At 43.4% G+C, this 254,341-nt stretch overlaps 2 protein-coding genes and 1 non-coding gene across 3 annotated transcripts; 1 reads left to right on the top strand and 2 right to left on the bottom strand.

Moving 5' to 3' along the window:
* Positions 1 to 42,095: 42,095 nt before the first annotated feature.
* Positions 42,096 to 165,412, bottom strand: VSTM4 (V-set and transmembrane domain containing 4). The gene is made up of 8 exons (XM_038744133.1): positions 165,334 to 165,412; positions 148,683 to 149,084; positions 118,419 to 118,475; positions 104,703 to 104,810; positions 88,319 to 88,352; positions 77,924 to 78,030; positions 74,835 to 74,896; positions 42,096 to 43,085 (listed from the first exon to the last, which is right to left on the bottom strand). The coding sequence occupies exons 1-8, from the start codon at positions 165,386 to 165,388 to the stop codon at positions 42,960 to 42,962; spliced, it is 951 nt and encodes a 316-aa protein (XP_038600061.1). The 5' UTR covers positions 165,389 to 165,412; the 3' UTR covers positions 42,096 to 42,959.
* LOC119926277 lies at positions 137,866 to 138,003 on the top strand. Its single transcript, XR_005450165.1, has one exon. It is a non-coding gene; the product is annotated as a small nucleolar RNA SNORA7 (small nucleolar RNA).
* Positions 165,413 to 189,413: 24,001 nt separating the features above from the next.
* FAM170B (family with sequence similarity 170 member B) lies at positions 189,414 to 211,941 on the bottom strand. The gene is made up of 3 exons (XM_038744305.1): positions 211,675 to 211,941; positions 207,467 to 208,513; positions 189,414 to 189,465 (listed from the first exon to the last, which is right to left on the bottom strand). The coding sequence occupies exons 1-2, from the start codon at positions 211,751 to 211,753 to the stop codon at positions 207,771 to 207,773; spliced, it is 822 nt and encodes a 273-aa protein (XP_038600233.1). The 5' UTR covers positions 211,754 to 211,941; the 3' UTR covers positions 189,414 to 189,465; positions 207,467 to 207,770.
* Between the last annotated feature and the right edge of the window lie 42,400 nt (positions 211,942 to 254,341).

Here is a 254,341-nt window from a genome sequence, read left to right as displayed (position 1 = left end):
ACAAGGTAGATTGTGAGGCCCATGTAGAACAGCGACTATGTCTTATCCACTTAGTGCTTAGTACATAACAAGTACTTAGTAGGAGAAGCAGTGTGGCTAGGAGAAGCAGCGTGGCTCAGTGGAAAGAGCACGGGCTTTGGAGTCAGAGGCCATTGGTTCAAATCTCGACTCCACCAACTGTCAGCTGTGTGACTTTAGGCAGGTCACTTCACTTCTCTGTGCCTCAATTACCTCATCTGTAAAATGGGGATTAAAACTGTAATCCCTCCGTGGGACAACCTGATCACCTTGTAATCTCCCCAGCGCTTAGAACAGTGATTTACACATAGTAAGCGCTTAACAAATACCGTCATTATTATTATTATTATTAAAAACTAATTAATCGGCTAATTAACTGATTCTACTCTTCTTACACTCCTGTTGTCAAGATTAAGCTATTGAAATTCATTAGTACAATATTTGTCCAGAAACTGCAGCACTTTTCACGTTCAATTAGAAAATGATTTATTTTATTAACTCCTCAGGAAAACCTATGGTCTCTAGAATCAAAGACTGCATAGCTGCTGTAGACACTTTTCTTTTGGAACTCCACCGATCTCGTAGCAGTGGAATGGCTAAGAATATCAAACAAAGGAACGACGGAAAAGTGGAGATTTGATTTGATAGCATTAAGATGCGGCCAAGCACCTCGTATGTGTGGAGAACCCGAGTCTTCATATTAAAAACCTGACTAAATTTATTTAGCATAAAATCTAATTTCCCTAACACAAATTTAGTTTTGTTTTAGCCAGTATGCTGATGTGTGTCAGAAGACCACATCAGGCATGGGTGTATATATTTTTCGAAACTTCAGTTCTGCATTAGGTGCAGAAAGAATGCTTACAACCTTCAGAGGAAGTAATAATAATAATAATAATAATAATAATAATAATAAATTGTGGTATTTGTTAAGCACTTACTATATGCTAGGCACTGTTCCAAGTGCTGCAGTGTATACAAATAAATCAGATTGGAAACAGTCCCTGTCCCACATAGGGCTCACAGCCTAGCCCAGAACTGGGAGTCAGAGCACCTGGGTTCTAATTCAGTCTCTGCCGCTTGTCTGTTGTGTGATCTTGGGCAAGTCATTTCACTTCTTTGGGCCTCAGTTTCCTCATCTGTAAAATGGAGATTAATAGTGAGAGCCCCAAGTGGGACAGGGCCAGTGTCAACCTGATGAATATGTATCTATCCCGGTGTTTAGAATAGTGCTTGGCACATAGTAAGCACCATGATTATTATTATTAATCCTGATTTTACAGATGAGGGACCTGAGGTACAGAAATGTTAAGTGATTTGTCCAAGGTCACACAACAGACAAGTGGCTAAATGGGAACTAGAACCCAGGGCCTTCTGTCTCCCAGGCCTAGTTTCCATAAGACCACAATCTTTCTTATTCTTATGAAGAACCATGGATGGCTGGCATTGGCTTTTTATTTTTACATTTATACTCTTTTGTAAGATTTTGTGTACTAGGTGCATTAGACATTCCATTGGTTCAGTCTTTGCAGTACAGGTTTTACTTCTGTATAAGGGGTAGATGCAATTTTGGCCAAATTTCAGAGTAGGATAGGGTAGGGATGGGTCCCACTGCTTGGTGTACTTACAACAGCAGAAAATTCAAGTTGCAGTGAGGCAGCTCAAAATCTACAGCTGATGTACAGCTGCAAGCAAGGCACCATTTCAAGGAAAAGCACCAGAACCACTAGCAGAATTACCTCCTAGTTGTGGAACACAAGTAGTAATAGTTGGTCTTATGAATTCTGTGTTTCAGCCATAGATTTCTGAATATATAATATTCAGATTCTGAATATATATATGAATATTCTGAATATATAGATTTCTGAATCTATATATATTAAAATATATAGAATCTATCATTCTAATAGATTGCTCTATTCCCTTGAAGATCCCAAAGTTGAGAGTTGTATTCAATCTGAGCTAGATTTTCCCAGAAGCATCTAATCAATCAACGGCATTTATTGAGCACCGAGTGCTGGGAACTGTGCTGGACACTTAGGAACGTACAACAGCAGCAAGACATATTTCCTGCCCTCAAGGAGCTTACAATCTACTGGGACAGAAAGATAAACTTGATGTACAGATGATAGTCTGACCCAACATTGGCAGTTCTTATGTTCATAGTATTGAAAAGTGACCAGGTAAGGATTAAATGGATGAAGAATTAGAGCATTTTGAGCTGTGACCCATTCATCAGTTAAAGCCCTTCAAGATGACTGATTCATTCATTCATTTGTTGTATTTATTGAGCGCTTACTGTGTGCAGAGCACTGTACTAAGTGCTTGGGAAGTACAAGTTGGCAACATATAGAGACAGTCCCTACCCAACAGTGGGCTCACAGTCTAGAAGACTGATAAGCAGCACGGCTCAGAGAGAAGCAAAGAGCACGGGCTTTGGAATCAGAGGTCATGGATTCAAATACTAGCTCCTCCAATTGCCAGATGTGTGACTTTGGGCAAGTCACTTCACTTCTCTGGGTCTCAGTTCTCTCATCTGTAAAATGGGGATGAAGACTGTGAGCCCCCCGAGGGACAACCTGATCACCTTGTAACCTCCCCAGCACTTAGAACAGTGCTTTGCACATAGTAAGCGCTTAATAATTGCTATCGTTATTATAAGCAATCGCTTTATCTTGGCACATCATCCATTGTCTAGGTAGTTTAACTAAGTAGTCCTCAGGCTAGCGGCAGGAAGTGCATAGCCCTGGGAGTTGGAGGACCTGCGTTCTAAGCCTGGCTTTGCTACTTGTTTGCTGTTTGACCTTGGGCAAGTTATTTAACTTCTCTGTGCTCCAGTTTCCTCAACTCTAAGATTGATTTAAACTTAAAGCCCCATGTCGGGTAGAGACTGTGTCCAATCTGATAAACCTGTATCTGCCCCGGAGTTTGACACTTAGTGCTTCACAAATACCATAAAAAAAGAGGGAAGAGCCAGGAAAGATGGAGGGGGTGAGCCCCTTTCTCCTGACCCTCCACACTGGCTCAGTGACCCCCCAAATCCTGTATAGGAGGAGTGGCAACACAACACCCCCAAAGCCTCCAACACATACTCTTTGTCTTCCAGAAGGCAAGGCCTGGTTATGGTGGCAAACACAACAGCCCACAAAGGAGTCATCATTCAGCATCGTGGGGTTTATGGGGTTTGTAAAGCTCTTCAGAGAAATTGGTTGGATAGACCCCCCCACCTCCACTTCTGCAGATTACATTAAATGATTGACAGATGTTCCAAATGAAGGGGATCAGGAACACATCACAGCTCATTAGTGGTTGGTAAATCAACCCCTTCAGATGGTTGGAGGACAGTTAGAAAGAGTCACCCAGGCACGCCTGAAATCCATTAGCATCCTTACTATGTACCTTTGGTCTCTTAGCTATATACAATCGCACCCACAGAAAATCAACCCCTCAGTAATGTTACTTTCCATCACAAAGTATGATGAGTTAGGAAAAATTAATCTAAAATTTCCTGCAGGGGCATGTTAGGAGATGGAGTGTCTGACCTGTATATATGTATATATGTTTGTACATATTTATTACTCTATTTATTTATCTATTTATTTTACTTGTACATATCTATTCTATTTATTTTATTTTGTTAGTATGTTTGGTTTTGTTCTCTGTCTCCCCCTTCTAGACTGTGAGCCCACTCTTGGGTAGGGACTGTATATGTTGCCAACTTGTACTTCCCAAGCGCTTAGTATAGTGCTCTGCACACAGTAAGTGCTCAATAAATACAATTGATTGATTGATTGATTGATTGCCCTCAGCTCTCACTGGGCTCAACTTTGTGATCTTAATAATTTTCTTGACCCCTCTGTGCCTAGTTTTTTTATTTCCAAAAGTCTGGTAGTAATTGAGGTCAACAATTTCATAAGAATTCATAATGATAAAAGTGAGACTATATGTAAGGGAAATGATATGGAAAAAGTGTGATATGACTATGCTAAATTTCCCTATTTTGAGGCACCTCATCTTAAATTAGGTACAAGGGCTGAAAGGTAAGATGACACATTAAGTAGTAGTTAAATAAATGAGAAAACTAGGTCATCACTGTATGCCAACATCTGACATTGTTGTCTATTTTGGATGGATTAAAGTCTTCTGGAAGATTGAAAAGGATATTTTCTTGGTTCAGTTCAAGGCAAGTTGAACCCCAAACAGGCAGAATATTTTATTTGACCCCACTTACTCTGGAACAACCTATTCCCCTAGCCATGGGAAGAGCTGGACTCATTTATTTCATTTGTTCAATGATATTTATTGAGTGCTTATTGTGTGCAGAGTACTGTACTAAGTACTTGGGAGAGTACAATATAACAGACACAGTCCCTGCCTAAAATAAGCTTACAGTCTAGTGGGGAGACAGACATTAATATAAATAAATAAATTACAGACATGTCTTTGGCTGAGCCTTCATGGGGCAAAACAAGAATCTGTATGGTGAAAAAACAGCAAAAATCACAATTTTTCATTCCTTCATTCAATCGTATTTATTGAGCACTTACTGTGTGCAGAGCACTGTACTAAGTGCTTGGGAAGTACAAGGTGGCAACATATAGAGATGGTCCCTACCCAACAGCGGGCTCACAGTCTATAAGCATTTGTTTTCAACTTAGAGAACGGGGATGGATGTGCTTCTGGTCATAAAACTGACAAACCTGAAAACCATCAAGTTTGAGGGACGACAAGGTGGAAACTTTTCCTGTGAGTGGATCCTCAGGAAAGGCTTCTGATTGGCCTGCATGATGACCTCATGGTATATAACTGCTCAGAGATGCCCACTTCTTTGACTTTGTCTGTTGAGAATTTGTGAATTAGCTTTTGTATTTGCAGACCCTGGAGCCTAAAAGGTACAGGCCTTGACAGTGGAGGGAGGGGAAGCTGTTGCTTTGCAATGAATTATTTATAATAATAATGGTATTTGTTAAGCACTTACTCTGTGCCAAGCACTGTTCTAAGCGCTGGGGTAGATACAAGGCAATCAGGTTGTCCTATATGGGGCTCACAGACTTAATCTGTGGGAAGCAGAGTGGCTCAATGGAAAGAGCCCGGGCTTTGGAGTCAAAGGTCATGGGTTTGAATCCTGGCTCCACCACATGTCAGCTGTGTGATCTTGGGCAAGTCATTTAACTTCTCTGAGCCCCAGTTCCCTCATCTGTCAAATGGGGATTAAGACTGTGAGCACCACATGGGACAACCTAATCACCTTGTATCCCCCCAGCGCTTAGAACAGTGCTTTGCACATAGTAAGTGCTTAACAAATGCTGTCATTATTATCATTATTAATCCCCATTTTACAGAGGAGGGAACTGAGTCACAAGGAAGTGAAGTGACTTGCCCAAAGACACACAACTGACAAGTGGCAGAGTTTGAGATTAGAAACCACAACCTCTGATTCCCAAGCCTGGGCTCATTCCACTAAGCCCCGCTGCTTCCCAGCGTGCTTCCCAAGTAGATATTTCCTATCTCCTCTCCTCCCATCTTTCCTCTTCATCCTGGTTGTATCCTACTCATGTCAGGTCCTGTTTAGTGACGTAGTGAGGTTGAAGGAGTGGGTCTCACAGAGGCAAAGAGGGCTGAAATTCACTTTGCCAGCTACAATCTGATGCTAAAGTTTCCAGGGCAGGTTTTGAAATGGAACAAGTGGTACATGACTCTTGATGTGTTATTGGTGTTCGTTCATTTCTATTTATTGCACGCTCTGCATACAGAGCACTGTGCTGAGCACTTGGGAGAGTACAATACAATGAAAAGCAGACACATTCCCTCCCCACAAGCTTACAGTCTAGAGGGGGAGACTGCTGGGGGCAATTCCTGCTCTGTCAACTAAACAGTTAACCTGTGTCAATGTGGGTCAAAAATATGGGAATGATAATGGTATTTGTTAAGCACTTACTATGTCCCAAACACTGGTCTAAGCTCTGGGTTAGATTCACGTTAGTCAGGTTGTCCCATGTCGGGCTAAATCTTAATCCCCATTTTACAGATAAGGTAACTGAGGCACAGATATTTTTTTCTTTTTTAATGGCATTTATTAAGTGCTTACTATGTGCAAAGCACTGTTCTAAGTGCTGAGGAGGTTACAAGGTGATCAGGTTGAACCATGGGGGGCTCACAGTCTTAATCCCCATTTTACAGATGAGGTAACTGAGTCACAGAGAAGTTAAGTGACTTGCTCAAAGTCACACAGCTGACAATTGGTGGAGGTGGGATTTGAACCCATGACCTCTGACTCCAAAGCCCGGGCTCTTTCCACTGAGCCACACTACTTCTCAAAGCAGCCCAAAGACTTGCCCATAGTCACATAGCTGATAAGTGGTGGAGCCAGGATTATAGGCCATGACCTCTGACTCCCGAGTTCATGCTCTTTCCACTAAGCCACAGTGTTATATGCATGTCAAACCCAGTTGAAAGGTATTCTCCATTTCCAGGTGTGTTTTTTTCTTTTTCCTGTTCTTCCTCCCAGGGATCTTAATGGCTTGAGCTCTTATCCGGTTCATTCATTCAGTCAGTCGTATTTATTGTGTGCTTACTGTGTGCAGAGCACTGTCCTAAGCACTTGGGAAGTACAAGTCGGCAACATAACAGAGATGGTCCCTACACAACCAACGGGGTTGATCAATGCCCATGGTACTCTTCATTGTATGATATCAATTGGGTTTCATTGGCATAGTCAACACCTCTAGTATATGACTGGTCTCTTTTTCTGTCCTATCAGTCTGAACAAGTGGCATCTGAGGGACATGCTGAGAAGCTGGGGAGGATTTCGCATGTCATGAACTGTTGGAGGGGGCAATTTGAATTTCAAAGAGTAATGTTCATTGAGGAGTTTCATCCCTATGCTATGAAGTGATAGAATTTGTAACTCCAAGGAGCTAACTTGGGAAGAATCTGGTCTCCTAGGACATGAAGAAGTGAATTTTGGTAGCTTAGGTCATCAGGACCACCTTAACCACGGGCACCGTCCTGGTACACCAACCTCAGTGGAAATCGAAAGATCATTAGGAGGAACGAAACCAGAGCTCCTGACAGCACGTTTCACAGGATCCCATCAATGAGCTCAAGAGCAGATAGAGCAAAAGGTGATGTAAGTCCATGCAGAGAGAAGTTTTTCTGAAGGGGGGAAAACTCTTAGGTAAGTGGAAAAACCAACCATTGAACTTAAGGTTTTGGAAAAGAATGATCCAAACTCTCTGGGGGTGAGTTAGCTGTTCTGCGTGTTTGAAAATTATGTGATTAGAGGCGAACGTTTGTGCAAAGTTTTGTGTTCAAACCAGGGTTACTCTTTTGGTGCTGGTAGTGATGATAATCAGTGCTGAGGTACCATATTATGTCTTTCTGATGCTTGCTTGCAGAACAAAAAGACCACAGGGATTAGTGCAGTTTGTAGGCACTAATGGTAAAGTATCCACACCAACCAATAAGTTTTTACTTCTCTCATGTCTGCACATCCTGTAGCATTCTGGGCTCTACTTAAATGATATTCCTTCATGTGCACGTCAATTATACTAAACATCCTGTGGATTGATAGTTTTAATCACACAGGTATAATGCCTCTCTAAACGGTTTCGAAATTTGGTTTAAACAGCAGTTAAGTTCACAGCATTTTTTTTCTACTAATAACATTGACACACAGATATTTCATATCGTATCACTTGTTAAGTATTCACTCTATGCCAGGGACTGTACCAAGTGCTGGGATAGTTCCAGGATAATCAGGTTAAACACAGTCCCTGTCCCATACAGGGCTCAGTTTTAATCCACATTTTACAGCTGAGGCACAGAGAAGTGATGTGAATTGCCCAAGGGCACACAGCAGGCAAGTGGCCGAACCAGAATTAGAACCCTGGTCTTCTAACTCCCAGGCTCATACTCTTTCCACTAGGTCATATTACTTCCCTCATCATATAGTTGCCTATATCTCACCTGGAGATTACGAATCTTTGCAAGTGGTGTGGCAGGTAAATTTGTAAGAAAGATTTCCTCTCACCTGTCCTGAAAGATGGTTAGTTGGTCTTTCTCAATAGGCACTCAAACAATACCACTAGTACTTCTATAGTCTGGTAAAAGTGACACACGATTTGCTACAAGGGTAGCAAAACGTAATTCTTTATCCCCCAAAATGAGACCACTTCCCCAAAATAAACTTAAAATGTTATTTTTTTGGCTGCTAAAAAGGGAATGATTTATTCCCGTATTGTATTCTGTCAAGATACTGTAGATTCCTCAAAGAAAACCTAGTTATTTGTGTATAGATGGGGGACTTTAAGTGAAATTTTAAAACAGAGTGAATTCTATCTCAAATGAGAAGCAGCATGGCACAGTGGATAGAGCACACAGCTGAGAGTCAGAAGGTCATGGGTTCTAATCCTGGCACTGCCACTTGTCTGTTGTGTGACTTTGGGCAAGCAACTTCCCTTCTCTGAGCCTCAGTTACCTCAACTGTAAAATGAAGAATGAGACCGTAAGCCCCACGTGGGACAGGGAATGTGTTCAACCCAATTTGCTTGCATCCACCCTAGCGCTTAGTTCAGTGCCCAGCACATAGTAAATGATTAACACATACCATTATAATTATAAATGTTAGTTTTGGAATTTTTAGTTTAAGACCCCTCCTTAATTTTAAACAACATAATGCCAATGAACAAAATGGAGGTTGGTAGTCACAAACCTGGGTTCTCATCCTGCCACTGGCTTGCTGCTTAACTTTGGGCAAGTTGTTTAACTGCTCTGTGCCTCGGTAACTCATATATAAAGTGGGGAAAAAACACGTCCCCTCCCCGTTCCTTTGACTGTGAGTTGAGGGACAGGGACTGTGACCAATCTGATTATCTTGTGTCAGTAAATTTTATTTGAGTGCTTATTCTGGATGATAATTGTACGAAGTGCTAGGGAGAATACAATACCAGACTCTTGCCCTCAAGGAGCTTTCTATCTGGTGGGAGAGACAGACACTAAAATAAATTACAGATAGGAGGGAGCAACATAGTGTAAGGTTTAGTACAAAAATGCTCTGGAGTGGAAAGAGGATATTCCCTCCCAAACCCTGTCTCCCCACTTCTAGACTGTGAGCCCGTTGTTGGGTAGGGATTGTCTCTATCTGTTGCCAAACTGTACTTTCCAATTGCTTAGTACATTCCTTTGCACACAGTAAGCACTCAATAAATGTGATTGAATGAATGAATGGGTAAAAACCTAAGTGTTGTGGTTAGGGGAGATTTCTGTCCAAACACTTAGCAGAGTGTGAGACACATAGCTGGTGCTTAATGCATAGCAGTATTATTATTGTGCTGGAGTGAGAGGCCATTCGTCACCAAAACACGAGAGCAGCACTTTAGTGTAAAAATGGAATTTCTGCTTTATAGGGGGGAAAAGTTGTAGTGAAATCCACTATCATTTCTGTTATAATATAAAACATTTATTGAAAGGTCTAGATAGAGTTAAGATATTATAAAAAAAATCTTTGGGAAAAAGATGCATTGCAGAAGAGTTTCTCAGCATCTTATTAGCCAGCCCTTCGCTGTAGCCCTACAGCAGAAATGTCAACAATTATTTTAAAAAAACTACTGAAACTTAACTCTAATTGTAAAACCAAAGCAAATGTTTCCCCTACTTATAAAAGATTTAGTTAGCACACTATTTTCATTTTTACACCAACTGTGCAGTTTCGGCTTGCGGTGTGAACCAGAAGTACTGGAGCCTCAATGTTGCTACAACCTTCTCCATGTAGTATTTTTGCATGTTCTGAAACCACGGGCCAGCTCACATTACAATGTGCTTTGAAAATGCGACTGGTTTGGACGGCCAGTGACGAATTAAACCTCAGGAGAAGAAAAGCAGGAAGGGGTGAGGCCCCAGTGGGCAAAGATAGAAAAAGAGAGTGGGGCCGCTGAGGAAGGGAGCAGAGAAAAAGGAGAAACGAGAAGAGGAATTCAGGGCAAAACTCACCGCCGTCTCTTGCCACCTCTCCTGCTTGGGGATCCAGGCAGAGATACCCCATGTCACCCTGGGAGGCTGTCACTGTGACCAGGACAGAAATAAATATGATCCCAATGGCCACTCTGCTTGAACCAACTCTTGCTAGGACTGGGAATAAAAACTGGGAATGAGAAGTACTATTCAAGTAAGATTGTAGCAAGGGCAGTTATAGTTACAGCAGCTATGGAGATCGCAGCCTCAAAAATGTTGTTCATGCTGCAGAAGAGGAGCCCTCTTTGCTTGACTCTTTTTCTGGCCCAGTCTTCCCCACTCCTCCTTTTATTTATTTTTTCCTCACCTCATCCCTCTCCATGCTTCCATCACCACTCACTTTCCCACAGCCGACCCTACTGAAAAGCTAGAACCTTCTAGGATCCTGCTTTAGGCATTTGAGGCTAAGGAATTTTACGGCACTCAAGTCGGACATAAAAATCACCATTGTGGTATGTGTTAAACTCTATGATGTGTTATGCATATAGAGAAGCAGTGTAGCTCAGTGGAAAGAGCCCGGGCTTTGGAGTCAGAGGTCATGGGTTCAAATCCCAGCTCCACCACTTGTCAGCTGTGTGACTTTGGGCAATCACTTCACTTCTCTGGGCCTCAGTTCCCTCATCTGTAAAATGAGGATTAAGACTGTGAGCCCCCCATGGGACAACCTGATCACCTTGTATCTACCCCAGCGATTAGAACAGTGATTTGCACATAGTAAGCACTTAACAAACCATTATTATTGTTATTATTCTTATTCTTATTCTTATTATTATGCTCTGTACTAAGAGATATAGGTTTAGAGTACTTTGTGTTTTCTTCAAGTGCAGAAGACTCACACTAGGCTGAAGGCCAACCAGTGCCTAATCCAAATTTTATCATCATGTGTTACACCTGGAGGGGTGTAATTTTTAGTAGGCCCTCAAAGATGGGGAAAGGGGTGGTCTGTCAGATGTGAAGGGAAGGGAACTCGAGTCAGGACGTAGGAGATGAGCAAGGTGTCGGCAGAGAGGCAGAGTAAGGAAGGAGGTCAGCATAAGAAGAAGCAACATGGCCAGGTGGAAAGAGCATGGAGCTGGGAGTCAGAGTACTGAGATTTTAATCCTGGCTCCACCACTTGCCTGTCGTGTGACCTGGGGTAAGTCACTTATCTGGGCCTCGGTTCCCTCAACTGCAAAATGGGGATTCAATGCCTCTTCTCCACCTCTTACTTAGACTGGGTGTCTCACATGGGACCTGATTATATCATGTGTCCCCCCACCCAGCATTTAGTTCAGTGCTTGGTACATAGTAAGCACTTAAAAAATACCAATATTATTAGAGGAGCCAAATTCATTCATTCACAATAATAATAACCATAATGACATTTGTTAAGTGCTTACTATGTGCAAAGCACTGTTCTAAGTGCTGGGGAGGATACAAGGTGATCAGGTTGTCCCACGGGGGGCTCACGGTCTTAATCCCCATTTTACAGATGAGGTAACTGAGGCACAGAGAAGTGACTTGCCGGAAGTCACACAGCTGACAATTGGCAGAGCCGGGATTTGAACCCATGACCTCTGACTCCCAAGCCTGTGCTTTTATCGCTGAGACATGCTGCTTCTCTGAAAAGCTACTGAAAAGGTAGAACTTTCTAGGATACTGCTTTACGCATGTGAAGCAAAGGGATTTTACGGCACTCAAGTTAGATATAAAAATCACCACTGTGGTATTTGTTAAACTCTATGATGTACTATGCTCTGTACTAAGAGATATAGGTTTAGAGTTCTTTGTGTTTTATTAAAGTGCGGAAGACTTACACACTGGGCTGAAAGCCAACCAAATGCCTAATCCAAATCTTATCTTCATGTGTTACACCTGGAGGAGTGTAATGTCATTCATTCAGTTGTATTTATTGAGTGCTTACTGTGTGCAGAGCACTGTACTAAGCTCTTGGGAAGTACAAATCGGCAACATATAGAGACGGTCCCTACCCAACAGCAGGCTCACAGTCTAGAAGGGGGAGACAGACATCAAAACAAAACAAGTAGACAGGTGTCAATACCAGCAGAATAAATAGAATTATAGCTATATACACATCATTAATTAGAGTAATAAATATATACAAATAAAATAGAATATTAAATGTGTACAAATATATACAAGTGCTGTGGGGAGGGGAAGAGGGTAGGGCCGGGGGTAATGGGGAGGAGAAGGAGAGGAATAGGGGGGTGCTCAGTCTGGGAAGGCCTCCTGGAGGAGGTGAGCTCTCAGTAGGGCTTTGAAGGGAGTAAGAGAGCTAGTTCAGCAGATGTGTGGAGGGAGGGCATTCCAGGCCAGAGATAGGATGTGGGTCAGTGGTCGATGGTGGGGCAGGTGAGAACAAGGCACAGTGAGGAGTTAAGCGGCAGAAGAGCAGAGGGTATGGGCTGGGATGGAGAAGGAGAGAAGGGAGGTGAGGTAGGAGGGGGTGAGGTGATGAAGAGCCTTGAAGCCGAGAGTGAGGAGTTTTTGTTTCATTCGAAGGTTGGTAGGCAACCACTGGAGATTTTTGTGGAGGGGAGTGACATGCCCAGATCGTTTCTGTAGAAAGATGATCTGGGCAGCAGAGTGAAGTACAGACTGAAGCAGGGAGGGACAGGGGGATGGGAGATCAGAGAGGAGGCTGATGGCAGTTATCCAGTCGGGATAGGATGAGAGATTGAACCAGCAAGGTAGCAGTTTGGATGGAGAGAAAAGGGTGGATCTTGGCGATGCTGTGGAGGTGAGACTGGCACATTTTGGTGATTGACTGGATGTGTAGGGTGAATGAGAGAGCGGGGTCAAGGGTGCCACCAAGGTTGCGGGCTTGTGAGATGGGAAGAATGGTGGTGCTATCCACAGTGATGGGAAAGGCTGGGAGATGACAGGGCTTGGGAGGGAAGATAAGGAGTTCAGTCTTGGACATGTTGAGTTTTAGATGGCGGGGAGGCAGCCAGATGGAGATGTCCTGAAAGCAGGAGGAGATACGAGTCAGGAGGGAGGGAGAGAGAACAGGGGCGGAAATGTAGATTTGGGTGTCATCAGCATAGAGATGATGGTTGAAACCATGAGAGTGAATGAGTTCACCAAGTAAGTGAGTACAGATGGAAACAAAAGGGGACTAAGAACTATCCCTTGAAGAACCCCTATAGTAAGGGGAGGGGAGGGAGAGGAGGAGCCTGCAGAGGATACTGAGAATGAATGGCAAGAGAGATGAGAGGGGAATCAGGAGAGGACGGAGTCCGTGAAGCCAAGGTTGGATTCATTCATTCATTCATTTAATTGTATTTATTAATTGCTTAGTGTGTGCAGAACACTGTACTAAGCGCTTGGGAAGTGCAAGTCAGCAAAATATAGAGATGGTCCCTACCCAACAAGGGTCTCACAGTCTAGGAGGGGGAGTCAGACAACAAAACAAGATATGGATTTGATAAATTGTTGAGGAGAAGGGGACGGTCCATGGTGTCAAAGGCAGCTGAGAGGTCGAGGAGGATTAGAGGTGACTTTGCCAAGATCTGCCCTTTCCTCTCCATCCAAACCACTACCCTGCTCGTTCAAGCTCTCATCCTATCCCGTCTGGACTACTGCATCAGCCTTCTCTCTGATCTCCCATCCTCGGGTCTCTCCCCACTTCAATGCATACTTCATGCTGCTGCCCGGATTGTCTTTGTCCAGAAACACTCTGGGCATGTTACTCCCCTCCTCAAAAATCTCCAGTGGCTACCAATCAACCTAGGCATCAGGCAGAAACTCCTCACCCTGGGCTTCAAGGCTGTCCATCACCTCGCCCCCTCCTACCTCACCTCCCTTCTCTCCTTCTCCAGCCCAGCCCGCACCCTCCGCTCCTCTGCCGCTAATCTCCTCACCATGCCTTGTTCTCGCCCGTTCCACCGTCGACCCCCAGCCCACGTCCTCCCCCGAGCCTGGAATGCCCTCCCTCTGCCCATCCGCCAAGCTAGCTCTCTTCCTCCCTTCAAGGCCCTACTGAGAGCTCACCTCCTCCAGGAGGCCTTCCCAGACTGAGCCCCTTCCTTCCTCTCCCCTTCGTCCCCCTCTCCATCCCCCCCATTTTACCTCCTTCCCTTCCCCACAGCACCTGTATATATGTATATATGTTTGTACATATTTATTACTCTATTTATTCATTTATTTATTTTACTTGTACATACCTATTCTATTTTATTTTGTTAGTATGTTTGGTTTTGTTCTCTGTCTCCCCCTTTTAGACTGAGAGCCCACTGTTGGGTAGGGACTGTCTCTATATGTTGCCAACTTGTACTTCCCAAGCGCTTAGTACAGTGCTCTGCACACAGTAAGCACTCAATAAATACGATTGATGACGATGATGTAGATGAATCATTCTAGGAGTTTGGAAAGGAAGGGTAGGGGGGAGAGAAGGCAATAACTAGAGGGGGCAGTAGGGTCAAGAGAGGGTTTTTTTTAGGACGGGGGAGATGTGGTCATTTTTGAAGGCAGAGGAGAAGGAACGAGTGGAGAGTGAGTGGTTTCAAATGGAAGTTAAGGAGGGGAGGAGGGAAGGGGTGAGAGTTTTCATAAGATGAGATGGAATGGGTCCGAAGCACACGTGGATAGGGTAGCACTTGAGAGGAGTGAGGAAATCTCATTTGAAATTACTGCTAGCATGGATGGAAAAGTACGTGGCCTGGGTTGTAGTGGGAAAGAAGCAATGTACGTTAGGCATGGGGTTGTACTGCATTTTCCCAAGTGCTTAGTACAGTGCTCTGCAGACAGTAAGTGCTTAATAAATACAATTGAATGAATAAATGAGCTGATTAACTTAAAGCAGATGATGGTGAGTTTCTATTTGCTGCGGAAATGGTTGGGCAATCATTGAATGTACTTGAGGAGCGGGGAGAAGGGCCAGAATGATTTTTCAGAAAAATAATCCAAGCATCCTAGTGAAGTGTGGGGTGGAGAGGGAATAAGCTGGAGGAGAGTAGGTCAGTGAGGAGGCTGATGCAGTAATTAAGGTGGATTATGACAATTGCTAAGACCAGTGTGGTAGCACTGAGAAGTAACAGATTCAGGAGACGTTGTGAAACTAGAATTTAAGTGACTGACTGAATATGTAAGTTGAAGGAGAGGGATGAATTTCAAATATTCCATGTTCAGATAAAAGTGTTTTTGACTATACTCTTGTATCAGTGTCCAAACAACTCCCCATTTGTCTTCAGAACAATTTTCAAAGACAAGCATCTCCACTAAAAAAGATTTTCCCTTCAGCCCCTTGTGAACCAACTAGTCAGGAGAGGTTAGTTTGTTGAAGTAGATTAATCCATCAGCTGTATTTACTTAGCACCTATTATGTGCAGAACACTGTACTAATAATTTGGGAACCTACAATAGAGTAATTAAATGGATTTGATCATTCATTCAATTATATTTATTGAGTGCTTACAGTGTGCAGAGCACTGTCCTAAGCGCTTGGGAGAGTACAATAGAACAATAAACAGACACATCCCTCCCCCCCCCACAATGAGTTTACAGTCTAGACCTCAAGGAGCTTACAACCTAGAAGAGGGCATGATCAGCCTCAAAGAAACTGGTGAGATGACATAGTGTCCTGAAAAAGCTGGAACATTGATAATTAATTTATAACATTCATTTTAAGTACGAGCCAATTTTTTTTAAAAAGGTTATTGTTCCTTCCCCCCTCCATGAGCACTGAAAATTTCCCAGAATTAGCTGACGTTCCCTGCCCACAACGAGCTTGCAGTCCAGAGGGGGAGACAGATATTGATATGAATGAATAAGCAATTTATAATATATAATTTACAGTTATGTATATAAGTGCTGTATGATAATAATGATGGCACTTCCTAAGCGCTTAGTATGTGCAAAGCTCTGTTCTAAGCGCTGGGGAGGTTACAAGGTGATCGGGTTGTCCCGCAGGGGGCTCACAGTCTTAATCCCCATTTTACAGATGAGGGAACTGAGGCATAAAGAAGTGAAGTGACTTGCCCAAAGTCACACAGCTGACAATTGGCAGATCTGGGATTTGAACCCATGACTTCTGAATGCAAAGCCCGGTCTCTTTCCACTGAGACACGCTGCTTCTCTGTGCCACTCTTCCCTCCGAATCTTTCTCTCCAGCTTAAAATATTTAGCAGTTATATGGAATTGGAGACTTTGCCCCAGTGCAGCTGTGCTGCTTGCCCTCCTTAGGTTCTTTGGTTGTGACATTAAGGAACGCCTATCAATCTCTATTGTCACCAATGAACTTAGACTGCTAGATTGCTATGGGCAAGAAACATAGCTACTAACTCTATTTTACTCTCCCAAGTGCTTAGTACATTGCTCTGGAAGCGGTAAGCACTCAATAAATAGCATTGACTGATTGAGGATGCCAATTTATAGCCTTGATTGCCACTCAAGGCTCCACCCCACAGCCCTTGCTCTGGCCTCTGACCTCAAAGCTCTGACCTCTGCATGTGGGAAGGGGAGAAGCCACGCCACTAACAAACAGCTGAGTGATTGGAAAAGCTCCCTGGACATTACAAATTTTAGAAATGCTTTCTTAAAAATGCTAAGATTTTTCTCTGCTATTCTTGCCTTAAATGTTCCAGCTGCAGGATGCATTTTAGGGCAGAAGGGATTTCCACGAGATGGAACAAAAGGCCAGATTTTTAAAATCCCTGGGAAAGTTGTCTGTGTGAGTCACAAAATTCAACTCTCTGAAAAGGCATTTTCACAATTTAAAGGTACTAACACTACGAATATATCTCCTCCAGAAAGCCTTCCCAGGCTATACTCTCACCTCCCCAATCAACTCTAAGTATTTAGGTACTTCCCCAACTTCTATTCCACAGCACTATATACAGATCTTTATTCTCTGCCATTTTCCCTGCCTGTAATTTTTTAAATAATAATAATGATAGCATTTATTGAGTGCTTACTATGTGCAAGGCACTGTTCTAAACACTAGGGAGGTTACAAGGTGATCAGGTTGTCCCAAGGAAGGCTCACAGTCTTCATCCCCATTTTACAGATGAGGTAACTGAGGCCCAGAGAAGAGAAGTGACTTGCCCAAAGTCACACAGCTGACAGGTGGGGGAGCTGGAATTTGAACCCATGACCTCTGACTCCAAAGCCGGGGCTCTTTTCACTGAGCCACGGTGTCTCCAAAACTAGACTGCAAGGTCCTTGAGATCAGGGAATGTGTCTATCAACTCTATTGTACTTTTCCAAGCACTTAGCACAGAGTTCTGCAAACAGTGAGCACCCAATATATACCACTGACTGATTGATTAATAGTGACTCAGAACATGAGAAGTGCAACTCCCTCCATCCATTATGAATTTCAGTTCCCAAACAGTTCCCAAATTCACGGAAAGTCACGATCATTCTTTCCACCAACTGAATGAAAACATAACTCTGCCAAACTCTAGTGACTGCCTGCTTCGGAATTTGGTTTATTTTTTTCCCCTTTGCCCTTCTTACACTCAAGTCTCATATTGCTCAGGGGGCAGACTGATTGTTGACTATCTATTTTAAGTCTGGAGATGAATGCACAATAATTACTATCATTATGGAAGGCAAATATCCCCTGTAAAAGACCTGAAGGGGAAGTGAGCAGATTATCTGGAGCCTAAACAGGGATAGGTTTTCTGTTGTAGTAGGTAGTGTCAGTACCTTTAAATTGTGAAAATGCCTGTTAAGTGCTTAGTACAGTGCTCTGCACACAGTAAGAGCTCAATAAATACGATTGATGATGATGTTGTCAAACTGAGCATGCGGGGATTTGTGGCAGAGAAGTTGAAAAGGAATGAAAATGGCAGAGGAGATGGAGTCACAGATGGACACACAAGCTGGGGTGACAGACAAGACACATTTACAAGCGGCGTTGTGTAGTGGCTAGAGCACAGGCCTGGGAATCATAAGGTCATGAGTTCTGTTCCCGGCTCTGCCACTCGTCTGCTGCGTGACCTTGGGCAAGTGACTTCAATTCTCTGGGCCTCAGTTACCCGATCTGTAAAATGGGGATTAAGACTGTGAGCCCCATATGGAACAGGGTATGTGTCCAACCTGATTTGCTTGTATCCACCCCAATGCTTAGTACAATACTTGGCACATACTAAGCACTTAACAAATAAATGCCACTGTTATTATTATTATTATTATTATTATTATTATTATTATTATTTATTGTGGGCAGGAAATGTTTCTGTTTGGTGTTATCAATAATAATAATGATGTTGATGATGGTGTTTGTGATAAGTGCTTACTATGTGTCTAGCACTGTTCTAAACACTGGGGTAGATACAAGCTAATCAGGTTGTCCTATGTGGAGCTCACAGTCTTAATCCCCATTTTACAGATGAGGCAACTGAGGCACAGAGAAGTTGTTACTTGTCCAAAGTCACACAACTGACAAGTGCCGGAGCCAGAATTAGAACCCATGATGTCTGTTGCATTGTACCACCCCAAGCACTTAAGTACAGTGCTTTGTACACAGTAAGCGCTCAGTAAATTTGACTGAATGAATGAATAGTTCTAAGGGGAACTGTTTATATGTGTATTTCACACTCACCTCTCTCACCTCTGACCCCTCACTCATGTCATTCCCCTTGCCTGATACTCCTTCCAATCAGTCGATCAATCGGTGATACTGATTGCCTTCCCCTTCAACTCGACCACACCACAGTTGAACCTGTCTTGAAAATCCTCCTGAAATCTCAGTTTTATCAATCAATCAATCAATCAATCGTATTTATTGAGCGCTCACTGTACTAAGCGCTTGGGAAGTACAAGTTGGCAACATATAGTTTTACCAAGCAGCCTTCCCTGATCTTAACGCTGTCGAGTCGTCTCTGACCCATAGCGACGCTGGGGACACATCTCTCCCAGAACGCCCCACCTCCGTCTGCAGCTCAATCAATCAATCAATCAATCGTATTTCTTGAGCGCTTACTGTGTGCAGAGCACTGTACTAAGCACTTGGGAAGTACAAGTTGGCAACATATAGAGACGGTCCCTACCCAACAGCGGGCTCACAGTCTAAAACGGGGAGACAGAGTTGTTGCGGTAGTGCTTAGAGAACCAGCGTGACTTAGTGGAAAGAGCCCGGGCTTTGGAGTCAGAGGTCATGGGTTCGAATCCCAGCTCTGCCACTTGTCAGCTGTGTGACTTTAGGCAAGTCACTTCACTTCTCTGAGCCTCAGTTCCCTCATCTCTAAAATGGGGATTAAGACTGTGAGCCCCATGTGGGACAAGCTGATCACCTGGTATCCTCCCCCCAGTGCTTAGAACAGTGCTCTGCACATAGTAAGCGCTTAACAAATGCCATTATTATTATTATTATTATTTATTATTATTATTACTAGTGGATCTATAGAGTTTTCTGGGTAAACTGGAAGTTGTTTACCATTGCCTTCTTCGGCACAGTAAACCTGAGTCTCTGCCTTCAACTCTCTTCCATGCCGCTGCTGCCCGGCCCGGGTGAGTTTTGACTTTTAGCAGATGGCCTTCCACTCGCTAGCCACTGCCCAAGCAAGGAATGGAATGGGTACGCCTCGGCTTGATTCTCCCTCTCATAGTCCAAAAGTCTAAAAGTTCCCCCCTTTTAGACTGTGAGCCCACTGTTGGGTAGGGACTGTCTCTATATGTTGCCAACTTGTACTTCCCAAGCGCTTAGTACAGTGCTCTGCACACAGTAAGTGCTCAATAAATACGATTGATGATGATGATAGTCGAGACTGGTAGAGAACTGGACACTCTCCAGATGCCACTCTCCAGGGGCCCTCCTTCTGCTACTATTTATAAACCTGCCCATCTCCCCCTGTTAGATTATAAAGTCCTTGAGGAAACAAACTGTGTTGCTTGCTTCAGTTGTTCTCTCCCAAGAGTTTAGCAAAGTGCTCTGCACATAGCAGGCACCCTCAAGATATAGCGGCATGGCTCAGTGGAAAGAGCCCGGGCTTTGGAGTCAGAGGCCATGAGTTCAAACCCCAGTTCCACCAACTGTCAGCTGTGTGACTTTGGGCAAGTCACTTACCTTCTCTGTACCTCAGTTACCTCATCTGTAAAATGGGGACTAAGACTGTGAGCCCCATGTGGGACAACCTGATCACCTTGTAACCTCCCCAGTGCTTAGAACAGTGCTTTGCACATAGTAAGCGCTTAGTAAATGCCATTATTATTATTATCATTATTATTATTATTACATCTAACAGTGGAAATCCTGCTTTGAGCAGCAGTTTAATGATAGTTCTCCATAAATCATTCCTTCATTGATTCATTCAATTGTATTTATTGAGTGTTTACCACGTGCAGAGCACTGTAATAATAATAATAATTATGGTATTTGTTAAGCACTTTCTATGTACTAGGCACTGTACTAAGCACTGGGGGGAATAGAGAAGAAGCGTGGCTCAGTGGAAAGAGCACGGGCTTTGGAGTCACAGGTCATGGGTTCGAATCCCAGCTCCACCACATGTCTGCTGTATGACTTTGGGGAAGTCACTTGACTTCTCTGTGGCTCAGTTACTTCATCTGTAAAATGGGGATGAAGACTGTGAGCCCCACATGGGACAACCTAATGACCTTGCATCTATCCCAGTGCTTGGCACATAGTAAGTGCTTAACAAATGCCATCATTATTATCATTATTATTACAAGCGCAAATCAGGTTGGGCATAGTCCTCAGTTCCCTCATCTGTAAAATGTGGATTGAGACTGTGAGCCCCACATGGGACAAGGACCCTGTCCAAATCGATCTGCTTGTATCCACCCCAGCACTCAATACAGTGTCTGCCACATAGTAAGCGCTTAACAGATACCACAGTTATTCTTATTAGTATTATTTATGCGTGCGAGCACACACACACATAGATTATTAGTCTGAAGATGAGTCAAAGCAACAAGAGGAGGTTTAAAGCAGTAGCATTTGCAAAGAGACGCCAAAGCAGTGGGATCCCCCAGGCCCCGACCGCAGCTGGCCGGCACCGAGCCCATCAGTAGTCCCTCTCCGGAGACAGAGGAGGGAATTGGCGGTGCTCGGAAGCTACTCGAACATCCCGCTTCCTGCTGCCGTTGCGCTGGACTAGACAGGGCTCCCCAAGGTCCTCGCTCCCTCTCCCACCGACACCATTATGGCAGCTATGGCTGAAAACCGGGCTTTTCCAGCTTCAATACCGTTGGTTCAACCACAGACATGAAAGTCTCACCTCAGACCCCAAATGTGCGTTCACAAACACTCCGTAAACTTGGTCTTGGGTTACAATAGAGGACGGTCCTAGGACTGTGAACACCACGTGGGACAGAAATTGTTTCTTACCTGATTGTCTTGCATCTGTCCCAATGCTTAGTACAATGGATTCCGCAAAATAAGTGTTTAACAAATACCATCGTTAGTACTATTATAAATCAATGGTATTTATTGAGGGCTTCCTGTATGCAGAATACTGTACTAAGCACTGGGGAAAGTATAATGCAACAGCATTGGGAAACATGTTCCCTGCCCACAAGAAGCTTACAGTCTAGAGGGGGATTACTACCATTATCATTATCATTACTTACCGAAGACTGGGGTCAATCCCATTGGTGGGTCCAATTTTGCCTACTATACAGATTTATAGTGGACTTCTTGCTTCACTGAAGGCCTAGAATTTGGGCTTGAGAATCCAGCGGTCGGAAAATAACTTGCATTCTTTTAATAGGGTGTAGGGGAATGATCCTGTTGTACTAAAATATTTGGTAGGGTACATAAATGCCTTGTGGTCATCAAACCATTCCATAGCCGACAAACATAATTAGCTTTAACGGGCTGACGTGTCCACCTGGTTAAAGCCGTTGACGATTTTACTAGCTTAACACAACCACAGTCAGCACCAAACGATGTTTCCTCATTAGACCCAGTGTCGCAGTGTTTTGTTTTGGATGCCCGCTCTGGGGAGTTCGGGTAAGCAAGCCTTCTGCATCCCCATTACAGGCTGAATATATATTTAGCACGCCAAATGTATATTTACAAGTGCTACCTTGGGCCACTGCAACTGGTATGATAAGTGGGAGTTCCCCCTGTAGAAATCTGTTCAAGCAGGTCTAATTGTACCAAATAGAACGGCTCAGTAGAGTGGAAAATAGTCTTCATATATCTAACTGAAGAAGATAATGACCTTTTAAATAACAGAAGCAATTTTATTTCAATACCTCAATTACTCTGAACTCTCAAATGTCAAAGTGCCGGGCACTTTCAAAATAACTTAATATAGACATTTATAGCACTTAGACACAGCTAGTTTCTTATCTAACCTAATTATGTGTTGTACAGGAAATTGCAAAGCATCACAATTAATGTTATTTTTTATAGTGATACACATAAGCAGCCTTTGACTTTACCCATTATCTTGCAAGCTGTGATTTACTCCTAAATTTCTGATTATGCTTCACTTGTGAATGGCCTCCTGACCTCTCTCTACCCCGGCTGAAGGGTTGGCCACCAGGAGCATAAATTAAACTCTCAGACTTGGATGAAAAGAAACCCATCTCCTTTTACACCATGAGCATCTAGTTCATAGGGAGAGAGTTCTTGACAACCTCAATTCAAAGCAGATCTCAGGGAGAGCAAAAAGAGACAGAGTGGGGTGCCTTAACCAGTGAAATGTTCTGCAATGTGGAATGAGTATGGTACAATACCGTGTCTTCCCCTCTAGACTGTGAGCTCGTTGTGGGCAGGGAATTCATTCATTCATTCATTCAATCATATTTATTGAGCGCTTACTGTGTGCAGAGCACTGTACTAAGCGCTTGGGAAGTACAAGTTGGCAACATATAGAGACAGTCCCTACCCAACAGCGGACTCACAATCTAGAAGGGGGAGACAGACAACAAAACATATTAACAAAATAAAATAAATAGAATAAATATGTACAAATAAAATAAATAGAGTAATAAATATGGACACACATATATACATATATACAGGTGCTGTGGGGAGGGGAAGGAGGTAAGGTGTGGGGAATGCGAAGGGGGAGGAGGGGGAGAGGAAGGGGGGGCTCAGTCTGGGAAGGCCTCCTGGAGGAGGTGAGCGCTCAGTAGGGCTTTGAAGGGAATGTGCATGTTGTTGCTGTATTGTAGTCTCCCAAGCACTTAGTACAGTGTTTGTACCTAGTAAATGCTCCATAAATACGATTTACACTCTACTCGATCTACTCGATCTACACTCACTCCCTTGGTGACCTCATTCGCTCCCACAGCTTCAACTATCATCTCTACGCTGATGACACCCAGATCTCCATCTCTGCCCCTGCTCTCTCCCCCTTTCTCCAGGCTCGCATCTCCTCCTGCCTTCAGGACATCTCCATCTGGATGTCTGCCCGCCACCTAAAGCTCAACATGTCAAAGACTGAACTCCTTGTCTTCCCTCCCAAACCCTGCCCTCTCCATGACTTTCCCATGTCTGTTGATGGCACTACCATCCTTCCTGTCTCACAAGCCTGCAACCTTGGTGTCATCTTCGACTCCGCTCTCTCATTCACCCCTCACATCCAAGTCATCACCAAAACCTGCCGGTCTCAGCTCCGCAACATTGCCAAGATCCGCCCTTTCCTCTCCATCCCAACCGCTACCCTGCTCGTTCAAGCTCTCATCCTATCCCGTATGGACTACTGCATCAGCCTTCTCTCTGATCTCCCATCCTCGTGTCTCTCCCCACTTTAATCCACACTTTATGCTGCTGCCCAGATTGTCTTTGTCCAGAAACGCTCTGGGCATGTTACTCCCCTCCTCAAAAATCTCCAGAGGCTACCAATCAATCTGCGCATCAGGCAGAAACTCCTCACCCTGGGCTTCAAGGCTGTCCATCCCCTCGCCCCCTCCTACCTCACCTCCCTTCTCTCCTTCTACTGCCCAGCCCGCACCCTCCGCTCCTCCGCCGCTAATCTCCTCACCGTACCTCGTTCTCACCTGTCCCGCCATCGACCCCCGGCCCACGTCATCCCTCGGGCCTGGAAAGCCCTCTCTCTGCCCATCCACCAAGCTAGCTCTCTTCCTCCCTTCAAGGCCCTACTGAGAGCTCACTTCCATCAGGAGGCCTTCCCAGATTGAGCCCCTTCCTTCCTCTCCCCCTTGTCCCCCTCTCCATCCCCCAATCTTACCTCCTTCCCTTCCCCACAGCACCTGTATATATGTATGTATGTTTGTACATATTTATTACTCTATTTATTTATTTATTTATTTATTTGTACATATCTATTCTATTTATTTTATTTTGTTAGTATGTTTGGTTTTGTTCTCTGTCTCCCCCGTCGAGACTGTGAGCCCGCTGTTGGGTAGGGACTGTCTCTGTATGTTGCCGACTTGTACTTCCCAAGCGCTTAGTACAGTGCTCTGCACACAGTAAGCGCTCAATAAATACGATTGATTGATTGATTGAGTGAGTGAATGAATGATGAGGAATCAGAGCTTTAATTCTAGGTATGCCAATGACTTGTTGTTGGGACTTGGGAAAGTTACTTAATCTCTCTGGGCCTTAGTTTCCACATCTATAAAATAATAATAAGATAGATTGTTAGCCCCGTAATAATAATAATGGCATTGATTAAGTGCTTACTATGTACAAAGCACTCTTCTAAGTGCTGGGGAGGTTACAAGGTGATCAGGTTGTCCCGGGGGGGGGCTCACAGTCTTAATCCCCATTTTACAGATGAGTTCACTGAGGCACAGAGAAGTTAAGTGACTTGCCCAAAGTCACACAGCTGACAATCGCCAGAGCCGGGATTTGAACCCATGACCTCTGACTCCAAAGCCCGTGCTCTTTCCACTGAACCATGCTGCTTCTCTGCAGCATGTGGCCTAAGGACTGAGACCAATAACCTTGTGACTCTCCCAGTGCATAGCACATAGTAAGCACCGCCATGGAAAACATGCGGACCTGGGAGTAAGAGGGCTTGGGTACTATCCAATATCTGCCACTTTCCTGTTCTGTGACCTTGGACAAGTCACTAACCTTCCCTGAGTTTCAGTTAACTCATCTGTAAAGTAGAATTTGAATATCTGTTCTCCCACCTCCTTAGACTGTGAGGCCCGTGTGGGACAGGGATTGTGTCCAAACTGACTATCTTGTATCTATCCCAGCATTTAATGAAGTTTTTGGACTGTAGCAAGTTACTTAACAAATATAACTATTGTCATCATTATTATATCAGTACGGATACGGAAAGGGAGGTATTCAGAATTAGGTGGATTTTAGGATGAGTTGGAAATTAGGGAAGTACAGGTGCTAATTATTCTTCTAATAACTGTTGGAGAATCAATCAAGCAGTTGGGAGTGTATAATGCAGTTGGCAGTCACAAGGTCCTTGCAATCTGCTTTGGAGACATACAATCAAACACGTTAATTGCTAGGGGAAAAGTATAAAGTTGTCTTGGGGTGGGAGGCAGGTGAGAACTGAGGTGCTTGGGGGTATGAATCATTAGAGAAGCAGCGTGGCTCAGTGGAAAAGAGTGCGGGCTTTGGAGTCAGAGGTCATGGGTTCAAATCAAGGCTCCACCAACTGTCAGCTGTGTGACTTTGGGCAAGTAACTTAATTTCTCTGGGCCTCAATTACCTCATCTGTAAAATGGGGATTAAGACTGTGAGCCCCTGGTGGGACAACCTGATCATCTTGTAACCTCCCTAGCGCCTAGAACAGTGCTTTGCACATATTAAGTGCTTAATAAATGTCATTATTATTATTATTATTAAGTGGATACAGAAAGAAGGAAGAATGGGGAATAGATTCCTCTGGACTGGAAGCTCATTGTGGGCAGGGAATGTTTCTGTGTATTCTTGTATTGTACTCTCCCCAGCTCTTGGTACGGTGCTCAACACACAGTACGCACTCAAATACAATTAACTGACCAAAGTGGGGAAATGAGAGATTAATCAGAGAAGACTTCCTGGAGGAGCAAAAATTTAAAAATGGGGAGAGTTGTGGTCTGACAGATAAGAAGAGGGAGTGAGTTCCAGGCAGGAGGGAGTGTTTGATCTAGGGGTTGACAGAGAGACAACATCAAGGCACAGTAAGTAGGTGGATGTTAGAAGAAGGAAGTGTGAAGTCTGGGTTGCAGTGGGAGTTGTGAGGATATATAGATGAGAAATCACTGGATTTTTTTCAGGAGTGGGGCAACACGTACATTTTTTGTTTGTTTTTTTGAAAAACGATCTGGGCAGCAGAATGAAATAATGATAATAATAATAATGATAATAATAATAATAATGGAATCTGTTAAGTGTTTACTATGTTCCAAGCACTGTTCTAAGCACTGGGATAGATACAAGGTAATCGGGTTGTCCCACATGGGGCTCACAGTCTTAATCCCCATTTTACAAATGAGGTAACTGAGGCACAGAGAAGTTAAGTGATTTGCCCAAAGTCACACAGCTGATAAGTGATGGAGCAGGGTTTGGAACCCATGACCTCTGACCCCCCCAAGGCTGTGCTCTTTCCACTAAGCTGTGCTGGTACTCAATACAGTACAAACTGGGGAGGGGAAAGGCTGGAGGCAAAGAGGCCTGTAAGGAGGCTGATGCAGTAGCCAAGGCAGGATATGACAACTACTTGGGCAAACCTGTTGGTGGTTTGGATGGGGAGGAGGGGCCAGATTAAAGCGATGCTGTGAAGGTAGAACCCACAGGATTTGGTAAATAACAGTATGTATTTTGCAAGAGAGAGATGAGTTGATGATGATATGAAGGTTACAGGCTTGTGAGGCTGGAGAGTTGGTGATGTTGTCAACAGTGATGGGAAAGTCAGGGTGAGGAGACAGTTTGTGTTGGAGAATGGGGAGCTCTGTTATGGACATGTTAAGTTTGAAGGGATGCCCTGAAGGCAGGAAAAGATGGAGACGTGCAATCAAAAGAATTGATAAAAGGCTTTGAGGGAGGACAAAAGGATATTGCTGGGCTATGGCACTTGTAGGAAAGAGAAATTTATAACAAAAAAAAATGAGTCAAACAATCTTTCTAAGGACTTCTAGACTGTGAGCCCGTTGTTGGGTAGGGACCGTCTCTATATGTTGCCAACTTGTACTTCCCAAGCGCTTAGTACAGTGCTCTGCACACATTAAGCGCTCAATAAATAGGATTGAATGAATGAATTACAGCAGCTGTTATTTTGATGTCAATTGATTTTAGTTTCAATGAACCGGTGATTCTGATGGCTTTTCTCTCTGCAAATCTTTCCAATTCTTAGGTTACTCTTGGGTAGTATCAATATCACTTTGGGACTAGAATTTAAAGAAATATGCTGTCATTGCAGGGGTTGGGGTACGGGGAGGGGAAGAAGAGAAAGTGGATTTTTACCCATCAAAAAATATTCCATCACTGGGGAGTTTCACCAATAGTTTCACTCAAAAAACTCAAAGTTTCCTGTTTTAACAACCGTCCTTCAAATTCCTCTGAAGTCTATCGTTTTATACTTAAATTATTCCTGTTCCTCTTTTGACACTGACATATTTGAACCATGCGGAACTGATTTTACATACCAAGGAGGCTCAGTTGCTGCTTTGCTCAGCTGGAGAGGTTCGGGTCTTTGAGTCTTTGATCTTTCCTCATAAATCAATCCTCCCTCCACTTAATCCTTCGGTTGTTTCTCTCTTTACTCCCTCAAACCTATCCATGTTTTTCTTGTACTGAGGTGACCAAGACGGACTTCAGGGTTACAGTTGGTTTTTCACCAGTGAGATTTGGCTTTTCGTGTAATAAAGTGCTTCTTTGAAAATGAACTTGTGCTTTTAAAGGTTTACCACACTCATACGCTGTTTACCAATCGATCTGACTTTCAACCAGTATGCGTCCTTTTTCACAAGTATCCCTTCTGGTTTCTTCTAACTTGATGGATAGCTTCCAATCAATGAGCAGTATTCATTAGAGAAGCAGCGTGGCTTAGTGGAAAGAAGTTGGGCATGGGAGTCAGAGGTCATGGGTTCTAATCCCGGCTCTGCCACTTATCGGCTGTGTGACTTTGGGCAAGTCACTTCTCTTCTCTGTGCCTCAGTTACCTCATCTGTGAAATGGGGATGAAGACCGTGAGCCCTACATGGGACAACTTGATTGCCTTGTATCTACCCCAGCTCTTAGAACAGTGCTTGGCACATAGTTAGCGCTTAACAAATACCAACATTATTATTATTATTATTGACTACTTACTCTTTGGAGAACACCATTCTAAACACTTGGGAGAGTACAGTATAATAGAATATTGAGTCTTAATCCCTCAAGGAGATTACAATCTAGGGAGGGAGACAGACCCTGGACTATTTCCTTTCCCACATACCCCAGCTCACAGGGTTGTTGTTTTTTTGTCTCAAGCCAACACGTTCTCTTGCCAGAAACTCTCCCCGACTGCACATCCAACAGACAACTACTCTCCCCATCTTTAGAGCCCTTCCTTAATCCCACATCCTCCAGGAAGACTTCCCTGATCAACGTCTTCTCTCTCCTTCTCATACTTCCCCCAATCTAGTACTTGTCATTACTTGTCACTTAACACTTTTCATCACCTACGCACTTGAGTAGTCACACCTACTCCACTTGTACCCTGGAACACAAATGTACATATTTTCATACTCATTTATTTCCCCTCCTACCTGAACTTTATTTTAGTGTCTGTCTACTCCACTAATCTGCAAGCTGCTTCAGTGGTGGAATCATGCCTGGTAATTCTATTGTACTCTTGTCTTATGCTGTTAGGTCATTCTGACCTACAGTGATTCCATTCATTCATTCATTCATTCATTCATTCAATCGTATTAATTGAGTGCTTACTGTGTGCAGAGCACTGTACTAAGCACTTGGGAAGTACAAGTTGGCAACATGTAGAGACAGTCCCTACTCAACAGTGGGCTCACAGTCTAGAAGGGGGAGACAGAGAACAAAACAAAACATATTAGCAAAATAAAATAAATAGAATAAATATGTACAAAAAAAATAAATAGAGTAATAGACATTGACACATCTCTCCCAGAACACCCACCTCTCTTTGCAATCATTCTGGTTAGTGAATCCACAGACTTTTCCTGGTCAAAATATGGAAGTGGTTTACCATTGCTTTCTTCCATGCAGTACACATGAGTCTCCTCCCTTGACTCTTTCTTATGCTGCTGCTGCCCAGCACTGGTGAGTTTTGACTTGTAGCAGATGCTTGCCACTCACTAGCCACTGCCCAAGCTAGGAATGGAATGGGTAGGCCTCTGCTTGACTCTCCCTCCCATAGTTGAGACTGATAGACTACTGGAAACTCTCCAGGTGTGATCCCGAGAGGGGGATTGTACTCTCCCAGAGGAATAATCAATCACTCAGTGGTATTTATTGAGCACTTACTGCTTGCAGAGCACTGTACTAAATGTTTGGAAGAGAAAAATATAAAGTTGGTAGTACATGTTTCTTGCTCACAATGAGCTTACAGTTTAGAGGAGGAGGCATTCATTCATTCACTCAATCGTATTTATTGAGCACTTACTGTGTGCAGAGCACTGCACTAAGCGCTTGGGAAGTACAAATTGGCAGCATATAGAGACGGTCCCTACCCAACAATGGGCAGACCTTAATATAAATAAATCATTTACAGATATGAGCATAGGTGCCGTGGAGCTGAGGGTAGGGTTGGGGTGACACCAACACTCAGATCACACTTAGTCCCTGTCCTACGTGGGGCTCACAGTCTAAGAAGTATCTCCCATTTTATAGATGAGGAAATCATCACTGAGAGAGAAAACAGCACATTAGTGTCAGGCAATGTGTGGGGGATGTGGCTAGTACTCCACGAATTAGGATTTTATTGCACTTTATTACAATACTCTAATTGATAGGTGTAGACATAATGCCATTATTTTCTATTTATCAGCCAGGGAATTTGCTTCAGAATATCAGCCCTTCTGTAATAGAGAACTGCCCACTCATAGAGCATTCACATGGAGAGTCTTGCCTAATTGACAGGTCCTCAAGAATCATTTCCACCAATTCTACTGTACTGTTTTCTCCCAGATATTTAGTACAGTGGTCTGCACACGACAATAACTCAATAAATAATCTCTGATGGAAGCCGGGAGACCCTGGTTGGAGTCTGAAACATGCTGTCAGGCTCCTAAGTGACTTACCCAAGATCCTGTGATAGAACTGGGATCAGAATCTTGGCCTCTTGACTTTAGTGTTCCATTTGTTGAGTGATAAATATTAAAAATAAAAAAATTATCACTCTGAGAAGCCATGCTGAGAAGCAGCATGGCTTAGTGAAAAGAGCCCAGGCTTGGGAGTCAGAGGTCGTGAATTCTAATTCCAGCTATGCCACTTATCAGCTGTGTGACTTGGGAAAAGTCAATAAGCTACTCTGTGCCTTAGTTCCCTCATCTGTAAAATGGGGATTAAGACTGTGAGCCCCACGTGAGACAACCTGATCACCTTGTACCCTCCCCAACACTTAGAACAGTGCTTTGCATGTAGTAAGTGCTTAACAAATGCCATTATTATTATTATTATTACTTTAGCATCCTTCTTCCTATACAGAATGAACATACCCAGTATCCCAGAAAGCACCTTTATCTAGTAAGCATTAGGATGAAGCATAGGGATAAATGACCTGTCAGTTAGGCAAGACTCTCCATGTAAATGCTCTATGAGTGGGCAGTTCTCCATTGCAGAAGAGCTGATATTCTGAAGCAAATTCCCTGGCCGATAAATAGAAAATAATGGCATTGTATCTACACCTATCAATTAGAGTATTGTAATAAAGTGCAATAAAATCCTAATTTGTGGAGTACTAGCCACATCCCCCACATATTGCCTGACACTAATGTGCTGTTTTCTCTCTCTGCTGATGGAGGACACTTGCAATAAAATTTAATGTGGAAGAACAAGGTGCATTTAACAAAAGCTGCAAACATCCCTAATTTTATTTAAAGCTGTAGGGTGCCATTCATTAGCGTTTAACAATCTGACACTGCATTGGCGTGATGTGCATAGAGCTGGATTTATTAAAATGCAGTCATAAGGCCAGGGTATACTATTGCCAACAGAAGGAGTTGGAAACAGCATGGCTCAGGTCCCTTAACTACTAATTAATCAGGTGGTAAGCGGCATCTTTGAAGCTAGTTCCATATAAAAAGATGTTAACATTTCCTATTAAAAAATTACATTAGAGAGCCAGGACCCAGCTCTGTTTGGTTAATGCCCAATGACCTTAAGATATTCCCAGAGGGATATTTTTCATTGATTTTAGCATTAATCATTTCAACAATGAAAACTAGCCAATTAAATGGAAAGCTAAAGCTAATGTTTTCCTTCTTGTGCTGAAATTTCAAAGACCTCACAGATATTTCTTAAAAAGGACATTTTGGGGCTTGAGTAGACTTTGTTTCCGGTGGTAGTGATGCAGTAGGTGCGACCATGTGAAAGAGCATTGGACTGGTAAGCTCCTCCCAAATAAAATATAAGAATCTTGAATCAGAATGGCGTAATGATAGAGCATGCACCTAGGAATCCGAAGGTCATGGGCTCTAAATCCGGCTCTGCCACTTGACCTTGGACAATCACTTCACTTCTCTGTGCCTCAGTTACCTCATCTGTAAAATGGGGATTGAGACTGTGAGCCCCACCTGGGACAGGGACTATGTCCAACCCTATTTGCTTGAATCCACCCCAGCGCTTAGTACAATGCCTGGAACAAAGTAAGCGCTTAAATACCATAATTACTATAATTATTATTGTTGAGGGCTAGGATCATTTCCACCAACTCTACTGTACAGTTTTCTCCCAGACATTTAGTACAGTGGTCTGCACACAGCAATCACTCAATAAATAATCTCTGATGGAAGCCAGGAGTCCCTTGCTGGAGTCTGAAAAATGCTGTCAGCCTGCTAAGTGACCTTGGGCAAGTCACTTGTCAACCCTCTACCTCAGCTTTCTCATATACAATGTGGGATAATAATATCCATCTTTTAAATTGATCGGCATTCCTTAGAGAAAAGTGGCCTAGTGGATAGAATATGGATGTGGGAGTAAGAAGGAAACGGATGATCAATCAGTCATAAATATTGAGCACTTACTGTGTGCAGAGCAATGTAGTAAGCTCTTGGGAGAACACAATACAAAAGTTGGAAGACACATTTCCTGCGTACAACATGCTCACTTTCTAGAGGTGGAGACAGATATTAATATAAATTAACATTAATATAAATGCTGTGGGGCTGAGGGAGGGGTGAATGAAGGGAGCAAATCAGGGTGATGCAAACAGGAGTGGGAAAAGAGGAGATGGGCCTTCAATAAGGCTCTGAAGGTTGGGAGAGTAATTGTCTGCTGGATATGAGGAGGCAGAGCATTCTAGGCTGGAAGCAGGACTTGGGTGAGAGGTTGGAGGCGAGATAAATGAGATCAAGATCCAGTGAGGAGGTTGACAGTAAAATAGGGAAGTGTGTGGGTTGGGTTGTAGTAGGAGAGTAATGACGTGAGGAAGGAGAGGGAAAGGAGATTGACTCCTTTAAAGCTGACCGCAAAGAGCCTCTGTCTGATGCAGTGGTGAATGGGCAACCATTGGAGGCTCCTGAGGAGTGGGGAAAAATGTACTGAACTTTTCTGTAGAAAAATGACCTGGGCAGCACAGTGAAGTGTCTGGAGTTGGGGGAGAGAGGAGGTCACCAATGATCTCCTTCTTGCCAAATCTAACAGCCTCTACTCCATCCTAATCCTCCTCTACCTCTCAGCTGCCTTTGATACTGCAAACGCCCCCTTCTTTTGGATACATTATCTAACCTTGGCTTCACTGACTGTCCTCTCCTGGTTCACCTCTTTATCTCTCTGGCTATTCATTCTCGGTCTCCTTCGCTGACTCGTCCTCTGCCTCCCATCCCCTAACTGTGGGGGTCCCTCAAGGTTCAGTTCTCGGTCACCATCTATTCTCCATCTACACTCATTCCCTTAGATTACTCATTCGCTCCCATGACTTTACTGTCTCTATGCAGATGATACCCCAATCTACATCTCCTCCCCTGATCATTCTCCCTCTCTCCGGGCTCGCATCTATAATAATGATAATAATAATGATGATGGTATTTGTTGAGTGCGTACTATGTGTCAAGCACTGTTCTAAGCGCTGGTGTAGATACAAAGTTAACAGGTTGTCCCATTTGGGGTTCACAATCTTCATCCCCATTTGACAGATGCAGTAACTGAGGCCCAGAGAAGTTAAGTGACTTGCCCAAAGTCACACGGCTGACAAGTGGTGAAGCTGGGATTAGAACCCATGACCTCTGATTCCCAAGCCCGGGCTCCTTCCACTAAGCCACACTGCTTCTCCTTCTGCCTTCAAGACATCTCTACTTGGATGTCCTCCCGTCACCACAAACTGAACAAGTCCAAAACAGAGCTCCTTCTCTTTCCACCCAAACCCTGCCCCCCACCCCCGCCGGACCTTCCTGTCACTGTAGATGGCACCACCATCCTTCCCATCTTGCAAGCCTGCAACCTTGGCACTATACTTGACTCCACTCTCTCATTCAACCCACATATCCAATCTGTCACCAAATCCTGTCAGTCCCACCTTCACATCGCTAAAACCTGCCCTTTCCTCTCCATCCAAACTGCTACCATGTTAATACAGTCACTCATCATCATCATCAATCGTATTTATTGAGCACTTACTATGTGCAGAGCACTGTACTAAGCGCTTGGGAAGTACAAATTGGCAACATATAGAGACAGTCCCTACCCAACAGCGGGCTCACAGTCATCTTATCCTTCCTAGATTACTACATCAGCCTTCTTTCTGACCTCCCCCCCCTCCTGCCTCTCCCCACTCCAGTCCAAACTTCACTCCACTGACTGGATCATCTTTTTACAGAAATATTCAGGACGTGTCACCCCCTCCTCAAAAATCTCCAGTGGTTGCCCATCTACCTCTGTATCAAACAAAAACTCCTCACCATGACTTCAAAATTCTCCATCACCTTGCCCCTTCTTACCTCACCCCAGGTCTCTCCTTCTACATCCCAGCCCGCACACTCTGCTCCTCCACGACTAACCTCCTCACTGTGTCTTGATGTCACCTGTGTCACCGCCGACCCCTGGCCCATGTCCTACCTCTGGCCTGGAACTCTCTTCCACCTCAAATCTGCCAGACAACGACTCTCCCTTCAAAGCTTTATTGAAGGCACGTCTCCTCCAGGAGGCCTTCCCACGCTAAGCCCCAATTTTCCTCATTCATTCATTCATTCATTCGTATTTATTGAGTGCTTACTGTTTGCAGAGGCTTCACCCTGACCTGCTCCCTTTGTTCTTCCCTCCTCTCCTCACCCTACAGCCCTTATGTATATATCTGTAATTTTATTTATTTATTTTGACGTCTATTTGAACTGACATCTAACTCCTTTCCTCTAAACTGTGAACTCGTTGTGGGCAGGGATTGTCACTCTTTAATGCTGTATTGTACTTTCCCAGGCACTTAGTACAGTGCTCTACAAACAGCAAGGGCTTAATAAACATGATTGAATAAATGAATGAATGAAGCTGTGAGATCAGCAAGAAGGCTACTTCAGTAATCAAGCATTTAGTACAGTGCTCTGCACACAGGAATCACTCAATAAATACGATTGAATGAATGAATAATCAAGGTGGGATGGGTAAGTACTTGGATGATTGTAGTTGCCATTTGAATGGAGAGGATTATGAGTGTTGAATGAGAGATGAATCAAGGATAATGTTGTGATGGACTTGAGACAGAAAGGATGGTAGTGCTGTCTACAGTGATGGGAAAATCAGTGACAGCTACTGTTCTAATTCTGGCTCTGTCATTTGTCCACTGTGTGATCTTGTGCAAATCATTTAACTTTCTGTGCTTCAGTTACCTCATCTGTAAAATAGGGATTATAAAGTGAGTCGGTGACTAGATTAATTTCTATCTAACCCAGCAATAAAAACAGTGCTAGTCTCCAGTGCTTAACAAATACCACATTCTTATCACTGTAAATTAGGACAATAACCTATGAAAGTCCCTAAGAAACAATGACATCTCAAGATGAAACTTTCTTTAAGATGCTTTTCTGATCGATATCTGTCGTTACTGCTCTTCTTCCATTACCTTAGTGAAGTGAAGAGGGCGGAATTAACCAAAGTAGAATCCACTTCCACACGACTACTTTGGATTTATCAACTTCCTCTTTGGGGAATGCAAAGGGTTCAAAGTAAGGGTGTTCAGCATTAGTAATAAGTGTGTTATTGGTTAAGTGCTTATTATATTCCAAGCAGTTCATTAAATTGATGGGGCAGATGGAGGATAATCAGGTCTCACATGGGGCTCACAGAGTACGAAGGAGTGAGAACGGGCATTAAATCCTTATTTTGTAAATAAGGGAACTGGGGCAACAGAGAAGATGAAGTGACTTGCCCAAGATCACACAACAGGTAAGTGGTGGAACCGGGATTAGAGTCCAGGGCCTCTGACTCCCAACTTTGTTCTGTTTCCACTAGGCCTTGCTAAATCTAAGTAAAATGATGGTTTGGGATTCTCTGTAGATTTGAGAGTCACCTATCGATAAGGTGCAGTCAGGGAGGGTACAATATGTAGACAATGAAGGAGCAGGGTGGACAAAGTTAAAAATCCACCCACTATACCACACCAGTCAGGAATCAGGGAACCCCAAAAGTGCTTAGTACAGTGCTCTGCGCACAGTAAGTGCTCAATGAATACGATTGAATTTTCATTCGTTCATTCAATCATATTGAGCACTTACTGTGTGCAGAGCACTGTACTAACCGCTTGGGAAGTACAAGTTGGCAACATATAGAGACGGTCCCTACCCAACAACGGGCCCACAGCATCATCATCTTCAAGCTAAAAGGAGAGTGACCTATTGGAAAGAGTGTGAGCCTAGAAGTCAGAGGATCTGGGTTCAAATTCAATAATAATAATAATAATAATGGTACTTGTTAAGCACTTACTATGTGCAAAGCACTGTTCTAAGCACTGGGGGGATACAAGGTGATCAGGTTGTCCCACGTGGGGCTCAACGTCTTCATCCCCATTTTCCAGATGAGGGAACTGAGGCACAGAAAAGTGAAGTGACTTGCCCAAAGTCACACAGCTGACAAGCTGACTCCAATGCTCGTGCTCTTTCCACTGAGCCATGCTGCTTCTCTAGTTCTGCTAGTTCTAGTTCAAGTTCTGCCACTTGCCTGCTGGATCACCTTGGGCAAGTCCTTTAACTTCTCTGTGTCTCATTGGCTTCATCTGTAAAATGGGGATTCAATGCCCGTTCTTCCTCTAGTCAGATTGTGAGCCCCATGTGGGATAGGGCTGTGTGTTCAACCTGATTAACTGGAATCCACTTATAAGCACTTGCATCAACTGCAGCGCTTAGAACAGTGTTGATACATAGAAGTCAGTCAGCCAGTGAATCATATTTATTGAGTGTTTACTGTGTGCACAGTACTGTACTATGTGCTTGGGAGAGTACGGGATAACAATATACCAGACACATTCCCTGCCCACAATAAGCTTACCATCTAGAGGGGGAGACAGACAATATGAATAAATGAATTACAGATATGTACATAATAATAATAATGATGATGCTATTTGTTAACCGCTTACTATGTGCAAAGCACCATTCTAAACGCTGAGGAGATACAAGGTGATCGGGTTGTCCCACGTGGGGCTCACAATCTTCATCCCCATTTTACAGATGAGGTAACTGAGGCCCAGAGAAGTGAAGTGACTTGCCCAAAGTCATACAGCTGACAAGTGGCAGAGCCGGGATTAGAATCCATGACCTTTGACTCCTAAACTCGTGCTCTTTTCACTGAGCCATGCTGCTTCTCCATGACTGCATTGGGGGTGCATTGGGGGTGGGAACATGTGCCTTCAGTAAGGTTTTTAAAGAGGGGAGCGTAATTGTCTATTAGATATGAGGAGGGAGGGCAGTTTAGGCCAGAGGCAGGACATGGGCGAGAGGTCAGCGGGGAGATAGATGAGATCAAGGTGGAGTGAGAAAGTTAGCGTTAGAGGAATGAGGTGTGCAAGCTTGGTTATAGTAGGAGAATAGTGAGGGGAGGTAATAATAATAATAATAATGCTGGCATTTAGTAAGTGCTTACTATGTGCAAAGCACTGTTCTAAGTGCTGGGGAGGTTACAAGGTGATCAGGTTGTCCCATGTGGGGCTCACAGTCTTAATCTCCATTTTACAGATGAGGGAACTGAGGCACAGAGAAGTCAAGTGACTCGCCCAAAGTCACACAGCTGATAATTGGCGGAGCCGGGATTTGAACCCATGACCACTGACTTCAAAGCCCGGGCTCTTCGCCACTGAGCCACGCTGCTTCTCAAGGGGTAGGTAGGAGGGGGCAAGGTGATTGAGTGTTTTAAAGGCAACGGTGAGGGGTTTCTGTTTGCAGAAATAGATGGGCAACCACTGGAGGTTCTTGAGGAGTGGGGAAACACGGCCTGAATGTTTTTGCAGGAAAATAATCTGGGCAACAAAGTGAAGTACGGACTGGAGTAGGGAGAGGCAGGAGATTTGGAGATCTGCAAGGAGGCTGATATAATATAGGTTGGGATAGGATAAGTGATTGGATTAAAGTAGTAGCAGTTTGGATGGAGAGGAAAGGGTGAATTTTAGCGTTGTTCTAAAGGTTGAACTGAGCATTTAATAAATGCCATAATAATCATAATGACATAACAATGGTAAATCTCTACAGCTGGTGTGCATTGAAAATTATTTCCTGCGTACACTCCAGTCCTTACTGAAGCTCTCAGGGGCAGTGGGTGGGCTTGACTAAGGATGGATCAGGAGGTCATTGGATGTGTTCTGGCTGTGGGGTGAGCAGTCTTCATCATTGTGATGGCTACTTGGGGCCTTCCTCAACCCCCAGGGCAGGTTCCGAACAGAATGTGTGTCAGGTATCTCTTCTCCCACGCCCTCTGAGTTGTCCTTTTATTTGGCACTTATGTTCAGATCTCTAATGCATTTGTTTAGATCATTTATATAAATTAATTAAAATAATTGTTGAGAGAGAGAGAGAGAGAGAGAGAGAGAGAGAGAGAGAGAGAGAGGGAGGGAGAGAGAGAGAGAGAGAGAGAGAGAGAGAGAAGCAGCGTGGCTCAGTGGAAAGAGCCTGGGCTTTGGAGTCAGAGGTCATGGGTTCAAATCCTGGCTCTGCCAGTTGTCAGCTGTGTGACTTTGGGCAAGTCACTTAACTTCTCTGGGCCTCAGTTGCCTCATCTGTATAATGGAGATGAAGACTGTGAGCCCCCTGTGGGACAACCTGATTACCTTGTTAGCTCGCCAGTGCTTAGAACAGTGCTTTGCACATAGTAAGTGCTTAATAAATGCCATTATTATTATTATTATTATTATTATTATTACATATTCAGAGGCTATATATTAGAATCCCCTTCTAGACTTATAAGCTCATTCTGGGCCGGGAATGTGTCTACCAACTCGGTTAGATTGTACTTTTCCAGGCCCTTAGTACAGTGGGCTGAATGCAATAATTACTCATTAAATATGCTTGACTACCAACAATCATTCTTAGTTAATCATCTGGAATAATAATAATGATAATGGTATTAATTAAGGGCTTACTATGTGCCAGGCACTGTTCTAAGCACTGGGGTAGGTACAAGATAATCGGGTTGGACAGAGTCCCTGTTCCACATAGGGCTGACAGTCTTGATCCTCATTTTACAGATGAAGGAACTGAGGCACAGAGAAGTTAAATGAATGGCCCAAGGTCACACAGCAGACAAGTGGTGGATGCAGGATTAGAACTCACAACCTTCTAACTCCTAGGCCCATGCTGTATCCACCAGGCCATGCTGGAGACTTTTGACTGTGCATAGAGTTACTCAGATTTATGATACTGATATTTTTCACGTGGCCTTTCAGTCTCTTTTGAAAGCTGGACTGACTGACCATGATCTCCCACAGCTGTGTTGGGTTCACAGCCAAAGTCCCTGGCACATAACAGCATGAGACTGTTTCAAGGATTTTAGATGATAGTCACAATTTGTTGATCTGGACTATTTTCCTGGGCCCAGAAACTGTTTCTTATCATGTCCTTTAGTGAGGGAAAGAGTGACTCCCACTCCTCACATCTTCTACCCCCAGAAGTGACCTCGGGTAGTTTCACCACAGTTCCCTCTCTCCAACCATAGAGGAAATGTTTGATCCCAATGAATGAAACTGAAACTACTGTGAATCCTTCTTTTGTTTCCTTGCTGATGTAGAATGACTCCTATGAGGTAAAATGAGCTCTAAACTGACAGTATGAATACCTACAAATCACAATTCCTTACGATTTGAATACAAATGTGCAGGTAGCCAAATTTCTTGGAAGCTGAATCAATTCTGACTTAAAATATTGGGTGTTTCATGAGATATTTCAGCACTTAGAACAGTGCTTTGCCCATAGTAAGTGCTTAATAAATGCCATCATCATCATATTTTAAACACATGCTTCAGTGCTTAAAAAGGCAATGTCCCTTTGACTCTGAAATGGCTTAAAGTCAAATTCTGGAAGGCTAGCATGAACAATCAATTGATCAATCAGTGGTATTTATTGAGCACTTACTTTGAGCATTTCACTGTACTAAGCAATTGGGAAAGAAGTACAGTACAGCAGATTTGGTAGACATAAACCCTGCCCACAAGGAACTGACAGTCTTCCAGGGTAGCTGATGGCAGAGGTTGGCTTTTTTGTGTTTCCACCACTTGCTCCTTTCCCATCTTTTAGCCCAAAATGCCCAGATCAAGGGGAATAGCAGCATGGCTCAATGAAAAGAACTCGGGCTTGGGAGTCAGAGGTCATAGGTTCAAATCACGGCTCCACCAATTGTCAGCTGTGTGACCTTGGGTAAGTCATTTAACTTCTCTGTGCCTCAGTTACCTCATCTGTAAAATGGGGATTAAGACTGTGAGCCCCACGTGGGACAATCTGATCACCTTGTATCCCCCTCCAGCACTTAGAACAGTGCTTTGCACATAGCAAGTGCTTAACAAATGCCATCATTATTATTATTACTTTTGCTAGGCTTCCACAATACGTCCTTCCCCTTCCTTTTTTCAAACACAGTGAACAGCTGCTCTCCAAGAGCCTTGAGTTTTAATGTTTCCTCTCCTCACAGCCTGAAAGGACTGTATGGTAATTGGAATGAGATGAGAAATTGGCTCCCAAATGATGCATTTGACAAGAAAACAAGACAAGAGGAGCGTTGTGGCCTTGTGGAAAGAGCACAGGCTCAAGAGTCAGAGGCGTTAGGTTCTAATCCTGGCTCCTCAACTTGGTGTCTGCGTGACCTAGGGTAAGTCACTTCACTTCTCTGGGCCCCAGTTTCCTTATCTGTAAAATGGGGATTTGTTACTTGTTCTCCCTCCTACTTAAACTGTAAGATAGGGACTGTGTCCAGTTTGATTAACCCAGCACTTAGAACAGTGCTCAGCATAATAACTAATAATAATTACGGTATTTGTTAAGCACTTACTATGTACCAGGCACTATACTAAGTGTTGTAGTGAGCAAATCGGGTTGGACACAGTCTCTGTCCCATGTGGGGCTCACGGTCTCAATCCCCATTTTACAGATGAGGCAACTGAGACCCAGAGAAGTGAAGTGACTTGTTCAAGGTCACACTTCAGACAAGTGGCAGAGGCAGGATTAGAACCCATGATCTTCTGACTCTCAGGCCCGTGCTCTATACATTACACCATGCTGCTTAAAAATAATCCCAGTAATAATAATAATAATAATAATAATAATAATAATAATGATAATAATATTATTGTGAGGTGATAGGAGCTATATGGTAGCAATCAAAAGCATTTACTGAGCACCAACTGTGAGTGGAGCACTGTACTAAGTATACAAGAGGGCAGACGAAGGAAAAAATCATATTCATTTTTCTTAGCAAGTTGGTATCCTTTATTTAAATTTAGCTAACAAAAAAGCTAATGATCTAAACTAAGTAGAGAATTACCATAGTGTATATTTTGCGATATGGGAAGTAGTCAACCTGAAGTCATATATTTCTCCAAATTCCTGCATAAGATCTCTTAGGCTTCATTCCAATGGCAAGGAACCATTATTGAGATCTTGAAAGCAGGGTGAGTTGTTTTCATTCTCTTATGTAAATAATAAAACCATTGAAGGAGAAGTAAAGATGGGTACATTACACATATATTTACACTATATACACAGATCATTACATAGCAGATAAGTTCCCATTACATAAGCATCAGAAAATATCATGTGGAGAGTCTGGATTTTAGGACCATTATTTTCTGGAATTAATCTTTCTAGAATTAAAATCCCAGCTCTTGATTCCATATTCTACCATCCTCTGTCACGGAAAAATCACAAGATGCTGGTAAAGGAGGTTTGGCTCAATGTGACTATAAACAGAAATCACACAATTTTTCAAAGGGGGCACAGAAACACATTTTAGCGTACACATAGTAATATTTCCTACTTACATAGACTCTCTCGTCCAAAGATACCAAAGAAATTTCCAGAACATTAATGCATTTTTTCTCAGACCTTCATTCGTTCAATCGTATTTATTTAGTGCAGAACACTGTACTAAGCACTTGGGAGAGTTCACTATAACAATAAACAGACACATTCTTTGCCCACAGCTGTGACATGGGCGGTGCTGTACCCATTTTAAAGAAGGTAAAAATCAAGGGCCAGAAAAATAAAATGACTTGCCTAAAGGTCACTCAATGAGTCACTGGGAAGAATGGGAATCGGATCTGGTCTTCCTGGCTCCCACCCAGCATCCCGCTCATTAAAGCCATGATGCCTAAATGCTTTCTGTTTTGGCAGTTGTCATCTTCGATTTAATAATAATAATAACAATGATGGCATTTATTGAGCGCTTACTATGTGCAAAGCACTGTTCTAAGTGCTGGGGAGGTTACAAGGTGATCAGGTTGTCCCACGTGGGGCTCACAGTCTTTATCCCCATTTTACAGATGAGGCAACTGAGGCCCAGAGAAGTTAAGTGACTTGCCCGAAGTCACACAGCTGGCAAGTGGCAGAGCCAGGATTTGAACCCACGACGTCTGACTTCAAAGCCTGGGCTCTTTCCACTGAGCCACGCTGCTTCTCATTCAGCAATTCATCAGCAAATCATCATGGGATTTCATCAGCAATGCTCCCAAATCCCAGGATCTTGCACATGTGAGCACTATCCTAAGCTTGGGGGCACACGTGTACACGTGTGAAATCAAAGGTGACAGTATGAAATATGTAAAGGTACATCTCAAAGCCGACCAGCGTGGCCAGAATCCAACCAGATGTCACCAGTATACCACCCAGCACCAGTTAGAAAGCACTGTACTTTAAAGGCTGTCTGTTCTTTGAGTGTTATTCAGGAAGGTTCCTGTATGTGATCAGAACAATGGACATTGTTTTAAATTTTTAAAGCATGACCTTAGTAGCTACCAGATCCTATATCAACTTTATCTGATCCTCTTAGAACCACTAATATTTATCAGCTATCTGATGCTTTAATAAACATCAAACATTGCCTCTTCTTGTAGCTTACAGGATTAAGAACAGTGCATACAGGAAAAGTAAGCAATATAGTCTCTCCATTTAGAAAGTACCACAGAAGACATTGAGGCCCTGGCTCAGGATATATATATAAAAGGAAATACATAAAAGAAAGCTGATCCTCCTTGCTAAAAGATTTTAAAAAAGACCACTGGCGAGAGTTTGGAGCAATCACCCATCTTATAGGGGATTCAATCTGTAAGTATTTCTCCTCGTCATTTTTCAGAGGCTAATTTTGTGCCTGCTTCCATCATTTAAACCAAGCTAGCAAGAGTTTCCAGGAAATATAGAAGTGCAGTAAAAAAATAAGGCCTTTGTTTTTGCAATTTCATAAATAACAGCATGGTCAGTATTAAATACAACATTTACATAAAGCACGGACAGACGTGAGGTTACAGCTTGTTTTCTTCAAAGAGGATCTGAGCATAAACCGTATTGGTGGGACTGCCTTTGGTCACTTGGTGTGGCTTAATCAGCTCCAGTTCAGCGTAAGTTAGATTTTCCTCCGTAATTTTTGGCTGCAAAACATGAACAACACAATACACGTTACAGATGATTTTGGTCTTTGGAGATGTGGGTCCAGGAGATTTGCAGTCCTCCAAATCCCCTTTGTCCTTTCGATCTCCACGTTTGACAGTGCTTGGCATGTAGTAAGCGCTTAAAAAAAGATCATTATTATTATTTCATCATTTTATGTCCAACTGCCCAAGCTGTCATCTATTGACTGAGCAACTACTGAGTATAGTGCACTTGGAAAGTTCAATAGTACAGTCGTTATTTGTAAATAGTGTGGTAGGATGTGTTAGTCCTGTATTGGTCTTTGCAGAAGCAGCGTGGATTATGGAAAGAGCCCGAGCTTGGGAGTCAGAGGTCGGGTGTTCTAATCCTGGCTCTGCCACTTGTCTGCTGTGTGACCTTGGGCAAGTCACTTAACTTCTCTGTGCCTCAGTTACCTCACCTGTAAAATGGGGATTAAGATTGTAAGCCCCACATGGGACAACCTGATTGCCTTGTATCTACCCCAGCGCTTAGAACAGTGCTTGGCACATAGTAAGCGCTTAACAAATGTCATCACAGTGCTTTGCACATAGTAAGTGCTTAGTAAATGTCATTATTATTATTATTATTACTATTATTATTATGTGGGAGAGGCATCAATGGTGAGACAGACAAGATTGAAGTATAGTGAGCAGGTCAGTGTGGACGAGCAAAGTGTGAGAGCTGAATTGTAGTAGGAGATTAGTGAGGTTAAGTAAGAATGTGGGATCCGATTGCATGTCTTGAAAGCCATGATGAGGAGTTGCCATTTGATACAGAGATGGATGGGCAATCATCGGAGGTTTCGGAGGAGTGGGATGTTGTGGACTGAATGTTGTTTTTTAGAGATGTGATTCAAGAAGGAGAGTGAAGTATGGACTAGAGAGGGGAGAGGCAGGGAGATCAACGAGGAGGCCAATGCAGTAGTTGCATTGGGATATGAAATTCTATTTGTTCTGACAACTTGATGCCTGTCCACATGTTTAGTTTTGTTGTCTGTTTCCCCCTTCTAGACTGTGAGCCCCTTGTTGGGTAGGGACCATCTCTATATGGTGCCAACTTGGACTTCCCAAGCTTTTAGAACAGTGCTCTGCACACAGTAAGCACTCAATAAATACGATTGAATGAATGAATGAATATGAAAAGTGCTTGGGTCAGTGTGGTAATGGTTTGGATGGCGAAGAAAGGTCAAAATTTAGGGATGTTGGAAAAATAGAACTGACAGAATTTCCTGACAGATGGAAAGTGTGGGCTTTATGGGCTTCTAAAACAGGGAGGAGGGCGGGATTGACTGCAGTGTCTGATGTTATATTGTACTCTCCCAAGCGCTTAGTACAGTGCTTTCCACACAGTAAGAGCTGAATAAATACAATTGAATTGGGTAGTGATGAGAAAGCCAGCAGCAGGACAAAGTTTGAGTAAGGCAATGAGGAGTCCTGTTTTGGACTTGTTAAGTTTGAGGTGTCAGCCCTACTCATGCGTAGTCTCAAAAATAAAGATACAGCATGGCCAAGTGGATAGAGCACAGGCCTAGGACTCGGGTTCTAGTTTTGGCTCTGCCACTTGTATGCTGTGTGACCTTGGACAAGTCACTTAATTTATCTGTGTCTCAGTTCAGTTATCTCATCTGTAAAATGGCGATGAAGACTATGAGCTCCATGTGGGACATGGACTGTGACCAACCTGATTACTTTGGGCTTAGAAGGGTGTCTGGCACATAGTAAATTCTTGGCAAATACCATTTAATATACCATCTATATGTTGCCAACTTGCACTTCCCAAGCGCTTAGTACAGTGCTCTGCACACAGTAAGCACTCGATAAATACGATTGAATGAATGAATGAATGAATGAATTTAAAAATAAAATAAAATAGCATTAAAGAACAAAAAGAGCGTAGCTCTGGGAATTAGAAGTCCAGGGTTTTATTCCTGACTCTGCAAACTGGGGACTGCCTTATGGGTCTATGCCCCCAAAGGTGAAGGTACATGTTTTGTTTTGTTGTCTATCTCCCCTTTCTAGCCCATTGTTGGGTAGGGATTGTCTCTATATGTTGCCGACTTGTACTTCCCAAGTGTTTAGTACAGTGCTCTGCACATAGTAAGCACTCAATAAATATGCTTGAATGGGTGAATGAGTGATGTGAGCGGTGAAGGTAATAATAATAGTTATGGTATTATGCGCTTACTGTGTGCCAGACACTGTACTAAGCACTGGGGTAGATACAGGGAAATCAGGTTGGACACAATCCCTGTCCCACGTGGGGCTCACAGTCTCAATCCCCATTTTATAGATGAGGTAACTGAGGTACAGAGAAGTAAAGTGACTTACCCAAGGTAATACAGCAGACAAGTGCCACCTCCACTCTCAATCAGTGATATTTATTGAATGCTTACCAAGTGAAGAAAATTGTACTAACTGCTTGGGAGAGTCAAAATACAGCAGAGTTGATAGGCATGTTCCCTGCCCACAATGAGCTTACAGTCTAGAGGGGAAGACAGACATCAATATGTCTAGATTGTAATCTCACTGTGGGCAGGGAAGGTGTCTACCAGCTCTGTTGTATTGTACTCCGAGAGAAGCAGTGTGGCTCAGTGGAAAGAGCATGGGATTTGGAGTCATGGGTTCAAACCCTGGCTCTGCCAATTGTCAGCTGTGTGACTCTGGGCAAGTCACTTAACTTCTCTGGGCCTCAGTACCTCATCTGTAAAGTGGGGATTAAGACTGTGAGCCCCCTGTGGGACAACCTGATCACCTTGTAACCTCCCCAGCAGTTTGAAACATTCCCCAGGGAGACTGAAACATTCCTAAAACCAAACCATAAAATTAAAAACTAAAAACAAAATCCAACTCCAATAAGAGAAGCCAGATGAACTCATTGGATTTGCATTGATGCCCACACTGAGCCGAGCTCGTCAGTGAGAATTCTCTTCTAACAAACGTTCATCTTCATTTGGTTTCACTGAAGCAGAGGATTTTCATCACTATTTCTGTCCCTTACTTCACTTTAAGGATCAATATACACCCAGTTGTATAATACAGAAGATGTGTATCATGGAAAGAGTGTGTTGTAACATTCACCATACCTGACACTGCATCGTTTCTTCCTGAAACTGCACTGTGGTGTATGCAGGTAGACTCATTTTGTAGGCTTGAAAGCTCCCTAATTCCAGAACAATATTCTAGCCCAAAAGTAGAGTGAAAATATGTGTTGTGACAGAACTGTGTGCCATGTTTTATGGTATTAGTGAGTGTATTATTCTACAACCAAGATTTCTGCCAAGAATAATAATATCATCACACTTATTACGTGTTTGGTATGTGCTTTACACTGGGATTTATATAAGACAATCTTGAAAAGGTCCAATGTCTGCCCCAAATGGGCCTCACAGTCTTAGAAGGGTGACAGTAAGAATTTTATTCCCATTTTAAAGAAGAAGGATCTGGAGAATAGAAAGGTTGAAAGAGTTACTCGAGATTACACAGCACGTATGTATCCAAGCTGGGTTTAGAACCAAGTTCTCCTTGCCTTTCCAGACCCACTCTAGCTCCACTAGGCCAGAAAATTCATTCTTTTTAGTGATTCACTTGACTGCCAGAATGTAGATTTTCACTATTCCCTGTGCTTAGAACATGACAAAGGAATTAGAAAATATTCTACTTTTATTCAATAGTTTATAGTGAGCCCTTACTGTGTGCACAGCCCTGTACTAAGTGCTTGGAAGAGTACCATATAACCATAAACAGACATATTCCCTGCCCGCAATGAACTTACATTCTAGAGGGAGAGACAGACACTAATACAAATAAATAAATTACAGATATGTACATAAGTGCTGTGGGGCTGGGAGGCAGGGAATGAATGAAGTGAGCAAGTGAACGCTTTGCGTGGTTGCAGCATCACTTTGTGTAAGAAACGGTTGTTCATTCATTCAATAGTATTTATTGAGCGCTCACTGTGTGCAGGGCACTGTACTAAGCGCTTGGAAAGTACAAGTTGGCAACAGATAGAGACAATCCCTACCCAACAACGGGCTCACGGCCTACAAGGTTGGGGGAGACAGACAACAAAACAAAACAAATAGGCATCAATAGCATCAACTGTGCAAACATATAAAACCAGGCACTGGGTAAACACCACAGTGGGCTCTCCAAAAACACAGTACTCGGCATATAGTAGGTGTTTCACAAATACCACAATCATCATTGCTATTCTTCTTATTATTATTACTATCATTATCACAGCTTTGTGGAGATGCAATGTGGACTATGCATGCCTGCTGCATCAATGAAAGGAACCCTTCACTGTTGATTTCAGTCTGTCTGACTCCAAACATATTTTCCCCAAATGTCTACAACTCCTTGAGACTCCCAATCTGGTTTCATTAGCTGTTCAGTTGTCTTGTTCAGGCTGAGTTGAATGAGGCAAACACTTCCACCAGGACAAAATCGTTTGGTTGGAAGTTTTTTACAAGCCCCTATGCTTTTTGTCTATATATAGAAGTGAAGAGGTGGAGAAAAGGAGGGGGGAACAGCAGGCTAATCAATTAATCAATCATTTATATTGAGAGCTTAGTATAGTTCTAAGCACTCGTACTAAGCCACCAATTAGGGACTTCTATCTAGCAAGCCACCCTCAATTCAGCAGAATTAGGTGGAAATCAAGTGAAACAAGGGAAGGAACCAATTCGTCCATTAAGAATTTGCTAATAATCTTTTGAACTCGATCAGATCCAGCAAAATACTCCTGGACTGTCAGGTGGGAAACTTGAACAGACACCTGCTCTGGGAATTTTTCATGGCTTCGAATTGTCAAAAGTCAGTCTCGCTTTCTGGTTCTTCTTCAAAAGAATCATTCTTGTTGAGGTTCACTATTCCTTGGGGATGTTTCTAGTCGATAACTGGCTTCGTTGTATCACCGAGTTTTTGATGTAGCAGAAAATGTCATCTAGGCAGTGAATTTTTTCTTTCCTTTAAAATACGGTTTGAAAGGGGCGTGGGGAGGGAAATAAGTCTTATTCTGTTGAAAAACTGCAATCGTGCCTACAGTATTAGTAATGCAGACTAAGCTGCCTAGCCACACTAGAATGGAATAATATTCTAATACTGAAACTAGCCGCTGATTTAGGGCCTGAAGCCAGAAAATAACCTTACAAATGAGGGCTGATCGCTGCAGAATTTTAAAGTTATGGAAACGTCTTAGGTTAGAAGCAGTTTTGCTTTGCTTGCTCTGTCACAAATATTTACATAGGTTTCGCAAACTCAATTTCTCAAGACCCAACTAAAAACCTGTTGGCATCGGGTGTTTTTTTTTCGGTTTAATTATATTTGATGTTATAATGTTTTTATTTAGAAATACCATATGTCCTAAAATAGCCACCTAACACCCAACTCCTGTAAATTTTAGAACCAAGATTTATGAAATCATATTGTCCAGGTGTTTTATTATGTTATTTCAAAATTGCATTGTTTTGGGGTGTAGATTATCTGTTTATTCTTACTTTATTCCATTATGTTTGGATATGAAAAATAACACTAGATTTCTCAATACAGGTCACTGGGCTGACTGGGCTGATGTGTTGTTTTCATACATTTTTATGATGCTCCTATAGTAAAAATAATTTAATAAAGCCAAAGCACACTAAATAAATAATTGCATCTAGAAAAGCAATAAAAACAAATAAAATTAGTACTTTCATAAGTGGAAAAGGTACTTCAATTACTGCTACAAGCAACAGCACACCATAAAATGTGTAGAATAATTTCCCTTATGCATATTTCTAGTATGTAATAATTTGATTGAAAATATGAGGAAACACACAAGAGGTTCAAAATTGTGAAGTGTATACAGTTTCCAACAAAAGATATGTAATAACAGTGCCTTTAAGTATCTATCCTTCCTCTGAGCAGCACACTTGGATATAGTTATCAGCCATGTGTTTAATTACATTTCCCTGGCTCGTTCAGCCGAAAATAAATTCTTAATGGTCACCCATTGACAGCAAACATATAATCCTTACCTCTCATCTCAGCTATTTGTTGCGACATTTGATCGAGGTAAAATTTGGACCAACCTGAGGTCTGTGATTATTATTTGGTATAAATCCAAACTCATCGGTACTGTTATTAGAAGCAAAAATCAGGACCAGAAAATTACTGGACAGTTACAGTGGGAATTGCAAGAATAATGTTAGATTCCCTACTTCGATGGCAATCCCTTGCTTCCTTGGCAAGGACTTGCCGTGGTTCTTGGAATGTAAGCCAATAGAAGGTCAGGGATTGTGTCTAATTCTTGATAATGATTATCAAGATAATCATAATCATTGATAATGATTAATGATGGTACTTACTGACTGCCTACTGTATATAGAGGACTGTACTAAGTGCCAAGTACTCTGTGTTTAATTCTCAAAGGCAGTGATTATCATTTGATCTGTGCTATTTATTGAGTGCTTACTGTGTGCAGAGGACGGTGCTAAGGAAAGACAATACAGTTGGTATATACAATCCCCATTTTAGGCGGACACTGCAGTAGAGTGAAATTTTTTTTCCATTGAAAGCTCTTCTAAAAATATGCATTTAAATGACAGTTGCTTAAGGAATTCCTGACACCTTTAGATTATTCATCCAGAAATCAGATCTGCTTTCCCCACGAACATTTTTTCAGGGAATAACTTAATTCCGCTTGTTGCGCCTCATACAGTAATTATATTTGACTTGGATTTACTACCCAGCAGAAGAGAAACATGCATCCTGCTTTGTAGTAATAATAAAAATAATGGCATTTATTAAGTTCTTACTATTTGCAAAGCAGTGTTCTAAGTGCTGGGGAGGTTACAAGGTGATCAGGTTGTCTCACGATGGGCTCACAGTCTTAATCCCCATTTTACATTTGAGGGAACTGAGGCACAGAGAACTGAAGTGACTTGCTCAAAGTCACACAGCTGACAATTGGCAGAGCTGGGATTTAAACCCATGACCTCTGACTCCAAAGCCCGGGCTCTTTTCCACTGAGCCACGCTGCTTCTTTCTACAGCCAAACTTAGCGTATCTAGCTATTAAATGTTCAAATATCCTTTTATTTACAGTATTTCAAGTATTCATTCATTCAATCATATTTATTGAGCACTTACTATGTGCAGAGCACTGTACTAAGCGCTTGGGAAGTACAAATCAAGTATCTAATCCTTTAGCCCCTGCGCTTTGAGCAGGGAGACAGGCTGTTCTTAATATATCTCCTCTTACAATCTGGAACCATGAGGAAGCCATGGGGTAAACCACTTCCAATTTCTGTCCCAGTAGCGGGGACCGGAGGATGGGGATATGAGACTTGGGTAGATGTTGTCATAAATAAGAAATCACTGTGATTATTGACTAAGTGCTATGTGCTCAGCACTGTGCAAAGTGCTTGGTGGCTACATTGCCATCATATCAAAGTCCCCATCTCATGTGGGGCTTATAGTCTGAGTATATATAATATTGATGGCATTTATTAAGTGCTGACTATGTGCAAAGCACTGTTCTAAGTGCTGGGGAGGTTACAAGGTAATCAGGTTGTCCCACGGGGGACTCACAGTCTTAATCCCCATTTTACAGATGAGGTAACTGGGGCCCAGAGAAGTGAAGTGACTTGCCCAAAGTCACACAGCTGACAGGCGGCGGAGTCGGGATAAGAACCCATGACCTCTGACTCCAAAGCCCGGGCTCTTTCCACTGAGCCACGCTGCTTTTCTAATGATGGTATTGGTTAAGCACTTACTATGTGCCAAGCATTGTTCTAAGTGCTGGGGGGGATTCAAGGTAATCAGGTTGTCCCGGGGGGTGGGGGGCTCACATTCTTAATTCCCATTTTACAGATGAGGTAACTGAGGCCCAGAGAAGTGAAGTGAGTTGACCAAAGTCACAGAGTGGACAAGTGGGGGAGCTGGGATTAGAACCCATGACCTCTGACTCCCAAGCCCGGGTTCTATCCACTAGTCTATGCTGCTTCCCATGTATCTGTTAGACTGTCAGTCCCATTGAAGAAAGGGTGGAGTAGAGGGCAATTGTTGCTGTTGTTGTCTAAATCATATGTATATAATATATGATCATATATGCATACACATCTCTATATATGTATATATACATAAATGTGCATGTGTGTAATAATAATAATAATAATAATAATAATAATAATAATAATAATAATGGTATTTTTTAAGTGCTTACGATGTGCCAAGCACTGTTCTAAGCACTGGAGAGGATACAAGGTGATCAGGTTGTCCCACGGGGGGCTCACAGACTTACTCTCCATTTTACAGATGAGATAACTGAGGCACAGAGAAATTAAGTGACTTGCCCAAAGTCACACAGCTGACAGGTGGTGGAGCCAGGATTAGAACCCAGGACCTCTGACTCCCAAACCCGGGCTCTTTCCACTGAGCCATGCTGTGTATTAACTTAGACTTCTAGACTGTGAGCCCGTTGTTGGGTAGGGACCATCTCTATCTGTTGCTAACTTGTACTTCCCAAGAGCTTAGTACAGTACAGCTTAGTACTCTTCACACAATAAGCACTCAATAAATATGATTGAATGAATATGTATGTATAATGGTTGTTGTTCCTAAATCATATCTACACGTGTATAATATTGATGGTATTTGTTAAGCGCTTATTATGTACCATGCACCGTTCAAAGCGCTGGGGTAGATGCAAGGTAATCAGGTTGTCCCATGTGTGGAACAAAGTATATATATATATATATATACACCTACATATATAATATATATATGTATGTGTGTATATATATGTGTGTGTGCATATATATATATAGATATATAGATATATATATGTATATGTATATATGCATGTATAGAGAAGCAAGAGAAGCAGCATGGCTTAGGGGAAAGAGCCCGGGTTTAGGAATCAGAGAATGTACGTTTTAATCTTAGCTCCACCACTTGTCTGCTGTGTGACCCTTGGGAAAGCCACTCAACTTCTTTGTGCCTCAGTTCCCTCATCTGTTAAATGGGGATGAAAACTTTGATCCCCACATGGGACAACCTGATTACCTTGTATCTACCCCAGCGCTTTGAACGGTGCATGGTACATAATAAGCGCTTAACAAATACCATCAATATTATACATGTATAGGTATGATTTAGAAACAACAACTATTATTCACCACATCCTTACGGTAGTCAATCCTTTCTCTCTCTTTCCCTTCTGCTTAGACTCACTCCTCTCCCACTTCAACCCAGACTGCCCACTTTGAGAAGCAGCATGGCTCAGTGGAAAGAACACGGGCTTTGGAGTCAGAGGTCGTGGGTTCAAATTCCGGCTCTGCCAATTGTCAGCTGTGCGACTTTGGGCAAGTCACTTAACTTCTCTCTGCCTCAGTTCCCTCATCTGTAAAATGGGGATTGACTGTGAGCCCCACATGGGACAACCTGATCACCTTGTATCCCCCCAGCGCTTAGAACAGTGCTTTGCACATAGTAAGCGCTTAACAAGTACCATCATTATTATCATTATTATTTGCTCCAGTACAAAGCTAGGCATGGTTTCTCCCTCTCATTTATCCCACATCAACCGTTTTCTCCTTCCCTTGTTCCTGCCTAGAATTCCCTCCCATTTCATATCTGAAAGTCCCCCATTCTCCCTACTTTACTCTGTGTAGAGCACTGTACTGAGCGGTTGGAAAGTACAATACAGCAATAAAGAGTGGCAATCCCCGCCTACAATGGGCTCACGTTCTAGTACAATATAACAGAGTTGATAGACATGTTCCCTGCCCACAATGAGTTTACAGTCTAGAGGAGGAGACAGGCATTAATATAAATATATAAAAAAGATAAATAATCTATGGATATGTATGTATGTGCTGCGGGGCAGAGGGAAGGGTGAATAAATGGAGTGAATCCAAATTCCATGATGTCATGGGCCGCCTTGGCAATTTCACATGAAAAATCTATAGACTTTCCGATATGAAATCAGTGCATTGTTGCCAGTTGATATATGTATTATCAATCTCTTTAGATTTCTAGACTGTGAGCCCACTGTTGGTTAGGGACCATCTCTACATGTTGCCAACTTGTACTTCCCAAGCGCTTAGTACTGTGCTCCGCACACAGTAAATGCTCAATAAGTACGATTGAATGAATGAATGAATGACGAACCTTTTTTGAAGGTCACACGGAAGAGCTGGCTAGTTTGCTTCAGATGGTTACCTTACCCGATCTTTCAAAGGAGGGGCATTTAGGGACACAGATTGAGTGCAGCTGAAGTAGGGGACTGTATCCAACCTGATGGACTTGGATGTACCGCAGCACATAGTACAGTGCCTGCTACATGGTAAGAGTTTAGCAAATACCATAAAAAGATCAATTAAGAGCAGCTATGAAGCTTAAGCTCCCTGTGGGAAGCCACTGGGTCTGTCAACTCTGTTATATTGTACCTTTCTAAGCACACTACAGTGCTCTGCACTCAGTAGGGCTCAATAAATATGATTGATTGATGCTCGGTGTCATTTTCACTTACGAGAAGCAGCGTGGCTCAGTATGAGAAGCAGCGTGGCTCAGTATGAGAATCAGCGTGGCTCAGTGGAAAGAGCCTGGGCTTTGGAGTCAGAGATCATGGGTTCAAATCCCGGCTCCACCAATTGTCAGCTGTGTGACTTTGGGCAAGTCACTTCACTTCTCTGGGCCTCAGTTCCCTCATCTGTAAAATGGGGATTAAGACTGTGAGCCCCCCGTGGGAAAACCCGATCACTTTGTAACCTCCCCAGCACTTAGAACAGTGCTTTGCACATAGTAAGCGCTTAATAAATGCCATCATTATTATTATTATTATCTGTAAGGTTCTGTAAGGGGCAGATTCTAAAAGAGAAACCTAGAACATGTATTTTGACTCTGCGTTTAGGATAGACTGCTGTTAGGGTATGTTCTTCACACAATGCAGATAGAATTCATTCATTCATTCATTCATTCACTCAATCGTGTTTATTGAGCGCTTACTGTGTGCAGAGCACTGTAGTAAGCCCTTGGGAAGTACAAGTAAGCAGCATATAGAGACGGTCCCTACCCAACAACGGGCTCGCAGTCCAGAATGTGGAGAATGTCAGAAAGAGTGGTGGATATGATTTCGGCCTTCCAAAAGAATGTACTGGGAAAGATGGAGTAGGTCTGGGAGACTGGGGAGAGGAGGGCATGTTTAGAGAAGCAGCATGGCTCAGTGGAAAGAGCCCGGGCTTTGGAGTCAGAGGTCATGAGTTCAAATTCCAGCTCTGCCAATTGTCAGCTGTGTGACTTTAGGCAAGTCACTTAACTTCTCTGTGCCTCAGTTAGCTCATCTGTAAAATGGGGATTAAGACTGTGAGCCCCCTGTGGGACCACCTGATCACCTTGTAACCTCCCCAGCACTTAGAACAGTGCTTTGCACATAGTAAGCACTTAATAAATGCCATTATTATTATTATTGTTATTATTATTATTATGAGGGAGTGTGAGGATCAAAAAGGCCCTGAAGTCCTGAAAGTGGGAAGTGATCCAAAGTGTAATTTTCACTCACCTGAAGGGATTGGTGGTCATGTTAGGTTGATTTTGGAAGAGAACCTAATAATTACATCTTAGTCTAAGGGGAAATATACCCTACGGTACAGCCGTAATATCAAGAAACATGCTGTAGCCATATCCTGAGGTATGCCTATCTATACTATATAACGCAAGTAGTGATGCATAGTCGGACTTGGTGCCAGAATATTTTCCAGAAGTTGAACTGTATCATTTCATTGCGAATTTGAAGGGAAGCCGCACTGCCTCCTGGAAAGAGCACAGGCTGGGGAGACGGAGGACCTGGGTTCTAATCCTAGCTCTACCACTTGTCTGCTGTGTGACCTTGGATAAGTCAAGTAGCTTCTCTGTGCCTCTATTCCCACATATGCAAAATGGAGATTCAATCCCTGTTCTCCCTCCTACTTAGGCTGCTGGGGTAGATACAAGATAATCAGGTTGCGCATAGATTCTGTCCCAAGTGTGATTTACAGTCTAAACAGTTGTTCTAGTACTAGTTATGTTGCCGACTTGTACTTCCCAAGCGATTAGTACAGTGCTCTGCACACAGTAAGCGCTCAGTAAATACGATTGAATGAATGAATGAACTGATATTGAATTCTCATTTTACAGATGAGAATATTGAGAAACAGACAAGTCAAGTGACTAGCCCGAGGTCCCACAGCAGGCAAATGGCAGAGTAAGGATTAGAACCCAGATCCTCTGACTCCCAGGATCATGGTCTTTTCACCCAGTAACTTTACATACATGTGCATCTGATCACCTCAATTTATTTCCCAAGAAATATGCTTATTCATGCTTTTTACTCCTCCAAGAAGTAACTGACTGTTTTGGTGGGTTCAGACAACAGTTTCTTATTTTATGCAATATACTACGACTTCATTTTGGGGGATAGCAATTCCAAGCCTGATCATATAATGTATTAATATTTTATTATTATTATTATTATTATTGTTATTATTGTTATTATTATTGTTATTATTAATATTAAGCCTTTTTGTGTGTCCTGCACTGTACTAAATGCTCTAGTAGATTAAAGATAACCAGGCCCCGCATGGGGATCACGGTCTACAGAGAACAGATACTGAGTCAGAAGGTGATGGGTTCTAATCCTGACTCCACCACTTGCCTACTGGGTGACCTTGGGCAAGTCACTTTACTTCTCTGTGCTTCATTTCCCTCACCTGTAAAATGGGGATCGAGACTGTGAGCCCCACATGGGACAGGGACTGTGTCCAACTTAATATGCTTGTATCCACTCCAGCACTTAGTACAGTGCCTGGCACATAGTAAGTGCTTAACAATAACATAGTTGTTATTATTATTATTATCATCATTATTATTAGACTGTTATTATTATTAGTTGAGACTTCTAGACTGTGAGCCCACTGTTGGGTAGGGACTGTCTCTGTATGTTGCCAACTTGTACTTCCCAAGCCCTTAGTACAGTGCTCTGCACACAGTAAGTGCTCAATAAATATGATTGATTGATTGATTGATTATTATCCCTTTTTTGTAGATGAGGAAACTGAGGCATAGAAAGGTAAAATGACTTGCCCAAGATCACCCAGCAGACAATTTGTGGAGCCAGGATTAGAACACAGGGCCTCTGACTGCTAGGCCCATGTTCCTTCCACTAGACAACACTAGTTTCTGCTTTAGGCCTATTTTTTCCCACTTCTTACCCTTGAATGATGATGGTGATCATGATGATGGTGGTATATGTTAAGCGATTACTATGTGCCAACCACTGTTCTAAGCGCTGAGGGAGATGCAAAGTAATCAGGTTGTCCCACGTGGGGCTCACAATCTTTAATCCCCATTTTACTGATGAGGTAACTGAGGCACAGAGAAGTTAAGTAACTTGCCCAAAGTCACACAGCTGACAAGTGGCGGAGCCAGGATTAGAACTCATGACCTCTGACTCTTAAACCCGGGCTCTTTCCACTGAGCCACACCAGTGTGAATTCAGTCATTAGCAAAAATTGAAGGCCTATTGGATGCAAACCATTGGATTGGGTGCCAGGGAGCATACATTTAATAATAATAATAATAATAATAATAATAATAATTATTATTATTATTATTATTATTATTATTTGGGTATTTGTTAAGCACTTACTATGTGCAAAACACTGTCCTAAGTGCTGGGGAGGATACAAGGTGATCAGGTTGTCCCATGTGGGGCTCACAATCTTAATCCCCATTTTACAGATGAGGGAACTGAGGACCAGAGAAGTGAAGTGACTTACCTAAAGTCACACAGCTGACAATTGGCAGAGCTGGGATTGGAATCCATGACTTCTGACTCCCAAGCCCTGGCTCTTTCCACTGAGCCACACTGCTTCTCTACAAGGTACAGATATGGTCCCTACCCTCTGCAGTTAATTACAGTCTAATTTAGGGGAGTCAAATTGATAGAGCATTACCTTTTTTTCTACTCAAAAGTGAAGCTAAGCAAATTAATTTAGGAACTTGTTCAAGAATTAAGCTTCTCTTTAGAATGACGACCCAGAGAAAAAGGGACATGTTTCCTCTGCAGAATTTGAAGATTAAAATAGGTCATTCTTTGGTACTTTAAGAGTGTGTTTGCTGATTCAAAGGATAACGTTTAAGTTTCTAGAGGGAGATGTGGATTGAAAGTTGCTTTATCTGGACTCCTTCAAAAAAGACAGCTTTTTTCTTAAAGAAAAGAGTCGGATGTGCAAGTTGAATTAGCCTTCGGGAATGAAAGCAAAATGCAATTGCTGGCCAGCGCAAGTTCTAAAATGTCAAGGGTTCAATTGGGTAATACCATTATCACAGCAAAAGATCAATAAATAGGACATAGGAATGTTTATGCTAACGTCACCCTTAGAGTTAAAAATGTGATTCCACTTCTACAGAGTTGCACTCTCAGGGAATCTATTTACCCAGGAGAGAATTACATATTATCTGATGCAGACTCCCCCTCCCCGACTCCAGCTCCTCTAAGGCAGAGTGCTCATTTTTTATTCAACAGAGAAGTACCTGGTAAAACAAAGTCTCTCCTCACCCACCAAGACCAGCCACTGCCCGTACAAAAACTATCCCCAAATAACTTGAAGCTAGCTATGCAGCAGTCTTTGTCTCACCAATTTCCCAAAATCTGCCCTTCCAAACAAGCCATCTTGGATTTCAGAGGGAAAAAAAAAACCTCTCGAGATGGTTTATCAGACAAAATTAGGATCAATATGGTTTGAGTTACCCATCCGTAGACTCTTCTATTTAACCCAAGTCAGTCACTCATAATTATTAAACACTTACTGTGTGCAGAGCACTGGATTAAGAGTTTGTAAGAGTACAACACAATAAAATCGGACTCTTTCCCTGTCCACAACGAGTTTACAGTCTACAAGTCCCTAGTACATTGAAAAAAGAAAGAAGACTTTATCTCCACATAGGAGCTTCAGAACTCTCTAAACAAGCGATTTTAAAACAGGTGGTTTTAGCAACGAAAAGGGGAAGGGGTGAGATCCTCAGAAGAATGCTCCTTCCTTGATTATTTAGTATGAGAATAACCTTTGGCAGCATTCAAGCAAATGTAGGGAATGTAGGTGTAAGAAATCCCTGTAAAATTATGTCATCAAGGTGGATGTCAGTCCAAACCTTGCCTGAATGGTTATTGCAATTACAATTCAATGGAGTAAATATTCTACCAATTAAATGAGCTTACGTTAAATTGGGTGTTAAATTAGTGAACTGCCTCAAGAGAGGCATTGTCTTATGCAGAAGGCACTGAACCATGAGTCAGGAGAAGCACATACAAGTCCCAGACCTGCCACTATTTCAGCCTGTTGTCTTGTGGAAGACAATTAACTTCTTTGGAACTCAGTTTCCCCATCTGTGAAAGGTCTATCCTCCCTCACAAGACAAAAACAGGGAGAATAAATAAGAGAGAAATGATGAATCACAAGAGGGTAATGCATTTGGACCTCCTTGGAGGAAAATTAGAATGTAAACTCGAGGTCCATAGTTGTGAGCTGAATTCTCCAATCAATTTATGCATGTGAGATTGTCAGGGAAAAAGTTAATCAGTCAAATTGTTGAGGCTTACCGTATGTAGAGCACTGTACTAACTGCTTTACATACAGTGAAGCAGTATTGCTCAGTGGAAAGAGCACGAGCTTGGGAGTCAGAGGTCATGGGTTCAAGTCCCGGCTCTGCCACCTGTCAGCTGTGTGACTTTGGGTGAGCCACTTAACTTCTCTGTGCCTCAGTTACCTCATCTGTAAAAATGGGAATTAAGATTGTGAGCCCCACGTGGGACAACCTGATTACCTTGTATCCCCTCAGCACTTAGAACAGTGCTTGGCACATAGTAAGTGCTTAAAAAATCTCATTATTATTGAGAAGGCCTTAGAACAGTGCTTGGCACATAGTAAGCACTTACCAAATCCCATTATTATTATTATTATTAAATGCTTGGGAGAGTACAGTATAACAACATATCAGACACATTTCCTACACACAACAAGCTTACAGTCTAGAGGGGTAGACAGACATTAATATAAATAAATAAATTACAGATATGATAATAATAATGGCATTTGTTAAGCGCTTACTATGGGCAAAGCACTGTTCTAAAAGCTGGGAAGGATACAAGGTGATCAGGTTGTCCCACATGGGGCTCACAGTCTTAATCCCCATTTTACAGATGAGGTAACTGAGGCACAGAGAAGTTAAGTGATTTGCCCAAAGTCACACAGCTGACAATTGGCAGAGCCAGGAATTGAACCCTTGACCTCTGACTCCGAAGCCCTTGCTCTTTCCACTGAGCCACAAGATATGTACATAAGTGTTTTGGTGCACTTCCTTCTTTCAATTTAAGGGAGAATGTAAGGGAGAATTGAGGCTGATTTATAGTATTTAACACTACCTATTTATCTATCTATCATCTATCTATCTATCTATCTATATTTATATAAGATGTAGTATTTCTAGGCATATGAATATAAATAAAATGTGAAGGTTAAGGCCCAAGAGTAAGGAACTATCAGTCCAGGACACCGTATCTTCATCTCACCAGATCACTTTTAGGCAATATAATAATAATAATAATGATGGTGTTTGTTAAATGCTTACTATGTGCAAAGCACTGTTCTAAGCGCTGGGGGGATACAAGGTTGTCGCACGTGGGGCTCACAATCTTAATCACCATTTTACAGATGAGGTAACTGAGGCACAGAGAAGTTAAGTGACTTACCCAAAGTCACACAGCCGATAAGTGGCGTAGCCGGGATTAGAACTCATGACCTCTGACTCCCAAGCCCAGGCTCTTTCCACTGAGCCACCCTGCTTCTCTACCATCTCAATCATCTCTCAACCAGATCTCAACCCACTCAATATGGTTGAGATACCCTTCTGAGGATACAGCATCCTTCCTCTATGTATTGTGTTTGCTTCCCTGGAGAGGGAAGAAGAGAAAAATTCACCAGCTCCTCCCATTCTGTTTGATACCATGATGTTATACCGTGTATGTTATGCGAGGTATGCAGTTTAGCATGACGACATCCTATGGAAGTCCTGGTGGAGCCCTGAACCTAGAGTTCTTCTCTGGCAGGGTGGGATCTCCAGACCCTTTTCCTAAGAGCTTCAGATTCGGTGCTTTCCCTTCTCAGGTACTTGTTAACACTGGTGCTCCTCAACAACAATGAATGTATCTGTTTAGTGCTTACTGTGTAATAAACAATGTACCAAGCGCCGGAGTAAACACAGATCTCTATCCTATATGGGTCTCCCAGGCTAAATGGGAAGGAGAACATTTTTCCAGTTGAGGAAATGGAGGCCCAGGGAATTATGTGACTTGCCCAAGGCCACAAAGCCGAGTGTAGAATTCAGCTTTCCTGATTCCCTTGCTCTTCCCACTAGACCATGGCACTCCTGATTCAGACAGAGGGAAATTGGATGCTCTCAAAAATTGAACCATAACCAACCGCTCTTGCTGGGAGTAGGTTCTGAAGCAGCCACTTCCCTTGCTTACCTTGCTGTGACTGGCGCTGTCCCAAGGGAAGGCAGAGGTGGTCAAACCAGAAAGGAAGGTGAACAGTGCCTTTTCCCAGAAAAAACCTCCACAAGAAGATATGGAGGAATACAATCGTGACTTTCACTGGGGAGAGAGACAGTGGTTCACCTAAGAGCCCCTAAAGGAGAGCAGTCCCACACGTCTCTCCAATACTGAGAGATTTAGAATTATCCAGAACACAGTCCTCACCGGTCATCAAATATGCATAGCCTGGAGGAAGAAGCACAGGCCGGGGAAGTGGAGGACTTGGGTTCTAATCAATCAATCAATCAATGAATCATATTTATTGAGCGCTTACTGTGTGCAGAGCACTGTACTAAGCGCTTGGGAAGTACAAGTTGGCAACATATAGAGACAGTCCCTACCCAACAGTCCCTGCCTCCTGCCTGCTATATGAACTTGGGCAAGTCACTCTACTTTCCTGGTGCCTAGTTTTCTCACTGGTGTAATGGAGATTCAAATACTCATTCTCTTTTCCCCTTAGATTGTGAGGCCCCTGTGGGACTGCTCCTGACCTGATTATCTTGTATCTACCCTACTATTCAATCAACCGTATTTACTGAGCACATACTGTGTGCAAAAGCACTGTACTAAGCGCTTACTACTACTTAGTGTAGTGTTTGATACATAGTGCTGAACAAATATCATTCTTCTTCTTCTCATTATTATTATGACTAATGATTATTTCATCTGCCACATTCTATCGTTGCTATCGTCCCTTAAGGGGAAAGGAACAAAGACAATAATGTCTAGTAAGAATTAGGCCTGACTAAAAGGTTATATGTTGTGCTAACTGAATTAGCCTCCAAAGAATGTCCAGAACATCCTGACCTATGAAATCCTGAACAATTCTGCCTAATATCCGCAAGAAAGAAAAACTGTAGACAGAAAGATTGGAAGGCAGATATTAGCTTTTGAGAGCTTTTTTGACTGTTTGAAGGCTTTTAAGTCATTGACTAAATGGGTGTCTTTGAATTTCACTGATTTGGGTATAAGAGACCAAAATCACATTTTGTTCAATGCAGTTAAGCAAAGTATTGGATACATGAAACCCCTTATAGTCCCATTGTGATAACTCATATGTTATAATACTGTAATTCATTTCACTTTTATCCAGTGGAAGTGGGAATGATATGGGAGATTTAATTCCCAGATAACCTCCAGTAGCACTTATACTGGAAGCATCATTCAAGAAGGTATTTATGTTTAGGAAGAGATGAATTATTGTTCCATTAACTAGTTCAGCTTTAGAATCTTCCCAAAGCTTACTGCAAAAAGGAAAAATTCAACTATTTTCATCACAGTTCAAATAAATGTCAATGTTAAATGAAGTCATCCCAAAAGAGAAGTTGCATCTGAATTGAAATATATTTGAAAAAAGTAGCATTGCTATGTAGTAGTGGAAGTAGTAGTAATAATAATAGTAATGGTATTTAAGTGCTTATGATGTGCCAAACATTAGTTCTAAGCACTGGGGTATATACAAGGTCATCAGTTCATCCCACATGAGGCTAAGAGGCTTAATCCCCATTATACAGATGTGGTTACTGAGGAACAGAGAAGTTAAGTGACTTGCCCAAGGTCACACAGCAGACAGGTGGCAGAACTGGGATTAGAGCCAATGTCCTCTGACTCCCAAGCCGATGATCTCGCCCCTAAGTTATCCTAATAGTAGTAATAGTAGCATTTATTGAACACCCACTTGATGCAGTGCAATATACTAGGTACTTGGGAAGCACAGAATAAAAAAGTGACACTTGTCCTGCCTGACAGGTGCTCACACACTTATGGAGAAGTCATAAAAATGTTTTCATGAGTAGTCTCAATGAACAGTTTGGTGTACAATTAAACACATATGCAAGAACATTAAGGATGGTTTTAAATAACTTAATAAATACTGCTTCATAGCCCAGATAAGATTATCTCTCATCGCTCTATAGAAAGATGGTTTTCAAACTATCCTCCCGGATTTTAGAACCCCCTCGGTTTCAACAGTTTAACAGTTTCAACACTGGATTCTCTCTCCTTCTGCGTCACTTCACTCTCATCATTTCTCTTGATTACCTCACCTAGGAAGCAGCATAGCATAGTGGTTGGAGTCACACTTGTCAGCTGTGTGACTTTGGGCCAGTCACTTAACTTCTCTGTGCCTCAGTTCCCTCATCTGTAAAATGGGGATGAAGACTGTGAGCCCCACGCAGGACAACCTGATCACCTTGTAACCTCCCCAGTGCTTAGAACAGTGCTTTGCACATAGTAAGCACTTAATCAATGGCATTATGATGATGATGACGATGATGGAGCATGGGGCTGGGAATCAGAAAGTCATGAATACTAATCCTGGCCCTGCCACTTTTCTGTCTCTGTGCCTCAGTGACTTCAGCTGTAAAATGGGTATTACTACTGTGAGCCCCACATGGGACTGGGACTGTGTCTGACTCTGTTTGTACCCATCTCAGTGCTTAGTACAGTGCCTGCCACATAATAAGCACTTAGCAAATACCATCAGTATTATTATTACTCACCTCAGTCATCTGAACCGATTTGGCTAGAACTGTGAAGTCACCCTTAGTCCTCCCACTAGCTGGATCAATTTCCCATTCCTGAGCAGACTTAGTCAAATTCGGATCAAACCAGGACACACCATCTTCTCCCTTTTCTCTTCCCATCATTTTTTCCTCTCTTTTCTTGTACTGACAACAGCATGAACAATGAGTGTGTTCCCCAAATTCAATGTCTTTACACTGCTTTTGCTATATGCCATCCACTGTGCTATGCAAGGAAGTGTGTCAAATTATTTATTTTATTATTTCATTTAAATTAATGAAATGGAATTTTTAATGTCTATCTCTCCTGCTAGATTGCAAGGTGCTGTGAGGGCTGGAATTACATCTAGCAGTGCTTGGCACAGGTAAACGCTTAACAAATACTGTAATTGTTATTACTGGACTCTTCCAAGTGCTGAGTTCAGTCTTTTGTGAGTGCTTAAAGCATATAATTGATGGATTAATTGAAAGCTTTAGGAAGGAGTAATATGCAGGGATTGAGGCAGAGTATCCATTCATTCATTCAATCATATTTATTGAGTGCTTACTGTGTGCAGAGCACTGTACTAAGCGCTTGGGAGGTACAAGTTGGCAACATATAGAGACGGTCCCTACCCAATAGAGGACTCACAGTCTAGAAGGGGGAGACAGACAATAAAACAAAACATATTAACAAAATAAAATAAATAGAGTATCCATGGTTCACCAGGATTTTGAACCAGAAAGCCCAGGACAAGCCTATTTCTTCACATCATCTCTAGAATTCCTCTCCAGCCAAACTTATCAGCATGCTCAAGCAAGCATATCATGTATCCCACTTCAATTATTACATCAGCCTCCTGGCTGACCTTTTTACCCCCAGCCCTTCCCCTACCCAGGCCCGACTTTGCTGCCCAGATTATTTTCATAAGAAATCATTCTGCGCCCATTTTCCTATCCCTCAAAAAAACCCAATGGCTTCTCGTGAATTTTCTCATCAGAAAAAAATTCCTTACCAATGACTTGAAGGCTCTCAATCATCTCTCTCCTGCCTTCCTGTCTTCACTCCTCTCCAACTGCAACCCAGCCCGGTTTACTTCTCCAACACCAAACTAATTACTATACTTCGATCTCACCTCTGTCACCGATAACCCCTTACTCAGAATTTTCCCTCGGGCCTGGAACTCCCTCCCACTTCATAGCCACACTCCTTATCTCTAAAGCCCTATTAAATTCATATCTCTTCCAGGAAATCTTCTCTGACTAACCTCTCATCTCCCCAACCTATTCTACCTCTTGGCTGCGTTGTCTATGCAGTGGGTTCTTTGTTTGTTTGTTTTTAATGGTATTTGTTAAGTGCATACTATGTGCCAGGCACTGTTGTAAGCGCTGGGGTAGATTCAAGCTAATCAGATTGGACACAGTCCATGACCCATATGAGGCTCACAGTCTTAATCCCCATTTTATAGATGAGGTAACTGAGGCCCAGAGAAGTTAGGGACTGGCCAAAGGTCACACAGCAGACAAGTGGCCGTGCCGGGTTTAGAACCCATGTCCTTCTGACTCTCAAGCCTGTGTTCTGTCCACTAGGCCAGGCAGCTTCTCTTTCATTTTTACCACCCAACACTTTGATCTTCACTCCACTCCATAACATTTATGCTCTGTTGCTTCCTCTCTCTGTAATTTATTTTACCATCTGCTTCCCCCATTAATCAATCATATTTATTGAGCACTTATTGTGTGCAGAGCACTGTACTAAGTGCTTGGGAAGTACAAGTTGCCAACATATATTAGTTTATCAGCACCTTGTGGGGCAGGATCGTGCCTTCCAAATGTATCGCACTCTCCCCAAGCACTCATTCTAATAATAATAATGGTATTTATTAACCACTTACTATGTGCTAAGCACTGTACTAAGCGCTGGTGTGGATACAAGCAAATCAAGTTGGACACAGCCCCTGTCCCATGTGGGGCTCACAGTCTCAATCCCCATTTTACAGATGAGATAACTGAAGCAAAGAGAACTGAAGTGACTTGCCCAAGGTCACACAGCAGATAAGAAATGAATTGTACTTCCCAAGTGCTTAGTATGGAGCTCTGCAAACAGTAAGTGCACAATAAATATGATTGAATAATAACAACAATAATAATGTTGGTATTTATTAAGCACTTACTATGTGCCAAGCACTATTCTAAGCTCCGGGGAGGATACAAAGTGATCAGGATATCTCACGTGGGGCTCACAGTCTTCATCCCCATTTGACAGATGAGGGAACTGAGGCACAGAGAAGTAAAGTGATTTGCCCAAAGTCACACAGCTGACAAGTGGAGGAGCTGGGATTTGAACCCACAACTTCTGATTGAATGAATGAATGAAAATGTCAGGCATGGGATTAGAATCCATGATCTTCTTTCTCCCAGGCCCTTGCTCTATCCATGACACCATGTTTCTTCACTGCAATCCTCTGCACACATAAACATTCATTTATCATCATTGGTTTAATCATTGCTTGATTGACTAATTCATGCTACTGCCAATTTTACCAGTGCTCTCTCTCCCCTTCTCTCCATTCCTTCCTCCCGTTATCAGTCAAATTCTGCTGGTTTTAGGTCTGTGGCCTATTTCAAAATATCTGATGTCTGCCTTTAATGTCTCAATAATGCTGGGTATGTTTATCAGATGGTTGATATTTGTACTGATAATCCGAACAGTCATTGCAAATCCTATGAAACAATGCATAGTTTAAACTGAACATAATTGCCTAATCCTCTGTTTGGCTACTTCCTCCTGACTCTGCCATCACTTTCAATCCCTCTGAAAGGCATACACTCCTAAAAGAGCAATGTCAGGGCAATTCCCTCTTCATTTTACTTATTTTTTTTTAAGAAACCATAAAACCCAGCTCCTACAGAGCCTTTCCTCTCTGAGAAGGTTCCTGAATCCCTTTCTGAAGCAGGATGGTATAGTGGATAGAGCACAGGCATGGAAGTCAAATGCCACTTGTCTGCTGTGCGACCTTGGGCAAGTCACTTGAATGTGCCTCAGTTACCTCATCTATAAAATGGGGATTGAGACTGTGAACGTCTCATGGAACAGGGACTGAGTTCAACCCGATTTGCTTGAATCCACCCCAGTGCTTAGTAGAGTGTCTGGCACAAAGTAAGCATTTAACAAATACCATTATTATTATTATCTACATATAGAGAAAAGGAATATCCTTCCAGACTGTGTACCCTGTAATAATAATTATTATGGTATTTGTTAAGTGCTTACTATGTGTCAAGCACTGTTCTAGATGGTAAGATCCTTGTGGGCATGGAACACATCTACCAACTCTGCTTATATTGTGCTCTCCCAAGCGCAGAGTACAGTGCTCTGTAAATCATCATCATCATCAATCGTATTTACTGAGCGCTTACTATGTGCAGAGCACTGTACTAAGTGCTTGGGAAGTACAAATTGGCAACATATAGAGATAGTCCCTACCCAACATTGGGCTCACAGTCTAAAAGAATAATAATAAGCCCTCAGTAAATATACCTGATATTGATTCATGCTTGGGGTTCATAATAGCACAGAGTACATCCTGTTAATTTTATTGACCTACAGTGTGTTGGGTACTATACAAGATGACAATGAGGTCCTTGCTCTGGAGAGGTTGCATGGGTCCTTTCTGGGGCCTGTACAATTCAGACTTGTAAATCATTATTGATTTACAGTAAATCAGTATTGTAAATCATTGAGAAGCAGCGTGGCTCAGTGGAAAGAGCCCGGGCTTTGGAGTCAGAGGTCATGGGTTCAAATTCCGGCTCTGCCAATTGCCAGCTGTGTGACTTTGGGCAAGTCACTTCACTTCTCTGGGCCTCAGTTCCCTCATCTGTAAAATGGGGATGAAGACTGTGAGCCCCCTGTGGAACAACCTGATCACCATGTAACCTCCCCAGAGCTTAGAACAGTGCTTTGCACACAGTAAGTGCTTAATAACTGCTATCATTATTATTATTACTATTATTATGAAATGTGGTAGATGTTTCTTGCCCAGGAAATTTAGTTGCCACCCAGTGGGTAAATGAAACCATTCCCTGGTTGCTCCCAGAAGGCCTTGTTTTGTCAGTCAGTCCATTGTATTTACCGACTGCTTTCTGTGTGCAGAGCACTGCACTAAGCGCTTGGGAGAGGACTACAACAATACAGCAGACCCATTTCCTACAATACCATCCTGTCCCCCTGAGTTCGAGGTAACAAAATCTGAGTCAAAAGATTACTCTACAGACCGTAAGGGATGCAGTGTCTGTCTCTCCTCATAGACTGTAAGTTCCTTGAGGGCAGGAAATGTGTTTTATTAACCCAATTGTACTCGTCCATCGCTAAGTACAGTTTTCGGCACATAGTAAGTATTCAATAATAATAATAATAATGATGATGACATTTATTAAGCACTTACTATGTACAAAGCACTGTTCTAAGCGATGGGGTGGTTACAAGATGATCAGGTTGTCCCACGGGGAGCTCACAGTCTTAATCCCCATTTTACAGATGAGGTAACTGTGGCCCAGAGAAGTTAAGTGACTTCCCCAAAGTCACACAGCTGACAACTGGCAGACCGGGATTTGAACCCATGAACTCTGACTCCAAAGCCCGTGCTCTTTCCACTGAGCCACGCTGCTTCTTCAATCAATACTACCGATCGACTAATTGGTCCCCAGACAGTCAACAAACGAAATGAAGCCACAACCCTCCCCCATAACAGGCCACTGTCATTTCCTTCCTACCAAAATGTAGGAATTGCCGAAGAAATGAAAATTTTAAGTGCTTACAAATGTTTAAAAGTGTACCAGTTATTTCTGGTCCTTGCCTCTGAGATGGTAAAGGCAGTTTTAAAGTAAAATATGATTTTAAAACTCACATGTGAACAAGCATGATATTGTTTCATGATATTATACAACTAAAATACAGTCCAAAGTTTTAAAAAATAATGATTTCCCAGCAGTACAATGAACCCAAACACAGCAGCTTAACTCCCAATAAGGGAGAGTAGACAGCAGCTCTCTGCCCAGTGGGAAATGGGAAGCTGAAAGAATGGACTCATTTCCATGCATTAATGGTCAAAAAACTTCAGCAAAAGACCCTTTGCAGAAAAGCATCCTGACTCTATTCCCTGAAATCAAAACCTCAAGATTATTAGCGGGAGCTTAGGCTTATTGAATCTGCCTGAAATGGGATAAAATTGAAGTCTAAAGTGGAAGAATTTTTTGAGGGTTTCCTCCAAAAACATAGCAGTGCTATGAAGACCAAAAGCAACATTCCAGACAGTCCCAGTGTACAGTGAGTAAAGACGTCTGGGAGTGGGTCCAGAGTGAGAAGTACACTATTCTCAGATGGGACAACTGCTCTAATTGGCACCGTTTCTTCAGAAAAAAATATTAAGATGGGAGAAGTTAGGGAAATTTAAAAGGCTCTGATGTTTCTCTTACCCGAGTGTGAAAGCTGTATTTTGCGGAACGCTCTCACCTCATTTTGCAGTTAGCTCTCTGGGTAAAGATCCTTTTTGGCTTCCACTGAACATGGTTTCTGATCAATCAATCAATCAATCGTATTTATTGAGCGCTTACTGTATGCAGAGCACTGTACTAAGCGCTTGGGAAATACAAGTTGGCAACATATAGAGATGGTCCCTACCCAACAGTGGGCTCACAGTCTAGAAGGGGGAGATGGAGAACAAAACCAAACATATTAACAAAATAAAATAAATACAATAGATATCATCATCATCATCAATCATATTTATTGAGCACTTACTGTGTGCAGAGCACTGTACTAAGCGCTTGGGAAGTACAAGTTGGCAACATATAGAGACAGTCCCTACCCAACAGTGGGCTCACAGTCTAAAACCAAGGCATATAGATATGTACAAGTAAAATAAATAAATCATACCCTTATTAATCTCTCATCTCCCTACCTTAATTTCCCTCCCTACTGTGTTACCTGTTCAGTTGTTTTAACCCCTAAATACTTAGCTATGCATCATATCTTCTCCCCACATAATAATAATAATAATAATAACAATTTTGGTATTTGTTAAGTGAGTACTATGTGCATAGCACATATGCCCTGCGAGTTCCATGGAACAGTTGAAAGTCAACCTTTTGGGGGGACTTTTTTTAAAAGGGATCAACATGTCATTTTTGCATCTATTGACTTGGTAACCTCACTGAATCTTTTAAGAAAAAGTCAGTAATACTTAAGACAGTGATGCCCTTTCAATACGTCTATATAATTGGGTTTATTGTGTAATCTGAAGCAGGACTCAGAGAAATGCTGTCCTCTCAACGCTTCCTTGTACAAGAAATGGAAAATCTGACCTGGACAGACCCTTGAGTTTTCCAGCCCTTAGAGATTAAGTTCTGCCTGTGGAAATCACATATGGGCAATTGTAGTTTGAATTAAGGATTTCAGAACAAAACAGTTTCTCTTGATTTTTCTTCCTCTTCCTCCACCATATGAGCCTCTTCTGAATCTTTATCCCTTCCAACATTTAGTCATCTATTCTTCCCTTCAGTCTCCATCCATAACTCCCAGTGACGATAATGGGAAATTCAGGGGCATCAAGGGGAGCATAGAAATTTTATCTCTGCTGAAATGATACTACCATGATATAAGCAAATATTTTTTTTTCCAAAGGCTTTTACTCAGGGCAATGTATCGTGTGCATTATTGTTTTTTCTTTTTAATTTTAAATTGAAATTATGTACATATTTTATGTAGGTTAATATATCCTTTTCATGTAAAATTCAACTGAAACCAATTCTGAAACATTAACAACAACAAGAGAAATTTTCCAGCTTATTATAAACATCCTTCAAGAAACCTGAAATTCATGTCTTCTGGAAATATTCTTGCTGGAATTTAAGTTATTATTAAAATCCTCTCAGAATACTAACTTTGGTATCTAATGTGCTTTAAAGCCTTTTTCTCCTGCTTATGACTTCTGAACTCTCTTTTCTGGCACCGAATATATATTCTTTATGGCTAGAAGCTAGAAGAACAATTTACTACATCTTTGCTGTTCTCTAGGTTTGTTGAGTCATCTCGATGTTTGAATTTCTCTCAGATTCTGCATGGAAATGTCCCAGTGCCATCATTGGACATGTTTTCATTAGGGTATATCTTGGAGGGGAATATTTCATTTCACTTTTAATTGAAATATACCACACTTTCCTAGGCTAAATCCTCTTCAGATGTCTTGAGCCTAACCTGACTGAACATCAGGGAGAGATTCATGCCAATGCAATGCCTCTTCCGGGTTTTTAATAGTCAGAGTAAATATTCTTTTTTAATATCAAACAACTCTCCCTTTCAGCAATGTCAACTTTATCCCTTCCTGTTCTGCCCTCTGATGAGGTGGAGAACAATGATTAGAGCTTGGTTTCTAACAACTGTTCAGAGGCTCTCCTAGAGAAGCAGCGTGGCTCAGTGGAAAGAGCATAGGCTTTGGAGTCAGAGGTCATGGGTTCAAATCCTGGCTCGGCCACTTGTCAGCTGTGTGACTTTGGGCAAGTCATTTCACTTCTCTGGGCCTCAGTTCCCTCATCTGTAAAATGGGAATTAAGACTGTGAGCACCCTGTGGGACAACCTGTTCACCTTGTAACCTCCCCAGCGCTTAGAACAGTGCTTTGCACATAGTATGTGCTTAATAAATGCCATTATTATTATTATTATTATTAATACTGAACTAGTTTTCAAGTATGTAGCTTAATATGGCTTTAATCCTCAAGAGAATAACCTCCTTGAGGGCATGGAACTTGTCTTCTGCTTCTGTTCAAATTTTCCCAAGTGCTTGGTACAGTGTATTTCACCCGTGTGCTCTCAATCTTGTTTCTTGTTTTGCGCCATCATCTCCAACCCATAGTGATGCCATGGACACATCTCTCCCACAATGGTCCCCCTCCATCAGCAATCATTCTGGTAGTGGATCCATAGAGTTTTCCATAGTGGTTTACCATTGCCTCCTTCCATGCAGTGAACTTGAGTCTCTGCCATGGATTTTCTTCCATGCTGCTGCTGCCCAGCACAGGTGAGTTTTGACTTGTAGGAGATTGCCTTCCACTCACTAGCAACTGCTCAAACTAGGAATAGAATGGTTAGGCCTCTGCTTAATAATAATGGCATTTATTAAGCACTTACTATGTGCCAAGCACTGCTCTAAGCGCTGGAGAAGTTGCAAGTTGATCAGGTTATCCCACGAGGGGCTCACAGTCTTCATCCCCATTATACAGATGAGGGAACTGAGGCACAGAGAAGTTAAGTGACTTGCCCAAAGTCACACAGCTGACAATTGGCAGAGCCAGGATGTGAACCCATGACCTCTGACACCAAAGCCCGGGCTCTTTCCACTGCTTCTCTCCCTCCCATAGTTGAGACTTATAGAGTGCTGGAAACTCTCTTGGTGTGACAGTGAGAGGAGAGTGCTCTCAGTAGATAGCTCCATTACTAGTATCACTACCATTATTACTAACTACTAATATTACTAAGAATAATTTAGTATTTTATTAAGGGATTGGCAGTAGTCATCGTAGTAGACTGTATTGTTTAAGTGCTTACTGTGTGTATAACATTATACTAAGCACCTGTAAATTACAAGGAAGGGGGAAACAGGCCCATTTCTTGGCCACTGAAGCATTTAAAATATCAATCAATTCATCAATCATATTTACTGAATGATTACTTTGTGCAAGGCACTGTACTAAACTCTTGTCTTGTGCTGTCGAGTCATCTCCAACCCATAGTGAAACTATCTGCATTCATTTTAGTAGGGTATCCATAGAGTTTCCCTGGGTATTTATTATGCATTTTATGCAGAGCACTGGACTATATACTTCAGAGAGTAAGCTATAATAGAGTTGATAGGCATGTTCCATGCCCACAAGGAGCTTACAGTCTAAACACTGAACAACCCATGGTATATGCCTCCTTTGATGCCACCAGAAGATATAGAATTGGGGGCTATGTGAGATGTTTTAGACTGTGAGCCCACTGTTGGGTAGGGACTGTCTCTATATGTTGCCAACTTGTACTTCCCAAGAGCTTAGTACAGTGCTCTGCACACAGTAAGCGCTCAATAAATACGATTGATTGATGTTAAAGGCCATTAAAAGCCTGGATAAAAAACCTCGTTAATTCTATAAAAATCATTTCAACCTGCTTTAGTGTGTCCATGCAGATACATCTGTTAAGGCTTTTTTCTTTGTTTGGGTGAATCAACCCATTCAGAAAACACACTCAACACACTTTTTTTTAAGAAACACACGCACAAAACATTACCATAGCTTTCTTTTAAGCAAGGCACTTTCTATCATGACTCAAAGAGTTTGCTTACCCCACAGAATCATTCTTTTGCTGATTAGTTAGGCATTCTCTTCATCTCTTGTAATAGCCTTCAAGTATCCTCTATAAGAATATAGGCATTTCTTGCCTTTAAGAGCAGTGTTCATCTCTTAATGCCTTGGCAATATAGAGGAAGCCTCAGAGCTATACTTGCATAAAATGATACACTAGAGGTTATCCAAGCTAAGTGGGTATTCATTTCCATTTCAATGAGCATCAAGGTGTGCTGATAAGAGAAGCAGCATGGCTTAGTGGAAAGAGCCCGGGCTTGAGAGTCAGAGGATGTGCGTTCTAATCCCGTCTGCCACTTGTCTGCTGTGTGACCTTGGATGAGTCACTTAACTTCTCTGTGCCTCACTTACCTCAACTGTAAAATGGGGATTAAGACTGTGAGCCCCACGTGGGACAATCTGATTACCTGGAATTAACCCCAGTGCTTAGAACAGTCGTCCGTACATAGTAACTGCTAAACAAATATCATAATTATTATTAAGAGATGTCAATATTGACTGATGAGAAACTCTGAGGGAAATAAATCTTACTGGTCACTAAAATCTGAAGGCAAAACATGGCTTACTTCGTGCCTGGCCCTATAGCATCAATGGACTTCAGGAAGTTCATTCTAGAAGTGTTGTTAGGTAGAGATCTTCAGATTTAAAGAAAAACTACTGTACGGTTCAAGAGCTTAGTACAGTGCTCTGCACACAGTAACTGCTCAATAAATACGATTTCATGAATGGGCAATAATGGGAATGATGATTGGCTATCAATCAATCAATGGTATTTAGTGTTTACTATGTGCAGAGCGCTGCTTTATGAGCTTGGGAGAGTATAATACAACAGAATAAGCAGACCCATTCCCTGCCCATGATGATCTTACAGTCTACTCATAAATGGTATGAAAGAAAGGGAAATATTATTTTGATGTTTTTCTATCACACTTAGTCCAAGTTGTGCAATACATTCTTCTCATGTATATTTATCAAAATATAATGAAACCATGAGGTTGGGCAGTACTGGCCCTAGTAGGGAGGGAAAGAGGTGGGAGACTGAAGTAGCAGTATGGTTGGGTTGAATGGTCTTGCCAGAAGTTGTCACTTTCTGATTGTAGACTATTAAGGGACAAGGCCTGAGTCTGTTCAACATAATCTGGTCCTGTTCTTAGAACAGCACCATGAGCTTAATACATTTGTTTCATGGCAGAAAAATATGCTAGGGTAATGAGAGAATTAGGGAAAAGTTGGAGGGGAAAAGCAGTGTCACGAAGTAATAAGGGTAAAGAGAGGAAATCTGAGGTCTTTTCAGTCTTGCAGCTGTTTGTTGTTGTTATTTTTGTTTGTTTTGGTGGTATTTGTTAAGGGCTTACTATCTGCCAGGCACTGAATTAAGCACTGATGGATGAGGGTACACATTACACAGCTACTTTACATACAGTTGGAGCTCAATAAATACTGATGATGATGGAGAGCAAGGCAACACCGCCTAGACATAAGGAGATGTGGATAGTTCTTCAGCACAAGGGCTAGGACATACTTCTTCAGGCAGGAGGAGGAAAGGAAGAATCTCTTGGAAATCTGACAGGTCAAAAACCCATGGCACTTCACAGTTCCTCCAAGAGGCCTTCCCCTATTAAGCCCTGTTTCCCCAAATCCCTCTCCCATCTGCCTTGTCTATGCACTTAGATCTATATCTATCCTTTGGGTACTTGATATTCACCCCTCCCCAAGCCCCACAGAACTTATGTACATATGCCTAACTGATTTATTTATATTAACATCTGTCTCACTCTTTAGACCGAAAGCTCACTGTGGGCAGGGAACAAGTCTACGAACTCTGTTGTACTGTACTCTCCCAAGCACTTCCAACAGTGCTCTGCACACAGTAAGTGCCCAATAAATGCTGATGGGCAATCTACAATCTCCAAATGACCCAGGTTAAATAATAGATGACCAACCAGGTGACAATGGGGAATTATGAGAGAATCCCGAGATAAATGCCAAGCCCCAGAGGACATAAGGAATGTTGAAGTCGGACTCCACAAGCCTGAGAAGGACAGTCGCCCTCGTAGAGGAACAGGACAGGGTGAGGTGGACTTTTATTTCACTAAAAGCTATTTCAGACACTGTTCTCATTTCTATTTCCAACTATAAACAGATTTTTTTCCCCTCCCTGAAAGTATATGCTGTTTAGTTTGGGTTAAAATGAGCATAAGGAATTAGGTTACTTACCAAAACTACTTTCCTTTGTGGCTTCAGCAGCTTTGGTTTGTGGAAAGCATTGGCTATTGGAGCTAAAATAAAAATGTTGAAAAATGTCTGTAGCATCGTTTGGAATTTTATTAGCATGTGCAATTAACATATTTTGTCCACCCAGTTTGCTTATATCTATACCAGGGCTTAGTGTTGTACTCTCCCAAGCACTTAGTATAGTGCTCTGCACGCAGAAAGTGCTCAGTAAATATGACTGAATATATAGTACAGTTCTGGCACATAGGAAGCGCTTAACAAATATTATTATTATTATCATTATTGTTATTCATTCATTCATTTAATCATATTTATTGAATGCTTACTGTGTGCAAAGCACTGTACTAAGCACTTGGGAAGTACAAGTCGGCAACATATAGAGACAGTCCCTACCCAACAGCTGGCTCACAGTCTAGAAGGGGGAGACAAACAACAAAACAAAACATATTAACAAAATAAAATAAATAGAATAAATATGTACAAGTAAAATAAATAAATAGAGTAATAAATATGTACAAATATATATGTATATATACACAGGTGCTATGGGGAGGGGAAGGAGGTAAGGCAGGGGGAGGGGAGGAGAGGGAGAGGAAGGAGGGTGCTCAGTCTGGGAAGACCTCCTAATAATAATATTGTTATTATTGTTATTGCTATTAAGTCTCCTGAAAAACATCTTCTGCATCTAGAAGACATTAGGGCCTCACCAGGATCCCACTTTGCACTTTTTTACTGGATTTGTATCCTTAGTATCTTACCCAGGATTGCTGCAGCTTTTTCTAATGGTTTCCTCCTGCCCCTTTGAGATAATAAGAATAATCATGGTATTTGTTAAGCTCTTACTACGTACCCAGCACTGTGTCCTAAGCACCAGGGTGCTTAATTCCCATTTTACATATAAGGGAAATGAAGCCCAGAGAAATGAAATGACTTGCCCTAAGTCACACAACAGGCAAGGAATGGAGTTGGGATTCAAACCCAGGTCTCCTGATTCCCAGGGTCCTGTTTTTCTCCATGGCCACATCACTTGTCCGTCCCACCACCACTGGCAATGAGTAGAAGATGGGGACTCCAAATCTTCCCCCAGCATCAAGGCCAGGAGAGGGAATAAGGACCAAAAAGACCCCAAAAGCATGCAGGGCTGAGGACAAAATTCTGTTCCTCATCCCTCCCTATTTCTCCCTCGTTTCATTTGTTTTTTCTGTTGATGTTGTACGTCATAAGCTTCTTGTGGGCAGGGATGACATCTGTCTTGTCTATTGTATTGTAGTCCCCCAAGTTCTTAGTAAAGTGCTTGGCACACAGTGTTAAATAAACATGATTGATTGAATTGGAGAGCAGAGATGTGCTCTATAAATGAGCTTCTACATTGGCTGGAATTTCCCCAAACATGTATTTACCATATCCATGCTTCTGTCTCTGATCACTATAAGATGAGGTTGGAAATACAGTCTTTTTGTTTCCGTAGAGTGAGCTGTGTGGGTTAATGAACTCCAGTGTCAAATGCAAAAGGAGCAATAATAAAAACAAGGAAAATGGATTCAATTGTAGCTTTCACGTACAAGGAATTTTCCTCGGTCTCCGAAAGACTGAGCATTTCCTGTTGCTCAATGTTCAATTATTCAGAGACAAATTATTTATCTGTGGCTTTCCCCTGCCCTTTGCTTTCCATCTTGACCCTTTGTGTAGCCTGCCTTTTAGCTAGTTCATCTTCTGCCAGTCCTCAACTAAAGGGTAAGTGAGGACGGGTGAAAAGGAGAAATTTGAATCAACCTATTTTGCTTCTTTTTAAAAATTCTGGTAAAAGACTATCTACAGTTAGACATGAAGGCTGAAGCTGGTAATTAAGGATGACATTGGATCATTTGTAAATTTCAATTATCCACGCCACCCCTTTTACCATTTAGAATGGAAAGTTGGCTGATGCCCCAACTCCATCCACCCATAGGAGTTGGGATGCACGAAGCTGCGTGGCTTAGTGGATAGAGCATGGGCCTTGGAGCCAGAAGGACCTGTTTCTAATCCCAGCTCCATCACATGTCTGCTGCGTGACCTTGGCCAAGTCACTTTGCTTCTTGGTGACTGAGTGACATCATCTGTAAAACGGGGATTAAGAGTGTGAGTCCCATGTGGGACAGGGATTGTGTCCAACCTGATAAATTTATATCTACCCCAGGACTTGGAGCAGTATTTGGCACATAGCAAGTGCTTAACAAGTACCATTATAATTGCTATTATCATTATTATAGCAAATGGGAAGTCTTAGAGAGGGCAGGGAATGGAACCCATATTTTAGTGTTTATTACAGGAGTTGTTTTGTGGACTCCGTAAGTACCGTCAAGCAAGGCCCTTAAACTCCACCATCTACTGCTACCCCAGAACTTTCTTCTTTCTCAGGAATAGTGAAACTGAGGCATAGTGAACGTAAGTGACTTGCCCAATATCACATAGCAAACAAGTGGTCGAGAAAGGGTCAGAACCCAGGTCCTCTGACTCCTGGGCTCGGGTTCTTACCACTAGACCCCATGGCTTCTTATTCTTAGGCCTGTCTTCCTGTGAGAATGGGCTCCGCATGTTTACCATGGAGGAGAGTAGTAATATTACAATAATAATTGTACTTGTTGAGCCCTTACTATGTACCAAACACTGTTCTACGTTCGGGGGTAGATACAAGTTAATTCCCAGACTGAGCCCCCGCTTTCCTCTCCCCCTACTCCCCTCCCCATCCCCCCCGCCTTACTTACTTCCCCTCCCCACAGCACCTGTATATATGTATATATGTTTGTGCATATCTATTATGCTATTTATTAATTTTACTTGTAATATTCATTCTATTTATTTTATTTTGTTAATATGTTTTGCTTTGTTGTCTGTCTCCCCCTTCTAGACTGTGAGCCTGCTGTTGGGTAGAGACCATCTCTATATGTTGCCAACTTGTACTTCCCAAGCACTTAGTACACTGCTCTGCACACAGTAAGCGCTCAATAAATACGACTGAATGAATGAATGATCACCAGAAAAATGTGTGGGTGTATTTGGGGCTTTTTGGAAAACTGGAGTTACTTCCATACCTTTCTCTGGAATGGCAGGAGGGATGTCCAGTTTCGCCTTCTTTTTCTTAACTTTCTTGGGCTGGAGTGGTGACAGGCTGGTCACACTGGTGACAGTCTCCCCAGAGCTGTGAAGATAAAGACATATTCATCAGCCTCATCAGCTTTTTTTTTTCCCCACTTTGTATTCATGGAGGTTTGACCTTGATCCAACCACCATGATTTCTTCTTTTGTTCAAGAGTTGATTAAGTGGTTGAGTTTGTTCCATTGAGTTGTTCCATTAAGTTGTTGAGTTTTGCACTGTTTCCATTCCAGTTACCAGCATAGACAGTATGCGCATTTTTAGGGAAAGAGTTTATTTCCATGGCAAAGCTGAACCGTTTCCTTCTGGCCTGTCTTCCCACCTGCCTACTCTCTCTTACCAGATCTTGAATTTGAGAATGAGTTAGGAGAGGAGAGACACCAAATAGGCTTATCCAGGAAGAGTAAGTAGACAGGGAAAATTAAGATAACGCGGAGGGCAAAGAAAAATCACTGAAATCGCCTAGTTTAAATTAATTTGCCATTAATGGGACAGTGAAAGCTTCCATATTTGCAAGGGAACTTGAAAGACATTTCAGCCACTGATTTCCCAATGTGAAGGCAATTTTTTTGTGTGAGCTCCATCTACATCATAGGCAAAATGGTGACAATTTTGCTCGCTCTAGAAGGCTGAGGCAATCTTGGGCTGGTCTCCATCCTGCAATGATTCAGATCATCTTTTCCCTCTGCAAATACACTACCCATGGATTTTCCTCCTCTATAATAATAATAATAATAACAATAATAATAATAATAATAATAATGGTATTTGTTAAGTGCTTACTATATGTGAAGCACTGTTTTCAGCACTGAGGTAGATACAAGATAATCAGGTTGTCCCATGTGGGGCTCACAGTCTTAATCCTCACTCTAAAGATGAGGTAACTGAGGCCCAGTGAAGTGACTTGCCCAAGGTCACACAGCAGACAAGTGGTAGAGTCAGGATTAGAACCCACAACCTCTGACTCCCAATGCCATGTTCTTGCCACTAGGCCATGCTGCTTGGGAACATGTCTACTAATTCTGTTGTACTGCACTCTCCGAGGCACTTAGAAGAGTGCTCTGCACATAGTAAGCACTCAACAAATACTATTGATTTATTGACTATTTTTATTTATAGGGGTCTACAGATGTTAACTGGGCAGATTTCCAGTCATTCCCTGTGTTTTCCCCACATCTTCCAATATTTACATAAAAAAAACCCACAATGTACTTCCCAAGAACTTAGTACAGTGCTCTGCACACAGTAAGCGCTCAATAAATACGATTGAATGAAGTATGCTCTCTGTTCTTTCTTTCTCTTTCACAATGGACCCTCTTGGTTATCCTCCTCTTGGGTTCCTTCATTGATTTTTAAGTCCAGCCAAAATTCATCTGAGGTATGAGATGTCAATCAGTCAGTCCATCAATATCATAATTATTGAGCATTTACAGTGTGCAGAGTACTCTACTAAGTGCTTGAGAAAGTACCATATAACAGATGTGGGCAGGGAATGTGCCCTGGCCACTACGAGCTTACAGTCTAGAGGGGGATATGGGCATTAATATAAATAAATAAATAAATTATAGGTATGCATATAAGTGCTGTGGGCCCAGGAAGGGAGATGAATAAAGTGTGGCACAGAAAGGAGTGGAAGAAAAGGAAAAGAGGGCTTAGAGAAGGCTTCTTGTAGGAGATGTGTCTTCTTTAAAGTTTAGAAGGCAGGGAGACTAATTGTCAGATGTGAAGAAGGGTGTTCCAGAGGCAGGATATGGGTGATAGGTCAGCAGAGAGATAAATGAGACTTAGATACAGTGAGTAGGTTTGCATTAGCGGAGCAAATTTTGTGGGCTGGGTTATAGTAAGAGAGTAGTGAGGTGAGGTAATAATAATAATGGCATTTATTAAGTGCTTACTATGTGCAAAGCACTGTTCTAAGCACTGCAGAGGTTTCCAGGTGATCAGGTTGTCCCATGTGGGGCTCACAGTCTTTATCCTCATCTTACAGATGAGGTCATTGAGGCACAGAGAAGTTAAGTGACTTGCCCAAAGTCACACAGCTGACAACTGGTGGAGCTAGGATTTGAACCCATGACCTCTGACTCCAAAGCCCATATTATTTCCACTGAGCCACGCTTCTTCTCTATCTGGTAGGTAGGTGGGGGAAAGGATAGTGAGTGCCTTAAAGTTGATGGTATAAAGCTTTTGTTTGATGTGAAAGTGAATGAGCCACCTTCTATCATTGAAGGTGATAGAGGAGTGGGGAAACATGGTCTGAACTTTTCTGAAGAAAAATGATCCAGCCAGCAGAGTGAAGTATGGACTGGAATGGGGAAAGACAGGAGGCAGGGTGGTCAATAAGGAGGCTCATGCAGTAATCCAGGTAGAATAAGATAAGTGCTTGGATTACTGTGGTTGCAGTTTCGATGGGGAGGAAGGAATTGATTTTTAGCAATATTTTGGATGGGTGAACTGACAGAATTTAGGGATAGAATGAATATGTGGGTTGAAGGAGAGGGAGGCATCAAGGATAATGCCAGGGTTTCGTGCCTGTGAGACAGGAAGGATGGTAGTGTGTCTACAGTGATGGAATTGTCAGGGGGAGGACAGGGTTTGGGTGGGAAGATGAGTTCTGTTTTTGACATGCTAAATTTGAGATGACAGTAGGCCTTCCAAGTAGAGACGCTGTGAAGACAGGAGGAATTGCAAGACTGCAGAGCGGGAAAGAGATCGGGCCTGGAGGTGTAGATTTGGGAATCATCCACATAGAGGTGGTAGTTGAAACCAAGTGTGCAAATGAGTTAGCCAAGGGAGAGGGGTAGATGGAGAATAGTAGGGGTCCTAGAACTGAACCTTGAGGGACACCCACATTTAGGGGGTGAGAGGCAGAGGAGGAGCCTGAGAAACAGACTGAGAATAAGCAGACATTGAGTTAGGAGGAAAATCAAGAAAGGACAGTGTCAGCGTAGATGAGCTTGAATAACGTTTCCAGGAGAAAGGTGTGATCGACACTGTCAAAGGCAGGTGAAAAGTTAAGGAGGATTAGGATGGAGTAAGGCTGTTGGATTTGGCAAGAAGAAAATCATCTGTGACCTTTCAGAAGGTGGTTTCCATGGAGCAAAGGGTATGGAAACCAGATTGGAGGGGGTCAAGGAGAGAACTGGAGGAGAGGAACTTGAGAGATTGGTAGTAGAAAACTCACTCAAGGAGTTTGGAAAGAAAAGGTAGGAGGGAGATGGAGTGATAACTGGAGGGAGCTATGGGGTCAAGGGAGGGCTTTTTTTTTAGGATGGGGAGACATGAGCATGTTTGGAAGCAGTGGGAAAGAAGCCATTGTAGAGCAAACAGTTGATGATGACTGCATTCACGCCTCACATCCAAGCTGTCACCAAAACCTGCCGGTCTCAGCTCCGCAACATTGCCAAGATCCGCCCTTTCCTCTCCATCCAAACCGCTACCCTGCTCGTTCAAGCTCCCATCCTATCCCTTCTGGACTACTGTATCAGCCTCCTCTCCGATCTCCCATCCTCTTGTCTCTCCCCACTTCAATCCATACTTCACACCGCTGCCCAGATTGTCTTTGTCCAGAAACACTGCGGGCATGTCACTCCCCTCCTCAAAAATCTCCAGTGGTTACCAATCAATCTGCGCATCAGGCAGAAACTCCTCACCCTGGGCTTCAAGGCTGTCCATCACCTCGCCCCCTCTTACCTCACCTCCCTTTTCTCCTTCTCCAGCCCAGCCTGAACCCTCCGCTCCTCTGCCACTAATCTCCTCACCGTGCCTCGTTCTTGCCTGTCCCGCCATCAACCCCCGGCCCACGTCATCCCCCGGGCCTGGAATGCCCTCCCTCTGCCCATCCGCCAAGCTAGCGCTCTTCCTCTCTTCAAGGCCCTACTGAGAGCTCACCTCCTCCAGGAGTCCTTCCCAGACTGAGCCTCCTCCTTCCTCTCCCCCTCGTTCCCCTCTCCATCCGCCCCGTCTTACCTCCTTCCCATCCCCACAGCACCTGTAAATATGTATATATGTTTGTACGTATTTATTACTCTATTTATTTTACTTGTACATATCTATTCTATTTATTTTATTTTGTTAATATGGTTTTGTTCTCTGTCTCCCCCTTCTAGACTGTGAGCCCACTGTTGGGTAGGGACTGTCTCTATATGTTGCCAACTTGTACTTCCCAAGCACTTAGTACAGTGCTCTGCACACAGTAAGCGCTCAATAAATACGATTGATTGATTGATGAGCATGTTTGGAAGCAGTGGGAAAGAAGCCATTGGAGAGCAAACAGTTGATGATGACTGCTAGGGAGGAATAATAATAATAATAATGATGGCATTTGTTAAGCGCTTACTATGTGCCAAGCACTGTTCTAAGCACTGGGGTAGATCCAAGGTAATCAGGTTGTCCCCCGTGGAGCTCACAGTCTTAATCCCCATTTTACAAATGAGGGAACTGAGGCACAGAGAAGTGAAGTGACGTCCAAAATCATACAGTTGACAAGTGGTGGAGCCAGGATTAGAACCCATGTCCTCTGACTCCCAAGCCCTGGCTCTTTCCACTGAGCCACGCTGCTTCTCTAGGAAAGAAGGAAGGAAAGAAGGGAGGGGGAGAGAGTTTTCATAAGGTGCTACAAGATGGGGTCAGATGTGCAAGTGGAGGGAGTGGATTTTGAGAAAAGGCAAATCTCTAGAGATACTGCTGGGAAAGATGGGAGAGTTGAAGGAGGGGCAGGGAGGATTTAAGGGAAATCAAGAGAAGCAGTGGGGCTCAGTGGAAAGAGCACAGGTTTGGGAGTCAGAAGTCATGGGTTCAAATCACTGCTCAGCCACTTGTCAGCTGTGTGAACTTGAGCTAGCCACTTCACTTCTCTGTGCCTCAGTTCCCTCATCTGTAAAATGGACATTCATTCATTCATTCAATCGCATTTATTGAGCACTTACTGTGTGCAGAGCACTGTACCAAGCGCTTGGAAGGTACAAGTTGGCAACACACAGAGATTGTGCTGTGTCTAGAGATGATGAGATTGTGTCTATGCCCAAGCTGGTTAGTGGGTACACTGGAGTGGAGCAGGAGGTCAGAGGAGTTCAGGAGGGAAAATAGCATGTTTTTGATGTTTTTGTTTTGTTTTTTTCCTTCTGTGAGTTAGTTTTCCCATCTGTAAAATGGGGAAAGTATTTTTTTCCTTACATACTTCTCAGGACTGTTGGGTAGGTAAAGGAGATGGTGCTCTAAAATGTACTTTTCCTCAGCTCCCCCTTCCCTCCACATTTCCTCAACTCCCTTCCTATGCTCTACCCCCTTCTCCTCGCCTCCACAACACTTATGAATATATGTATAGATCCATAATTCTATTCATTTATATTAATGCCTGTTTACTTGTTTTGATATGTATAGATCTATAATTATATTCATTTATATTGATTCCTGTTTACTTGTTTTGATGTCTGTCTCCCCCCTTCTAGAATGTAAGCCTGGTGTGGGCAGGGACTGTCTCTCTTAATTGCAGAATTGCACTTTCCAAGCACTTAGTTCAGTGCTCTGCACACTATAAGCACTCAATAAATATGATAGGATAAATGAATGAATGTCTACATGTTTTGTATTGTTGTCCATCTCCCCTTTCTAGACTGTTAGCCCATTGTTGGGTAGGGACCATCTCTATATATTGCCGACTGAGCCCCCTCCTTCCTCTCCCTCTCCTCCCCCTCCCCATCCCCCCCCACCTTACCTCCTTCCCCTCCCCCCAGCACCTGTATATATGTATATATGTTTGTACGTATTTATTACTCTATTTTATTTGTACATATTTATTCTATTTATTTTATTTTGTTAATATGTTTTGTTTTGTTGTCTGTCTCCCCCTTCTAGACTGTGAACCCGCTGTTGGGTAGGGACTGTCTCTATGAGTTGCCAACTTGTACTTCCCAAGTCCTTAGTATAGTGCTCTGCACACAGTAAGTGCTCAATATATACGATTGAATGAATGAATAAATACGATTGAATGAATGAATGAATGACTTGTACTTCTCAAGTGCTTAGTACAGTGCTCTGCACACAGTAAGTGCTCAATAAATATGATTGAATGAATGAATAAATATGATTGAATGAATGAATGAATGACTTGTACTTCTCAAGTGCTTAGTACAGTGCTCTGCACACAGTAAGCACTTAATAAATACAATTGAATGAATGAATGAATTTATATCTTCATTCATTAATTTATTCAGTTGTATTTTTTGAGTGCTTACTGTGTGTGGAGCACTGTACTAAGCACTTGGGAGAGTACAATATAACAATAAATAGACACATTCCCTGCCCACAACGAACTTACAGTCTGCAGGGGAGAACAGACATCAGTACATATAATAAAATTACAGATAGATACATAAGTACTTGGGGCGATGAGGGGAGATGAACGAATAAAGGGGGCAAGTCAGGGCAACACAGAATGGAGTGGGAGAAAAGAAAAGGAGGGCTTTATCAAGGAAGGTGGATTGTAGGCAATGTGCCTTCAGTAAGGCTTTGAGGGCTGCAGAGGGGAATAATTGTCTGTCAGATATGAGAAGAGAGGGCGTTCTAAGCCTGAAACAGGACATGGGCAAGAAGTCAGCGGTGAGATAGACGAGACTGAGATAAAGTGAGAAAGTTAGCATCAGAGGAGTGAAGAAGGTGGGCTGGGCTGTAGTAGGAGAGTAGTGAGGTGAGATAGGAGGGGGCAAGGTAGCGGTTTGGATGGAGAGGAAAGGGCGGATCTTGGTGATATTGTGAAGGTGAGAATGGCAGGTTTTGGTGACAGACTGGAAATGTTGGGTGAATGAGAGAGCAGAGTCAAGGGTGGCACAAAGGTTGCAGACTTGTGAGACGGGAAGGATGGTAGTGCCATCCACAGTGATGGGAAACTCAGAGAGAGGACAGGGTTTGGGAGGGAAGATAAGGAGTTCCGTCTTGGACATGTTGAGTTTTAGGTGGCGGCAGACATCCAGGTGGAGATAGGCAGGAGGAGATATGAGCCTGGAGGGAGGGAGAGAGAACAGGGGAGGAGATGTAGATTTGGGTGTCCTCTGTGTAGAGATGATAGTTGAAGCCATGGGGGTGAATGATTTAATCTCCAAGGCCCAGCAGAGTAAACCTCACAGAAAATTACAAAGTTAAATACTATTTGATGTGAAAGATTCAACTATCAGATGCTAATATTATTTCAATCCAAGAGTAAATTAATGCTTTCTAATATAATTTCCATTTCAACAGAATCCCGTTATGTTCCGGGATGACCCATTACAAGCACTGAATGTTGGGTAATTGAATTAGCCATTGCCACTGTTCTTTTATCAAAAAGAATAACAGAGAGAAATTTATTTTGGGCTTACATATTACGCAAAAGCCGCATCCACAATTAGCAGTCATATGAATAGATAATAATTATAATTGTCCTCTGAAAACCTCAGATGAGCCAACTCTTGAGAGCCTACTTGGCTGCATAACAGCAAGTCTTTGTGTTTTGGGGCTCTGTGGCTTAGTTGAAAGGAAAGTTACTTTATATCTTGGGTCTGAACAGTACTGTATTATATCTCTTGTGGAATGGAAAAGCATTCCCAGGGTTCAGTGGCCAAGAAAGTCAAGAAAATGGGCATGGAAACTCCCTTAAAATTAGAGACCATGGGGAGCTGAAGAAACTTCTATTCTTGGGTAACTTGTTCTCAAATGTCAATTCCTGATATAGAAACTTCAGGAAGCTGTTTGAGGAGGCTCTTTTTTACATCTGGGTTTCCTGAGTGAGTGGTTCAAATGCTGCACTTTCTTCCTCCAAATTAAAGTTTTCTTCCCCTTTTAATAGTAGACACTATTTCTTTCCTTTGGACCCTGTGAGTTGGCAAGTTGGATGACACTAAATGACCCAAAGCTTTTTTGCTTTATATTATTTCAAGGAACACGCACATGAGACTGGGATGATTAGTTCAGTATGTTTGGTTTTGTTCTCTGTCTCCCCCTTTTAGACTGTGTGCCCACTGTTGGGTAGGGACTGTTTCTATATGTTGCCATCTTGTACTTCCCAAGTGCTTAGTACAGTGCTCTGCACACAGTAAGCCCTCAATATATATGATTGATTGATTGATTGATTCAGTGCAGTTGAGGCAAGACCGTGACAAAGCCTGACAATCCATTGACACTGCTTTCAGGCCTTTCACGTGCCTTTTCCTGCAATTGGCTAATGAGTTCATTGTCCCATACCAATGCATTATTGAGAATACACTAAGTTTTCTCAATATTGAGTGGCAGAATTCTGGGTGGGGAATTTGTTTTGGGTAGGGCCAGTGATGATTATTTGGTTAGCCAACATGTGCTAAACAAATGAAAGGTTTCTTGTCCTTTTTTTTCAATTAGCTTTGCCTTTAACTTGGGTTTCTTTGGTTAGTGACTTCACTTTTTTTTTCTTTCCTTCACTTTAATACCATTTTGACTGATTACATTTTATTATTTTGATTTTTCCTTACTGTTCATATCTCATGCATCAGTTAATACCAATTGCAAATAGGTTTTCTGCAATATTTCTATTTTAGCTGGTTAAAGAAGGAGCTATTGGTTTGAACCACCACACTGGGAATCAATTTGCTCGTTCCTCTCCCAGTTGCAGGTCCTAACTTTGCTCTATGATCAGGGGAATCAACTTAACAACCAATCAATCAACTTTATTTATTGAGTGCTTACTGTGTGCAGAACACTGTACTAGGCGTTTGAAAGAGTACAATGTAACAGACACATTCCCTGCCCATGATGAGCTCAAGTGATGACTCAAGTTCCTCTGGAATGATTGGTCTCTTCACCTTAAAATGCTGGGAAGACTGATAGGTTTTCCCAAAGATCTTAATCTTTCCTGAGTAATAAAATAAGGGTTAAGTAGGAATGTTAACTCTTCCAGGTCAGTAGGTGGAAAACCCCCTGAAAAAATGCCAGGATCACAGAGAAGACCAAAACACATTTTCATGGTTTTCCACCCCCCCCCAGCCTTTTCTTTTCTCACTCATCTGAAAAAAACGATATTAGTTATGTGCACTGTAATAAGATGGAGGCATTACAGTGGTGCCTTCCCACTAGTTCATTAATAAATGGTTAATCTACTATTGTGACGATTTTTTAGAACCTGTGAATCTGCTTTCTGAATATGGCTTTAACTTGATCCTCAAAAGGGAAGATTTGTATTACTGGAAAAGCCAAAATCAAGAGCAAAGAATAAGTAATAAAGCCTATTCAGAGTGCTAGTGAATGAAGCAACTATAGAGCCATAAGGATAACAATAATGATATTGATAAATAATCATATTTGTTAAACATCACGATGTGCCAAGCACTGAGGTGGATATAATGCCAATCAGATGAGTCACAGTGCTTTCTCCACATGGGAATCGCAAACAACAGGGAGGAAAACAGGCATTTAATCCCCAATTTACAGATGAAAAAGTGAGGTGCAGGGATGTTTAGTGTCTTTCCCAAAGTCTCAAAGTAGGCTCACTCTTAATCTCATGAGGGATAGGTAATGTGTCTGATCTGATTGTATTGTGCCTAACCCCAACACTTAGCACAGTGTGTGATACACAGTAAGCAATTAAAATATTATTTTTATTTCTATTATTACCATCACCATTATTATTTATTCTTCTATTGTAGAGCTAGGAGAGAACCGAGATCCCAGTCTCCCAGGCCTGTGCTCTCTCCCATTAGGCCACATCACTTCTTTTGTGTAAATTGTGATTTCATTTATAATTTTGTTTTGATGTTCCAACTCCCATTTTAGTTCTTGTTAAAGATTAATGCTGCTTACCTAGGTCAAGTAAAGCAACAAGTTACACCAAAGAGCCTCCACGGGTGAATTACCTTTCCCCCTGAACATCGAGTAACTGATTTCAACTTTCTCAAAGTCCATGATGAGGTGATAGTGATATAGTGCCACACACCCAATATCTACAAATAGTAACGGATGCTGTTGACCCTAAAGAAGTCTGAAACATTTTTTTTAATTGTATGTGTTGGTGCCAGGTACTTTACTAAAGCCTATGGTGGAGACGAGATTGGACACAGTCCAAGTTCCACATGGGGTTCACAGTCTGAATCCCCATTTTACAAATGAGGTAACTAAGGCAGAGAGAGGTTAAATAACTTTCCCAAGGTCACATAGCAGACAAGTGGTGGAGTTAGAATTAGAACCCAGGTCCTTCTGTCTCCCAGGCCTATGCTCTTTCCACTAGGTCACGCAGCTTTTCATATGACTTTTTAATTCAAAATTTCTCTTTCAATGGCTATACAAGTAAAAACTCACAGGTTCGGGAGCTTAAATAGGAAGAAAATAATCCTACCTGTTCTGGGGACACTTCACCAAATAGTGTTTCACTGTGAAAAGAAAAACAGAAACCTATAAATAAATGCTACTCTCTAAAGGCATTCATTCCAAGCTACTGGAGAGCAAGTCATAGCTGTTAATATATCTGATGCAAAAGCAACACAGAACCATCAGGTTGCTCCTAATAATGGATTCCCATTGTCTCTGCCATTTCTGTGGTCTCCATCCAGACATGTGGACAGAAGATGGCAATGGGGTGAGCTCTGCCTATGACAAAAATGAGATCATGACACTTAGAGGAAGAGAAACAAGGGAAGAGGTCATGGAGAGGGGCTACCTAAATTCCCAGAATTGATCCTTTCCTTAGAGATTTATTTTGGGTAAGGGTGTGGTCACCCCAGAAGCAGTCTTCATTCATTCAGTCTTATTTATTGAGCACTTACTGTGTGCAAAGCACTGTACTAAGCACTTGGGAGAGTACACTATAGCAATAGACACTTTCTTTGCCCACAATGAGCTCACAGTCTTAAATTTTAACATGTATTATTAAAAAGTGCTTTGTTCTATTTCTTCTGTCTTTCCACTCTTGATTGGAGACTCAGGAGTGGTGACTGCTTCCAAAAAATAATATAGCCCTTTGGTGTGAATTTTTTATATTATGTGCCCTTTAAAAATGAAATTAAATATCTCTTTTAGAAGGATGCTAAACAGACAAAAACAATCCCTGAAATTTTTTGAAAGTAAGATGTGTAAGTAGTTGTACTGTTCACTGCAGTAATATTTTTAGATGTAATCCAGCACCACTACCTTTGAAAAAATAGATTGGGCATATTATTTTATATGGACTATCCGGTACCCTGGCAATACACATGATTTAATAGCTAGACTGTGAGCCTGCTGTTCTTCTAGACTGTGAGCCCGCTGTTGGGTAGGGACCATCTCTATATGTTGCCAACTTGTACTTTCCAAGCGCTTAGAAAAGTGCTCTGCCACAGTAAGCGCTCAATAAATATGACTGATTGATTGATTGATTGAATAAATATGATTGAATGAATGAACGAACAGCTAACGACCTAGAATTCTGGCTGTCCTTTGCTCAGCTTGCTGGGATTCTTCAGAATTCATTGGAACCCTCATGATGGAAGCAAAGAAAGGGGGCACAGGTGAGTGGTGGGAAAAGAGGGTCATCTGCTGACATTTGTAATAATAATGATGATGATGATAATAATAATAATAATAATAATAATAATAATAATAATAATAATAATGGTATTTGTTAAGTACTTACTTTGTGCCAAGCACTTTTCTAAGTGCTGGGGTAGATACAAGGTAATCAGGTAGTCTTAATCCCCATTTTTACAGATGAGGTAACTGAGGCACAGAGAGGTTAAGTAGCTTGCCAAAGGTCACACAGCAAACAAGTGGCAGAGCCAGGATTAAAAGCCTTATCCTCTGACTCCCAAGCCCAGTCTCTTTCGTCTAAACCATGATGCTTCTCCATCAATCAACAATATTTACTGTGTGCTTATTGAGTGCAGAGCCCTGAGGTAAGCCTTTAGGAGAATATAGCAGAACCAAGATACACACCTCGTACAGCTTACAATCTAATGGGAAGACAGACAAAAATGATTTACAAATAGTGAAAGTTGGAAGGAAATCAAGAATATATATGTTAAAGTTGAATAAATGTCAGGATAAAATTGTTGAATCAATAATTGAGTACACAAATGAATATTCCTGGGCACGTAAATGTTGAGGATAGGGATTATTTAAGTGCTCAGGTTGGCATGGGAAGGGTGTGGTGAATTGATCAAAGAAGGTTTCCTGGAGGAGTTGGGATAGAAGGATTTCTTCAGATTTGGGACTAGTGTTGCTGGGTCCTTTGGTTTAATCTAGCCAAGGTGAATATTTATGCAAATGTCGGCACCAGATTCTTCTAGGGTGCAAGTGGGGGAAAAATTGGAACTTTCCATTGAAAATCCAGTAGGGAAATATGCCAGTATCCTAATACGGGTAAAATATTGAAATCATGGGGACACTTCTCTTTCACTAACTCCTGAAATCCATCGATCCAAATTCTCCTCAGGTGTTGTGGGAATTTCTAGTGGCCTGTTCTAGGTATGAGGTGTACATGGCTGAGGGGAGTAGTTTGGCAATGCTCTTTGTGAACTAAACCAGTTGCAAGGCCTAGTGGATAGAGCACAGAACTGGGAGTCAGAAGGACGTGGGTTCTAATCCCACCTCTGCCATTCATTCATTCAGTAGTATTTATCGAGTGCTTACTGTGTGCAAAGCACTGTACTAAGCATGTGGCAGAGTGCAATACAGCAAAGAGTTGTCTATTATGTGACATTGGGCAAGTCACTTCACTTCTCTGGGCCTCAGTTACCTCATCTGTAAAATGGAAGTTAAGTCTGTGAGCCCCATATGGGACAGGGACTATGTCCAACCTGATTACCTTATATCTACTCCTGTGCTTAGTACAGTATAATAAGCTCTTAACATACCAAAAAAGATAAAAAGGACTGTTATGACAATTCAGCACTCTGATGCCTGAACAGAGCGAAATCCCTGGTTAGAAGAAATGACCAGAGCTTTTTTTCCTCTTCTTCAGTTTGGGCTCTGTCTGCTGCTGATTATCTATTTTCTGTGGACTGCTGAGGCCTAGGCCAGTCTGGAGAGAAGTATGTTAGGGAATTATAATATTGAGGAATTATTATCATTAAAAATCTTGGGGAAGAAAGACATGGCTGAAGACCTTTTCATAACCAGAGGGGGAAGAATCAGTGGCTGAGGGTATTTTATAATAATGGTTGTTTTTGCTAAGTGTTTAGTATATGCCAAACATAGTCCTAAGCACTGGAGTAGGTACATTCATTTATTCATTCATTCAATCATATTTATTGAGAGTTTACTGAGTGCAGAGCACTGTACTAAGCACTTGGGAAGTACAAGTCGGCAACATATAGAAACAGCCCTTTCCTCTCCATCCATACCGCTACCCTGCTCATTCAAGCTCTCATCCTATCCCGTCTGGACTACTGCGTCAGCCTTCTGTCTGATCTCCCATCCTCTTGTCTCTCCCCACTTCAATCCATACTTCATGCTGCTGCCCGGATTGTCTTTGTCCAGAAACACTCTGGGCATGTTACTCCCCTCCTCAAAAATCTCCAGTGGCTACCAATCAATCTGCACATCAGGCAGAAACTCCTCACCCTGGGCTTCAAGGCTGTCCATCACCTCGCCCCCTCCTACCTCACCTCCCTTCTCTCCTTCTCCAGCCCAGCCCGCACCCTCCGCTCCTCTGCCGCTAATCTCCTCACCGTACCTCATTCTCGCCTGTCCCACCATCGACCCCCGGCCCACGTCATCCCCCGGGCCTGGAATGCCCTCCCTCTGCCAATCCGCCAAGCTAGCTCTCTTCCTCCCTTCAAGGTCCTACTGAGAGCTCACCTCCTCCAGGAGGCCTTCCCAGACTGAGCCCCTTCCTTCCTCTCCCCCTCGTCCCCCTCTCCATCCCCCCATCTTACCTCCTTCTCTTCTCCACAGCACCTGTATATATGCATATATGTTTGTACATATTTATTACCCTATTCATTTTACTTGTACATATCTATTCTATTTATTTTATTTTGTTAGTATGTTTGGTTTTGTTCTCTGTCTCCCCCTTTTAGACTGTGAGCCCACTGTTGGGTAGGGACTGTCTCTATATGTTACCAACATGTACTGCCCAAGCACTTAGTACAGTGCTCTGTACACAGTAAGCGCTCAATAAACACGATTGATTGATTGATTGATTGACTGATTGATTGATTACTAAACAATGGGCTCACAGTCTAGAAGGGGAAGACAGACAACAAAACAAAGCATGTAGACAGGTGTCAAAATCGTCAGAACAAACAGAATTAAAGCTATATGCACATCATTAACAAAATAAATAGAATAGTAAATATATACAAGTAAAATAAACAGAGTAAAAAATCTGTGCAAATATACATACAGGTGCTGTGGGGAGGGGAAGGAGGTAGGGCGGGAGGGATGGGGAGGAGGAGAGGAAAAGGGGGGCTCCATCTGGGAAGGCCTCCTGGAGGAGATGAGCTCTCAGTAGGGCTTTGAAGGGAGGAAGAGAGCTAGCTTGGCGGATGTGGGGAGGGAGGGCATTCCAGGCCAGGGGGAGGACATGGGCCAGGGGTGGATGGCGGGACAGGCGAGAACGGGGCCCAGTGAGGAGGTTAGCAGTGGCAGAGGAGCGGAGGGTGCGGGCCGGGCTGGAGAAGAAGAGAAGGGAGGTGAGGTAGGAGGGGGTGAGGGAATGGACAGCGTTGAAGCAGAGAGTGAGAAGCCTTTGTTTGATTCATAGTTCGACAGGCAGCCGCTGGAGATTTTTGAGGGGAGTGACATGCCCAGAGCGTTTCCGCACAAAGATTATCTGGGCAGCAGAGTGAAGTATAGACTGAAGTGGGGAGAAGCATGAAAATGGGTGATCAGAGAGGAGGCTGATGCAGTAATCCAGTCGGGATAGGATGAGAGACTGAACCACCAAGGTAGCAGTTTGGATGGAGAGGAAAGGGCAGATCTTGGCGATGTTGTGGAGGGGAGACTGGCAGGTTTTGGTGATGGATTGGATGTGTGGGGTGAATGAGAGAGCGGAGTCGAGGATGACACCAAGGTTGCAGGCTTGTGAGACGGGAAGGATGGTAGTGTCATCTACAGTGACAGGAAAGTCAGGGAGAGGGCAGGGTTCGGGAGGGAAGATAAGGGGTTCAGTCTTGGACATATTGAGTTACAAGGTAATCAGGTTAGACAGAGTTCTTGTCCTTCGCTATATGCCTTCACTTACAGCCTAAGTAGGAGGGCTAAGAGATACTGAATCCTTATTTTACAGTGAGTTAAGTGAGGCACAGAGAAGTTCAGGGATTTGCCCAAGTTCACACAGCAGGAAGAGCTGGGATTAGAACCTATGTCCCCTGACTCCCAGCCAGATCCATGCTCTTTCCGTTATGCAGTAAATGCTCAATAAATACTATTGGTCATTAATGGGAGAATACAGCCATATTAAAAAATGCTTAATGCAAGGAAACTGAAATACATTTCCTAGCAACGAGTAATCCCGTCTCCCCAAAAGGAGCAAAAATCTCACTAAATTTATTGAATCCAAGCATACGATGATTTAGAAAATGCACTGTGCTCCACGTTACTTTTTTAGGGGTCAGGGAGAAGACTGATATGTAGGAAAGAGAATAAAAATTACAGCCCATTTCTTCGTTCTCAACACTCCTCCTTTTTCATGGTATTTGTTAAGTGCTTATGAAGTGCTGGACACTGTACTGAGCACTGGGGCAGATACAAGGTAATCAGGTTGAGACACAGTCCCTGTCCCACGTGGTGCTTCCTCACGGTTTTAATCCTCATTTTACAGAATGAGGGATCCAGCTCACACAGCAGCAGACAAGTGGGAGAGCAGGGATTAGAACTCAGGGCTTTCTCAGTTCCAGGCCCATGCTCTATCCACTAGACCACACTGCTTCCATTCCTTTCAGTAATTGAAACGAGAAAGGGAATTACTCTGGAGCAAGATACTGGAGCAAACTGTGCAATTTCCATCCCGAAAACATGGGACAGTAAATTGTCGTGGAATGTTTAAGTCTGGAGACGGGTTGCTGGACCAGATGAACTCTGGGAGCCAGAAGGTCCTGGGTTCTAATCCTGGCTCTGCCACTTGTCTGCTGTGTAACCTTGAACAAATTGCTTAACTTCTCTGTGTCTCAGTTACCTCATCTGTAAAATGGGGACTGAAATTGTAAGCCCCACATGTGATAGTGACTGTGTCCAACTTCATTTGCTTGTATCCTCCCCAGCGCTTAGTACAGTGCCTGACACATACCCAACAGTGGGCTCACAGTCTAGAAGTTGGCAACATCTAGAGCTGGTCCTGACTCAGCAGCGGTAATAATAATAATAATAATAATAATAATAATAATAATAATAATAATATTTGTTAAGCACTTACTGTGTGCCAAACACTGCTCTAAACACTAGACACTGTTATAAGCGCTGGATAATAATGATCCAGACTGAGCCCCCTCCTTCCTCTCCCCCTCCCGCCACCTTATCTCCTTCCCCTCTCCACAGCACCTGTATATATATATATATATATATATATATATATATATATATATATATATACATATATATATACAGTAATATATATATTACTCTATTTTATTTGTACATATTCTATTTATTTTATTTTGTTAATATGTTTTGTTTTGTTCCCTGTCTCCCCCTTCTAGACTGTTAGCCCACTGTTGGGTAGGGACCGTCTCTATATGTTGACAACTTGTACTTCCCAAGCACTTAGTACAGTGCTCTGCACACAGTAAGCGCTCAATAAATACAATTGAATGAATGAATAGTAAGCGCATAACAAACACCACCATTGTTTTGTAGTCCCCCTTTTAGTTCTACCATTCTAAGAAATTTGCTATCATTTTAATAATTTTAAGGCTACACATAGTCCTACTTACTGGAAAGATGTCTTAAAATCTTTTATTAACCATTCTCTAAAGAACCTCACAGGAACAGCAAGGCATTCTACTTCCTTAAGGCTTCATGCCAGATAAATTCCCCAATCAATTCATCATATTTATTGAGCACTTATTGTGTGCAGAGGATTGTACTAACCACTCCTTAACAAGAAGCAGCATGTTCAAGTGGATAGAGCATGGGCCTAGGGGGGGCTGCATTCTAATCCCAACCTCGTCACTTGTCTGCTGCAGTCTGATCTTGGGCAAGTCACTTAACCTCTCTGTGCCTCAGTTTCCTCATCTGTAAAATGGGGAATTACCACTTTGAGCTCTCTGTGGACAAGGGACTGTGTCCAACCTGATTACCTTGTATCTACGCCCGTGCTTAGTAGAGTGCCTTGCACATAGTAAGGCCTTCATAAATACCATTAAAAAAATTATATCTTTGTACAGTGGGCTGTGGGAGGACAAGATTCAGTTGCATATGTCTCTTTTCCATTTTTCCACAACTCCTCTATCAGAGATCATGTCTACCAATTCTATTGAGCTTTGCACATAGTAAGTGCTTAATAAATGTCGTTATTATTATTATTATTATTACTCACAAACACACACACACACACACTCTGCCCAGAGTAAGTGTTCAATAAATACATTGATTAATTGATTGATTGGTCCTGAGAGTACATACTCTTCCTTTACATGGTCCCAATCCAAGCTACTCTGTGCTACCTACCTGAAAGGTGGATATCTGTTTCCTGGTTTGACAAGCGAGGATACTGAGAGATTAGGGCAGTTGTAGATCACAGAACAAGAAAGTGGAATCTCCAAGATTCCCCAAGTGGATTCCCCAAGGAATCCCAGACATGTTACTCAAAATGGATTTGGAGATAACCAAGGTTTGCCAGAGGGAAATGGGAGAGAAGGATGGGGAGCAGTAGGATCCCAGTTTGCTCTAGAAATCCTTGCTTTTTGTGCTATTTTGCCCACAACCCAATTGGATCCTAGGAGAGTCCAACCCCCATTTAGATTCATTTAAGAAGGTAATTTTGCCTTCAGACAATTTCCAAGGTTGGGCCCTTGAAATTCACTGTGCTTGGCTAAACTGTTTAGAGTTTTTGCTTTTTTTTTTTATTATTTTTTTATTTTTTACTCTGTGTGGTTGATACAACTCCGTTGGGTTACATAAAATATGAAAAGCAACCTATTTTAAAGACATGAAGTCTTAAATACTGTCCAGTAAGCAGGGATAAAAATCAAGTCGCATCTAGAATTTGTGGGGTCTTTTTAAATCTATAGCCATCCTCAGCACTTGAACATATTCTTTGTGCTTATGTATATTCATTTGAACATTTGGTTTACTCTGAATTCATTGTTTGTAAATATTTTTAATGCCTGGCTCCCCAGCTATTCGGCAAACTCTTTGAGGGCTGGGAAGCAGGGAACATATATTATGCTTCTGCTGTACTCTCCCAAGAGCTTAGTAGAGTGCACTGCACTCAGTGGGCATTCAATAAATACCATTAATATTGCTACTACGTGGGAAAGAAGTTTAGATACTGAAACAAATGTTTTCACAGAGAATTGTTACGGGCACCGCCCAGCAGGTCTAAAGAATATTAGCACATAAGAACCAAGCTTTTCTTTTTATTTTAATCTATCTTAGTTGGGGAGAAGCTGCCAAGATTAACCACAGTGTAATTAGTCTTTTGGCTACGGGTCTTGATGTTTTCTAGGGTGATCTGTATTTTCAAAATTCATGAAATGTTCATGAGGAGAGCTCAGTATTCCTGGTACTAGAAGCAAAGCACTGAGTACATTAGCCTGTGTGATTTTAGGAAAAACCTAAACAGAACAAAAAAAAATTACTGATTTTTACTTGACATATGGATGGAATTAATCTATCATACAAAATCAGTTACTTAGAAAACAATCCTTCACACCTCATCAAAACACTTGATGCCTCCCTAATAATAATGACGGCCTTTTAGACTGTGAGCCCACTGTTGGGTAGGGACTGTCTCTATGTGATGCCAATTTGTACTTCCCAAGCGCTTAGTACAGTGCTCTGCACATAGTAAGCGCTCAATAAATACGATTGATTGATTGATTGATTGATTGATTATTAAGTGCCTACTATGTGCAAAGCACTGTTCTAAGCCCTGGGGAGATTACAAGGTGATCAGGTGGTCCCACGGGGGGCTCACAGTCTTAATCCCCATTTTACAGATGAGGGAAGTGAAGTGAAGTGACGCCCAGAGAAGTGAAGTGAAGTGACTTGCCCAAAGTCACACCGCTGACAATTGGAGGAGCTGGGATTTGAACCCATGACCTCTGACTCCAAAGCCCAGGCTCTTTTCCACTGAGCCATGCTGCTTCTCCCTAATTCAAGCAGCGTGGCTCAGGGAAGCAGCGTGGCTCAGTGGAAAGAGCCTGGGCTTTGGAGTCAGAGGTCGGGGGTTCAAATCCCGGCTCCACCACTTGTCAGCTGTGTAACTTTGGGCAAGTCACTTCACTTCTCTGGGCCTCAGTTCCCTCATCTGTAAAATGGGGATGAAGACTGTGAGCCCCAAGTGGGACAACCTGATTACCTTGTATCTACCCCAGCATTTAGAACAGTGCTTGGCACATAGTAAGTGCTTAACAAATACCAACATTATTATTATTACTATTATTATTATTATTATTATTATTAATTGCCATGTTCAACTGTTCACTCTCCAATGGCTTCTTCCCCATTGCTTTTCAAGATGCCCATATCTCTACTCTTAAAAAAGAGCTTCCCTTGATCCCACAGCTCCCTGCAGTTATCACTGCATCTGCCTCCTACCATTCCTCTCCAAATTCCTGGAGCGAGCTCTCTACTCCTGCTGCCTCAAGTTCCTATCCTCCAATTTTCTCCTTGACCCCCTCCAATCTGGCTTCCATCCCTTTCATTCCACGGAAACCACCCCCTTGCAGCTCACCAATGATCTCCTCCTTGACAAATCCAATGGCCTCTACTCCATTCTAATCCTCCTCAACGTCTCAGCTGCTGTGAATGCTATCGACCACCCCCTTCTCCTGTCCTCCCGGGATTAACTGACACTGCCCTCTCCTCGTTCTCTTCCTATCTCTCTGGATGCTCATTCTCTGTCTCTTTCATGGGCTCCTTTTCTGCCTTCCACCCCCTAACTGTGGGAGGGTCCCTCAGGGTTCAGTTCTAGGTCCCCTTCTTTTCTTCATCTACACCCACTGCCTTGGAAAACTCATTCTCTTGAAATGTAATACAACCACTCTGACTTTTTTCTCCCCCTTCTAAGTCCAGTCCGGTCCAGGCTTGTTAATGATGTGCATTTAGGCTTTAATTCTATTTGTTCTGACGACTTGACACCTGTCTGCAAGTTTTGTTTTGTTGTCTGTCTCCCCCTTCTAGACTGTGAGCCCATTGTCGGGTAGGGACCGTCTCTCTATGTTGCCGACTTGTACTTCCCAAGCTCTTAGTACAGTGCTCTACACACAGTAAGCGCTCAATAAATACAATTGAATGAATGAATGAATGAATTCTCTCCCATGGTTTCAACTATCACTTCTTTGCTGATGACACCCAAATCCACATCTCGAGCCCTGATCTCTGCAGTCTCACATTTCCTCCTGCCTTCAAGTCATCTCTATTTGGATGTTCTCCTGTTACCTCAGGCTTAATATGGCTAAAACTGAACTTCTTATCTTCCCACCCAAACCTTGTCCTCCCACTCACTTTCCCATCACTGTGGATGGCACCACTGGCTTTCCTGTCTCACAAGTCCCTAACCTTGGCATCATCCTTGACTCCTCTCTCTCTCATTCCACCCACATATTCAAGCCATCCCTAAATCCTGTCACTTTTACCTTCACAACATCGCCAAAATTCTCCCCTTCCCCTCCATCCAAACTGCTACCACATTAATTCATTCAATTGTATTTATTGACCGCTTACTGTGTACAGAGCACTGTACTAAGCGCTTGGGAAGTACAAGTTGGCAACATATAGAGATGGTCCCTATCCAACAGCAGTCTCATAGTCTAGAAGCAGCATGGCTCGGTGGAAAGAGCACGGGCTTTGGAGTCCGAGGTCATGGGTTCAAATCCTGGCTCCGCCAACTGTCAGCTATGTGGCTTTGGGCAAGTCACTTAACTTCTCTGTGCCTCAGTTACCTCATCTGTAAAATGGAGATGAAGACTTTGAGCCCCCTGTGGGACAACCTGATCACCCTGTATCCTCCTCAGCACTTAGAACAGTGCTTTGCACATAGTAAGTGCATAATAAATGCCATTATTATTATTATTATTAGAATGCAAGCACTTATCCTATCCCGCCTTAATTATTGTATCAGCCTCCTTGCTCTGTCTCCTGTCTCTCCCCAGTCCAGTCCATAATCCAGTCTGCTGCTCAGATCATTTTCCTTCAAAAACATTCACTCCATGTTTCCCCATTCCTCAAGAAACTCTGGTGGTTGCCCATCCACCTCCGCATAGAACAAAAACTCCTCACTGTTGGCTTTAAGGCACTCAATCACCTTGCCCCCTCCTGCCTCACCTTGCTGCTCTCCTACTACAACCCAGCCCACACAAATCATTCCTCTGATGCTAACCTTCTCACTGTACCTCCATCTTGTCCATCCTCCATCCTTCTACAGCCCAGCCCGCATCCTCCGCTCCTCTGCCACTAATCTCCTCACCGTGCCTCATTCTCACCTGTCCCACCGTCGACCCCTGGCCCACTTCATCCCCCTGGCCTGGAATGCCCTCCCTCCACACAGTGAGCCCACTGTTGGGTAGGGACTGTCTCTATATGTTGCCAATTTATACTTCCCAAGCGCTTAGTACAGTGCTCTGCACATAGTAAGCGCTCAATAAATACGATTGATGATGATGATCTGCCAAGCTAGCTCTCTTCCTCCCTTCAAGGTCCTACTGACAGCTCACCTCCTCCAGGAGGCCTTCCCACACTGAGCCCCCTCCTTCCTCTCCCCCTCCTCCCCCTCTCCATCCCCACCGCCTTATCTCCTTCCCTTCCCCACAGCACCCATATATATGTTTATATTTGTACATATTTATTACTCTATTTTACTTGTGCATATCTATTCTATTTATTTTATTTTGTTAATATGTTTTGTTTTGTTGTCTGTCTCCCCCTTCTAGACTGTGAGCCCACTGTTGGGTAGGGACCGTCTCTATATGTTGCCAACTTGTACTTCCCAAGTGCTTAGTACAGTGCTCTGCACACAGTAAGCGCTCAATAAATACAATTGATTGATTGATTGATCTTGTCTATCTTGCCACTGACTCTCATCCATAGCCTACCTCAGGCCTGGAACACCCTCCCTCCTCATATCAGACAGATAATTTCTCTCCCCCGACTTCATAGCCTTATTGAAGGCTCATCTCCCCCAAGAAGCTTTCCCTTACTAAGCCCCTCTCTCCTCTTCTCCCACTCCCTTCTGTATCACCCTGACTTGCTGCCTTCATTCATCCTCCCTCCCCTCCTCACAGCATGTTTGCAGCTTGGCTCAATGGAGAGAGCACGGGCTTGGGAGTCAGAGGTTGTGGGTTCTAATCCCCGGCTCTGCCACTTGTCAGCTGTGTGAACTTGGGCAAGTCACTTAACTTCTCTGTTCCTCAGTTACCTCATCTGTAAGATGGAGATTAAGACTGTGAGCCCCACGTGGGACAACCTGATAACCTTGGATCACCTTGTATCCTCCCCAGTGCTTAGAATAGTGCCTTGCACATCGTAAGTGCTTAGCAAATGCCATCAGCGTTATTATTATTATAAATCTGTGTATATCCATAAAGCATTTATCTATCTATCTATCTATCTATCTATCTATCTATCTATTTATTTATATTAACGTCTGTCTCCCCCTCTAGACTGTGAGCACAGAATGTGTCTGTCCTTATATTGTACTCTCCCAAGTGAATTAGTACAGTGCTTTGCGCACAGTAAGCACTCAATAAATGCGATTGAATGAACGATTGAATGAATGGATGAATGAATGAAAGGGAAAGTTACAAAAAAAAAGGCATGTGAAATGGCACTTTTTGGCTTCTTGTGTGACTCCCTGTATATTCTAATCTGAATTTTGTCAAATTGCAATCCATTATACCAGACTCCAAAAATGAATATGTGGTGGATCATGAGATCCAGCCCAAAGCAAAGATAGGACTCCCTGTTAGTGTTCATAGGGGTCAATACGGCTCTGGGAAAGACTGCTGAATTCTCTTCTTTTTTATGTATTATCAACAATGTGTTAGCTAAGTTTTGCTTCAAAGAGTAAATACAGTACACAAGCACACACATGCGCACACACGCACACATACACAAATGCACATCCACAAGAATGTAAGGTAAGGGACCAAAGAAATTCTGCTAGCTCCTTCTCCAGTAGTGAGAAGGGTAGATGTAGCCACAGTGATTTTGATTAATGTACACAAAAACATTCATACAATATGCATAAATTTGAAATTAATGTAAATAAAATATGAATTTAAATTGAAACTTAAGCAGCTGGCAATTTTTAATTTTCTTCTTTTCCCCAGTGAGATGCATCAGAAGAGATATGTGGTTTTATTATATTGAATCTCTAGCTGTGATCAGTCTTCTGATTGTATATTTTTTTCTCTACCCTAAGGCCCCCCAACCTCTCCTTACCATCTGACAGTGACTCTCCCCAACTTCAAAGTGTTCTAGAAGGCCCATCACCTCCAAGAGGCCTTCTTTAAGCATGCATCTGCCCTTTTCCCACTCCCTTCTGCATCACCCCGACTTGTTCCCTTTATTTACTACCCCAGCCCCACCTCACTTAAGTACATATCCATAATTTCTTTCTATTAATGCCTGTCTCCCTCTCCGAATGTAAGCTCGTTGTGGGCAGAAAATTTGTCTGTTGTACTCTCCCAAGTGCTTAGTACACTCCTCTGCCCCTAGTAAGTGCTCAATAAATACGCCTGATTGATTGATTGCTTAGTCTCAAAAGAAGCTGAGAAGAGCTTCCTTGAGAAGCAACATGGCTCAGTGGAAAGAGCACGTGCTTTGGAGTCAGAGTTCATGGGTTCAAATCCCAGTTCTGTCAACTGTCAGTTGTGTGACTTTTGGCAAGTCACTTATCAATCAATCGTATTTATTGAGCGCTTACTATGTGCAGAGCACTGTACTTAAGTCACTTAAGTACTTAAGTGTAAGTCACTTAACTTCTCTGTGCCTCAGTTCCCTCATCTATAAAATGGGATTAAGACTGTGAGCCCCCCATGGGACCACCTGATCACCTTGTAACCTCCTCAGCACTTAGAACAGTGTTTGCACATAGTAAGTGCTTAATAAGTGCCATTATTATCATTATCATTATTATTCCTTAGTTATTTGACTTGGGTTATTAGTGCTCCTAATTCTCTCCAAATCTTACATTTTCTAATCAACCCTGCTCAGACATTATTGCGGTTAGGGTATGTTCAACCAGTCTATCTGTATTGTATGTACTGAGCAGGATCTGTGTGTAGACCACGTATTAAGTTGTTGGAAGAGTGCAGTAGAGGAGTCTCGATAAAGGAGAAAGCAGTGTGGCCTTGTGGAAAGAGGCTGGACATGGCCATCAGAGGACCAGGATTTTCATCCTGCTCAGCCTCTTGTCTGCTGAGTGATATTGGACAAATCACTTAACTTCTTTGTGCCTCAGTTACCTCATCAGCAAAATGAGGATTAAGACTGTGAGTCCTATGCAGCATATGAAGCAAAAACTCTTCACTCTCGGCCTTCACTCTCTATCACCTCTCCCCCTCCTACCTCATCTCCCTTCTTTCCTTCTCCAGCCCAGCCCACACCATCTGCTTCTCTGCCGCTAACCTCCTCACTGTACCTCGTTCTCGCCTGTCCCACCATCGATCCCCCAGCCCACGTCCTTCTCCTGGCCTGGAATGCCCTCTCTCCACACATCTGCCAGGCGAGCTCTCTTCTTCCCTTCAAAGCCCTTCTGAGAGCTCACCTCCTCCAGGAGGCTTTCACAGACTGAGCCCCCTTTTTCCTCTCCTCCTCCCCATTCCCCCACGCTACCTCCTTCCCCTCCCCACAGCACTTGTATATATATATATATATATATATTTGTACAGATTTGTTACTTTATTTATTTTACTTATTTTATTTTACTTTATTTTCCTCTCCTCCTCCCCATTCCCCAGCCCTACCTCCTTCCCCTCCCCACAGCACTTGCATATATATATATACCATATATATATATATATATATATATATATATATATATATATATATATAATATATATATATTTGTACAGATTTATTACTTTATTTATTTTACTTGTACATATTTCCTATTCTATTTATTTTGTTAATGATGTGCATGTAGCTTTAATTATATTTGTTCTGATGATTTTGACACCTGTCTACATGTTTTGTTGTCTTGTCTCCCCCTTCTAGACTGTGAGCCCGTTATTGGGTAGGGGATGTCTCTATATGTTGCCGACTTGTACTTCCCAAGTGCTTAGTACAGTGCCCTGCACACAGTAAGTGCTCAATACATATGATTGAATGAATGAATGAATATGGACTATTGTCCAATCCGATTATCTTTTATCTACCCCAGTGCTTAGTACAGTTCCTGGCACTTAACAAATATCATAAGAAAGGGGATAGATATGTATTCTACCCTCCATCTTTCAGGAGTTGAGGTTTTGGAAATGCTGAAATTGAAAGCAGATTCCCCAGCTTGAGTTATAAAGGAATGGCTTCTTTGGAATCATTTGAATGGGATCCTGGCACACCCAGAAGCACTCTTTAGAAACGTGGAATGTACCCAGGTTTTAAAATATGCCACAAGCATCCCACGTATGCTCACTTTTCTCTTTCTCAGGCATCTGACTCCATTCATTCATTCATTCAATTGCATTTATTGAGCGCTTACTGTGTGCAGAGCACTGTACTAAGTGCTTGGGAAGTTCAAATTGGGAACATATAGAGACAGTCCCTACCCAACACGGGTTCACAGTCTAGAAGGGGGAGACAGATAAATAACGAGTAGACAGGTGTCATTACCATCAGAATAAATAGAATTATAGAATTATACACTTCACTAATAAAATAAATATAGTAAATACATACAAATAAAATAGAGTAATAAATATGTACAAATATATACAAGTGCTGTGGGGAGGGGAGGGGGGGAGGGCAGGGGAGTGATGAGGAGGGGAGGAGGAGGAGGAGAGGAAAAAGGAGAGGGGCTCAGTCTGGGAAGGCCTCCTGGAGGAGGTGAGCTCTCAGTAGGTCTTTGAAGGGAGGAAGAGAGAGAGGTTACTGCAAATCCTCTGAGGCAGAAGAACTAGGGTTTATCAGAAGGGATTAGGAGCCGATTTTCAAGCCAGAGGTTTCTCAGTGTCAGTGATTGTAGACACAGAAACCATGAGACCGCATGTGATTTTCTCTGCACACTTGCCCTGGGACATTTAATCCTCCCCTCCCATTTTGCATATGAGAGAACTAAGGCCTGGAGAATTTAAGTCATTTGCCCAGGGTTTGACAGCAGATCAGTTGTGCATCCAGCATTAGAACTCAAGTCTTCTGACTCCCAGCATGTTTTCTGATTCTTTCCGCCTCCCTGCCTTGAACTATCAACTAGATTGTAAGCTTCTTGAAAGCGGAGATCATTCCTACTAATTCTGTTTTTCTATTCCATGTGCCTCTGTACAGTGCTTTGCCTAGAGTAAGTGCTCAATATATTCTGCAGATAAGCTGCTCAAAGACAGAGATCTTGTTTGAAACTTATCTTGAAATTCTCTTCTGTGAAATAATTTTTCCTTGCACATGACTTTCATTCAGAGTTATAGCAATGTTTATGTTTCCATTACCTCTTGATCTCCTCTTGTTAACTAAAGATTGGCAGAGGATAATGAGTGTGAACAGGAGTACACTGAGAATTCCAATGCAGCATACAAGGACCGCATACATATACAAATCTGAAAGAGACGAAATAGAAATAAAAAGTTACTGGAAGTATGCAGCCTGGAATTGAGATTTAGGATAAAGCTTTCTAACTGGAAATCTCAGACTTCCTTAGTCATGCTTAACCATGATGAGACAGTTTTTTAAAAAAAAATCAGAACAGCAACTCCTTTTAAACAATCTAATTCTGGCTCTTCAACCAACTTTCTTTCTAATTTAATATGAAACTACAGAGACATCAGAGGAAAAATAATTCATTCATTCATTCAATTGTATTTATTGAGTACTTGCAGTGTACAGAGCACTGTACTAAGCTCTTACGAAGTACAATTCAGCAACAGATAGAGACAATCCCTACCCAACAACAGGTTCACAGTCTAGAAGGGGGGAGACAGACAACAAAACAAACCAAGTGGACAGGCATCAATAGCATCAAAATGAATAAATAGAATTATAGATATATACACATCATTAATGCAGAAACACTATAACAAAGCTCTTTGAATGAGACCCACATTGCAATAATGTAGAATTGGAGAACAAAAGAGATTTAGAGCTTGCTACTGCATAGCAGCAAATAGAGTTTGTGATGGACAGAAAGTTAGCTAAAGTAAGGACAATGTACTTAGAGATCTAAGGGCACAGGGAGTTACTAAATATATAACACGATCAGCTGAATGAGGTCAGCAGAAGAATACAAGCTTCTGGCCTTTTGAGTGATAAGAAAAGCCATCAATCTGACAGGTCATCTTGGGAATAATGGTCATCTAGTGTGCTGGGCAGCGGCAGCATGGCAGAGAGTCTAGGATGGATAATCAGGTTTACTGCACAGAAGGAGGCAAATGGTACAACATTTCTGTATTTTTACTAAGAAAACTCTATGGATACGCTATCAGAACAATTGCAGATGGAGTTGCGGTGCTCTGGGAGAGATGCGTCCATGGCGTCGCTATGGGTCGGAGACGACTCGATAACAAAGACAAGACAGTTGGAAATAGCACTTGTGCAGATGACATTAGAGGTGTGCGTGTGCTAAAACTGCAGTAACAAAGTGGGTAGGAAGACTTTGGCAGCTTTGAATCGAAATGGTTATTTTTGAATTGCTTCTGCTAATGGGAAATGAGTAACCTAATCTAGGTTGAACGTGGAGCCACTAAGTAGAATACCCGAGACTAATTGAATTTTCATGACTCTTAGGAGCCTTGTGAGTTATTCCTGTAGCATGTGGCCGGTAGCTGTGACTCTTGCAGGTTCAGTACATGAATTCAGCAGGAATATATTACTGTAGCACATCGCAGCAGATCCAGGACCCAGACTGAAAAGCCTAAATAGAGTCTGCTGACCACACACGTCACGGTTGAAAGTCAATTATGTTAGCATTTCATTCATTCATTCAATTGTATTTATTGAGCGCTTACTGTGTGCAGAGCACTGTCCTAAGCGCTTGGGAAGTACAAATCAGCAACATACAGAGACGGTCCCTAACCAACAACAGGCTCACAGTCTAGAAGACTATCAGTTACCTATATTTAAGGGTTGTCTCGTGAGTTTTAATAGTCCAAATCTAATAAAAGGTGCAGATAATTTACTTAAGCAGGGCATGAGCCAAACAGTTTGCCAAACTGGAAGCAGATTTTATGTACAGATTATCAGGTCTTAACTTGGACACATTTTAGGGCTTAGTGAATTTTGGAACTTGACACAACTTCCCTGGTTTGTCACGCTCAGGGAATCTTGGGAACTGCATTTCAAAAATCGGCCTGGATTATACTTCTGTTCTTCGTTACTCATCTCTCCTCCACATCCCATTCTCATGCTACCTTTGAAGAGACAATGAGGGTTCGATGTTGTCTCCCACTTTCTGGATGATGTAGTAGTAATAGTAATGATAATGATTACTTGGTGTTTGTGAAGTGCTTACTATGTGCCAGGCACTGTTCTAAGCGCTAGCATGGCTTGGGAGCCAGAGGTCATGGGTTCAAATCCTGGCTCCACTAATTGTTAGCTGTGTGACCTTGGACAAGTCACTTAGCTTCTCTGTGCCTCAGTTACCTCATCTGTCAAATGGGGATGAAGACTGTGAGCCCCACGTGGGACAACCTGATCACCTTGTATGCCCCTCCAGCACTTAGAACACTGCTTTGCACATAGCAAGCACTTAACCAATGCCATTATTGTTATTATTATTATTATTATTATTATTATTATTATTATTATTATTACATTATAATTAGTCTGGAATGCAGTCCTTTTTTCACATGAGGCTCACAGTTTTAATCCCCATTTTAAAGACGAGGGAATGAAGACACAGAGAAGTTAAGTGACATGCCCAACTTTGCACAACAGACAAGTGGAGGAGACAGGAAAAGAGCACAGGTCTTTCTGACACCTAGGCCACATTATTTCTCCTAGTAGTAATACGATTTATTAAGTGTCCAATGTGTGCAGAGCACTGTACTAAGAAATTCTGGGAAATAATGCACAGGTGGGAATTAGACACCACCCCTGCCCCTAGAGAGGCTCTCAATGCAAAAATTAAAGAGAGAGAAGAATGGTAATAGGCGTATAAGGAGATATGAAACAAAAACTCTAATGCAACATAAAGACAAAACAAAATTATTTGTAGGGCACTGGGACTAGAGGAGCAGAATTTCAGTCTCCTCGTAGCTCAAAATTCACAGTCAGGAACCACTATGACAGCAGCTATGACCACCTTCCTGAGGTTTTGTGGAAGTGGCAGGAGGCTGGTTCTGATTTTCTCCCCCCTGCCGGGGTGGTGGAAGACAGGTTGGGATGGAAGCTCCTTGGTAGAGCAGAGGCAATTTGGAACATTCATAAATCAATCAGTCAATCGATTAATCAACCAATTTTAGTTATTAATAATAATAATGGCATTTATTAAGCACTTACTATGTGCAAAGCACTCTTCTAAGCATTGGGGAGGTTACAAGGTGATCAGGTTGCCCCACAGGGGGCTCACAGTCTTAATCCCCATTTTACAGATGAGGTAACTGAGGCCCAGAGAAGGTAAGTGACTTGCCCAAAGTCACATTGGCAGAGCCGGGATTTGAATCCATGACCTCTAACTCCAAAGCCCAGGCTCTTTCCATTGAGCCATGCTGAGTGCTTTCTTTGTGCAGAGTGCTCTAGAAAGCACTTGGGAGAATATAATACAACAGAATTAGGACACACATTCCCTGCCTACAATTTGCTCATGGTCTAGGAGGGGAGACAGACATTGAGATGAATAAATAATTAATTTATAATACATAATTTAAAGATATGGATGTAATTAAAGATAATCAATCAACAAATGGTATTCATTAAGCACTTATTGTGTGCAGAGTACTGTACTGTTTGGGAAATTTCAATGTAGTGGGGTTTGTAGACATGCTCTATGCCCACAAGGAACTTGCAGTCAAACTGGGAGGGCAGACATTAAAATAAATGACAGAGGAAATAGTAAAGTATAAGGATGTAGACATTGAGAAGCAAGATGGCTCAGTGGAAAGAGCACGTGCTTTGGAGTCAGAGTTCATGGGTTCAAATCACGGCTCTGCCAACTGTCAGTTGTGTGATGTTGGGCAAGTCCCTTAACTTCTCTGTGCCTCATCTGCAAAATGGGGATGAAGACTGTGAGCCCCATGTGGGACAACCTGATCATTTTGTATCCTCCTCAGCGCTTAGAACAGTGCTTTGCTCATAGTAAGCACTTAAAAAATACCAAATATTATTATTATTATTATTATTATTATTATTATTATTATTATTATTATTATTATTATAAGGGCTGTGGTGCTGGGGAGAGTATAAAGGAAGTTAAGGTATACAGCCAAGTGCATAATTGACTTAAAGGGGAGCGTGGATATAGGGGAAATGAGAGATTAGTCAAGGAAGGCCTCTTTTAGATGTGATTTTAGGAAGGTTTTGAAGGTGGAGAGAGTGTCAGATAGGATGGGCGATAGAGTTCCCAACCAATGGAGGATGGAGGAATAGACAAGATTGGGATACAGAGAGTAGGCTGATAATAGAGAACTGGAGCATGCAAATTGGGTTTTAGTAGGAAACCAGCAAGGCAAGGTAGGAGGTAGCAAGCTGATTTGAGTGTCCGAAAGCCAAAGTTAACTTTCTGCTCAGTGTGAAGGCTGGATGGACAATCTTTGGAGGTTTTTTTGGGAGTGTGGAGATATGGAATAGTCAGTTTTTCAGAAAAATGACCAGAGTAGCAGAGTAAAGTTTGGACTGGAGAGGGAGAAACTGGAGGTGGGGAGGTCAGCGAGGAGGCTGATGCAGAAGTCATGGCCGGATATGATAAATGCTTTGATCGATGTGGCACCCGTTTGGAGAGAGATGAAAGGTTTGATTCCAGAGATGTTGTGACTGTAGAATTAACTGTATTGAATGTGCGGGTTGAGTGAGTGAGTTGAGTCAAAGATAATGTCAGCATGAGAAGCAGCGTGGCTCAGTGGAAAGAGCACGGGCTTTGGAGTCTGAGGTCAGGAGTTTAAATCCCAGCTCCACCAATTGTCAGGTGTGTGACTTTGGGCAAGTCACTTCACTTCTCTGTGCCTCGGTTACCTCATCTGTAAAATGGGGATTAAGACTGTGAGCCCACCATGGGACAACCTGATCACATCGTAACCTCCCCAGCACTTAGAACAGTACTTTGCACATAGTAAGCGCTTAATAAATGCCATCATCATCATCATCATCAATACCAAGTTTGTTGGCTTGTGAGATGGAATATGGTGGTGTTGTCCACAGGAATAGAAAAGTCCTGGGCAGGATGGGGTTTGGTGGGGAAGGTGAAGTGTTCTGTTTTGGACATTTTATGTTTGAGGCGTCAGTGGGCCATCCAAGGAGAGATGTCCTGAAGGCCAGAAGAAATGTGTGGCTGCAGAGAAGAAGAAAGGTCAGAGCTGGAAAGGTAGATTAAGGAATCAAATAATAGTAATAATAATGGTATTTGTTAAGTACTTACTTTGTGCCAGGCACTGTACTGAGCACTGGGGTGGATACAAGCAAATCAACCTGGACATGGTCCCTGTCCAATGTGGGGCTCACAGTCTCAATCTCCATTTTACAGATAACTGAGTCACAGAGAAGTGCAGTGACTTGCCCACGGTCACAGAGCAGACAAGTGGCAGAGCCAGGATTAGAAACCATGACCTTCTGACTCTCAGGCCCAAGCTCTATCCATTATGTCATGCTGCTTTTCATTCTTCTGTGGGCTTCTATGCTGCTGTGCTACTATGCTCCCCCTTTTAGACTGTGAGCCCACTGTTGGGTAGGGACTGTCTCTATATGTTGCCAACTTGTACTTCCCAAGCGCTTAGTGCAGTGCTCTGCACACAGTAAGTGCTCAATAAATACAATTGATTGATTGATTGAATCATTCAAATAGAGATTGTAGTTGAAGCCATGGGAGCAAATGAGATCTCCAAGGGACAACAGTACTGATCTTGGAGATATCCCCAGAGTTCGAGGGTGTGAAGCAGAGGAGGAGCTTGTGAAAGGGACTGAGAAGCAGCAGTGAGACAGAAGGAGAACCAGTGTCGGTGAAGCCAGGGTAGAATAATGTTTCCAGGAGAACAGTGTGTTCCCCAGTGTCAGAGGCAGAAGAAAGCTCACAGTTTAAGGACTGAGAAGAGGCCATTAGGTTTGGAAAGAAGGAAATAACTGATGCCTTCAGAGAAAATGGTATCTATGCAGTGAAGGGGGCAGAAACCAAATTGAAGGTGTTAGAGGTGAGAGTTGGAGGAGACGAAGTGGAAGCAGAGGAGGAGCCTGTGAAAGGGACTGAGAAGTTGTGGTCAGAGAGACAGGAGAACCAGTGTGGGTGAAGCCAGGGTAGAATAATGTTTCCAGGAGAACAGTGTGTTCTCCAGTGTCAAAGGCAGAAGAAAGCTCACAATTTAAGGACTGAGAACAGGCCATTGGGTTTGGAAAGAAGGAAGTAACTGATGCCTTCAGAGAAAGTGATATCCATGCAGTGAAGGGGGCAGAAACCAAATTGAAGGTGTTAGAGGTGAGAATTGGAGGAGAAGAAGTGGAGGCATCTCATGCTAAGAGTTCGGAGAAGAGTGGTGGAAGGGAAATGGGACAGTAACCAGAAGGAGCTGTGGGGTCAAGGGAGGGTTTTTTTTAGGATAGGGAGACATGGGCATGTTTGAAAGCTAGTAGAAGAAGCCATTGGTGAGTGAGTGGTTGAAGATGATGATCATGGATTTTTCATTAGAGAAGCAGAGCGGCTCAGTGGAAAGAGCACGGACTTTGGAGTTAGAGGTCATGGGTTCAAATCCCGACTCTGTCAACTGTCAGCTTTGTGACTTTGGGCAAGTCACTTAACTTCTCTGAGTATCAGTTACCTCATTTGTAAAATGGGGATTAAAATTGTGAGCCCCACGTGGGACAACCTGATCACCTTGTAGCCTCCCCAGCACTTAGAACAGTGCTTTGCACATAGTAAATGCTTAGTAAATACCATTATTACTACAGAGGGAAGAAGGGAGGAGGCAATTGCTCTTATGGGGTGAAATGGGATGGGGTCAGAGACACAGATAGAAGGGTTAGAATTTGAGAGGAGTTAGGAGACCTCTTTAGATACTGCCGAGAAGGATAGAAGAGTCAAATGGGGGGAAGGAGGAAGAAAGGACTTGGAGAGGAGCTGGGTTGATTTTAGAGAGACCACACCTAATGGTTTCAATTTTATCAATGAAGAATGCAGCGAGACCATTATTGGAACTCAGTTTTCTAATAGTCATAATGTAAATGTGACTCACATTTTCATTTTTCCACTGTATTTTAATGTACTCGTGAGGGAAGAAGAATCCGGTATGGTTACACCACTTTATAGAGGAGGAACTACAGCTCGTAGGGGTTAGGGACTTGTTCAAGGACAGTGGCAGAATTAAGGGAAGAACCCAGGTTTCCTTACTTCCAAAACCCTTTCCCTTTCCACTAGATCATGCTGTTTTTCATTAATCAATTTAGATTCCAATTAGTTCAGATAATCCTCTGGCTTCTGTAATATAATGAAAATCTATAATGCTTTTCATCCAAAGCACTTTAGAATTATTCAATATATTCTGCAACATATCTACAGGTAGGCTACTATTTTAAAACAATGCAAGCCAGTTCCAGACTGTCAGTGACTTTTGGCAGGTACAGCGATCTGCTGAATATAATTTCTGGATCGGATTTGCAGTCAGGTTGAGAGGGGATGGTACATCTCAGACGGGGAGTGGCTGTGACTTTGCCCCAAAATAGACACAAGTTTCGTAGCCTGGTTGGATCGCTTGAACTCCTGAACTCGATCTGTAGTCAGCCTGAGGTCACACAGAAAAGGTTTCACAACCAAAGACAAGCAGCGTGGCCTAGAGGATAAAGCAGGAGCTCGGGAGTCAGAAGGACCTGGGTTCTAATCCTGGATCCTCCGCTTGCCTGCTGTGTGACCTGGGGCAGGTCACTTCGCTTATCTTTGCCTCAGTTACATCCAATGTAAGACTGCGAATCCTCTGTTCTATTCTATTCTATTACTATTCTATTTCATTAATGATGTGCATTTAGCTTTAATTCTATTTGTTCTGACGACTTGACACCTGTCCACATGTTTTGTTGTCTGTCTCCCCCTTCTAGACTGTGAGCCCACTGTTGGGTAGGGACCATCCCTATGTTGCCAACTTGTACTTTGCAAGTGCTTAGTACAGTGCTCTGCACACAGTAAGCACTCAATAAATATGAATGAATGAACGAATGAATGCTCTGCACACAGTAAGTGCTCAATAAATACGATTGAATGAATTAATGAATGAATGTGAGACAGGGACGATGACCAGCCTGATTAACTGGTATTTACCCCTGTGTTTAGTATAGTGCCCGGCACATAGTAAGTGTTTAATGAATACCATAGGAAAAAAAATGTCACTGCCACAAGTGAGATGGCACCTGAGTGGCCTCCTCAGTGTTGCATAGTCTGACATTAATAATAACTTCCCTTTTCTCCCTCCCTTATTTAATTATTGGATTGGTAGTATAGTGCCCAAAGGGAGGCCTAACTACAGCCCCACCCACAACCAAGATTCATTTCTGAACCAGAAATTGGGGCTGGTGGATATCTGGGATGGGGTGAGAAGCAGGTTAACAGTGCTGTCCATCCCTTTGGCCACTCCTCCTCAGAGACTTAAATCCGGTCAGGAGTGCAGGGGAAATTGGTGCGGCCTTTGGGGGAAAAGAAGCAGTGTGATCGAGTGGGTAGAGCACGGGCATGGGAGTCAGAAGGACCTGGGTTCTAATCCTGGTTCCAGCACTTACCTGCTGTGTGACATCAGGCAAGTCACCTAATTTCTCTGCGCTTCAGTTACCTCATCTGTCATACCAGAACCTGGGTTCTCCCCCTATTTCTGCCACTGTCCTTGAGCAAGTTATTTAACCCTTATGAGCTGTAGTTCCTCCTCTGCAAAATGGTATGATAATACCTGAATCTTCTTCCCTCACGAATATGTTAAAATAAAGGTTAAAATGCTAAAATAAAGGTATAAAAGTTATTTCTTTATATTGATGGGGATTAAGTCTGGGAGCTCTATGTGGGACAGGGAATGTGCCCAACCTGATTAGCTTGTATGAACCCCAGTTCTTAGAACAGTGTTTGACACATAGTAAGCGCTTAACACCATCATTATTATTAAGTGTGGCTCAGTGGAAATAGCCCGGGCTTTGGAGTCAGAGGTCATGGGTTCAAATTCTGGCTCTGCCACTTGTCAGCTGTGTGACTTTGGGCAAGTCAGTTCACTTCTCTGTGCCTCAGTTACCTCATCTGTAGAATGGGTTTAAGACTGTGAGCCCCCCATGGGACAACCTGATCACCTTGTAACCTCCCCAGCACTTAGGACAGTGCTTTGCACATAGAAAGTGCTTAATAAATGTCATTATTATTATTATTAAGTACCTGCCATGGCTCAGGTACCTGTCTGAAATCCGGGGTCTGGTCTTGTTCTTGGATGGCAGCCTGAGATTTTTTTCAACTCAGGAAAAAGCAGGAGTCCTTCTGCCTTTGGGTAGACTAGCTTAAGAAATTGTGGTTCTGGGTAAGAGCTGAATACAGTGCTTTGCACATAGTGAGCGCTCAATAAACACAACTCAATGAATGGGGGTCCAACAGATTGCATAGGGGAACTCAAAAGCCTAGCATGAGAAAAGTCCAGAGCCTCTGTTCTCTGCATTTCAACGAACCAGTCAATCCACCTATGGCACATATTGAGTGCTTACATGCACTGTACTAAGCATTGGTAGCGTACAATACAATAGAGTTGAGACTACAAGTTTGGAAACCATGCGGGAACTCTGGGCAGACCCAAATTGCTTTAAATAATCTAATTTGTGTTCTTTCACTCTGACGCCCCAAACTGCATTCCCTCCTGGTGCCTAGGGAAATTTGGGAGGGGATCCAGGGGGAGACTAATTCTAGCATCTTGCTGACATGCAGTCCAACAAACAAAACCTCCTGGTGCCAGAACTTCTCAACAGGTGTCAGCTGAATCAGAGCCCCAGCAGGGAAGAGATGTTAATCAGCAGTCCTTAGCCTGACCAACCAAGGGCAATAAGATCAGCTAGAGAAGTTTATTGCCACTGATTTCAACAGAGGTTGGCTAGTTTCAAACAGCAAGGTATGTGTTACGGCTCTCTGAAAAAGCACTCGGTTTCAATCAAAAGCAATCAATCAGTGGTACTGACTTACAACATGTAGCATACTGTAACTAAACATATGAAAACAATGCAAAATAACCCAGCAATTGGTGGTAAAATCCCGCTCTACCTTGAGCAGAGCACTGCAGTAAGCACTTGGGAGAGTACCTAAGTTGAAAGGCACAGTCCTTGCTCTGGTCTAACTGGGTAAACTAACACAAAAACCCCACATAATTGTTTGTTTATTGATTAGCTAATTCCCACTGACCCATTTTGAGAAAAACACTAATGGAGTGTAATAAAGGTCCATGCAACATGTGTTAATGCATTTAGCATTAAAGGGAAAAAAATAGCATATTCATAAGTATGCCCAAACCTAAATCATAGTCCCATACATTTAATATTTGATAAAGGACCTTTATTTAAAAACAAAGATGTAGTGAGTTCTGTATTTGGGACAATAGCAGTGAGGAGCCCTGTTAAATTGTAAACTTCTTGAGGGCAAGGACTTGTGTTGCACAACTCTTTTGTATTCTCCAAAATGTTTAGGACAGTATTCTGCACACAGGAAGCATACAAAATATAAAGGAATTGAGACCACAAGCAATTAAATCACATGACAGTAAGTGTCTTAACCCTAGTGGACACCACCCGATTTGCTGAAGATGTGTCAGGACGTTCAGAATTTACAGTAAGCATGTCATGCTACGTAAGGACTGTTATTTGTGCACGTAACTGTAATTTATTTCTTTATATTAATGTCTGTCTCCCACTCTAGACTGAAAGCTTGTTGTGGGCACAGAATATGTCTACCAACTCTGTTGTCTTGTACTTGGGAGAGTACAGGAAGCACATAGTAAGAGTTCAATAAATATTGCGTGTGGCTCAGTGGAAAGAGCCCAGGCTTGGGAGTCGGAGGTCATGGGTTCTAATCCTGGCTATGCCACTTCTCAGCTGTGTGACTTTGGGCAAGTCAATTCACTTCTCTGTGCCTCAGTTACCTCACCTGTAAAATGGGGATTAAGATTGTGAGCCCCACGAGGGACAACTTGATCACCTCGTATCCCCCCAGCGCTTAGAGCAGTCCTTTGCACATAGTAAGCAATTCACAAATGCCATCATTGTTATTATGATTATTGATCGATTCACTGCTGGGAAGTTACTGTAGCTACTGAGGTAATCTTGCAGATGGCCATGGAATGCTTTCAGTCCATGTAGGTCTTTCGACTGTGAGCCCACTGTTGGGTAGGGACTGTCTCCATATGTTGCCAACTTGTACTTCCCAAGCACTTAGTACAGTGCTCTGCACACAGTAAGCACTCAATAAATATGATTGATTGATTGATTGATTGATTGAATTCCCCTCCTGTCGGAGGTTTATAGGTGTGAAGGGATTCCTTGATTCCATTACCAGGCTTACCTGGACCCTCCCGCAGCTCAGTTAATCTTTCCAGTCTACCCATCAGCGACCTATTCCATCAAAACCAGGCTTTCTGCTGAGACTTGCTCTGGATGTGGTAAAAGGGGACCTTACCTGCACTTCTAGCTGCTCTCATTCAAGCCCGTGGTCATTCCCTCCATCTTGGGGCTGGAGCAAACGGGAAGGCTGCCTGACCTCTGTTTCCGAGCTCCCGATAAGGGGGAAAAATTACAACTTTTCATCCTAGACCCTCAGACAGACACCCCGGGGCTGCTTAGAGAAGCAGTGTTGCTCAGTGGAAAGAGCACAGGCTTTGGAGTCAGAGGTCATGGGTTCAAATTCCAGCTCTGCCACAGGTCTGCTGTGTGACCTTAGGCAAGTCACTTAACTTCTCTGAGCCTGTCACCTCATCTGTAAAATTGGGATAAAGACTGTGAGCCCCACGTGGGACAACTTGATCACCTTTTATCCCCCCCCCCCCCAGCTCTTAGAACAGTGCTCTGCACATAGTAAGCACTTAATAAATGCTATCATCATTATTATTATTATGATGGAGATCCTGTGACAAACAGTCAACATTTGGTGCAGTTACAACAGCTAATGAGAGGCACAAACCTCATTGACTCACTGGTCAGAATGGGTACAGTAACATGAGAAATCTGGTCGATTGTCAGGTACACATGAATCAGACAGATCATAAGCCCTTCACCTTTTCCAGATTGTCCTGAAAAATTGGGGAGGAGACTGACCTCTCAGCCAGTGGGGGAATGATCCTCTCCAGGGGACTGAACTGAGCTCTACTAGATGCAGAGGGAGTTGAAGACAACTGTTGACTCAGATATTTCTGCTTCAATCAATTGTATTTATCAAGCACTTACCATGTGAGAGCACTGTACTAAGCACTTGGGAGAGTACACTATAAAAGAGTTGGAAGACATGTTCCCTGCCAACGAAGGAGTTTACATTCTGGAGTCTACAGTCCAGGCCCCTCTCTCTGTGATCTAAAAGGAAGAGCTTTTCATGAGGTTATGGATTTCTCACCACTCCAGCTATACCTGGTGTTAGAAATAACAATAATGATGATGGTACTTGTTAAATGCTTACTATGTAGGTGCCAGGCACTCTACTAAGCACAGAGGTGGATAAAAGCAAATCGAGCTGTACACAGTCCAAAGGTGGTAGAGTTAGCAAATTTGTTTATTATCTTAATTTTGGAGAGATCTTAAATGAAACTACCTCCCTGCTACTTCACAGTCTTTTCCTCGAGGTATAGTATTTGGCCTCTTACTTCTATTAATCAAATCATCATCTTAGTCCTGACAACCTCAAACCTCAGTGGCTACAAAAGTCACCTTGAATACCTTGAGTTCAGCATCTTCTGTGGTGATCTTGCCCAGTTATGTTACTAATTAACTCTCAGCTTTCACCTTGTCTAGTTTGGGAGTTTGTTTCATTTTGGGCCCTTGGGATTTATACCGACTATTCCCTAGGCCCTGGATGGAGTTCCTAATTCCGCACCTTCTTTTAGTAGTCTTCAATACAGAGGGTCGATTTTTTTATTCTTGTTCGAAATCTGCGGTCAAGTAACCCGATTTTGATCCAACAAGAAACCAGCGTCTATGGAGTCTAATATCACAGCAGGTAGATATTCTTCAGAGGAAGAGGAATTTTTTAATGGTATGTGTTAATTGATCAGTGGTACTTACTGAGGGCTTACTATCTGCAGAGTCCTGTACTAAATGCTTGGGAGAGTACTGTGCAACAGAATTAGTGATATGTTCCCTGCCCATAAGGAGTTTACAGTCTAGAGGGGGAGACAGATATTAATATGTATATTAAGCACTTACTATGTGTCAAGCACTGTTCTAAGGCCTGTGGTAAATACAAGGTAATGCTCCTAGGTGTGGTTAACCTCACTATATCTAGTAAGTTTATCCTGGTAAAATGCTAGCCTAGCTATTCATCTGTTAACCCAGCTCAATCTAGATGAAGGACATTTCCATCAGCAGTACCCAGTATTGACAAAGAGGCTATTTTAGGATGCGAACAAAAACTGAGTGAAGATAAATTTCCCTATGTCATTGGAAACTCCAAGGTACTCTGGGGCTAAGCAGAAATCTGCCCAATTTTGAAGTCGACCAACCTAACAAGGCTGCAGTTTCTAAGAAGGATGTTCGGTCAGGGCAGCTGAAATGAAAGGAAACACCCTTCATCTGTGAGTCTGAGAATGAATTTGGGATACAAATCAATCCACCCGTGACAATTCCCCCTCTTAAAATCCTCTGATGCCTCCAAAATACTATAGGATTGGAGTTGTTTTCCTATACTCTTTACGGCTTAAGAAGGAGAAATTTGGCAGGTGAGGACATAAAAAAAGAGGAATTTATAAAAGGTCACAAAGTCAAAAACAAAGGGTGAAGCAGAATTTGGATTTTTGACTCCATCTCATATGTAGTCAACTTGGACCAGATTTTTTTTATCTTTTAAGAGGAAATGATGTATAAGGTTAAATTTTTACCTTCAAAGAATGCCCAGGTGTCTTTCTTCTTAAAGTTGGAATCATCAGGAGAAATAACTATAGGGAAAGAAAAAAAATTATAGTATAAAATGCATCATACCCAACAGAATAATCAAAATAAATTTGTCTCCCAAAGCAGTTCAAAGCTATGTGATAACCCAGGATACTGTCAGCAGACGATATTGAGCTTTGCAAATAAAAACTGCTCGATAAACATTTATTGTTAACAGTAGAAGTGCTGGCATTCACCCTGATAAGTCTTTGGCAGAATATTTTTACACATTGCCCACAATCTTTATCTACAGACACATCAATGCATTCTAGACTAAACTAAATTGATACAGGATAGATTTAGGTCGCTTTTTGTTTGTAGTATTGGGAAAACTCACTGGATGATCTGAGATAAATGTATTTCCCTATTCTCTTTCGATCTATTATCTAAGTTGATGTGGTTTACAAAAGCTAGGTCAACACTGGTAATTACTTCAGCTGAGAGTGCTTTGGGGCCTTAATTGAAAAAAATTGCTTCACTTTTCCACTTCATTTTGCCAGTGTGGACCGGGCCAAAATGGACACCAGCTCTAGATTGGAATTTTGCCTAAATATATTAACACCTCAACTTTGTGTTCTACTTTGGTGAAACCTGGGCATGGAATCCTGATCTGAGCAACCTAGGGCTTGTGGTGTTCTGTTATTCTCTATTGATGTCAAAAAGCAAGATGTCTTCAACATGGTCTCTAAGAATCATTTGATTTGACTCTCCCACATTTTTTGATGAAAGTAAGGTTGGTTATATAGGGGTTTTGAGGGTCAAAGACTTCCAAGTTGGAATTATTTGAATGGTGTTGAAGTATGGACTCTAGATTTGTGTGGACCCTCAGCAGATTTGTCTTGGGCAATCCTGCAGAGCTCATTCATAACGGCTGTGCTGGATCAGGTCATTCAGTTAATCTTATTTATTGAGTGCTTACTATGGGCAGCTCTCCTTACCATGGCGGGAGAGTTTGCATACACTAATGAAGCTTCGAGCTATGCAATTGAAAGATACTCTCACTAAGGTTACCCATAATGGAAAGGTTTAAGAGGCAGCGTCAAAGTTGATTCACTCTGTGTAGGAAAGAGTCAAAGGCGACTGATCAAAATGTTGATCAAAGACAACGCCAGAGACTCAAGTTTTCACTGGGGAGAGGAATGCAATGGTAAATCACTTCTGCATTTTTACCAAGAAAACTCTGTGGATACACATACTGTTGGCAGAGATGGTACAAAGTGCGAAGAGTACAATATATCAGCATACTAGACACATTCCCTGCCCACAGCAATCAACCCAACATCAGTCTGAAATGATGTCATGAAGTCTTTGCATGTTCTAGTGGCATTAAGGATGCTTGTTTCATTCACTGGATAAAACTAAAGAGACGTAAGACTAATACTTTCTGATGCAGTTCAACATAAAACTCAAAAGCATCATGCTGAGCTGGTACAGAAGGGCATTTGTGGTGCAAGATTATATCCTGATTGATTCACATCTCCACCTGAAGGGCAGCTGATGGATCAATAGTATTTACAGAGGGTTTGCTGTTTGCAGAGCATTGTATGAACACTTGGGAGAGAAGCAGTGTGGCTTAGTGGATAGAGCACGAACTTGGGAGTCAGAGCTCCACCAGGGCTCCACCACTTATCTGCTGTGTGACTTTGGGCAAGTCACTTAACTTCTCTGTGCCTCAGTTACCTCATCTGTAAAATGGGAATTAAGACTGTGAGCCCCACATGGGACAACCTGAATACCTTGTATCTACCCCAGCGCTTAGAACAGTGCTTGGCACATAGTAAGAGCTTAACAAATACCATCATTATTATTAGTATCATTACAACAGATTTGGTAGACACGTTCCCAGCTCATAGGGAGCTCACTGCTATCACTGGCAACCCTATGCTCCTCTCCTCTTTCTACACCACCTGCCTTTTTTGACAGGGACATCAGTCATGGGGAGACAATCTCAACACTGGACAGGCAACATCTCTGGGTAGATGCTAGCTTGGAGAAAATCAAAAAAGGTCTGGGGTTTTAGTCTCCAACTCAGTCTCCTGCTAACGGGGATAAAGGGACCAGATCCAAACAGAATGGGGTCTGTCAAATAGGCACATATCTTGCTGCTACCCGAGCAATTAGTTAACAGTATTTGTATTCAGTCCTTACTCTGTGCCAAGCCCTGCATTAAGTGCTGGGATAGATACAAATAGAACTGATTGGACACAGTCCCTTTCCTACAAAGGGCTCACATTCATTCATTCATTCATTCATTCATTCAATCGTATTTATTGAGCGCTTACTGTGTGCAGAGCACTGTAATAATAACAATAATAATAATAATAATAATAATTATGGCATTTATTAAGCGCTTACTATGTGCAAAGCACTGTTCTAAGCGCTGGGGAGGTTACAAGGTGATCAGGTTGTCCCATGGGGGGCTCTCAGTCTTCATCCACATTTTACAGATGAGGTAACTGAGGCCCAGAGAAGTTAAGTGACTTGCCCAAAGTCACACAGCTGACAATTGACAGAGTTGGGATTTGAACCCATGACCTCTGACTCCAAAGCCCGGGCTCTTTCCCCTGAGCCATGCTGCTTCTCTAAGTGCTTGGAAAGTACAAGTTGACAGCATATGGAGATGGTCCCTACCCAAGAGCGGGCTCACAGTCTAGAAGGGAGAGACAGACAACAAAACAAAACATATTAACAAAGCAAAATGAATAAAATAAATATGTACAAATAAAATAAATAGAGTAATAAATACATACAAACATATATACAGGTGCTGTGGGGAGGGGAAGGAGGTAAGGCTGGGGGGGGTGATGGGAAGGGGGAGGAGGAGGTGGGGGATGTGACTCCAAATCTCTAAAACTTGTCAGCAAGATATACTCTTCGCTGTTAATCACGTTGACATTTCACCTTAGACTTGGCCTGTTGGTAATTCATTCAATCGTATTAATAAGCACTTACTGTTAAGTCACTCTCCCTGCCTTCAAATCCTTACTGAAGGCTCATTTCCTCCAAGAGGCATTCCCCAACTAAATCCTCATTTCCTCTTCTCCCATTCCCTTCTGTGTCACCTTTGCATTTGAATTTGCAGCCTTTCTTCATCCCTCCCTCAGCCCCACAGCATGGCCTAGGGGATACAGCATGGCTCAGTGGAAGGAGCCCGGGCTTTGGAGTCAGAGGTCATGGGTTCAAATCCCTGCTCTGCCACTTGTCAGCTGTGTGACTTTGGGTAAGTCACTTCACTTCTCTGGGCTTCGGTTCTCTCATCTGTAAAATGGATATTAAAACTGTGAGCCTCTACACTCACTCCCTTGGTGACCTCATTCGCTCCCACGGCTTCAACTATCATCTCTACGCTGATGACACCCAGATCTACATCTCTGCCCCTGCTCTCTCCCCCTCCCTCCAGGCTCGCATCTCCTCCTGCCTTCAGGACATCTCCATCTGGATGTCCGCCCGCCACCTAAAGCTCAACATGTCGAAGACTGAGCTCCTTGTCTTCCCTCCCAAACCTTGTCCTCTCCCTAACTTTCCCATCTCTGTTGACGGCACTACCATCCTTCCCGTCTCACAAGCCCGCAACCTCGGTGTCATCCTCGACTCCGCTCTCTCATTCACCCCTCACATCCAAGCCGTCACCAAAACCTGCCGGTCTCAGCTCCGCAACATTGCCAAGATCCGCCCTTTCCTCTCCATCCAAACTGCTACCCTGCTCATTCAAGCTCTCATCCTATCCCGTCTGGACTACTGCACTAGCCTTCTCTCTGATCTCCCATCCTCGTGTCTCTCTCCACTTCAATCCATACTTCATGCTGCTGCCCGGATTATCTTTGTCCAGAAACGCTCTGGACATATTACTCCCCTCCTCAAAAACCTCCAATGGCTACCGATCAATCTGCGCATCAAGCAGAAACTCCTCACCCTGGGCTTCAAGGCTCTCCATCACCTCGCCCCCTCCTACCTCACCTCCCTTCTCTCCTTCTACTGCCCAGCCCGCACCCTCCGCTCCTCCACCACTAATCTCCTCACTGTACCTCGCTCTCGCCTGTCCCGCCATCGACCCCCGGCCCACGTCATCCCCCGGGCCTGGAATGCCCTCCCTCTGCCCATCCGCCAAGCTAGCTCTCTTCCTCCCTTCAAGGCCCTGCTGAGAGCTCACCTCCTCCAGGAGGCCTTCCCAGACTGAGCCCCTTCTTTCCTCTCCCCTCGTCCCCCTCTCCATCCCCCCGTCTTACCTCCTTCCCTTCCGCACAGCACCTGTATATATGTATATATGGTTGTACATATTTATTACTCTATTTATTTATTTATTTATTTATTTTACTTGTACATTTCTATCCTATTTATTTTATTTTGTTGGTATGTTTGGTTCTGTTCTCTGTCTCCCCCTTTTAGACTGTGAGCCCACTGTTGGGTAGGGACTGTCTCTATGTGATGCCAATTTGTACTTCCCAAGCGCTTAGTACAGTGCTCTGCACATAGTAAGCGCTCAATAAATACGATTGATTGATTGATTGATTGATTGAGCCCCCCATGGGACAACCTGATCATCCTGTAACTTCCCCAGTGCTTAGAACAGTGCTTTGCACATAGTAAGTGTTTAATAAATGTTATTATTATTAATATTAGTATTAGTATTAGTATTATAGAGCATAGGCCCAGGAGTTAGAAGGACCTAGGTTCTAATCCCAGCTCTTCCACTTGTCTGCTCTGTGACCTTGGGTAAGTCATTTCACTTCTCTGGGCCTCAGTCACTTCATCTGAAAAACAGGGATCAAGGCTGTGAGTCCCACTGCTGTGGAGAAGCCGCGTGTCTCAGTGGAAAGATCCCGGGCTTTGGAGTCAGAGGTCATGGGTTCAAATCCCCGCTCCGCCACTTGTCAGCTGTGTGACTTTGGGTAAGTCACTTCACTTCTCTGGGCCTCCGTTACCTCATCTGTAAAATGGGGCTTAATCAATCAATCAATCATATTTATTGAGCGCTTACTGTGTGCAGAGCACTGTACTAAGCCCTTGGGAAGTACAAGTTGGCAACATATAGAGACCGTCCCTGCCCAAGAGTGGGCTCACAGTCTAGAAGTCTAGATTAAGACTGTGAGCCCCCCATGGAACAACCTGAACACCTTGTAACCTCCCCAGCGCTTAGAATAGTGCTTGGCACATAGTGAGTGCTTAATAAATGCCATTATTATTATTATTTGGTATCTGGATTATATCCAATCCAATTTGCTTGTATCCACCCCAGCACTTAGTACAGTGACTGGCACATAGTGCTTAACAAATAACATTAGTATTAGGAATGCATTTATATTAGCATTTATATCCCCCTTTAGACTGTAAACTCATTGTGGGCAGAGAATGTATCTACCAACTCTATTATATTGTAATAATAATAATAATGATGGTATTTGTTAAACGCTTACTACATGCCAAGCATTGGGGTAGATACAAGGTTATCAGGATGTCCCACTTGGGGCTCACAGTCTTAATCCCCATTTCACAGATGGGGTTACTGAGGTACAGAGAAGTGAAGTGACTTGCCCAAAGTCACACAGCTGAAAAGTGGCAGACTGGAGACTAGAACCCACAACCTCTGACTCTCCCAAACATTTACTACGATGCTCTGCATCCAACAAGCACTCAATAAATATGATTGATTGAGTATTCTAGCCAAAACCACTTTTTCTACTGAAACATTATTTTCAAACACACACCACATTATCATTATCATCATTGTTGGTAGGTATTCAGCACTTAGTATGAGCAGCATTTGTAGCATGGGAAAGCAATGTACTTTAGTGGAAAGAGCACGGACTTGGGAGTCAGAGGACATGAGTTCTAATCCCGGCTCCACCACCTGGCTGCTGTGTGACTTTGGGCAAGCCACTTAACTTCTCTGTGCCTCAGTTGCCTCATCTATAAAATGGGTATTAAAACTGTGATAGCCCCCCTCCCCTGTGGGATAACCTAATTACCGTGTATCTACCCCAGTGCTTAGAACGATGCTTGGCACATAGTAAGTGCTCAACAAATACCATAATTATTGTTATTATCAATTATTATTTGGGTGAGTATATCACCACAGAGTTGTCAGGCACATTACCTGCCCATGATTAGTTTACTGTCTAGAAGTATCTTACAGTCTAGGGGGAGCTGCCTACGGAGTCATGGAGAATAATTTCCTTTTTTCTTCACCATCCCAGTTCTTTAACTTCACAGAAACAACTGTAACCCCCTTGCCCCTAGATTAAAAAAAAAATCAACTTGAAAACTAAAGCTGTAATTAAATAAGGTTTATTCACTGTGCAGACAGTCCACATGTTTCTACTGTTTTCTTAATTTTCAAAGATTAGAACAAGCCTCTGCTATTTGAAGTAACCCTAATTCAAGTTCACATTAATGTAGAAACAGCTCCACTGCCAACACTTTATCAATACTCTGGAACACTCCAGGAATGAAATTGAGATGAGACTTAAAGTATGAAGTTGACTTTCAAACTGTGAAATTATGATTTCCAATTAGCTGGTAAGATACTTGACAGAAGAGGGAGCCAGGATTTGAACTCATGACCTCTGACTCCAAAGCCTGTGCTCTTTCCACTGAGCCACGCTGCTCCTTCAGACAATCCCACCATCGATCAATCCATTGTATTCATTGAGGGTTTGCTGTGTGCAGAGAACTGTGCTAAGCGATTGGGAAAGTAAAATATAATGGAGTTGAAAGATGTATTTCCTGCCCACAATGAGCTTACAGTATAGATTGTGTCTGTTTATTGTTATACTGTACTCTCCCAAGCGCTCTGCATGCAGAGTGCGCAATCAATTTGATTGACTGACTTGTCGGACTACACAGAGAGACAGACACTAAAATATATTATGGATATAATAATAATAATAATAATAATAATAATAGCATTTATTAAGTGCTTACTATGTGCAAAGCACTGTTCTAAGCACTGGGGAGTTTACAAAGTGATCAGGTTGTCCCACGGGGGGCTCACAGTCTTAATCCCCATTTTACAAATGAGGGAACTGAGGCAGAGAGAAGTGAAGTGACTTGCCCAAAGTCACATAGCTGACAAGTGGAGGAGCTGGGATTTGAACCAATGACCTCTGACTCTAAAGCCCAGGCTCTTTCCACTGAGCCACGCTGCTTCCCTGTATGCACATAAGTGCTGTGGGCTTGATTCATTAATTAATTCATTCAATCAGTCATCTTTATTGAATACTAACTGTGTGCAGAGCACTGTACTAAGTGTTGGGAAGTACAAATTTGCAACATATAAGACAGTCCCTACCCAACAATGGGCTAACAGTCTAGAAGGGGGAGACAGACAACAAAACAAAACAAGTAGACAGGTGTCAATACCTGGAATGATTCAGGTATTGATGATTCAGGTATTCCAAGCAAAAATGTAGGCCTTGAATATCCAAATAATTTAAAACAGAATTATTTTTAGTCTGAATAAGTAATCAAGTGGTAAGCACCATACTAAAAGCCTGGAAAACTACCCCAGATGGAATGTGCATTCCTTGCCCTTGAGGATCTTAAAATCTACCTGAGGAGTCAGAGAGAATAAAATTATTTACAAACATTGGAACTAGGAGGAATAACAAGGATACAACAGCTATCAGTAGGAATGTTGGGATTATTTCACTAATACAACAGATCTTTCCTGATAGTTAACCCAGGATGATAAAACCAAACCATAGAGACCCTTTGGCTTTCAAACCAGCCCCAGTAGCAAGGTCTCTGCAGCCTGAAAATTACTGCATTTTGTCAGTCAATTGTATTCATTAAGTGCTTGCTGCATGCAGAGCCCTGTACTAAGCACTTGGGAGAGTACAACATAATAATAAATAGGCACATTCCCTTCCCACAACAAGCTTAACTAACCCACAGATATATTGGTCTGGGAAGGCTAACAGGAGAACCAAATCAGGAGCTGTTTGGGTTGTCAATCAATCAATCAATCAATCGTATTTATTGAGTGCTTACTGTGTACAGAGCACTGTACTAAGTGCTTGGGAAGTACAAGTTGGCAACATATAGAGACAGTCCCTACCCAACAGTGGGCTCACAGTCTAGAAGGGGGAGACAGAGAACAAAACCAAACATTAACAAAATAAAATAAACAGAATAGATTTGTACAAGTAAAATAAATAAATAGAGTAATAAATATGTACAATCATATATACATATATACAGGTGCTGTGGGGAAGGGAAGGAGGCAAGGAAAAGGGGGATGGAGAGGGTTAGGAGGGGGAGAGGAAGGAGGGGGCTCAGTCTGGGAAGGCCTCCTGGAGGAGGTGAGCTCTCAGTAGGGCCTTGAAGGGAGGAAGAGAGCTAGCTTGGCGGATGTTGGGAGGAAGGGCATTCCAGGCCCGGGGGATGACGTGAGCCAGGGGTTGACGGCGAAGGCGAGAACGAGGTACGGTGAGGAGATTAGCGGCAGAGGAGCGGAGGGTGCGGGCTGGGCTGGAGAAGGAGAGAAGGGAGGTGAGGTAGGAGGGGGCGAGGGGATGGACAGCCTTGAAGTCCAGGGTGAGGAGTTTCTGCCTGATGCGCTGATTGATTGGTAGCCACTGGAGATTTGTGAGGAGGGGAGTAACATGCCCAGAGCGTTTCTGGACAAAGACAATCCGGGCAGCCGCGTGAAGTATGGATTGAAGTGGGGAGAGACAAGAGGATGGGAGATCGGAGAGGAGGCTGATACCGTAGTCCAGATGGGATAGGATGAGAGCTTGAATGAGCAGGGTAGCGGTATGGATGGAGAGGAAAGGGCGGATCTTGGCAATGTTGTGGAGCTGAGACCAGCAGGTTTTGGTGACGGCTTGGATGTGAGGGGTGAATGAGAGAGCGGAGTCGAGGATGACACCAAGGTTGCGGGCCTGTGAGATGGGAAGGATGGTAGTGCCGTCAACAGTGATGGGAAAGTCAGGGAGAGGGCAGGGTTTGGGAGGGAAGACAAGGAGTTCAGTCTTGGACATGGTGAGTTTTAGGTGGCGGGCAGACATCCAGATGGAGATGTCCTGAAGGCAGGAGGAGATGCGAGCCTGGAGGGAGGGGGAGAGAGCAGGGGCAGAGATGTAGATTTGGGTGTCGTCAGAGTAGAGATGATAGTTGAAACCGTGGGAGCGAATGAGGTCACCAAGGGAGTGAGTGTAGATCGAGAACAGAAGGGGACCAAGAACTGAACCTTGAGGAGCCCCCACAGTAAGGGGATGAGAGGGGGAGGAGGAGCCTGCAAAAGAGACTGAGAATGAACGGCCGGAGAGATAAGAGGAGAACCAGGAGAGGACGGAGTCTGTGAAGCAAAGGTTGTTTAGCGTGTTGAGGAGAAGGGGGTGGTCCACAGTGACGAAGGCAGCTGAGAGGTCGAGGAGGATTAGGATAGAGTAGGAGCCGTTGGATTTGGCAAGCAGGAGGTCATTGGTGACCTTTGAGAGGGCAGTTTCTGTGGAATGTAGGTGACGGAAGCCAAGAAAAGTAGGTCATAAGGGACAAAAATGTTGTGTGAACAGAACTGGATTTCTGTTGCTCGTTGTGCTTTAAGGGTTAGTAACTCATTATTAAAAAAAATAACTCGTTTTGCTATTATTCTATACTTAAACCGACTGAGAAACAGAGATCTCCTCTCTGCAATTGCCAACAGCAGTCTTCTCAGTGATGTTATTAATGATGTAAGCGCACCTCTAGATTGTAAGCTTGTTGTGGGCAAGGAATGTGTTTAGCAACTCTGTTCTAATGTACTCTCCCAAGTGTTTCATATAGTGCTCTTCAAACAGTAAGCACTCAATAAATATGATTGACATTTATTGAGCACTGACTGTGTGCAGAGCACTGTACTAAGTGCTGGGAGAGGACATTTCAAAAGAGATGGTAAGCATGTTCCTTAACCACCAAGAGCTTACAATCTAGAGGGGAAGACAGACATTAAAATAAATTATGTATGGGTGCGTAAATGGATTTTTGTAAGCATTCTCTGACTTTTTATACACTGATGTCTCTGCCAGCCAGACCCAAAGATTCGTTCATTAATAAACAAAAGACAATTATCAAATCTGGTGCAGCCCCAAGTGAAACAGGGACTGTGTCCAACCTCATTTCTTTGTATTAACTCCAGTGCTTAGTATAGTGCCTGGCACATAGTAAGCACGTTAACAAATGCCATAATAATAATAATTATTATTATTATTGTTAGAGCCAAGCAACTCTAACAGATTTTGATTCGAGTGAGTTAGACCATCCATAATTCCTATGTGGTGAACCATTCAATCAGTGGTATTTATTGAGCGCTTACTGAATGCAGTATTGCCAAAAACATTCTGCTGCTCCTGCCTGAAATGAGTGGACTGAGAACAGAGCTAAACCACAGTTTCAATCTTTATGTAAAGCACCTTCTGGTACTTTCTCATTTCACAATGCAAACCATCACCCAGTTTTCTATAGACTAGAAAATCATCCTGCCCCTCTCAGCTTTCTTATCCCTGTTCGGCAAAAGAGATGCAAAATTAAGTGCTACAAAATTTCCCTGCCATAAACATTTATGTGAATTTTATTGAGTGTTCCGGGTGTGCAGAGCACTGAAGCAGCATGGGTCAGTGGAAAGAGCCCGGGCTTTGGAGTAAGAGGTCAGGGGTTCGAATCCCGGCTCCGCCACATGTCTGCTGTGTGACCTTGGGCAAGTTACTTAACTTCTCTGAGCCTCAGTTACCTCATCTGTAAAATGGGGATTAAGACCGTGAGCCCCACGTGGGACAACTTGATCACCTTGTATCCCCCCCAGTGCTTAGAACAGTGCTCTGCACATAGTAAGCACTTAACAAATGCCATCATTATTACTATTATTACTATGCACTTGGGAGAGTACAACATAGTATAAAGTTGGTAGACATTATCCCTGCCCTCAAGAAGCCTATAATCTGCTGTGGGAGATCAATATTTTATATTTATATATATATATATATATATATTTATATATATAATTATATATATATAATTATCATCCCACCCATCAGTGCTTATGAACATATCCTTATACTCCACCACATCCCCTATTGGTAATATATTGGTATATATTGGTAATAATATATATATGATGAGCATCAACATATTTAAGCTAAGGTAGCTAGATTTAAAATATCACCCATTTAAGAATTATTAAAAGAGCTAAGCCCATACCATATATCTCTCATTCAGTCTGTTACCCTAAAAATGCTATTATAAAGTGAATAGGTAAGATTAACTCTGTTAAGAAATTAACCAAATAATACCTTTGTGTCTAGAGATGCAGACAAGATAATTAGGGGTGAGATTTACTAACAGCACTGCTGCTTAATTAAAAAAACATACATCAAGGTCAACAGGTCTAGGCATGGAAACAAATTTTCAACCTGAGTGCAGTTTAAACAACTCTAAAAAAATAACTCCTTCTCTGGTATGTTACCTCTTTTCAACACAGCCACCACCAAATTATTTAGAGAGGGAAAAGACTTAATATTGGGGGTCAGTGTAAGATTCCAGTGGATGATAGAAGCCTGAATGTGTTGTAAGACAAAATTTGCTCCTTCTCACTCACAGATACCCTTGTGCTGTGGCCAGCAAACCATGGGCTATTTTATACATAATGTAAGGGGAAAATTTTAGCCAAGGCAGAAATAACGGGTAAAATGAGAGCACTCAGAGAAGGTGTGTTATGGCAGATTTTTTTGTCTTTCTGAGAATTGTAAGTCTTGCCCCTCTGTGGGCAGGGAATGTGTCTGTTTGTTGTTATAGTGTACTCTCCCAAGTGCTTAGTACAGTGCTTTGCACACAGTAAGGGCTCGTGGCTCAGTGGAAAGAGCCCAGGCTTTGGGGTTGGAGGTCATGGGTTCAAATTCCAGCTCCGCCACTTGTCAGCTGTGTGACCTTGGGCAAGTCACTTAACTCCTCTGTGCCTCAGTTCCCTTCTCTGGAAAATGGGGATTGAGACTGTGAGCCCCCACTGTGGGACAACCTGATCACCTTGTAACTTCCCCAGTGCTTAGAACAGTGCTTTGCACATAGTAAGTACTTAATAAATGCCATTATTATTATTATTGATAAATATAGATGAATGACTGAGTCATGTACGTGGGCCCTGAAGAGGGCAGTGAGTGTGTCTTGTAGCGGGAAAAATGGAAGCCTTTTAGTGGGCCTACCAAAAACAACCATTTTGGTGTGGAATAAAATGGCAGCTCTGGCACTGAGGAGCATCGTCTTAAAATCTGAAATGATTCAATCCTTTTTTGAGAAGCAGCGTGGCTCAGTGGAAAGAGCCTGGGCTTTGGAGTCAGAGGTCATGGGTTCAAATCCCGGCTCTGCCACTTGTCAGCTGTGTGACTTTGGGCAAGTCACTTCACTTCTCTGGGCCTCAGTTCCCTCTTCTGTAAAATGGGGATTAAGACTGTGAGCCCCCAGTGGGACAACCTAATCACGTTGTAACCTCCCCAGCACTTAGAACAGTGCTTTGCATATAGTAAGCGCTTAATAAATGCCATCATTATTATTTTAAAACTTGACAGCTATGGAAGGTCATGGCTCCAGACTGAATTTTGACATTGGAAAGGCCAGTTCTCAACACATTCTCTGCTTCGGAAAACACTACCAGGCTTGCAGCTTTGACTATGATATCCTTGTGTTCCTTGTGGGAAGAGAATATGTCTACCAACTCTTTTATGCATTCAATAATATTTATTGGGTGCTTACAGTGTGCAGAGCACTGTACTAAGCGCTTGGGAAGTATGAGTTGGCAACATATAGAGACGGTCCCTATCCAACAGCGGGCTCACAGTCTAGAAGTGACTCTAGAAGAGTCTAGAAGAAATCTTTTATCTTCTATTCTCCCAAGCACTCTGCACACAATACAACTCAACAAGCACAACTGATTGATTATGGATGGGGAACATGGCTTGTACTTCTATCCTAGTTTCACAAGTACCTAGTAGACTGCATAGCAACCAGTGGTTGTTCAGTAAATACCATTACGTTTCCTCTTATTGACTCTCAGAGGCTTTCACTCCAAAATGGGCAGTGTGTCTCGGAAATTGTACCTTTCTGAGGAAAGTAGGACATAAATACAAGGTACTGGGCCTTATGTCCCTCACTTCCTTACATTCCTCTGTTGTTCTCCTTCGCTACTGTTCGGGAAACTTGATTGAAACCTCTTTGGTCCCCAAATCTCAAACTGTGCTACACGGTGTGTCATCCAGTTGTCATCAATCAATCAATACGATTGATTGATTGGGTGCCCTCTCCCATCCAACTCACCAAACCCTTCAAGTCACTTCTGAAAGTCTACTAGAAGCCTTCTCTCTGTGCCTCAGTTACCTCATCTGTAAAATGGGGAGTGAGACCATGAGCCCCATATGGGACAGAGACTGCATCCAACCCTATTTGCTTATATCCACCCCAGTGCTTAGTACAGTGCATGGCACCTAGGAAGTGCTTAACAAATACCTCAATTATTATTATTACTCTCTTATTAACTGGAAGAAATGTGAACAGTGGATATTTCCCCTGGCTCCATTCATCTTATTCAGGCAAATCAATGAATCAGTAGCATTTACTGAATGGCTACTATACCTCCAGCACTGTACTGAGCACTTGAGAGTGTATGATAAAGCTAAAAGCCACAATCCCTGACCTCAAGGATCTTACAGTGTAGCTGGGAAGCAGGCACAGAATGACTTGTTATCAGAAAGTGAGCAAGGAAAAATTAATATATACATGAGCAGGTTCTTTAAAGTTATGTAAGCTTATATTCACAGAAATGTTATGGATGAGCGTCAGTGCATAAGTGACATAGAGAATCAGCATGACCTAGTGGATAGAGCATGACCCTGGGAGTCAGAAAGTCATGGGTTCTAATCCCAGCTCTGCCACTTTCCTGCTGTGTGACCTTGGGCAAGCCACTTAACTTATTTGTGCCTCAGTTATCTCATCTGTGAAATGGAGATTAAAACTGTAAGCCCCATGTGGGACAGGGACTGTGTCCAACCTGATTACCTTCACCTTATGAGAAGCAGCGTGGCTCAGTGGAAAGAGCATGTGCTTTGGAGTCAGAGGTCATGGGTTCAAATCCTGTCTCCATCACTTGTCTACTGTGTGACCTTGGGCAAGTCACTTCACTTCTCTGGGCCTCAGTTACCTAATCTATAAAATGGGAACTGAGACTATGAGCCCCATGTGGGACAGGGAATTGTGCCCAACCCGATTTGATTGTAACTACCCCAGTGCTTAGTGCAGTGCCCGGTACATAGTAAGCACTTTACAAATACCCAGGCTTGAGAGTCAGAGGTCATGGGTTTGGGCAAGACATTTAACTTCTCTGGGCCTCATTTCCCTCATCTGTAAAATGGGGATTAAGACTGTGAGCCCCCGTGGGACAACCTGATCACTTTGTAACATCCCCAGTGCTTAGAACAGTGCTTTGCACATAGTAAGCACTTAATAAATACCATTATTATTATTATTACCTACCCAAGTACTTAGAACAGTGTTTAGCCCATACTAAGTTCTTAACAAATACCATTACTGTTACTATTATTGTAATTATTAATAAATGCCAAGTTGGGGCAGAAGTACTGAGGTGGTAATTGAGGAGATATAACCTGAGGAGGAAGAAAAATAAATGAGGAAAGGCTTCCTAAATGGGAAGGGATTTCACAAAGTCTTTGAAATTGAGGAGTGCTGTGGACTGCTGGATTTGAAAAAGAAGAGAGTTCCCGTAGGAGAAAGGCATTAGGAAAGGATTGAAGTCAGGAGGGATGAGAGAGACAGAGTGAATAGACAATTCCCATGAAGCCTCTTCCAACAAAGCTCATTCCAGGCAGGAGCTATGTTTGTTTATTGTTATATTGTACTCTCCCGAGGGCTTATTACAGTGTTGCACACAATAAGCACTCAAAAAAATATATGAATGAACTGTCATCCTGTGTTTGCCTGTTCGCTTATAAAAAATGATGCAGTAGGGGGGGAAAAGGGGCATCCTGTTGATTTGCAAAGAGGGGAGTTTAGCTCTTTACCTCCCCAGCAGTGGGTGGGGTGAGGGGCATAAGTAGGGTGGAACAAGGATGGCCCATGGAGATGTCTTAGAGATGGCTTGGAGATGGCCCATGGAGATGTCTTCGACAACCCATCTGTGCACCTGCCTGATTGTGCCTCCCCCTCCTCTGAGACTTGTTTCTAGGAAAGCTTGGGGACTACACTACTTCCATCCCGCAGGACAAGCCTCCCACCATGGTTGTAAGCCGGCTCTCACAAAGGCTGACAACGAGCTCTAATAAGCTCCTTGAAGCCCCCTGAATAATCTTGATGATGATGGAATCTATTAAGCCCTTCCTCTGTACCAATTGCCAGGGTAGATGTAAAATAATAGATCAGATAGAGTCCCTGTTCCACAGTGGGTTTACGGTCTAAGAGGGAGGGAGTACAGGGCTCTCATCCCCATTTTAGAGAAGCAGCGTGGCTCAGTGGAAAGAGCCCGGGCTTTGGAGTCAGAGGTCATGGGTTTGAATCCCGGCTCTGCCACAAGTCTGCTGTGTGACCTTGGGCAAGTCACTTAACTTCTCTGAGCCTCAGTTCCCTCATCTGCAAAATGGGGATTAAGACTGTGAGCCCCACGTGGGACAACCTGATCACCTTGTATCCCCCCAGCGCTTAGAACAGTGCTTTGCACATAGTAAGCGCTTAACAAATGCCATCATTATTTTACAAATGAGGAAACGGAAACTCAGATAGGTTAAGTGACTTTCCCAAGCTCACACAATGAGCACTTGGGAAAATGAACACTATGAGCATAACCAATATCCACAGCCATCAAAGAGCTACGAGTTCATGGGGGAGAAAGACATAATTTAACTAGAGTGACATGTCCATAACTGTGCTCCACACACAGCACTTGCTCAGTAAATGTTGTTGTGATGCTGGACAGAAGAGCAAAGATCGCCTGCCATTCAGCCTGGTAATTCTGCTTTCAAATCAGATAGCTGTGCTGCTTCATGTATTCACTTTGGGATTAGGTTGTTAGCACCTTGTGTTTACTTGCCTTATGCTGTCAATTTGAGCCATAGCGATACCACAGACACATCTCTCCCAGAAAGCCCCACCTCCATCTGCAATCGTTACCGGTAGTGGATCCATAGAGTTTTCTTGGTAAAAATCTGGAAGTGGTTTATTATTGCCTCCTCCATGCAGTCAACTTGTGTCTCCGCCTTGACTCTCTCGCATGCCTCTGCTGCTGTAGCAGATGGCCTTCCACTTGCTAGCCACTGCCCAAGCTAGGAATGGGATGGATATGCCTCTGCTTGAGACTGGTAGAGTACTGGAAACTCTGCAGGTGGGATCCGGAGACGGATGTATCTGCATACTCTATTGTTCTTTCCCAAGCACTTAGTACAGTGCTCTGCACATAGCGAGTGCCTAATAATTATCATCAGTTGATTGGGGAGGCAGTGTTTCCCTTTCTGCCACCTTTATGGATGCTTAGCTAATATCCTTATCTTCCCCTTCCTCCCACTGGGAGAACTGGTTTAAAGACTAACTCATCATTCATTAATTTATTCATTCATGCACTGGCTCCACATGTACCAGTGATCTGTCCATCCTCAGGTTCACGTTCACATCGGTGTGGTGTCAGACTGTTGGCTTAAAGGGATTGCATTTAACTTGCAGAGACCTCCACAGATAGACACTTGGTAAGAGAAGCAATGTGACCTAGGGGAAAGAACAAAGGCTTGGGAGTCAGAGGACCTGGGTTCTAATCCCTGCCCTGCCACTTGCCTGCTGTGTGTCCTTGGGCAAATTCACTTAACTTCTCTGTGCCTCATTTTACCTCATCTATAAAATGAAGATTAAGACCGTGAGCCCTATTTGGGACATGGACTGTATCTCACCCGATTAGCTTGTATCTTCCCCAGTGCTTAGCACAGTGCCTGGCACTTTCTAGAGTGCGAGCCCGTTGTTGGGTAGGGACCATCTCTATATGTTGCCGACTTGTACTTCCCAAGCGCTTAGTAAAGCACTCTGCACACAGTAAACACTCAATAAATACAATTGAATGAATGAATGAATGGCACTAAGCAAGTGCTTAGCAAATACCAGTTATTAATCATTAAAAGTATTCTGAAAAGAGATATAATGAGGATGAAATTTCACTTCTTCATACAGGACAAATGCTTACCTATTTAATAATGATGGCATTTGTTAAGCACTTACTATGTGCAAAGCCCTGTTCTAAGCGCTGAGGGGGGATACAAGGTGATCATGCTACTCCATGTGGGGCTCACAGTCTTAATCCCCACTTTACAGATGAGGTAACTGAGGCTCAGAGAAGTTAAGTGACTTGCCCAAGGTCACACAGCAGACATGTGGGGGAGCTGGGATTAGAACCCATGACCTCTGACTCCCAAGCCTGGGTTCTTTCCACTGAGCCAGACAGGGAACTCTTTAAAACAAGCCAAATTATGCTTCTGGATGAGTGTACATGTACTTCCCAAGCGCTTAGTACAGTGCCTTGCACACAGTAAGTGCTCAATAAATACCATTGAATGAATGTATCTTACTCTCCTCTATGGAACTTATTTGCTCCTTTACTTGTGTAGCTCCTGCTAATAATATTTATTAAGCATTGCCAAGCACTGAACTAAGCACCAGGGTAGATGTAGATAATCGAGTTGGACACAAATCCCTGCTGTGGACAAGTAGAGAGAGCAGACCTCATAAATCCATAAGCGATGCCCTCCAATTGTTGGGAAATAAAATAGTCAGTGGCCTCCAAACACTAGCCAGAAAGCATGGTTTCTACCACTCAAGGTCAGACAGATCGACTCTTTGCTCCCATCCTGATGGGAAGAGGGAGAGTTAAGCCTTCCATTTTTTATTTAACTCAGCTCTAATCCTGCCTTCAAAATCTGTTCCATATTTCCCTCTGTTTTTGTTTTTCTGTTTTTCTTCTCTGTTTTTCTTCACTGACTTCCTTCCCCATTTCCATATTTCTGGACCTGTGGTACCTGCTAGACAGAGGCCGATCAGGACTGCTAACTGGACTGTGCTCTGCAAATAGTGGGTTATCAGTACATATTATTGATTAATGATCGAAATGATTGTTTTGTTTTGTTGTCTGTCTCCCCCTTCTAGACTGTGAGGTCATTGTTGGATAGGGGCTGTCTCTATATGTTGCCAATTTGTACTTCCCAAGGGCTCAGTACAGTGTTCTGCACACAGTAAGTGCTCAATAAATATGACTGAATGAATGAATGATTGAAACACATTGTTGCAGTCCTGTTGAGGGCAAATATCCCGTGTACTATATTCTTTCCCAAGCACTTAGTACAGTGTTGTCCACACAGAGCTCAATAAATGTATTTGATTGATTGATTGATTCATTGATTCTGGTCTTGGTAGAGTCTTGTAGCAGAGAGGAAGCCAGGTTAACTGTATTAGATGTGGATGAATGAAAATAGCACAGCCTCTTTTATGGCTATATCAAATTTCAAACTCATATCTAATTTTCTGCCTAATATCATCCATAGGTCTCAATTGCTCTTACAGCTTTCTAAATTATTTTTCCCACCGAATATCTGCTTAAGATTACTTTTTCTCCAAATGTATTATTCTATTTTTCCAAATTGAATCACATTTTGTTATTTCCTGCCTGTGGCTTCTTAACTATTTGAATCACTTAACTTTCCTTGCTGGTGTGAACAATATCTCCAACCTTATCTGTAAAGTTCACTAATGTGATATACACTCTTCAATATCATTGAAGATGTTAAATGACACCGAATTCCACGTTGACCACTGTGGTTTCCCCTGGAGACCTTTCCTATTTATTATTTTATGGCATTTGTTAAACACTTACTAGGTGTCAAGTACTGTTCTAAGCACTGGGGTACAGGTTTATCAGGCCAGATATAGTCCCTATCCTACATGGGATTCTCAGTCAAATAGGAGGGAGAACAGGAATTGAGTCCCCTTTTTACAGTTGAGAAAAATGAGGCACAGAGAAGTTAAGCATCTTGCTCAAAGTCACCCAGCAGCTATCTCATCATATATCATTTACCAGCTATGGGATCATGTGGCTGTTCAAAAATGTCATAGGGCACAAGGATTTGGGGTTCTAACACAACCTCCTTTGCATTTCCCATATTGGCTGGATCCAATTTACTTTATAAAGTAGACAAATTAGATGCTTGATTTTTTTTGTAATCTGTGCTCTTTATTGTACATGATTCCAATGCCATCTAGAGGTTTACAAAACTTCCATTCTTACCATCTGCGTCGTTCCTTTTAATCTTTTTGATGTGTCCATCCTGACTAATGTCAAAGTTAGATCTCTGTTATGAAAATCACTGCCTTTTCAGCTTCTCTCTACTCCACACTCCCTTCTCAGGGTCGCACCTGGAGAAGTTCCAGTCCTCTACCAGTCTCGGCTATGGGAGGGAGAGTCAAGCGGAGGCTTAGCCATCCCATTCCTTGCTTAGCCAGTGGCTAGCGAGTGGAAGACAATCCGCTACAAGTCAAAACTCACCCGTGCTGGGCAGCAGCAGCGTGGAAGAGAGTCGAGGGCAGAGACTCGAGTTTCCTGTGCAGAAGGAGGCAATGGTAAACCATTTCCATATTTTTACCAAGAAAACTGTATGGATATACTACCAGAACGATTGCAGATGGAGAGCGGGCCGTTCTGGGAAAGGTCTGTGGTGTCAGTATGGGATGGAAACATCTTAACAGCATAAGATGACAAGACCACTCCACACTCCAGCTTGTCAAAATGTTTCCGAAATGAAATCATCAGACTCTTGAATAGATCAAGATGATAGAGGCTTATTCCTTGATCCTCATCAGATCCTCATGCATCACTGAGATCGCATGACAGTAATATTATTTACTGAGCATTCACTGTGTGGAAAGCACTGTCCTAAGCACTTGGAAGAAATGCACTGGTGTGAAGGAGACACAGGTTCTGGCCCTCAAGCAGCTCACAGTCTTCGAATAAAGGGGGATGAGGGAATTGGAAACAGACACATAAGGAAAGACGGTGCAGGAAACGTAAAAGACAAGGATAAGGATAAATAAACAATAAAGGGTGAAGTACTGATATATTCTCCAACATCAGTAACCCTTGCCTTGCCTTATGCTTTCGAGTCGCCTCCGACTCATAGAGATGCCATGGACACATCTCTCCCTGAACGCCCCACTTTCCATCTGCAATCATTCTGGTAATATATCCATAGAGTTTTCTTGGTGCAAATATAGAAGTGGTTTACCGTTGCCTCCTTCCACACAATAAACTGGAATCTCCACCTTTGACTCTCTTCTGTGCCGCTGCTGCCCAGCACAGGTGAGTTTTGACTTGTGGCAGATTGCCTTCCACTCGCTAGCCACTGGGCAATCAATCAATCAATCAATCAATCGTATTTATTGAGCACTTACTGTGTGCAGAGCACTGTACTAAGCTAGGAATGGAATGGACAGGCCTCTGCTTGACTTTCCCTCCTATAGTCAAGCCTGGTAGAGTACTGGAAACTCTCCAGGTGCGACTATGGAAGGGGACAATAATGCTTACCTAGTGCCAAATTATCACCCCTTAAGTGGCAGAATGTGTCTTTGTATTTGTGTGTATATGTGTGTGTATGTATGAAAAATTTGTGTTTCCTAACAACCTGAAACCCAAAGATAAAGTGTTAAAATGCAATGCAAATGACTACTTTATTGTCATATCTGATACAACCTGATCACCTTGTAACCTCCCCAGCGCTTAGAACAGTGCTTTGCCCATAGTAAGCACTTAATAAATGCCATCATCATCAAATAGTCAGGATTAGAATTCAGGTCTTCTGACTCCCGGGCCCTTGCTCCTTCTATGAGGCCATGCTGCTTTTCAATATATACAAAGTCTAGACTGTGAGCCCACCGTTGGGTAGGGACTGTCTCTATATGTTGCCTACTTGTACTTCCCAAGCGCTTAGTACAGTGCTCTGCACACAGTAAGCGCTCAATAAATACAATTGAATGAATTGAATGAATGGCATTTATTAAGACTGTGAGCCCCCCATGGAACAACCAGATCACCTTGTAACTTCCCCAGAGCTTAGAACAGTGCTTTGCACATAGTAAGCACTTAATAAATGCCATCATAAGTCACTTAACTTCTTTGGGCCTCAGTTACCTCATCTGTAAAATGGGGATTAAGACTGTGAGCCCCCCGTGGGACAACCTGATCACCTTGTAACCTCCCCAGCGCTTAGAACAGTGCTTTGCACAGTCAGCACTTAATAAATGCCATCATTATTATTATTACTGTTACAGTGCTTAGCACATAGTAAACGGTTCATTCATTCATTCAATCATATTTATTGAGGGGCTTACTGTGTGCAGAGCACTGTACTAAGCGCTTGGGAGATTAGAAAAACAGTGTGCATAGTATGGGCTTGGGAGTCATAAAGACCTAGGTTCTAATCCCAGCTCTGCCACTATCAATTGTATTTATTGAGCGCTTACTGTGTGCAGAGCACTGTACTAAGCGCTTGGGAAGTACAAGTTGGGAACATATAGAGACAGTCCCTATCAATCAATCGTATTTATTGAGCACTTACTATGTGCAGAGCACTGTACTAAGCGCTTGCTAAGCACTAAGCTGTACTAAGTCCCTACTCTACAGTGGGCTCACAGTCTAGAAGACTAGACTGCTAGGCCACTAGTCTGTTGTGTGACCTTGGGGAAGTCACTTTACTTCTCTGTGCCTTAGTTATCTCATCTGTATAATGAGGTTTAAGACTGTGAGTCCCCATATGGGACAGGGACGGTGTTCAACCCAATTTGCCTGCATCCACCCCATCATTCATTCATTCAATAGTATTTATTGGGTGCTTACTGTGTTCAGAGAACTGTACTAAGCGCTTGGGAAAGTACAATACAACAATAAACAGACACATTCCCCGTCCACAACAAGCTTACAGTCTAGAGTACAGTGCTTGGCACGTAGTAAGCACTTAAATACCACAATTATTATCGTTATCATTATTATTAGTGAAAATCACAATTATTATTATGTATTGAAACCCCTGTTCTCTCCACTTTTGTATGCCCCTTTCAATTCTGTATACAACAGCTATTTCACTATTTTGCCTATTATTTGTGCTTGATTCTATTAGCATCAGTACAATGGTAGTGAAATGACTGTTTTCCGTGACCTCATTGTTGGCAAGCTTGTTCTTCCAGCTGAAGCCCAGTATCACTCGCAGACCACACTGAGGAAGCTATTCAAGATGTGCTTTCTGTGGTAAGGCCAGGGCATTGAATCATCAGAGAATTCTTAACATCTGGAAAGGTGTATGTTCAGAAGTCCCAGAGCACAGTTTTTAAGCGCTTAGTACAATGCTCTGCACATAGTAAGCTCTCAATAAATACAATTGATGATGACTCACAGCTATAGAGAAGGCTGGACACCAACGCAGTTTTGTAAATCTCAATGCTTTGGGAAACTTGAGGCACTACTGTCACCTGACTCAGTCTCCTGATCTCCCAAACATCACCTTTGATTTCTCGATTCACTTTTCTACTTCTTGCAAGTTTGTACACTGCCAAGGTAGCAGAATTCTGAAACAGCATTAAATTTCATATTGCCATGGTTAAAAGCTCCTGTAGGGCTAGGTTCATTCTATTTCTTTGCACCTCATTACTTAGTTCAGTACTTTATCCTCATTGAGTGCTCAATGAATACTAGAGATTGATTAAAATAAGAAAACCCCTCCATACAAAATAAAGCCAACTTCACACCCATACCATTGGTAGAGAAAATGACCCAAGGAACAGACTGCCCAGTAGTACACCCCACACATCCAATCCGTCACCAAAACCTGCCCGTCTCACCAACACAACATTGCCAAGATCCGCCCTTTCCTCTCCATCCAAACCACTACCTTGCTGGTTCAATCTCTCATCCTAGCCTGACTGGATTACTGCATCAGCCTCCTCTCTGATCTCCCATCCTCCTGTCTCTCCCCACTTCAGGCTATACTTCACTCTGCTAACCAGATTATCTTTATACAGAAACGTTCTGGGCATGTCACTCCCCTCCTCAAAAATCACAAGTGGTTTCCTGTCAATTTACAAATCAAGCAAAGACTACTCACTCTCGGCTACAAGGCTGTCAATCACCTTGCCCCCTTCTACCTCACCTCCCTTCTCTCCTTCTCCAGCCCAGCCCACACCGTCCACTCTTCTGCCGCCGCTAACCTCCTCACTGTGCCTCATTCTCCCCTGTCCCGCCGTCGACCCCCGGCCCACATCCTTCCCCTGGCCTGGAATGTCCTCCCTCCTCACATCCACCAAGCTAGCTCTCTTCCTCCCTTCAAAGCCCTATTGAGAGCTCACCTCCTCCTGGGGGCCTTCCCAGACTGAGCCCCCTTTTTCCTCTCTTCCTCCCCCTCCATCGCCCCCCCCACCCTATGACACTTGTATATATTGGTACATATTTATTACTCTTTTTATTTTACTTGTACATATTTACTCCTCTCTTTTATTAATGATGTGCATAAAGCTATAATTCTATTTATTCTGATGTTTTTGACACCTGTCTACATGTTTTGTTGTCTGTCTTCCCCTTCTAGACTGTGGGCCCGTTACTGGGTAGGGACTGTCTCTATATGTTGCCGACTTGTACTTTCCAAGCTCTTAGTACAGTGCTCTGCACACAGTAAGCGCTCAATAACTACGACTGAATGAATGAATAATACAAAACATTTTTTCTCTTCACTGTCTGAATAAACAGAAAGCCCTACTGAGTCAGTTAAGGCACAGTTGAATAAGCAAAGACTTAGTCACTTCTCCTGTGGAAATTACTGGATTATGGAAAGCAGTACAGTGATTTACAGACATTCAGGAAACATCTCAGGACCTGAGAGTGGAAAAGAAGGGAGGCTGGGAGGAGAAGCAGGGAAGAAAGGGAGACGAAGAAGAAAATGAAGGTTTGCATTTACTGAAGAATCACCTAAATTAAGGTAGAGCACAGTAGAGCTCATTGTGGGCAGGGAATGTGTTTGTCAACTCTGCTATATTGTACTCTCCCAAGCGTTTAATACAGTGCTCTGCACACACTAAGCACACAATAAATGAGAAGCAGCATGGCTTAGTGGAAAGAGTCCGGGCTTGGGAGTCAGAGGTTGTGGATTCTAATCCCTCTTCTGCCACTCGTCAGCTATGTGACTTTGGGCAAGTCACTTAACTTCTCTGGGCCTCAGTTCCCTCATCTGTAAAATGGGGATGAAGTCTGTGAGCCCACGTGGAACACCTGATTACTTTGTAGCTACCCCAATGCTTAGAACAGTGCTTTGCACACAGTAAGCACTTAATAAATGCCATTATTATCATTATTATTATTATTGATAATAAATAAAATTGAGTTTGATCAATCAAATTAACCAGATAATTAATAATAATAGTAATGGTACTTATTAAGCACTTACTATGTGCCAAGCACTATTCTAAGTGCTGGGGTAGATACAAGTCAATCAGGTTGGACACAGTCCCTATCCCATCTGGGGCTCACATTCTTAATCCCCATTTAAACACTTATGAACCTAGTTTCAATTATGCGGATTAGGTTTTAATTAGAACAATTAAGCAAATGACTGCTCTTATAGGAAGATAGATGAATTTCTGGTATGTATTTAAGAGAATTGTCAAGGTATTCAATTTATGGCTCCAGTATGAATTGAACATAATTTTCCAACATTTTGGAGGTTTTTAAATGCAGTGTACTTTCTTGTTGGTTTTAGGACTAGATGTGTATGGACTGTCAGGTATGTGCAGGAGGTAGATATTCATTCATTCATTCATTCAATCATATTTATTGGGCGCTTACTGTGTGCAGGGCACTGTACTAAGTGCTTGGGAAGTACAAGTTGGCAACGTATAGAGACAGTCCCTACCCATGGCTCAGTGGAAAAGAGCCCGGGCTTTGGAGTCAGAGGTCATGGGTTCAAATCCCGCTTCGCCAAATGTCAGCTGTGTGACTTTGGGCAAGTCACTTAACTTCTCTGGGCCTCAGTTCCCTCATCTGGAAAATGGGGATGAAGACTGTGAGCCCCCTATGGGACAACCTGATCACCTTGAAACCTCCCCAGTGCTTAGAACAGTGCTTTGCACATAGTAAGCACTTAATAAATGCCATTATTATTATTATTATTATTATTATTAGAAGGGGGAGATGGACAATAAAACAAAACATGTGGACAGGTGTCATCAGAATAAATAGAAATAAAGCTAGATGCACAGATGTGTGTCACAATGGTAACTAAAAGCCACTACAGTGTAAATTCTCCCTGGTGGGCTGCAGGAGCTAAAAAAGTAATAAGGATGTTTTTGATTATAAAAGGAAACATTGAGAAAATAGAGACTTTCGGAAAATTCAGAAAGGGGGAGCTACAAGTGTCTTCCTAGTAGCCTAGAGATCATTGAAAAATGTTCTAGGTTGTTCAGAAAAAAAATGAACCAAAAACTCTAACTCTTTAATCTTCAAAGACAGAGGCTGGGAGGGCACATGGTGGAAGGCTACAGAATCATAAAGTTTGGGATGGGGTGAGTAAAAGACTGATGGGGTACACCACCCATCTGCATCTGCAAAGATCCAAAGGATCCAAGAAATGATTGATTCCCCAGGGGTCCTGCTTTCTTTGTATTAGACCAGTTGAAAGGATTGCTTGATAGGCTTCATCCTCTGACTGGCTCCCACAGGTGAGATCTTGTTGGTGGGATCATCTGCCAGTCTCCTTTGATCATCATCATCATCATCAATCGTATTTATTGAGCGCTTACTATGTGCAGAGCACTGTACTAAGCGCTTGGGAAGTACAAATTGGCAACATATAGAGACAGTCCCTACCCAACAGTGGGATCACAGTTGATGACTTCCTCTGGTTCATTCAGAGAAGATACAATTTGGGGGCATTTTTGATGGGATTTCTTAAGAAACTTACTATGTTCCAGGCACTGTTCTAAGCGCTGGGGTAGATACGTAAGCAGCATGGCTCAGTGGAAAGAGCATGGGCTTTGGAGTCAGAGGTCATGGATTCAAATCCCGGCTCCACCAATTGTCAGCTGTGTGACTTTGGGCAAGTCACTTCACTAATCTGCGCCTCAGTTACCTCATCTGTAAAATAGGGATTAAGGCTGTGAGCCCCCCCCCGGGACAAACCAATCACCTTGTAACCTCCCCAGTGCTTAGAACAGTGCTTTGCACATAAAAAGCACTTAATAAATGCCATGATTATTATTATTACCTACCCAAGTACTTAGAACAGTGTTTAGCCCATACTAAGTGCTTAACAAATACCATTACTCTTACTATTATTGTTATTTTTAATAAATGCCAAGTTGGGGCAGAAGTACTGAGGTGGTAATTGAGGAGATATAACCTGGGGAGGAAGAAAAATAGATGAGGAAAGGCTTCCTAAATGGGAGGGGATTTCAGAAAGTCTTTGAAAGTGAGGAGTGCTGTGGACTGCTGATTTTGAAAAAGAAGAGAGTCCCCGTAGGAGAAAGGGGTTAGGAAAGGACTGAAAGCAGGAGGGATGAGAGAGACAGAGTGAATAGACAAATCACTCATCATTACTATGCAAGCTAATCAATCAATCAATCAATTGTATTTATTGAGCGCTTACTGTGTGCAGAGCACTGTACTAAGCGCTTGGAAAGTACAGGTTGGCAATCAATCAATCAATCAATCACATTTATTGAGTGCTTACTGTGTGCAGAGCACTGTACTAAGCGCTTGGGAAGTACAAGTTGGCAACATATAGAGACAGTCCCTACCCAACAGTGGGCTCACAGTCTAAAAGGGGGAGACAGAGAACAGAACCAAACATACTAACAAAATAAAACAAACAGAATAAATATGTACAGGTAAAATAAATAAATAAATAAATAGAGTTTAAGCTGGATACAGTCCATGTCCCACCTGGGGCTCACAGTCTTAACCCCCATTTTACAGATGAAGTAACTGAAGCCCAGAGAAGTGAAGGGACTTGCCTAAAGTCACCCAGCAGACAAGTGGCAGAACAGGGATTGGAACGCAGCTCCTTCTGACTCCCAAGGCCATGCTGTTTCCCCAGTTTGCTGGGAGGGTTGTGTTGTTCCATTTGATTAATGGGAGGATTCTCCTGTTACGGACCAAGGGCAGCAGACGTTGGCCTCCCGTGGGCTCGGATCTGCCGGAGAAGGCCGAAGCAGGGTTCCATGATGTGGGATTCATATCGGTCCCACTGGAAGGCAACCAGGAGGTATCCTTCACACCAAAAGGCAGCTACCACAGCCCTCTGGGGCCTTTCTCACCTGGGACTCCAGACCTTGTGGAGGGTCAGGCTCAGCCTCGCCCTGGTTGGAGCTCTGGAGATTTAATCAAGGCCAGCAAGGGCTGATGGAGAGACTGTAATCCACTCCTCTAGACGGTAAACTCATTCTGGCCAGGTAATGTGTCTGTTTTATTGGTCTATTGTCAGTATAGCACAGTGCTCTGTACCATTAAGCACTCAATGAATAGCACTGGTTGATAATAATAATAATAATAATAATAATGGTTTTTGTTTAATACCTACTATGTGCCATGCACTGTAAAAGTTGGTGGGCTAGGCTTAGAACCCATGACCTTCTGATTCCCAGGCCCATGCTCTATCCACTACACCATGCTGTTTCTCATTTAAGGTGCATACCTGATGCTGACTGAAAAGCACACCTTGCTTAAGTAGTCAGAGGTCATGGGTTCAAATCCCGGCTCTGCACCTAGTCAGCTGTGTGACTTTGGCCAAGTCACTTAACTTCTCTGTGCCTCAGTTCCCTCATCTGTAAAATGGGGATTAAGACTGTGAGCCCCACGTGGGACAACCAGATCACCTTGTAACCTCCCCAGGACTTAGAACAGTGCTTTGCACATAGTAAGTGCTTAATAAATGCCATCATTATTCCAGCGTTTAGAATAGTGCTTTGCACATAGTAAGCACTTAATAAATGCCATTATTATTATTACTATACTAAAGGTACAGGATAATCAGGTTGGACACAAAACCTGACCCACATGGGGCTCACAGCCTAAACAGACAGGAGAATAGGCATTTAGTCCCCATTTTGCAGATGAGGAAACTGAGGTGCAGAGGAGTTAAGAAACTCGGTCAAGGTCTTCCAGCCAATAGGTATTAGAAACCAAGTCCTTTGATTCCCAGGATATGGTTCTTTCCACTAGGCCACACCGCTTCCCATTGCTTTTCATTTAATGAGCCGTAATCTTGGGGCCAAGAGAGGTAAAAAACAAAAAAGATTTCCCAGGTATAAAGTGAATTCAGGGCACTCTACGTAGTCAATCCAAACAGATGTCCGTCATCCCAAGTAGATCCTTCAGGGCAGGGATCACAGCTACTAAATCTACTGTACTCTCTCAAGTGCTTAATACACTGCTCTTCCCAGACTTTGCACTCAGTCAATCCATAAATGAGCCCACTGTTGGGTAGGGACTGTCTCTATATGTTGCCAACTTGTACTTCCCCAGAGCTTAGTACAGTGCTGTGCACACAGTAAACGCTCAATAAATACGATTGATGATGATGATGATGATTAAAAATATTTATTGAGCACTATCTGTGTACAGAGAGCTGTAGCAAGTGTTTGGGGGAGTACAATACAATACAGTTGGTAGACATGTTCCCTGTCCATGATTGATTTAGAAAGAGGTAGATTTGCTTGTTTCCACCCCAGCACTTAGTAGAGTGCCTGGCACATAGTAAGCACTTAACGAATACCACAATTATTATTATTAATAATAATTACTATTAGTTAATTAATATTATTGATAATCATAATATATATTAAGCCCTTACTATGTGCCAAGCACTGTTCCAGGCACTGGGGTAGATGCAAGGTAATCAGTTTGTCCCACATGGAGCTCACAGTCTTAATCCCCTCTTTACGGGTGGAGTAACTGAGGCACAGAGAAGTGAAGTGACTTGCCCAAGGTCACACAGCAGACAAGTGGAGGAGCTGGATTAGAACCCATGTCCACTGACTCCAAAGCCTGGGCTCTTACCACTAGGCCCTGCTGCTTCTATGTTATGTACGCTTTTTCCTGAATTATTTGAAGTGACCATATCGTTGACTCATATTCTGCAGATATTAGAGCCATTGTCTAATATCTGATTAATGAGTTAATTTTTAATTGTGATATTTGCTAAGTGTTCACCATGTGCCAAGCACTGTACTAAGTGCTGGGGTAGATACAACATAAACTCTGCCCCAACCAGGGTTCACATTCTAAGTAGGAGGGAGAACACATATTCAATCTCCATTTTGTAGATGAGGACACTTGGAGCACAGAGGATTTAAGTGACTTGCCAAAGCTAATTCTGGTATTTTTAAGCACTTACTTTGTGCCAGGCACCGTGCTAATCGCTGGGGTGGGTACAAGCAAATCGGGATGGATGCAGTCCCTCTGCCCATTTTACAGATGAGGAAACTGAGGTCCAGAGAAGTGAAGTGATTTGCCCAAGGTTGCACAGCAGACAAGTGGCAGAGCTGGGGTTGAAACCCACCTTCTGACTTCCAGGCCTGTGGTCTTTCCACTAAGCCATACTAAGCCATACTGCTTCTCTACCAATAATAATACTAATGATACTACTACTACTACTAATAATAATAATGGCATTTGTTAAGTGCTTACTATGTGCAAAGCACTGTTCTAAGCGCTGGAATCTGAAGCAGCACCAATCACGTCCCTAAGAAAGCTCGTCAGTAGGAGCCCCATGCTGTCTGAAGCAGTTGCTCCTGGAACCTAAGAGGACATTTTGAGTTTCACAGGGCTTTGCTTTAATAATAATATTAATAATAATAATTATTATTATTATTATTATTATTATAGCATTTATTAAGCACTTATTATGTGCAAAGCACTGTTCTAAGCGCTGGGGAGATTACAAAGTGATCAGGTTGTCCCACGGGGGGCTCACACTTTTAATCCCCATTTTACAGATGAGGTAACTGAAGCACAGAGCAGTTAAGTGACTTGCCCAAAGTCACACAGCTGACAGTTGGTGGAGCCAGGATTTGAACCCATGACCTCTGACTCCAAAGCCCGGGCTCTTTCCACTGAGCCATGCTGCTTCTCAGAAACTATATCTCCCATCGCCTCAATCTGACAGAACCAGATCTTTGCTTACCTCTTACTTCTGTAGTGGCTGAAGCATTTGCCCATGCTGTCCATTTATTCCTGTGTTTCCCAATTTCTTGCACTTTGCATGTATACCGTCCTTGGTCTGTGGGCTGAAGATTTAAAATGAAAAATTGGTATATATTGCTCAGCCCTTCTTTGAAAAGGCGAAGTCTTTGCCGGTTAACACTACTGGAATAATTTCCATAGTATTGGACTATTCCAAGCTTAGTCATTTTAATCATTATAGTATCCTGAGAAGAAGGGGACTGGGCAAAGAACCAGCGGACGGCCAGTAAATTGTCCTTCTTTCTTTTCTGGGAAATGTGGCAAAAAAGGCTGGCATTTTCTCCCTCGACGTATCCAACCGTTGGCCCCGGTGAGACTGTGACATTGAGGGCTTTGCAGATATCTGAAAAAAAAAATTTTGGAAATGTAAATTGCAAAATTTTACCATGTTATAGTTAAATCTCCCTCATAGACACCCCAGAAAAATGGTTGCTTCCTCTAATGGCATACTCTGATGCTAACCATCAAATCGGACTACGTAGTGCTCTTGGCTAGGGCTTCATTTCCATAGGAGAACATTATTTGCTCTCAGGATTGTAAACGTATTTTCCATTAAGGCATCTGTTATTTGTTCCCTGGTGCGTTAGTTATTAAATAATAATAATAATAATACTAATAATAATAATAATAATAATAATAATAACGGCATTTATTAAGCGCTTACTATGTGCAAAGCACTATTCTAAGCACTGGGGAGGTTACAAGGTGATCAAGTTGTTCCACGGGGGGCTCACAGGCTTCATCCCCATTTTACAGATGAGGGAACTGAGGCCCAGAGAAGTTAAGTGGCTTGCCCAAAGTCACACAGCTGACAATTGGCAGAGCGGGGATTTGAGCCCATGTCCTCTGACTCCAAAACCCGGGCTCTTTCCACTGAGCCACGCTGCTTCTCATAAATGATCTAGCCGTGGACAGAACCAGTAGTGTCCATAATTGTGTTCTTGGCTTCTCCTTTTACCCTTCTCCTGCTCCTTCCCAATAACCATTTTACTCGCTAGTGACACGCTTTATTCATTCATTCACTCAACCGTGTTTATTGACTGCTTACTGTGTGCACAGCACTGTACTAAGTGCTTGGAAAGTACAATTAGGCAACAGATAGAGATAATCCCTACCCAATAACGGGCGCACAGTGTAGAAGGGGGAGACAGGTAACAAAACGAAACAAGTAGACAGGCATCAATAGCATCAAAAATAGGTAAATAGAATTATAGATATATACATATCATTAATAAAATTAATAGAGCAATAAATATGTACAAATATACACAAGTGCTGTGGGGCAGGGAAGGGGGTAGAGCAGAGGGAGGGAGAGAGTAGGGGTGTTGGGGAGGGGAGAAGGAGCAGAGGAAAAGAGGGGCTCAATCTGGGACAGCCTCCTGGAGGAGGTGAGCTCTCAGTAGGCCTTTGAAGGGTGGAAGAGAGCTAGTTTGGTGGATGTGTGGAGGGAAGGCATTCCAGGCCAGAGGTAGGATAATAATAATAATGATGATAATAATAATAATGATGCCATTTATTAAGCTGTTACTATGTGCAAAGCACTGTTCTAAGCACTGGGGAGTTTACAAGGGTGATCAGGTTTTCCCACGGGGGGCTCACAGTTTTAATCCCCATTTTACAGATGAGGGAATTGAGGCCCAGAGAAGTGAAGGGACTTGCCCAAAGTCACACAGCTAAGTGGCGGAGCCGAGATTTGAACTGATGACCTCTGACTCCAAAGCCCGGGCTCTTTCCACTGAGCCACGCTGCTTCCCCTACAGAATCATCATCATCATCAATTGAGCGCTTACTGTGTGCAGAGCACTGTACTAAACGCTTGGGAAGTACAAATTGGCAACATATAGAGACAGTCCCTACCCAACAGTGGGCTCACAGTCTAAAAGATGTGGATGTGGGCCAGGGGTCGATGGAGGGACAGGCGAGAACGAGGCCCACTGAGGAGGTTTAGTGTTCAGCAGGTGTCAGGTAGCAGGAATCACTTTGAAGGAGAAAGTAAAAGTGGTTCTGAGGCAATGTCAAAATTTAATTTTAGAGAAGAAAGCATTTTTCCTATAATACATCTATTATTTCTTTTTTTCAGAGTTTTCACTGGGTAAAGTATGGTGTAGCAGAAAAAGCACCGTCCTGGGATTCAGAAGATCTGGGTTCTAATCCGGGCTTTGCCACTTGCCTATTGTGTGGCCTTGGGTAACTCACCTAACTACTCTGTGCCTCAGTTTCCTCTTCCTTCAAATGGGGATTCAATACCCGTTCTCCTCCTACTTAGACAGTGAGCTCCACGAGGGACAGGGACTGTATCTAACATGATTATCTTAATGATGCAACTTGCTAAGTGCTTACTATGTGTCAAGCACTGTTCTAGGCACTGGAGTAGACACAAGCTAATTAGGTTTTGGGTTTTTTTTTTTTTTTGTGGGGAGGGGGGTGTACAGTATTTGTTAAGCATTTACTATGTTCCAGGCACTGTTCTAAGTGCTGGGGTAGATACAAGCTAATCAAATTGGACTCAGTCCATGTCCGACATGGGGTTTACAGTCGTAATCCCATTTTCCAGATGAGGCAAACGAGGCACCGAGAAGTGAAGTGACTTGCCCAAAGTCACACAGCAGACAGGTGGCAGAGCTTGGAATAGAACCCAGGTCCTTCTGACTTTGAGGCCTGTGCTCTGTCCACTAGACTGAGGCAGGATTAGAACCCAGGTCCTTCTGACTCATTCATTCATTCAATCATATTTATTGAGTGCTTACTGTGTGCAGAGCACTGTACTAAGACTCCCAGGCCCAAGCTCTATCTACTAGGCCATGTGGCTTTCCTACTGATTAAGTTGTGACTAAAGTGTTTAATTCAGTACTTGGCACATAGTAAGGATGTAACAATTACTATCATCATCAATCGTATTTATTGAGCGCTTACTGTGTGCAGAGCACTGTACTAAGCACTTGGGAAGTACAAGATGACAACATATAGAGACAGTCCCTACCCAACAGTGAACTCACACAATTATTACATTTCAGGAATACTGGGGCAATGGCTAGCTTGGCTGGTTTGAGCTCAAGCCCTAGTGACTTGGAGGGCAGGGCAGGGTGGAGAGTAGAGGAAGGAGGAGGAAGAGGAAGGGGAGCAGGAATTTGTGATTCCTCTACCACCACTTCCATGGACCAGCACTTGTGAGAATAGCAATAACATCCTCTTAGCCATCATCATAACAATATTACTACTACTAATAATAATGATGGTATTTGTTAAGCGCTTACTATGTGCCAAGCACTGTTCTAAGCACTGGGAGGGATACAAGGTAATCAGATTGTCCCACGTGGGGCTCACAGTCTTAATCCCCATTTTACAGATGAGGGAACTGAGGCCCAGAGAAGTTAAGTGACTTGCCCAAAGTCACACATCTGACAAGTGGCAGAGCCAGGATTAGAACCCATGACCTCTGACTCTCAAGCCCGGGTATTTGTTAAGTGCCTACTATGTACCAGGCACTGCACTAAGCACTGGGGTAGTTACAATCAAATCAGGTTGGGCACAATCCCTGTCCCACATGGGGCTCATAGTCTCAGTTCCCATTTTATAGATTAGGTAACTGAGGCCCAGAGAAGTGAAGTGACTTGCCCAAGGTCACACAGTAGACAAGTGGCAGAGATGGTGTGAGCCTCACGTGGACAGGGACTGTCTCTCTTTATTGCTGTATTGAATGAATGGATGATCGAATGGTCCCCGGTTGAAGTAGCTCTGGTACTAGACGTCTTTATAAGTAGCACTTTTATTTCAGCTTCATTCATTCAATTGTATTTATTGAGCACTTACTGTGAGCAGGACACTATACTAAGTGCTTGGAAAAGTACAATATAAAAGTAAACAGACACATTCCCAGTAAACAGACACATTCCCAGCTCACAACAATCTTACATTTTAGAGGGGGAGACAGACATTAATATTAATAAGGTATAGATATGTACATAAATACTATGGAGCTGGGAAGGGGGAATGAATATTAATTAATTCGCTTATTCGATCATATTTACTGAGCACTTACTGTGTGCAGAGCAATCAATCAATCAATCGTATTTATTGAGCACTTAGTGTGTGCAGAGCACTGTACTAAGCGCTTGGGAAGTACAAGTTGGCAACGTATAGAAACGGTCCCTACCCAACAGTGGGCTCACAGTCTAGAAGGGGGAGACACAGAACAAAACAAAACATATTAACAAAATAAATAAATAGAATTGATATGTTCAAGTAAAATAAATAAATAGAGAGCACTGTACTAAGCACTTGGAAAGTATGATACAGCAGTAAAGAGGGATAATCCCAACCCATAACTGGCTCACAGTCTAGAGAGGGGGAGACAGACATCAACATAAGTAAACAGGTATCAATATAAATAAATAGAATTATAGATATATACATATATACGTAAGTGCTGTGGGGTGGGGAGGAGGGGAAGAACAAAGGGAACAAGTCAGGGTGATATGGAAAGGAGTGGGAGCTGAGGAAAAGTGAGGCTTAATCTGGGCAGGCCTCTTGGAAGAGGTGAGCCTTCAGTGGGGCTTTGAAGAGGAGGAGAGTGATTGTCTGGCAGATTTAAGGAGGGAGGGTATTCCAGGCCAGAGGTAGGACGTGGGCCAGGGGTAAACAGTGAGGCAGGCGAGTTGGAGGCACAGTGAGAAGGTTAGTACCAGAAGAGCAAAGTGTTTGAGCTGGGATGTAGAAGGAGAGAAAAGAGGTGAGGTAGAAGGGGATGAGGTGATGGAGAGTTTTGAAGCCAATAGTGAGGAGTTTTTGTTTGATGTGGAGGTGGATAGACAATCACTGGAGATTTTTGAGAAGGGGGTGGTGACATGCCCTGAACGTTTCTGTAGGAAAATAATCTGGGCAGCAGAATGCAGTATGGACTGAAGTGGGGAGAGACAGGAGGTTGGGAGGTCAGAAAGGAGAGGAATGCAGCAATCTAGCCAGGATAGGATGAGTGATTGTACTAACCTGGTAAAGTGTGGATGGAGAGGAAAGAGTGGATCTTGGCAATGTTGTGAAGGTGAGACCGACAGAATTTGATGACAGATTGGATGCTCAATAAATACGACTGAATGAATGAATGAATGGAGTGAATGAGAGAATGGAGTCAAGGATGACACTAAAATTACGGACTTGTGAGACAGGAAGGATGGTTGTGCCCTCTAAGTTCGGGAGAGGACCAGGTTTGGGAGGGAAGATAAGGTGCTCTGTCATCAACATGTTGAGTTTGAGGTGGCCTGGAGGACATGCAAATAGAGATATCCTGATGGAAGGAGAAGATGCAAGCCCGGAGGGAGGGAGAGAGAACAGGGCAGGAGATAAAGATTTGGGTGTCATCTGCATACAAATGGTAGTTGAAGCCTTGGGAGCAAATGAGTTCTCCCAGGGAGTGAGCATAGATGGAGAATAGAAGGGGGCCAAGAACTGACCCTTGAGGAGCCCCTACAGATAGTGGTTGGGAGGGGGAGGAGGAGCCAGGGAAGGAGACTGAGAATGAACCATCAGAGAGATAGGAGGAGAACCAGGAGAGGACAGAGTCAGTGAATGAAGGTTGGATAACATATCCAAGAAGAGATGATCCACAGTGTCAAAGGCAGCTGAGAGGTAAAGGAGGATTAGGGTGGAATTGGAGCCGTTGATTTTGCCAGAAGGAGATCACTGGTGACCTTTGAGAGGGCGGTTTCAGTGGAGTGAAGGGGACAGAAGCCAGACTGAAGGGAGCAAGTCAGGGCGACATGGAAGGGCATGAGAGAAGAGGAAAGAAGGGCTGAATCAGGGAAGGCCTCTTGGAGGAGATGTGCCAGCATGGCTCAGTGGAAAGAGCACGGGCTTGGGAGTCAGAGGTCATGGCTTCAAATCTGGGCTCCGCCAATTGTCAGCTGTGTGACTTTGGGCAAGTCACTTAACTTCTCTATGCTTCAGTTACCTCATCTGTCAAATGGGGATTAAGATTGTGAGCCCCCCATGGGACAACCTGATCACCTTGTATCCCCCCAGCGCTTAGAACAGTGCTTTGCACATAGTAAGTGCTTAACAAATACCATCATTATTATTATTACTCAGTAAAGCTTTGAAGGTTGTGGGGAGAGTCATTGCCTGTCTCCTGCCTTTGCTACTCGTGTCCCTGCTGAGGCACAGAGTGCAAAGGAGTGTGATGGCAGGCAGGGCTGCAGCACAAACAGAGCTGTGCACACAGTAAGCGCTCAATAAATGCGATTGATTGATAACAGAACGCACAAAAGATCTACTTTCACGTGCCCTTCTAGGACCCATTTCCAATCCAAGTGACTGCAGCAGAGTGTCATTGTGGTGCTCATTTGCCTTCGCCCAGATGGCCTTTGCCTTGGTAATGAATGCTGACTGGGATCTTGCACTTGGAATTGTACCCAGGAGTCACCCCACCCTCAGCCCCACAGCACTTCGATACATATCTGTAATGTATTCATTTATTGTATATATTTGTACAGATTTATTACTACTACTAACAATAATGATGGCATTTGTTAAGCCTTTACTACGTGCAAAGCACTGTTCTAAGCTCTGGGGGAGGATACGAGGTGATCAGTTTGTCCCACATGGGGCTCACAGTCGTAATCCCTATTTTACAGATGAGGGAAATGAGGCTCAGAAAAGTTAAGTGACTTGCCCAAGGTCACACAGTAGACATAATAATAATAATAATAATAATAATAATAATGGTATTAAGCACTTACTATGTGCAAAGCACTGTTCTAAGCGCTGGGGAGGTTACAAGGTGATGAGGTTGTCCCACGGGGGGCTCACAGTTTTAATCCCCATTTTACGGATGAGGGAACTGAGTCCCAGAGAAGTTAAGTGACTTGCCGAGAGTCACACAGCTGATAATGGGCAGAGCCGGGGTTTGAACCCATGACCTCTGACTCCCAAGCCCGTGCTTTTTCCACTGAGCCACGATTATTTTATTTTACTTGTACATATTTACTATTCTGTTCATTTTGTTAATGATGTGCATCTAGCTATAATTCTATTTGTTCTGACGATTTTGACACCTGTCTACCTGTTTTGTTTTGTTGTCTGTCTCCCCCTGCTAGATTGGGAGCCGGTTGTTGGGTAGGGACCGTCCCTATATGTTGTCGACTTGTACTTCCCAAGCGCTTAGTACAGTGCTCTGCACACAGTAAGAGCTCAATAAATACAATTGAATGAATGAATGAACTTATTAATAATCATGTATGTCTCCCCCTCTAGACTGTAAACTCCTGGTGGACAGGATACATAACTATCGATTCTGTTCTACTGTTCTCTCCGAAGTGCTTATTAGAGACCTCTGCACACAGTAAATGCTCATTAATTACAATTGATCGATTTGCCAGCCACATTGGCCAACTATTTCTTTTTTTTTTTTTTTTTCAGAATTTCTGCTGGACCTGTCCACCATGCAGAATGGTGTATGTGTCGTTCCCCCATCACAAACCTTCTCCAATCATGGCCTAGCCACAGAAAGGATTTCCCTTCTGGCAGAATTAGTGATAAGCCTCAGGTCTCCCAATTTATTCATTCATTCATTCAATCATATTTACTGAGTGCTTTCTGTGTGCAGAGCACTGTACTAAGTGCTTGGAAAGTATAATTCAGCAACAGATAGAGACAACCCTTACACAACAACGGGTTCACAGTCTAGAAGGGGGGAGACAGACAACAAAATGAGTAGGCAGGCATCAATAGCATCAAAAGAAATAGAATTATAGATATATAGACATCATTAATAAAATAATGTGGGGCTGTGGGGTGGGGAGGGGGGTAGAGCAGAGGGAGGGAGAAGGGGGGATGGGGAGGGGAGAACTTAGTACAGTGCTCTGCACACAGTAAGTGCTCAATAAATGATAATAATAATACTGATGGTATTAATTAAGTGCTTAGTATGTGCAAAGCACTGTTCTTAGCACTGGGGAGGTTACAGGGTGATCAGGTTTTCCCATGTGGGGCTCGCAATCTTAATCCCCATTTTACAGATGAGGGAACTGAGGCAGAGAGAAGTTAAGCGACTTGCCCAAAGTCACACAGCTAACAATTGGCGGAGCCGGGATTTGAACCCATGACCTCTGACTCCAAAGCCCGTGCTCTTTCCACTGAGCCATGCTGCTTCTCCAATAAATACGATTGAATGAGGGAGTTCATACTGGGAATTGATTACACTGGGCTCATTCTACTGGAACAGCAGAACCACCCAAGTTAGGGAGAGAAGCACTGCGACCTAATGGAAAAAGCACAGAACTAGGAGTCAAGAGACCTGTGTTCTAATTCCAGCTCTGCAACTTATTTTTTTTCTTGTATTATGGAATTTGTTAAACACTTACTATTTGCCGGACACCGTAGAAGCTAATCAGGTTGGACCCAGTCTCTGTCCCACATGGGGCTCACAGTCTTAATCTCTGTTTTACAGATGAGGTAAATTAAGATGAATTAAACTTGCTCAAAGTTACACGGCAGATAAGTGGCGGGGCTGGGATTAGAACCCAGGTCCTTCTGCTTCTCAGGCCCATGCTCTATCCACAAGTAATAATAATAATGATAATTATGGTATTTGTTAAGCGCTTACTACAGGCCAAGCATTGTTCTAAGCACTGGGGTAGATACAAGGTTATAGGTTGTCCCACATGGGGCTCACAGTCTTAATCCCCATTTTACAGATGAGGTAACTGAGGCACAGAGAAGTTAAATGGCTTGCCCAAGGTCACCCAGCAGACAAGTGGCAGAGTCGGGATTAGAACTCACATCCTCTGACTCCCAAGCCCGTGGTCTTTCCCCTAAGCCATGTTGCTCCTCTTCATATTTGGTGCTTTTATTGCCAAAGCCCCTTGCATTAGTTATTTTAATTTGTTTCCCAGAATGCCCCTGCAGTGTAGGGTTCAGGAAATTATTATCCCCATTTTAGAGATGGGAAAACTGTGGCATTGGTAGGTTAAGTGACTTGCCCAAGGCCACAGGGTAGGTAAGCGGCAGAGGCAGGTCTAGAACGCAATATCTCCGACTTCCAAGGCCACAACTCTCCTACTGCACCACACTGCCTCCCCACAAGCACACTTGTCTGCTGTGTGACCTCAGGCAAATCACATAACTTTTTTATGCCTCAGTTACCTCAGCTGTAAAACGGAGATTAAGACTGTGAGCCCCATATGGGACCTGGACTGTGTCCACCCTGATTAGATTGTATTTACTCCAGCGTTTAGTACAGTGCCCGTCATGTTAGTAAGCACCTAAAAAATACCATGAAAAAAAAAAATCCTGCTTCTACCACCTGTCTGCTTTGCGATTGTGGGCATATCCCTCAACTTCTCTATCTCTCAGTTTCTTCATCTGAAAAATGGGGACAAAATATCCCTTATTTTATTTATTTGTTTGTTTGTATATTTGTTTATTTATTTTTCAATTGTAGATGAAAGCTAATCAGGTTGGCCACAGTCCCCGTTCCACATAAGGCTCATAATTTTACTCCCCATTTTACATTCATACATTCAATTCCTCCAATGGCTACCGATCAATCTGCGCATCAAGCAGAAACTCCTCACCCTGGGCTTCAAGGCTCTCCATCACCTCGCCCCCTCCTACCTCACCTCCCTTCTCTCCTTCTACTGCCCAGCCCGCACCCTCCGCTCCTCCACCGCTGATCTCCTCATCGTACCTCGCTCTCGCCTGTCCCGCCGTTGACCCCCGGCCCACGTCATCCCCCGGGCCTGGAATGCCCTCCCTCTGCCCATCCGCCAAGCTAGCTCTCTTCCTCCCTTCAAGGCCCTGCTGAGAGCTCACCTCCTCCAGGAGGCCTTCCCAGACTGAGCCCCTTCTTTCCTCTCCCCCTCGTCCCCCTCTCCATCCTCCCGTCTTACCTCCTTCCCTTCCCCACAGCACCTGTATATATGTATATATGGTTGTACATATTTATTACTCTATTTATCTATTTATTTATTTATTTTACTTGTACATTTCTGTCCTACTTATTTTATTTTGTTGGTATGTTTGGTTCTGTTCTCTGTCTCCCCCTTTTAGACTGTGAGCCCACTGTTGGGTAGGGACTGTCTCTATGTGATGCCAATTTGTACTTCCCAAGCGCTTAGTACAGTGCTCTGCACATAGTAAGCGCTCAATAAATACGATTGATTGATTGATTGATTGATTCAATTGTATTTATTGAGTGCTTACTGTGTGCAGAGCACTGTACTAAGTGCTTGGAAAGTACAATTCGGGAACAGATAGGGACAATCCCTACCCAACAATGGGCTCATAGTCTAGAAGGGGGAGAAAGACAACAAAACAAGTAGACAGGTGTCAATACCAACAAAATAGATAAATAGAATTATAGCTATATATACATCATTAATAAAATAAATAGAGTAATAAATATGTACAAATATACACATATGCTGTGGGGAGGGGAAGGGGGAAGGGCAGAGGGAGGGAGTGGGGGCGGTGGGGAGGGGAGGAGAAGCAGAGGAAAAAGGGGGGTTCAGTCTGGGAAGGTCTCCTGGAGGAGGTGAGCTCTCATTAGGGCTTTGAAGGGAGGAAGAGAGCTATTTTGGCAGATGTGTGGAGGGAGGGCATTCCAGGCCAGAGATAGGATGTATGCCAGGGGTCGACGGCGGGACAGGTGAGAACGAGGCCCAGTGAGGAGGATAGCGGTGGAAAAGGAGTGGAGTGTGCGGGCTGGGCTGGAGAAGGAGAGAAGGGAGGTGAGGTAGGAGGGGGCAAGGAGATGGAGAGCTTTGAAGCCAATAGTGAGGAGTTTTTGCTTCATGCGAAGGTTGATAGGCAACCACTGGAGAGTTTTGAGGAGGGGAGTGACATGTCCAGAGCATTTCTGTACAAAGATAATCCGGGCAGCAGAGTGAAGTATAGACTGAAGGGGGAGAGACAGGAGGATGGGAGATCAGAAAGGAGTCTGATGCAGTAATCCAGTCACGACAGGATGAGAGATTGAACCAACAAGGTGGCGGTATGGATGGAGAGGAAAGGGTGGATCTTGGTGATGTTGTGAAGGTGAGAACGACAGGTTTTGGTGACAGATGAGGTAACTGAGGCACAAAGAAGTTGTGATGTAAACAGAAGGTCACACAGAAGACAAGTGGCAGAGAGGAATTAGAACACAGGTCCTCCGACTCCCAGGCTTACACTGTTTCCACTAGGCCACACTGCTTCCCTGTTCTCTCCCTCTCCTAGACTGTGAGCCTTTGTGTGGAACACAGACTGTTCCTATCTGATTACAGTTTATCTTTTCCAGCTTAGCACCAGAGTTAGTATTATAAGGATACTAAAATCCACAGGTCTACAATTCCTTCACCTGCCCCAGGAGTTTGGTATTTGAGAACCTTCAGGAAACCCAGCAGCTGGGTACAGAATTGACACTCCATAAACCACTCCCTGTTTGCCATAAAGAAAGTTGGGCAAGGAAACTAGAGCAGACCAATGCTACGGTTCAGACTTTCCTCCCAGGCTTTTCCCATTAACATTGCACGAAATGAGGAGAGTGTTTACAGGGACTAGAATAAGCAGAGAGAGCCAAAAATCAAACTCCCCAGTGTGAACTGGAATTCTGCCCTTAGAAGCAAACAAGTCATCACAAACTTTTGAAAGGAGAGTTAGAAATATGTTCTGTACTGCGGGGGTGTAATTGGTTTCTTCATCCACTCTATTTAAACAGCGTGGCTTAGTGGAAAGAGCACAGGTTTAGGAGTCACAGGTCATGGGTTCTAATCCCGTTTCCTCCACGTGTCTGCTGTGTGACCTTGGGCAAATCACTTCACTTCTCTGTGCCTCATCTGTATAATGGGGATTAAGACTGTGAGCCCCACGTGGGACAAACTGATTACCTTGTATCTACCCCGGCGCTTAGAACAGTGCTTGGCACATAGAACTTAACAAATACCATTATTCTTATTATTATTATTATTACTACTATTATTATTGTTTTCTCAGTGGTAACTGCTCTTTTGCCCTTTTGATCTGACTGGAGATCTAATAAATAAAAGTAGAAATGAAAATAAGGTTGCAAACAGAAGAGTCAAAGTTAAACGTATGCATTTCAAGTAAATTTTAAAATAAAGGTAAAATAACTTAGTTGCCAGTTATAATAATAGTAATAATAATTACAGTATTTGTTAAGTGCTCACTATCTGCGAAGCACTGTTCTAAGCACTGGGGTGGATACAAGCAAATCAGGGTGGACATAGTCCCTGTCCCAAATTGGGTTCGCAGTCTTAATTAGCCCTGGTTTTGTAGCTTATCTGCCAAGTTTTTTTTTTTTTCCATTTATATTCCAAGTCCTCTATCCTGGGAATCACAAACCCTGTTCAGAGAAGGATTATTCAAGAGCTCAGACTTGTCATTCCCTCAATCTATTTTCATTCCTCTTGATGATTACAAATTGTGGGTCCAGGTTGAGTCCCATAAAAATATTACTGGGTTTGTGCAACAGAAATATTATGAACATAGTCACTGGCAGCAGTGGTTGAACCATACTTCCATTTAATCCCAATGCTGTCCGCCGAGGGAATCATTTCTCTCTTCTAGTAGTTGAACAGCTAGAGTATCTTCCTTCCCATCAGAAAAGTGAGCAAGAAGGAAAATGACCTTGGGCAAGTCACTTAATTTCTCTGAGCCTCAGTTACCTCATCTGTAAAATGGGGATTAAGACTGTGAGCCCCACGTGGGACAATTTGATCACCTTGTATCCCCCCCAGCGCTTAGAACAGTGCTCTGCACATAGTAAGTGCTTAACAAATACCATCATTATTATTATTATTATTAAAATGGGAGAGGGAGAAAGGGTGAGAAAGAAAAGGAGAGAAAAACAGTGGGAGGAATGGAAACAGGGATACAACTAAGGGAGGTCTTTAAGGGCTCCTTTCTGGGCTTGAAAGCTTTCTAGACTGAGTTCATTGTGGACAGGGATTGTGCCTGCTCTATTGTTGTATTGTACTCTCCTGAGTGCTTAGTACAATGCCCTGCACACAGTAAGCGCTCAGTAAATATGATTGATTGAAGGGGTGATTGGAGGCAACAGTGCCTTCCCTAGAGCTTCAGAGGGGACAATAGTCTTCCACCCCAAATGAAGGGGAGGTGGATATTTTTTAGGGAAAACAGTATGGCTGATGGAAAGAGCACAGGTCTGGGTGTCAGAGGACATGAGATCATATCCTAGTTTTGCCACTCGTCTGCTGCATGAGCTTGTGCAAGTCGTTCTTTGTGCCTCAGTTGCCTCATATGAAAAATGGGGATTAAACTCTGAGCCCCATGTGGGATATGGACTATGTCCAACCTGATTAGCTTGTGTTAAAACCCAGCACTTAAGGCTGAGTCTGGCATGTAGAAAGTGCTTAATGAATATCATAAAAAATGTGGCAAGAGAATTGCGCCCTAGACACTAGTGGCTTCATGGATGCTCCTATTGCAACTTTCCTAAAGCCTTCAGAGCTGAATGAGGAAACCAGCCTGTGAAAGTCAATAATAATAATAATGGTATCTGCTAAGTGCTTACTATGTGCCAGGCACTGTGCTAAGCACTGGGATGGATACAAGTCAGTCGGGTTGGACACAGTGTCTGTCCTGCATAGGGCTTACAGTCTTATTCCCCATTTTACAGATGAGGTAACTGAAGCACAGAAAAGTGAAGTGACTTGCCTAAGGTCACAGAGCAGACAAGTGGCAGAGTCAGGATTAGAACCCATGACCTTCTGACTCCCAGCCTGTGCTCTATCCATTATGCCAAGCAGCTGCCATTCATCTTCTAGCCTGTGAGCCCATTGTTGGGTAGGGACCATCTCAATATGTTGCCAACTTGTACTTCCCAAGCGCTTAGTACAGTGCTCTGCACACAGTAAGCGCTCAATAAATATGATCGAATGAATGAATGAGTTCATCAGTTGTATTTACTGAGTGCTTACTGTGAGAGCACTGTACTAAGTGTTTGGGAGAGTACAATCCAACAGAGTTGGTAGACACGTTCCCTGCTCACAACAAGCTTACAGTCTAGCGAAGTACTAGAGAAAGTCGTTCTTCTGTAGCTGCGTGTATTTACCCGGTTTGCTGGACAAAATTGCAATACCTACACAACCCAAATTCCTCAGACAGTTGCCAACTCTTCCCTTCCCTCAGTCCTGCATTGTCCTGTTCCAGTGTCAGAGGTTTTAAATTCCAGTTATATCTTTCATCATTCTGGGGGAGAGTGTAGAATTCCATTAAACTAATGTTTCACAGAGTGAGGCTCAGTAAGGGCTTGGGCAGTATTCCTATGCGCTGTTAACGAGGGTAATGAATACTTTCTGACATCTTTGCCCACCTCTCCCCATCTCCAGACAGTGTTCTAGTTGGCTGATACCCTAGCCCTCAGAGGTGGCTACATTTCAATAGTGACATATGTGCCAAAGTCCTTTGAAATAAAGTGATTTTGCTGAAGAAATGCCAGGCAGTATTAAGGCTGTTTGTTACATTAGAGAGTTGCACAACCAACTTGAAAGCCTCTCTCTGTAAGGGAAGACTACCCAGCTTTAGTTGGATCATTTTCACATTTTTACTAAAGCACTCTATCCTTATCACTTCTGGATTTCGATATCCCTAGAAGTCTGGAAGGACTAATGAAAAGTCCACTGTCCTGTTACTTACGGATAAAGCAGCAATAACAATCAGACAGACTGGTGCAATTCTTAATAGTATTATCTAAAGCTATTCAAAGGAACATTATTAACCAGGTTATCTACCTTAAATTTAATGCACAATGCAATGTTTCCATCATTTAGAACAAAAATGCGATTTGTTCTTATTCAGTTTTCGAAAGAACAAAAACTGAAAGCCAAGTGATGCAAACGCTTAATACGACTAAATATTAAATCAGAAGAAGATGAGGTTAGTTTCACCCACCAAAATAAGTGCAAAGGCTACAGACATAGGACGGTGTAAAATCAAAATAGGGACGTTTACTGAATGAGGGGAAGAAGATAACATGATTGAACTATGTGAGCAAACATCCATTCCCCTTAAGGTTGTTAAGCACAATACCTTATTCAATCTTGTTTATCTTTCTGTCTGGAGAAGGTTTGAAAAGGCACAACTATCTCAGTTTGAATAATCTCTGTGAACCATCCCGGGAGCGGCCCCCTGACCCACTTTCCCTAAAAGAACAGAGAAGCAGCTCCTGATAGACTTTGGAGAACCACAAGTTTTTCTCTGCCTTGCCAAGTGCCTGAATAACCCTTCTCCTCCCAGCTTTTTCTCCCCAGTCAAGGAGCTCACACACAAGCTCGGTGGTGGCTTCCCCCAAGGAGACAGTAACTCCTCTCTAAATATTGCACTGTTCAAAACAGGAGGATGCAAGTGGAAAGAGGGAGAATGGGGGAAGCCGAAAGAAAAAAAAAATAAATGAATAAACAAAAGGGAGAGGCAACAGCTCGGATTACAAGAGTGGCCTGGGCCACAGCATCTGTCTGGGTTTGGCAGATCAAACCAAAGTCCTGAAAATACATTGTAAAGAGGCACCCACGCTTCCTTGATAGGCGACCTCCGGGTCTTTTGCGGTGATGGTCCTCGCCCCATCTCCACTGTGTGAGTGAAGAACTTTGGCCCTGTTTGAGCTGGTTGTTAGGGATTTCTTTCCTTCTTTCCGTTTGGCCCGTAGGACCAAGAAGTCTATGTCTCTTCCCTTAATCCTGACCCGGGACAGGGGGAACAAATGTGATTTGTTTGGGGAGCAGGGAGGGAGGAGGTGTTGGTGGTTCAGGCTGGGGGTCTTGGGGAGATGGGTGGGGTGTGTTTGGCTCTGCCACTTGTCTGCTGTGGGACCTTGGGCACGGCACTTTAAATCTCTGGGCCTCAGTTACCTCAGCTGTAAAATGGGGATTGAAGCTGTGAGCCCCAAGTGGGACAGGTACTGTGTCCAGCCCAATTTGCTTGTATCTACCCCAGGGCTTAGTACAGTGCCTGGCACATAATAAGTGCTTAACAAACACCATTATTAGTATGATTATTATTTGGGGAGTGGGAGAGGGGAGGGCGTTGGGGGGCTGAAAGTTCCTCCCCTCTCCCACCTCCCCTCTGTGCTCCCCCCCCCCCCCCACCCCCGACTCTTCCAACCTCCTCTTGTAGCTTTGGAGGCCGGCGCAGCCTCTTGTCCCTGGAGTCCGAGCCTCAGCTCCCCATGTTGGCCGGCCACTCGGGGCCAAAATGGCCAGAGCCCCCCGCCTTGGGCCCGGCCCGACCCTTCCCCAAACACCCGGCTTTTCTGTCCCTTCTCAGGCTCCCCAGCCTCCCCCAGATCCTCAGCCTCCCCCATCGTCCCCGAGTTTCCCCTAGCCACCCCAGCCTCCTCCATCACTCCCATCCTCCTCCAGATCCCCCCCCAACCTCAACGGTGACCCTTAGGCTTCCCCATCCCCCAGCCTCCCCAGCCTCCCCCAGATCTCCCCCTAGCCTCCCCCATCCTCTCCCAAATCTCCCTCTAGCCTCCCCCATCCCCTCTTAGATGTCCCCCTAGCCTCCCCCATTCCCCAGCCCTCCTCATCTCCCCCATCCTCCCCCAGATGTCTTTTCAGCCTCCCCCATGGCTCCCTTACCTGAGTGTGGATCCCGGGCCAGCAGGAGAACTCCGGCCAGGGCCAGAAGCCGCATCTCCCTCCCCCGGGCCAGGAAGGCTAGCAGAGGAGGAGAAAACACTAGCCGAGAAGCGCTCTGTCCGGGAGGGAGGGAGGGACAGAGCTCAGAAGGCCTCCTCCCCTCCAGACAAACCCCTTCCTCCTCTCTTCTCTTCCCTGCTCTCTTCTTGCCCCCTCCCCTCTTTCCCCTCCACCTTTTCTCCCCCTCCTCCTATTCTTTCCCCTCCTTCTCTCCTCCCCTCTGGCTCCTCCGCCTCCTTTCCCAGATCCAGTGGGTCGGATGTGCCATTTCCTGCAATCCCAGCAACTTGGAAAGTTCCCTCTGCCCCCCTCCTCCTCCTTCTCCTTCTCCTCCCTCTCCCTCTCCCTCTCCTCCATCTGCTCAAAAGGGGGATTCTTCATGGGGGATGTGGGGTCGGGGGGAGAACAGTTTGCAACTTTGCGGGGTGGGGGGAGAGGGGGAGGAGAGGAGGGGAGGGTTTCCTGGGATTTACTGGCGCCCTGCAGCTGTTAGTGTCCGGAGTAATGGGAGTTAGATCAGCATAGATCACCGTGGAAATTCAGCCTTGGGACACAAAAGCCCTTTTGTGGTGTTTAGTGAACAACAGAGTGAGAAGAAGATGTGAATACTGCCTAAATAGAAAGTCTCTCTCTCTCTCTCTCTCTCTCTCTCTCTCTCTCTCTCTCTCTCTCTCTCTCTCTCTCTCTCTCTCTCTCTCTCTCTCTCTCTCTCTCTCTCTCTCTCTCTCTCTCTCTCTCCCCTCTCTCCTCTCTCCTCTCTCTCCTTTCCCCATATTTCCTCTTTACCACATTCCACTCCCCCTTACACTCCCCCTTTTCTTCTATCTATAACTCTCCTTCTTTCGCCTTACTTCCTTTCTCTCCCAGCTAGTTGTTCCTCTCCATTCAGGAGTTCATAAATCTTTCTCATTTATCCTCTACCCCTAACATGAGCCTCTTCCCCCACCCCCTGTGGTTTTTTTCTTTAGAGGAGAGGCGAGAGTCTAAGGTAATCATTTCTGAGGTTAACTCTCCCTTTGCATGGCATTGGTTGAAAAGTAGAGGTGACCAGACTGTGCTTTGAAACTACTTAACTCAATCCTTTCTTTCTAGTTAAAGTGGGCTTCTGTTTCCCCAAGCCTCCGCTTAAAAGGAACAAATGAGTGTTTTGGGGGAATTGACTTTTCTAGACCAGACATGAGGGCATAAATGAGTAATACTTTGTAAGCAAATGATCCTGGTACCTACTCCAAAGGCCAACAGTTATGATTTACATGTGTTGACTTGGAGAACTATTTTTCTTCAGGTCGCTAAGTCTGCTACTCATCCTCTCTGTTTTGACATTTTTTCTAGTTCATTGAAAAAAGATGGGAGGAGTGGAGGGAGATAAATACCTACTACCTACTACGGAATAATCAGACTTGGCTTCAAGTGAGAGACCTCCTGCTCGGTCACTCTCACCCCTTCAATTTTTGTCTCCTATTCAGGAACTGGAGGAAACACTGATCCCAGTTTTCATGCTGAAAACAATAGCAAAACGAAACAAAACAAAACAAACAAAAAAACCTCTCCCCCATTGCCCTTTCTCACTGCCAAATATGAAGCTGTTTTGGAGTACTTGGGGTGGAAAGTGCTTTCTTTGCGGATTTGTGAGGCATCACATCATGATTTTATTGGCTCTGTGCAGTGAGATATTTTCTTTGGCCCCCCAGAATAGTTGGCCAGGGGAATTTCGGAAGAGTCTTGGCCATCTTGTGCCACTTTATAGGGAGCTTATTTCATGAGAGCTGCAGTGTGGCTCAGTGGAAAGAACACAGGCTTTGGAGTCAGAGGTCATGGGTTCAAATCCTAGCTCCACCAGTTGTCAGCTGTGTGACTTCAAAGCCCTACTGAGAGCTCACCTCCTCCAGGAGGCCTTCCCAGACTGAGCCCCCTCTGTCCTCTTCCCCTCCTCATCCTCCCCCGCCCTACCTCCTTTCCCTCCCCACAGCACCTGTATATATGTTTGTACAGATTTATTACTCTATTTATTTTACTTGTACATATTTACTATTCTATTCTATTTACTTTATTGTGTTAATGTTGTACATCTAGCTTTATTTCTATTTATTCTGATGACTTGACACCTGTCCACATGTTTTGTCTTGTCTGTCTCCCCCTTCTAGACTATGAGCCCGTTGTTGGGTAGGGACCATCTCTATAGGTTGCCAACTTGTACTTCCCAAGCACTTAGTACAGTGCTCTGAACACAGTAAGCAGTCAATCAATATGATTGAATGAATGAATGAATGAGTGAATAACTTTGGGCAAGTCACTTAACTTCTCTGTGCCTCAGCTCCCTCATTTGTTAAATGGGGATTAAGACTGTGAGCCCCACGTGGGACAACCTGATCACCTTGTAACCTCCTCAGCACTTAGAACAGTGCTTTGCACATAGTAATCACTTAATAAATGCCATTATTATTATTATTATTATGAAAGAGAGACCACCTGGTCCTCTTGGGATGCAGCCCATGGGATACTATGGAAAAGGGTTAGTGCACTTGCTTGCAGCTGAGCCAAATCCTAGACTGAGATCCTAGAATCCAAATCTTCTAAACTGTGAGCCCACTGTTGGGTAGGGACCGTCTCTACATGTTGCCAACTTGTACTTCCCAACTGCTTAGTACAGTGCCCTGCACACAGTAAGCGCTCAATAAATACGACTGAATGAAATCCTCCTTTAAAACTCCTTCCCCTTCTATTTCCTGTTTCCTACCCTCTTTCCAGACCCAATCCATGAAAAGCAGTGTGGCCTAGAGGAAAAAGCACAGGACTGGGAGTTTAGGAGGCCTGGGTTCTAATCCTAGCTCCTCCACCTGACAGCTGGGTGACCTTCACTTCTCTACACCTCAGATTTCGTATCTGTAAAATGGGTATTAATAGCTGTCCTCCCCCTTAGACTGTGATCACCACTGAGAACACAGACTATCTGTTCTGCTTGCATTATTTACTTAAAAATATCACAGTTACTAGTAAGCTGAATCTAAATTTTTAGTAGATTTGATAAAATGTAAAGGGTATTTTTCCATAATAATGATGGCATTTGTTCATTCATTCATTCAATCGTATTTATTGAGTGCTTACTGTGTGCAGAGCACTATACTAAGCGCTTGGGAAGTACAAGTCGGCAACATACAGTGACGGTCCCTACCCAACAATGGGCTCAGTCTAAAAGGGGGAGACAGACAACAAAACAAAACATAGAAAGGTGTCAAAACTGTGATAATAAATAGAATGATAGCTATGTAATATATAATAAATAATATACATAATAATAATAATGATGGCATTTATTAAGTGCTTACTATGTGCAAAGCACTGTTCTAAGCACTGGGGGGGTACAAGGTAATCAAGGTTGTCCCACGGGGGGCTCACAGGCTTCATCCCCATTTTACAGATGAGAGAACTGAGGCTCAGAGAAGTTAAGCGCTTAGTACAGTGCTCTGCACATAGTAAGCGCTCAATAAATACGATTGATTGATTGATTGATTGATTAAGTGACCTGCCCGAAGTCACACAGCTGACAAGTGGAAGAGCCGGAATTAGAGCTCATGACCTCTGACTCCCAAGTCCGTGCTCCTTCCACTGATGAATGTCTCATTCCCAGCATAAATAAAAATGCTAATTAACCAGTTGCGGACATTTTGGTCCAGTATCCAGAAGTTTCCTTTTTTTTTTCAAAATTTCCAGTCTTGTTGATAGCTGCAGTTTTGAGGAGCGATCTATATTGAGGGCCTTCATGAAACTGATCTGAATTTGTTTGATTTTTGCTTATTGTCTCTAAAGCAGAGAAGCAGTGTGGCTTAGTGGAAAAAGCCCGGGCTTGAGAATCAGACGTCGTAGGTTCTAATCCTTCCTCCACCACTTGTCACTTGTGTGGGCAAGTCACTTCACTTTTCTGTGCCTCAGTTACCTCATCTGTAAAGTGGTGATTGAGACTGTGAGCCCCACGTGGGACAACCTGATTACCTTGTATCTACCCCAGCACTTAGAACAGTGCTTGGCACATAGTAAATGCTTAAAAATACCCACCATTATAATTATTATTATTATTATTAAACACCTGTAATTTTGAGAAGACACCCTGGTATAATGCATGGCAGGCTGGTGAAGCTGCTTTCTCTTCTTTGCAAATGATTTTTGGTTTTTAACTTTCAATATGAAGGACCACATGATAATATTATATAATATATAATATATATAATATAATATGATATACCACATGATAATAAGCTGCTTAGAACAAGTATGTCCCTTCACTCTCAGTACTGGGATAAATAAGCCAATTCTCCATTCACTCTTCAAACAAAAACTTCTACTCATCATGCTAGGTTTACTCCACCCATCTTTGTATTCCACAAGAATAATACTAATACTATTTATTAAGCCCTTAGTCTGGGTGGAGTACTATACTAAATGCTAGGAAAGAAATACAAAGCTGGGAATTAGACAAGGTCCCTGATCCTCAGGGGCACACAATCTAAAAATATAAGGGTGCGGAGAGGTGAGTGAAGACAGGCACAAAAGAAGCCATGAAATAAAATCCTAAGGTGACATAAAAAAACTGCCAAATACACAAAATAAATCAGATCTTATCTCATCTACAATTTATATTTTCCAAAGGCTGGGGAGTCAAAAACCTCCAGGGATAGCCAATTCCTCTCTACTTCAAAAATCTTTCGGCCTTAAAGTATCCAATCAGTTGTCTTCCCCCCAGCTTGCCTGCTTCTTGTCTCTTAAATCACTGTGCCTCATGTTTATCCCTCTCGCCAACAACAGCTTGCTCCTGCCCTCCCTCCTGCCTGGAATTCTCTCATTCAACATCCAGCAAACAAATAATCTCCCAATCTCAAGGTCCTTCTAAAATCAAATCTCTCCCAGAATTTCTTCCCTGTTTAATCTCACATCTTCCCACCCTATAGCCCCTTTAACAGCAACTTTTTAAAATGATACTTGCTAAGCATTTTCTATATGTCAGGCACTGTAGTAAGCCCTGAGGTAGATACAAGACAATCAGGTTGGATGCAGTCTATGTTCCACATGAGGCTCACAGTCTTAATCTCCATTTTACAGCTAAGGTAACTGAGGCACAGAGAAATTGTGACATGTCTGAAGTCACAAAGAAGACAATTGATGGAATCAAAACACAAGTCCTCTGACGCCCGGGCCTGTTCTCTTTCCACTAGGCCTCACTGCTTCTCTTCCGTACTTCTCTGTTATCTAAAAATATGGATAATCACTCCCCTCAACCATTGCACTTATGTTCATATCTTTCTATTCTGTTGCTTCCTGTGAATTCTAATTTATTTTATTGTCTGTCTCCCCTGAAAAATTGTAAAGTCCTTAAAGGTAAGGCTCAAGTATACTAATTCTGTAGTACAGTGCTCTGCCCAGTTCTCAACAAGTACAATTGATGGATTGATTGAATGATTATTTGATTGAAAAGAGAGAGGAGTAAAGAACAAGAGATCAAGAAGAAAACGAATATTTTCAATTTAGAGTCACAAATATCTGATAATCAAATCAACAGTATTTGCTGTGCTCATGCAAAATGTAGAATATTGCACTAAACAGTTGGTAGAGAAACCTGATCATCTTTGTGGAGAAACACTCTGGGCATGTTACTCCCCTCCTCAAAAATCTCCAGTGGCTACCAGTCAACCTACGCATCAGGCAAAAACTCCTCACTCTCGGCTCAAGGCTGTCCATCCCCTCGCCCCCTCCTACCTCACCTCCCTTCTCTCCTTCTCCAGCCCAGCCCGCACCCTCCGCTCCTCTGCCACTTACCTCCTCACTGGGCCTCATTCTCGCTTCTCCCACCATCAACCCCCAGCCCACGTCCTCCCCCTGGCCTGGAATGCCCTCCCTCCGCACATCCGCCAAACTATCTCTCTTCCTCCCTTCAAAGCCCTACTGAGAGCTCACCTCCTCCAGGAGGCCTTCCCACACTGAGCCCCCTCCTTACTCTCCCCCTCCCCACCCCCCAACCTTACCTTCTTCCCCTCCCCACAGCACCTGTATATGTTTGTACAGATTTATTACAGATTTATTTATTTTACTTGTACATATTTACTATTCTATTTATTTTACTTTGTTAATGATGTGCATCTAGCTTTACTTCTACTTATTCTGACGACTTGACACCTGTTCACATGTTTTGTTTTGTTGTCTGTCTCCCCCTTCTAGACTGTGAGCCCATTGTTGGGTAGGGACCGTCGCTATATGTTGCCGACCTGTACTTCCCAAGCGCTTAGTACAGTGCTCTGCACACAGTAAGCACTCAATAAATATGATTGAATGAATGAATGAATGAATGAAATATGTAAGGGCTAGGTTAGCCCGTGAGGATTTGAAAAATCAAGCTCAACATTTCCAACCATCTACTGTTAAAGAACGGACATACCACATCAATCTTTGCACCTCTTGCCAAAGCTTTAAAGAGATCCCTTGCCTTAACCTTAATGCTAGCCCAAAATGATTATTCTCAGCCTCTGATTTTGTGGAAAAGTTGAAAAGCTTTTATATTTTGGATGCAATGCACTCATTGGCACAAGTACAAGGAGGAAGCAAGTGGCCTAGTGAAAAGAGTATGGAACTGGGAGACAGAGGATCACAGTTCTAATCCCTCTTAATAATAATATAATAATGATGATAGCATTTATTAAGCACTTACTATGTACAAAGCACTGTTCTAAGCACTGGGGAGGTTACAATGCTGTTTCTTTCTTTCTCTCTTTCTTTCTTTCTTTCTTTCTTTTTCTTTCTTTCTTTCTTTCTTTCTTTCTTTCTTTCCTTCCTTCCTTCCTTCCTTCCTTTTTTTCTTCCTTTCTTCCTTTCTTCCTTTCTCTAAGTTAGTGCTCTGCACACAGTAAGCACTCAATAAGTACGATTGAATGAATGAATGTCAGGACCCAAGTGGATCAATATTTTTGGAACTGGGTGAATTGGAAAACTGAAAAGTAAATAAAGGAAATTGCACCAGAGTAATGATAACAATAATAATAATTTGGGTATTTGTTAAGTGCTTACTATGTGCAAAGCACCGTTCTAAGTGCTGGGGAGGATACAAGGTGATGAGGTTGTCCCATGTGGGGCTCAAAATCTTAATCCCCATTTTACAGATGACGTAACAGAGGCACAGAGAATTTAAGTGACTTTTCATTCATTCATTCAATCGTATTTCTTGAGTGCTTACTGTGTGCAGAGCACTGTACTAAGTGCTTGGGAAGTACAAGTTGGCAACATATAGAGATGGTTCCTACCCAACAGTGGGCTCACAGTCTAGAAGAGTAGGCTCACAGTCTAGAAGACTGTGTGCCCAAAGTCACACAGCTGACAAGCGGTGGAGCTGGGATTTGAACCCATGACCTCTGACTCCAAAGCCCGTGCTCTTTCCACTAAGTCACGCTTATTCATAAGGTATTCAAGGTTTAAGGTGACGAAGGTGTAAATTGGTCTTTTGGCCTCTTAACCTTGATTTTAAGGTTTTCTTCTTGGGGTGGGAGAAAGTACAAAATGGGGAACCCCTAAGAGAAAGCACTCAGCTGCAAATAGAAGAAATTATTCCTTAGTTACTGGAAAAGCACTTAGCAAAGCATTGTGCTAAAACCTAGGGTAATTCAATCAATCAATCAATCAATAGTATTTACTGAGTCCTTACTATGTGCAAAGCACTATCCTAAACATTTAGACAAGAACAATGCAGTAAAGTAGGTAGACAAGTTCTCTGTCCACAAGGAGATTATAGTCTACATGGGGAGACAGACATCAAAGTGAAAAAAATGAATTACAGATATGTACATAAGAGCTTTGGGGCTTAGAGGGTAGGGTGAATATCAACTGCTAAGGTGTGTTGGCAACTCGGAAGAGAGAGGGAGTAGGGGAATGGAGGGATTCATTGGGAAAGGCCTCTTGGAGAAGACTTCAGTTTAATAAGGCTTTGAAGGTGGGGAGAATAGTGGTTTGTCATATACAAAGAGGGAGGGAGTTCTAGGTCAACATGGGCAAGGGGTTGGCAGGGAGATAGATGAGATGCGAGTACAGTGACAAAAAGGAGCCAAATATACAGACTTGGCTGTGGCAGGAAATCAGCAAGGTAAGGTAGAGGGGGTGACATGATAAAGTGCTTTAAAGCTGATGATAAGCAATTTCTGTCTGATGGGGAAGTGGATGGGCAAACACTGGAGGTTCTTGAGGAGTGGGGAGATGTGGACTGTGTTTTAGAAAAATGAACCAGAGAGACGGGGGGCAAGGAGGTTAACAAGGAGGCTGATGCAAGAGTCAAGGTGGGATAAGATAAGTGCATGGATAATTAATTCATTCATTCATTCAATCGTATTTATTGAGCATTTACTCTGTGCAGAGCACTGTACTAAGCACTTGGGTAGTACAACCGCTACCCTGCTCATTCAAGCTCTCATCCTATCCCATCTGGATTACTGCATCAGCCTCCTCTCCGGTCTCCCATCCTCCTGTCTCTCCCCACTTCAATCCATACTTCACGCCGCTGTCCGGATCATCTTTGTGCAGAAACACTCTGGGCATGTTACTCCCCTCCTCAAAAATCTCCAGTGGCTACCAATCAACCTGTGCATCAGGCAAAAACTCCTCACCCTGGGCTTCAAGGCTGTCCATCACCTCGCCCCCTCCTACTTCACCTCCCTTCTCTCCTTCTCCAGCCCAGCCCGTACCCTCCACTCCTCTGCCACTAACCTCCTCACCATGCCTCATTCTTGCCTGTCCCACCGTTGACCCCCGGCCCACGTCATCCTCCTGGTCTGGCCTGTCTCCCCCTTCTAGACTGTGAGCCCACTGTTGGGTAGGGACCGTCTCTATATGTTGCCAACTTGTACTTCCCAAGTGCTTAGTACAGTGCTCTGCACACAGTAACCGCTCAATAAATATGATTGATTGATTGATTGATTGGAATGCCCTCCCTCCGCACATCCGCCAAGTTAGCTCTCTTCCTCCCTTCAAAGCCCTACTGAGAGCTCACCTCCTCCAGGAGGCCTTCCCAGACTGAGCCCCTCCTTCCTCTCCCCCTCCTTCCCCTCCCCACAGCACCTGTATATATGTATATATGTTTGTAAGAATTTATTACTCTATTTATTTATTTTATTTGTACATATTTATTCTATTTATTTTATTTTGTTAATATGTTTTGTTTCATTGTCTGTCTCCTCCTTCTAGACTGTGAGCCCGCTGTTGGGTAGGGACCATCTCTCTATGTTGCAACTTGGACTTCCCAAGCGCTTAGTACAGTGCTCTGCACACAGTAAGTGCTCAATAAATATGATTGAATGAATGAATGAATACAAGTTGGCAACATATAGAGACAGTCCCTACCCAACAACAGGCTCACAGTTTAGAAGGGGGAGACAGACAACAAAACAAAACATGCTGACAGGTGTCAAAACCGTCAGAACAAATAGAATTAAAGCTATATGCACAACATTAACAAACTAAATAGAATAGTAAATATGTACAAGTAAAATAAATAGAGTAATACATCTGTACAAATACATATACAAGTGTTGTGGGGAGGGGAAGGAGGTAGGGCAGGGGGAATGCGGAGGAGTTGAGAAAAAAGAGGGCTCAGTCTGGGAAGGCCTATTGGAGAAGGTGAGCTCTCAGTAGGGCTTTGATGGGAGGAAGAGAGCTAGCTGGGTGGATGTGAGGAGGGAGGGCATTCCAGGCCAGGGGAAGGACGTGGGCTGGGGGTTGACGGCGGGACAGGTGAGAATGAGGTACAAGGAGGAGGTTAGCGGCAGAGGAGCGGATGGTGTGGGCTGGGCTGTAGAAGGAGAGAAGGGAGGTGAGGTAGGAGGGGACGAGGTGATGGACAGCCTTGAAGCCGAGAGTGAGGAGTTTTTGCTTGATGCGTAAATTGACTGGTAGCCACTGGAGATTTTTGAGGAGGGGAGTAACATGCCCAGAGCATTTCTGAACAAAGATGATCCAGGCAGCAATGTGAAGTATAGATTGAAGTGGGGAGAGACATGAGGATGGGAGATCAGAGAGGAGGCTGATTAATCAATCAATCAATCGTATTTATTTAGCGCTTACTGTGTGCAGAGCACTGTACTAAGTGCTTGGGAAGTACAAGCTGACAACATATAGAGACAGTCCCTACCCAACAGCAGGCTCACAGTCTAGAAGGGGGAGACAGAGAACAAAACCAAACATACTAACAAAATAAAATAAATAGAATAGATAGGTACAAGTAAAATAAATAAATAAATAGAGTAATAAATATGTACAAACATATATATACAGGTGCTGTGGGGAAGGGAAGGAGGTAAGATGGGGGGGATGGAGAGGGGGACGAGGGGGAGAGGAAGGAAGGGGCTCAGTCTGGGAAGGCCTCCTGGAGGAGGTGAGCTCTCAGTAGGGCCTTGAAGGGAGGAAGAGAGCTAGCTTGGCGGATGGGCAGAGGGAGGGCATTCCAGGCCCGGGGGAGAACGTGGGCCGGGGGTCGATGGCGGGACAGGAAAGCTGAGTAGGTGCGAATGAGGTTGTAGTTAATGTAACTTGGTGATAACAAGGGCCATTTTCCCGGGTTGGAGGGGGGAGTCAGTCAGGACCGGACCGGGAAGGGGGGTTGCGGGGCACTATAAGGAAGGTCGCTTAAGTGGGGGGTGGGGGTGGAAGCAGGGGGTGTCTATGGCGGTGCTCGGAGGAGAGGAGCCTTCCGGGAGCAGCGGGGGCCACGCGGTGTGATGGCGTGATGCAGTAATGATGCAGTACTGATGCAGTAATTCAGTTGGGATAGGAAGAGAGATTGAAACAGCAAGGTAGCGGTTTGGATGGAGAGGAAAGGCAATCTTGGCAATGTTGCAGAGGTGAGCCCAGCAGGTGTTGGTGATGGATTGGATGTGAGGGGTGAACGAGAGGGCAGAGTCGAGGATGATACCAAGTTTGCAGGCTTGTGAGACAGGAAGGATGGTAGTGCCGTCTACAGTGACGGGAAAGTCAGGGAGAGGGCAGGGTTTGGGAGGGAAGATAAGGAGTTCAGTCTTGGACATATTGAGTTTTAGATGGCGAGCAGACATCCAGATGGAGATGTTTTGAAGGTAGGAGGAGACCCGAGCCTGAAAGGAGGAAGAGAGAGCCGGGACAGAGATGTAGATTTGGGTGTCATCAGCGTAGAGATGATAGTTGAAGCCGTGGGAGTGAATGAGTTCACCAAGGGAGTGAGTGAAGATAGAGAACAGAAGGGAATCAAGAACTGACCCTTGAGGAACCCCTACATTAAGGGGATGGAAGGGGGAGGAGAAGCCCGCAAAGGAGACTGAGAATGAATGGATCAGTATATTAACAGTTTAAAGCAGCATGAGAAGCAGCATGGCTCAGTGGAAAGAGCCCAGGCTTTGGAGTGACTTTGGGCAAGTCACTTCACTTCTCCGGGCCTCAGTTCCATCATCTGTAAAATGGGGGTGAAGCCTGTGAGCCCCTCGTGGGACAACCTGATTACCTTGTTTCCCCCTAGCACTTAGAACAGTGCTTTGCACATAGTAAGCACTTAATAAATGCCATCATTATTGTTATTAATATTAATGCAAAGGAAAGGGTGAATTTTAGCAATGTTATAAAGGCAGAAACAACAGGTTTTGCAACAGATTGAATATGTGGGTTGAATGAGAGAGATGAGTCAAGGGTAAAGTTTGTCGGATAGGGAGGATAATGGTGCTGTCTACAATGATGGGAAACACAAAGGGAAGACAGAGTTTGGGTGGGAAGGTGAGGAGTTCTGTTTTGGACATGTTAAGCTTTACGTGTTGGTGGGACACGAAAGAGAGATGCCCTAAAAGGCAGGAGAAAATTTGAGACTGCAGGGGAGGAGAGAGGTTCTGGCTGGAGAGGTAGATTTGGGAATCATCCATGTAGAGATCATAGTTGAAGTCATGGAAGCGAATGAGTTCTCCAAGGGATTGGCTGCAGATGGGGCTCTCTAGAAAATGGGAGGCAGAGGAGGAAAGAGTCTGAGAAGGAGTGATCAAAGACACAGGAGGATAACTGGGAGAGGAGAGTGATGCCAGTGGTAGATAACGTTTCCAGGAGAAGGGGGTGGTCCACAGTGCCGAAGGCAGTTTAGAATAATAATAATAATAATAATAATGGCATTTGTCAAGTGCTTACAATGTGCAAAGCGCTGTTCTAAGCGCTGGGGACGATACAAGGTGATCAGGTTGTCCCATGTGGGGCTCACAGTCTTAATCCCCATTTTACAGATGAGGGAACTGAGACACAGGGAAGTTAAATGACTTGCCCAAAGTCACACAGCTGACAATTGGTGGAGCGGGGATTTGAACTCATGACCTCTGACTCCCAAACCCGTGCTCTTTCCACTGAGCCATTCTGGTCATTGGATTTGGAAAGAAGGTTATTGCTGATCTTACAGAAGGCAGTTTCTCTGGAGTTAAGGGGGTGGAAACAAGATTGGAGGGGGTCAAAGAGAGAATAATTACGGGGAAAAGAGACTAGACCATCCCATTTTACAAGGTCTCACAGTTGCAGTAGTAGTAATAGTAGTAGGAAAGGTATTTATTAAGCACTTATTGAGTGCAATACACTTTATTAAGCAGTTGGGCAAGTACTGGTCTAGCAGACCACTGTTCTTCCCATGTTCAAAGCCCTTCCAAAAATCACACCTCCTCCTGGAGGCCTTCCCAGACTACCTCCATTTCCCTGCATACTGCCGCTGAGTCCTTTTCCAACTCTGTTGCCACCTCTACCTGTTATTCATTTTAATGTTTCTCCCCTGCTGTATTGTAAGGTCTCTGATGGCAGAGATCTTGTCTATTCATTCTATTGTATTCTCCCAAGTGCTTAATACGTTGCTCTGCACTGAGTAAACACCCAGTAAATATGACATTGATTATTCTTGGGTACTTGGTACTTGGGTAAGTACAACAGAAGCACAAGACATTTATGAAATTTACCCTCCAATTCTAATGAAGAAGAGAAACATAAAAATAATCAAAAATGGGTCAATCAGAATAGACTGTAAAATCAATATTTTTTACATGCATAAGAGCTGAGGAAGGGTAGAAATAAATAAACATGTAAGTGATGTCGGTTGATGTGGCTTGGGGTTTGGAAAAACTTGTTAGAGGAGCTGAGATTTTAGGAGGGATAGAGCATGGGAATCAGAAGGATCTAGATTCTAATCCTGGCTCAACCACTCGTCTGTTGTGTGACCTTGGGCAAGTCACTTCACTTCTCCGGGCCTCAGTTTCCTCATCTGCAAAACAGAGATTAAGACTGTGTAGGACAGGGATTGTGTGCAAACCTATCAGTTTGTACTCACCCAAATGCTTAATACGGTGCCTGACACATAGTAAGCTTTTAACAAATACCATAGTTATAATAATAATAATAATAATAATTGTGATATTTTTATGTATTTTCTACATGTCAGGCACTGTACTAGGCATTTGGGTGGATACAAGACAATCAGATCAGGCACAATCCTTGAACCACATGGGTTTCATGGTCTAAGTAGGAGGGAGCACAGTCACTTAATCTCAATTTTACAGAGGAAGAACTGAGGCAAAGAGAATTTAAATGACTATACCAAGGTCACCCAGAAGAAAAGGAGCAGATTCAGGAACCCTGGTTTTCTGACACCCAAGCCAGGGCTCTTTTGACGATGCCACTCTGTTTTCCAGGTGAAAAGAGCTGTGGTCTGTCAGATCAAGTTGGGGAGAGAGTTCCAGCCTGGTCAGTGTGAGTAAGAGGACAGAGTCAGAGGAGTTGACAGCAAGGTACAGACTGTTCATTTGTCCCTTATCCTAAAAAATTCCTACCTTGACCCTGTGACTCCCTCCAGTAATCACCTCATCTCCCTTTTACCAGCCCTCTCCAAACCCCTTGAGCGAGTAGTCTACACCTGCTGCCTCCACTTCCTCTCCTTCAGTTCTCTCCTTGGTTCTCTACAGTTTGGCTTTTGCCCCCTCACTCCATAGAAAATGTCCTCAGGTCACCAGTGACCTCTTTCTTGCCAAACCCAATGGCCTCTACCTAATCAATCATATTTATTGAGTGTTTATTGTGTACAAAGCAATGAACTAAGCTCTAGGGAAAGAACAATTTAACTGAATTGGTAGATATGGTCCCTGCCTGGAAAAAGCTTACTGTCTAGAAGAGGAGACAGACATTATTATAAACAATACTAATGGTGGTATTTGTTGAGTGTTTACTATGTGCCAAGCACTGTTCAAAGCTCTGGGATAGATTCAAGGTAGTCAGGTTGTCCCACGTGGGACTCACAGTCTTCATCCCCATTTTACAGATGAGGTAACTGAGGCACAGAGAAGCTAAGTGGCTTGCCCAAGGTCACACAGCAGACAACTGGCGGGGCCAGGATTAGAACCCATGTCCTCTGACTCCCAAGCCCATGCCCTTCCCACTGAGCCACACTGCTTCTCTATTATATATTATGCATATATAATATGTATGTATATATATATTATGCATATATAATAGATATGTATTTATATATCTATATCTATATATATATTACGGATATGTACAGAAGTGTTGTGGGACTGAGGGAGGGGTGAATATAGGGTGCAAATACAAGTGCAGTAGTGACACAGAAAAGAGAGGGAGAAGAGGAAATGAGGGCTTAGTCAGGGAAGGTCTCTTGGAGGAGGTGTGTCTTCAATAAGGATTTGGAGATGGGGAGAGTGATCGTCTGATGGATATGAAGAGGGCCATCCCAATCCTCCTGGATTTCTCAGCTGCCTTCGGTACTGTGGACCCCCTTCGTCTCCTAGAAATATCCAAGCTTGGCTTCAGGGACACTCTCCTCTTCTGTTTCCTCTCCTATCTCTCTGACAGCTCCTCTCTACCTTTTGCAGGCTCCTCCTCTGCCTTCCACTCTCAAAGTTCAGTTCTGAGTCCTTTTCTAGTTGCCATCAACACCCATCCCCTTGGAGAACTCCATTACTCTCACAGCTTTACTTATCATCTATACACAGATGATTTCCGAATCTTCCTCTCCAGACCTGATCTCCCTCCTTCTCTGTAGTCTTGCATTTCCTTCTGCCTTCAGAACATCTCTACTTAGTGTCCCGCCAACAACTCAAACTTAACATGTCCAAAATAGAACTCCTCATCTCCCAGCCAAACCCTGTCCTTTCCATTTCTTTCCCTTCACTATAGATAATATCACTATCCTCCCTAACTCACAAGGATATTCCTTGACTCATCTTTCCTATTCAGCCCACATATTCAATCTGTCACCAAGTCCTGTTGGTTCAACCCTAACGACATCGCTGAAATCTTCACATTTCTCTCCATCCAAACTGCTCCTATGATGATCCAAGAACTTATTATGCTGTCTTGACTACTGAATCATCCTCCTCTCTGACCTCCCTTCCTCCTGTTTCTCCCCACTCAGCTTAGCTTAGTGGAAAGAGCACCAGCTTGGGAGTCAGATGTCTTGGGTTCTAATTCCAGCTCTGCTTTTTATCAACAGTGTGACCTTGGGCAAATAACTTCTCTTGAGCCTCATTTACCTCATCTGTAAAATGGGGATTAAGTCTGTGAGCCCTATGTGGGACAACCTGATTACCTTGCATCTATCCCAGCACTTAGAACAGTGTTTGGCACATAGTAAGTGCTTAACAAATGCAACCATCATCATCATCACTCTTCTAATCAATACTTTGCTGCCCAGACTGTCTAAAACAAATTCAGTCCATGTTTTCTCACTCCCAAAGAACATCCAATCGTGCCCACCCACCTCCACATCAAACAGAAATTCCTTGCCTCCAGCTTTAGAGCGCTCAATCAGCTCCCCCCATCCTACCTTAGCTCTGTGATTTCCTGTTACTACTCTGCACACTTCTATCCTCTAGCACTCAGAACAGGGCTCAGCACACAGTAAGCACTTTGCAAATATCACAATTATTATTCTTATCATTATTGATAATGACAACCTACTCATTATACCTCTATCCCATCTGTCTCTCCGTGGACCCCCTGTCCCCATATCCTCATTCTGGCCTGAAACTCCCTCCTCCTTCAAATTCAACAGACAACTACTTTCCCCCACCTTCTAAGCTCTATTAAAATCACATCTCCTGCAAGAGGCCTTTTCCAGCTAAGCCTTCATTTCACTTACTCCCTTTCCCTTCTGTGTCACCTATGCACTCATCACTGTACCCTTTCTGCTTTATCTCCCCCTCTAGACTGCAAGCTCCTTGTGGGCAAGAAACGTGAATCCCAATTCTGTTGTTCAGCACTCTCTCAAGTGCTTAGTACAAGTGCTTATTATTATTATTATTATTATATTGCACACACTAAATGCTCCATAAATACCACTGCTTGACTGATCCAATGGGGAGAGAAGAGGCTGGAGGAAAACATACACATAGAACAAACAGTGACAGGGGAATACAAAAGAACAGCAAATAACAAAATCAACAGTCTACAACAGCAGTGTTAAACAAAGTAGTTTCAGCAGGCTACTTAGAGAAGGATTTCTCAAGCTCTTCATGACTACAGCTATCCTCTGGTCTTTGTTTACAGAGTCTTCTGGCTGCCTGGGATCAACAAACTTGAGAGCAGTGTGGCCCATTTTTGTTGAGGGAATGTTCCAAACACCAGGTCATAATCAGAAACACCATCTTTGTGCTGCCAAACCAAAGACAAACATCCTGGAAACATCCATGATTTAAAGAGTGTCATCTTCTTGGTGACATCACAGGGTAACACAGGGACCTCAGAGATCCAAGGATCATAGCACACATGTGCGGAACAGAATGTCGGCTGGGTCACCGACTCAAACTCACCACTGTGTTTAGAATCACTGCATTGAAAAATGGTCTCAAACCTCCCAAACCGCAGAAACCTGAGCTCCTGGACAGCAAAGACATTCACGAGTGTGGCCTAATGGTTGGATCGGGAGCCAGAAGGACCCAGGTTCATTCATTCAATCATATTTATTGAGCACTTACTGTGTGCAGAGCACTGTACTAAGCGCTTGAGAAGTACAAATTGGGCTCCCAGCTCTGCTACTTGTCTGTCGTGTGACCTTGGGCAAGTCACTTTGCTTCTCTGTGCCTCAGGTTCCTCTTCTGCAAAATGGTGATTAAGACAGTGAGCTTTATGTAGAGGGAAGGAACTATGTTCAACTTGATTAACTTGTATCTGGCCCAGCGCTTAGTACAGTACAGAGAGAAGCAGCATAGCTCAGTGGGAAGAGCACGGGCTCTGGAGTCAGAGGTCATGGGTTCAAATCCCTGCTCTGCCAACAGTCAGCTGTGTGACTTTGGGCAAGTCATTTAACTTCTCTGAGCCTCAGTTACCTTATCTGTAAAATGACAATTAAAATTGTGTGAGCCCCCCATGGGACAACCTGATCACCTTGTAACCTCCCTAGCTCTTAGAATAGTGCTTGGCCCATAGTAAGCACTTAACAAATACCAACGTTATTATTGTTATTACTATTATCATTATTATTCATATTGTTAGGACCCAGGGGCTAGGAAGAAACGGCTGCAATGCAACGAGAGGAGATACAAAGGTGCAGCACAGAGATCTCTCTCAGCCTGCCCAGGCCTATCAAAAATCAGAACTACTGCCCAACACCCACCTGGACACAAAGAACTAGATCCAAACTGCCGCAGCCAAGAAGTATCATTCCTTCATCTTCTCCTTCCCTGCAGCCTGGCCTGAATAATAATAATAATGATGGTATTTGTTAAGTGCTTACTATGTGCAGAGCACTGTTCTAAGCGCTGGGGTAGATATAAGGTAATCAGGTTGTCCCACGTGGGGCTCACAGTCTCAATCCCCATTTTACAGATGAGGGAACCCACAGTGGAGAACACAGAACAGGTGTGGCTGTCTGAAACCCTGGTGACAATGACCTAACTTTTTGCAAATTAACACCTGCCTACCTTCACATCAGCCCAGCCCTCGGTTCACTTCTAAACATTCCCCTCGTCACTCTCAAGGACGCAAGGACCCGCATTTAATTCAGAAGTTAATCAAGGGAAAACCAGATAAGCAGTTATTGCTGCTGTCAGTTTCTCTTATAATGCTTAATTTATCTGACCCCACTAAATCTCCTCAATCCACCTCTTCTAATAAACCCATTCCTGTTCTTCCCTCTCAGGACCTACCCTCATTCCCAACCATCCAGCCGAACTGTTCTTTCCAAGCACTCAGTACAGTGCTCTGCACACAGTAAGCGCTCAATAAATAGGATTGAATGAATTCAGCCCCTCCCCAGCACTCATTCAGCACCCTCTCCTCCCCATCCCTGTCCTTTCCTAACGCAGCGCCTCCTCCCCCCTTCCATCAGCTCACTTTCATCCAATCCTTCCCCACCCCTCGTGCCATCCCCTCCCCTGACATTCCCTCCATATCCCAGACAGGTCTAGCCTGTGGAACCCTGCCTCATCGTGGGAAAGCTTCCCTTTATCCTTGTCCTGTTCATGACCCACTCATTGAAACTTGGCTCTCCAACAGATGAGACTAGCTCCCCTGCTGCCCTCGCTGGAGGATTCTTCAGCTTCTCCCACTCCCCAAGACTTTCTCGGAAAGGAATTGGAAGTCAGCTTCCTTCTTGTTCCCCATTGCCACTTTCACACCATTCCACCTTCCCCAAACCACCTCTTTCCATTTCTTCGAAGCTGGTATCGTAGCCTCCGCCCATTCCACTTACTAGTTACAGTCAGCTACTACCCCGGAGGCCCCTCCTCCAACTTTTTGAACCATGATAATAATAATAATGATGGCACTTGTTAAGCGTTTACTATGTGCCAAGCACTGTTCTAAGCGCTGGGGAGGTTACAAGGTGATCAGGTTGTCCCACGGGGGGCCCACAGTCTTCATCCCCATTTTACAGATGAGGGAACTGAGACACAGAGAAGTAAAGTGACTCACCCAAAGTCAATTGGTAGAGTCAGGATTTGATCCCATGACCTCTGACTCCAAAGCCCATGCTCTTTCCACTGAGCCACGCTGCTTTTTTGATCCCTCTCTCACATTCCTTCTCCCTTTCTCTCTTTCAGGAAGCAACATGGTGTAGTGAATAGAGCACAGGGCTGGGAGTCAGAATGTCATGAGTTTTTCATTCATTCATTCATTCATTCATTCATTCAATCGTATTTATTGAGCACTTACTGTGTGCAGAGCACTGGACTAAGCGCTTGGGAAGTACAAGTTGGCAACATACAGAGACGGTCCCTACCCAACAGTGGGCTCACAGTCTAGAAGGGGGAGATAGAGAACAAAACAAAACATGTTAACAAAATAAAATAAATAGAATAAATATGTACAAATAAAATAAATAAATGAGTTCTAATCCTGACCCACCACTTGTCTGCTGTGTGACCTTGGGCAAGTCACTTCACTTCTCTGAGTCTCAGTTCCCTCATCTGTAAAATGGGGATTGAGACTATGAGCCCCACGTGGAACAGGGACTGTGTTCAGCCCTATTTGCTTGTATCCACCCCAGTGCTTAGTACAGTGCCACATAGTAAGTGCATAACAAATGCCATTATTATCATTATTTTTTCTCCATCCCTACATGAATCATTGGGGAATTCAAAATCCATGTGGGTGTTCCGGATGATTCTTCTTCTGCCAGATTTCTTGACTCCTCAACTCCACTGACCTCCTGCTCCACCCCACCTCACCCACTCACCAACTTAGACACATGCTCTATCCCATCATCTCTAGTCTCTATACAATCTCTACCTCCACCCATTCTCAAATTCCTCTTTCTGACCACAACGTCCTCACTTGCCTTCTCTCCCACACAGCTCCCCCTTCACAAATCTGTCCTGTTCCCCGACAGAAAGCCCAACTCTTATGACCCTTGCCTATTTTCTAAGGATTCAAACTACCTTCTCAGAACACTCAAATGAATGCACTCGATAGCCCTTTTTCTACTGAACTCAACTTCCTAGCTCCCCTATCACCTTACCAATCTCATACTACCAATCTGCCATCCTAGATCACCTCCTCAATATACCCGCTCTGCTCCTGTACAAAAGCTGCAATGCACTGCTGGTGGGAATCCAGACATTAGGCTGACCTCATTCACCTTGAATTCATCCTCACCTACTTTACCTCTGCCCCCTCCTCTGCCTGGCAACATTATTCTTCCACCCTTATTGATTTCTATACCCACTGACTGCACCAAGCGTTCCAGACATTTAACTCTCTCCTAAAATCCCCTGTACCCCCACTATCACTTGCATCTAATGAGCTCGCTATGTACTTAGCTGATAAAATTGAAACCATCAGGAGTGATCGTCCTTAAATCTCCCTTGCTCCTCTCCAATTCCTCCCTCTTCCTACCCCATCTCTCTCTTTTTTCCCAGAATATCTCAAGAGACCACCCACCTCCTCTCAAAGTTGAACCTTTCTACCTGTGCCTCTCACTATCCCCTCACACCTTATTGAAACAGTTGCCCCCTCTCCTTTTCCCTCCCTGACTACCATCTTCAACCGTTCATTTTCCAATGGCTTCTTTCCCCCTATTTTCAAGCATGCTCATGAATCCTCATGAATCCTCTATCTTTAAGGCCTCCTCCAGGAGGCCTTCCCGACTGAGCCCCTTCTTTCCTCTCCCTCTCGTCCCCCTCTCCATCCCCCCGTCTTACCTCCTTCCCTTCCCCACAGCATCTGTATATATGTATATATGTTTGTACATATTTATTACTCTATTTATTTATTCATTTATTTATTTTACTTGTACATTTCTATCCTACTTATTTTATTTTGTTGGTATGTTTGGTTCTGTTCTCTGTCTCCCCCTTTTAGACTGTGAGCCCACTGTTGGGTAGGGACTGTCTCTATGTGATGCCAATTTGTACTTCCCAAGCGCTTAGTACAGTGCTCTGCACATAGTAAGCGCTCAATAAATACGATTGATTGATTGATTGATTTAAAAAACCCTCTCTTGACTCCATGGCTCCCTCCATCTCTCCTACTCTCTCCTACAATTCCTATTCCATCTCTCTCCTACGATTCCTCTCTAAACTCTTCCTTTCCTGCAGTTCTCTGTGACTTCCTGAGTCTGGCTTCCAGGCTCTTCCCTCCATGGAAATTGCCCTCTCAAAGGTCACCAATAATCTCCTTCTTATCAAATGCAACCCTCTCAAAGGTCACCAATAATCTCCTTCTTATCAATACAACAGACAAGGAAGATTCAACAAAAGAACTGGGGGTGTATATGCTAAAACTTCTGGGAAACTCTTCCAAACTCAAAAGGCTTAGAGCGTCATCCAAAATCCCGGAGTCAGTCATTATAGAACTGCTCTATGCAGATGGAGATGGCAAGCTTGCAATCCATTGAAAAGTGCCCGCTCTTATTCTGTGTTCGAAACGCTGTCTTTATATCTAGTAATTACGATTGAATAAATTATGGTGGGGATTCATTCATTCAATCATATTTATTGAGGGCTTACTGTGTGCAGAGCACTGTACTAAACGCTTGGGAAGTATAAGTCAGCAACATGTAGAGATGGTCCCTACCCAACAATGGGCTCACAGTCTAGAATGGAGATGAAATCTCCCATTGGAAGTAGTGGATAAACTTCTGTCCAGTTACAAGACATGGCTGCATGAGGGAATTGAATATAATAATGATAAGTGCAGCATTTGTTAAGTGCACATTATATTGAGAAGCAGCATGGCCCAGTGTAAAGAACATGGGCTTTGGGTTCAGAGGTCAAGGGTTCAAATCTTGGCTCCACCAATTGTCAGCTGTGTGACTTTGGACAAGTCACTTGACTTCTCTGTGTCTCAGTTACCTCATCTGTAAAATGGGGATTAGGACTGTGATACCCCCCCGCCCCCACGTGGAACAACCTGATAACCTTGTATCATCCCCAGCACTTAGAACAGTGCTTTGCACATAGTAAGTGCTTAAAAAATACCAAAAAAATAATTATTATTATTATATGTCAGGCACTGTGCTAGACACTAGGGTAAATTTAATCAGATCAAATACAGTTCGGTCTCAGGGGGAAGGAGTACAGGTATGGAATCTCCATTTGACTGATGAGGAAACTGAGGCATAGAGAAGGTAAGTGTCTTACCCATCGTCCTGGCTCTGCCACATACCTGCTGTGTAACCTTGAGAAAGTCACTTCACTTCTGTGTGTCTCAGTTACCACATCTGTAAAATGGGGATTGAGACTGTGAGCTCCACCTGGGACAGGGACCAAGTTCAACATGACTGCCAGCACTTAGTACAGTGCCTGGCATATAGAAAGCTCTTAACAAATACCATTATTATTGCTATTATTATTATTATTAAGTGATGGAACCAGGATTACACAGTGAGGGAGTCTTCAAATTTGGATGTGGTTTAGGGGAGGATGAAAGATTCAGGAAACAGAGAGTGAAAATGCAAGCAACTTTATTCTTTTAGCCTCAGATCCAGGTGCATGTTTCACTTTGGATCCATCTTTTAGGCAGTCCCATCATTATGGAAAAGACCCTGCAGTGTCTGATTCCCCTTAGCCAGAGAGCTCTCATCTCCTCATGTTCCACAGGGACAGATGAATCACTCCCATTCTTGAACACTGGATCTCTCGTATATTTCTCTCACTTCTATTTAATGTTCTTCTGGATCTGGTAGTAGAAAAAATAATTATGATTCAGTAAAATCTTTCTTCTTTTCACATTTCACAATCCCCATTCCACTCTCCCTTATGTGTGTAGGGGGGGCTCTGTGGACTTGGCACACAGCAAGTATTCAAAAAATACAATTGATCGACTGAGGTCGACAGTTTGTCTTGAAAGGACAGAAATTGGAAACTTAAGAGGTTTGGGATTCCCCTTCTGTAAGCTTCTTGTAGACAGGGATCATGTCTAGACATCATGGGTTCAAATCCCTGCTCCACCACTTGTCAGTTATTTGACTTTGGGCAAATCACTTAACTTCTCTGTGCCTCAATTACCTCATCTGTAAAATGGTGATTAAGATTGTGAGCCCCTTGTGGGACAACCTGATTACCTTGTATCCTCCCCAGTGCTTAGAACAGTGCTTTGCACATAGTAAGCACTTAACAAATACCAAAATTATTATTATTATTATTATGTCTATCAACTTGCAAAATAGCACGGCCTATTGGAGCACAGACCTAGGAATCAGAAGAACCTGGGTTCTAATCCTGGTTCTGCCCCCTGTCACTGAGGGCAAGTTGGTTGGGTAAGGACCGTCTCTATATGTTGCCGATTTGTACTTCCCAAGCACTAAGTGCAGTGCTCTGCACACAGCAAGCACTCAATAAATATGATTGAATGAATGAATAAATGAATGAACTTCTTTGGGCCTCAGTTCCCTCATCTGTAAAATAATAATAATAATGGCATTTGTTTAGTGCTTATTATGTGCAAAACACTGTTCTAAGCACTTGGGGGGATACAAGGTGATCAGGTTGTCCCACATGAGGCTCACAGTCTTAATGCCCATTTTACAGATGAGGTAACTGAGGCCCAGAGAAGTGAAGTGACTTGCTCAAAGTCACGTAGCTTACAAACGGCGGAGTCGGGATTAGAACTCATGACCTCTGACTTCCAAGCCCAGTCTCCTTCAACTAAGACTGTGAGCCTTTGTGATATAGGGACTGTGTCCAACTCGACTTGCTTGTATCTATCCCACGCTTAATACAGTGCCTGACACATGTCTTGTCTTATGCTGTCTAGCCAGAGTGAGCCCTTAACAAACATCACCATTATCATTATGAACTTTATTGTAGTGCACTTTCCCAAATCCTTAGTCCAGTGATCTGTGCCCAGGAAGCGCTCAATAAACACCACCGCTTGATCAGATGTCCCAGGTGTAGGATTGAATGCTGGTCTTGCAACACTAAAGCAAAGCTCAACTTGCCACCATACAAGGCCCTGTGGCAGAACAGTCAGAAGGGGGTCAGTGGTCGTTACTCTTGGAGACCAATCTGCTGCTTATATGTGTAAAGACCTGAAAGGAGATGGGAAAAAAAAACAACAACATTTCTTGCCTTCTAAGATGGCAGGGTGAGGTGTCCCTGAGGAACTCTTGAAGGCCAACGTCTGAAAGATAAGGAAGATAAGGAAATTATGTTTTTTGTTAAACTGGCCGCTTCTGACTGCTTCAGTAAATGGAGGTCATTGGTTGGACTTCAACTAAGTTGAAGTTTTTTTTGTGGTATTGGGGGTCATAATCCATCCCGGTACTGATCTCTCAGGGGTAGGTAGGAGATAAAGTGTGAAAATGTTTGGAAAAATGAAAGTTATGAATATAGAGCTTGAATATGCATATATGTGTTGTATATACATATACTGTATATGCACATATATACACATATATTCAAGCTACATATTCATATATACATATATATGTATATGTGTACACACACACACATATTTCTAAATATACATTCAAGCGATTATTACTCCTGATATTAACTACAGCGACCTGTTAATTTCCACCTTTCCAGGTCATAGAGCCTCTCTCTCTCTCTCTTCATTCATTCATTCATTCATTCATATTTATTCAGTGCTTACTTTGTGCAGAGCACTGTACTGAGTACTTGGAAAGCACAATTTGGCAACAAATAGAGACAATCCTTACCTAACAACAGGCTCACAGACTAGGATAGGGGAGACAAACAACAAAACAAAACAGAACAAGTAGACATGCATCTCCCTCTCTTTCTCTCTCTCTCTCTATCTCTGTCTCTGTGCATGTATATGTATATATTTATATATATATATAGAGAGAGAGAGAGAGAATCCTACTCTGTGTATATGTACACCACAATTTGTGCATATATAGATACATACATATGTGATGTATATTGATTTATGCTCTCCTGCATATTTTTTTTAACATTACATACTTCTGCTATCAACCATTATAGTGCTTTTTTTCTTCTGCTTTCATTGTTTATAAATAAGTGGCAACTGCCTATTTCCCTCAGACTGTAATATTTTAGGTGGTAATAATGATATTAATGATGGTATTCATTCAACATTTACTTTGTGTCAAGTACTGGTCTAAGTGCCGGGGTAGATAAAGTCCCTGTCCTACATGGGGCTCACAATCTTCATTCCCATTTTATGGATGTGGTAATTGAGGCACTGAGAAGTGAAGTGACTTGTCCAAGGTCACACAGCAGACAATTGGCTCAGCCATGATTAGTACCCAGGTCCTTCTGATTCCTAGGCCCAGGTTCTACCAGTAGGCCATGCCGCTTCCCGACAACAGTGTTTAATAATAATAATAATAATAATGATGGCATTTATTAAGCGCTTACTATGTGCCAAGCACTGTTCTAAGCACTGGGGAGGTTACAAGGAGATCAGGTTGTCCCACAGGGGGCTCACAGTCTTAATCCCCATTTTACAGATGAGGGAACTGAGGCACAGAGAAGTTAAGTAACTTGCCCAAAGTCACACAACTGACAATTGGCAGAGCCAGGATTCGAAGCCATGCCCCCGACTCCAAAGCCCATGTTTATTTTCTGTATTCTCCCAAGTGCTCATGACTTCTATTTATTATTATCATCCTTATTAATATCAATGGCATTTTTATTGTTATCATCATAACTATCATCGTTATCATCATTACTGTTACTATTCTTATTACTAGTCCTCCATCCTGTTGCTTTATCGTCTCCACTGGTAATGGCATAGTGGCTAGCATGGGCCTGGGATTTAGAAGGTCATGGGTTCTAATCCTGGCTTTGCTATTTGTCTGCTGTGTGACGAACCCATTGTTGGGTAGAGACCATCTCTATATGTTGCCGATTTGTAATAATAATAATAATAATAATAATAATAATAATAATGGCATTTATTAAGTGCTTACTATGTGCAGAACACTGTTCTAAGTGCTGGGGAATTTACACGGTGATCAGGTATTCCCCCGTGGGGCTCACAGTGTTAATCCCCATTTTACAGATGAGGTAATGAGGTCCAGAGAAGTTAAGTGACTTGCCCAAAGTCACACAGCTGATGAGTGGTGGAGCCAGAATTTGAACCCATGACCTCTGACTCCAAAGCCCAGGCTCTTTCCCAAGCGCTTAGTACAGTGCTCTGCACACGGTAAGTGCTCAATAAGTACAATTGAATAAATGAATTTCACTTCTCTGGGCCTCAATTTTCTCATCTGTAAAATGAGGATTGAGATTGTGAGCCCTTATGTGGGACAGGGGCTGTGTCCCAACCCAATTTGCTTGTATCCATCCCAGCACTTGGTACAGTGTCTGGCACAGTGTAAGTGCTTAACAAATGCCATCATTATTATAACTCTAAACCCTCTGGGCTCCTCACTTGCCTCCTGTCCTTCGGAGATAATAATAATAATGATATAATAATAATAATAATAATAATAATAATAATGGCATTTATTAGGCACTTACTATGTGCAAAGCACTGTTCTAAGTGCTGGGGAGGTTACAAGGTTATCAAGGTGATCAAGGCGTTTAGACTGTGAGCCCACTGTTGGGTAGGGACTGTCTCTACATGTTGCCAACTTGTACTTCCCTAGCGCTTAGTACAGTGCTCTGCACACAGTAAGTGCTCGATAAATATGATTGATTGATTGATCAGGTTGTCCCGTGGGGGGCTCACAGTCTTAATACCCATTTTACAGATGAAGTAACTGAGGTCCAGAGAAGTTAAGTGACTTGCCCAAAGTCACACAGCTGACAAGTGGCAGAGCCGGGATTTAAACCCATGACGTCTGACTCCAAAGCCCGGGCTCTTTCCACTGAGCCACGCTGCTTCCCATGCCACTGGGTAGTCATGCATGTTCTCCTCTTCAACTTGGCAGCCTTCAGAAGTCGTTTCCACCTTTAAAAATAAAACTAGATTTGGGGGCGTCATTACAGCCTTCCTTTCTGAAATATGGCAGACTCTTAAAAGCCCAAAGGCTCAATTTAAGAGCCAGGAATGGGCTCCTCTAGGAATCCCGGGATCTTCCATGGCTGTTCTGTTTCCACCTACAGGTACAGGTTTAGAGTGAAATGATCTCAGAATCCGTCACCCACACCATTTCTGTAGGCCTCTCACTAGTCTGCTTCATCCCAGCCACTGACTTGAGTCTACACTCCCTTAACACTCAGATAGTCATCTCACCCCAAGTTACTACCAACCCCCAACTCCCTCCGTATTTACATCGCCTTATACTCGGTTGCTTCCCTTATCTTTCATTTGTTTTGAAGTCCCTCTCCACTGCCAGATTGTAAGCTTCTCAAGGATAAGGATCACATCTACTTTGTACTTTCCAAACATTTAGTATAGTACCCTGCGCACAATAAGTGCTCAATAAATATCACTGGTTGATTGATTAGTTGGTCTAGTGTAGCTCCTGAACTGCAAAAATGATATTTCCACAGTTTATCTCTCTACTTGGAACCCCCAAGCTCCTTCTGAACACTGTTAGATATGCAGAGCAAGTTGCTCTTGGAGAACTGCAAGAGGAAGACAACCATTAATAAACAACCATTAATATAATATGGGCTATATAATAATCAAATGAGTGATACGAACCCCCAAGCCACACCTCTCTGGTGTGAAAAGAGAAAGACCTTTAGCCATCAACTTGTGTGCTGCGGCAATACTAAAACTGATTTCCTTTGCTTTTCCTCAGAACTACATGGATGGATTCCCAGCTCTCTCCTTCTTTCTGCCCCAGTGTATACACCTGGTATTCAAAACACACACACACACACACACACACACACACACACACACACACACACAAAATTATCACCTCTAATTAAAAAAAAATTCCCATTCATTTGCCATATTTAATGGTGAACTTCACATACATAAAGAAGCAGTGTGGCTCAGTGGAAAGATCACGGGCTTTGGAGTCAGAGGTCGTGTGTTCAAATCCCGGCTCTGCCACCTGTCAGCTGTGTGACTCTGCGCAAGTCACTTAATGTCTCTGTGCCTTAGTTACCTCATCTGGAAAATGGGGATTAAGACTGTGAGCCCCATGTGGGGCAACCTGATCACCTTGTATCCCCCCACAGCACTTAGAACAGTGCTCTGCACATAGTAAGCGCTTAATAAATTCCATTATTATTATTATACTTCAGAGATCTTCTTCTCATTACTCTCCCAAGAACTTAGCACAGTTCTTTACACACAGTTAGCACTCAATAAATATGATTAAATGAATAGCAATGTTTTCTAGCACAGTGTCCTAATGTGACCTCTTAGCGTAAATCCCCTGTGAAGTTCTGAAATCTGAACAATTTGCCATGGAGCAGAGCCGAGTTTTCCCGTTTAAAAATTTCCTCTTGGACCCCCCATCTTCTTTATTTTTCTCTATTTTTTTCTATCAATGGTATTTGTTAAGTACCTACTAAGTGCCAGGCACTGTACTAAACACTGGGAAAGACACAAGCTAATCAGGTTGGACACAGTCCATGTCCCACATAGGGCTCACAGTCTTAATTCTCATGACATTGACACCTGTTCACTTGTTTTGTTTTGTTGACTGTCTCCCCCTTCTAGACTGTGAGCCCGTTGTTGGGTAGGGACTGTCTCTATATGTTACTGATTTGTACTTCCCAAGCGCTTAGCACAGTACTCTGCATACAGTAAGTGATGATGATGATGATGGCATATGTTAAGCGCTTACTATGTGCAAAGCACTGTTCTAAGCGCTGGGGACATTACAAGGTGATCAGGGTGTCCCATGGGGGGCTCACAGTCTTCATGCCCATTTTACAGATGAGGGAACTGAAGCCCAGAGAAGTGAAGTGATTTACCCAAAGTCACACAGCTGACAATTGGCGGAGCCGGGATTTGAACCCATGACCTCTGACTCCAAAGCCCGTGCTCTTTTCCACTGAGCCACGCTGCTTCTCTAAATAAATACAATTAAATGAATGCATGAATGAATGAATTCTCATTTTACAGGTAACCGAGGCCCAGAGAATCAATCAGTCAGTCAATCAATCGTATTTATTGAGCGCTTACAGTGTGCAGAGCACTGTACTAAGCGCTTGGGAAGAAATGAAGTGACTTTCCCAGGGTCACACAGCACTGCTTCTCAGCTGCCTATTTTTGTTTAGAACACTGTAGAAGACACTATCTCTGCCCTCAAGAAACAATATTTTCTCCTCTTCCACCTCTCTCATTCTCTTATTCTCCCCTCCGCTAGACAGTTTTGAGATTCAGTCTTAACTCTCTGCTTCCTCACTTTTGCAAGTGTTAAGAAACTAAGCTGGTGGACACCGAATCGCTAGGTAATCCTGAAGCACTGTCACTTGCAGTCACTTCAGGCATCAGGAAATAGCTCACCTGGATGCTCAGGTGAGAACCAAATCACGCCAAAGAGGAGTTTGCTTTCAATCTCCATAACCAATCTCCTCTCTGGCCTGATGTAATCCTTCCTGATAAATAAAACTATAGCACCGAGTTTAGGGTGGAATCCTCTCTTATTATTGCCATGGCCATCTCCTCTCCAAAAATGTAAATTTCCCCTCTTTTCCCCTACTTTCCACCCTCCTCTGCTTTTCCTCAAGTATTTATTTTATTTTGTTAATATGTTTTGTTGTCCGTCTCCCCCTTCTAGACTGTGAGCCCGCTGTTGGGTAGGGACCGTCTCTCTGTGTTGCCAAAATGGACTACCCAAGCGCTTAGTACAGTGCTCTGCACACAGTAAGCGCTCGATAAATACGATTGATGATGCTGATGATGATGATAAATATGATTGAATGAATGAATGGAGATTCTCTGGCATGAAGAAGTAATATTCTCAGTGGGGGTCAGCGTAAAATTGCTCCCACTCTCTGATGGGAAGCAGTATGTCCTAGGGGGAAGATCAAGGACCTGGATTCTAAACGTGGCTTCTCTATTTGTCAGCTGTGTGACCTTGGGTAAGTCACTTAGCCTCTCTAAGCCTCAGTTTTCTTATCTGTAAAATGGGGATTTAAAACTACTCCCTCCTAGTTAGGCTGTGAGCCCCATGTGGGACAGAAACTATGTCCAAACTGATCATCTTGAATCTACCCCAGAGCTTAGTGCAGTGCTTGGTGCATAGTAAGAAGTCCACAAGTACCATTATTATTATTCTCATTCTTTGGAGAAGTCAGGCCCCAGAGGCCCAACACCAGAAATCAACCTCTCCTCACTCTCACTCCACACTACATCACGCTCAGTAGTCAATTAGTAGTCCGAGGACCTGGGTTCTAATCCCATCTCCACCTCTTGTCTGCTCTGTGACCTTGGGCAAATCACTTAATTTTCATGTGCCTCAGTTTGGCTCATCTGTAAAACGGGGATTGAAACTGTGAACCCTATGTCCAACCTGATTATCGTGAATCTACCCCTACATTTAGTACAGTACCTGGCACATGGTAAGTCCTTAACAACTACCACAATTATTGCTGTTATTATTAATAACTTTGGAAATTTGTTCTGCACAAAGCAAGCGCTCGATAAATATGATTAGTGATGAGGATATAAGTGTAAGATGTTTAAGGTTGGCTAGTTACCTAGATTTCTGACAGCAGTGCTCTGCAGTTTGTGCACAACAGTGGAGGAACTGTAATGTGGAAGTGGTCAGGAAGCAGCGTGGGCTCAGTGGAAAGCGTACAGGCTTTGGAGTCAGAGGTCATGAGTTCAAATCCCGGCTCTGCCAATTGCCAGCTGTGTGACTTTGGACAAGTCACTTAACTTCTCTGGGCCTCAGTTGCCTCATCTGTAAAATGGGGATGAAGACTGTGAGCCCCCCCATGGGACAACCTGATCACCTTATAACCTTCCCAGCGCTTAGCACAGTGCTTTGCACATAGTAAGCGCTTAATAAATGTCAGTATTATTATTATTACGGGCTTTGGAGTCAGAGGTCATGGGTTCAAATCCCGGCTCTGCCAATTGCCAGCTGTGCGACTTTGGACAAGTCACAACTTCTCTGGGCCTCAGTTACCTCATCTGGAAAATGGGGATGAAGACTGTGAGCTCCCCGTGGGACAACCTGATCACCTTGTAACCTCTTCAGTGCTTAGAACAGTGCTTTGCACATACTAAGTGCTTAATAAATGCTATTATTATTATTATTATTATTGTTATTATTATTATCCTGACAGGATTGTAGCTCAGGGGCAAGTTCCTGAGTATCAGATGTAACCTGCTATGGGATGCATCAAGTGACTGTGGAAGAAATGGGGAGGAAGTGGAGATGAATGGAGAGTGCAGTGGTGATGAAGGAGGCAGGTTCAGTGAGAATAGCAGCTGAAGAGAGGCACCTAGGGAAAATTGGGGAACAGAAGAAGGACCAGTGTTGCTTAGTGGAAAGAGCAAATGCCTGGGAATCACAGGACTTGAGTTCTAATCCAGCTCTGCCAACTGCTTGCTATGTGACCTTGGGCAAATCACTTAACTTCTCTGTGCCTCAGTTCCCTCTTCTGTAAAATGGGATTAAGACTGTGAGCCCCACATCAGTCAGTCAATTGTATTTACCGAGAGCTTACTGTGTGCAGAGCACTGGGACAGGAACTGTGTCTAACTTTATTATCTTGTTTCTACCCCAGTGCTTAGTACAGTGCTTGGCACAGAATGAGAGCTTAAGAGATACCACAGTCATTATTATTCTCTGGACCTCATTTCTTCTGTTCCCTCTTCTAATTACACTGTAATTCGTTCATTCATTCATTCATTCAATCGTATTTATTGAGCACTTACTGTGTGCAGAGCACTGTACTAAGCGCTTGGGAAGTACAAGTTGGCAACATATAGAGACGGTCCCTACCCAACAGTGGGCTCACAGTCTAGAAGGGGGAGACAGACAACAAAACAAAGCATATTAACAAAATAAAATCAATAGAATAAATATGTACAAGTAAAATAAATAAATAAATGGAGTAATAAATACGTACAAACATATATACATACATACAGATGCTGTGGGGAGGGGAAGGAGGTAAGATGGGCTCACAATATCAGGCTCACAATAGCGGGCTCACAGTCTAGAAGGGGGAGACAGACAACAAAACAAAACATGTTAACAAAATAAAATCAATAATAAATATGTACAAGTAAAATAAATAAATAAATAGAGTAATAAATACATACAAAGATATATACATATATACAGGTGCTGTGGGGAGGGGAAGGAGGTAAGGTGGGGGGATGGGGAGGGGGAGGAGGAGGAGAGGCAGGGACTGTGTCCAATGTAATTAATTTGTGTCTACCCCATTGCTTAAAACAATTCTTTGACTCATAGTAAGCATTTAACAAATACCACTAAAAAAAATTCTGGTGAGAGATTTATTTTTTAAAATTATATTTGCTGACTGCTTAATATGTGTCAAGCACTATTGTAAGCACTAGGGCAGATATATGTCGATTGGACAGGACAACAGTCCCAGTCACAGATGGGGCTCACCAGTCCAAGTAGGAGGTTGGATGGGTATTCAATCTCCATTTTACAGATGAGGTAAATGCAAGTGTAGTTACTTGCCCAAGGTCACAAAGCAAGCAACTGGCAGAGCTAGGATTAGAACTCAGGTCTTCTGACTCCCAAGTCCATGATCTTTCTGCTAGACCATGCTGACTTTCCTGGTCACTCCCTGGGTACTCTGCTTTTACTCCTTAGTGCTTCACCAGTTTGTCTCTGGGTGCAGGCAGGTATAGCCAATCCTTTGCTTCCATCCCCTCGTTCTCACTATTCCCCATCTTGGAATTCCCTCCCTCCCACATCAGACCAACCGTAGCTCTCCCGATATTCAAAGTCCTCCTAAAATCCCATCTCCTTTAAGCTAGTAGTTTCTGGTTAAATTCCCAGTCCTCTTAGCCATAAAATTCCATCAACCAACTCCAGGGTATGTTTTCAGAGAATCTGGTATAGTATAGATCTGTATAGATCTGTATAGATCTGTTTCATCACAGACAATTTAACATAAACAACATTGTTGAGCCTTTACATGGTTTATTCACTTTAATCACTGATGCAAACATTGTTGGTTTTCCATCATTAATCAAATTTTGATGCTCAAATTAATGTGATGTCATTTTCCATTTCTCCAGTCATTCCTGTGACCTGAAAATGATTAGACCCGTGTATGTATTCCCATCATCAGCCCTTATGTTTGTATGTGAACTCAATTATTTGCTTTGACCATTCTAGTTTTTGATTTTTTTTTTTTTTTTTTTTTTTTTTGGTCTCCCTGTCTGTGTGCTAGCTCCCCAGGCTCAGGAAGAATATTACTTTTTAATTCTGTACTTACCAAGTGCTTAATGCACTGCACTAAGTGGGCAATCAATCAGTCAATCAGTCACTGGTATTAGAGAAGAAGCATGGCTCAGTGGAAAGAGCCCGGGCTTTGGAGTCAGAGGTCATGAGTTCAAATTCCGGCTCCACCACTTGTCAGCTGTGTGACTTTGGGAAGGCACTTAACTTCTCTGTGCCTCAGTTACCTCATCTGTAAAATGGGGATTAGGATTGTGAGTCCCACATGGGACAACCTGATCACCTTGTAACTTCCCCAGCAATTAGAACAGTGCTTTGCACATAGTAAGCACTTAATAAATGCCATTATTATTATTATTAATGTAATCATAAATAGCACTGCTACTTTGCTGCTCTGATATATTTACCATTTTTTGATGGCATTTATTAAGTGCTTACTATGTGCAAAGCACTGTACTAAGCACTGGGAGAGATGCAAGGTGATCGGGTTGTCCCACAGGGGGCTCACAGTCTTAATCCCCATTTTACAGATGAGGGAACTGAGGCCCAGAGAAGTGAAGTGACTTGCCCAAAGTCACACAGCTGACAAGTGGCGGAGCCTGCATTTGAACCCATGACCTCTGACTCCAAAGCCCGTGCTCTTTCCACTGAGCCACGCTGCTTTGCAACTTCTGTTGTTTTGAAATGAATATCTTAGTCTCGATCGATAAATAGTATTTATTGAGTGCTTAGTGTGTGCAGAGCATTGTATCAAGCACTTGGGAGAGTACAATATTACCGAGTTGATAGACATATTTCCTGCCCACAAGAAGCTTACAGTTGAGATGGGGAGACAGACATTAAAATAGATTACGGATACGTACACAAGTGCTGTGGGGCTGAGCGTGCGGTGAATGAAGGATACGAATCTCTTTTTCTTCCTGAAGCCTCAGCTCAAGGAGGACAAACTCTCTCCTGATTCCTGTACTCTAGGCAAGTCTGCTCTAGTTGCCTGCCAGTAGCCCACATTCTTCAAGGCTTTGACTCTGCCTTCCTTGCTTGCCAATCCCTCCCATTAGTTGACCATTCAGGCAGTTGCTTGGGTAACCTTTGCTTGCACTTCACCATGTGCTACAGGTCTACCTGCCCACTTTCCCAAAACATTTCAGGCACCAGCGAGAATATGACTAACAGGAGTGGACGTGCGAATGGCTCTCTGCATTATAATCATTTCCTCTGGGCAGATTTTTGATCCTAAACCTCTGGGTCCCGCCAATTTTGGGATTCAGTTGACTGCCCCCTTTTCTACTCTCTGCTTTTTCCTCTCTTTTCCTCATCTCTACAACTTTTTGTTGCCTTTTTAAAATCAACCAATAGTAGCTACTGAGGGTCTCCTGGGTGGTCAGCACCAAACTAAGTGCTTGGGATGGACGAATTTTCTTCTTCCTGGAATCCTCTCCTGCTTCCTTCCCTGCATTTTTTCCCACTATTCCAAATGATTTATTTATATTTTCTATCTCCCCTTCTAGACAAGGAATGAGTCTGCCAACTCTGTTATATTGTACTTCCCAAGAGCTTAGTACAGTGCTCTGCAGTAAATGCTCAATAATACCTCTGAGTGATTGATTGATTCCACAACCAAAGCTGTGTTTCAGTTCAGAAAAGCCTGAAGCTTTCCAAGTATTTTCCTCAGAAGTAAACCAAAGGAAGCATGATTCTCCTTCCACTGGATCCAACAGGAAGACCACCCACTCAAGGCCTTATCTCGAGCATTCTCAGGAGAACTTCCCTCCCCTCTTTCCTCTCCCCCTCCTCCCCTCGCCATCCCCCCATCATACCTCCTTCCCCTCCCCATAGCACCTGTATATATGTATATATGTTTGTACGTATTTATTACTCTATTTATTTATTTTATTTGTACATATTTATTCTATTTATTTTATTTTGTTAATATGTTTTGTTTTGTTGTCTGTCTCCCTCTTCTAGACCGCGAGCCTGCTGTTGCATAGGGACCATCTCTATATGTTGCCAACTTGTACTTCCCAAGTGCTTAGCACAGTGCTCTGCACACAGTAAGCGCTCAGTAAATACGATTGAATGAATGAATGAACTCCAACATTTTGGGATGCTCAATCGGGGCCGGTGCATTTGGGACCAGGCTTATTCCCTCCCGCAGACCTTCTGGCAGTTTTTCACTGACATGCATTATTTCTGAAAAGTTCACATTTTATTCTGGGGTTTTCTCATTCATCAGTCATTCAATCGTGTTTATTAAGTACTTACTGTGTGCACAGCACTGTACTAAGCGTTTGAGAAAGTACAATACAACAATAAAGAGCAGCAATCCATGCCCACAACAAGCTCATTATCTAGAGAGGGGAGACAGACATCAATTCAAGTAGATAAAATTACAGATATATACATAAGTGCTGGGGGACTGAGAGAGGGGACAAGAGTTAAGGGAGCAAGTTAGGGTGACACGGAAGGGAGTGGGAAATGTGGAAAAGTGGGGCCTAGTCTGGGAAGGCCTCTTGGAGGAGATGTGCCTTCAGTAAGGCTCTGAAGGCAGGGAGAGGAATTGTCTGGAGGATTTGAGGAGGGAGGGTGTTCCAGGCCAGAGGCAGGAAGTGGGCCAGGGGTTCTGTTGGCTACTTTTCCTTTCCCAGCAACTCTTTTAGAAACTGTTGACCTCATCTTTTCTCATAGCAGTGCTACTGACAAAGATAACAATAATTAACTGTTTAATTCCCCTCACTCTACCTCCCAATGAGAGCTTGTCAATCTTTGTCATCTTTCAATAGTGATTTCCTTGGTATTGCATTTCTTCATTGCGTACACATTTGTGTAGGTGTGAGGGTCCAGTTGTAATCCTCTCCTCCCCATCCCCCCCGCCCTACCTCCTTCCCCTCCCCACAGCACTTGTACATATATTTGTACAGATTTATTACTCTATTACTTGTACATATTTACTATTCTATTTATTTTGTTAATGATGTGCATCTAGCTCTACTTCTATTTATACTGATGACTTGACACCTGTCCTCATGTTTTGTTGTCTGTTTCCCCCTTCAAGACTGTGAGCCCATTGTTGGGTAGGGACCGTCTCTAGATGTTGCCGACTTGTCCTTCCCAAGCACTTAGTACAGTGTTCTGCACACAGTAAGTGCTCAATAAATACGATTGAATGAATGAATGATGGCATTTGTTAAGCACCTACTATGTGAAAGCGCTGTGAAAGAGGTTTCATGGGTGGTAACTCGACAAGGTATCTGCCTCCCGAGGGCTCATGATCAAAGAATAAATTGTGGGGAAGGGTGGGTAAAAGACATAATAATAATAATAATTATAGTACTTGTTAAGCACTTACTATGTGCCAAGCTCTGTACTAAACACTGGGGGGATCCCAGCAAATCGGGTTGGACACAGTCCCCACATAGCGTTCACAGTCTTAATCAGAAGCAGCATGGCTCAATGGAAAAAGCACGGGCTTTGGAGTCAGAGGTCATGGGTTCTAATCCCGGCTCTGCCAATTGTCAGCTGTGTAACAGTGGGCAAGTCATTTAACTTCTCTGTGCCTCAGTTACCTCATCTGTAAAATGGGGATGAAGACTGTGAGCCCCATGTGGGACAATCTGATCACGTTGTAGCCTCTCCAGTGTTTAGGACAGTGTTTTGCACATAGTAAGCACTTAACAAATGCCATTATCATTATTATTATTATTATTATTATTAATCCCCATTTTCTAGATGAGGTAACTGAGGCCCATAGAAGTGAAGCGACTTGCCCGAGGCCACACAGCAGACCAGTGGCGGAGCCAGGGTTAGAACTCTTGACCCTCTGACTCCCATGCCTGTGGGAGTCATTTTCCCCTATGCCATGCTGGAAAAATGAAACAATAAATCCAAAACAACATAAAAAACAAGGGCAGTGATGAATATATAAACTACAATTGAATACTGTGGCTAGAGGAACAGGGTTTCAGTCACCTTACGACTCAGAGTCCAACAGTCACAGCCACAACCAGGTTGGATGGGGAAGGACTTAGTGAAGATTTGTATTCTAAAGAACTGGAGCTTTCCAAAATTTCAAGCTAAGTCACCCCCTGGAGTGGGGTGGGAGGGAGGAAGGGGGCAACCCAAGGACTTCTTCTTTCTAGGCATTGCCAGGCCACAGTGTGTTTGTGTCCCCCTACACTTTGAGTTTGAGGTTGACAATGCTGACAGCGAAAATTATTTGGAATGTGTGGGGTGGGTGTGGTTGATCAATCAATCAGTCGTATTTATTGAGCGCTTACTGTGTGCAGAGCACTGTACTAAGTGCTTGGGAAGTACAAGTTGGCAACATATAGAAACGGTCCCTACCCAACAGTGGGCTCACAGTCTAGAAGGGGGAGACAGAGAACAAAACAAAACATATTAACAAAATAAAATGAACAGAATAGATATGTAGAAGTAAAATAAATAGAGTAACAAATCTGTACAAACATATATACATATATACAGGTGCTGTGGGGAAGGGAAGGAGGTAAGGCGGGGGGGATGGAGAGGGGGATGAGGGGGAGAGGAAGGAGGGGACTCAGTCTGGGAAGGCCTCCTGGGGGAGGTGAGCTGTCAGTAGTGGATATGGGGAAAAATAAGCTCCCATCTAGGAGTCAAAGGACTCTAATCCTAGCTCTGCTGTGTAACCTTGGACGAGTCACTTAACTTCTCTATGCCTCAGTTTCCTTAACTGTAAAATGGGATTCAATACCTGTTCTTCCTCTGCTTAGACTGTGAGTCCCCTGTGGAACCAGGACCGAATCTGACCTGATTATCTTGTGTCCACCCAAACGTTTAGAACTGTGCTTGACGCATAGTAAGTGCTTAACAAATATAATAATGATGATAATAATAATAATAGAATCTACATTGTGTGCACATATCGTCCCATGCTTCAAGACACCAAAAAGAAGGTAAGGATCAGTGATCAGTCAACACAGAGAGCCAGTTCATTTCTAACAGAATTATTTCATGTGTGTTTCCCTCAAATGTACACTGTTACTTATTTTTATTATTCTGTTTGTAAATCAATAAACCAATGGTATTTGCTGAACTCTTATTGTGTGCAGAGCACTAAACTAAGCATTTTGAAGAGAACAGTAAATTTAGTAGTTTTTGTTCCTACCATTAAGAAGATTGTCATTTGGCTGGGGAGATGGGCACTAGGATACTTTATAGATGGGGAAAGCAGCAGCATTTAAAGATATGTACATAAGTGAGGTGGCAGGAGAGGGTATGCCCATAATAATAATAATGATAATAAGAATGATGGCATTTGTTAAGCGCTTACTATGTGCCAAGCACTGTTCTAAACACTGAGGGGATACAAGTTAATCAGGTTGCCCCATGTGGGGCTCACAGTCTTAATCCTCATTTTGCAGATGAAGTAACTGAGGCACAGAGAATTGAAGTGACTTGCCCTAAGTCACACAGCTGACAAATGGCCGAACCAGGATTAGAACCCACGGCCTCTGACTCACAAGCCCAGGCTCTTTCCACTGAGCCACGCTGCGTCTCTACATCTTTTAGACTGTGAGCCCACTGTTGGGTAGGGACTGTCTCTATATGTTGCCAACTTGTACTTCCTAAGTGCTTAGTACAGTGCTCTGCACACAGTAAGTGCTCAATAAATACGATTGATGATGATGATGATGATCTTGATGGACTCCCATCTTGATGGACCACTGATCTGACCTATTACTGGCATTTCTTATGCTCCTATTTTCATTTTAGACTGTGAGCCCACTGTTGGGTAGGGACTGTCTCTATATGTTGCCAATTTGTACTTCCCAAGCGCTTAGTACAGTGCTCTGCACATAGTAAGTGCTCAATAAATACGATTGATGATTTACCAAGGGCTTACCATCTACCAAACACTGTTACAAGTGCTGGGATAAGTAAAGGGAAAGAGATCAGGACACAGTCTCTGATCCAGAAGGGGCTCTTAATGGTAGTGGGATAGGAAGGACACATATACACATTAAGTATGTAATATAAACCACGAAGAAAACAAGTTAAAATGTCAATGTGAACTATGCAATGAATCAGCCCTTGGAAGGAGTACTCTTCGGGCAGCTCACCAATTTAAACAAATAGTTCTTGGTTCAAAATTCCCAGAACCTCCCAGGCATTCCACATGTTGGGAAAGCGACTTGTGTGGTGTCAGGTGGGATCGGGGAGATGGCTCCAACCCTTGGGTGAGCATCACACAGACCGCAGAGTCCCCGATGATATGGAGACAGGTTCCATTCATCCAGGGTAATTCGGACCCCACCCCTAACTTGTTTATATTCAGATGTCTGCTGTGTGACCTTGGATAAGTTGCTTAACTTCTCTGTGCCTCAGTTACCTTATCGGTAAAATGGGATTAAGACTGTGAGCCCTATGTGAGACAGGGACTGTGTCCAACCTCGTTATCTTGTGTCTACCCTAGGGCTTAGTACAGTGTCTGCAAAATAGTAAGCACTTAACAAATACTATTGAGAAGCTATTGAGAAGAATTGAAATTCTATTGAGAAGCAGCATGGCTCAGTGGAAAGAGCACGGGTTTGGGAGTCAGAGGTCTGGGTTCTAATCCTGGCTCTGCTACTTGTCAGCTGTGTGACTTTGGGCAAGTCGTTTTACTTCTCTTTGTCTCAGTTACCTCATGTGTAAAATGGGGATTGACACTGTGAGCCCCACATGAGGCAACCTGATTACCTTGTGCTCCCCCACCAGTGCTTAGAACAGTGCTTGACACATAGTAAGTGCTTAATAAATACCATCATTATTACTAAAGGAAAAAAAGATGAGGAAACTGAAGCCTAGAGAAGTTAAATGACTTTCCCAGGGTCATACAACAGGAATGTGTCAGAATGAGGAGGAGAATCCAGGTCTTACACTAATATAATTATGGAAAGATAGATTTTGCCTCTTCCACTGCAGTAATAATAATAATAATCATGGCATTTGTTAAGCACTTACTATGTGCAAAACACTGTTCTAAGCGCTGGGGAGGATACAAGGTGATCAGGTTGTCCTACGTGTGGCTCACAGTCTTCATTCCCATTTTACAGATGAGGGAACTGAGGCACAGAGAAGTGAAGTGACTTGCCCAAAGTCACACACCTGACAAGTGTTGGAGCTGGGATTTGAACCCATGACTTCTGACTCCCAAACCCGTGCTCTTTCCACTGAGCCATGCTGCAGTAGATATTAGTAGGATACCAGCTGTGCTTTAACAGATCACCATAGAGCTTGCATCAGTTGGGGAAATCAATTAATCAATGGCACTTTTTAATAGCATTTGTCAAGCGCTTACTTTGTGTTAAACCCCGTTCTAAACACTGGGGTAAGTACAAGTTCATTAGGTTGTTCACAGTCCCTGTCCCGCATGGGGTTCACAGTCTAAGTAGGAGGGAGAACAGGAATTTGATCCTCATTTTACATTTGAGGAAACTGAGGCACAGAGAAGTGACTTGCTCAAGGTCACACAGCAAGCATATGGCAGAGCCAGGATTAAAACTCAGGTCCTCTGGCTGCCAGGCTCATCCTCTTTCCACTAGGCCATACTGCTTCTCATGACCTTGAGTGTTCAGAGCTCTCTACTAAGCACTTGGGAGAGTATAATACAATAGAGTAGCTAAGGCCACAAGGAGCTTACAGTCTAGAGGACTAAAAGAGACTAAATAAGAATGTATAGTGACAAATCGTTTCATCCCCCAAATCCATCCATAGGCTCTGCTCTAATTTTTTGACCATTCTCTGCTAGGTTAAATCTGGGCCCACATCTCAGCCCTAAAGAATTTACTGCTGATACGTAATAATGATAATTATTATTATTATGGTACTTGTTAAGTGCTTACTATGTGCCAAGCACTGTTTTAAGCACTGGGGTAGATACAAGTCAATCAGGTTGATGATGCTGATGATGGCATTTATTAAGCACTTACTATGTGCAAAGCACTGTTCTAAATACCAGGGAGGTTACAAGGTGATCAGATTGTCCCACGTGGGGCTCACAGTCTTCATCCCCATTTTACAGATGAGAGAACTGAGGCCCAGAGAAGTTAAGTGACCTGCCCAAAGTCACACGGCTGACAATTGGCAGAGCTGGGATTTGAACCCATGACCTCTGACTCCAAAGCCCGGACTCTTTCCACTGGGCCACGCTGCTTCTCTGAACACAGTCCCTGTCCCATGTGGGGCTCATAGTCTCAATCCCCATTTCACAAGTGAGGTAACTGAGGCCCAGAGAAGGTAAGTGACTTGCCCACAGTCACACAGCAAACAAGTGGTAGAGCCGGGATTAGAACTCATGACCTTCTGACTCTCAGGCCTGTGCTGTATCCAACACTCCATGAAATGTACTCCTGCTGCCGAAGCCACATAGTGTTCTGGAACAGTCAGTTCTTTTATTCACTTCTCTCTTCACGGTGTCCCACATCAGTTCTTCGGGCACCACCTATATCCCTCACATTGGGGTGACTTTTTGACGAAACACATTGATCATCATTCTGTTCATTATCATTAATGCCAGGATCATCACCCAACTCCTCCTCCCCCCGTCTCTCTCTCTCTCTCTCTCTGTCTCTCTCTCTCTCTCTCTCTCATTCATGTGGGTCACCCTGGATTGGTTTAATGTGCTTGATCTTGGAACTCATAAAGTCTAAAACTGAATAGCGCCTTAAATTAACAGAACATTTTTATTTTCCCCAAGTGTTTCCCCATCAATCATCTCAAGTTATCTTCATAACACCTCCCTATGAGGTAGGAAAATGGCTGGCATTATTCATTATCCTCATTTGCAGATGAAGGACCTGAGGTCCAGAGAAGTTGAGTAAACGGTGACGATTCTCTTAATGTTAATGTTGAACTCACCTCTTTCCAGCAGAAATGACTCTCCTCTCTTTCCTCTTTGCTTATACCTAAGATTTGTTGATTTTTCTCATCTATTTTCTCCTCCATAGTTTTGTGCTGGAGCTGGTTCATCCCCTGCTGATGAGAGACTCAGAGTTCGCCTTTGATTCGCTCCAGGAGGCGGGCATAGTAATTCGGTTTACTCTTCGGGTTTTGTGGGGTCGATGTGGCAAGTTCTTGAATGGGCAGCGAGGAGGTTGGCAGCGGTGCCCAGGAGGTTTGGCTAGTAGAAGCCCAAGTCCCCCAGGGTGCGCGAACTCCCTGCTCACTGCTTGTCTCCGTGGAAGCGGGACATCGTGGGATCTTCGGCCTGTTGGTTCCTCTGGGATCGACCCTCAGCTTCACTGATGGCGTGTTCCTCTTGGGCCACCCTCCTGTTGACCATCTCTTGGTAAAAAACATGACAGCTGAAACCCTCCTGGACTCCGTGCTGGGCGTGCTGCAGGAGGGCTTCCAAGGAAGGAAAGACTCTGCAGCAGGCCATGCAACGGAAGCCGTAATCTGTCGTCGAGAGCCAGTCTGGGGTCTCTCGGACCTCCTCGGCTGTCTCCTGCGGAGTGGCGGTTCCCGTTTCGTCGTGGTCCTGGGGGAGATTTTCCATCGAGAAGTCCTGATCATTCAGCCGGGAGCTGGTGGAGATGCTGTCCGTCACCGGGGAAACTCGTTCTTGCCTCAACTGGGTAACGAACTCTGCTTCGCAGACCCTGGGCCTCTTGCAAACGGGCTCAAAACCAGCCTCCGTCTCCCACTCGATAGCCACACCTTTCACGGTCTTCACGCAGGTGTACAGTACACTTTGGAGCGGCCCTGCGTTCTCCTCTTGAGTTTCGGTATGCAAGGAGGAACAGGAATAGTAATGGGTGGAAGAGTGATACTCTCTCTGAGACAAAGTACCGCTCGCATTCTCCTGGCCTGGCCCTGCTTGATCTAGAGGAGCAGAAGCCGTCTTCTGGGCATCCTTTCCTGAGACTCCAGGTGGAAATGGAGTAGCTTCTATCCTCTCCGGCTCTGAGAAACAGAATGTAAATCCCCATGAGATTCCTTCTGCACAGGCTTCCCAGTGTCTGGGGTCAGGTTTCACAGCCCGTCAATCAATCAGTCAATCAATCATATTTACTGAGCGCTTTCCGTGCACGGTACTCTGCACAAAGCTCTTGGAAAAGTATAATCAACAAAGTGGGTAGGTAGAATCCCCCTTCACAAGGGTCTTACAGTCTACATGGTGTAGTGGATAAAGCATGGGCCTCAGAGCCAGAAGGTCATGGGTTCTAATCCTGGATCACTTGTCTGCTGTATGACCCTGGGCAAATCACTTCACTTCTCTGTGCCTCAGTTACCTCATCTGTAAAATAATAATGATAATAATAATTATGACCCTTGTTAAGCGCTTACTATAGTAATAATAATAATAATAATTGTGGTATTTGTTAAGGGCTTACTACGTGCGAAGCACTGTACTAACTGGTGGGGGAGACGGGGGGCTCACAGTCTTAATCCCCATTTTACAGATGAGGGAACTGAGGCACAGAGAGGTTAAGTGATTTGCCCTAAGTCACACAGCTGACAAGTGGTGGAGCTGGGATTTGAACCCATGACCTCTGACTCCCAAGCCTGTGCTCTTTCCACTAAACCACATCAGGATTGAGACTGTGAACCCCATGTGGGACAGGGACTTTGTCCAACCCAATTTGCTCGTATCCACCCCAGCACTTAGTAGAGTGCCTGGAACATAGTAATCACTTGACAAATAGCACAATTATTCTTATTGTTATTACTAGCGCTCAAGTATACCAGAGCATCCTACAGTGTGGGAGAGGAGTGGAAAATGGTATTTGGTAATTTTTTTGGTTAAGCCCTATAGAGGTTTGAGCAGCATGACTTAGCAGAAAGAGTACATGCTTAGGAGTCTACCACTTGTCAGCTGTGTGACTTTGGGTAAGTCACATAACTTGGCTGGGCCTCATCTTTAAAATGGGGATTAAAACTGTGAGCCCCGTGTGGGACAACCTGATTACCTTGTATCCACCCCAGCACTTACAACAGTGCTTGGCACATAGTAAGTGCTTAACAAATACCATTATTATATCATTGTTATTATTATTATTATCCATTGCCCTACTCTTCATTCATTCATTCAATCATATTTATTGATTGCTTACTATGTGCAGAGAATAGTACTAAATACTTGGGAGAGTACAACATAGCAATAAACAGACACATTCCCTGCCCACAACAAGCTTACAGTCTAGAGGGGGAGACAGGCAATAATAGGAATAAATAAATGACCAATATACATAGAGATATGATATGAAGCATATCATATCATTGGGAATTGGGAAGCAGCGTGGCTCAGTGGAAAGAGCACGGGCTTTGGAATCTGAGGTCATGGGTTCAAATCCCGGCTCCGCCACTTGTCAGCTGTGTGACTTTGGGCAAGCCACTTAACTTCTCTGTGCCCCAGTTACCTCATCTGGAAAATGGGGTTGAAGACTGTGAGCCCCACGTGGCACAACCTGATCACCTTGTAACCTCCCCAGTGCTTAGAACAGTGCTTTGCACACAGTAAGTGCTTAATAAATGCCATTATCATTATTATTATTATTATATGATAGAGATATGATAGAGAGGCAGCGTGGCTCAGTGGAAAGAGCACAGGCTTGGGAGTCAGAGGTCATGGGTTCTAATCCCAGCTCCACCACTTATCAGCTGTGTGACTTTGGGCAAATCACTTAACTTCTCTGGGCCTCAGTTACCTCATCTGTAAAATGGGGATGAAGACTGTGAGCCCTCCGTGGGACAACCTGACTACCTTGTAGCCTCCCCAGTGCTTAGAACAGTGCTTTGCACTCCCCCTTCTAGACTGTGAGCCCACTGTTGGGTAGGGACGGTCTCTATATGTTGCCCACTTGTACTTCCCAAGCACTTAGTACAGTGCTCTGCACACAGTAAGCGCTCAATAAATACAATTGATTGACTGATTGATTAGTAAGCACTTAATAAATGCCATTATTATTATTATTATTATTATGTACAAAAGTGCTGTGAGGCTACTTGGGGGGTTGAATAAAGGGAGTAAGTCAGGGTGGGGCAGAAGAGAGTGGGAGAAGAAGGAAGGAGGGCTTAGTCAGGAGTCTTGGAGGAGACCTGCCTACGATGAGGCTTTAAATGGGGGGAGAGTCATTGTCGGTTGGTTGTGAAGAGGGAAGTTGTTTTAGGACAGAGAAAGGACATGGGCCAGGTCATCTGCAAGATAGATCAGGTCAAGGTACAGTGAGAAGGTTAGCTTCGGAGGAGCGAAAGGTTCTGCCCAGGTTGTAGGAGAGTAGCAAGGTGAAGTAGGAGGGGATAAGGATAACTAAATGGGTATGTGTGTATGGAAGTGTGTATGTGTTCCTATGCCCTACCCTTTTTCTACTCAATCAATCAATCGTATTTATTGAGCGCTTACTATTTGCAGAGCACTGTACTAAGCGCTTGGGAAGTACAAATTGGCAACATATAGAGACAGTCCCTACCCAACAGTGGGCTCACAGTCTAAAAGGGGGAGATGGAGAACAAAACCAAACATACTAACAAAATAAAATAAATAGAATAGATATGTACAAGTAAAATATATAAATAAATAAATAGAGTAATACATATGTACAAACATATATACATATATACAGGTGCTGTGGGGAAGGGAAGGAGGTAAGAGTGGGGGGGATGGAGAGGGGGACGAGGGGGAGAGGAAGGAAGGGGCTCAGTCTGGGAAGGCCTCTTGGAGGAGGTGAGCTCTCAGCAGGGCCTCGAAGGGAGGAAGAGAGCTAGCTTGGCGGATGGGCAGAGGGAGGGCATTCCAGGGCCGGGGGATGACGTGGGCTGGGGGTCGATGGCAGGACAGGCGAGAACGAGGTATGGTGAGGAGATTAGCGGTGGAGGAGCGGAGGGTGCGGGCTGGGCTGGAGAAGGAGAGAAGGGAGGTGAGGTAGGAGGGGGCGAGGGGATGGAGAGCCTTGTAGCCCAGGGTGAGGAGTTTCTGCCTGATGGGCAGATTGATTTATTATTATTATTATTATTATTATTATTATTATTATTATTATTTATTTACTCTTATTATTTAAGGAAGACCTCCAACTTCTTCCCAAAGGGTCTGTTCCACTCCTTCATCTTCAAGATCCAGAGCTCACCTTCAGGTTCCTGGGCAGCTGGCCCAGGGACTTCCGCCTCCGGGGCCTGCTCTGTGGGGTGGCCAAAGGAAGGCTTCATGAGGCCAGGCCACGGCTCTTCCCAGAGGAGGAAGGATGGGAAAGGGAGCCTCTCAGCAGTCCGTTCCCTGCAGTCCAGCAAGCGGGAATCTTCGGGCAGCTCTAGCAGTCGGGGAGCCTCGGTTAAGCTCTAACTCTGTCGAAATGATTTTCAAAAATTTCCAGAGAAATCTCCAAAAGGCCCAGCTGAGCGTACAACTCCCAGGACTCAAAAGCAGTTGCTGGGGTGCGAACGGTCAACAGGGGCTAGCAGAGTTCGATGACGTCACGGTGACGTCAGATGGTTCTGACAGGCCTGGGGTTTTAAACCCAAACTCTCCAAGGCTGCATCCTTCAGGTTTCAGAGGAGAGGTGACCGAGGGTCACCCAAGTGGAAAAGAGCACCAGCCTGAGAGTCAGAAGGACCTCTGTTCTAATCCTGACTCCCCCGCCTAGCCGCTGGGTGGGTGACCTTGGGCAAATCATTTATGTTCTCTGTGCCTCAGTTACCTCCTAATAATAATAATCATAATGGTATTTGTTAAATGCTTCCTATGTGCCAAGCACTGGGTAGATACAAGGTAATCAGGGTGTCCCCATTTTGCAGATGTGGTAACTGAGGCCCAGAGAAGTGATGTGGCTTGCCCAAGGTCACAGAGCAGATAAGTGGCAGAGCTGAGATTAGAACCCACGTCCTCTGACTCCCAAACCCATGCTCTTTCCACTAAGCCATGCTGCTTCTCTTACCTCTTATCTCATCTGTAAAATGGGGATTAAGACTATTAGCCCCACATGGGATAGGAGATGTGCCCAGTCTAATTAGTTTATAGCTACAATAGCATTTACTCCAGTGTCTGGCATGTAGCGTTTAAAAAATACCATGAAAAAATAAAACAAGACAGTGGGAAACCATAGACACACACACACATACATATAAACACTCTCTGTCCCTCTCTCTCACACACACACAAGCAGACACACACACACACACACACACACACACACACACTTCACCCACTTTTTCAGGTCTCATCACTACATTCCCACATTAAAAAGAGAAGGAAGCAGCGTGGCTCAGTGGAAAGAGCACAGGCTTTGGAGTCAGAGGTCATGGGTTCAAATCCTGCCTTCCCCACTTGTCAGCTGTGTGACTTTGGGAAAGTCACTTAACTTCTCTGTGCCTCAGTTACCTCATCTGGAAAATAGGGATTAAAACTGTGAGCCCCCCGTGGGACAACCTGTCCACCTTGTAACCTCCCCAGTGCTTAGAACAGTGCTTTGCACATAGTAAGCACTTAACAAGTACCATTATTATTATTATTATTAAGAAAGGAAAAATAAAAGATGATCGACTTGGGTCAAGCTGAGACGGTTTCAGCCTGGATATCTAAGTTTACTGGCTGTGGCCAGTTCTGTCTGAATCCTCAAATGACATAGGGTTTAGGATTCATCAATAAACTGAGCAATCAGTGGTATTTATCGAGAACTTCCTGTGTGCAGAGCACTGTATTAAATGCTTGGGAAAGTACAACAGAGTTGGTAGATGTGATCCTTGCCCACAAGGAACTTAGTCCACCGGGAGTAATGGATCCATGTTCCAATTTACTGGGGGAGTAACAGAAATAAATTGTGTAGCCTTCTGGGGACAGATTAAAAGCCTGAGATTCACAGGTACTGACCTCCCCAGGGCCTGAACTGTATACTCACTGTGGGCAGGGATTCTATCATTTCATTGTTTTATTGTACTCTCCCAAGCACCTAGTACACAGTAAGTGCTCATCCATTAATTCAATCATTTTTATTGAGCGCTTACTGTGCGCAGAGCACTGTACTAAGTGCTTGGGAAGTACAAGTCGGCACCATATAGAGACGGTCCCTACCCAACAATGGGCTCAGAGTCTAGAGGAAGGAGATAGACAACGAAACAAAACATGTAGACAGGTGTCAAAACAGTCACAATAAATAGAATTATAGCTATATGCATGTCATTAATAAAATTAATAGAGCAGTACAGTAAATATGTAAAAGTAAAATAAATAGAATAAATATTCATTCATTCATTCAATCATATTTATTGAGCACTTACTGTATGCAGAGCACTGTACTAAGCACTTGGGAAGTACAAGTTGGCAACATATAGAGACAGTCCCTACCCAACAGCGGGCTCACAGTCTAGAAGGGGGAGACAGACAGCAAAACAAAACATATTAACAAAATAAAATAAATAGAATAGTAAATATGTACAAGTAAAATAAATAGAGTAATAAATCTGTGCAAACATATATACAGGTGCTGTGAGGAGGTGAGGTGGGGGGATGGGGAGGGGGAGGAGGGGGAGAGGAAGGAGGAGGCTTAGTCTGGAGTACAAATATATACAAATGCTTCAATCCATATTTATACATTTATTTATTTTACTTGTACATATCTATTATATTTATTTTATTTTGTTAGTATGTTTGGTTTTGTCTCCCCCTTTTAGACTGTGAGCCCACTGTTGGGTAGGGACTGTCTCTATATGTTGCCAATTTGTACTTCCCAAGCGCTTAGTACAGTGCTCTGCACACAGTAAGCGCTCAATAAATACGATTGATGATGATGATGAAATGCTGTGGGGAGGGGAAGGAGGTTGGGCAGAGGGGGTGACGATGGGGAGGGGAGGAGGAGAGGAAAAAGGGGGCTCAGTCTGGGAAGGCCTCCTGCTCAATTGGGAAGGAGCATGGCTTAGTGGAAAGATCACAGGCTTGGGAGGAGTCAGAAGTCGTGGGTTCTAATTTCGCTCCGTCACTTGTCTGCTGTGTGACTTTGGGCAAGTCACTTAACTTCTCCGTGCCTCAGTCACCTCATCTGTAAAAGAGGGATTAAAAGTGTGAGCCCTACGTGGGACAGCCTGATTACCCTGTATCTTCCTCAGAGCTTAGAACAGTGCTTGACATATAGTAAGCGCTTACAAATACCATTATTATTATTATTATTATTATTATTATTATTAATACAATTGAATGAATGAGTAAATGAGAGTCCAAAATGGAAGTACTAGAAATGTCATTAATCGATCATCTACTCATTGCAATTCACTGTACTAATCACTCAGAAAAGACCTTCCAAAGGATGATGATGACGACATTTATTGGGCGCTTACTATGTGCACAGCACTGTTCTAAGCGCTGGGAAGGTTATAAGGTGATCGGGTTGTCCCACGGGGGGCTCACAGTCTTAATCCCCATTTTACAGATGAGGTAACTGAGGCTCAGAGAAGTTAAGTGACTTGCCCAAGGTCACACAGCAGACATGTGGCGGAGCCAGGATTCGAACCCATGACCTCTGACTCCAAAGCCTGGGCTCTTTCCACTGAGCCATGCTGCTTCCCTCTCTGATTGAATCACAGAGATGTGATTTATCTAGTGTCATATCTGGGCCTGATTTAGAGAAGCAACGTGGGCTACTGGAAAGAGCATGGATGTGGGGATCAGTGTCCTGGGTTCCAATCTCAGCTCTGCCATGTGTCTGCCATGCGGGCTAGTCACTTAATCTTTCTGTGCCTCAGTTACCACATCTGTAAAATGGTGATTAAATCACACTCCCTACTACCTAAACTGTCAGCCTCATGTGGATCAGGGACTGTGTCCAAGCTGATTAACTTGTATCTATCCCAGCACGTAGAATGGTGTTTGGCACACAGTAAGCACTTAAGAAGTACCATAATTATGATCAACTATCATTATTGTGAGATGATAGCAGAATTCTTTGTTGTAGAATGCTTTTATTTTCACAGCTTTCCTCGATTCAATCATGACTGTTGAGGTTTTTCTCCCACCAGGGGAAAGAAAAAAATAGTTTTCATACCTCCACATTATATCCCTCCTCTTTCTCTGATCCCCAACTCGATTCCAGATTTAACCAAATATTTAGACAGGGGTATCAGTATGTAGTAAGCTTTCCAAGGGTTTACAGCTTGTCAACAGAGGTTTCCTCCTACCTCAATCCACTCAAGGACCAGAAGTTTTCCAGCTGTTGGGATGGGCTTGCCAGGAAATTCCCTCCTTACTTTCCAGAGCCTAAATGGCTTGTTTTCACCATCCCAAAAGGACATACTCAGCATTTTCTTAGGCCTCTTGACTCCAATCCAAGTTATTTCTCTTCTTTTATTCAAGGCTTCTAATTTGGAGAGAAGGCCTGCAGCTGGACTTTTCCAGCCTCCAAAACCTATTCCTATTCCTCTATTTGCCTTTGCTGAGAAAAAAAGTAGAAGGGAAAATGTTTTGTCCCCGCTGTACTGGAAACAAAAATGCTACGGTTAGCTTTCATTTTTCTCTAGTCAGTCAATTGCATTTATTGAGTGTTGACTGTGTGCGGAGCACTGTACTAAGCACTTGGGAGAGTACAATATAAAAATATGAGACACATTCCCTGCCCATAATGAGCTTACAGTCAATAAATGCCCTCTAGAGTATGGCTAGTGAGTGTTGGCACTGTACTAAGCATTTGGTGCTATAAGAGCGGCAAGACACCCATTCCCTGCCCTCAAGGAGCTTACAGTTTAACAGTTGAGGCAGACTGAACTTATAGATAAGGAAGCAGCCTGAACTTATAGATAAGGAAGCAAACTGAATTTGTAGATAAGGAAGTCACTGAAAGAACACAGGAATGGGAGACAGGCAACCTGGGTTCTAATAATAATAATAATAGTATTTGTTAAGCGCTTACTATGTGCCAAGTACTGTTCTAAGCACTAGGGTAGATACAAGCCCTTTGTTGCGTAGGAACTGTCTCTATATGTAGCCAACTTGTACTTCCCAAGTGCTTAGTACAGTGCTCTGCACACAGTAAGCGCTCAATAAATACGATTGAATGAATGAATGAATGAATGAATGAATACAAGGTAATCAGGTTGTTCCATGAGGGACTCACAGTCTTAATCCCCTTTTCACAGATGAGGTAACTGAGACACAGAGAAGTTAAGTGATTTGCCCAAGGTCACACATCAGACAAGTGGCCGAGTCAGGATTAGAACCCACAACCTCCGATTCCCAAGCCCCTGCTCTTCCCGCTAGGCCATGGTGCTTCTAATTATGGCTTCACTCTTTGCCTGCTGTGTGAACTTGGACAAGTCACTTCACTTCTCTGTTCCACAGTTTCCTCATCTGTAAAATGAGAATTAAGTACCTGTTCTTCTGCCCCCTTTGACTGTGAGTCCCATGTGGGCTAGGGTCTGTAACTATTCCAGTGCTCAGCACAGTCCTTGACACATAGTAAGTACTTAACCAATACCACGACCATTATTAAAACTGGAGGAAGAACTAAATGATCCCTCCTCTCCTCTTCTCCCACTCCCTTTTGTGCTGCTCATACTTGCTTCTTCATTCATCCTCTCTCCCTTCCCCACAGCATATACGTATCTGTCTGTATATATCTGTAATCTATTTATTTGCATGTCTATTTGTAATAATAATTATGGTATTTGTTAAGCGTTTACTACCTGCCAAGCACTGTTCTAAGCAGTGGGGTAGACACAAGGTAACCAGGTTGTCCCATGCGGGGCTCACAGGCAAAGGGGATAAAAGAACAGGTACTTAATTCTCATTTTGCAGATGAGGTAACTGAGGCACAGAGAAGTTATGTTGGCTTGCCCAAGGTCACACAGCAAACAAGTGTAGGATGCAGGATTAGAACCCACATCCTCTGACTCCCAAGCCCACATTCTTTCCACTAATATCTGTCTCCCCCGCTAGACTATGAGCTCGTTGTGGGCAGAGAATGTGTTTGATGTTATATTGTACTATCCCTTGTGCTTAGTACAGTGTTTCGCACACAGTAAGTGCTCAGTAAATACAATTATTATTAGTTATTATTAGTAATAAGAGTAATAATAATAACATAAGGCAGAAAGCAGTAGAAAAACATATAGGCACAAAACAACTGAAAAATTATTCGGTGTATGGATAAATGTATGAATTCCCTCCTGGGCAGGGAATGTATCTATCAACTCTGTTGCATTATACTCTCCCAAGTGCTTAGTGCAGTGCTCTTCAACTAGTAAGTGCTAAATAAATACCATTTATCGATTGATTGATAACATAGACATAAACATAAATTAATACATTCATGTTCATGAGTGTTCATGTTCAGGAGGAGCAGCATGGCTAAGGAGGAGCAGCGTGGCTCAGTGGAAAGAGCACGGGCTTTGGAGTCAGAGGTCATGGGTTCGATTCCCTACTCCACCACATGTCTGCTGTGTGACCTCGGGAAAGTCACTTAACTTCTCTGAGCCTCAGTTACCTCGTCTGTAAAATGAGGATTAAGATTGTGAGCCCCCCGTGGGACAACCTGATCACCCTATAACCGCCCCCCCAATCAATCAATCAATCAATCATATTTATTGAGCGCTTACTATGTGCAGTACAGTGCAGTATTTATTGGGCGCTTGGGAAGTACAAATTGGCAACATATAGAGACAGTCCTTACCCAACAGTGGGCTCACAGTCTAAAAGGGGGAGACAGAGAATAAAACCAAACATACTAACAAAATAAAATAAATAGGATAGATATGTACAAGTAAAATAAATAAATAAATAAATGGAGTAATAAATCTTTACAAACATATATACATATATACAGGTGCTGTGGGGAAGGGAAGGAGGTACGATGGGGGGGATGGAGAGGCGGGAATGGAGAGGGGGCCCCCAGTGCTTAGAACAGTGCTCTGCAAATAGTAAGTGCTTAACAAATGCTATTATTATTATTATTATTATTATTAGTGCTAAGGATAAAATCAAACTCAGGAATTCTGTCTTTGCCAAACAAATTCCATAGACATGATCCTAATGGCATGTCACTGTATCCCTACTGGGCCCCAGTATTTCAAGAGCAGCCAACTGTTTCCTTACAAGTAGATGTCAAAAGGTCCAGCTGTTCAAACCATTTTGCCTATGGATTCACAGTAGATTTCATAGCAAGACCCACTTTCCCATGCCACTCGTGGTACTCAATCAATCAATCAATCAATCGTATTTATTGAGCGCTTACTGTGTGCAGAGCACTGTACTAAGCGCTTGGGAAGTACAAGTTGGCAACATATAGAGACAGTCCCTACCCAACAGTGGGCTCACAGTGGTACTCCTTACCACTGCCTTTAAAACCCTCAATCAGCTGTAATAATAATAAAAATAATAATAATAGTGGTACTTGTTAACTGCTTACTATGTGTCAGACACTGTACTAAGCAGTGTGGCATAGTGGATAGACCACGGTCCTGGGTGTCAGAAGTCATGGGTTCTAATTCCAGCTCCGCCACTTGTCAGCTGTGTGACTTTGGGCAAGTCACTTCACTTCTCTGGGCCTCAGTTCCCTCATCTGTAAAATGGGGATTAAGACTGTGAGCCCCCCGTGGGACAACCTGATCACCTTGTAAACTCCCCAGTGCTTAAAACAGTGCTTTGCACATAGTAAGCGCTTAATAAATGCCATCATTATTATTAGTAGTAGTAGTAGTAGTAGAAGTAAGCACCTAACAAGCACCATAATTAGTATTTTATTTGTGGTGAGCCCACAACAAGCTGCCTTATTAATAATTATGGTATTTGTAAAGCATTTATTATGTGTCAGGCACTGTACTAAGTGCTGGGAGATGATATGATACTCTCCTCTTCCCCATCCCCCCCACCCTCTCTTCTTCCCCTCCCCACAACACCTGTATATATGTTTGTACAGATTATTTATTTTGCTTGTACATATTTACTAGTCTATTTATTTTGTTAATGATGTGCATTTAGCTTTAATTCTATTTGTTTTGATGACTTGACACCTGTCCACATGTTTTATTTTGTTGTCTGTCTCCCTCTTCTAGACTGTGAGCCCGTTGTTGGGTAGGGACCATCTCTAGATGATGCTGACTTGTACTTCCCAAGCGCTTAGTACAGTGCTCCACACACTGTAAGTGCTCAATAAATATGATTGAATGAATGAATGAATGAATATGAGGACAGGAAGGGAGTAGGGGTGAGGGTGGTAGAGTTTCCACCCCTCCATCCTTCCCCTCTATAAGATCAGGGACATGGCTCCTGCTAAATCCAACACAAACTGGCTTTTAGTCCGGTTTTGTCTGGTTTTGTCCGCTTATTAGTGACTGTGATCCCGCGAACAACAAGAAGGATGGATCCCGGCTCTGCCAATTGTCAGCTGTGTGACTTTGGGCAAGTCACTTAACTTCTCTGTGCCCCAGTTATCTCATCTGTAAAATGGGGATGAAGACTGTGAGCCCCCCATGGGACAACCTGATCACCTTGTAACCTCCCCAGCGCTTGCTCATAGTAAGTGCTTAATAAATGCCGTAATTATTATTATCTGGCAAAGGCGCTGATGGGCTCTACCTGAGACAGGTGATTGGGGGCCTGTGGGAGAAGAGCATGGAGGGAGGGGAGGCTTCTTCTCCCTGCTCAACTCAGGAACAGGCCTGGGTTAATCAATGACTGCCATGTAGAGCCCCAGCTGCAATGCCTAAGGCAGATAATCATTTTGAATCGCAAAAAGCACCGTAGAGACACAGAGAAAGAAGCACGCAAAGAGCTGCAGAAGCAGCTGGAGAACGGCACTTGGAAGCAGAAAGAAGAAACATCAGCAGAACGGGCTCCAGTGACCACAGACTGGTATTGGACCCTTGGTGGAGTGGAATGAGTGAGCGTGTGTATGTGTCACTCCCTTGCACGCTGGTAAAACTAGTAAAAAACTTTCCACTGTAACCTTGGTGATCAAAGGGGTGGTTTGAACTCTACTGTGTGTCACCGAGGTTCCCCCAGTTCCAGGGAAGTCCTGGTTGGCATGAACCGGGGGCTCGTGACAATATCCACTATGTATTTTCATGTCTGTCTCCTCTAGACTATAAGCTCCTTATAGGTAGGGAACATAAGTGCTTAGTATAGTGCTCTGCACCCAGTAGGAGCTCCATAAATGTAATTAATAATAATAATAATGGCATTTATTAAGTGCTTACTATGTGCAAAGCACCGTTCTAAGCGCTGGGGAGGTTACAAGGTGATCAGGTTGTCCCACGTGGGGCTCACAGTCTTCATCCCTATTTTACAGATGAGGAAACTGAGGCCCAGAGAAGTGAAGTGACTTGCCCAAAGTCACACAGCTGACAAGTGGCGGAGCCGGGATTTGAACCCATGACCCCTGACTCCAAAGCCTGTGCTCTTTCCACTGAGCCATGCTGCTTCTCTAAGTGAATGAATGTCTACCAACTCTTATATAGTACTCTACCAAGTGCTTAGAAGAGTGCTCTGCACAGAGTAAGTGCTCAATAAATACCACTGATTGATTGATTGAGTTCAGTTCCATTTCCTCATGAAACCAGGGATTCATTCATTCAATCATATTTTTTGAATGCTTATTGTGTGCAGAGCAGGGATCACTGATAGCTTTCCAGGGAGAGAAGTCCTCCCCAATTTTCAGGAGTTGGTATCTCACCATTCTACTATTGGAAACAAAAATAATTGTCATATTTGCTAAATTATTACTGGGTGCCAAGCACTATGCTATGGTTGAGGAATTGTAATACAATCAGATAATAATAATGGCATTTATTAAATACTTACTATGTGCAAAGCACTGTTCTAAGCACAGGGGAGGTTATAAGGTGATCAGGTTGTCCCACGGTGGGCTCACAATCTTAATCCCCATTTTACAGATGAGGTAACTGAGGCACAGAGAAGTGACGTGACTTGCCCAAAGTCACACAGCTGACAATTGGCAGAGCTGGGATTTGAACCCGTGACCTCTGACTCCAAAGCATGGGCTCTTTCTACTGAGCCACATTGCTCCACATGCGGTTTACAGTCTAAGGGGACAGGGGAACTAGGGAAGTTGATTTAACCTCAAATTTAAACAAGACCTCAAACTTAACATGTCCAAAACAGAACTTCTCATATTCCCACCCAAACCCTGACCTCTCTGTGACTTTCCCATCACTGCAAACAGAACCACCAATCTCCCTCTTTCACGAGCCCTCCACTCATCTCTCTCATTCTGAGAGAAGCAGCACGGTTTAGTGGAAACAGCCCGGGCTTTGGACTCAGAGGTCATGGGTTCAAATCCCAGCTCCGCCAATTGTCAGCTGTGTGACTTTGGACAAGTCACTTAACTTCTCTGTGCCTCAGTTACCTCATCTGTAAAATGGGGATGAAGACTGTCAGCCCCCTGTGGGACAATGTGATCACCCTGTATCCTTCCTAGCGCTTAGAACAGTGCTTTGCACATAGTAAGCACTTAAGAAATGCCATCATTATTATTATTACTATTCAACCCACAATACCATAATAATAATAATATATAGTCTCTCACCAAATCCTGTCAGTTCAGCCTTCACAAAATGGCTAAAATCTGCACTTTCTTCTTGATCCAAACTGTCATAATGTTAACTGAAGCACTTATCCTATCCGCATTGATTACTGAATCAGCCCACCTTCCCGACGGCCTATCTCCTCCACGCCAGTCCATTTTTCACTCTGCTGCCCTGATCATTTTTCTATTAAACCATTCTTCTAGACGGTGATCCCACTGTTGGGTAGGGACCGTCTCTATATGTTGCCAACTTGTACTTCCCAAGCGCTTAGTACAGTGCTCTGCCCGCAGTAAGTGCTCAATAAATATGATTGATTGATTGATTCAGTCCACATTTCCCCACTCCTCAAGAAGCTCTAGTGATTGCCCACCCACAAACTCCTGACCATCGGCTTTAAAGCACTCAATCACCTTGCCCCTCTGCCCCCACATTATAATAATAATGACATTTTTAAGCACTTATTATGTGCAAAGCACTGTTCTAAGTGCTGGGGAAGTTACAAGGTGATCAGGTTGTCCCACGTGGGGCTCACACTCTTAATCCCCATTTTACAGATGAGGTACTAAGGCTCAGAGAAGTGAAGTGTCTTGCCCAAAGTCACACAGCTGACAAGTGGCAGAGCCGGGATTTGAACCCATGACCTCCAGCTCCAAAGCCCGAGCTCTTTCCACTGAGCCACGCTGCTTCTCTTTACCTTACCTTACCTCCCTGACTTTCTACTCCAATCCAGCCCTCACACTTCACTCCTCTAAAGCCGACTTAGGGGAACTCGATCTTATATATCTCACCTGCAACTTAGAGAAGCAGCGTGCTCAGTAGAAGGAACACGGGCTTTGGAGTCAGAGTTCATGGGTTCAAACCCCGGCTCCGCCAATTGTCAGCTGGGTGACTTTGGGCAAGTCACTTCACTTCTCTGAGCCTCATTTACCTCATCTGTAAAATGGGGATTAAGACTGTGAGCTCCCCGTGGGACAACTTGATCACCTTGTAACCTCCCCAGTGCTTAGAACAGTGCTTTGCACATAGTAAGTGCTTAATAAATGCCATTAAAAACCTCCTGCTGTATGACTTTGGGGAAGTCACTTCACATCATCAACATCATCAATCGTATTTATTGAGCGCTTACTATGTGCAGAGCACTGTACTAAGCGCTTGGGAAGTACAAATTGGCAACATATAGAGACATATAGAGACAGTCCCTACCCAACAGTGGGCTCACATCTCTGTGCCTCAGTTACCTCATCTGTAAAATGGGGGTTAGGACTGTGAGCCCTATGTGGCTCCTCAACCCCCTCCTACCTCTGTCCTGGAGCACCCTCACTTCTTTGTATCTGACAGACAATCACTCTCTCCACCTTCAAACTCTCATTAAAATCTCATCTCCTCCAAGAGGCCTTGCTTGATTGATTGATTCATGCAATCATATTTACTGAGCGCTTACTGTGTGCAGAGCACTGTACTAAGCGTTTGGGAAGTACAAGTCGGCAACATATAGAGACAGTCCCTACCTAACAACGGGCTCACAGTCTAGAAGATCAAGCCCTCATTTACTCTTCTCACACTCCTTTCTGCATCAACCTTATACCTGCTTCTGTACCTTTTATTCACCCCTCCCTCAGCCCCAAAGCACTTATAGCTATATCAATAATTTGTTCATTTATTTTAATATCTATCTCCCACTCTAGCAGGGAACACTTCTACCAGCTCGATTATAATGTACTCTTCCACTTAGTACAGTGCTGTGCACACAGTAAGCGCTCAATAAATACGATTGAATGAATGAAGTACTTAATACAGTGCCCTTTACACAGTAAGCTCTCAATAAATATGATTAACCAATTTATTTTCATAAAATGGTGTTCGTTAAGCCCTTACTATGTGTCAAGCACTGTTCTAAGTGATGGTCAGCTAAAGGTTTGTCAGGTTGGACACAGTCTCTGTCCCCCATAGGGCTCACAGTCCTAATGAGGTAACTGAGGCACGGAGAAGTGAAGTGACTTCCCCAAAGTCATACAGCAGATAGGTGGCAGAGGCAGAATTAGAAACCAGGTCCTTTTAACTTCTAGGCCTTTGCTCTATGAATGACTTCCCCAACATCACACAGCAGGGAAGTCGTGGAAATGTTCTGGGACTTCATTCATTCATTCAGTGTCATATTTATTGAGCACTTGCTGTGTGCAGAGCACTGTACTAAACCCTTGGGGGAATACAATATAACAATATACAGCCACATTCCCTGCCCAAGGCAAACTTACAGTCTAGAGGGGGAGACAGACATTAATATACATAAATTGTGGATTCACTCAATCATTCAATCTTATTTTTTGAGCGCTTACTGTGTGCAGAAATGTACTAAGTGCTTGGGAGAGTATAATACAACAATAAACAGACACATTCCCTGCCCACAACGAGCTTACAGTCTAGAGCAGGGGTGACAGACAACAATACAAATAAAAAAGTTACAGATATGTACATAGGTGCTGTGGGGCTGGGAATGGGGAAGAACAGAAGGAGCAAGTCAGGGTGACTCAGAAGGCAGTGGGAGGAGAATAAAGGAGGGGCTTAGGGAAGGCCTTTTTAATCAATCAATCAATCAATTGTATTTATTAAGCACTTACTGTGTGCAGAGCACTGTACTATGCACTTGGGAAGTACAAGTTGGCAACATATAGAGACAGTCCCTACCCAACAGTGGGCTCACAGTCTAGAAGGGGGAGACAGAGAACAAAACCAAACATATTAACAAAATAAAATAAATAGAATAGATATGCACAAGTAAAATAAATAGAGTAATAAATATGTACAAACATATATACATATATATAGGTGCTGTGGGGAAGGGAAGGAGGTAAGACGGGGGGATGGAGAGGGGGGCGAGGGGGAGAGGAAGGAGGGGGCTCAGTCTGGGAAGGCCTTTTGGAGGAGATGCACCCTCAATAAGGCTTTGAAGATGGAGAGAGTAATTGTCAGATTTGAGGAGGGAGGGTGTCCTAGGCCAGAAGCAGGAAGTGGGCTAGGGGTCGGTGGCGAGATAGGCTAGGAATCTCATCAGGTAGTGCCAGGACCAGAGTGCCCGCTTCCTCTTAGGCAACAGGCAGCAGTGAGAATTTCTAAGCAAGGGTCAAACGTCCATCAATCAATCAATCAATCGTATTTATTGAGCGCTTACTATGTGCAGAGCACTGTACTAAGCGCTTGGGAAGTACAAATTGGCATCACATAGAGACAGTCCCTACCCAACAGTGGGCTCACAGTCTAAAAGGGGGAGACAGAGAACAGAACCAAACATACCAACAAAATAAAATAAGTAGGATAGAAATGTACAAGTAAAATAAATAAATAAATAAATAAATAGAGTAATAAATATGTACAACCATATATACATATATACAGGTGCTGTGGGGAAGGGAAGGAGGTAAGACGAGGGGATGGAGAGGGGGACGAGGGGGAGAGGAAAGAAGGGGCTCAGTCTGGGAAGGCCTCCTGGAGGAAGTGAGCTCTCAGCAGGGCCTTGAAGGGAGGAAGAGAGCTAGCGCGGCGGATGGGCAGAGGGAGGGCATTCCAGGCCCGGGGGATGACGTGGGCCGGGGGTCGATGGCGGGACAGGCGAGAGCGAGGTACAGTGAGGAGATTAGTGGTGGAGGAGCGGAGGGTGCGGGCTGGGCAGTAGAAGGAGAGAAGGGAGGTGAGGTAGGAGGGGGCGAGGGGATGGAGAGCCTTGAAGCCCAGGGTGAGGAGTTTCTGCCTGATGCGCAGATTGATCGGTAGCCATTGGAGGTTTTTGAGGAGGGGAGTAATATGTCCAGAGCGTTTCTGGACAAAGATAATCCGGGCAGCAGCATGAAGTATGGATTGAAGTGGAGAGAGACACGAGGATGGGAGATCAGAGAGAAGGCTAGTGCAGTAGTCCAGACGGGATAGGATGAGAGCTTGAATGAGCAGGGTAGCAGTTTGGATGGAGAGGAAAGGGTGGATCTTGGCAATGTTGCGGAGCTGAGACCGGCAGGTTTTGGTGACGGCTTGGATGTGAGGGGTGAATGAGAGAGCAGAGTCGAGGATGACACCAAGGTTGCGGGCTTGTGAGACGGGAAGGATGGTAGTGCCGTCAACAGAGATGGGAAAGTCAGGGAGAGGACAAGGTTTGGGAGGGAGGACAAGGAGCTCAGTCTTCGACATGTTGAGCTTTAGGTGGCGGGCGGACATCCAGATGGAGATGTCCTGAAGGCAGGAGGAGATGCGAGCCTGGAGGGAGGGGGAGAGAGCAGGGGCAGAGATGTAGATCTGGGTGTCATCAGCGTAGAGATGATAGTTGAAGCCGTGGGAGCGAATGAGGTCACCAAGGGAGTGAGTGTATATTGAGAACAGAAGGGGACCAAGCACTGAACCTTGGGGAACCCCCACCGTAAGAGGATGGGAGGGGGAGGAGGAGCCTGCAAAAGAGACTGAGAAAGAACGACCGGAGAGATAAGAGGAGAACCAGGAGAGGACGGAGTCTGTGAAGCCAAGGTCAGATAGCGTGTTGAGAAGAAGGGGGTGGTCCACAGTGTCAAAGGCAGCTGAGAGGTCGAGGAGGATTAGGACAGAGTAGGAGCCGTTGGATTTGGCAAGCAGGAGGTCATTGGTGACCTTTGAGAGTGCAGTTTCCGTGGAATGAAGGGGACGGAAGCCAGACTGGAGGGGGTCGAGGAGAGAGTTGTTGTTGAGGAATTCTAGGCAGCGCGTGTAGACAACTCGTTCAAGGAGTTTGGAAAGGAATGGTAGGAGGGATATGGGACGATAACTAGAAGGTGAGGTGGGGTCAAGAGAGGGTTTTTTTAGGATGGGAGAGACATGGGCATGTTTGAAGGCAGAGGGGAAGGAACCAGTGGAGAGTGAGCAGTTGAAGATGGAAGTTAAGGAGGGGAGAAGGGATGGAGCGAGAGATTTCATAAGATGAGAGGGAATGGGGTCAGAAGCACAGGTGGCCGGAGTAGCACTTGAGAGGAGGGAGGAGAGTTCCTCTGAGGATACCGCTGGGAAGGATGGGAGAGTAGCAGAGAGTGTTGAGAGCTGGGGGGTTGGAGAAAGGGGGGAAGAGACTTTGGGGAGGTCGGACCTGATGGATTTAATTTTGTTAATGAAGTAGGAGGCCAGATCGTTGGGGGTGAGGGAAGGAGGAGGGGGAGGAACCGGGGGCCTGAGAAGGGAGTTGAATGTACGGAAGAGCTGGCGGGGGTGATGGGCATGGGTGTCAATAAGGGAGGAGAAATAGTTTTGTCTGGCAGAAGAGAGGGCTGAGTTAAGGCAGGAAAGGATAAACTTGAAGTGAACGAGGTTGGCATGGTGTTTAGACTTTCGCCAGCAGCGTTCGGCAGCTCGAGCATAAGAGCGAAGGAGGCGGACAGTGGCAGTGATCCAGGGCTGTGGGTTAGTGGTGCGAGAGCGGCGAAGGGAAAGGGGAGCGAGCGAGTCTAGCTGAGTAGAAAGGGTAGAGTTGAGAGCAGTAATCTGATCATCAAGACTGGGTAGAGAGGAGAGGGCGGCGAGGTGGGGTGTGAGGCGCTCCGAAAGATGGGTGGGGTCCAGAGAGCGGAGATCTCTGTGAGGGAGTAATACGGATTTACGGGGGAAAGGTGTGTGAGTGAGGAGGCAGGTGAGAAGATTATGATCAGAGAGAGGGATCACAGAGTTGGTGAGGGTGGACACAGTGCAGCGGTAGGAGATGATGAGGTCGAGGGTATGACCAAGTTGGTGAGTGGGTGAGGTGGGGTGGAGGAAGAGGTTGGCAGCGTCAAGTAGAGATAGAAGGCGGGAGGCAGAGGAGTCGTTAGGGATATCCATGTGGATATTGAAGTCTCCGAGGATCAGAGTGGGCATGGAGAAGGAGAGAAGGAATGTGAGGAAGGGGTCAAAGTCGTTAAAGAAGTTGGAAGTGGGGCCCGGAGGGTGGTAGATGATGGCTACAAGAATCTGGAGGGGGTGGTAGAGGCGAATAATGTGGGCTTCAAAGGAAGGGAAGGAAAGGGAAGGGGGAGGAGGGATAGTGCGAAAGCGACATTAGGGGGCGAGAAGGAAACCGACACCTCCTCCTTTTCCGGTGAGTCTGGGGGAGTGGGAGAAGAAGAGGCATGAGAGCAAATCTCAATCAATCAATCAATCGTATTTATTGAGCGCTTACTGTGTGCAGAGCACTGTACTAAGCACTTGGGAAGTACAAAGACACTAGCACCCCGATCCTATCTCTTGGGAATAAAGCATCTACAGCTTCCAGGTTGCTGTTCCTGAGGATCTCTATTCAGATTAGAGGGACCATCTGGGGATGGCTTCTCCTCCCTGCTGACGCTACTTTCCTTCTCTTGCTCCACGAAAATCACGCTACTCTTGGCCCACTCTGTTCTTCTATAATATTCATTCATTCAGTCATATTTATTGAGCACTTACTGTGTGCAGAGCACTGTACTAAGTGCTTGGGAAGTACAAGTTGGCAACATATAGAGACGGTCCCTACCCTACAGTGGGCTCACAGTCTAGAAGTCACTCTAGAGTGACTCTCCATTTGGTAGAATTCTTTAGGGCAGACTGTTGCTCTCCCCATCCTCAAGCCCTTCTGAAATGGCATCTCCTCCAAGAGATCTATATTCAGGGAATTGATACATCCAGCCCAAACTGCATCTCTCCCTGCTGTTAAAGTGAATTTGCAGTCCCGGAGATAGAGAGGAAAGGGAGCTGCAGGTAGCTAGCAAAACTCTCCAAAAAGAGGAAGCTTACTAGAAAAATTGTACCTATATAATTTAGCTAAGAGGAACCTTCTTCTCAGATAGCTGGGCCAAATGACAGGCATGGTCATGTCCCCTGAGAAAATAATCTATTACATAATTATGAGTCAATCACTAGAATTTATTGAGCACCAACTCTGTGGCTCTATTTCACTTCCCCAAGTGTTTAGTATTAATGGTGGTACTTTTTAAGTGCTTGCTAGGAGCCAGATGCTGTACCAAATGAGAAGCAGCATGACTCAGTGGAAAGAGCACGGGCTTTGGAGTCAGAGGTCATGGGTTCAAATCCCGCTCCTCCAGTTGTCAGCTGTGTGACTTTGGGCAAGTCACTTAACTTCTCTGGGCCTCAGTTACCTCATCTGTAAAATGGGGGTGAAGACTGTGAGCCCCCCGTGGGACCACCTGATCACCTTGTAATCCCCAGTGCTTAGAACAGTGCTTTACACATAGTAAGTCCTTAATAAATGCTATTATTATTATTATTATTATTATTATTATTACTAAGCTCTGGAGTAGATCTAGTATATGCAAATCAAACACATTTTCATGAAAATGGCAAATCTGCCACAGCACTGCTATGTGGGAGGGGAACAGGAAATTATAGTACTTTGCACAGAGTATGCACTCAATAAGTACTTATGATTAATTGATCGATTAGCAGGCATAAAAAGCAGCATGGCCTAGTGGAAAGAGAATGGTCCTGGGAACCAGGGAACTTGGGTTCTAATCCTTGTACCTCTACTTCCCAGCTGTATGACCTTGGGTAAGTCACATAACATCTCTGTCTGATCGTTCAGCTGTAAAGTAGGGATTAAATACTAGTACTCCCTTCCTTTTAGACAGTGAGGCATGTGGGGTGACAGTAATCTGTGTCAGATATGATCACCACAGTGCATAATAATAATAATAATAATAATAATGGCATTTGTTAAGCGCTTACTATGTGCAGAGCACTGTTCTAAGCGCTGGGGGGGATACAAGGTGATCAAGTTGTCCCATGTGGGGCTCACAGTCTTAATCCCCATTTTACAGATGAGGAAACTGAGGCTCAGAGAAGTTAAGTGCATAGTACATAGTAAGTGCTTGGCACATAGCATGAGCTTAACAAACACTATTCTCACTGTTATTATTATCATCATCCCAAGTACTGGGGAGAGTATAATAGATTGGTACCTGCTTTCAAAGAGTGTACATTTTAGTGGGTGTGATAGATAAATTACAGATAGGAGGAAGACGGAAAAGAGGATATGTGCATATAATAATAATAATGGCATTTATTAAGCACTTGGGTAGGGACCGTCTCTATATGTTGCTAACTTGTACTTCCCAAGTGCTTAGTACAGTGCTCTGCACACAGTAAATGCTCAATAAATACTATTGAATGAATGCATGAAAATGCAAAGCACTGTTCTAAGCGCTGGGGAGGTTACAAGGTGATCAGGTTGTCCCGCAGGGGGCTCACAGTCTGCATCCCCATTTTACAGGTGAGGGAACTGAGGCCCAAAGAAGTTAAGTGACTTGCCCAAAGTCACTGACAACTGGCGGAGCTGGGATTTGAACCCCTGACCTCTGACTCCCAAGCCTGGGCTCTTTCCACTAAACCACTCTGCTTGCGTGAGTTGGTGCTCAGGGAAAAGTGTATTAACCAATCATATCTAGGCAGAGCACTGTACTAAGTGCTTGGGAGAGTGTAATATAAGACAGTTGGTAGACATGATCCCTACTCATAGTGAGCTTCCAGTCTGGAGGGGGAGATAGCAATATAAATTAATCCAACTTGTACTTCCAAAGCACTTAGTACAGTGCTCTGCACACAGTGAGCGCTCAATAAATACGATTGAATGAATGAATACATTAGAGATATGTGTATAAATGGAGTGGGGATGAGGGAGGAGTGAATAAAGGTATAAATTCAAGTGCAAGGGTGGCATCGAGGGGATTGGGAGCAGAGGAAATGAGGGCTCAGTCAGGGAAGGCCTCTTGGAGGAGATGTGCTTTCAATAAGGCTATGAAGGTGGGGAGGGTAAATGTCTGGAGGATTTGAGGAGGAAGGGTGTTCCAGGCCAGAGACAGGGTGTGAGAAAGAGATTGGCAGTGAGATAGACAAGATTGAGGTACAGAAAAGAACTTGGCACCAGAAGAGTGAGGTGTGTGGTCTGGGTTGTAATAGGAGAGCAGCAAAGTGAGGTAAGAAGGGGAAGGTGATTGGTATGGAAGATATGTACATAAAGGTATAAGAATATAAGGGTATGTAGAAGCAGCGTGGCTCCATGAAAAGAGCACGGGCTTGAGAGTCAGAGGTCATGGGCTCTAATCCCGGCTCAGCCGCTTGTCAGCTGTGTGACTCTGGGCAAGTCACCTAACTTCTCTGAGCCTCAGTTACCTCATCTGCAAAATGGGGATTTCATTCATTCATTCAATCGTATTTATTGAGCGCTTACTGTGTGCAGAGCACTGTACTAAGCGCTTGGGAAGTACAAGTTGGCAACATATAGAGATGGTCCCTACCCAACAGCGGGCTCACAGTCTAGAAGGAGGAGACAGACAACAAAACAAAACATAGTAATAAAATAAAATAAATAGAATAAATATGTACATGTAAAATAAATAGAGTAATAAATACATACAAACATATATGCATATATACAGGTGCTGTGGGGAGGGGAAGGAGGTAAGGCAGGGGGGATGGGGAAGGGGAAAGGAAGGAGGGGGCTCAGTCTGGGAAGGCCTCCTGGAGGAGGTGAGCTCTCAGTAGGGCTTTGAAGGAAGGAAGAGAGCTAGCTTGGCGGATGTGCGGAGGGAGGGCAATCCAGGCCAGGGGGAGGACTTGGGCCAGGGGTCGATGGTGGGACAGGCGAGAACGAGGCCTAACAGTGAGGAGATTAGTGGCAGAGGAGTGGAGGGTGTGGGCTGGGCTGAAGAAGGAGAGAAGGGAGGTGAGGTAGGAGGGGGCGAGGTGATGGACAGCCTTGAAGCCCAGGGTGAGGAGTTTTTTCCTGATGCGTAGGTTGATTGGCAGCCACTGGAGGTTTTTGAGGAGGGGAGTAACATGCCCAGAGAGTTTCTGCACAAAGACGATATGGGCAGTGGCATGAAGTATGGATTGAAGTGGGGAGAGACAGAAGGATGGGAGATCGGAGTGAAGGCTGTTGCAGTAAGTGGGGGAGATTAAGACTGTGAGCTCCCTGTGGGGCAACCTGATCACCTTGTATCCTCCAGTGCTTAGAACGATGCTTTGCACATAGTAAGCGCTTAACAAATAATAATAACATTATAATAGAATATGTACATCAGTGCTATGGGTGTCTGGGTGCTACCAAAACATTTCAGCAGAAGTGCTGAAATGGCAGCTGGGTGTGCAATGCGAAGAGGAAGAGGTGATGTAAGTAGATTAGGAAATCCTGCTTCTCTGTAAAATGTCTCTCTGTTAAACCCTCTTGTCTTTCCTACATTTAAGAGGAAATCAGTGGTCCAGATAAGAAAAGAAACAAAACAAACCAGAAAAACAGGTGAAAACCATTAAGAATAATGTCACAAATTCAATCAGTTGATCAATCGGTGGTACTTATTGGGCAATTACTGGATGCAGAGCACTTTACTGAGCTTGGGAGAGTCCAATAATAACAGAGTTGGGAGACACATCCCCTTCTCACATTGAGTTTACAAAGGGAGAGACAAACATGAAAGTAAATTACAGATATTTATATGTGTTGTGGGGCTGAGGGGTGTTGAATATTAAGTGGTGAAAGAGTGCAGATCTAAGTGTAAAGGTGATTCAGAAAAAAAAGGAGTTGGAAAAAAAAGAGCTTAAATTAGGGAATGCCTCTTGGAAGAGATGTGACCTTAATAATCCAATTCAGGGTGTGTTTGAATCATTTTTTTTTTTGTCTTTCAGATTTTGTTTTACTTAGTGGTTTGTTTTGTGTCTTTTCAAGTGAGCACCACTGGGCACGGATGATGATGATGATATTTTTAAGTGCTTACTATGTGCCAGGCACTGCATTAAGCGCTGGGGTGGGTACAAACAAATCAAGTTGGACACAGTCCCTGTCCCATGTGGAGTTCATAGTTTCAATCCACATTTTTCACAGATGAGGTAAATGAGGCCCAGAGAGGTGAAGTGACTTGCCCAAGATCATACAGCAGAAAATTGGCAGAGAAAGGATTAGAACCCATTACCTTCGGACTCTTAGGCCTATGCTCTGTCCACTAGACCAGGCTGTTTCTCACCGGACCAGTTCTTGTCATCAGAAAGGGAGAGAAACTCCCTGGTTACCTGTTAGAAATATCCTTGGAAGAACCACTACCTCCAGGATTGGGTTTCCACCCTGATTGGGTTGAGTTCCTTTCCTGTTGATTAATAAGGAAGTCCAAAGATATTCTTGGAAGCAGAGATTACAACATCAGCTACGAGGAGAGAATTTTCGTTACCTGTAGGAAACAAGAATCAGTCAAGCCCTCAGTTGTATTCATTGAGTGATTACTGTATGCAGAGTAATATACTAAGAACTTGGGAGAGTAGCAGATAAAGGAGTTGGGAAGGCAGGTTCGCTGCCCACAGTGAGTTTACAATCTACAGGGGGAATATAGACATTAATATAAATACATAAATTATGGATTTGTACATTAGTGTTGTGTTCCTGTGGGAGTGGTGAATCAGTCGTGTGAATCCAACTGTAAGGGTGACACAGAAGGAAGTGGGAGAATTAGCCTGGATTTAAGTCCTGGCATTACCATACACTTAATTAAAGACACTGGAAATGTGAATTCTAAACCTCAGTTTCCCAACTGCAAAGAGCAACAGGATATTTGTCTCTCTGGCCCCCACCACCCTTTCTTCACAGATCTATCACAGAGACTTATCATATGCTAAAGAAGAGCCTTGAGACTAAGGTAAAACTCTGCAGGAATCTGCAACAAATACTGCAATTATTATTATTCTAAAACCACATCGGGTCTTCGAAGTAGCAAATGCTCAGTTCAGCAGAGCACCCGCTTTACCTAGCAAACCCTGTGTTCTGGATTGCTGATCACAGATAGGTTAAGCAGCCTCAACTTTGCAGCCCCAGTGGATAAAATCCCATATCTCATCATCAGTATAGTTTTCTTCAGACAGCTACAGAACTGCAATTGAAATCATAATTTTGTAGGCCTGTTTTTTTCTTTTCTTTCTTTCTTTTTTTTTCTTTTGCTAGGATCGAATTCTGTCGGTTCATTTCTATCTGAGAAGATTCTTCAGAAAAACTAAGCGATTCTGGAAAGAAGCAGCATTGCCTAGTGGAAAGAGTAGGGCCCCGGGAGTCCGAGGACCAGGTTTCTGAACCCAGTTCTGTGACTTGTCTGCTGTGTAACCTCGGAGAAGTCACTTAATTTCTCTGTGTTCACTTTTCTCATGTATAAAGTAGGGATTCAATACCTATTCTCCCTCCTACTTAGTCTGTGAGTCTCTTGTGGAACGGGGCTTGTGCCCTGCCTGATTATCTTGTTTCTACCCTTGGTGTTTTCTTATGCTGTCGAGCCATGTCCAACCCATAGCGACACCATAGACACATCTCTCCCAGAATGTCCCACTTCCATCTGCAATCGTTCTGGTAGTGGATCCATAGAGTTTTCTTGGTAACAATACAGAAGCAGTTTACCACTGCCTCCTTCCACATGGTAAACAAGCCTCTACCCTCGACTCTCTCCTATGCTACTGCTGCCCGGTACAGGTGAGTTTTGACTTGTAGCAAATTGCCTTCCACTCGCTAGCCACTGCCCAAGCTAGGAACAGAATGGGTAGGCCCCTGCTTGACTCTCCTTCCTGTAGTCGTGACTGTTAGAGGACTGGAAACTCTCCAGATGCGGCCCTGAGAAGGGTGTTTCTACCTTAGTGCTTAGTATAGTGCTTGGCACATAGTAAGTACTTAAATACCACAATTATTACCATCTACCTCAGAGCTCAATGCAGTGTCTGACGTGCAGTAAATGGTCAATAAATAACACAATTTAAGGACGTATGGATGGTCTTGTGAATCCTCACACTCACTTCCTTCTCTGCCTTAAGCCTGTTTTGCGTGGGTGAGGTTGAGAGATAGGATGTGCTCACTGTCTGGAGGAAATAGCTGCAGAGACAGAGCTGTGTATGCCAGCTCAGTTCAAAAACAGATATAGCAGTAGTGAGTGGGCTGAAAGCAGACATTATTGTTTTCTGCCTGTGTAGTCTTCAACAAGCAGTGAGTATTCATGTGAGCCCAGTCAGCAAGAAGGAAAAACGGAGCCACTCGAATGTTGACGGATTGAGGAGGTCAACATTAACTCCATTACTGAAGATAAATGATAACCTGTGCATCATTTCCAAAGTAAATCTGGGGATGAAATGCCTCCAACCTTCAAAGGGGCTTTAGGGAGTCATTGGAACCCCTTGTTTCTGGTCAGAACTCAACTATTCAATCGTATTTATTGAGCGCTTACTGTGTGCAGAGCGCTGTACCAAACACTTCTGATGATAGCATTTATTAAGTGCTTACTATGTGCAAAGCACTGTTCTAAGCGCTGGAAAGGTTACAAGGTGATCAGGTTGTCCCACGTGGGGCTCACAGTCTAAATCCTCATTTTACAGGTGAGGTAATGGAAGCACAGAGAAGTTAAGTGACTTGCCCAAAGTCACGCAGCTGACAACTGGTGGAGCCGAGATTTGAACCCATGACCTCTGACTCCAAAGCCCGTGCTCTTTCCACTGAGCTACGCTGCTTCTGTATGCAGAAGCACACCAAGAAACCCAAACCATATCATCATTTAGGAACATCCAGTAAGTGAGGGAAAATGTGATCCCCAATTGGCATGATTCTGGGAAGGAGGTGATACAAAGAGCCAGTTGGCCTAGAGGGAGTCCAAAGGAGTATTTTTAATAAATAAAGAGGTCATACTTAACTATTCAGCAAGGGGGAAAACTGATCAAGGAGAAAATACAAAGGAGATAAATGTGTCTAATTCTAGAAGATTAAAAAATAAAATGGATGAATTGCCGTGTGCTTTTCTGTGGCAGTCTACCATCATGACAATTGTGGTATTTGTTAAGCGCTTACTATGTACCAGGCACTGTACTAAATGTTAAGGTGGATTCAAGCAAATCAGGTTAGACAGAGTCCCTGTCCCATGTGGGGCTCACAAGTCTCAATCCCCATTTTACAGATGAGTGTACTGAGACCCAGAGAAGTAACTTGCCCAAGGTCATACAGCAGGCAAGTGGCAGAGCCAGGATTAGAACCCATAACCTTCTGACTCACAGGCTTGTGCTCTAGCCACTATGTCATGTTGCTTGCCCAAGGCCACACAGCAAACAAATGGTGGAGCTGGTATTAGAACCCATGAATCTCTGATGCCCAGCGCCTTGCTCTGTCAAGTACATCATGTTGTTACATTCTAAAGCTAAAACATGGATAGGCAAGTTGAGAGTTGTGTACCACTATATGAATAGGAGAGAGAGAATGAGAAAGAGAGAGAGAGAGACAGAGAGAGAGAGAGATGGTGGTACAATTTCCTCAAAACTTCTGCTCTGAGTCACCCATTTCTAATTTAGCTGTCTTTTTGAGTAGGGACTGTCTCTATATGTTGCCAACTTGTACTTCCCAAGCGCTTAGTACAGTGCTCTGCACACAGTAAGCGCTCAATAAATACGATTGATTGATTGATTATTGTTCTCTCTTTGGCATTTCCAACTATAGCCTTAGTAGTACTTAGGAGGGGACGGCGGGGAAATGGGCCAGGCACTGGGTGAAATGATTGGGAACTGCAAAAGGAACTTAGTCCAAAGTCCACAGGGACCTTACACCCTAGTAAGGATGAGAGACATACTGTTTTCCATGGTTTTGCTTTTTCTACCTTTCTGGGTAGTGTTTCCCCATACTTTCAATTTTGCACATCCTGCCCAGTGAAGGAGAAGCAGAGAGGCCTAGTGGGAAGAACACCGGTCTGGGAATCAGAGGACTTGATTTCTAATCCCTGCTCGGCCACTGACTTCCCTGCATTGTGACCATGGGCAGGTCACTTGACTTCCCTGTGCCTCAGTAACCCTGTCTGCAAAATGGGGAATAAAAACCCATTCTATCTCATATTTAGGCTGAATCCTATGTGTGTCAGACTTGATTATCTTGTATCTATCCCTGTGCTTGGAACATAGAAAGTGCTGGACAAACACCGTGATTATTTATTAGGGCTAATGTGATGACCATTGCAGAATCTCATTATGTGTGACACCTCTTGCTAATTGACATTAAGTTCACAGGTAGGTGGTGAAACAGTGTTGCTCAGTGGAAAGAGCACGGGCTTTGGTGTCAGAGGTCATGGGTTCGAATCCAGACTCTGCCAACTGTCAGCTGTGTGACTTTGGGCAAGTCACTTAACTTCTCTGGGCCTCAGTTGCCTCACCTGTGAAATGGGGATTAAGACTGTGAGCCCCCCATAGGACAACCTGATCACCTTGTAACCTCCCCAGCGCTTAGAACAGTGCTTGGCACATAGTAAGTGCTTAATAAATGCCATCATTATCATTATATAAAATATTGGGACACTACCATTGCACCATGATGTGGTGATCCCACAACAAGCTGCCTTATTAATGAATGTTTGTGATCCCACCAACAATAAGAAGGAAGAGACTGGCGAAGGCACTGATGGGCTCTATTCATTCAATTGTATTTATTGAGTGCTTACTGTGTGCAGAGCACTGTCCTAAGCGCTGTACTTGAGGCAGGTGATTGTGGGTCTATGGGGGCAGAGCATGGAGGGATACGGGACCTTCTCTCCCTGTTCTACACATTAAGGGGCCTGGACCAATTAAGGACTGCCATTTAGAGCCCTAGCTGCAATGCCTACGGCAGATAAAAGGTTCTCCCTTTGAATCTCAAGAAAGCACCTGAAGGCAGCACAGAGGCACAGCAGCACACTAGAGAAGCATTTCTCTATTCTGCATTTGGAAGCAGAAAGAAGAACCATCAGTAGAACGGGCTCCTTAGACCACAGACTGGTATTGGCCCCTTGGGGGATGGATTGAGTGAGTGTACGTATGTGTCACTCTCACACTGGTAAAACTAAGTAAAAAACTTTAAACAGTAACCTTGGTGATCCGAGGTAATAATAATAATGGCATTTATTAGTACTTACTATGTGCAAAGCACTGTTCTAAGCGCTGGGGTAGATACAAGGTGAACAGGTTGTACCACAGGGGACTCACAGTCTTAATCCCCATTTTACAGATGAGGGACCTGAGGCACAGAGAATTTAAGTGACTTGACCAAAGTCACACAGCTGACAATTGGCAGTCAGGATTTGAACCCATGACCTATGACTCCAAAGCCCGGGCTCTTTCCACTGAGCCACGCTGTGTGGTTTGACTTCTACTATGTGCACCACCGAGGATCCCCCAGTCCAGAAAGGTCCTGGTTGGTATGAATCGGGGGCAGGTGACACATTGATCTACAATTTGGTCTGAAATTTGATGCCAACTTGACACCTCACTCTTCTCTGCCAGACTCCTAAAGGACATTATAGCCATTTTAATTTCGCATTCTGCCTTCTCGTTTGTGTTTGTATCTGAGAGTCTGGTGCCATAATAGCAGAATTCATTGACAACAACATTCAATTTCTTGACCATGATGGAGATTACCCTGCCGTATTTACGATTTGCCATGTATAGAGTGATATTTGGTTTTGGTCTTCTTCCAGTTCGAAGTGCTTTGTTAATTCTGAAAATAGATCCAACCCATTTGATTGCCTACCTATATATGTGTTTCTAGAGCACAGACACCAGTTCACCCATGATTAATTTAAGGACTTGTGTTGGATAAAGTTGGATAAATTTCAGAAACAGCATGGCCTAGTGGATAGAGCATGGGCTGGGAAATCAGAAGGACCTGAATTCTTACGCCTATGCTGCCACTTTTCTGCCTTTTGATCTAGGGCAAGGGAAAGTGCCCTAATTACCTCATCTGTAGAATTGGGATTAAGATTATGAACCCTATGTGGGATCTGGCCTGTCTCCACCTATGCTGCCACTTTTCTGCCTTTTGATCTAGGGCAAGGGAAAGTGCCCTAATTACCTCATCTGTAGAATTGGGATTAAGATTATGAACCCTATGTGGGATCTGGCCTGTCTCCACCCTGATTAGCTTACAATAATAATAAGAATAATTATGATAATAATAATAATAATAATAATAATAATAATGGCATTTATTTAGTGTTTACTATGTGCAAAGCACTGTTCTAAGCACTGGGGAGGTTACAAGGAGATCAGGTTGTCCCATGGGGGCCTCACAGTCTTCATCTCCATTTTACAGATGAGGGAACTGAGGCCCAGAGAAATGAAGTGACTTACCCAAAGTCACACAGCTGGCAATTGGCAGAGCCGGGATTTGAACCCATGACCTCTGACTCCAAAGCCCAGGCTCTTTCCACTGAACCATGCTGCTTCTCTAATAAATTCTCATAAGTTCTTAATAAGCACTTACTATGTACCAAGCCCTGTTCTAAATGCTTGGGTGGACACAAGGAAATCGGGTTGTTCCACATGAGGCTCACAGTCTTAATCCCCATTTCACAGATGAGGTTACTGAGGCATGGAGAAGTTAAGTGGCTTGCCCACTGTCACATAGCAGACAAGTGGCGGAGCGGGATTAGAACCCACATCCTCCAACTCCCGAGCCCATGTTCTTTCCACTAAGCCCCGCTGCTTCTCTACTCCAGTGCTTAGCACAATGCCTGGAACATAGTAAGCACATAATAAATACCATAAAAAAGCAATATGCTGACGCTGGTTTCCACAACATGGATCTTCAGACCATAGAATAAACACTGTGAAAGATAGCTGTTTTTAGCTCTGCAAGGGAAGAACATTTTACAACCTCCTATTTCAATTATTGTTAGGAAGTCTTCCTTGTGTCTAGACTGATTCTTTCTTTTTGCAATATAACTCAAATCTATCTTCTTTCATAATCAGGGAAGATGGCAAACAGCTGGTCTGGCCTACGGAGTCGAAGTGAACTGGAAATAAATTTAATGAATAGTTCAGCCATCTACTGTTCTCTTACAGTGTAGCTCTGTCCACAGGGCTTACCGTGCGCTGAGCACTGTACTAAGCACTTGGTAGAGTACAATATAATAAAATAACAGAGTAGATAGGCACAACAAGCTGTAATCCGTCTATTTCACAGTCTATTAATATCTATCATTAGTATTTCACAGAAAATTGGACTGGAGATATTTGACCCACTAAGGTCATCGAGGTGCAGTATAGAACTAGTTTCCCTTTGGAATGCAATAAGATTCTAGCTAAAAGCCCTCCTGTATATAATATGGGGAAAGTCATAGAATAATAATAATAATGATAATAATGGTATTTGTTAAGTGCTTACTATGTGCAAAACATTGTTCTAAGCGCTGGGGGGATACAAGGTGATCAGGTTGTCCCACGTGGGGTTCATAGTCTTAATCCCCATTTTACAGATGAGGGAACTGAGGCCCAGAGAAGTTAAGTGACTTGCCCAAAGTCACACAGTTAACAATTGGTGGAGCCAGAATTTGAACCCATGACCTCTGACTCCATAGCCCAGGCTCTTTCCACTGAGCCACGCAACTTCTCTAATGCCCCTCTTCCTCTCCTGTTCCCTCCTGATTCCTCCCCTTCCTCTCCCCGGATACTTTTCAAGAAAGAAAACTGAAGACTTTCGCCTTATCAACCACTCAATCAGTCACTCAATCGATCAATTGTATTTATTGAGGGACTACTGTGTTCAGAGCACTGTACTAAGCATTTAGGCATATACTATATAACAGAATTGGTAGACCCATTCCTTGATCACAACAAGCTTACAGTCTAAAGGGAGATGCAGACAATTTATTTATCAATAAATAAATTACAGATACGTAGATGAGGGCTGTGGGGCTGAGGGGGAGCATGCAAATCCAAGTACAAGGGTGAACCAAAAGGGAGTGGGATAAAAGGATATGAGGGCTTAGTAGGGAAGGGTCACTTGGAACAGATTTAATTTTAATAAGGTTTTAAAGGTGGTAAGAGTGATCATCTGTCAGATAGGAAGAAGGAAGGGACTTCACCCCCGAGGTAGGATCCGGGTGAGAGATAGGCTGGGAGATAGATGAGATTGAGGTACAGTGAGTAGGTTGTCATTGGAGGAGTGACACGTGCGGGCTGGGTGGTGGTATGAAATGAGGGAGGTAAGCTAGGAGGGGGGCAAGGAAGACTATGGTCCTCAAAAATCTCCAGTGGCTACCAATCAACCTACCCATAAGGCAGAAACTCCTCACCCTGGGCTTCAAGGCTGTCCATCACCTCGCCCCCTCCTACCTCACCTCCCTTCTCTCCTTCTCCAGCCCAGAGCCCGCACCCTCCACTCCTCTGCCGCTAATCTCCTCACCGTGCCTCGTTCTCACCTGTCCTGCCGTTGACCCCTGGCCCATGTCATCCCCCTGGCCTGGAATGCCCTCCCTCTGCCCACCCGCCAAGCTAGCTCTCTTCCTCCCTTCAAGGCCCTACTGAGAGCTCACCTCCTCCAGGAGGCCTTCCCACACTGAGCCCCCTCCTTCCTCTCCCCCTCCACCCCCCCACCTTGCCTCCTTCCCCTCCCCACAGCACCTGTATATATGTATATATGTTTGTATGTATTTTTTACTCTATGTATTTATTTTATTTGTACATATTTATTCTATTAATTTTATTTTGTTAATATGTTTGGTTTTGTTCTCTGTCTCCCCCTTCCAGACTGTGAGCCCACTGTTGGGTAGGGACCATCTCTATATGCTGCCAACTTGTACTTCCCAAGTGCTTAGTACAGTGCTCTGCACACAGTAAGTGCTCAATAAATATGATTGATTGATTTCTGTTTGATGCAGAGGTCAGGGAAAACCGTGGACTGAATGGTTCTATAGAAAAACAGCCCAGGCAGCAGACTGAAGTATGGTCTTGAGTGGGGAGAGACAGGAGTTAGGGAGGTTAGAAAGTAGGCTGATGCAGTAATAACAATAATGATGGCATTTATTAAGCACTTACTATGTGCAAAGCACTGTTCTAAGCGATGGGGAGGTTATGAGGTGATCAGGTTGTCCCATGCAGGGCTCACAGTCTTCATCCCCATTATACAGATGAGGTAACTGAAGCACAGAGAAGTGAACTGACTTGCTCAAAGTCACACAGCTGACACGTGGTGGAGCCAGGATTTGAACCCATGACCTGTGACTCCAAAGCCTGGGCTCTTTCCACTGAGCCACCCTGCTTCTCAAGGTGCAGTAATTAAGGTGAGATAGGATGAGTGCTTAGATTAGCGTGAGAGTACTTTGGATGGAAAAGAAAGGGTAGATTTTAGCGATGTCGTGAAGGTTGAACCAATGGGATTTGATGACAGATTAAATATGTGGGTTGAATCAATCAGTTGTATTTACTGAGCACTTACTGTATGCAGAGCACTGTACTAAGTGCTTGGGAGAGTACAATAGAACAACATAACAGACACATTCCCTGCCTACAGTGAGCTTACAGTCTAGAAGGGGAGACAGACATTTAATATAAATAAATGAATTACAGATATATATGTAAGTGCTCTGGGGCTGGGAGGAGAGATGATTAAAGGAAGCAAATCTGGTAAAGAAGCAGCATGGCTCAGTGGAAAGAGCATGGGCTTGGGAGTCGGGTCATGGGTTCGAATCCCGGCTCCACCACAAGTCTGCTGTGTGACCTTGGGCAAGCCACTTAACTCCTCTAGCCTCAGTTACCTCATCTGTAAAATGGGGATTAAGACAGTGTCCCACGTGGGACATCCTGATCACCTTGTATCCCCCCCCCCCGCACTTAGAACAGTGCTTTGTACATAGTAAGCGCTTAACAAATGCCATCATTATTATTATTGTTACTATTATGAGTTGAGGATAATACAGAGGTTTTGGGCTTGTGAGATAGGGAGGAACATGGTACTGTCTATAGTAATGGGAAGGTTAAGGGGAGGACAGGGATTGGGTGGGAAGATAAAAGAGTTTTAGTTTGGACATTTTAACTTTTAAGTTTCAGTGGGACAGCCAAGTGGAGATGTCTTGAAGTCAGGAGAAAATGAGAGACAACAGAGAAGGAGAAAGATCAGAGCTGGAGAGGTAGATTTGGTGGTTACTCACTTAGAGATGGTAATTAAAGCTGTGGGAGAGAATGAGTTCTCCGAGGCAGTGGATGGAGATGGAGAATAGATGGGGACCCAGAACTGAGCCTTCAGTTCTCTCAGCTGAATTCATTTTTTTTTAATGGTCATCGTCATCAGTGGTATTTATTGAAAATTTTATTTTTTTAATGGTCATCATCAGCAGCAATGGTATTTATTGAGTGTTTATCATATGCAGAGCACTGTATTAAGAGCTTGGGAGAGTGCAATGCAACAAAGTTACTGGACACATTCCCTGCCCACAGTGAGCATACTATTTGTTAAGCACTTGCTATATGCCAGACACTATACTAAACGCTGGGATAGACACAGGATAATCAGTTTAGACACAGTCCATGTTCCGCATGAAGCTCACTGTCTTAATCCCAATTTTATAGATGAAGTAACTGAGGCACAGAGAAGTGAAGTAACTTACCTAAGGTCACACAACGAACAAGTGATGGAGCTGGGATTAGAACCCACGTCCTCTGATTCCCAGATTGTTTACACAACTTTGTCTTCTGTATACTTTCTTTTCATTTGCCTTGTATATCTGTATCTCTCTACCTTTCCCTTGTTTGGATTATATTGCTTGACATTATATTAGAAAAGCAATATGGCCCAAAGTAGGAAGAGCTTGAGTCTGAGAGTCAGAGAAGCTGGGTTCTACTCCTGGCTCTGATATTTGCCTGCTGTGAGACTTTGAGCAAGTCACTTCACTTCCTCTGTGCCTCAATTTCTTCAACTTTAAAATGGGGATTTAATAACTGTTCTTCCTCCCCCTTGCATGTATACTGTGAGCCCAGTGCAGGATGGGGACTGTGTCTGACCTAATTACCTTGTATCTGTATTGTCTTGTATATAATAATAATGATAATGATGTTGGGGTTTTTTTATTCATTCATTCACTCATATTTATTGAGCGCTTACTGTGTGCAGAGCACTGTACCAAGCACTTGGGAAGTACAAGTTGGCAACGTATAGAGATGGTCCCTACCCATTGTTGAGTGCTCACTATGTGCCAAACACTGTTCTAAGCTCTGGGGCAGATACAAGTTAGGTTTTTCCAGGTGAGGCTCACAGTCTTCATCCCCATTTTACAGATGAGGGGACTGAGACACAGAGAAGTTAAGTCACTTGCCCAAGGTCACACAGCTGAAAAGTGGCGGAGCCGGGATTAGAACCCATGACCTCTGACACCCAAGCCCAGGCTCTCTCCACTAAGCCACGATGCTTCTTATATCATTGCTTCTTATTTCTGGACTGTGAGCCCATTGTTGGGTAGGGACCGTCTCTATATGTTGCCGACTTGTACTTCCCAAGCACTTAATACAATGCTCTTCACACAGTAAGCGCTCAATAAATAATAATAATAATAATAATAATAATAATGGCATTTATTAAGCACTTACTATGTGCAAAGCACTGTTCTAAGCGCTGGGGAGGTTACAAGGTGACCAGGTTGTCCCACGGGGGGCTCACAGTGTTAATCCCCACTTTACAAATGAGGTAACTGAGGCACAGAGAAGTTAAGTGACTTGCCCAAAGTCACACAGCTGACAGTTGGCGGAGCCGGGATTTGAACCCATGACTTCTGACTCCAAAGCCCGGGCTCTTTCCACTGAGCCACACTGCTGTTAAGTACGATTGAATGAATGAAAGAATATCAATAGATCAATATAAGATATATTGTCTTATATCACTGCATAGTACAGTTCTTGACACATTATTGCCATTACCATTATTATTATTGTTAGCTTTTTGTACCCCTATAGGGAGCCAGGAGCTACTGGAAGGGTTTAGATTGAAGAGTTAAGATTTGTTAAGGGGAATTTCTCCCTCTATCCGAAGGGCATCTCTCTTCTTGCCAAGGGAGCAGTGTGCCCTAGTTGATAGAACATGGGCCAGGAGTCAGAAGGACCTGGGTTCTAAACACTGCTGTTTGATCTTGGGCAAGTCAGTCAGTCAATCAATCATATTGATTGATTACTGGAGTTCAGAGCGCTGTACTAAGCGTTTCAGAGAGTACAGTGTAACAATATAACAGACACATTCCCCGCCCACAACAATTACTTCACTTCTCTGGGCCTCAGTTCCCTCATCTGTAAAGTGGGGATGGTGAAGACCTTGAGCCACAAATGGGACATGGACTGGGTCCAACTTGATTAGCTTGTATGCTTGGCTCAGTGGAAAGAGCACGGGATTGGGAGTCAGTGGTCATGGGTTTGAATCCTGGCCCCGCCACATGTCTGTTGTGTGACCTTGAGCAAGTCACTTAACTTCTTTGGTCCTCAGTTACCTCATCTGTAAAATGGGGATTAAGACTGTGAGCCCCACATGGGACAACCTGATCACTTTGTATCCCCCCAGTGCTTAGAACAGTGCTTCGCACATAGTAAGCACTTAACAAATGTTGTTATTATTATTATTATTATTATTATTATTATTATTATTATTATTATTATCTACCCCAGCACTTAGTACAGTGTCTGGCACTTGATGATGATGATGATGATGGCATATATTAAGCACTTACTATGTGCAAAGCACTGTTCTAAACACTGAGGTTGTCCCACGGGGGGCTCACAGTCTTCATTTCCATTTTACAGATGAGGGAACTGAGGCCCGGGGAAGTTAAGTGACTTGCCCAAAGTCACAAAGCTGACAGTTGGTGGAGTCGGGATTTGAACCCATGATCTCTGATTCCAAAGCCCGTGCTCTTAGCAAGCATTTAACAAATGCCCTAAAATACAAAACCAAAACAACAACCAAAAAACGGTCAGATTTTAGAGTAGGGGAACATAAGACTTTCAACCTCATAATAATAATAATAATGGCATTTATTAAGTGCTTACAGCATGCAAAGCACTGTTCTAAGCGCTGAAGCACTGTTCTAACCTCATGGTTTCTATTCTTGAGTCCCTCACTGCATGGTCTTTGGTAAGTCACATTGCATGTAAATTCTTCTGGCAGAAAAATAGTGATTGTGATTTCTGCCTAAAACAGATTGTAGGGCTACATTTAATGGGCAGAAGGGAAATCAAGGTCACTGAGGAAAATACAATTAATATATATTTCCAACCCTCCATTTCACTATTGCTGGAGAAGATGAGGCCTCCCTCCCTACTGAGCACTCACCTTCTCCAGGAGGCCTTCCCAGACTGAGACCCCTTTTTTCTCTCCTCCTCCCCATCCCCCCCACCCTTCCTCCTTCCCCTCCCCACAGCACTTGTATATATTTGTACAGATTTATTACTCTATTCATTTCACTTGTACATATTTACTATTTTTATTTTGTTAATGATGTGCATATGGCTATAATTCTATTTGTTCTGATGATTTTGACACCTGTCTACATGTTTTGTTTGTTGTCTGTCTTCCCCTTCTAGACTGTGAGCCCATTGTTGGGTAGGGACGATCTCTATATTATGCTGACTTGTACTTCCCAAGCACTTAGTACAGTGCTCTGCACACAGTAAGTGCTCAATAAATACAATTGAATGAATGAATGAATGAATCCTTGACGCACTCTCCTGAGGAAGAGAGATTAAAGACTCCTTATGGGATTTTCAGTCCCCAAATCTAGCAATCTTATAAATTGGTGCAGAAGTACTGTTAGGGGAGAGAAATGAGGCAGAGAGACAGAGAAAGGAAATGTCCAACTCTAGACTGTGAGCTCCCTGCGGACAGGGAACATGTCTACTAACTCGGTTGTAGTGTGCAACTCCAAGAGCTTAGTGCAATGCTCTGCACACAGTAAATGATCAATAAATACTATTGATTGAGTCTCTTCTCAGGCAGCCAGACCTTTCAAGTAGTGTCCTGTGGGCTGGCCAGCATATTCATTCATTCATTCAATCGTATTTATTGAGCGCTTACTCTGTGCAGAGCACTGTACTAAGCGCTTGGGAAGTACAAGTTGGCAATGTATAGAGACACTTCCTACCCAACAACAGGCTCACAGTCTAGAAGGGGGAGACAGACAACAAAACAAAACGTATTAATAAAATAAACACAATAGTAAACATAAACGGTAGGTCTCAACCGAGGAGTACTAGAATGGAAGGTTTCTTTTCTTCTTTTTTTAATTGTACTTGTTAAGTGCTTACTACGTGCCAGGCACTGAACTAAGCACTGGGGTAATAATGATGGCATTTGTTAAGCACTCACTATGTGCAAAGCACTGTTCTAGGCGCTGGGGGGACACAAGGTGATCAGTTTGTCCCACATGGGGCTTCACAGTCTTAATCCCCATTTTACAGTTGAACTATAAATCCATTCTGAATTGGTGAAATTAATTGTCAAGTAATAATAATAACTGCATCATTTGTTAAGTGCTATGTGCCAGTCACTGTACTAAGCGCTGAAGTGGATACAGGAAAATCAGGTTGAACACAGCCCCTGTCCCAGGTGGGGCTCACAGCCTCAATTCCCATTTTACTGATGAGGTAACCGAGGCCCAGAGAAGTGAAGCGACTTGCCCAAGGTCACAGAGAAAGTAAGTGGCAGAGCCAGGGCCAGAACCCATGACCCTTTGGCTCCTAGGCCTGTGCTCCATCCAATTTGCCAGTCTGCTTCCAGTAACTAGAATACTAACTCCAGTACAGCCATACAAGTAACTTTCACCCCAAACTGAAGCAGTCCCCTACGCAACAGGACTCCAAGACTGAACAGGAAAAAACTAGCAAACCATATTTTAAAAATAAGACTTGGTGGACTCTCTGAAATACACGTTCAATTATGTGGTTAAAAGCCACTGGTTAGGGAGAGATTTTCATTGAGTAGTTTATGGTGATTGGTAATCATAACAGTTTGCTTTCCAACTGCAAATGCCTACTGTCAAAACACACGTTTGGGAGAATATATGGAAACTGTCTTTATCCCTTTTGATCTGCCAGTATGTCTTAGCTGTGCTTTCTCATGTGCAAATCATCTCCAGCTTTAAACATCAGAAAGGGTTTAAATCAGGACCACGTCTTAAACCCTGAGTCAAAGAATCCCTATAAGGAAGGATATGTCAGTGGGTGTTCTTTTAGTTATTGTTTAGTGACGCTGTTCTAAAATATGAGCTGAGAGTTGTCTTAATTAGAAACATCTGTTTAGCGTTAGTTTCAAAATGTTTCCCTTCGTTCTTTATGTTGCACATGAATTTAGACTTAAACTTGGACCTATATTTAAAGAGACAGAAGTATCTAGCTTTCCTTTGACCGTGGTCTCTGTCTTTTAAATAGACATTTGCCTGTGGTGAATGTCAATGAAGGTGATTGATTTACTCTAGTACTGGGGTGTAAGCAGTCTAGCAGAACTGAGGGAACACAAGATGAGGATGCTAGTCGATGTACTTTGTTACGAGGCTGGAATGCATCCACTGAAATCCTGTGAGGTCCAATTTCCTTTTGAAGTTTCTACTTTTCAAATGATCGATCAATCAGTTGTATTTATTGAGCACTTACCTTGAGCACAGCACTGTACTAGTAACAGAGTAAGTAAACTGATTCCCGGCCATAAGGACGCAGCGTGGCCTAGTAGAAAGAGCACAGACTTGGGAGTCAGAAGGACCTGGGTTCTAATCCTGACTCCACCAAGTGTCTGCTGTGGAACCTTAGGCAAGTCAGTTAACTTCTCTGTGCCTCAGTTACTCATCTGTAAAAATGGTGATTAAGACTCTGTGTCCAACCTGATTAGTTTGTATCTACCCCAGCACCTAGTACAGTGCCTGGCACATAGAAAGAACTTAACAAATTAGACACAGCTTGACTTAGTGGAAAGAGCACGAGCCTGGGTGTCAGAGGACCTGGGTTCTAATTCTGGCTCTGACAGTTGCTTTCTATATGACCTTGGGCAAATCACCTAACTTCTCTGTGTCTTGGTTTTTCTCCCTCCTACTTTGACTGTAAGCCCCATAAAAAACAGGGAATAATTAACCTGTACCTACCCCAGGGCTGAAAACAGTGTTTGACACTTGGTAAGTGCTTAACAAATACTATGAAAGAACAATAAAAAAAAACTATAAAAAAGAGTTTAAGGTCTAGATTAAAACCTACATTTCTGAATTGAATAACTTCAGCCAAATCAATCTTGATTGGGCCATGTTCAATCAGTTTTCATGGAGTAATCTTGCATTATTATTATTAATAGTAATAATAATAATACATTATCATTACTTCTTCCCTTTTAAATTTGACCTCATGCAACTAGCTTCATGTCCAGATGTAGAGGAAAGAGAATATTTTCTCCCTTATTATCTGTCTACCCCTATCCTAGATTCTTTCTTATGCTGCTTCTTCAGGGACCACATGAAGGATTTGGAGAGGTTTCTAGTCAAACAAAAACAGTGTTTCCAGACAGGGAACAAGACAGACTGTGAGCCCATTGTTTCATAGGGACCGTCTCTATATGTTTCCAATTTGTACTTCCCAAGCGCTTTGTACAGTGCTCTGCACACAGTAAGCGCTCAATAAATACGATTGAATGAATGAATGAATAATAATAATAATAATGGCATTTGTTAAGCGCTTACTATGTGCAGAGCAATTCCCCTGGCAGAAATACTCCCCTAAACCAAATAAGAAATGCTCACTTTGTGTGCCAGATTTGAGTGAACCCATTCTCCTCCCCAGAGGAGGAAAGAGAATTTCATCCATTGAACTCCAGCATCTTGGACTAATTTGATCTTGCCCTATTTGGGTCTTCTTTATATCACGTTTGAGCACATTTGACACACCATTTCATTCAATTTCTTTTGAGATTGCCACCTCTGCCATCACCCTACTGAAAAGATTATATCCCATGTGGGTAATTTGACCAAACAAGCTGTCAACGAGCATGGGCAGGGAAGATAAGCTGTGTTCCTGGCTGCCTGGTGTTTGACAGTTACTTTGGATTTGACCTAATAATTATGTTTTTTGTTAAGTGGTTCATTACTATGTGCCAAGCACTGTACTAAGTGCTGGGGAAGATAGAAGATAATCAGGCCCCACATGGGGCTCACAGTCTAAGCAGGAGGGAGGACAGGGATTGACTTTCCATTTTTGCAGATGAGGGAACTGAGGCGCAGAGAAGTGAAATGATCTTTTCCAAGGTCATATAGCTAGAAAGTGGTAGGGCTGGGATTCAAAGAGGACCTAATCCCAAATTCTTTGACTCGACCAGGCCCATGGTTTTCCAATAGGTCACATTGCTTCTTCAGTATCTTAATACTTCAATCCTACCACTGGGTTATTTTCGATTTATTCTGTGTCTTTAAGATTTAAAACTTCCTGGAGCTATCAGATCTGAATTGCAGCAAGGGAATAAACTTAGCCAAAACAAGTCAATAAATATCTGGGAATGGACACTAATGGAATTATCACTCATTTTTCAGACTATAATCATCTCTGTGAAAAATCTCATTTTTTCTGAAGGTGATGAATTGGCCCCACTAGTCAGATTACTTGGCAAATCATAGAGACAGAAATAATAAATTAGTCACCAAGAATAATCTAGAAACAGGAACCAGCTACTGCTGGGCCCCAAACACTAGTATTGAGGATATATTTTTGTTTGGTGGTTTTTTTAATGTTATTTATTAATTACTTACTATGTGGCAGGCACTGTTTTTAGCCCTGCGATGGATACAGGCTAATGAAGTTGGACACAGTCCATGTTCCACATGGGGCTCACAGTCTCAATTCCCATTTTACAGATGAAATAACTGAGGCCCAGAGAAGTAAGTGACTTACCCAAGGTCACTCAGCAGAAAAGTGGCAGAGCTGGGATTAGAACCCGGGTCCTTCTGATCACAGGCCCATGTTCTATCCAGTAGGCCGGCTGCTTCTAAGGATAAGGCAATATGCAGAGCGGCATTTACAAATCTGAAATTTCCCAGCCTCAATCAACCAATGGCATTTTTTGAGTGCTTAGTATATACAGAGCACTGTATTAAGTGCTTGGGGATGGACAATACAACAGAGTTAGCAGACACTAAGATTGCTGTACAGTCTAGAAGAGAAGCCTCCACTCACAATAATCATCAATTTTACTTCTTAATGTTAATCAATTGATGGTATTTATAGAGTGCTTACTGTGTGCAGAGCACTGTACTATGTGTTTAGGAAATTAAGAGAAAATAGAGTCAGTAGATGCCCAGAAGGAGCTAACAGTCTACAGGGAAAGAAGGACATTAAAAGAGATTAGGGATAGGGGAAATCGAAGCGCAAAATAATATATTCTGAACAAACACTGTATTGAGCACTTGGGAGAGAACAACACAAACAAGACCAAGGATCACTGTCCTCAGAGGCCATCAATCTTGTGTGGTGCAGAAGGAGAAAAATAGTATTTATAAATAGCAAGAACAAAAAGAAGAACAAGAAATATTACACATGTACCAGGATGAAATATCTGAATCACTAAGTGAAGAGTTGCAGAATATACAGAAATCCAAAAGTGGTGTGAACTCTATAAGTATTAAGCACACAATGGGCAAGGAATGTGTTTACCAATTCTGTTATAGTATATTCTCCCAAGTGCTTAATACAGTGCTCTGCACAAAGCGCTCGATAAGTCCCACTGATTGATTGATTGATTGACTGATGTTAAGGATTCATTCATTCAATCGTATTTATTGAGCACTTACTGTGTGCAGAGCACTGGACTAAGTGTTTGGAAAGTACAGTTTGGCAACAAATAGGACAATCCCTACCCAACAACGGGATGGTGTGTTGACGTGCCTCGAATGAATCAATCACAGGAGACTTCCTGGAGAAGATTTTAGGAGGGATTTGAGGATGAGGTGGCCTATGTTGTGGGGAGGGATTTCCAGGCTGGGAAGCAGAGTGAGTGAGGCAGCAGAAGTAGGAGGGTGGAGAGCAAAGTATAGTGGTTTTGTGGGAGTAGGAGACGGGTGTGTTTGAGCCATGAAGGTGAACTGGGAGGGGCATGAGAAGAGAGCAGCCATGGAAAGAGCTAGTAAACAGCCTAAAAGCCAGTGTTAAAGAGTTAATTTGAAAAGCTGCCTCTGAGAAGCAGGCTGATATTTAGATAACGGATATGACATCAAACACCTTGCACTTTGTTTAGCTAATCAAACGTCCGAAGCTTTATGGGATCTACGAAATTGAAGAAAATAAACTTTTAGAGTCACTACCTTGGCTTCAAACTAATGACTCATTGAATTACCCTGGTCTTAAAGAAAATGATTCGGTGGCCAGTGTGACTAGAGGCTGTGGATTAGTTTTTCTCTGCAAGTAGTCCTTCAGCTTTTTCTGTTCATTTAGAATGAAGGCCTACCACCTGCTCATTATCTTCCTCCAGCTAATATCATTTCATCTAACCAGAGGGAGTGAACAGGATTTGGTGCTTATCAGTGGGTTCTGTTGGGTTCTGTGAATCTTAAAATCTTGGATTACAGCCTTGCCCTTCTGCATGGTTTTAGAAACATGCTTGCATCTCTTGCTGCCTTAAAACTGAAAAACGTTCTTGAACTGTGCTCAGAAACCTTCCGCTATGAAGAGAATGGAGCGTGTTCTTTTTTCTCATGAGAGAAGGAGTGTTTTGCAGAAAGTGCACAAGGAGGATTTCCTTGGATAAAATTCAAGGTCTATCACTGGAAACACTAGATTTATGAAACAACCCAGATTACAGTCCAGATTACTGGAAACCATCTGAACTGCCCCCGTTGCTTTTTAGTAATCTCTTTGAAACTGCATGAGAGGAGGACAGTCAGTCAGTCATGTTTATTGAGCGCTTACTGTGTGTCGAGCACTGTAATAATAATGATGGCATTTGTTAAGCGCTTACTATGTGCAAAGCACTGTACTAAGCGCTGAGGAGGATATAAAGTGATCAGGTTGTCCCATGTGGGGCTCACAATCTTAATCCCTATTTTACAGATGAGGTAACTGAGACTCAGAGAAGTGCCCAAGGTCACACAGCAGACATGTGGTGGAGCCAGGATTCGAACCCATGACCTCTGACTCCAAAGCCCAGGCTCTTTCCACAGAGCCACGCTGCTTCTCTAGCTGTATTAAGTGCTTGGGAGAGTACAATACAACAATAAACCAACACATTTCCTTCCCACAATGTGTTTACAGTCTGGGTTGGGTGCGGGGAGGTATGGGAGGCTAGAACAAATGTTTTCCTTGGAGTGAAATTAGAACCCGGGTCCTCTTCCTCCCAGGCCCCGTATTCTATCCACTAGACCACACTGCTTCTCTAAGCACCGTGGCTCAGTGGAAAGAGCCCGGGCTTTGGAGTCAGTGGTCATGGGTTCGAATCCCGACTCCACCACATGTCTGCTGTGTGACCTTGGGCAAGTCACTTAACTTCTCTGAGCCTCAGTGACCTCATCTGGAAAATGGGGATTAAGACTGTGAACCCCACATGGGTCAACCTGATCATCTTGTATCCCCCCAGCACTTAGAACAGTACTTTGCACATAGTAAGTGCTTAACAAATGTAATCGTCATCATTATTATTATTATTATTATTATTATTATTACCTAGAAATCGTTTATTAAAAGGCATTTTTGAGACCTTATCATATCTTCTAGACTGTGAGCCCACTGTTGGGTAGGGACTGTCTCTATATGTTGCCAACTTGTACTTCCCAAGCACTTAGTACAGTGCTGTGCACACAGTAAGCGCTCAATAAATATGATTGATTGATTGATATGCAGGGCACTATACTAAGCACTTGAGAGAGTACAATAGAGTCGGTAGACACATTCAATCATTCAAATTGAGCACTTACTGTGTGCAGAGCACTGTACTAAGTGCTTGGGAAGTACAGTTCAGCAACAGAGACAATTCCTGCCCACAACAGGCTCTCAGTCTAGAAGCAGACCGGGACCGTGTCTAATTCCCAACTGCTTATTCTCTCCGAGCACTTAGTGCACTGCTCTGTATTCAGTAAGTGCTTAATAAATACTATTACCACTCAAGGCACTTGCTAGCAAAGGTTTTGTGAAGAGGAATGCCAGGAGGCAGGATAAGAAACAGAAAGAAGATGTGTCCAGTCAGCCCCGTTAGGGCAGCCCAAATTTATCCATTCAGGTGAAAAATAAAATAAAAAAGGTACTTGTTAGTGCTTTCTACGTACGAAGCCTTGCTGTATTCATTGGGGGTAGATACAAGTTCATCAGGTTGAACACAGTCCCTGTCCTGCCCAGGGCTCATATTTTTAATCCCCATTTTACAGATGAGGGAACTGAGGCCCAGAAAAGTTAAGTGACTTGCCCATGGTCGCATAGGAGACATATGGTGGATTAGAACCCAGGTCCTTCTGATCCCCAGACCCGTGCTCTATCCACTAGGCCATGCTGCTTCTCCTAAATCCGACTAAATTATCTCCTAAATTATGT

This window comes from Tachyglossus aculeatus, chromosome 3 (genome assembly GCF_015852505.1).
Source record: "Tachyglossus aculeatus isolate mTacAcu1 chromosome 3, mTacAcu1.pri, whole genome shotgun sequence".
Classification (NCBI taxonomy): Eukaryota; Metazoa; Chordata; class Mammalia; order Monotremata; family Tachyglossidae; genus Tachyglossus; species Tachyglossus aculeatus.
Note: the sequence above shows the minus strand (reverse complement) of the source record. Positions and strands in the feature narration are given on the sequence as shown.

What these genes read in the sequence shown, in the direction of transcription:
- FAM170B (XM_038744305.1), bottom strand. Translation starts at nt 211,753, where the DNA reads ATGAAGCCTTCCTTTGGCCACCCCACAGAGCAGGCCCCGGAGGCGGAA. An exon ending in AGCTGCCCAGGAACCTGAAG is followed by an intron (nt 208,514 to 211,674) that starts GTGAGCTCTGGA and finishes TCTGTTTCTCAG; the next exon opens with AGCCGGAGAGGATAGAAGCT.
- VSTM4 (XM_038744133.1), bottom strand. Translation starts at nt 165,388, where the DNA reads ATGCGGCTTCTGGCCCTGGCCGGAGTTCTCCTGCTGGCCCGGGATCCA. An exon ending in GGCCCGGGATCCACACTCAG is followed by an intron (nt 149,085 to 165,333) that starts GTAAGGGAGCCA and finishes TTTTTTTTTCAG; the next exon opens with ATATCTGCAAAGCCCTCAAT. An exon ending in CACAAAGGAAAGTAGTTTTG is followed by an intron (nt 43,086 to 74,834) that starts GTAAGTAACCTA and finishes CATGTTTTGCAG; the next exon opens with CCAAAAATTACGGAGGAAAA.